Genomic DNA, 288358 nt, shown 5'->3' with positions numbered 1-288358 from the left:
GATGAGGTGAGACATGTCCAGAGGGACAGAGGAGGTGAGGTTTATGATCAAGACTGTAGTGGGAGAGAGGCCTTTCTAGGGAAGCATAGGTGGTGAAGCCTGTGTATAAGAGTGCAGTGGACTTATACACAGGTCTCATCTTCTTTGTACTTGTGGGCAGAGCTGTCTTCCACTATACTCTTCAATATAGGCCTCACCTTTTGTGCACTCCTGGAGAATCCTCACCTGATCTGTAACCCTGAATAGATCGTTTGCTTTTTGTCATTGCTTTGTTGTTTGGTAATAGTGGTCTATAATGTGCTATTTTTTTCTTTAACACAGATTGAAATCGTTATTTCAAGAGTAAGCAAAGATGCCCACAAGGGAAAGGACAAGAAAACAATGTAACCAGGAAAAATCAAAAACAGCAACGGTATTACAGCACTCTTCCACAACAAATACTTCAAAAAACAGGAACCAAGCTCCTGGTAAGACAACTAAGTCTTTTATACGCAACATATGTACTTTAAGAAAAATGATGGACAGCATGTAGAAAAAGAAAATGAGAGAGTAAAATTGAAAAGGAAGGAGAGAACTTCAAAGAATCCTACAACTGGAGCAGGAGAGAATAATATGTATAGGAATAGAAGGCAGAATCAGTTTAGAGACATTCGTAAACGAATGTTTCGCAATAGGGTGGTTTTAAATTTGTTAAAAAACTGTGACGAGGGGGACCCGGACACGGGTCCTCCAGGCTTACCTGTTGATATGTCCCCTCTTTTCAAGCAGCATACTGACACCTGGAAGACCACAGACGTAGACGCCTACAAACCCCTGTTGAAGACGGAGGACTACTGTTTCTTTAATTGGGCGGAGCCGGCCCTCGGACACTCCCTCCAAGCACAGTTAAAACCCTGCCCTGAGGACATTCAGGTGTGTGTTACACCCGGAGGAGAAGAGTGGCGACTGGAGGAAGGATCGGTGAAGAGAGCGGAGCGTGGAGCGAGAAGCAAGGAGGAGCGGAGACTGGACGAGGAGAGCAAGGAGGAGTGGAGGACGGAGGAGACAGGAGGCGAGGAACGAGGAGACGAGAACATCGGAGGGGGACCGAGAGAAGAGCCAGACTGCAGCGACAAGCCAGGAGGCGAGGAACGAGGAGACGAGAACATCGGAGGGGGACCGAGACAAGAGTGAGACTGCAGCGACAAGCCAGGAGGCCGACGGGAAGGCGCATCGCCCAGCCACGCTTCCCGGGAAGTGTGGCTTGACCAGGTACGGTCACGCTTCGTGGGTTGGGCGGGACGTAAGCGGGCCAAACCCCCCTGACAAGACTCTCGACATCGGCTGCACGTTTCCCCACACTGTTTTATTCACCTCACGACTTTGGGGTAGTTAGCGTGCACGAGTGTCTCCCTCACCCCCTACCCTTATAAACAGATCTCCGGTCTCCGGACTAACCCTGGTCTTTTCTTTCTGTTCTTTTGCCGGTATGCCGGTCATCGCCTGGCCACGGAGGAATCGTGGACTACATCTCCCAGACGACAACGGGAGCATAGACGGCGAGAGGCTTTGAAAGAAGCAACGGAGGAAGCCAAAAACCCCCTCCCTTACTATCGAGTGCCTGTCCTGAAAAGGAGACTGTACCAAGTAATAAAACCCGCACTACCCACATCCCCGTTGTCTGTGGATTTGTTCGATAACCCCCCTGAAAGCCCACAAAAACATTAGGAGAGGTAAACAGAGAGCTGCTTTTTATAAGAAAAAGAAAACTGTAGAGAAGATTGTTGATCAGGCTTTTGAAGTTAAGAAAAAATTATTTATTTTAATAATCAATAGAATTAGGACACTTAACAAGACAATTGATGTTTTCAAATCAAACAGTAGATGGAAAAGAGTAATTCATCGGACTAATTTTTGTAAAGTTTTTTCAGGAGAATGGATGCACAGTTCAAGTTGTGAGCCATTTTTTAATGAGGAGAGTTACTTCCAGGAGAATGATTTAGTACATGCAGTTGACACCAGTGGTCGAGCGTATGAAGTGAAAGACGGTTGTCCGATTGAAAAAGAGAAACTTGTGCCTAGAGAACCAGAAGAGGTGTTAACTGATGAAGTTTTAGGGAGACGTACTAAGGGTCCAGTGTACACTTGGAAGTGTAGTCATATTTGTAGTGTGCGACAGGAATCAATTGATTTGTTTTGTAATTTCTTACGTACATATAGTAAAAGTCTAAAGCAGAAAGTGAAGTTGTTGCAAGACTTAGATCCTTGCAGAGTGAGAGAAATCACAGGTTTGCAAGGCCATTCACTGGCTTGTCTTTCTAGAAAAGTCTGTCAGAGTGTTTTTCATCATTTTAGGATGTTAGCAGTGCATCATACCAAAATGAGGAAATTAGTGAGAATGTTGTATTATGCAAAAAGTCCAGCACCTAAGCTTAAACAATTAAACAGTGCTCTTTTGCATGGAACTGAATTAGATGTGAAGAAGATTTGTGAAGAAATTGAGATTTGTTATTTTGGTGAAAAAGAGGACAGTGTAGAAATTGAGACAGCAATTCAAGGTAATGTGGAAGACAATATACAGATTTCAAATACAGAAAAGTTTGAGCAGGAAATTAGCAGGTTTAAGGTGAAATCAAGTGAAAGGCCGAATTTTACTTGTGTGTGTTGTCGACGAAGTCATTATAAGCATCAAACTAGATTAGTTGATTTATACGTAAAAAGTGAAAAGATGAATAATTATGAGTGGAAAGATTTTGCAACTTATTTGTGGGTGGAGAATTGTTTTGATTTGAGTTCTGATCAGCGTATTTGTAAATATTGTTATGATAAATTAAATCAAAACAGAATGCCTGCTAGAGCTGTTCATAATAATCTGGAGTTGGTAGACATTCCCCGTGAATTTATGGATTTAAATAAACATGAGTCTATTTTGATTCATGGGGCCGCCCTTTTCAGGCAATTGTTCGCATGGAGCCTAAAATAGGGAAAATGCCACCTACAGATTTGCAGAGAGGATTAAAGGGAAGAGTTGTTTATTTGCCCCTAGATTTAAAAAAAAATATTGATACCATTGGTATAGAAAAAGTAGAAGAGGAACCTTTAGTTATTCTAGTTAATGGGGTTCCAACAAAGAGTAAAAAAATCTGGCAAGATTTAGTGGATTTTAGGAAAGTCAAAGAGGCAACGTTGTATTTAGTCAAAAACAATGAGTATTACAAACATGTTTATGTTGCAGCAGAGGAAACAGCTGCAGATGAAGACAGTGATTGTTCAGGCGGCCAAATTGAAAAAGTTGATGTCTCTAGAAGTGAAGAAATAAATGAACATTATACTGTTCATCCTTTGCATTCCAAAGAAGTAATGGGGAATGCAATTGAATTGTTTCAAATGAAAGCAGCAAAAGGAAGTCCCGTTAGTGTATGGGAAGAAAGTTTGGAAGCTCGTTGTTTTCCACAGCTATTTCTAACAGGTCGAGGTGGACGATATGACGATCGTCCAATTCAAATTCCTGCATCTGAATATCGAACTGTAAGATTATATGCTGAAGATCCAAGGATTCGTCAATGCATTCCCTATTTGTTTCATCTACTGTATGAAAGTGACTTGTCTGGGGTTTCTTATGCAGTAAACCATATACTGAAAAGTGGAGCACATCTGCAAAATGTTTCGGCGAGGGACTTTATGGAGAAAGTGAATCTGCAAGATAATATTTTGGAATCTCATCTAATCAATCTCATGGCATGTCAGCGTGGTACAAACGAGTATTGGTACTGTCGTCATGGGGAATTGAAATGTATGCTAAGAAACTTAGGAACTCCTACATGGTTCCTCACTCTTAGCTGTGCCGAGTATGCATGGGACGACTTACTCGAATTTCTACGAGAGGCAAATGCAAATATACAAAATATAGAATTCAAAACACCTGGAGAACTGTGTTCTTTGGATCCAGTGAATGTATGCAGATATTTCAATCATAGATTTGAAGCTATGATGTCTTTTATTACCAAGAAAAAAAATCCTCCCCTTGGTTTTGGATTTCTTCTGGAGAAAGGAGTATCAAGTGAGAGGTGCTCCTCACATACACATGTTGTTATGGATTAAAGATGCACCCAAATTTGGAACAGATTCGGATGAGACAGTGATCAGCTTCATTGAAGAGTATTCAACATGTGCTGTTCCGAAAACTACCGAAGAAAACAGTTTAAGGCAACAAGTTTTACGTTTTCAATCCCATCGTTGTGGAAAGTACTGTCGAGGAAAAATCAGAAACAAGGACAAGTTCTACGCAAAATGTCGTTTCGGCTTCCCACGACCAGTGATTTCTAAAGGAAGAGTAAATAATTTGATGTCTTCTCTGCGACATACTGTGACAAGGAAATCACCATAAAATACATACAATTTAAAAAGAAACGAAGAGTCCAAGTACATCAACGACTACAACCCAGTGATTTTGTCCATGTGGAATGCTAACACGGATATTCAATTCGTTGCTGACAACTCTATTGCTGTGGCTCGATATGTGACGTCTTACATCACAAAAAAAGAAAAGACAGAACTGAAGGAAATGTGGGAGGACATTTCACATGAAAAGAGCCTAAGCAAGAAATTATACAGTTACAGTCTGAAGATGTTGTCGCATCGAGAAATTGGAGCATATAAATGTTCTGATCGATTGTCGTCAGCAAGTCTCTATGCGAAATCTAGAACCATCATTTGGGTGAGTCTAGGTCTTGCTGCAACACGAAACCGAGTTTTGAAATCTGTACAAGAAATAGAGTATTTGGCGGAGAAAGAACCAGAAAGTACAGATATTTTGAAGACCAACATGTTGGATACATACTATCCAAATAGAAGTAGTCATCTTGAGAACGTTTGTTTGTATGAAGTTCTGCAAAAGTATATTTATAAGAGAACCATCAGAGAAGATATTAACAATGGAATATATGCTATCATTGGGTGTGAAGGATGTCTAGTGAGACAGAAAAAAGGCCATTTGATTAATCATCGAAAATTGAGTTGCGAAGATCCAGAGAAAAGGGAATTTTACTATTTAGCTCTTTTGCAACTCTTTAAGCCATGGCGTACAGAAGAGGAACTACTTGGAGATTTTCTCTGTTACGAAGATTCTTTTAATGCAACCAAGGATACCATAGAATGTCCTGTTTTTCCAAATTATCTGCAAATGTTGAACGAAGAAATAGAGCAAGAAGCCACAATTGCTGCAGAGATTGCTAGAGACAGTTCCCAAGACAGTCAGAGTTCTGCTTCATTGAGTCAGGATCCACTTGGAGGACCAATTATCCAAAATGAAGCTGCCACTGCCATGGATGAGGTGGAAAGAGCTATGGAACAAGCTCAAGATGATGAAGTTAACTTAGAAGATTTGGTGAAACAACTAAACCTTGAGCAGAAACAGATATATGACGAAGTCACAGAACAGATTGAACATGGATTCAGTCATGAGAAAAAAGAGTGCTCATGTACATCATTTAAGCCTGTCCAACTGTACGTGAGTGGAGAAGCGGGAACTGGAAAAAGTTTTCTGAATAAAGCAATTGCAACTTATCTGCAGAAAAGGACTGAATCACCGCTGTCTTGTGTTGTTACCGCTCCAACTGGGCTGGCAGCACATAACATTAAAGGGATTACTTTACATCGTTTACTGATGCTGCCAGTGGAGCATGATAACAAATTGGAGTATCACAAGCTATCTGGAGATGCGTGTTCCGAAGTTTCGAGAGTACTGAAAAAAATGAAACTTCTTATCATTGATGAAGTAAGCATGGTGTCAAATATAATGCTTGCTTTTGTGCATTTGAGAATGCAAGAAATTCTTAGAATAGACTATAATGTCTTATTTGGAGGAAAACATATTATTGTTTTTGGAGATCTTCTGCAGTTGACTCCAGTGAAAGGACAACCTGTGTTCAAAATGCTCACGCATGAAGATACCAGGAAGTGCTTAGGAAGCATGGTACGTTAATATATGGTTAAACTTCAGATATGCAGAACTGCTTCAAAATATGCGGCAGGCAAAGATTATAAAAATATTTTACAAGATGTAAGGATCGGAAAAGTAAGTCAGCAAGGGAAAGAAGCTTTACATGGACGATTAATTTCAAATTTGTACGCAAATGAAAACATTCTTCCAGAGAACATTTTTAAGAAAATTAACGAGAAGAAATCTGGCATATGTTTGATGCCAACTCTGAAAGAATGTTCCATGTTCAACAACAAAATGTTACAGTTAGAAAATGAAGAGATAGTGAAACTGTAAGCTACAGATAAAATAGAGCATATGGGAGCAACAATTATTTTGTCTGAAAATTTGAAATCAAAATTGGATTCATTAGAGAAGACTATATCTAAAACTGCTGGTTTTGAAAAGACTCTGAATGTGTGTTTGAATTGTCGTGTCATTTTAAGAAGGAATTTAAATGTTGAAAGAGGTCTGGTAAATGGAGCAATGGATCATGTTGTTGGTTTTGTGAATTACAAAAATAGAGATGGAATTGAAAATTAAATTTGATGGCATTGATGAAATAGAACAAATTTGTCGTTGTTCAGCTAGATTTTTGCTCGTGAAAGACTTATATGTTCGCCGAAAACAGTTTCCTATTTGTTTGGCATATGCGGTGACAATTCATAAGTCTCAAGGTTTAAGTGTAGATAGCGCTTTGGTGAACATTGGAAGTTCTGTGTTTAAAGACGGTATGGCATCTGTGGCATTATCACGAGTCAGAACTTTATCAGGATTGTACTTGATTGAGTGGGATGAAACAAAAATTTGTGCAGATCTAGATTGTGTTAAAGAATACAATAGGTTAAGAAGAGAGTATGCTCCACATTTGCCTCAATATCCTCTGATTGAAAAACGTGTGGTAGGCCGAAAAAGAAGAAAAGAGAGTAATTGCAGTGAGGTATCAGCAACAAGGCATAAAGTAGATAAAAGTGTAATTGTAAAGAGAAACAAAAAGGATTCTGTTGAAGATGTTGTTGGATTTCAGTTTGAAAACAGTTCTGGTGTCAACTGCTATGCTAATGTAGTAGTTAATGTTGTTTTTTTTCTTCAAAATTTACAAAAACAGATTGTTGAAAATCGGGAACAAACATTGTGCTGTTTATTGAATTCTGTGTTAGAGAAATGTAGTAGTGATAGAGCAAAAATAGAAGTGTTTCAGAAATTAGAAATCTTCTAGACTTATGTTCAGGTCAAAATCAATTTTCACAGAATATTCAGCAGGATTGTCAGGAATTTTTAATGTATATGTTTGATGTATTGCAAGATGAAGGAGTAGATATAAAAAATCTTTTTAATCTTTCCTATAAATGGCAACATGAGTGTGATAACTGTGCTTCATCAAGTACTACTACAATAGACTCTGAAAAATGTATATATTTGACTTTACCAGACTGCAAATCAGTGCCTTTTACTAATCTAGTTAAAGCAGCGGATCACAATATGGTGTGTACCCAATGTAAGTCTGCAATGCTGTCCACATTATTTCTACAAAATTATGGTCACTATGTCATTTTAATGTTCCAACGATGTAGACCTGATGGAACTAAATTGACAACTTCTATTAAAAATGTTGTGGCTTCACAGTTATCGATATCAGGAAGAACCTTTGCAACTGTAGCTATTATTTTTCATGATGGTCCTTCTACAACATCAGGGCATTATACATGCTATTTAAAAACTTCTAAAGGTTGGACCCAATGTAACGACACTCATTTGACTTTCAAACAAGGTTTGCCTTTTTATAAATTCATACCTAGTGTTTTTACAGCCAAAATTTAGGTAAAAGTAATTGGCATATGAAGACGGGAGTAGTTCATAAAGGTTATTTTGCTGTTTAAAAATATATTCTGAGTGAAAGTGTTCCAGGCAATATAAAAAATTGACTTGTCATATAGGTACTGTAATTGGATCTCATAATAAGTGAAGTTAGTATTATACAAAATGATGAACATGAGTGAGTCAGAGATGGTTATACAAATAATTAAATATTGTGAAAATGTTGTAGAGCCTTTCTTTCAGAACGTCGGGAAAAAGATCATTTCAGAGTGCCTTAGAATTAATTTGAACATATACTCAAACATCTGACACTATTTGGCCAAATGGAAGGGTGCAGGAATGAGTAAAGAGTCATGACTGAAAAAAGGAGTATATGAAAATATTGAAAATATTTCAGATGTTCTTGGAGCTTTTCTTCTAGAAAGTCGATGAAATGGATTTTTAAGTGAACAGCAAAGTACTTTCCAACGAGAAAAGGACCACCATGATACAGTATTTGGCCTCAAGGAAAAGTAAGTCAATCTAACTTTAGCGTACATTTGTCATTTGTCAGTATCTAAGGTTTTTTTTAAAACACAATCTTTTAGATTGTGTTTTTTTTTTCCCGCTGTCATATGATGAGTAATTTGAACTCACTCTTTTAAGTGAAATTCAATATATTCTGAGAACAGCAAAAATAAACTTTGTAACATGTTGTACAAGTTATTTTATACTTTGGATTGTGTAAATTAAATTGTATTCCCATTCTCTGACATTTACTTTCCTTTTTCCATCCTCTTTCAGCTCTTTTTACTCACTTATAATGTCTTTCTCTCACTCTCTGTAACCCCCGTTCCCTTACTCCACTTCTTTGACAACCCCTCATTTTCATTTCAACTGTGTGTATCCCATCTCTCCCTTGCATAACTTTTCAGCTTTCAGTCTTTCTGCTTTACTTCTCTTTTCCGTATTTTACTCTTTTGCTATTTTAGTAATTCCTGTTTACTCACTCAGCAGTATTATTGCACTCTATCACTATAAATCACCTACTCTCCTTAGCTTATCTTTGTTTGCTTCTTACTTTTGACCTCTTCTCTCTGTTTTTCGTTCACTACTTCTATGTCCTCAGTGCCTCACTCTACTTGTGTTATGTTCACTTGTGTTTATCTACCTTCTATCACGTCTTTTACAACAACTTCACTGCTCCTTTCTCATCGTTCTTCATCCCATTTCTTTTAGTCTGGTTCCATTACTATCCCTCATTTCTTTTCTTTCAATGTCCTTCTCTTTACTTTCATCACCAAATAATTTTTTCGCAGTACCACTGTTTTAGTCGTCTTCTCCTTTCTTTCCTTCTTTTTGCTCACTTACTCATTTCCTTTTCTCACTCATTGTACTCCACCTCACTCACTTTTTCTCTTAGTGTGTCCACCTTATAACTTTCTCAGTCCATTTTCCTCAATCGTTGTATATTATCCTGTCTCCCTCCATCCTTTCACTCTACGACTGTTCTTCATTTACTCTCAGTTATCTTGTATTCCTCATTCTTCTAAATGCATCCTTAATTAGACTGTTTTCTGTCTCAGTCATTATCTTTTTACTTACTACTGTTTCCTGATTTAGTTTTGGTAACACATTGTTTTAGTATCTTTCTTACCTTAATTTCATTTCTCTGTTCTTCTCTCTCTTTTTCTCAGTGAATCTATATGCCTTACTCTTTGTAATTTGCTCTCCTTCTATTTCTTTTTCCCTCTTTTTGTCCTTCTACCTTAGTTTATTTCCCTTTTTGTGTTCTTCACTCTAACTTTATTTCTAAATAGAGTGTTATGATTTTTAACCTCTTCATTTGGATCTTTTAATTTAAAATACATATTTTACTAATTATAACTTATTTTTTCTTCTCTCTTTCACAGATACAAAGTGTAGTTAACACATGTATTTATTATATGGTAAGTATGACTAAAAAAATGGAGTTTGTGATCACCCTTTGCTTTAAGCTCACTAACATTTTCTTAATCTACCACACTCCTGTGTCTTTACTCTGTTTCACTCACTTATTCTTATTCTACATGTTTACTCCCCTTTTCCGATTTCCCACCTCATATTCAACTTCTTTCAATCCCTTTTCTTTACTTTACTTACCCTCTAATCCCTTCCTTTGCTTCTTCACTCATTCTCTTTTTCTTAATTATTTACCTTACTCCTACACATACACTTCATCCCCATTCCAACACATACGCACACCTGTAACATACACACCACACACACCACACACACACCTCATACACACAAAAAATCCCCCCACACACACTCCTGAAACACACACACACATTCCATACACACACATACATCGAACACATATACACCCCACACTCATACACTCCTCACACATATTTCACACACCCTCACCTCCACCCACGCCGAAACACTCCACACAGCCACACCCACAGACACACCTTACACACCCACACTGCGACCTACACCCACTGACTTCCTATAAGTCACACACACTGCATTACTTATCTTTTTTTGCTATTTTACTCAAGCCCATTCAGGTACTGTTTCCTTTACTCTCTTTGTCCTTTCTCTTTGTCACTCCACATGTGTTTTCGTAATTCAATTTTTGTCCCTCTTTCACCCCTCTTTACTTATACTACCTGGTCATTACTCACTTTCCCTCATTGTTCTTTATTTATCGTGATTCTGCCACTACCCTTCATTCTCCATTTTTTACTGTCCTTTCTTTTTCTTTAAACAGCCAATCACAGTCTCACACTATCTCTACTTTAGTGTTCTTCCTCTCTTTTCCTTTCTTTCGCTCGTTTAGTCATTTTACTTTTTTCACTTTCATCCAATTACACCTTCTCTATTTTTTACTATGTAATAAATAATCCCTCTGTGGTCATCTTGTAGCTCTTTTTCTCTTAACATAACTCTGTTTGTGTCCTTTCCTTATGCTAACTGCTTCATTAAATTTTTTTTTTCTTTTTTGGGGAGGCGCGCCCCGGTACGCGTACCCTAAGGACATTGCGCTTACCCTTGCGCTCACCGGTACGCACCCCGGGAGCGCCCCGGGGGAAAAAAAATAAAAATATTGACAATATAAAATTCGCTTTCAAATTTATTATTTCTTATAACTATAAAGTTTTGCTATTAAAAAACTATTGAAATTCACTGAAAAAAACATAGGTTTCACACCAGTTATAGTTAGGAATTAGCATTTAAAAAAACTATTAAATTCACTGAAAAAACCATAGGTTTCACACCAGTTATAGTTAGTTGGAAATTTTACTCGCATAAAACCATTGAAATTCCCACGTTATAGTTAGTTGGACTCACTATAACTTGCGCGTGCAATGCACTGCTGATGACGTCACATATTACATCACTCATGACATGGTCAGTGACATCACTCATGACATCACTGATGACACCATCCTTGTGACATAGTGACAGACCTCCTTTCACTGAAAGGTAACCCTTGAAACACATATTCAAAAATAAAAACTAACATTTTCAAAAAAATGCAGATACCCATACCAGTTACTACAACCAATTGAATACATCCACCATCTATATACACATGCACTGATTCACCAACAGTTCTATATAGTCACTCATACATATACTCACTCATCATATGTAGTGATACACCTATACATCCTGTTACACATCGACAGTCATCCAAAAGTTACTCACACACATACTCACACATGCAAATAAACTATTGAACATCCATTTATTTGCATATAGAGCTATACACACACTACCACCTTACTTCTAAGGAAATTTACACATATTTATTCTCTTAAACAATCACTTATAGAAACACATACTAATTTAAACAGGAACTCTTACAATCCCTCACTCTCACATATACTCACTTATATACATCAATATTCACATATACTAGATTAAAACATATGTAGTTACTGATAAAGACACTAGTGAGACAGTCATTCACTCACTAACACATACATATACACACTCATTCACCCATACAATCCTGCACATATGCTGTCTTCAAAACACATACAAACAGAGAGTCAGTCATTCATGCATCTATGTACTAAGTAATACCCCCACCAAACCATACAAACACTCATACTGATACTAAGTAAAAATATCTAATAACCTATATACATACACATGTACCTACTCACCAACCCATGCAGCCACTTATACACAAAGTGAAACACTAATACATATATTTAAATATTTAAACATTACTCAGTAATATTTATTTTTCAAAAAGACACACATTCACTGGATGGTGTCATCAGTGATGTCATGAGTGATGTCACTGACCATGTCATGAGTGATGTAATATGTGACGTCATCAGCAGTGCATTGCACGCGCAAGTTATAGTGAGTCCAACTAACTATAACGTGGGAATTTCAATGGTTTTATGCGAGTAAAATTTCCAGCTAACTATAACTGGTGTGAAACCTATGGTTTTTTCAGTGAATTTAATAGGTTTTTTAAATGCTAATTCCTAACTATAACTGGTGTGAAACCTATGTTTGTTTCAGTGAATTTCATAGGTTTTTTAAATGCTAATTCCTAACTATAACTGGTGTGAAACCTATGGTTTTTTCAGTGAATATATAGATATATATATATATATATACTTTCACCAATCTCCTCTATTCCAAAAGATACTCGGACACCTTCCTTCTGCAAAATTGATTTATTGCGGCAACAAACAACGCGCTTCGGCGATTAAGCCTTGATCACGCTTGAGAGTCTCCGTGCACATAATCACATTTAAATCCATTCGTGTAAAACATAAACATAGGACTACTTCCAAGGTGCTGTATTCATACAGGTGAATGTATCAGCCATTTTGAAGTGTGTTACGGATGTCGTGACCGCTGTGTAATCAGTTAAAAAAACATGATTCATTAAGTATTGGATTTGTGCGTGCTTTCTTACATCATTGGTTACCCAAATTAGTGTAAAGTAGGTACAGTTGTATAGTTTACATATATCAGGAAAATCCTATTAGTAAGTCATCTGTACACAAAACCTGCCGTGTCTACAGTCTCATGTCTCATAATGAACTAGGATGGTTTCGCCCAAGTGGGCTTTATCATTATTGGTTTGTCAACACGGATAGATGGTATCCACCATTACATAATTCATAGTGCAACAAAGCTTTCATTATCTTCACAAATTGAGGCTTCATCTTTGAATGAACAGTCCTGTGGCCACAGTATTCTACACACATCAAGGCACCTATAGAAATAGAAATTTAAAATTACTAAAAAAACTTGCGACTGCGATACTGTCCTTGTTATTAACTCATACATTACTCATACATTACAATTAATGTAGGTGTACTGCTAATTCTTCAGTAATATTTAGTCCACTGGGTGCAATACCCAGTGGACTAAATATTACTGAAGAATTAGCAAGTTTTTTAGTAATTTTAAATTTCTATTTCTATAGGTGCCTATAAAGCCCACAAAAGAAATGCAATCTTATCTTTCTGAGAAAATTCGCAAGTTCCAAACGAGTTTGGAAATGGTCGTTTCGGTGGGTAGGTACAAAGCCTAGGCCTCTGTTTAAGGCTTTATCCTCCGCTGGTGTCAAGGTATGTCTACTTAAATTCATTACTATTCCGGCATCACGTTGTTCTGTGCTGCCTCCTTGCTCTTGGCAGAGTTGCTCCTCAGGTTCCTCGTCCCTGATGAGGTCGACGGGGGGGCTGTAGTGGACCTGGAGTTGGGTCTGCCCTCTTCTTCTTCCTCGTGACCTGCCCCGGCCAAACCCTAAAAAAAGGCTGTCCTGAAAAATTGCCTTGAAACCCTGGTTGGAAATTTGCTGGAAAGGCAGGCATACAAGGGCCCATGGGTTGTTGATAAGGAGGTGGCTGTTGGGGAGGAAAGAAAGGTGGAACCCCTCCAAACTGCCACGGGTTTGGTGACCACCATTGTTGTTGTTGGTTACCTTTCCAATTATTTCTGGCATTTCTCTTTCCACGTCCTCGACCTAATTATTGGACCCCATTCCTCTTGGCACCAATCAACCAACATAGCCCATATCTTTTCCCGGCTTCTAGAGTCACATGCCATGTCTTGTTGACTAATCTATACAATACTGTTTTTACACTCAGAAAAGAGGGCTGGAACAGCCGACTTCTAGGCTTTACAGATTTCTCGTCTTCTCAAAAAAACAACATAGAAAATCAATTTTGCCACAGTTTTGCTTGAAACGAAAGTACTTTCCTGGTCTAATCCAAAAAATATGAGTACAGGGGTCACTTCTATCTGAATTCCTGTTACCTCTGTCAAAAATTCGCAAAGATCAATCCAAAATTTGGTGATTGCAGGACAAGTTAAAAACATATGATAATCATTCGCTGAGTGATCTGGCACCTCAAACTCAAAATACTGATTTCCAGAGAATTTTGTGAGACCAATAAACCCGATAAAGAGTGAAGAGGTGATTTTGCTTAAGATATGCGGGCTTAACAGTCTCGCGAAGCAATGAAAAGGAGCTCATCCAAGCATCACTCAGATCGATATTTTCTACATAGTTACTCCAAAACTTTTGAATATCCGATTTTATATCATCATCTGCTTAGATCAGGGTTCGATACCACAAAGCCACCTCTTTGTTGATACTCCCAATTTTCATGGCTTGAATTAACCAGGCATCATCCATCTGATCCTCCCACTGTTGTCCGGCCCACCAAGCAGACAATTGATAATATTTGAATCTAGTTAATTGTCCTCGAGTACATAATGTCAAGATTTCCCAAGTGATCAAATCCACACCTGTTTTTAATCCCCCCAACGGGAGATACCCGCATGCTTCAGTGGTAAACTGAGTTACATCATCTTAACATACGGGAGTGCCAGGGGAACCCCATACTGACGCGTAATCTGAGTAATATGATATTCCCATTTTTTTCCGAATATACACCCAGTTCTTGACAGCCTGCAACAAAAATTTTAACCAAACTTTAAAAAAAAAAATTTGGATCTCCATACTTAAAGAGGAATTGCTCCTGTCCATCAACCAAATCACTAAGAAGTGCCCCAAACATGATACCTAATGCAGAATCATCTGGCTTGTTTAATAACATCCAAAAATTCTTAAAATGAAAAACGTGTGCATATACCCATAGATCAGGAAGGGCAAGCCCCCCCTTCTCTAATTTTCTCCTCAACCTTTTCCAAGACATACTTGCACTCTTTGAGGCCCAGACAAAACTTCCAATACTTGCCATGCAATTTTGCTACCTCATTTTTGTCAAAAGGAAGGGGTATATTATTAAAAAAAAAAGTAATTTTTACTCTTTTACCCTACCGTATAAATTGAGAGGGAGATAGGCCCATCTAATCAGTAACCTTCCAACTTCCTTACTGATCTTCCTCCAATTGGCCACAGGAACATCAGCTAACCTCTGGGTAATTATGATGCCGAGATATCGCATTGTGGCTTTAACCAACAAAGTCTGAGAGGGCTGATTCCACTCCATAACTTCAGTTTTTTCTCTGTTAACACTATAGCCGTAGACCTTCCCAAACAAATCTGCTTTAGCCCACAATCTAGAGATAGCCTCTTTGGGGTTCTGCGTATAAAGGATAAGATCATCCGCATATAAAGCCAATTTGGCCTCAAAGTTTTTATATCTGAATGGAAGAATGGAGAGATCTTGTCTGATTAGAGCTGCAAAAGGTTCAATATAGGTAGTAAATAGCAGAGGGAACAACGGGCATCCCTGCCTTGTTCCCCGCATAATGCTGAACCAATCCGTTAACTCCCCATTGACTAAGAGTCTAGCTCTAGGTGCACTATAAAGTAACTGTACCGCTTTTATTAAATTCATGGGGAATCCAAAAATTCTCAGCGACTCCCAGAGGTACAGCCAGTGGACCTGGTCAAACGCTTTAGCAGCATCTACTGCCACCAAAGTCACTGGGAGATTAAAAGATTCTGCCAAATCTACTACTCCCAACATCATAAAGGTAAGTTCATTGAGCTGCCTTCCCGGAATAAAGCCCCTTTGATCCCCATGAACTACACTCTTTATAATTTTAGCAATTCTAGCCGCCAATATCCCCGTGAGCACTTTGTAATCGGTGTTCAACAGGGATATAGGCCTATAAGATTCAGCTGCCTATGGGTACTTATTTAGCTTTAAAATTAAAACAATAGTTGCCTCAGCCCAAGTTATCGGGGGATCCTCTCCTTCTATCAGGATCTTATCAAACTGTTCTTTAAACACTGGTGTTAAACAGTCTTCAAGAGATTGATGCATTTCTATTGGGAGGCCATCTGGCCCATGCGCCTTCCCTCTTGTCATACTTCTAAACTGTGCCCTAATCTCTTCTTCCCTTATTTCAGAGGCCAAGAACTCTTTTTGATGTTCATTCAAAGAGGGGAGCTCCACTTTGCCAAAAAATTATTTGATCTTTTCCAACCCAGGAACAGTATCCTCTTTATACAACCTGGCCATATACCCACAGACTTCTGCCCCTATTTTAGTGTTAGTGTCCAATATCTGACCAGTAGAACTCTCTCTTAGGCTACTTATGTAATTACGCACTTTATCAGTTTTAGCTTTCCAGGCCAAAAGCGGGCCACTCTTCTCCCCATATGCACAATTTTGGAGTTTGCTGACCTTCCATCTTTCTATTTGAAGCTTATCTAGGACACCCTGATATTTTTATTGGAGGTTCTCCAACTCCTTAATGAGAGATGGCACTTTATTAAGAGACTCTAAAGAAGCCTTCTGCAATTCCAATTCTTTAATTTGAATCTTTTTCAAAGGTTTGTTCTCTTGCTGCCTAGAGCTACGCTTCTTCCTAGCCATAATTGATGTACTCAAGGCTCTGAGAAATGCCTTAAAAGCATCCCAAGTGAACAGAATTTTTGCTGACCCATTATTGTCTTTGAAAAAAGTCATGATCTCTTTGCGTATCTTAACTTGGACAGCCTCATCTAATAAGATTGTCCGATCAAGAGTCCATCTCGTTATACCACTTTTATCCTGCAATCTCAGGGAAAGGCTAACCGCAGAGTGATCAGAAAAGGTAGCCAGAAGATGTTTAGCCTTTTCCACTCCCTCAAGTAAACATTTATCTATTAGAAAATAATCAATGGGGGAGTGATGGCCATATTTCTTACTGAAGAAAGTGTATCCCCTCTTTTCTCCCATTTTGATTCTCCATACATCGACTAAATGTAGCTCTTGACTCAGTGTTCTTAATGTGGTCATTGAATGTGAAGTAGTGATATATTTTGCTTCAGACGTTTTATCGAAGTCGGGTCTTAAAATTAGATTAAAATCTCCTCTCGGGGACACGTGTGTAGGAGATCAAGTGGTCGGGGAACATGGCGGCTGGCTGATGCCAGTAGGGAGAGCTCCTATGCGAGGCGAGAAGTCCGGTGCTGCTGCTGGGAGCTGTGATGTGGCTAGCCCACTAAGTGCTACATAAGGCTTCACAAGGCTACCGGATTGAAGTGGCTTTTCTAACAAGTGTTTATACAGCGCCAAATGGTGGCTCTCTTACCTTCTTTCATGTGATTGTGGTGGTGGCATATCCAGTCTACAGTCTGCGACCTCCGTTACGGTAAGGTCTTGTATGGGCTTGATTCCTGCTCTTTCCGCTCCTGCCGCCGAAAGACCTGGCTCCGCCCCCCTTGGTAGTTGGAGTCGGGCAGCAGAGTGCTGGAGGAAAATCCGCGCAATTGAGTCTCTGTATATGGGTAAGTGCGGAATTTGTTCTATTATTTCGCATAAAATCTGTGTGATAAACAAAGCGCTTAAGACCAGATCTAGAAACAGTGAATATATTGCATTTGAACCATCAAACTTAAATGTACACGATTCTCGAGGGCTAATAACTTCAGTGTTCTGGGGCTTGTTAAAGCTGCAGGACGGGGTCTGCAGCGATATTGAAGCCAGGAAGGGGTGATGGAGAGCGGGTCTCATCCCCGTGCCCCAATACTTAATATACAGCACCCTATAAGTTCGGGTAAAGGGGGGACCAGGGTACCCATACTAGGTCACATGTTGACCGAGAAGCCCAGCTCCCGGAGTGAGATTATTAACAATAAAGGAGGGAGGTCACCGCCAGTAAGGAGCAGATATCAACTCCATTCAGCTTCGGATAAGAAAAAGAAAACGACAAGTAAGGATAAAGATAAAGCTGATGAACTACATTCGGTGGTGACTCCAAAGACACATCTTAAAAAGAACTCCAAAAAAAAGGCTCCAATTAAAAAGTGTAGATCAAGAGAGCTGTGTTCATTACTTAAACCACTTCCCTCACTCAGGTCATATTTTAAAATAATGGAAAAGGTCGCAGGCACAGAATCGGTGGTCCGAGAGAATAAGAGTGTGCCGAATGTGGCGGAGAGTATGGCATCCCCTGTATTTCTGGGCATTCCAGTGAGACTTGAGAATCATTTCACTCCGCTCGCAGAGGTGCGGGAAAATCTACCAGAGTCATCTCAGAACGGGTCAACTATGGAAAAAGACATAAATAGTAAAACTGTAAATGGGGGGTTGTCTCCTGAACTTTCGTATCCTCTTCAAGATGAAGCTACTTTAGGGGCCTCAGGGGGTCAGTTGGTGGATCTTCTAAACAGCCTGAGGCAAGAGATCCTAGTCAAATTCGAGACTTCTGAAAATATTCAAAAGGAAATCCAGGACAGAGGGGAGATCCTCGAGCAGAAGATCGATGGATTAGCCAAACTTACCGAGAGTTTGGAAGAAGAGGTGAAGGTTTTGAGTGAGACCACTGCTTCAAATCTCTTGAGAAGCTTAAATGAGGGAACAAGGCATTACAAGAAGATATGGAAAGGCTAGAATTGCAGGCTTGGCGAAAAAATATCCGCCTTCTCGGGATAAATAAAAACGCAGAAGGGGCGGAAATCAAAGGTTTAGTTTGTAAGCTGTTCGGAGAGCTCTTCCAAGATAGAACAGATATAGATTGGGGAAAATAGCTCCAGAGAGTGCATAGAGACCCATATATGCTACAGTCTGGGAGGAAAGCCCCAAAGAAGATATTGGTGTATTTTCTCACTTATTCTATTAAAAAGCTTGTTTTAGTCCGGGCATTAAAAGAATCGTCATTCATGTTTGGGGTTTCCACTTCCCTTATACGATCGGATATGGGTAAAAGGACAGCAGAGTGCCAATGGCTTCTAGGCTCAAAAATGAATGATCTCCGGTCCAGGGGGGCGCAAGTTCATATGAAATTCCCTGCCATGTTGAAGATCATGTGGCAAAAAAGATGTATAATATCCGAGAGCCGGAGGAAGTTGATGCATTATTAAAACAGATGGGAGGATCAGAAGAGACTGTCGCCCTATTGCAGTTTCGGTTGAGGATGTCATTTGTAAATAAGTTGTAAATAGTATGGAGTGGAGGAACCATTTATGTTGATGTTATATCTGACATGAGGTTAGAATGGGATATTCTAGGATAAGTGGATGGCACAGCTGCACTGCTAATATCATTGAACATAGGTGCTGATGTTATAACTTTCCCGGGGTGGGTGGGGGCGGTCACTGGGTGTTGGGAGCATTTGTCCTTCATCTGCCATATACGAGTAGTTTCTTTTGTATCAAACTTTTTGGGGGGTTTTCCTGGTCTTTTCTACGGGTGTGGAGTTAATCATTATTACATGTGACAGAATGGGATGGAGGGGTTCTTCGTTATTAATAAATTATTAAGAATTTGGTATATCTCACCTCATGGAATGTGAACGGGCTGAGATCTATGAGGAAATTGGCCCATATTATGGAGTATTAAGAAATCCTAGAGCGAACGTTATTCTTCTACAGGAGACTCATTTAGAAAGTAACGAATGTGTGACTATGTTTAAAAATGGTCCTGGGTTCAGGATGTAGTTAGTTCTAACCAGAGGGGTAGCACAAGAGGTGTAGCAATAATAACAAGAACAAATAGAGGAATCAAATTGGAAAGTCATTTTACAGATTTCTCGGGGAGATAGATACTAGCAAATATCATAATTCAGAACAGGGTGTTTGCTTGCGTAAGTTAATATGGCCCAAATCAGGATAATTCCGAATCGTTAATCAAATTGGAGGCCGCCCTTCTATTGACTGATAGCCCGGTGATTATTGGAGGAGATTTTAATCTAGTTTTAAGACCCGACTTACATAGAACGTCTAAATCAAATGACATCACTGATGACATAATCCAGTGAATGTGTGTTTTTCTGATAATTAAATGTCAGTGATTGTTTAAGAGAGTAAGTATGTGTACGTTTCTGTAGAAGTAAGTGTGGTGGTGTGTGTGTATAACTGTATATGCAAGTAAATGGATGTTTGATACTTTGCATGTGTGACTATGTGTGTGCGTAACTCTATGGATGAGTGTCCGTGTGTAACAGGATGTATAGGTGTATGAGTACATATGATTTGTAAGTACATGTATGAGTGACTGTATAGGACTGTTGGTGAATGAGTGGATGTGTGTGTAGATCTTGGAATTACTGAATAGGTTGTTGTAACTAGTATTCGTATGTCCATTGTTTTAAAAATTTTATTTCTATTTTTGAGTGTGTGTTTCAAAGGTTATATCAGGGTGAGAGGAGGTCTGCCAGTCTATCACAAGGATGATGTCATCAGTGATGTCATTTGAGATGTCATCAGTGATGTCATGAGTGATGTCACTGACCATGTCATGAGTGATGTAATATGTGACGTCATCAGCAGTGCATTGCGGGCACGCGAGTTATAGTTAGCTGAACTAACTATAAATCGGGACTTTCTATGGTTTTGTACAAGTGAAATGTCCAACTAACTATAACGCCCCTGAATCCTATGGTTTTTTCAGTGAATTTATAAAGTTTTTTAAATGCTAATTTCTAACTATAACGTGCCTGAAACCTATGGTTTTTTTAGTGAATTTCTAAGGTTTTTTAAATGCTAATTTCTAACTAATAGGTGCCTGAAACCTATGGTTTTTTCAGTGAATGTTAAAGGTTTTTTAAATGCTAGTTTCTAATTATGCCTACAGAGGCAGGACATGTGATGAAAGAAGAAACAACGCACAGTAAGAAAAAAAAAAAGAAATGCAGAAAGAAGCAACAGAAGTCCACAAAGGAAAACAAAAGTGCAGGAAGAAGAAGAGATGTACAGAAAGAGCCAACAGAGGAGCAGAAAGCCCTCCTGTGGCCACAACTTTTTCAGACGGGTACTGGTGGTAACTGAATCTGACTAACCAGGCCTAGAGCCAGTGCTATGCTAAAAGACACTTAGAATACAGTGAAAACACCTACATAGACTAGGGAACACTATGCGTTGGGGTATACGTGTGATTACCATGACCTCCTCTGTAAGACCTAGTACATAATAGGGCAGGGGGATTAAAACTACCTCTTGAAATGCGCCACAGGGCGCGTTTGCACACTGGTGAAGGGAGGGGGGCCTGAGGTGACATGTGTGCAAACACGCCCTGTGACCTTTTTAATTTAGGGGATAAAGTCCCTTGAATGCTGAGTGTCCCTTGGGTCCAACTAGCCCACTAGGTATCTCCAGTAAGCGCCACAGAGCTGCGTTGCAGAGAGGTGGAAAAGGGGGCACTGTGGCGCTTATTGGAGGTACCTGGTGGGCTAGTTGGCCCCCAGGGGACCTCAGGATTGAAGATTAATTAATTCACCAACTTAAAATGCGCCACAGGGCGTGTTTGCACACATGTCACCTCAGGCCCCTCCCCCTCTCTTCACAACTGTGCAAACGCGCCCATGGCGTGTTTTAAGTTGGGGGATTAAGTCTTGAATACTGAGGGTCCCTGGGATGGTACTAGCCCACCAGGTAACTCCATTAAGCGCCACAGAGCTGCGTTGCAGAGACGTGTAAAAAGGGGTGGGGCCTCTGAACACCTCTCTGTAACGCAGCCCCCTGGCGTATACTGGAGGTTCCTGGTGGGCTAGTTGACCCCCAGGGACCCCCAATATTCAAGGGGAATTAGTTCCCCATCTCACTACGCACCAGGGGGCGCATTTGTAGAGTATGCAAGAAGGGGGCGGGCCTCTGGCGCGATGCCAGACTTTTTTTAATTTATGTTTTTAAAAGGGGAGGGGCTTTGTAGCACCCTTCTTTTCCTATTTTATTGGCCCTGGGGACCCTATCCCCCAGGACCTGACCCCTATATTTTTAAAAAATTGGAAGGGAGCCGCGTGGCCCCCCTCCCGAGGCCATAATCGGCCCTGGGGACCGCATCCCCCGGGGCATGGCCAGTTTTTTGTTTTTTTATTTAATTATTGGAGGGGGGCTGCGTGGCACCCTCCTCAGGCCTTTTATGGCCCCGTGACCCCATCCCCCGCGGGCCGGACTTTCCGTGTTTTTTTTTTTTTTAAACATTTATAATGGGGAGGGGGCCACGTAGTTCCCCTCCCGGGCCACCTATGGCCCCGGGGACCCCCTCCCCCGGGGCCAGCCCTATCCATTGGGGATCGTGGGGGGGTCCCCAATCCCCCAACGGCCCAGCCGGCTCACCGAGTCCTGCGGGAGATGGCATAGCTTTTCCACATGGGGAGCTGCTAACATGCAGCGTTCCATGTGGAAAAGCAATCTGCTTATCTTGGTTTCCCTGCTCTTGCTCCAGTGAAGCAAAGCAGTTTGCAATGACAGGGCGGGAGCCACAAGGCTTCAGCCCTGTCATTGCAAACAGCAGTGTCCCTGGGGTGGGCACTCCGGGACACTGCAGTGGCCGGCCCTGGGTGGTGGTGGTCCCCATGGCCATCACTTGCTCCATGAGGGGGGCCGCGCGGCCCCCCTCACAACTAATACTCCGCCCCGGTGGGTGGTGGTCCCCGGGGCTCGGGGGTTTGTAACGGACCCCCAAATTACAATATTAGTGCCCCAGGGAGGCGGCGGTCCCCGGGGCATGTGGGCGGGCTCAAGCCCCAAACACAGGAGTCTATTTTTTTTAAAAAGCCCCAGCGGAGGCGGTCCCCAGGGCTTGGCGGGGCCTAAGAGGCCCCCACATTTTAAAAAGGAAGCCATGGGGTGGCGGTCCCCGGGGCTTGGGGGGCTTAGGGGCCCCACCACCCCGGGGCTTGGGGGGGCTTAGGGGCCCCACCACAGATTAAAAAAATTATCCACCCATCATTCTCATCAGGATCAAAGACACACTAAATTCAATCAACGCCTTTTAACACCTTGTAGCTGCTAACATATTCGTCTCTGCGGCTCTTTCTATTGCCGTGCCACGGGTAAAAGGCGTTGATTGGATTTAGCCGCGGGATCAAAGTCTACCCGCAATATGCACTACGCCCGACGGGGTTAAAGATAGAGGCGGCTTATGAAATCATTTTACAACGCAAGATACGCACAGACAGTAGTTGTTTACACCACAGTGTTTCACTGAATGAATGTTTTCAAAGCTTAGATCTCTGGGGAAATTTCGACTTTTGGCGAGAGCAAAAGTGTGTCTTTGGTCCTGATGAGAACCCCGGAAATATGTGGGTTCGAAACGTGTAGACTCTCGTTTTCGCACCAAACAATTGTTTGTTTAAATTAGGATGATCGTGTTGTGCACTTGTAAATAATTTTTGTATTAAATTGTGAATATTTAAAGAGGAGAAAGGTTGCACAACCAATTAGGATATCAACTATTACTTTGTTTGGTTTCACCATCTGGGTCCACCAGTTTTTGATTAAATTTAGGGACCCAAGGGGCGGGCATATTTTTGTGTTTAGTTTGTTAGGTGTGGGTGAACGATGACTGTGGTATGAATGAGTGAGTTTGACTGAGAGTGACTTGAATTGGTGATTGCGTTGGAAAACATTTTTTTTCTCCTCCTTTTTTTGTTTGGCATTTTTGACGTGGTTATTTTGAGAAGAAATATATGTTGTTGTACATGAAGTACTATTGTGTCTTTTTATAAATGATAAATTAAAAAGAACAGGTGCTATTGAAATAAAAGCTATTGATTAGCGTATGGATGCATTGATTCATTGATCTAGCGCCAGGGAAATAAGATCTAGAAATGTTTATCAGTATTGGCAGTTGGTTTGTTTTCATAGTGGATTAGTACATGGTAGTGGCTGGCTGACTGGAGGAGTGCACAAGGAGTGACAGTGTGATTGCGGGACTGCATGGGTACTACCTGGGGAATTGAAGGAGCAAATGAGAAGTGTGTAAGTGGCTACAGGACTGTATGGGTAGGGCATGTGGGATTGTAACAGTGATCAGTTAGTGTCTGAATCATTGCATGAGTACATAGCTCGCGACTGAAAGATTAGAATACTGCAAGGAGAGTGACTTTATAAGTGCTTTGGTTTGTAGCAGTGCATGTGTTAGTGGCTGGGCCATTGCATGAGACATGAGTAGTGATTGGATGATCAGAGTGGTGCAAGGACAGTGCATGGTGATTTTATAACTGCTTGGGTTTTGGCAGAGTGATTGGATAAGTACATAGTAAAGGCTGGGTGATTGGAGGAGTGCATGGGTAGTGAAAGAGAGATTTCAGAAGAGCTTGGGTACTACCTGGGTAATTGGAGGAGTGAATCAGTAGTGTTGGTGGTTAGAGGTCTGCATAGGAAGTACTTAGGGGATTGTAGCAGTGCATGTGTTAGAGCCTGTGCCATTCCATGAGTGCATGGGTAAGACTGGATGATTAGAGTACTGTAAGGAGAGTGCATGGTGAATTTATAAGTGCTTGGGTTTTGGCGGAGTGATTGGAGCCTGATGTGACAAGTGTGCAAAGGCACTCGTGGCATGCTTTAAGTTGGGGGATTAAGTCCCCTTGAGTCCTGAGGTTTCCTGGGGGCCACTAGCCCACCAGCTACCTCCAGTAAGCGCCACAGAGCTGCGTTGCAGAGTGGTGTAAAAAGGGGGCATGGCCTTGCACCACCTCTCTGCAACGCTGCTCTCTGGCGCTTACTGGGGGTACCTGGTGGGCTAGTTGACCCCCAAGAACCCTCAGAATTCAAGTGGACCTAATCCCTCAATTTAAAACGCACGAAGGGGTGTGTTTGCACACGTCACATCAGACCCCGCCCCCTTCCTTCACCACTGTGCAAACGCGCCCTGTGGCGTGTTCTAAGTTGGGGAATTCTAAGTTGGGGAGCCGCACAGCTCCCGCCCTGTCATAGCAAAGAGCAATATTCAACAATATTCTCAAAAACAATATTATATACCAAAAAGCTATATTCTTACCTTAGATATTCTGTTTCATGATTTTTGATAGTCATAATATTGTTGACCCAAAATGAATGTCACACAACATTTTTAATGAGATAAGTTGCTCATTCACCAAACTGTGCTTACAAACAAGTTTACCAGCTGACCGTTTATAACTCAAATAGCCCAATACACAGCTGTCCACATCCATTTACGTTTTTCTGCTTTGTTTGCAGCTTTCCTCATACATGCTTATACTGACATAAGCCACGACTAAATTTAATCATTTTGAACACGAGATATGCCCATCCGAACTGGTGAAATAAATCTTTCCCTGCTACCTCCCACGAGCATCAGCCTGGGGCTACCACTCCAAAAATGTACCACTTCTGGGTCAGACTCTGAGACAGCTACACATCTATCTTTCAGAGCTGATGCACAAATCGTGGCGGCCACGTGATCCCATGGCCAAGTACACCTCCGTCTACACCACCGTAACTTCCAGGCTGTCTCATACTTTTTCCCTGGCCCCAACAGACACATGAAGCTATTATGCTTGCCGAAAAAGAGATTTTATAACTTGTCTGCTTGCAGTTGAGAGAAACAGTCTTGGGGGCGGGCCATCGCGGGGGCTATTAAGAGAGGGATATCAATATGCATGTCAGTTTGGTCGGCTGTATCAGGAAGGCCAAACCAACATGTGCACTGAGCTGTCTCTAACCCAAGCTGCATTGCTGGGTTGGAGACAGCAAGCACAGGCTCCCAGTCTCTCTGGGAGCACACATACAAGGCGCTCAGGTCAATCCTGATGCTGCTTTCATGCATCAGGACTCAAAGCAGAAGAGTGGTGGTAGCATGTAAGTTCTTTTTATTCATTTTTTTGTGTTTTCTTTGCCGTCCATTTTTCCCCTCTCCCCCCCTCCCCCCTTTCTCGCCACTCTGCCCGCACACCAGCCGCTACTGAAGGTTCCTTGTATAGCTTCACAAGAACAGTGGAGGAACTGCCAGCAAAATCCAGACTTTTGTTATATGCTGCTCGGTGCACTGAGGAGGCAACCAATGATTGCAGATGAAGAAATGCTGAAGTACTTTTCAGCCCCTTACTCCACGTACAGTAATACAATAGGCTGCGGAACCAGCCTTGGAAAAATACTGCGTCTGGGTCCTGCACCTTTATTTTGGGGTTTTCACTGTCAATTTTGAATTACGCGCGGAAACGATATTTATAACTGGTTTCACCACACGGCACTACCATTAGTGCATTGTCTTGTCTGTGCAAAATCCTCCCAGTATATCTCCGGTTAGAGGCTGGGGAATGTGCATGCTGAAAGGTCCCGGCTGCAAGTGCAATAGGTACACTGTGTATGTCAATTAAGGGTCTGACAATCTCATTGTGGTGAAAAGGGGAGCACAGGCACTTTATCTCTGTTCAGCAGGGATGAAGGGCATAGTTCTACAACCAGCAAAACAGTTAAAGCAAAAATATTGGGGATTGCCACACAAAATATGTTCATTTCCAACACTCCTGTTTCATAATTTTCATGATAATTGCATAGCTGCCAAGGTTTCAGATTGCTGTGAGTGACATTTTCATCATTTCAGTGTAATTATGAGTGACATTTCAACGACTATGAGTGACACTTTCTTGCAAGAAAAATCAAGCAATGAAGACTAGGGAAGCACATAAATATATGCAATTGCATCCATTTGAGCAACAAGAAACTCTTAAGAAGAACTTAAAACCGCTGAAAAGCACCAGAAATGGAAGGGCACTGCATGGAGACAGCCTGCTGTTATAAGTTAAAGAGGGCAGGCTGGCACTCCAACTCTTCAGAATATGATCTAATTCATCTGATCATTCATGACGGTGCATCAGACCATACTTCCTTTAAGCCAGCCTGGGCCCCCTTGCTCCTACCCTGGCATTGGCAGTCAATATTAATGCCATGAAAATACATTACAGCACTTTGAACTCCAGGCCGCTCTCTGACAATGGAGTCACCACTCCAAGGTGATGTTAAAGGCCCCAACTACACTGAAATTATGAGAATGTTACACAGCAATCTGAGACCATGGTAACTATCAACACGGTCTGATCTCTGTCTAATTAGAGTCAGACTAAGTCAGCAGACTTACTCGAGCCCCCCAGCGCTGCATAAGACACCGGGCATTAAGCATCAGAGCGTCAGTGTCGACGATGTTAAAACACACTGATCCACACCGTCACTAAGTTATATTATGGGTCACAGCCAGGCAACCTCAGGCTGGCTGTTTTCAAAAACTCCGAAGTTGTTTCCTGTTTTATGGCTCAGGCAGTCCGTCAGACACAGAGGCCGGCGTAACTGCACCAGATCACACAAGCTGTAGGTACAGTGCTGCCAGCAGTTACTTGCTCGCCTCTGCTAAACTTTAGTGACGGGCGCAAATGCATTAATTAACAAGCAGCAACTGATACTAAAAGTCGTCGACACTCGCAAGACACTTCTTAGCAGCGAGGCAAGACGAGGGGAGCAATTTGGTGAGGCCGGAGCGAATTTACTCAACCTTACAATAAAATATATTAAGAAGTTAACTTGAAATGTGAATTTAAATGGGGAAATCACATTCAAACTCATTTTAGTAGCACGCCTTCTTACTACGAATTGGGCACATAACCATAATTTGAAGAACTATTTGTTGTGCTTTTTTATTTTATGTACATATCGTAATCTGCAGTAAAATAACACAAAACTTTATAAAGAGAATAGTAAATCTGATGGCAGTCAGATTGCTGGCTTACCTGACTGGAAAGTGGCGTTCAAACGGCTAATGACACTGTCTGTGCGTCCTCCTATTGTTTAGGTCAGTGTAGTGTACCTGGCAGGCCGTGTCCTCTCTAGACTTCTCCCCAGGGCTCGACTCTGTACATGCAGGCCCGACAGGTGCAACGTTTCACTGCCTCCCGCACCCTCCAGGGCCTCCTGGGACTATCTGGGTCTCTGCCGCCTCGGAGTTTCTTGAGTCCGGCTGCTGACCACAGCTAGTGACAAGGCTTTGGTTTCCCTCAAATGAGCGAAGAGGCCGAGGGCGATGACTAGCACGATCCAAAGCCCCCTGCGACCGGGATGCATATCGATGAGTGAAAATTTCACACCATTTCCTCCTCCCGAGCTTGCATATAGCCGAACGCCGCAGGCAGGGGGTTTTATTACGGCGCTGCGCACCGCTGTACAAAGTGAAAGGCAGACTTATGGCATTTGCTGCTTATGAACAAATGACTAGTTTAGTAAAATATTCGAATAAGCACACACACACTCCTGTGGATGGTTCTTACTTTGACTCTTTTGTAGGCAGGAACTCTCATGTGTAAGCGAACTGCGAGTCACCATGGCAGTTCAGGTTTAGGGCCGGCTGTCCTTAAGTCTGCTGTTCAGTTATCCAATCAGTGACAGAGGTTGTCCTCGGCGGCCACCACAACTGCCGGTACGTGAAGCGCCTGAGCGGAGCCGTGATGAATAAGTGGATTCTCCGTGGAACAGCATGCAATAGCGGCCCAAGCAGTGCTGCAGGAGCTAAAATTGCGGCGCGCCAGCACACCAGTAGCCAGTCAAAGCTGCTTCCTCCCAAATCAAACTCCCCGCCTTCTCAAGCCGGATGTGACATCCCACCCTCCCTTCGGCGCCAGACTAATGGATGTATCAGACAGTCAGACTGGCCTGGGCACTACCGCGACGTCAGGCTGTGTGAGAGCCGCGACGCGGGAATCAAAATGTAACATTGTTGCGCAGCGAGATTAACAGCAGCATCAACCTACTAGAAAGACCCAAGCCTGCAGCAGGAACAATTCGGCACCCCAGGTAGGGGCGAGCGCGTTGCCAGCTGCCACACTTTCACTTCATCACGATATAGTTTAGGCAGTGCTAGGGAGGCAGAGGTATTATGCAAATGCGTGACAATAGATTTCAGTGCGGTGATGCGGATCACCACTCTGAAATGCGTTAGTGTCACACGTGATGCGTGATACTTGACAGGACTGTAATTGTTTCACAGGCTGAGATTGTGATTTGGCAATTAGGCCCAAGCTCACCGCCTGGCTCAGCTCTGGCCCAGCTCTCCCTATGAATAGACAAGCTTGCTCACCCCTGGGCATAGAGTGCTGCTCGAGCGCCACCTCCACCTCCTCACTCCTCTCAATAAATGGCTGCCATTCTGAACGAGGCTAAGTTAATTCAGGCAGTATGGTCATAGGGCACAGTAGCCGTGACTCGGTCGGCCATTTTGACTACTGAGTAATTTTATTCATCCACAATCATCCATTGTTACCTGTCACCTCCCCAAACTTTAACACTATCAGTGCTACAAATGAGGAAAAAAAACTGAAATGCATGAAGTAACTATCTCAGAGTGCCTGTCTGCTTTAGAAGTTCCAGTGTGCTCCCATTAAACGCATTACACCGCTGCCAGATGTGACCGTACTTTCTCTTTCAAATTAAAGTGAGGGTACTCGTCAATTTAAAGCACTGCCCTTAGCCGTTCACCCTTCAAGATTAATCAAAGTTCTAGATTTTAGCAGTAAGCTTATGTCATGGGTACCAAGAGACGGTGAAATCCTGAAATTATAATATTTCATTACTGATAACATATTAAACCCTCTGAAGTGCTGCTGTGGCAATATGTGAAGTGCTGCTGTGGCAATGGTCACAAGAAAAGAAACTATTTACCTTTCCTTGCTTATTTCACGTTATATCAATCATGGCCAGTAGATGGTGCTCATGCTCCGAAACAACCCTGGCGATTTCTTATTATATTCAGTTACGAATTGTGCTGAGGGAACATGAGTAGCTAGCGTTACCAATCACCTCAGGGAGGGGAGGGTGAGGGCAAGGGAGTGGCCAGAAAATTAAACTACCCCCCACTTTCAACCAAACCTCTAATGATACTGAGGGAGTAAAAAACGTAATTCCTGTCCTTCCTAAAATAAATAGTTCCCTTCACCCTTACATCCACTCATCTGTCCATCCATCCTGCCACCCTTCCTTCCATCCAACCATCCCGCTTTCACCTTTCCACCCTTCCATCCAGCGTTTCATTATTCTAACCAGACCTTCAAATTCTATCCTTCACACAGTCACCAATCCTTTTACCCATCCATTCACCTTTTCAGCTTTTTTCATTCCATCCATTCGCTTCGTTTCTTTTCAACCACCATTCCTTTCCCTTTGCCTTTCATCTTTCCTTCCATAATTCCTTCCTCCTTTGCACATTTTATTACTTTTATCCTTTCTTCCTCTATGCTTCCCCGACTAGTTTCTAACTACCACAATTCATTCTTTTCACACATTTTTTTCTACTTTCCTTTCTCTCTCCAACACTGTTTTCTGCTCTCTCTGCACGACTTTCTTTGTTTGCATCATTTCTTTCTATATCTCGCTCTCCTTTACTGAACTAGGCTCACATAGTAGCGCGGATCCACACCTCAGCCCTGCCCTGCCGTTCCTTAAGAGGCGTTTTATGAGGATTTGTGTGCAGTCCTGCAGAGACTCAAATAAAACGAATCAACTTTTAGTGGCTACTTCAGCTGCAAAGACAGGGGGTTCATGACGCCACTGGGTGAGGCAACACCACTACCCCATCAACACTTTAAGAGAAGTGCATATTTTACAGTCCATGTTTATGTGTAATACATTTTACGCAGTTCTGATGGAGAACTATTGCTGTATTTCAATATGTAAAGCGCAATGAGCAGGCAGGCAATCAGTGCTTAATTTGAATGGGTGGTTTCCGGTGCTCAGTACTGGCACTTAATTGTCAACACCAGCACTTGTGACAGTCTGCTACATGGTGGTGATGTCTAATCTAGAAATGAGCACCACAACAGCTGTTTATAAATTCAATGTAAATGGAAAATGATTAATACTTTCCACCAAGCCATTCCTATAGCTTTGTAGTTGTTAAATAGTCTGAGTTGTCACAGACTATTGTTGGAGTGTGACGGTTACTAGTTGTTTTGATGCTGGCGCTGGCACTGCTGGCAGGAACAATGGGTGGTGCAAGCTGCAGTGGGCCCTGGTACTTATGTGTTTTTACAAATTAAGCACTGCCAGCAGGGTACCAGTTGTGTCGGGAGGTGTACAGTGCAAAATCAAGAGCAGTATTGTCTCAGTATAGTAATTATAAAAATCAAACCAGTTTTTACTGTGCATCACTATGTAAAGAACAACAGCATAGCCAGATTCCACAAGTAGCAATTATAAAAGCCACATAGCCAGACCTTTTCCTACAATGACTCAGTATGTAAAGCACCACATCTACTTCCGTTTCCATAATGCCACTGTACGGTATATATCTATAGACAGGCCAGTAGATCAGTTTCAACAGTGTCTTGTTATGTAAGCACAGTAATAAACCAACTTAGACGCCCGTTTACAGAAGAGTGTTTATCACGGAAATGTCTGGCACCTCTAAGGTTTTTTAACAAAACCCTCACACACCAACCTGGTTGGTGTCATGCTTCATCATCGGGTCCCAGCTGAGTAGCCGAATGCTACTCAGCTGTGCTACGACACCTGTTTACAGTGGAGCAGGTTTGAGGTGTAAGTGGGTGTGATGAAGTGAAAAGTGAATGTTAAAAATACCTCCGGATACTACCTGTTGAATTTATTTGTGGTGATCCTGGGTATATTTAAACAATACTGAAGAGGGAGACACCAATCTAAAAGTCAAATCTAACTTTATGCCCCCGCCTTCCACGATACCTGTGGAAGTTGCAGCATTTGAACAAGCTGTCTTCAGAGGCATCGAATCATTGACAGAAACTAAAACATTTAAGAACACCACCAAGCAAGAGTGGGAATCACTAACCAAATTGAGAGACAATAAGAACGTGGTTGTCAAACCAGCTGACAAAGGTGGGGGAATTGTTTTACAAGATAAAACAGCCTACAACAAAGAACGCTTATGATTCCTTAAGGACCATAGGAATTACCAACCACTTACAGAGGATCCTACACCCAGAGTGAAACAGCTGATCCAAGAACTGGTATCCACAGCAGAGGACAGAGGATATATCAGCAAAAAAGAAGCCACTTTTCTGACAACCTCTGATGGAGCAAGGTGATGAACAATATTTTGTTCAAACTTGCACAGTTAAACTTCCATAATAAGTATAATTGAACTAACAAGCATGTGGTGAAATTGTTAATCAACTTAGTCTTAAAATGCATTTTTACAGAAAAACACGTGGGATTAACATATGTGCTCTATGTTGCAAATGCGAAGAGAATAATAAACTAACCTTGTCTATTGTCTTTGTCAGTATTAAATGCGGCTGTTAACTAATGGCATGTGCTTATTTGTGTTCTTATGTTATGTCTTTTCTGTGGCAAAAACTCGTGGAGAATCCTTGCGGCCTAAACGAAGAAGGTAGATATAAAATGCAGCTTTGTGTGCTCAGCTAGGTAACATAAATTAATGGGTTTTTAATTTAGCAGAGGGGGTGGGTAACAGAATGGGTCTCAATTCTATAATTAATTGATGTCTTGTGTTTGTTTAAATAATAGTTTCCGAGAGAGGCCTAAGGCCTGCAAAGAAATGGCTGTAGTCGTGAAACTTGTCCAGAGTGGAGCCTTGTATTCGCACAGAAGTGGAAACTTTTACCACGTTGTTGATTTTGACAGAAAATGCAGAATATTAACTGTGCTGAACGTGCTCTCGGTGAAGAAGGCTCAAGGACAGGAAATCAGGCGACATTGCCAAGGTTAGGAAGTCAGCGCTCTGAATGAAAAACTGTCTCACCAACGCTACCTAACACCACAATACTCACCATTAATCATGAAGCACAAGTTTAGGGATTTTAGGTGTGCTAGGTAGAATGTATAGTGAGGATTGTCTATGAAATCGTAGCTTTTGAGTATAGGGACACCTGTCCTGCTTTAAAACTCACTGTGAAAAGAGTAGTAGAATTTATCCAAGCTTGAGTGAAGGGTAAGGAAGCGTTGTCTATCTTACTGGCGAGTGAGGATTTCTATGGTGGGCTAAAGTCCTACTTAGACTCATGTATGCATGGTTAGGGATTTTTCCGTTTGGATGTGTGTAAATGATTTTGTAATATACGATCGAGTAAAACTTTGAATTGTTACGATATGTGCATTCAGAGAGAAACAAGTTCATTATTATTTGTTAGAAGGGTAGAGTAGCCTTACTTTATCAACGAAACTAAATATTCTGTGAAAATAGCGTTGTCTATTTCACGCAAAAGAATACTTGAGTGACTGTAAAAGCTATCACTTTATTTAGCAAAACAGACAAATGGTTTGTTTTTGTGGAGTTACTAACTGAATTTCATTGAAAGATTTGTAAACTATGGCGCTGTGAAAATATTTTGTAAAGGAGGGGTGAGTTCAAGGAGCGAGAGACAGAGAAGCTGCAGCGGCAGTGTACGTCACAGGGTTCGCGCTGTGATTGGCTAACATACGTCACAGTAGGCGCACTGATTGGTTCACATGACTAAGACGAGCTAACAGCTGATTGGTTCATCCTGTAAGCAGTAATTCTATTGGTTGAGCAAGGTGATGACGTAGCTTAACCTGATTGGCTTGTTAGTGAGTTTCGCGCACGGATTGGTTGGTGCGGCGAAATATCAATTTCCTTGTTACGATCTTTACCGAAGTAGGAGACACAGTTTAAAAACATGGAATATTATTACATGAAAGAGAAAAAAAGCTTTCATGGTTTCAGAAATTGAAAAACAAACTTAAACCTGACAAGAAAATTAAAATGCGAGGTGGAAGGTTACTTCATAAGTACAAAACACCTGCAGCTTATATGTTAGGTGAATATGGTTATCATACTTGCCTTTGGATTGAGAATTGGATGGAATATACCAAAAATGATGGTGTATTAGCATGGCCGGAAGATGGATCGTTTAACATTAAGGTTTTGAAAAACTTAAGAGAAAAGATGATGAATCTTGTACCAAAGCCCAGACCTACTCAATTTTAGGCTTTAGATGAATGGGAGGATGAAATGTTTGAATTGGAACGAGAAAACAGAGGTATAATAAGAGGCACTAGACTGGATATTAATTGGGAAACACATGAGGATAGAATGCGTCGATGGAGACGTGCAGATATGTGTGATGGTTTGTACCCAGCAAGAATCATGGTCACTGAGGAGTCTGGTCAAAAGAGTGCTCAAAAGAAAAATAATAATGATGAAGAAAGTGAATTAGAAGATCCGGTTTTAGAAGAGATTTATATTACAAAACCGCCACCTTATCAACCAGTTTGTTCATGGTCTTCTCCAAGAGTCCCAATCCCACCAAGAGCCACCCCAAGTGCTCCTCCAAAGGAAATTATTGATGAGACATCCCCTAGATCAAATTCAAATAATGGAAAAACACCCGAAAGAGTAGAAACAAGATCTAATTCTAGCCTATCAGGAGAAAATAGAAATTATGCAGAAACCCCAGTTCAGAGAAATGAAATCCCAAGAAATGTAATGAGAACAGAAAGATGTGAGGAAATACCAAATACTTCAGAATATTTCCGATCAAAAGATGAATTAATACAGCAGTTAACTAAAAGCATGGAAGCAGTAACAGTACCAGTAATGATTGGACCTGTTCTTCCAGTATTTGATCAAAGAGAAGTTAGACATTCAGCTTTGACTGTTCCATTAAATGCAGAAATTCAAAAAGTGGCTGAAAACTTTTATTCAGATTTATCAGAAATTCACAGAGAAAAAACAATGATGCCCGATTTAACTTTTAATCAAAGTTCGTCATGTAAAACTCCATTTGGTACAGAATCTGATCCTGCAACTCCAGAAAAGAGCATGAATAAAATAGATTTAACGAATACCCCAAGAACTCCCGAATGTAAATTACTTGATGTTGCAAAGTTGAAGGCAGATTTGGAGGAATTAATTATAGGTACAATTGGAACTGACAGTTTGAAGCTATATCCAGATGATGAATTATTATTTATTTATAAAAGTATACAATGGAAAACGAAAACCAAGTATGATCAATTGGAGGAAATGGCTGCTGAATTAGAAGTAGATTTGAGTAGACAGAAACATTTTCAGAAACATTACAGGGTGGATTTCTCTGAAAAAGACATTGAAAATATGAATACCACAGGAAGAATCATTCATATAAAAGATTTAATTGTGTTTCTAAAAAGATTGGGTAAATTAAGTAAATGGAGAGTAAAATGGACAAAGAAAAGAGAGGAAGAAAAAAGAGAAAGAGGAGAAGTAGCAAATGAATTTCCAATGAGAGAAATACCAGGAGGAGGGTATGTGCATGCTGTCGGACTTCTTGCTCACGTAAGGACAGCAGACTTAATTGATTTTTCCTTTCTAGGTGGAGTGAGAATAGTCAGGGAAATAGGTTTAGGGAATAGAAACTGTTATTAACTAATAGTCATGTTTTCTGTTTATGCTTTTAAAATGCCAGTCTAATTGATCATTCCTCATTAAAATGCTGTTTTCCTTTGCTAATAAAATAAAGATTTATTAATGAAAATGCTCTTTCTTTGAAGAATAAAAATTAGATTTGAAAAGACAAGCTGGTCTTGTTTATTCATGGTCTAGTACCATTAGTTGATCCATTCGCCTTAAGTGACTTAATTAAAATGATATATGTTTGAAAATCCATGGTAAGAAATGGTAAACTGCAGTTGTGTATAAATATGTAAATAGTTTGTGAATAGTTCTGATTAATTAGGTCACATGATTCAGTCACTCAAAAATTGTCTCGTTGGTTTATGGGCCTGTATTAATGATTCATGATTAATGGTGAGTATTGTGGTGTTAGGTAGCGTTGGTGAGACAGTTTTTCATTCAGAGCGCTGGATCACCTCTAAGGACAAAACACCTTATTTCTATACAATCCCTAAGGTACACAAAAACAAAATTCCACCGCCTGGCTGCCCCATAGTGTCAGGCACAGGCTCGATCTTAGAGCCTCTTTCCAAATTTTGTGATGCCTTTTTTCAACCTCTGGTACAGGCTACCTCTACTTATCTGAAAGACACAAAAAATCTTCTTGGACAAATCAAGGACCTCACATTTAATCCTTATACCAGTCTCCTTGTAAGCCTTGATATAGAAAGTCTTTATAGGAGCCTACCCCAGAACGACATTTTGGAGGTTCTGAGAAGCTCAATGGATAAAACCACTTGGTCCCATAACACCCCAAAGTACTTCATCATGAAATGTGCCGAGTTGGCCTTCAAAGAAAACTTCTTTGAATTCGAGGACCAGCTTTATTTACAAATATTTGGCTCTTCAATGGGGATCACTTTTGCCCCTAGTGTGGCTGGGCTGTATGTCTTTAACTTTGAACAAAAGTTCCTACTAAACTCCAACAATTCTCTGACCGCCAACATTCAATTTTATAAAAGGTACATAGACGATGTCCTCCTCATATGGGAAGGATCAGAGAAGTCATTGAAAACTTTTCTCACCTGGATCAACAGTTGTGACCCTAACTTACGATTCACTCACACCATCAGTCGTAGCACCATGATTTTCCTGGTTGTTGAAATAACACATGTCCATGGTAAACTTGAAACTACGATTCATTTAAAACCAACCGCAAGAAACTCCTTGATGCATTTCAGCAGTTTTCATCCCCGTTCTTTAAGGGAAAACCTATCATATGGACAATACCTGCGCCTCTGCAGTAATTGTAGCAATCTGAAAGACTACAAGAAACAGGCCCACGAACTGACCACAAAACTATGCAACCGGGGTTACCCAGAAAAAATCACCAAAAAGGCAAAGAAACGTGCACGAAATCAGAATCCCGACGGACTATTGGAACCCAAAGCAATTACAGATACCGCAGTCCCTCTCACTTGCGTGATGACCTATAACCCAGTGTCAAACCAAGTGGCAAAGATTGTACAAAAACACTGGGCAATATTAAATACAGGCAATTTGGAATGGGAAAAAATATTATTTTCATATAAAAGAGGGAGGAACCTGAAGGACTGCCTTGTCCATACAAGACCCCAACTAACAAATCGACCAGAGAACACAATCCACAATGCGTGGGGGTTGACTAGAGTAACTGAACACCACTCGTGTGGAGATTTTAGTGTGTCATTTAACATACACTACCAAGACACTGAACCTTAAACCAAGTAAAACCTGGGAAATCCGCAGACACACGAACTGCAATTCATCAAACGTCATATACCTCATAACCTGTCCATGTAACTTACGTTATGTAGGAATGACAAGTCGCAAAGTAAAAACTAGGATCTGCGAGCACAGAAGTAACATTTGTTGCAAACACAATATATCTCGCATGACTAGCCATTTTATGGAACTATGCCACACCCGAATATTATGCGATGAGTGATGATTGAACAACTAGACAACAACACCACCAATATCCATCAGCAACTTCTGGATAAAGAACAAAGATGGGTGTAATGAAATGAAATGAAATGAAAATAAGATTTGTAAAGCGCTACAGCTGCCCTCAGGCGTCCAGGCGCTAAGACTAAAAGGTGCCCTCAGACAGAAACAAGGGGTTCTAATTACCGAAACAGAAAAGTCTTAAGCTGTTTACGGAAGCTAGATAGATTAGAATTGATTCTCATGTACAAAGGGAGAGTGTTCCATAACTTTGATACATTGTAAGAAAAGGAACGGCCTCCTGCTCTGGCTCTATAAATTCTGGGAATCTTGGCCAGAGATGCAGATGAGGAACGAAGCACTTTATTGGGCAGATAAGGGGAGATCAAAGAGTGATTGATTACTGGGCCCAGTTTCCAGAACGCTTGGTGCGCAATGCACAGAGATTTAAACTTTACTCTGTCCCTGATGGGCAACCAGTGCAACGTTCTTAGCCCACCCTTTATTGACGTTCTTCGTGGGACTCCCAGAAGTGCGCGAGCTGCGCAATTTTGAGTGCGCTGAAGTTTTTGTAGGCTGTAGTCTGGTGCTCCAAGATACAGGGCGTTGCTAAAATCCAGGCGGGATTGAACAAGGCCCTGTATAATTATCTGCTTGGCCTCAAACGGAAGAAGGGGAAGGATTTTTTTATCACCCTGAGGAGGCCAAAGCAGGTGGCCGCCACCTTGGTAGCCTGTGTATTGAAGGTCAACGACTTATCTAACCAAACCCCCAGACTTTTGATGTTATCTCTGGGGGCAGGGACCGCACCCATGCTCACGGGCCATAGCAGCCCCAAAGTAGAAGGGGCTGCCGGGCCCAAGAGCAGGAGCTCGGCCTTGTCGTCATTGAGCTTCAAACAGGAGCTCATCATCCAGCTCTTAACCTCTTCCAAACACAATGCTAAATTAGGCAGTGATTGGAGACCACTCTTCTGCACAAGGGAGACCACTAGCTGGGTGTCATCCGCATAGGAAATGATGTTAATACCATGCGGACGAACAATCCCAGCCAGTGGTCTCATATATGCATTGAAGAGCGTAGGGCTCAATGAGGAACCCTGAGGTACTCCACACCCCAGAGGCCTGCTTGACGAGACGGATGTGCCGTCAAAGACCTGGAAGGTTCTATCGGTTAGAAAAGACTTGAACCAAACCAGGGCTTCTCCGGACACACCCAGGTCGGCGAGACGGTTCACCAGAATTTTATGATGAACCGTATCAAAAGCAGCACTCAGATCGAGGAGGATCACTGCCACTGACCCCCCCCCCCGATCCAAGATCCGCCTCGCCTCCTCCGTCACAGCTAATAGAGCGGTCTCTGTCCCATGTTTAGGGCGAAAGCCCGTCTGGGAAGCATCAAGGAGATGATTTTCCTCGAGAAACTTTGTCAAGATGGTGTTGATGTGCTTCTCCAGGATCTTGGTTGGCCATGGGAGCAGAGAGATCGGGCGATAGTTACTGGGGTTAGCTGGGTCAAGGGCAGGTTTTTTCAGCAAGGCACGTACCATTGCATGCTTCCATGCCACAGGTACCATCCCACTCAGAATGGAGGAGTTCAGCAACTCCATGAGAGTAGGGAGAATGGTTTTACTGGCCAGCACCAGCGAGCCTGGAGGGGCAGGGTCACACGGAGAGCCAGATCTTATTTGTTGTGCTAGAGCCTCCAATGTTTCCAAGTTCAGCAAAGGGAAAAGGTCTAGCTTATTTTGAAAAGGAGTTACTGTATCCAGGACCGGATCAGTGCTTTGGATGGGTAGTTCAGTGACTGGGTCTGGAAAAGAAAGGTAGATTTTAGTGACTTTATTAAAGAAAAAATCCACCAGCTCATTGCATCTGGAGAGAGAGTTACTGTTGTCTGACACGGGCGGGGGAGGTTTTGTCAGAGATTTAACTATTCGATATATTTCTTTTGGCTTGGATTTAGCCAATGTTATTTTATCATTATAATAGGCTGCTTGTGAGGTTTTTATGGCGAATTTATAGTTCCTAATGGCGTCCCTGTAAGTGACTTTATCAGTGGAGTCATAGGTCTCCAGTTTTTTGCAAGAACGCTTTTTATCCCTAAGTTCTTCTGTATACCACGGTGCCGATTTGTTCTGTCTCTTTGACCCAGATAAGTGAAGAGGGAGAATCAAATCTAAAGAGGTGGTAATCCAGTTATTGTATTCGTTGTTATTTACAGATGGGTCATGAGAGAGTAGTGGTCTGGTGGTACTAAGGACCTTTGTCCAATTGTCTTCAGAAAGTTTGGACCAATTTCGGATTTTCCGGGACGTGAAAATGGACGGTAAAGGTTTTTGTGTGGGCCAAGTGAAGGCTATCAAAAAGTGATCCGACCACGGAAGGCAGCTGATAGTGCCCACTTTAAGTTGATCACAATTGCTGAAGATCGGATCTAAGAGGTGGCCTTTTTCATGCGTTGGAGAGGGGACTAGTTGCTCTAATTGAATGGCAGCTAAACTCGACATCATCTCTAGAGCCGTGGTATCCGACGAATTATCAAAATGACCATTAAAATCTCCGAGTAAAGTAAAATTTGAGGGAGAGGTAGCCAAATCGGCAGCCACCGACAGGAGGGATGTTTGAAATTGTCCAATGGGTCCAGGGGGACGATAGATGAGAATACCAGAAAAACTGGTGTTAGGAGAGAACTCGATCACGAAGGGCAGACTTTCTCAGTCCTCAATCTCCTCCGTCAGGCAACAGCAAAAATAGCTATCTTTATAAATGATCGCAAGCCCACCACCTTTACCCTCAGGTCGGTCTAGCCGAACTATCTGGTAACCAGGAATAATGGCCTGCGCCAGATCCGGCTGAGAGTCTAGACTCAACCAAGTTTCGGTCAAGAAGATCACATCCGGTGTATGTTCTTCTAACAACAAGGAGAATTCTAAACTATGCTTAGGAAGAGATCTACAGTTAAGCAGAAACATGGAGTAAGCCTTTACCTCTGACTTGGTGGTTGTAGTAATTAACTCCGTCTTACAGTGCGGGCAGCGGCGGGGAGTCTCCAATGAATATATAGAATGACCGCAGCTCGGTGACATAGGTGGGCGGAGCTGATGTAGGAGACTCGAGCTATATGCCCTCCTATCTCCCACAAGAAGACCAGGGGGGTGGCCCCTGGAACCGGTCGGGCGCGGACGGGCGCAGACGGGCTTGCCTTCGGCGCGCCACCGGCGCGCCCGCTGCGCGGACGGGGGACCATATCCTTATATCCGGTTTGAGGAGGGCGTGAGGCGGCCAGCAGCTGCAGCGCCACCCTTCCCTCACCCAAGATGGCCGCTAGAACCCTTTCTCGCCGAGCGTCACGAGATGGTAATGTGCGCTGGGAATCGGGGTACGAGGGGGCATAGGGATGTGCAAAATAGTTCTTAAATCAACTAGGCAATGCACACTATACAATTGCTAAAATACAGGTTAAAACAAAATGTTTTTTAAAACGAGCAAACAGAGCCCCCGGCTTCCGCCTCAGGGGAGAGACACCAGTAAAGTCAGCGCGCTGCGCTGTCAGCCTGATTAAGTACTCTGGGAGGGCGGGAGGCGGCCAGCAGCTGCAGCGCCACCCTTCCCTCACCCAAGATGGCCGCTAGAACCCTTTCTCCCCGAGCGTCACGAGATGGTAATGTGCGCTGGGAATCGGGGTTCGAGGGGGCATAGGGATGTGCAAAATAGTTCTTAAATCAACTAGGCAATGCACACTATACAATTGCTAAAATACAGGTTAAAACAAAATGTTTTTTAAAACGAGCAAACAGAGCCCCCGGCTTCCGCCTCAGGGGAGAGACACCAGTAAAGTCAGCGCGCTGCGCTGTCAGCCTGATTAAGTACTCTGGGAGGGCGGGAGGCGGCCAGCAGCTGCAGCGCCACCCTTCCCTCACCCAAGATGGCCGCTAGAACCATTTCTCCCCGAGCGTCACGAGATGGTAATGTGCGCTGGGAATCAGGGTTCGAGGGGGCATAGGGATGTGCAAAATAGTTCTTATATCAACTAGGCAATGCACACTATACAATTGCTAAAATACAGGTTAAAACAAAATGTTTTTTAAAACGAGCAAACAGAGCCCCCGGCTTCCGCCTTAGGGGAGAGACACCAGTAAAGTCAGCGCGCTGCGCTGTCAGCCTGATTAAGTACTCTGGGAGGGCGGGAGGCGGCCAGCAGCTGCAGCGCCAACCTTCCCTCACCCAAGATGGCCGCTAGAACCCTTTCTCCCCGAGCGTCACAAGATGGTAATGTGCGCTGGGAATCGAGGTTGAAGGGGGCATAGGGATGTGCAAAATAGTTCTTAAATCAACTAGGCAATGCACACTATACAATTGCTAAAATACAGGTTAAAACAAAATGTTTTTTAAAACGAGCAAACAGAGCCCCCGGCTTCCGCCTCAGGGGAGACACACCAGTAAAGTCAGCGCGCTGCGCTGTCAGCCTGATTAAGTACTCTGGGAGGGCGGGAGGTGGCCAGCAGCTGCAGCGCCACCCTTCCCTCACCCAAGATGGCCGCTAGAACCCTTTCTCCCCGAGCGTCACGAGATGGTAATGTGCGCTGGGAATCGGGGTTCGAGGGGGCATAGGGATGTGCAAAATAGTTCTTAAATCAACTAGGCAATGCACACTATGCAATTGCTAAAATACAGGTTAAAACAAAATGTTTTTTAAAACGAGCAAACAGAGCCCCCGGCTTCCGCCTCAGGGGAGAGACACCAGTAAAGTCCACCCACATCCATGGCCTAAATGACAATATTCCTTGGAATAGTCTTAACCGCTAACACTGTCAACCACACCTAACTGCGTTTACCTCCATTACACTAAAATGTTGCCCTACCTTGCATCTCTTGGCAATAATAGATCACCGCCAAATAACATCTTGCTATATTTTTATATATATATGTGCTTTATGTTTGCAAATATGTCCCAGGTTCCTTTCCATTTTTAACTAGTACCATTCACAATGGCAGTTTCTGAAATGTGTATTCCTTACAAATTAAGTCAGTCTATAGACATTTTTTCAATATGGTAGTGCTAAAAGACATTGGCACTCCATATAGCCAGCAATAGCAATTGCTTTTAATTGCCTGTTGATACACTTCCGCTACTAGCCATTACCTAGACAATCTCTGTAGAACTGCAGCGTTCTAGTCATTACACCGCACGACGTCCGTGATGTCACACGTCACGCACGCAATGAAGAGTACCTCACGCCCATTCATTTAGGAACCAGGTACTCCGGCCCCCCACCAGCCAGCCTGCTCCGGAGGAACCCTAATAGGTGATCGGCGGGAGAGACCAAAACTTAAAGTAAGACTAGTCCACTATGGACGTTACCGATGCCATTCTATACATTTGGCTTTTAAATTACTCCTTTGCCATCCGATAAGCCAGCTCACTTTTTTCTTTTCGCTCCATACCACGTCGCCAGAGTTGGTGATGTAGAGGGTCCCCTCCATCCGCCCAGGAGCAGATACTCGAGTCTAAATACTGATTAAACTAACTATGCCTAACAATTGCCCAGCTTATTAAGCACCACTGAATGCAATATTTAATTCACCGCACTGCAGACATTTTAATTTAACGGCGCAAATTAGCCTGACATTTCTTTGAACTGTCATTGCCACAGGTACACATTGAACACTCAAGTTAACAACAAGGCATCAATGCGTTTATTTATTTTCACAACAAAAAAACGGCATGACCACCATTTTGTTAACGACAAATAAATACATGACATGTATATATATGGTGACCACATGTATGTCTGACACTACGTGCTAACCCGACGTGCGTGTGTGTAAATGGTTACTGAATAGATGTCTGACATTACATACTAACTCAAGATACCTGTGTTCAGGAACACACAAAATGTAAGTTATATCTATGTCTTGTCTGCTGTCCTTTCCTTTACAGGTATCAGCTTATAAAAGAACCCATAATACGGTCAGTCCTTCAAAAACCTTTTTTTGCATATACAGTAATCCTTAGCGTGAACACTAAAATGCTTCACATGTGGTGGTTTTTTACCACTCACTTTCACTTTAGATCACTTTATTGAGAGGTCCTGATGAAAGCCCTGCATATTTTTACAGCTACATATAGTATTGTTTATCCACTCTCTAGTTTTTAAATATACCCAGGATCACCACAGAGAAATTCAACAGGTAGTATCCGGAGGTATTTTTAACATTCACTTTTCACTTCATCACACCCACTTACACCTCAAACCTGCTCCACTGTAAACAGGCGTCGTAGCACAGGTGAGCAGCATTCGGCTACTCAGTTGGGACCCAATGATGAAGTATGACACCAACCAGGTTAGTGTGTGAGGGTTTTATTAAAAAACCTTAGAGGTGCCAGACATTTCCGTGATAAACACTCTTCTGTAAATGGCAGTCTAAGTTTGTTTATTATTTATTCTCAGGACAAGAACGGCTGTCCACATGTCCTAGCTCTCTCTTTTGTTTTTGAAATGTAAGCACAATAGCCAGGGCCATTTCTATAGTGTTCTGATATGTCAATCACCTTACATAGGCCTTGTTTCAGAACCCCACACTATGGAAAGCACTACAGCTATACCAGTGTTTCTGTAATATATAAAGGAGACTAGTCAGGTCAGTTTTCACAATGACCCTGTATGTAAAGCACACTAGCTAGGCCAACATCTATAGTGGGATAGTATCTCAAGTACCATCCCAAGCTAGTATGTTTAATGTCCCTGTATGTAATACACAATAGTCAGGACGACACAGAGTATCCACAGTGTCCCAGTGCATAAAGCAGTATCCATAGGACAGCACATGTAATGCCCCTGTGTGTTAAGCAACAAAGCCAGGCCAGTACCTTCAATGGCCCTGCATGTAATGGACCATCCTCAGGCCATTAGACACAAAGACTCAGTATCTCAAGTACTATCCCCAAGGTATCTGCAATATACAAAATGGTCTACTATGTGGGTAATATCCTTAAGCCTCTCTTCTCCACCCTTGACCAGAGGCACTGTCCAAGCCTGAAGCGACACTCCTTCCGCTGGTGACGCAGCGTTATCTTCATTTATTTGTGCTTAAAAATATGTTAACTTGCAACATGCTTAACCATTAAATATATGTGTTCACACGTTATTTACATTTAGATTTAGTGAAACAAGTGATTTATATGTTAAAGATTTAGCTATATAGTTAGCTATATAGATATATGTTTCCAATTGTGCTACATTGTTGGGATATATACATCTTAAAATTGACATGAGTGGGCCTAGGTGCCCAACTGCATTTTAAAGTAAACATAATAATCTTGTTTCAAGCACTAGAGTCACCATGCTATCATTATTAACTTGTTGTGTAATGGTCATGTGCATTGCACTTAATTGGCTGAATGATGATTCTCAACACCTGCATGGGATTGGAGGTAGAGGAGGTGGATAATCTTTTGCAAGATATAGTGAAGGCTGTGATGTGAAGAACCTGGCATTGTATTATCCATGAGGAGACTGACGTCAAGTACACCAGAAAGGCTAATTTTTGATTGGTTCTTATTACGGTGAAAACTGTGGGAGATATATTTTCTCTCAAATTTGATGACTTAATTGTATGCTTTAGCTTTAGTTAGAGACTTGCCTTTGTCCAACTTGATAGGCGGATGTCCACTTTCTCTCTCGTGAGCCAAGGATCCTTTTATTTCTACACATAGACTAACTTTCCAGAGCAAGTGCATTTCTCCTTTTTTTGCTAGCAACAACCTACTTTTGATGCTATATTTGCTGGCACCAGCTGTTGCAAAAATGTCACATTTATCCACAACCTTAGTTTAGCATTAGGAAGTTTCCCTTTATGGGTAGAAAATGTTATCTCACTTTGCACATATGTTGTTTTTAATAATGTGCACTTACATTTGCTGAATTGAATTGCCTGGATTATATTCATACATGCTGTATTCAGGTGACTGCTGATTTATGCTGAACTGATTCGATTTCTGATCGTAACTTTACACATTTTTTAATAAACCTTCATGGTTTGCAAAATGACCCCTCTCTGTTGTTCCTGTAGGGACAATTATGCTTCACTGTCATTGACATATTGCTGATTTTATGATATTAGCTTTAGTTTGAGATAAAGGTCCATCCTCGTGGACATAGTAGACTTTTGAGTTTGTGCCATGTTTGCACAGTGTTTACGCCATCCTTAGCTTTCCCACTATCACCGCTTCACCTACACAGCACGGTGGAGTGCAGCCAGGCCTGCACTTACAGTGCCTGCCATGCACACTAGATCTGTCTCGCTCTGATCCTTTGCTTATCTCTCGCCCTCATTGTCTCCTTTGTAATTCATTCTATTTGTGTCTGTATTTCATATTTCTTTAACCCCATCCATCCCCACTTTTAGTTTAAGCTTGTTTTCCTCCAGCTATCAATTGTACTTCCCCTCTTTTATTCACTTCTCTGTTCCCTAATTTTTTTTTGCTTATTGCCTTGCTTCTACCTTCTCTTTTCCTCCCTGTCACTTTTCTTGCTCTTTTCTCCCATTGTACTCCCCTTCGGTTCCGAGCACTGCTGAGGTTTAGCTCCGCTGCCAAGTGCAGTATTATTGCAAAATCTTTGTGAAATTATTTCTCCATGTTCCCTCGATGTTTGTCCAACTTGCCCACTCTGAGCTTTTCTGTGTTGGCTGTATGGTAGGCTGTCAAGAAGAGTGTGTGTGTGAGTGAGAGTGTTTGTGTGCCTACATTGGAACAAAGATGATGAGCTGTGGAATAATGTGTGCTATGGGCACAACGCATCATTCATAATGACCAGATTCTTTACTCGTGGAACCTGAAGTAGGCAAGTATCCATCGAGGTAGGATACATTTCATTAAGTCAGACTCCACTTGGGCCTCAAACCCATGATCTTAGTCTCAAGGCACCTTGACCCCCCCCCCCACACAGCTTTTGGATGCTAGAATAGATGGAGAAAACCTAAAAGCTGTCATATAAAATGGGGCAAGCCTAAAAGGGGCATACTTAGGGCCTAATTACGAGTCTGGCAGTCTGAGGACTGATAAACATATTTGAAAAACATGTCCCCAAAATACATGTATGCAACTAGACAAGTTAACAAAGGGTGCCAAAGACCAAGTTGCGTAAACAAATATCTCTGATCTTGGAATGTGAACGATCAGGCATTCTTTTAAAGAAACTGTTTAAGGACGTTCTCCCTTTTGTTGCTCTAGGACCTTACCCCAGTTATGATAATAAACCTTTCTACAAGTTCACAGGAGCACTGGTTTACCTTTGGAGGACTAACCACTTCCATGATTGATCAACTGCAGCCTACAGGACATCCAAACGAGGACAGCTGGTGAGCCCAACAAATGCTGTTCATTGTGTGAATAATCCTCCCCAGTTGTCAGTGAAAGGAAGATGTAAGACCAGTATTTGGGCTTTGTCAGCATTACACCTGGAGCCCAGAGCTATACCATCTCTTATGATAGATGGCCTACGTGGTGTATAACATAATCAACATAAGATATAGTGTTGCTATAGCATAAGGTTTCCAGACAACAGTAAGGGAGCAGCGTAAATACCTTAACCGCGTCATCTATAATTAAATCAGCTCCAACGACCTCTGACCATTCAGTCACCTATTCATGTCATCACGCGAGTGCTTTCTAAGTTATGCGTAATACCTATACATTTGCAAGAGAAAATGTCCTCTTGCAGCTTGCGTTACCTTCTTTTAGTTTTATCTCAACCTAGTCTTCCTACTCATGGAAAGTTCCATTTAAGCAAGAGGAGAGCAGAGGTTCAACTGCCAGTGGTGCTTTATAAATAAATCACTTTTGGTCAACTTTTGAGTCTCTGTGTCGATCGATCATGGTGTGAGACTCTGCTTACTGGATACCTAATTCCGTTGGTCGAAACAAAATGTAAGACCGAAGCAGCAGATATTTGGGGAAAGGGTTTTGGGGATGTTAAATTGTACAGCAGAGATTCTCATGCCCGCCACCATGCACAAGCTTCACTGCATGTCTAATTACTCACAGATTGGCTACCGACCAAGATCAAAGAACAGCAAAACCTCTACTGATATTTTATAGTCAATTTAAAGCAGGGCCAGACTGGGAACAGAAACCGGCCCTGGTAAACTGCTCAGCTGGCCCCCCCCTGGGGTGAGGGGGAGTGCAGCCTAGCAGTTTGCGACGGCCGGTTTCGGACGATTTTGTTACAGGGGGCCAATATTGCTGACCCCCGGTAACAAAACCGGCCCCCCAGGGTCCCAAAACCGGCCCCCAACGTAGCGGCCTACCGGGGAAATGCCCGGTGCCCGCTATGGCCAGTCCGGCCCTGATTTAAAGCAACTGAACAGATCTGTCTGATCTGTTTAAAGATGCTCGGGCTGCAGGAAAACTGTGAGGTGGGTCTGCAGATTCTGTGCCCTACCCTGTGAATTGGGATGGTCCTGAGTGTTCCTATGCTTTGAAATGGTGTCAGGGTCTTCACATCTTCTTAATGATTTTCTGAGAATTTAGATCAAGTGTGTCTCAGATCTAATAGCTGCGCATGTGGTCGAAGAGAGGTTTATTCTTTGATGCCAGTGTAATGCATGGACTGTAGGAAAAGTGTGCGACAGCCAGGCAAATTCATCTGCATTTTATGACCCATCACCTTCCTGTTGCTATGGACATTAATGGTGCTGAAGGGATAAGCTTCAAACACAAAAATGTGACAGGATTTCTTCACACATCACCAGGTGTCATGCTTCATCATAGGACACCCCTCGCTCTTCCAAAACCCTGTTTGATGAAAAGCAAGCCTACACTTTTTAGTAAAGGTGGCACTTCTACCTAACTCTTGAACCCATGATATTAATACGCTGAAAACTAAAGTGATACGTCAAACAACCTTTTATTTTAGTAAGATATCACTTGGTGTTCAAAACCAGGTGTGAAAACTAGGGGCACCAATACCCCATCCCCACTCAAGCCATCAACATGTTCTGCCTTTTGGCTCAAAAGAGTCTGTGGCATTCGTCAGGACGGAATACAGGATCATCTTGTGGCATACAGTGCTGTCAGTGCCGCTATAAATCAGGGCTGACCTTTGTCATCCTTCACAATACCTAGGTCCCTTGCTACACTAAATGTGGGATATCTGGGCCCCATGGAGGAAGGACTCAGGAACCCCTGTAGTCACACATACTCCAAGATGCGCCCCTCATGGATCACCTAGTGCTGCAGCATGACACCTGGTGATGTGTGAAGACATCCCGTCACATTTTTGTATGTGCCCAAAGAAAGGCTTGGGCTGGATAATCACTTTTAAAAAGAACAGGTAAACAATTTCTCAGGTGGCTTTTCTTGTGTTTAACATTTGTGATTGGAGGCCAGCCCACCCTTAGAGACCTGATTGCCTGTGGTAACCTGCCATGGAGAATTTCCAAGGTTTTTGTGGTTTGATAACCTTCAAACACTCAGGAGAAGGTAAGGCTATTGTTCCAATGATTGTTTAGGACTGTCCTTTACTGAAGCAATCAGAAAGCAAGCATAGAAAGGACGGTGTCAAGAAGGTAGATCAACAGTGTGGAGGAGGTCAGTTTTGGAGAAACAGGTTTGACACTAAATCAGAGGTCACAGTCAATAAAACGTAGCTAAATTTCACAGTTTTGTCTTTGAATTTCTTCTTATCATTTTCGGTGGGAACAAAAATGAGGCTTGCACTGCACACCAGGGACACTAAGCCGTGAGAAGGCATTGTACACTATGAATTGTAACCACCACCGCACAACAAAGGATCCTACCGAAACAAACACACCAAGCTAAACTTTATCCTTGAGATACTAACTCACCAGTTCGTACTGCATACAGTGCTGGAAAGGGAACAGCTACCAGTGGTGGCACATTGCTGCTTGACCAGCCCTCGATGCAGGTGGGGTTGTGGGTAAAAAGCATTGCTCCCGATTTTGGTACTAGCGGCCGATATTGAAGCATTGCTGCAAAACTGGATCCCAGTGACAAAAACGGCCCTGGCTGCGTACCAGCAGACTAATGCATCACACAACATTGCCACTTATGGGCATTAATCCACCACAACCCTGCCACCTAAGGACAGGCTGATACTACAATTGTATTGTTTTCAAACGACGGTCGTAAAGCACCAAGCAAATGAGATCCCAGAGAAACATGCCGTATTCCAAATCTGAACATTGTCCCTTATGTACGTTGTAATGGTGATACAGCAGATAATAATAGCTTAATTATAAACAGACGGTTTGAAATAAAACCTTCCAGAGAAGACACCGATCTGCATGCCTGTAGGACATGTGAAAACAACTGAGGGATGATTTTTTTTAAAGTGACGGCAGCTCTCTTCACTAGTTTCTGATACTACTAACAAAAAACTACTCTAAGACTGTTTTAATGTTGCAATTTACAACACGCATCATCCTCTATATCACACACTATACTTTCCAATAATGGGAGTGATGACCTCACTACCAGCCCTAACAGTCAGGTAGGGTTGGATACTCGCCCCATAGGCCCTCTATCCTCCAATCTCATGGCCAGGAACCTTGATGGTGCCGTCTGTACATTGACCAATGACAGACATTCACCCACACTATCACAACACGCTCCACCACCCTCTACTCCTCCTAATTCCACTCCATCTCTCCCTACTCCCACTCCAAGCTCTGATGCCCATCTTGAGTTTGACTCTATCTCCCTTTGTAACTGTGCCAATGGTCCTACCCAAACCTCTAGTAACCCTACAAAAGTGGATCCTATCCCACCAGAGTGGGTTACTCCGGTGAATAACTGCCTGAACAATCATGGCCTTGAGAAGAAGATTGATGACTTCAAGCATGATATCTGGGTAGTTAAAATGTTGGTGCAAAGCATTCTGCAGCTCTCCTTGAAGATGGAGAAGCATTGGGTTTCACCCCCTGCGATGAGGAATGATATCCACAACCCACAGAAGATTTACTCTACCAAAGGCATGACCTCCGTCTGCTCCTATCTTAGCTCTAGCTGGAGTTCGAGGCATCTACCTAACCACCACTCTCGGCCCCACAGACCCACACCTCAGTTATCTGATGAAGACATTCTCACTCTGCTTGGGTCCTACTCTGACTCTAAAACGGTCTTCCAACCTAACTCTACTCTCAACATACCCTCAATCATTGCTGACCCTGACAGGGAACCGAGCCTTAATGTCAGAAAGTTTATATTTCTGATCTCATCATTGCACGTAACTTGGACCTTCTGATCATCACTGAAACCTGGCTCTATGTTACTTCCTCCCCAATTCTTGACATCTTAATACCTCCCGACTACTCTATACTCAGAAATTATGGACCAGATAAAACAGGAGGCGGCATTGACTGCATTCATCGCTCCAACCTCACAGTAAACCAAACCTCGAGTACTGTCTTATCCTCCTGTGAACAGCTAGTCTCTGAAATCTGGAACAAAGACAAGAAAGGTTTGTGTGCTACACTCGATCTATCACCCTCCTGGTGACAATCTAGTCTTCACAGAGCAAATCATGGAGGTCTGTAGCTCGAGCTCGGATCAACCCTGCCATATATTCCTTGGAGACTTCAACCTTCATTGGAATAACACTAATGATTCAGTTGTCTATTCCTTTAAGACTTTCCTCTCTGACCTCAATTTCTCGCAGCGCTGTAAAGGCCCTACTCACAATAAAGGGGCCACTCTAGACCTCATCATTGCCAAATACAACTTCATACAAATAGGAGAATTCCTACCCTGTGACGGGTCTGACCATTTTCAAATTCCCTTCCTCATCCTAGACAAGGGATTGGGTAGACAGGGTCAACCCCTTAAAGCAAAACAAATGACTCACAATATGAGAGACCTCGACATTAGTTTGATAACCTCTATCACTAAAAATAGACTAGAGCCCCCTTCTAATTTAACCAACCTTGATGATCTTTCGAACAACGCACCGACAGAAAAGCCATCTGTTTCACCGCCGACCTCCAAGCATTCAAACAGGCCTGCTGTAGGCTTGAGAAGAAGTGGCACCACGAACAGACACCTGACAGCAACACAGCATACAGGAGCGCCATCCGCAGACACCACCAACTCATCCGTACTGCCAAAAGGACCTCCTTCAAAAAGCGAATTGACAACGCACACAACAGCAAAGAACTCTTCAAAATAGTGAAGGAACTCTCCAACCCCAGCTCCAACTCCAACGACGTCCTGCCTTCACAAGACCTCTGCAACTCTCTAGCCACCTTCTTCCAACGCAAGATCGCAGACATCCACAACAGCTTCAGCAACCAGGCCCCTCCAACAGACACTGACACCTCAGACGCACAGCCCCCCAGCCACATCAACATCGACCCCCTGCTCTCTGGGACCCACGTTAATGTCGAAGACACCATCAAAATCATGAACACCATCCACTCTGGCTCACCATCCGACCGCTGCCCGCACCACATCTTCAACAAAGCAAGCTCCACCATGGCATCCCATCTCCGCAAGATCATTAACAGCTCCTTCGAGACCGCCACCTTCCCGGAGAGCTGGAAGCACGCCGAGATCAACGCCCTACTGAAGAAGCCCAAAGCTGACCTAAGGGACCTCAAGAACTTCCGGCCCATCTCCCTCCTCCCGTTCCCGGCGAAAGTCATAGAGAAGATCGTCAACAGGCAACTGACCTCCTTTCTCGAAAAGAACAACATCCAGGACCCATTCCAATCCGGCTTCCGCAGCAACCACAGCACCAAAACAGCCCTCATCGCCGCAACTGATGACATCAGGGCCATGATGGACAACGGAGAAATCGCAGCCCTCATACTCCTGGACCTCTCCGCTGCCTTCGACACCGTCTGCCACCACACCCTCCGCACACGCCTCCACAACACAGGAATCCACGACAAAGCACTGGACTGGACCACCTCCTTCCTCACCCGCAGAACCCAGAGTGTCCGCCTCCCCCCATTCCACTCTAAAGACACCAAGATCATCTGCGGCATACCCCAAGGATTGTCCCTCAGCCCGACACTCTTCAACATCTACATGGCACCGCTCGCCAACATCACCAGATCGCACAATCTCAACATCGTCTCCAACGCCGACGACACCCTGCTGATCCCCTCTCTCATCAAGGCCCCGACCTCTGCCAAATCCAAACTCCATGAAGGAATGAAGGCCATCGCCGTATGGATGAAGATCAGCCGCCTGAAACTGAATTCGGATAAGACGGAGGTCCTCATCATCGGATCCACCCACTCCGCCTGGGACTACTCATGGTGGCCGGCCGCACTGGGAGCTGTACCGACGCCCACCAACCACGCACGCAGCTTGGGAGTCATCCTTGACTCTGCATTGTCAATGACCCAGCAAGTGAACGTCGTCTCCTCCTCATGCTTCAACACCCTCCGCATGCTCCGCAAGATCTACAGATGGATCCCCACTGGTACCAGAAGGACAGTCACCCATGCCCTCATCACCAGCAGACTGGACTACGGCAACGCTCTCTATGCAGGAACATCAGGCAAACTCCAGAAACGACTACAACGCATACAGAACGCCTCTGCATGCCTCATCCTCGACATCCCCCATCACAGCCCACCTGAAACACCTATACTGGCTCCCCGACAACAAGAGGATCACCTTCAAGCTCCTCACCCACGCTCACAAAGCCCTCCACAATGCCGGACCAGCATACCTCAACAAACATCTCACCTTTTACACCCCGAACCTCCAGATTCGCTCTGCTGATCTCACCCTTGCAACCGTCCCGTGCATCCGTCGAGCAACTGCCGGCAGCAGATCGTTCTCCCACCTCACCGCTAAGACCTGGAACACCCTCCCTATCCGCCTACGACAGTCTCAGGACCTGCTTGCCTTCAGGAGACTCTTCAAGACCTGGTGGTTCAAGCAGTAGCAGCAACCCCACCCTACCCCCAGTGCCTAGGGACCCTCACAGGTGAGTTGTACACTCTACAAATGTATTGATTGATTCATTAACACTTTTTCTAACATTCTTGAATCGCTTGCTCTTAAACAGCTCAAATGGATCCCAGACAAACTCTCTAAACTTTGGTCTAATGGTGCCCTAAGTGATGAACGGCTCAATCTAAGACTCTCGGAGAGACTGGAGAAACTCGCCTTCCACCACAAATCTCTCTCAACTGAGGGAAATGAGAAGTGTTTACAATAGACACAAATGCTTGGCAAAAATCGATAATTTCAGACCAAAAAACTCTTCGAAATCATTAAGGAACAATCTAACCATTCCTTTGACCAGAGCTTGACTCCGTTATCACTGCTCCCTAGTGGTGATGATTTTACAGCTCACTTCGCTGAAAATACAATGAAAATAGAACTGGAGCTATTACACACTACCCCAACTTTGCTATCCAAGATACTGCTGGCAGGATTTGGGGAGGTGGCAGAATCCCCAACAATACACTCGCCTTTGGACCCCACAAACAACGCCTCTTGGAGTAGTTTTCTCCTACCAGACGGCACTGATTTACTTCGCAATATGGCATCCATCAAACCCTCAAGCCATTTTGGTGATCCACTCCCCGCCAAGCTCTATAAAGATTTCATCTTGGCCGTTCTTCCTCTTTGGTCCATGATCATTCATGAATTCCTCTTACAGGGAAAGATTCCGGACTGTCTATAAGTTGGGCAAGTTACCCCCATTCCCAAGTAGCCCAATGCGGACCTATCAGATCCAAACAACTTCCGACCTATCACCAGCAGCATGACTCTAACAAAATTGCTTGAAAAATGCATTCACTCGCAGCTCTGCAAATATATTGAGAAATAGCAACTCCTGGATTCCCATCAGTCAGGATTCAGAGCAGGGCACAGCACCAAAACGGCACTAACTCACATTGTTGATGATGCCATGAGAGCCCTCGACCAAAATGTCCCTTGTCTCCTGATCCTTCTAGACCTGTCCTCAGTTTTCGATACCATCAAACACAAAAACTTGATTGAGCTCCTACAACATAGGATGGGATTGTCTGGCCCAGTCCTAAACTGGTTTGCCTCCTTCCTTCAAAACCGCACGCAAAGGATTAAAGTCAATCTTGCCCTCGCTTCCAGTACCCCTGTCCTGATTGGTGTCCCACAAGGTTCTACGCTCTCCCCCACTCTCTTCAACCAATTTATGGAACCTCTTGCGGTCAGTCAGTCAGTCAAAACAAAACTTTATTTGGTTTGGTACAACCATAAAAGTACAATTTACCTCTTATCTTACTAAAACAGGGGAAATAAAGCAACAATAAATACATAGCACGGCGGTATCGATAAACATATTATATCTTGATATACGTATACATTAACTATCATTTTTAAAATCGGAGTATTATAACAATTAATTTGAATAAAAATACTTAATTCATACCTATACAACATCTTCTTAATCATGCAGCACTATTTTAAACGCTAATTGTTTCACATTATTTGATGTCAAGGACTTATAATATTAGATCTTACTCTGTGCAATTGAGGGACACCTTAACTTTTTTCATATACTTCCCCAAGGCACAGGCTATATCTAAGTTCTCCATTTCCATTAACAATTTTGCGGCTTGCATCCTATTTGTAATATTATAATTTTAAAAAATCGGACATAAAAACTCCTTTCGTAAATCTAAAAACCACATACAATCTAATAAAATGTGTATAATATTTCAGGTAGTGCCTAAAGTGCAAGTGCAGATCCCGTTACATCTTATCATTTGATTTCGGGCTTCATTATTAGCGTAACATGGGTTTATTCCAATTCTCATTTTTAGGACTTCCCGCCTTAAGTTATGGCTTGGTAGCCGGTCCACATACGGAAAGTGGTGGTCGAACTCCCAGGCAGATGTCATGTGGGCTACCGAGCTTTTTTGTGAAAGGTACTCCTGGTCATAAGTGCGGGACATATCGGTTCCTTGAAGCCTTAGTTCTTTCTTACCTATTATTATATGATCTTGTAGCGGGCAGACCTTCAGATCGAGCACCCTGTATGCATTCCTTATTGATGCTCTAGACTCTTTTGCCCAGGGTAGATCGCTCTTTGTAATTTCCTCTTTGGCCCACTGGGAGATTTTGAGGAGCTCATCTGCTCCCAATCGCTGCCAGAATCGTACAAGGGCCATACAGGCGGTTATCGCCCACGAGGTAATTCCCAACTCAAGTCTGGCCGCCTGTACCATAGAAGATTTGGGCAGTGCAAATAGGCTTTATATTATATTTCCCTCCTCTCTATCCCAGGAGGTCTTACTGCTTATCCCAGGAGGTCTTACTGCTTAAGTAAATAACTTCGGCTCCATACAGGAATTGAGGGGGCACCATTGCTTGATAGGCTTTCAGGACCGGTCTGTCCGACATTTCTCCGTAAGTATTGTTAAATCTTTTTAAACCTTTCACGGAAGCCAATGCCCTCATTTTTAATGCTTGTAAATGAGTATGCCATTTCAGGGTACCAGAAAACCACATTCCCAGATATCTATAATCAGCTACCCTCTCAAGCAGTACTGTGCCCAGGTACCATGAGAACTTTGTTTTCTCCTACCAAAGCAAACAATTTTTGTTTTCTCCATGTTTACTACTAGTTTTTTGGTAGTACAGTATTCTTTGAATCGGATCATCAGCATAGAGGAGGCATGATATCTGGTTTCCTCCCAGTTTTGGGTTTGCCCCTCTAACCTCTCTTAATTTTTGGGGCAGGTCTGCTAAGAACAGAGAGAATAATAGGGGGGCAAGTACACACCCCTGCCTTAAGCCGTTCCCAATTGGGATTCTCTTCGTCAATCCTCCCTCCTTATCCAGGATTATCTGTGCCCAGTTTTCTGTATGCAGTTCTTGGATTAGAGCTAGCAGGTCACCCTGTATTTCATACCCAACCAGTGATGACCACAGCTGCTCCCAGTCCACCAGATCGAAAGCTGCACGGAAGTCCACGAAACAGGCGAATAATTTTCCCCCCTGATCTATCGATTTCCGTGCAATGGACCAAAGAGCAAAACAGTGGTCAACAGTCGAGTGGCCTTCTTTGAACCCTCCCTGTTCTGGTGGTATTATCTGATTGTTGTCCACCCAGTCCTTTAATATACCCAAAATTGCTTTAGAAAATACCTTTCGCCTATATCCAATAGGTTTATTAGGCAATAGTTTTTTGGCGAGTTTACATCGCCTTTCTTATGTATTGGCCTGACAATTGCCCCTTTCCAATTATCTTGGAACTTGCCTGTGTTTAGGATCTCTTGAAACATATTAGAGAAAAACTCCGACCACCAATCTATATTCATTTTTATTATAATTGCTGGTAAATTATCAGGTCCTGCAGCCCGTGTCAGGTTTAATCTCTTTATTATACCTCTAATGGCATCTGGGGAGAAGTGTGCTTTAGTTTCTTCCCTTATTCTAGGCCATTCATTGGCCGTTCTTCCCGCCCTGTCTGGCCATATACCATAGATTTCTTCTAGATATGTCACCCACTTGACCTCTGGCATCGAGCAGTGTAGGGTTCCTATAACTTTCCCCGTACATTCCTGAATTAACTTCCAAAAGCCTCTCACATTCTTTTCTTCAATTGTCTCGAGTAAATTCCCCCAACATTTGTCCTTAAATGTCCTTTTTCTGTCTCTAATAGTGGCCTTATATTTTATTTTTAGTTTCTTAAGTTCTATTACCACTTCATCACTATAATTTGCTCTTAGGTATCTCTCCTGTTTTCTAATACTGGCCTTGGCCTTTCGACATTCATCATCGAACCAATGAGAGGTACTACTGGGGTATGGTTTCACATTATTTACTACTTTATGATTACCGTGTTTTAATTTTATCCTGAGGCATTCCACCATATCCCTTATTGTATCCTCATACCAGGTTATGCCCTCCTCAGTTTTTTTATATATTCCTCGGTAATTCTCGTAGTAAGACGTTTAGGGTATTCCACCTCTACTGAAAGGACTTTTTGTCTATGTGGGGAACTGAGTACCTGGAGTTCTACCTGCAGTGGGTAATGATCACTACCCTCAAGCCTTAGAATTTCAAATTGTTTAATTAAGTAAAAGTTCCAGGCCTGAATGAATGCATAATCTATTGGGCACATTTGTTGTCCTATCTTAAAGGTACGATTCGCGGGCCGATCTGCATCCTTCCTTCCATTTACACAGACCATACCTATTGCCCCCAGCAATTGCCCAAGCTCATCATCTTGAGTTGAGATCTCACAACGGGGAAAATGTGCGAGCTCTATTTTGTATAGTCCCAGCATATCCCTCAACCAGGGGTCCGTTTTAATGGGATTTAATCTATGATTGAAGTCCCCCATTATCATTAGCACATCTCTTGGATAGCAATCACATAGGTATTCCAGGTCTGATTTTAAATGTTCTAGATCAGTCTTATATTCGTTTGATTTCCCTTTCTGAATGTACACATTTATAATACATACATTTTCGACCCCCAGCATATTGTTTTGGGTACACACTCTACTACCCAACGCCCAATTGCACTGGAGTTCGAGGGGTTCCATATCTTTGGCTATCCTTGTTGAGACCAGCGTCATCTGGCCGCCAGAAGGTCTACCTGATTGGTTCTTTTTTGCTGGTTTTACGTGGTGAGTGAAGCCTTCCGTTACAGGGGTTTCGTCGCACAGCTATGTTTCCTGGAGGCATACAATATCATTTTTCTTCACGATGTTTTTGAAATCTTCCTGTGACATTATTCTATTGTATCCATTTACATTCCAGGACAGAATGGCTAGGCTGTGCAACGGCCCTTCTTCCTAATCAATGTTACTCATATAACCGTCTTCCTCACCATTCATGTAGGCCAGTTCTCTATATCTATTCCCAGCAAGGACATCTTCCACATCCCACCTCTGATCTTTTGGTTTTATCGTAATTTCAAGGGCACCTTTTCCTGTCCTAATGGCTCTACAAACACCCAGTTATCTATAGGGAGTTCTGGCTGTCGGTGTTGTAATGTTCCATCTGGCATCTCTCCCCCAGTATGCCTGCTTACTTCTTCTCTATCTCTGGCTCTAGCCCCCTTCACCTGATTTGGGTTTGTGGGCCCCACACCTACTTGCCTTAGTTCCTTATCCTTTATCTTATGGGCTGGAGAGGCCCCCCTCCCATGCTCCTGTTGCTTTTCGGGGTTGCACTTAACTGGGACCTTTTCCCCCCTCCTTTGCTTTGTTATTTTTTGTGTTCTATAGCTCCTTCCCCCATACCTTTTTATTATCATTGGGCGATAGGATATATATTCTGTGGGTACATCCTCTGAATGACTACTCGCCCTTCTCGCTACATCCTCACTATCCACTGTATTCTCTTCCTGGTCTTCTACTGGTCTTACTAAGTTGGGCATCAAGTTTTTAATCTGTACCAATTCTCCAATTATATCCTTGTATTGGTCACCTTGTCTTTTTATAATGTCATTATTTAGGACTGAAACCTCTAAAATGCCCTGCAAGGTCTTTTGAAGCATTAACATAACCTCAAGCATGGATAAGCTGGTGGATCCAGTCACCTCCAAATTGCATAGAGGCACACCTGTAGCATTTAGATCGATAACATTTGGGCTCATTAGTCTTTGTTGTCCATTGGAACTAATTTCCCGCTCAGCAGAATTCTCTTCACCCAAGTGGTTGCTACTGTCTATTTTGTCTTCGTTCACCACCTCTGCTCCTATGACCTGGGTGAATAGTGACTGCCACAACCTTGGTGAGGAAGACAGTCGAGGTTCCAGTGGTATCTCAGCGATATTGAAGACGGACTGGTTCAGGGGTTCCATGCTAGATTCTGCCGAGTCTTCGATGGGTTGCGGGGTCTCTAATACACTTGTCTCCTTACATGCTGTCTCTTTCCCTTTAAAATGTTTCCCGATAAAATCCTTAATGGTTTTTGATACCGCCGATCCCCCTTTTGCGCGGGCTGACTTAGAAGATGCAGGCGCTGGCAAAGGAGTTAAACTCGGGGGTGAAGTTTCTCCATTAATCATTACTCTGCTACCGGTTGGTGTTGCCATATCTTTATTTGCATTCTCCAGACTTTTCGATGCGTTGGTCACGTCCACCATTCCGGATTTATTTCCTGCTTTTTTAGAGTTTTTCTGGGCCTTACGTGGTTTTGTTTTCCCTAAGGCCATTTGTCTTTTCGAATTCTTCTTTGCTACGTAACCGAGGGTACGAGGGAGCTTTGTTACACTGGAAGACTTCTGTCACTTAATGTGTGAGCAACTACCCTCACCCCCAGTTAACTTCCCTTAATTATTTAATTTAGGGCAAAATAATCAAATTTAAGAAGAATTGCCTCTTTCACTTACCTCTGTTTCTGTAAGCCCGCACTCCTTCCTCACCTCACCATACAAAATCCAGGCACCTCTACAACTTCAATATCAGTATTCTCCTCTCCTGGTCATTTATGGCTTTTCTTCAGCCACCAACCGCCTCTTAGTTATGTGCACTTAACGGGCTTCTCTCCAAGCAGTCCTTTTCTTACTGACTCGGATTTAGCACGCCCACGCTCTTCCCCACGTTAGTGAAACTTTCCTTGCAGCGTCCCGCGCTGAATCTTTGTCAGCGCGCCGGGTCCTGGGTCTGTGGGCCCCCCGGTGGGGGGTGCGGGCGCCGCGCCCCCTCTGAACCCCACTACACGGCAAAAACGCGGCTTCAGTACTTGCCACTTAGCACCAGGGATAGATCAGTTATTGTTTCGTGGCGACGGCGAAAGGTGCGGCAGGCGGCGGCCGAAGGTGCAATAGGCGTTCTTTGCGATGCACTTGCTCGATCAACCGGAAGTCGAGCGACGAGCGTCGAGAAGTTCTGAGGTGGGCGGTCCGGTAGGAGTGCTGCAGTCGGGCACAGAAGCAGAGGTGCACAGCCTCTTGGCGGTCATTTTGAACAGAGTCAACATCCAATACCACATGTATGCGGATGACACGCAATTGTACCAGAAGATCTCCTTGCAAGAGGACATAAAAATGTTAAACACTGCACTTGCCCAAACTCAACAATGGCTAGCTCAGAACCATCTCCTACTAAATACTCTCAAAATGGAATTTCTGTTGATCACCCCTCCTATTCACTCAGCTCCTACCCTAGACTGGATTAATCACCTAACTGCTCTGAACTGCACTCCACACGTTGTAGACTCTGCCAAATCTTTAAGCATCCCCTTGGATAAACACCTAAACATGCAGGCACACATCAGTGCTACTACTAGGGGAGCCAATCTCCAACTCAACACACTGAGGAAAATCAAACCATTCCTCCCTCCCCCGAAGATCTCAGACCGGCGGTTCAATCCATGATTATCCCTAGATTGGAATATGGGCTGGTGACCCTCGCAGGACTTCCCAAAGCGAGCCTGGCCCGTCTCAGAGCTACATTGAATGCATCGGCCAGGCTTTTAACGGGATCTAGGAAATTTGATCACATTTTACCCGACCTTCTGCAGCTAAACTGACTACCTATTGAAGTAAGAATCTGACTCAATATAACCTGTCTGACTCTACACTACACTACAATACCCCATAACATCTAGTTAATAAACTTGAACTATCGGGCTCCAACAGGATCCTCAGAAGTACATTCACCCTTCTCCTGAAACCTCCAAGATTAAAAAAGAAAAGATCGTACAACCGTGCGTTCTCTGGTCTTGCTCCAAGAATTTGGAACTCCTTGCCATCAGAGATCAGATCAAATACTTCCGCTATTTCCTTCATAAAATTGGTCAAAAGACTACTAATGAACAAACGTTAAGCACGCTGATCATGTTAGTGTGTTCCATTAATAACCAAAATCTAGAAATGTTTCTCACTGATGTTCTATGACATATTTTTTCCTTCTTTTTGTTCTAGTCCTAGATAGCCCCTTTAACTGCATCAACTGTTGATTGTAAGATTTTTACTTGGAACGCTGGATTGCACCAATGATACTAATGTATTACCATCTTTATGTTCTGTATAATTACCGACGACAGCGCTGTACAGCGCTCTGATACCCCCTTGGGTCTTGTTCGCGCTCTATAAAACTTTCAAATAAATAAATCATAATGAACCAATACATCTATTTTTTGGGGACCAAATATTGAGGAAAGTTATATCTCATTAGTGACAGACTTTACTAAAAGCCAGCTGTCCTGCTACTGGGTTACAGTCCCCTAAAATCTCCCTGAAATGGGAAACATTTTTGAGACTGAGACAGCCATAGTTTTTTTGCCTACAAAAGCTTTTGCAACCACTGCCAAGGCACTGCATACAGAATATGCTAATGCACATTCGTAGCACTGGAAGTGAGAGCGGTTCTGAGGCTGCAAAAGTTGCTGTTCTTTTGAGTTGTAGACATCCTTGCTAACAGTCATATTAAATTTGGTATACTGGAATATCCCTACTCAGCATTCTAATGATGATGCAGTGAATGACATTCTGCCATGTGAAAACTGCTACAAGCTTCAGGGGTTGTCTAAATTGGGTGGTATTGGTGACAGTGCTTCGTCTGGAGCTCCATTGTCCCTAGCATCTTATTCAAGGGCAGGCAGTAGCCGACTTTAAGGGCTGGTGTTGTTGTGGCGCCTGGCCAAAATCACTATAACAGCTGCAAGAGAGGGCATTTGTTAGGATTGTGGCTAAAGGATCCTATCACCTACCTTGGGCTTTTTCACTTCTGCTCTGTGAAATGCATTGAAATCAAGAACCATCGACCTCGTAAGATGTTGGTGTGCAGGCTTCTGGGTGGGCTTTACTGTGTATGCTCTGAACTGGGGCTGCCCCTGCCATCTCACGGTACTTTTAGAAATGACCTCTCTTAAGTCAATCTGTTAGAAATCAATGGTTGACTCAGAGGAAGCAGGTGGCTCTGCCATTGTTACAGTGGATTCTATTCACAGTACCAAGGTATATATTCTGGTTCTATGGCCTCCTAAGAAGGCCACACTGTTCAGCGGGAATCTTCAGCTTGCTTGTGAACACCAACCTCAGCTTCTATTTGTGCACATAGCTTGAGGACTGCGGTGAGTGGGTGCTTTGTAATTGTGGTATGTGAAGATCTCCAGTCTCTTCTCAGGGCTCTCATGTACAAAATCATGCAGCTGGCACCAATCACGGAGATGCTTCCAGAGTGTTGTGCAAAGCTTAATTTCAGGACATAAAGAACTCACCAGCATTAAGGAGAGGGTTTGTGAGTTGTAGAATGCTAAACGCACCACATGCTTCCTCCCCTCTAAAATGAAGTATGCATCTGTCACTTGCTGGTCGGATATCTGGCTTGAGGGGTTGAGTACATGTGGCATTCTAACAAAGTATTTAATCTATATTTATTCCTGGTGTAGGTAAGCCTTATGTGATGTTATTGGTCATTATTGTGTACCATTCCAGAACGTATTCTGTATTGTTTGAAAAGCTCTCTGAACGTCACACTCCCTGGGCCCTTTGTTCAGGCAGCATCTCGACATGAGATTTCTTCAATAAAACTTTACATTAAGCCCAAACTTTGGATTGTTCCCTGCTTCAGGCTACAGTACATTTGAGGTTTTGTAAAGTACTGTGTGCAAGGCAGTAAAGCTTTTGTCCATGCACTATGCAGTAACTGCAAGGAAAGGACCTGTATTTTTGGTTTGCTGGCTGCAGAGTGCTCCCATATGCCTTGTTCTCTCTTCTTGCTGCCAAGTACAGAAAAGGTGTCTGTGTCTCTCTTCCTACTGCTAGTGTTTTGTGAATTTACACTGAGTTGGTGTGTGCAGTCCTTAGGGTGTGTTCATGCCACTTTCTGAATAGTTGTGTTACAGAGATGTGGTTGTTGTCCGCAGCTATAGGGATCATGAGCATTAAGTGCTTTTGTTCTAGTGGTTTTGTTCATGATCCTCTAGTGCATGTTATGTTATGTTATGTTAAAAAATGATTTATAAAGCGCACTAATACCGATTGGTTTCTTGGCGCTGACAGACAGAGGAAATACTTGAACAAAGGGAATCCGGGATTCTATTGATATCATTGAATATAAAGCCAGGTTTATAATGCTTTCCCTAACATGTTATTGTTACATCTCACATCAGCATTCCTAGTAGCAATGACGTTGTACCTTTGTCCTCAAATTGTATAAGATTTAGAGTCCAAGTCTCAGGTGTGCATGCATGCCACTAGGTTTGTCTTCACTCCATGTTGCTGGCATAAGTGTATCTAGAATTGCCGCCACTTCGCAGGCCTAGTGGAGCGCTGAGCGCAGGAGACTGATGGAAAGAGGCGGAGGCGCAAGGAATGTCAAACATGGTGTCCTTCCTTTGGAAGCAAACATTTGGAAAGGCACCAAGTTGTAGATTTAACAGGTCCAGGAGGTATAAGTGATTGTTTGACCCATAGAACTAATATACATGGTCTTTATCCTGGCAAGAACACTTCAGAAATAATGGATAGTAACCAGCAAATAAAATGCAGAAACACTGATGGGAGGTGCAGCATCTCATCTATAGGAACATTTTAAATATTGACAAGAAGGTGTTCAAAATGTTTCAGAGATCAGTCTATGAATTGTGTGAATATAGTTATTGTGCCGTGTTGTTTTCCATAGCAGCGCAGGGTAACAGGATCCGCACAGGAATGGCTGTTATCACACGACTTTGTTAATGGACATCAGAGATTATGCCACAATCCATGAAACATGAAGTCATCACCTCATCCAAAAAAAGGGAACCACTCCTCCAAATGCCTGACCCAACTCCTGACCCAACTCCACCCTCCGCTGCAGCACAATGGAGATAGTCACTGTCGACCAAGGCTAGCCCCAAGTGTTAGTCCCACAAACTTGTTTGTCTGCGAACAGCCTAGGTCAAGTACCATAAAGTCCTTTAGTAAGTGCTTAAAACCAGACAGGAGGCTACAGACAATAGTCCGGAGTGGTTATGGTCCTTTTTTAGGTCTCGCCTTTAGAAATCGATTCAGTTTTGCAATCAAAAACGTGTACGCTTTGCATTGCTTTGAATTGCAACGCGTGCACCTTTGGCAATTCCCTTGCGGGAGCGAGCTTTCAAACCATCTGTTTGTAATCAACAGATGGTTCCTGCTCGCTCCCGCAAAGGAAACCGGCGCAGGCCCCCTCCTCTCTCCCCTCCCCCGCTGCCTCCTCTTCTCATTTTTATTTTCTTACGCCCTTTCTTTACGCGCTTGTTTATAAATATTATTATTACCATGAGGCTTACATAGACTCAGTGAGTAATGTACGTGAGTCCTTTCCCCAGCTGCCCCCCACACACCATTCTCCCCTTCCCCACCTATACCTCGCTGTTCTCCATCGCTTTCCCCCGGTGGCCTCTTATCAAAAGGAAAGCGAGGGAGCGTAGAAGCAAAATGAAGCAAAATGAAAGATGACGTTTCTCAAATAGGCTTGGCCGCTTCAGGTATCTCAGGCCACCACCTTGTTCCTCCGCGCAGTGGCTTACAGGATTGTTGAGTTTTGTAAAGTGGTGAAAGCTCAGTTTAACTAAAATCCAATAGAATGGCATGAAGAAAACACGTAAAATGTTTCATTTATGTTTTGCATACTTCGTAATATACATAACAAGTCAGTAGGCACCAATGAGGTGAGAACACAGGAGAGCCCCGTTTAGGTCAACCTACCTCTGTGTTAGTAACGCGAGTAGTTATTTCAGCCCTAAGATACTTGCCTACCTCTAAAGCTTGTAATAATGTATTACATGGATATGTGGTTGAGTATATTCTGATGAATTGAAATGTGAGACGAAGTAATTAAGAATAATATACTCAAATATTAATACATTTATTTAAAGAGCACAATAAGAAAAATAGTTAAGAAAGAACATTAGCTGTGCATAATGAGCCATCTCACAGTTTTGCAGGCTGCACGCTGTACTGTGCCTCTTCTCCAGGACTAGCAGTAGCAGGGGCTCCTTTTAGCACGCTGCAACTTTCAAGGAATAGGAAGATGTTCATTCAAGTATGGGAACTGGTAAAAATGCACACCCATCCTTCCAAATCAAAGAAGCAAAGTATTATAGCCTTGCCTGTTATGTCATGCCGGAAATCACTATAGACTGTTCTTAGTGTCCATTCCAAAATCATGTACATTAGGAAATACTATGATGACTGTACGGACCATACAGCATTCCTTGAGTGTTCAGGCTCGGGTCCTTTGGCATGCTTGGGGCTGACGTGTTTAGACACATTTTCCCATCCATTTGTCCTTTTTCTCTGAGAAAAAGGTGGAAGTTATCCTAAGAAGGGCGAGGGCCTGAGTTAGATATGGGCAATAATAAGGCTGCCACCATAAATAGACAGTTGTCTCTTCTGCCCATCCTTTCTATCCCCCACCTCATCTAGATGTCATGGTTGGCAGGTTTCTTCATGGTGAAGTTGTCACCGCACTGCCACTGAGAAATCCCTCACCATTATCATCTGCCTATGGACATAGACATCCCAAGCCCCACTCTATTTAGGATGGGCCTTATGATGCATGTACATCAGCTTTTTCCTTATCCATATCCAGAATGTACACCATGGCCGCCCAGAACATGCAATATTGAAAAAAACACACAGGCATACATTCATGGACATTGCTTTGTTTGCTTTCCAAAGGGAAACTTCCCTTTTTTGGTCTGTCTTCAGAGAACACCAAGCATTGCCATAGCGAATAGGTCTTGCCTTTGTTAGCCATGCAACAGTTGATGTTGTTGCACCAAGGATATTGTGCTGCATAACTAAATACTTACAAGGTCCCAAAAGCTAGACCTATTGGCTATGCCAATGCTTGTTTGCCTTCCTTAGCACTCTTATACGCCATCCACAATTTAGTGCTCTTGGTATGCCGGAGACTTTAGCTCGTGGCCTGGAAACTCTCTAGACTAGATTATCTCCTTCCTATCTCAACACAATCAACATTGGCAATGTAAGTCTTTTCACACGGTGCATCCCAAGGCTCCAGCGTTTCTCCTTTGCACTTTCACATTCATGATCAGATGCCCCCTAATGGCACGGAGCTGGTTTACAATGAAAAGCTTGAATTCCTTTACAGCTGCCATCAAGGCACCCGTTTCTCCTCCTCTCACTCAGTTGCTTATATTTAAATCGAAATAAATTGCCGTAGAGTGGTTCTTCTATAACTCCCATCACCCACGCAAATCCCATTCCTTATTTATCCAAATTAGGGAATAGACCATAAAAAGAAAAAAAAAGAGTCATAGCATAACTTTCGGCTACAAAACCAACTTTAGAAGCGAAATCGTTTGGTATTCCCAATACCTGCAACATTCACTGCTCTCTCTCTTAAAAAAAAAATCCTACCCAAGCACCAACCATCACTGACATGAGGCATCATCCTGTCCCTCCCAGAATTGGCCACAACCTTTATACGAAGTCCCATGGAAGTGGTTATACCAACTTCCTTACTATCCCAGTGCCTAGAAATCCAAGATTCAAGGAAGGAACATTTCTGTGCTTGCCTTACAACAATAACTGATTTACAAAGGGAACCTTCTCCTTTGTGAATTTTGTTGGCAGTCTGTGGGAGAGTAGGCAATGGTCCAGGGGACAACTGCCTGCTCTCTTCAATATTTCCCCACGGGTGATTTTTAAAAAAATTAGAACAGGTTCCTTTAAGGAACACGGGAAGGCTTTCAAATACAAACATGTTTCCCTTGGGAATAAAGGACTGGGTATGGTGGTCTTCTGCTCCTTTCAAGCCACCATCCATCCCTGTGAGTGGAGCCAACCACAGGGGTCACAAATAGCGATCTGCCTAATTAATATTAATTCGACAGGTCGTCCTGTGACCCTGTTCGACTGAAGATTTTGCGATGTGGCCTATCAGTGCATTGGCCACATCGCAAAAACAAAGACAGGTCTCAAAAAGTCAGTGTGCAATTTGCGACCACTTTTTGTTACCTGTCGGCCGGTAGTGTGCTTTGAAGCAAGCATCTACTGATAGAGTGCAGCCTACTGAATAACGCAGATACTTCGTCTCTGGCATGCACACTACTCACTTCTTCACTCAGACTACCATGAGCTTATGATAAAAGTAGTAAGCACTGCCGGTGCAGTTACATGTCCTCAGCTGCATCCCCATTACTTTCAAATGTTTTCACTATCCTGTGGGTCCCACTTCCAGCACACACAGAAAAACTATCTCAAGGGAGAAAATACCAGAAAATAAATCTTCCCAAAATTAGTCCCCACCCTTTCACCATTTTTAATGTTGTTTTTTTCCACTGTAAAACTGTTCATAAAATAAATAGTGCACACACAACAATGCACCATAAGTAAATCGCATTCAGACAGTTCACCGGTCTACGTTCATGAGCTTTCAGGCCACTTCTGTGGCATGTGCTTTACAGAAATTAAAAGAAATGCAACGAAATGTAATTTAATACATTATTTACATTTTCATTCCAGAGCGGATGAAATCGACAGTAAGCAGCAGGAGAATGTGTCTGACATGTAGACCTTCATTCAAAGTCTTTCCCTGACGGCTGAAGTTCAGAACTTGCCCAAACATGTACCGGGTTCAGGCAGGATTTGCCCAATAAACTGAGGACTTACAACAAATGTAAGTGAGTTTGTCTGCACCCATTAATGACTCCCGGTGAAACAAGCTGAGTTGAGTACATTTCTTGTCTCTCAAGATATCTGTTAGCATGATGCACACTACATATCCAGGAGCAACAGAAGTGGAATTTGGGCCATGTCACTTGAGCGGCTAATGAGAAATGGACGAGCACTGCTGCATGTAAAACCTGCAGTACTGCTGCGGCTGCAGCTCGTAGCACTCACTGGTGCTGCACCTCAGCGGCTCCTTCTCGTCTTCCAGGTCACTGTCCCTTCCAGCAGTGAAGTAGGGCAGTGAGCCCTTGCATTCGTAGTGTCTGTCGATTGCCTTGAGGTGCATCAGCATGTGGAGGGCATAGGCCAGGACCAAGAGCAGAACCAGAGACATCACCAGACCCATCAAAACGGCGGGCGAGAAATAGGTTTCACAGTCCTTAGCGTACGCAAACTGTCCTTCTTCGACATTGAATCCTTGAATCTGTCAATGGAGAAAGAAATCACATTATTGGCATGGAGATTTTTCACTTCTGTGGTAATAAGGGAGTGTAGTGGATTTTTTTTCACAAGCGTTTCTAATGGGAGGAGATGGGGGTAGGAAAAGATGCTGGATGAGAGAGGAGTGGCTTAGCACATATGCAATAAACATTAATCAAGGTTTGTAGCGTAGGTGTGGAGTTCAAAGGGTTCAGCCCTTGGTCTTAGTCCCGGAGAATTCTGATGGGATTAGAATTCCGATCATTACCACATTGCAATTTTCCACAGATAAATTTGGGAAGGTCAAACCTTCCAAAGTTACTCAGTAAGTACGGGCTCAAGGCTCTCAGTCAGAAGAGGATATGGGTTCTCAGATATAGAAACACTACACCAGGCCACACAATGGTACCACTCACTCAGGAATGTATTACAGTATAGCATGCGCTACATAAACATGCACTTCTTTGTGTATTACAGCACAATATGGAATACATTATTGCACGCCGTGGTGTACAATATAACACAACCAAAACTTAATATAAACACATGCCTAGGAAGTTGTTATAGCAAACCTATGAAAGGTGCGACAATCCACTCTATATTATATTGCAATGCATTGTTAGAGCACATTCAAAAAATGGCTCCTCAGGCACCCTCAGGTGAATTATCGCCCATTTTTTATCACCCACCTTGAAGTGTTTTACTACTCACCAAGTGGCGTACTAACCAACTCCATATACAGTAAATTCTAGCATCTCCCCACACACATAACAAAACGTGCTTTCTTCACATGCTCCTGCCTTCCCTTCCCCTTAGAACTGACAGAGTAAAAGGAAGCTAAGTCCCAGAGCAGGGCTCAAACTGCCTTCCCATTGGTCGCTCACTGATGATGCAACTAAGGAATGCGCCTGGTGCTGTCTAGACAGTGTCAGGAGTCAGAGTTCGGTGTGGCTTCAACAGTTAGAAGGCAGCACTGACGTGGGAGCACAGGGAACGAATAGATGCATCCTGAATGTGGGAGATTTTGTGTTCCCGCCACCACAGAACACACGGGACACCGGCTGCCTTTTTTACACGTCTTTATTTCAGCGTGTATCAGCCCAAACTCCCGGGCTGCCCCCAAGCTTCTCCGCTTCCCTTTACTGCCATGCCTGACCTTGGGTTACAGACAGGACAGGCATGACGAAGCGACATCTTCCCCTTTTGTATTTTGAATGTTCAAAGGTTCTCTTTCAGCGTTTTCCAATGAGTCGAGTGGGCTTTCAAACAGTTCTCGGTAGTCGGCTGCTTTGTGGTCTGTTGGAGAGACGCCTCTCTCTACTGTCACTGGCTCCCGACACTCGTTGGGGTTCTTCATACTAGTTTTCCTCTTAACTTGACACGTCAGTGTCCCAATTGGATTCTCGATCCCGAGTGTATGCTGTAGGGTTGCACTTCTTGAAGTGTGATACGTTTCTGGTCCTTCTCTTAGTTTCGGACTACGCTGTAATCATGGTCCCTTTCTTTCTGATTACCTGTAGCGGCTGAGCGCAGTAGCGGCTGTCCACCTTGGTTTTCCTTTCCTGCTTCACCAGTACCCAGTCTCCTTCTCAGATGTCAGATGTTCTGGCATGCCTACTGTGGTCAGCATATTCTTTCATTTTTGCTTTCTTGGTCCGATCAAGTTCTACCAGTGTCTCATGGTCCGAAGTCGTGAACCTGGACTGTGTGACAGTGTCGGCAGCCGGTATCTGGGTGCGTGGAATTCGCCCAAGCATCAGGGTGGCAGGGCATTGGTTGGTTGTGCTGTGCGGCGTAGTCCTGTACACCCATAACACTTCGTTTAATCCTGGCTGAATGTCTTGATGAGCTAGCCCGGCTTGTACATTGTCTATTTTATGGTGGCCATAAATCGCTCGACCATCCCGTTGGCCTGAGGCCACAAAAGGGTGATCTTTCAGTGCTTGAAATTTAAGTGTCTCGCGAATTCTGTGAAGTCCTGTTCAGTAAATGGTGTTCCGTTATCTGTCTTTACCACTGTAGGGATTCCCCATGCAGCAAATGCTTCATGGATGACTGGTATGATGGTGGCCGCTTTGATGGATGAAATTTGGTGAGCAATGGAGAATCGAGAATACTCACCCATGATGACAATGATGTTCTTCCCTGATTTCAGTGGGCCGAAGAAATCAACAGCCACCTGTTGCCATATGCTATCTGGGAGGTCTGACATCTGTAGGGGAGCATGTGGTTCTTCTCGCCGCAACAATTGACAGTGTGGGCAGTCTTGTAATGTGTTCTCTACCATCTGGTCGAGGGAAGGAAACCAGACGCGTTCTCGCAGTGCCTTCTTCGTGGCTACTACTCCTCTATATCCTTTGTGCGCCAGGTTGACGGTGCCTTGTCTCAACTGGTGGGGGATTACGATCCTTCTGTCTCTTAGTAACAGTCCATTGGCACTGACCGTGAGGTCATCCTTGACATGTTTGAACGCCATGAGTTCTTGTGTGTTGATGGCGTCATTTGTATTTGGTTCTTCCAGGTGTCTCCATGAGTTGGTGCGGACATGGTGCATGTTGTTTTTTAACGTGTCATCTTTTGCAGAGGCTTCTGTGATAGCCTCTAGTGGAACGGCAGGTGGGCATGCTTGGTCAATGACGAAATGAAGGTATTCTTCTGCTACAGATGGTCCCTCTCGCGTCACAGCTTGGGGATGCCGTGATATGTAGTCTGCCATGCTCTCCACCTTCCCGGGTTTTTGGATGATGGTATATGTGTAGTCTTGCAGATGGATTCCCCACCGCTCGATCCGCTGAGGCATCTTTGCCCAGGGGTTTCCCAAAATGGTTGTCAGAGCCTGGTGATCGGTGATGAGTGTGAAATGTTTCCCATAGACGAAGAGGTGAAAGTGCTCACACGGCCATACGACCGTAAGGCTCTCTTTTTCCGGTTGAGAATATGCTTTTCATTGTCGGTGAGACTGTGACTGGCCTGTGCAATGAAGTGGCATCGGTCTTCTTCATTATCGTATTGTGCCAGGATCGCGCCTAGCCCAACAGGCTTAATCCCAAATTTCAGTCTTTCGTTTGGGATTAAAGTATGCCAAATTGATGACTGAGCTTACAGCAGTCTTGATTTTGTTGAACGCTTCTTCACATTGATCTGACCAGTGCAAACTCTGCCCTTGTTGTGTCAGTTCTCGTAGCGGGTAGCTGATGGTTGCATAGTCCTTGATGTTTCGGGCGCAGTAACTGGCCATGCCCTGGAACGAGCGGATGTCACTGACATCTTGCGGTTGTGAGGTGTCAGATAGTGCTGATACTTTCTCGGGGTCCGGTCTCGTGCCCTCTTTTGAGAAAATGTGGCCGTAAAATTTGGGAGTCGATTTATGAAACCAACATTTGACTTGGTTGAGCGTGAGATTGGCGTTGAGGAGAGCGTGGCACACCCGGTCCAGCGCCTTGTCGGGATCTTCCCGAGTCTTTCTGGACACTACAATATTGTCACTGTAATTGAATGCATTTGGGCTGTGTTGGAGTACTCGCCGGACAGCCTCCTGAAAGATCGTGGCCGCTGACGAGATCCTGAAGTTGAAGCGCTTGTATCTGAAAAGCCCTTGGTGTGTAGTAAATGTGGTAATGTGCCTCGATTTGTCACGCAGCTCAAGTTGGTGGTATCCATTGTTGAGATCTAGTTTTGAGAAAACTGTTGCTCCATTCAGGCGGATGATCATGTCGCTGATGTGAGTTCCTGGATGCCGCTCCCTTTCAATGGCCGTGTTTGGGGCTCGCATATCAACACACAGGCGTACCTTGTTGTCTTTGCCTCTCTTGGGCACAACTATTACAGGTGACACCCATGGTGTGGGCCCAGTCGAGTGTTCTATGATGTCTGCCCGTAGTAAGTCTTGGAGTTCGTCATCCACTGCTTGCTGTAAGTGGAACAGCACTTTCCTGTGATGCTGTGCCACTGGTGTCACTTACTTATTGATACGCAGCTTGACCTTGAAATGGGCTAGCTTTCCTAAACCATTGAACAGCTTCGGGATCTTGCTAAAGATGTCTGGCGAGTCCTCCACTCTGTACAGAATCTCTACTAGCTCCAAACGTTCCGCTGTTGGTAAGCTGCGAAGGCAACCGTCTGTTTCAGGGCCTTCAATCACGTGGATTTGCGCCTGGATTGTCCTGTCTTTGTATGTCAGTATTGTGGCAAACTGTCCCAGACACGGCAGTGGTTCTCTGGACATCCATGTGTAGACTCGTACTGCGGCTGGCTCCAGTTTCGGTTTTGGGTTTATTCTCTGGTACTCGGTGGCGCAAATGTAGTAAAGCGACGTGCCATTGTCTAGGACGAACTTGGCAGAGTGACTTCCCATCTGGATGTGTAATCGCGGGTACTTTTTCAGCCTGTCTGGATCTGCCACCATGTAGACATACTCGTCACTGTCTTGCGATATCGGGGTCAGTGCGGACGACTCTCTGGACGTCGATCGCTGAGATCTGTATGAGCTGTGTGACTGGGTAGTGGACCTCGACGAGCTCGTTGACCGGTCTCTTCTCCCTTGTATGGCCCTGACATGGTGACTTGACCCTATGCTTTGCTTGGCCGGTCCAGTTTCCTTGTGACGGGTTTGGCAGGCGGCTCCAAAATGGTTATCTTTCCCACATCGGTGGCATTGTTGGCCAATGGCTAGACATGGACCCGTGTGAGGGTAGTCTTGTCCACACCGATAACACTGTGGCGGTTGTCTTCGGGAATGACTGCTTTTGTTTCCACTGCGAGGTGACCTTGCATGACGCGATTTCGTGGGTCTTCCAGATTGCTGATGATCTGGACAACGTCTTGGTTCAGTGTGAGATTGTACACAGAGAGCTTGTTCTCTTTTTTCTGTTTTACTGACTTCCATCTTTTTCTCATGCTCTTCTGCTTGGTCATTTATTCGGGTGAGTTCTTCTATGTCGTCGAGAGAATAGTGCTTTTTCAGTAGTCGACGGCGTAGCGATTCCGATTGACACCCTTCAATAATGTGTAAGCGAAGTGCGTCTTCCGTGCTGAAATTTTCGAATTCGCAATAGCGAGCCAGACGTTTGAGGCAGGAGATAAAATCGCCCATGGGCTCATCTCGCTCTTGTGACGCAAGGTTAAACGTGTAGCGCTCATAGTCTAGGTTCCGTTTGTGAAGGAACTTCCTGTTCAGGTCCTCTCTCACATCATCATAAGATGCAGCATTAGCAGGGGGTAGTTCCTTGATGATTTGTCCAACATCTTTGCCCACTAAATTTCGTAGTGCGATGAGTTGTTGGTCAGGGTCCCGGACTTGTGATCCCTTCATGAACTCTTTGAAATCCTCGAGCCAGCTCTTCCAATTGGGGCCCATACTGTTTTCTGATGTCAGTATTAAAGGCTCGGGAGGACGCAGGAACGATACTCCCATGAGCATCAGACCAGGCTGTGGGGCGATGTGCGCAGAACCGGTTGCCGCCTTAGTGATGTCATGGTAGGACTCACGTAGCTTCACTCTATGCTTCGATGAGCTGCAGTGGCGTCTATGGGCCTCAGTCGTGCTCTTGGCGGGCTCTGGGGAACTTTTTGTGATATTGCCTGACTTCAAAATGGCCCCGTTCTACGGACCAAGCTTGGCCAATGGGCTGTGCCTGACGTCAAGATGGCCACCATAGTGACTTCTGTCTGCTATCTTCACTGGGCACTTCAATCAGACTTATCCCAGGCTTCAAACCCTGTCCCCAACTTCTCTTAGAGAGCTGTATTAGCGCTCTGGTCGCCACTCACGCTCTCACCTTAATTGCGGGCTGTTGCAGCGCTCTGGCCGCCACTCACGATCTCACGGCCGTGAAAACGCTCCGCTCTTCACTCGCGGTAGCATGCGCCTTTTTACGCGTACAGGATGGAGGGTGGGGCTTCTTATCCAACCCTCGTCGCCAGTTTCGTGGTCCCACCACCACAGAACACACATGACACCGGCTGCCTTTTTTACACATCTTTATTTCAGCGTGTATCAGCCCGAACTCCCGAGCTGCCCCCAAGCTCCTCCCCTTCCCTTTCCTGCCATGCCTGACCCTGGGTCACAGACAGGATAGGTATGGCGATGCGACAGGAGAATTGACGCAGTTTCAATCTACCTCCTTGTGATTAGCTGCTATGTCTGTGAGGTGGTCCTTCTTACAAACCCCTCCGCTCCTTCTCACTTTAATCTATTTTTCTTTCTATTGCTCTAATTTCCTGGACTTTTTCATCACTTTGTTTATATAACTCCACTCTGTTTCCTATATCCTTTTTTCCTTCTCCGAGTCCTCTTTTTGTCTTTAACCTATGTCTTACTCCTCGTACGTTTCACTCTCTCTTCTGCCTTTGTATTCTCTACACTGAGCTCTTCTCTTGGCTCTTCTCTTGGGTCCCAAACTCCTCTGTAGTGCCCAACTCCTCTCTAGTGGTACTTCTCTTTGCATTCTGTGTTGCTGATCTGTTTGCTCTTCTCCCTGCTGGATTGGTACCTTTGTCTGAGTAGTATTCTTTTTTATGTCATTGTTAGAATGCCTGTGGGTCATAGTAGAATGTAAGTGGAATACTGTTCTGGGGAGATAGCAGGAGAGAGTTCCAGTTGGAGGATTGCTCTTTTGACTACTCCTCTTTGTGGTTGTCAATCTGTCTTTATTCTCTGAATAAATCTTCATTTCGGAATCTACAAACTCTCAGCTTCTTTACTACATTGAATTTGGCGAAGATCAGGAGGAAGAAGATTTATAGGATATATGACAGCATTCACTCGTATTCGACATCAAGTCATATCAACCGCAACCATCGCTACCATTTTCTCCTGGTAGGATTTATCTCATCATTTTGTTGTGGAACTTGTCTTATGAGCCCTGAAGGTGTTACCGCTGCGAGCCCAGAAAGTGTTACCGCTGTTGTTCTACCAATCCTGCTGCAGTCTCTTTCAATTGTTTGTACCCAATATTAACTGCTTGTGAGTTGACGTTTTTTAAATGTGGTGTTTTTCTACATTGTACAATGCTACGCTAGCTATTGAGCTCGCGCTACTCACCAACGCCTTTCTTTTCATCGTTAAACACGGCTCCAATGCTTCAACGTTTTACTCCGACGCTCCAACGTTCTGCCTCGAAGCTCAGCTTATCCTGCTAAGAATTCTGGGATTCTTCGAGGTCCGAGTTCACGCAACATAATTGACGTGACCTACGTGCCACTATTTTGGATTTAGCTTCAAACCAGTATAAACGCTTCAGGATCTCTGGTATATATTTTTCCAGTCTGAGCGTTTCAGTTGTTTTATGCACATCAATACCAGCGCATAGAGTACATATGCGCTACAAATCCTCTCAAGTGCATTTATAATAGAAATTTTCGTTTTTTGGTTGTCGGCGCATCACAGTGATGTCAACACCTTTCCACCATCATCATCACTTGTAGGTACCATCTACAGTTTCTATTGTCTAGCCATTTAATTTTATTATTTTTAATTTAATTGCAATTTTCAATGGCTAATATTGCTGCACCTCCACATTTCTTGCAAGCAGCAAACCTAATATCGAATGGGACCTTTGGTTTCCTATGTTTATGGCATATGTAGACGTTCTTGAAAAAGATGATTGTTCTGCTTAAAGAAAACTAGCTCTTCTTAGACATTGCTTAGGTGGTGCAGGTATAAAATAATTCGACAATGTTCCCCCTATTGAAGATGCTGGTGATATTGATGTTTTTGAGAAAGCAACTAGACAGATGAAGATTCGTTTTGGAAAAAAAATCAACATAGTAATGGAAAGATTCAAATTCTATTCACATGCCCAAAATGTGGAAGAATCAGTGGAGGACTACGTCTCTGCTTTACGTTCCCTAGCTTGCTCTTGTGCATTTGAAACTATTTCGTACAAACAAGTCCTCAGGGATCAAATGATGATGAAAACCAAGAGTAAAAAAATTCAAGAAAGACTTTGGTTGGGCACAGAATCTTCTACTAATACTAATCAAAAAAAAGTTTTATTAAGATAGATGTGGGAAGAAATGTTTTGAGAACAAATCTTATTTTAAAAAGAATACAATTGGTTGCTATAGATGTGGCAGCACCAACCATGTTGGTAATTATAAAGGGTGTCCTGCGTGGGATAAAGTATGTGTGAAATGTAAAAAAAAGGGGGCATTTTAGTAATGTATGTCGTTCCACTCAGAAAGTTAATTATATTTCTCACGAGGAAGAAGAAGCTCTTCATGAACTAAATTCTATACTTTCTGTTAATGAATCTGAACAAAAGACATTTCCTTCAAGCACACCAATGATTGATGAGAAACCAGTTCAGTGGAATGGAATGGAATGGAAAGGTATTTGTAAAGCGCATGGCTACCAGAAGGCCTCCCAGCGCTGAGAAACCGTACTGTAGGTACACACTTTAGCTGGATGGAACAGTAGTGTTTTTAGCTGCTTACGAAAGACCAGGTGGTTTTCTTCCAGACAAATCTGACCCGGAAGAGTGTTCCACCTTCTGGAGGCGACAAATGCGAATCGCTGTCCGCCACTTCTGGACTTTAGGATTTTCGGAATGGTCGCCAGGCGTTTGTTTCCAGATCGTAGAACTCTCTCGGGATGATAAGGGACTACAATTGACTTAATTATTTTCGGACATTTAGCGGTCATGATCTTGTGGGTGACACGGAGGGCTTTGAATTGTATCCTCTCTGCTAGGGACAACCAGTGAAGTAAGGCTATAGCTCCTCGAGCTGATTCTCAGCGGGGGATACCCATGAGCAATCTAGCTGCACAGTTCTACACTACCTGGAGTTTCAGTATTGTGGATTTTGGTGCTCCAATGTAGAGAGCATTGGCGTAGTCCAAGCGGGAGAGAATCAATGCTTGGACCACTAGTTTTTTTGTCTCCCATGGTAGAATTGGAAAAACTGTCCTCATCCTTTTTAGCAGTCCAAAGCAGCAGCCAGCCACTTTCTGCGCTTGGACTTTCATATTTAGTTTGTTGTCCAGCCAGACTCCCAAATTTTTTATTTGCTCTTTGGGGGCGGAGCATTTCCTCGACACTTGAGCCACAGGGGAGTGGATCCTTCTGGAAATGGTTTGCCCAGAAACATTAGTTCAGTTTTTGCTCCATTAAGTTGGAGGAAGGACCCCTCCATCCAGGCTGAGATGCTTTTCAGATAGTTAGGTAGAGTGTCCGAGTTTTGTCCTTGTTGGTTGAGGGATACTATCAATTGAGATTACCAAAAGGAGAATCAGAGAATTTTATTGGTGGCCCGGCATTGACAGTATAGTTGACAGATGGGTTAGGGATTGTTCTCCATGTACTCAAAGCGATAAATCTGTGAAACCATTGTCCCTTGATCTTACTCCCATCGAATATGCTCAAGGTCCTTGGAGGAAGTTAGGCATTGACATCATAGGTCCTTTTAAGTATCAATCAGGCAAGGACATGTATGCTTTAGTCCTGATTTAACATTTTTCGAAGTGGCCAGCGTTAAAAATTGTTGAAAAGGTTACTTCTGAGCAAGTTATTGAGTTCCTTGATCAAGTTTTTTGTCAGGAAGGGTTGCCGGAGGAACTCATTTCCGATAATGGTCCACAATTATTAGTAAGGAGTTTGAACTTTTCCTTAAACGTTGTGGCATTTTACACAAAAAAGTTTCGAATTATTTTCCCCAGGCCAATGGTCAAGTGGAACGTTTCAACAGAGTTGTGAAAGAGTCTTGTCAGCTGGCCATTAAAAGTGGGTTGAAATGGAGGAAAGCTTTGCAAGCAACATTATTGACTTATCGCACGTCTCCCAACTCTGTGACAGGTTTATCTCCTTTTGAAATGTTAAGGGGCAGAAAACCAGGCTCTGAACTCATGCCATGGTGGTTAAAGCTGAAGAATTCTTATGAGACTGATTTGGATTTAAGAGAAGTTAGAGATTGTGTGAAAAAGTATCAAGAGAAAATTATGAACCATAACTCAAAAGGAAGATCTAATGTTTCCAAATTGAAAGTGGGTGATTTGGTGCTAGTAAGATTTGGGGGACAAGTTAACAAAATGTTGTCCAAATGGTCAGATCAACTGAGAATTACCGAAATTTTTAGTAAAGCTGCTAGAGTGGAGGTTGGAAAGATTTGGAATTTCAGACGCATTTTTGTATGTAAATCATATGATAAGGAAACACCTATTCCTTCAGGAAATCAGTTAGTTAAATTCAATTCTGGGGGCACATTTTCTTCTGTTGATCCTCTGGAAAGTGATCAAAAGAGGGAAGAGGAATTATGCGTCCATTCAGTTCCCCTGAATAGGTACCTCAATCATCATGCGCAGGAATGGACACTTGTATCTACAATAACCTTTGGTTATCCTTTGAAAACCCTCATAGACGTTGAGATGTTATAAGTGCGGTATATCTTTTGTCCGCCCCTTCTCTAGCGTCATGGCATATTCATCGGGTTAACAAATGACGTGCTATATGCCTGCCTCACCCGAGGCAACCTCTGGAAAGAGTAGAAGTGTCCAGAAATGAAAAAATGCACTCGTCCAGAGGATTTTAGTGTAGTGCTAGTGAGCCAAAAAATTCTAAAAACTATTTAGCACCCGAACACACAATTTATTGAAAAAAGTGGTGTAAATAGTGATTAAAAATAGTGGTATATGAGGTAATCGAGTTACAGGACTACCATATAACTCCAGGTCAACATGTTTCAGCTCTTATTGGCCCGAGGGGTCTATAGAGCTTTCGTCAGGACAATACATAAAAACAGGCTGAATACTCACACTATTCGTGTAGTGTTCAATGGAAGTATGAAAGTATCACACTCAGTTTCCTTAGTTTAAAGGAAGTCTCTCCTCATCAGAAGGGATGTCAGAGTCGCTTGTTACATGGCATTCGCCTCGTGTGCGCTGCAATTGCTGCTAGTGCTGACTCTTCCCCCTGGAAAGATAGATACAAGTGTCCATTCCTGCACATGATGATTGAGGATCCTCTGGAAAGAACAGATGGATTTCTTGGTTTTCATGAAGCTTTTCATAATTTACATTTCCAATCTAGTAATATGTTTGACAGCGTTAAAAGTTAAATTCTGTCTGAACAGAATTGTACCATCAATAATGTTTTTGATGACGTTGTTGATTGATTATTGATCTGAACCAGGACGACAGTTGGCCCTGCTGGTCTCACATACATTCACCACCCACATCAGTAAATGACAGCAACCTCATTCACATGCAACCATCCTGTTAGAATAGGTTCCTGACAGCATTAGTGCAAACAAAAATGTGCATAGTCAGCAATCCCCAGATCTCACGGTAGTTCCTGTAGCACAGTACAGTGTGCCCTTTTGTAGTTGTGATCAATTTTATGCTCAATGAAGTCACTAGAGTTGTGTGTGGTGCTGAAAAAGTACGCCTCCCCTTAGTTTAGCTGAAAACAGGATTTCATACGTCAAAACCATGATCACATAATGTCTTTTTGAGTCACAGAAAAGATTATCATGGGCCCTGTACTTCCCTAATGAAGTCAGGGAACACAGTGGTCTAAGAACCAATTTCTCATGATGATCACAGTATTGCCTCGATGGTGATAAGTTACCTGCGCACAAATGTGCTGTGTGCTCTCATCACCACAAAATCTTGGAGAAAGTGGTCTCTTTAAGCAGTATATATAGCAAGTCCTGTGTACTTGTACTCGGTTTCTTCTTATCTAGTCTCAATAGGACTATGTTCTTTTGACATGAATGCTCCTTCACATCCATCATTTTGGCTTGAATTTGTATCATGTAATGTCTTTAACTCCAGCATGTGCACTGATGCAGCATCCTTGCTTCCGCCTGCTCAATAATCAATAGCATGCCATTACAACGCGGGGATTACAACGAAAGTCGTTACAACGAATTTCGCTGGTGGGCGCTGGATAGTGGAATAGTTTAATTTTCTATTCCAACTCCAGCCCACGTTGACAGTAGGGAAGGTGTTTGATAGAAAATTAAACTATTCCTTATCCAACAGCGCCCTCCAGCGAAAGTCGTTGTAATGACTTTCATTGTAATCCCTGCGTTGTAATGGCAGTGTGGGATAATCCCCGCGTTGTCATGGCTGTTCCCCACATGGACATCACCCAACATTGGGTTGCAGCAAGATAGAGAAGCAAACGATCCCGCCTTCCTCAATAGGTGTTGGGAGTTTCACCATTGAGAAAACGCTGAACAAATGGGGTCAAATAGCGCATTTTTTAGAACATTTTCCAATTAAGTTTGCTTAAAGAGTCACAGGAACTGAAAGGACACTCATGAAATATTCCAGTACTTACCTGGTAATGATAGAGGTCCTGACGATAAATGGATGACTTTAGATTCTAATTGTTTAATGTTTTAAAAAGACTTATCAATTGCTCATTTATTTTTTGGATTTTTACATAGCGCATACTTGGCCCAAGGGCATTGGAGCACCTTACATGAGTTCCAAATTCCATTGTATAAGGTTACATTTTTATGGTGTGGCTTGACAGCTTAGCAGTCGCCAGACCATTCATTTTGTGAGTATCACTGGAAAAGTGCTTTGGCTCAGCCCACACTTGGGAACCAGGAGTACATGTTTCGATTAGCTGTGTGCATCCATAAAAAAAGGTTATTGCCCTCCTCACAGCTGTGATAATTTTAGTTTATTTATGCAGCTGCCTGGGCTTGAACTTTCAGGGGCACGCACAATACACTGTAATGCTATTAAAGTGTCTTATGGAAACAAGATAATTTATGATGTTTTTCTACGGCAGAAGCACGGATGAGAGGACAGCAGTAATTATCCTAAGTGGAGTTTTAGGGGTGGTTCGGGAGTGCATTCATAAGCCAGCCCTATTAGTATTGCCAATGCTTGTTTTTAGGTCTCGCCTAGGCAGCGCTTGCGCTGTCTCTTTGAGACATGCTGTATTCAGGTATGGAATTGAAGCTCGGCCCACTTTCTGACCATCTTTTTATTTGGCTCCTATCACTGTCCTTTGTAAACTTTGGCTTTTCATTGGTCAATATGCTTAGTAGTCCGTCTTTAGTACCACCTTGTCTTATCTTGTAACATCCCAGGAGGACACACCCTGTTACATGTGTTGTTACTTGGTACGCTTTAATTACAGCCACAAAGCACTATTTTCTTAAATTGGTTTGTCCTGCCTGCAACACAGGCAGGACAACCTCTCCCTCAACACTTTAAAAAAAAATCATTTATCCAGCGTTAAATGCTGGCTGAACGCAGCCAAATGCCTTTCTTTTTCAGTTTATATATTTATATATTTTTAATGGTGGCACCCGTGATTTAGCTTTAAACTCTTAAGCTAAAGGGCGGGTCCCGCGATTCCTTTAAAAGTGAACAAATAGAAAAAAAAGTGCACATTTCTTTTTCTGTGTGTTTGCTTTTCAAGCAAAGGTGGCACCTGTGCTTTAGCTTAACATGTTCAAAGCTAAAGCGCGGGTGCCCCTATTGTAAAAAAAAGTAAATAAATAGAAAAAAGTGCTTGGCCACCATTTATTTCTATTTGTTTACTTTTATAACAATGGCAGAACCCACGCTTTAACTTTCAACATCTTAAGCTAAAGAGCGTAAGGTTCCTTGGTCCGCATGAACAAGGTTATATGCCCATCTTATTATGTTAGTGATCCCTCTGGCATAAGAACTGACTAGTGAGAGTTCAAGACGAAGAGCTTATGCCGGTACAGCTTGTGACATCTTAGTCAGTTTCCGGAGGACTTTCCCTTCTTTCAGGTCAAGCTGTTTCCATTGACTTATTGGGATATATTCTAGTGCATATGATAGTACTGATGAAATCTTAGAGCTATATACTTGAAGAAGAGAAGAGAAGTGCTTTTGACCTGTGGAGGAATATAATCGTTGGAGAGCCCCTAGGTGGACATCGACTCTACGGCGAAAACAATTCTCTCTCGGTGTGTATATTCCTTTACAACTTCCAGAGGTTTTCCTCAAAAGACCAGTTGTATTAACATATTGTTTCCTTCCTGTAAATAGGAACATTTTTGTTTTAGTGACATTTGGTATTAAATACTTTTCTTCTGTATATTTAGTGAGTGCCTGCAGATTCTGTTGCAGACCAAATGGAGATAGATCTAAGATGACTACGTCGTCTGCGTACATCGTAGTGTGGATTTTATAAGATGCGATTTTAGGTGGAAAATTGTTAACCTGGTTGAGACTTTCCGGAAGGTCAGTAAGATATAAAGAAAACAGTATGGGAGCTAGGAGGCACCCTTGCCGCAGGCCTTTAGGTGTAGGTATTGGTATGGTGAGACCCTTCTGCCTCCCCATTTGAACTTGACACCATGTCCCTGAGTACAATGATATTATTAAGTGAAGGAGGTTATCCGGAATTCCCATTCTTCGAAGTTGTTTCCAGATCATAGCTCTGCCTACTCTATCAAATGCGGTTGTGAAGTCGACGAAGACTGGGTACACAACCTGAGACTTGTTGGTGACATATTTATCCATTATTGTTTGTAGCACTGCTATATTGTCATTAACCGAGTGTTTTGGTCTAAACTCGGCTTGATTTAAGGGAATAGAACCAGTTGAAAATGCCCAATCTTTGAGATGTTCTAAAACAGCTGCTGCAAAGATCTTCCCAGTTGCGTCCAGGAGAGCTACCTGCCGGTAATTGCAGGGGAGCAGCCTGGAGCCCTTCTTATAGATTAGAATTACAATGCTCCCCTTCCAGGTCTTTGGGATTTCCCCAGTTTCAAATATATAGAAAATAGGATAGATAAATTGCTCCACTGTTTAGGGTTGCTTTTGAGGACCTTAATTGGAATTTGGTCCGGGCCCGTTGCTGCAGATGATCTTGCCTTTTATATATAATCTTCAATTTGAGGAGGAGATGGAGCCCAATTATCTGTAATTTTTTTCCCTTCCTCTCTTGGTTGACTTTAGAGTCATGCTTTCTGTTTTTTCATTTGTTTTATATAAGTTGGTTATGTATATTTCCCATTCTGATGGGGGGACTGGGATAGCTTGTTGTGATTTTTTTGTGCCCGTTTCTTTGGCAAATATATTCCAATAGGAGCGTTTATAATTCTGTTTTGCTACTATCTGCAAGTCCACCCATTTTTTGTCCTGTATTTTTTCCAGATTTTTTCCTTATCCCTCCTGCGAAGGTTTTTTAATCTATTAATTTTGCATTTTCTTATTTCAGAAAATTGAAGAAATTGTGCCTTTATAAGTTTATTTAATTCAGTTGCCTTTATATCTAGGTTCCGTCTTTTGTTTCTCTATGATCTTGGCATTCGTTGTTTTAGATTTTCCTGCAGGAATTGTACCAATTTATTGATGACTACTTCAAAATTTGTTATTAGATTTGTTGAGTGAATAGTCTGTAATGGTTTTGCCATCTCAATTACGTTCATAATTTTGTTATATGTTCTAGAATTCCATAGCAGCCGCCCTTGGACCTGATTCACCAGTACTGTACTTTGTAAATACATGATATGCCCTGGAGATGTTGGTTTTAGTCTTAAATATGTTGTTAAGTGTAATATTGCATGATCACTTCCTAACTCAAACTTAGGGGCCCATTATGATGCCGCCCGCCATCCACTCACGTTTCCCGCCCGCCATATTAGTATGGCGGGGGGACCTCGGCGGACGGAAAGAGCGTCCGCCGCTTTTCCTTTCCGGTCGCCTTGCGGCCGGGGCGTAAAAGGAATAATATGGTGGCGGTGTCTATCAGACACCGCCAGTCATATTATCATGGGCATTTTTCAATGCCTTTCCGTGGCGGCAATGCCGCCACGGAAAGGCAGGCCGACTTCACTCTGGGGGCCCCCTGCGGGCCCCCAGAGTGAAGGATAGTAGGGGGGTGCACATGGGGGGTACCTGTGGTACCCCCCTGCATTTGCATAATCAAAGCGACAGGCACCGCACGGTGCCTGCCGCTTTGATTATGCAAATGTAAAAGTGCTTTTTAAGCATTGTGGCAGGCGGTGCTGAGAGCACCGCCCGCCACAATGCTTAACATGCAGGATGTGCCCGCCACTGTGGCGGGCACATCCTAATACCACCCCCGGGACCCCCACCCTTATGGCGGGCGGTCCCGCATACCGACAGGATGGCGGGTGGACAAAGTCCGCCCGTCATCCTAATGGCCCCCTTAGTGTTTAGTTATAGGGCTGATCTGAACAGATCTAGACTACAAATCATATAATCGAGAATTGAGGTATTAAAATTGCGTTTTCTTGAGTAGGAAGCCGGAATGTCTCCTTCTGTATTGCCATTTAATGTTACTCTGTTCAGCATAGGAAGTGATGATAATAGAATTTTCCCTCTTTTATCTGCTTTGCTTCCTGTGGGAAATTGTGGGATAGGTATTGCCAGGGTTTCTTCTTTTTTGCCAATCACCCATTTTTCTAATAAGTTGTTAGATATTTTCCCTGTTGAAATCCCCTGTTAAGAAAACAGAAAGAAATAGGAAAAACCCTTTTGACCTCCTTCTTTACTTTTAAAGCAATCACGGCACCAGCGCTTTAGCTTAGGATGTTGAACGCTAAAGTGCAGGTGCTGCCATTGCTTTAAAAGTAAAGAAATAGAAAAAAGTGTTTTGCATTTCTTTACTTTTAAAGCAATCGCGGCACCCGCGCTTTAGCTTTCAACATCCCAAACGAAGGCCAGGGTGCTGGGATTGCTTAAGGTCTCATTTGCGAGATTTTGAGCTATTGTCATTATAAATGACTATGCCTTTTTTTAAAGTTTTTACAAAACCTGCAAGCGGTGTTTACGCACTGCTTGCAGGTTTTGTAAACACATAAATAAAAGGCATTATCATTTACAATGCCAATAGCACATACTCTCACAAATGCGAAACCTGTTGCATTGCAAATGCTTGTTTTATTAGTCATAATGATATTAAGTGATTTTCCCAGAATCACAGGAACACCACGCCAGAACTCGAACCCCGTTCCAAAGTTAGTAGCTCTAACCATTAGTATACATCTCCTCCCATAAATGCTTCATACGCCAGTATAAAAAAGCATACGTGTCAAACTGGTATGGACACCCATTGGGTTTGTAGAATTTTTCATAATTCAATAAACTTTAACTACAGCTCTTAACAACTTTGTACAGTGCATTTATAACCAAGCTGTCCAGTCATATGTCACACAGTGCCCCAGGGGTACCCAACTCATAGCCAGATGTAAAAAGCTGTTTAACAGGCACCGATTGTCCAGTTCTCCAATTCACTCATTTGTGACCAATGAGAAGATTTTTCTGATGTACCAAACTCAATTAGCAATTCAGAAACATTTTTACAAATAACTTAATGGGTTTAGAAATTACTACTGATTTGAAATGACTACTGATCTGCAAATTAAAAGGGTTGTGTTTGGGGCATCTCTTCCAAATGGCAAGATCGATAAGCTATGTATCAATGGTATGTGACGAATTCTAGTTAAAAAACTTCAACCAGTTACCAACCTGTTACTAACCCCCAAGTTGGTGTGGTAACTGATTTGCACAGGGGAAGGGTTCCACCCCTTGGACTTCAGGAAGAGCAGGCTGTAGTCAATAGGACCACTGCCTTTCTCACTGAAGTTTTCAAAATGAGTTTCTTTTTTTACAGTAGCCTTGTTTCCCTAAACAACCTTGTTCTGCATTAAGAAAAAATACATCTCGAAATACTTTCACAGGGATGGTTTTCTACTGACTCTTGCAGGCCACCATCCTTGTGAAGGCAGCCAATCGGAGTTAGTCACAATTTGCAACTTGCCTAATGAATATTAATTAGGCTGGCCATTCTGTAAGCTCCCACCGCCCCCATTTCCATATTTAGGTTGGTTTACAAATTAATCACTGGTCACAAAAAGTTGATGCACAGTTTGCACCTACTTTTTAAGACAGAACAACAGGACACCTGGCCTTCAGATTTCTACCACACTGTCCAGAGACATTCTGCCCAGTCCCCATACAAAGTAGAGATTTCCCGTGCACTACACTATAAAGTGCACTCAGTACTCATGTTCCCCCATGAAAAGCTGTGAACTAGCCTTTCGTGATAGATGACATTGAGACAGAATAGTTTTTCTTTCAGACAACAGTAATAAGTATTCTGGGACTTCTAGGTTCATGGAAAAATTGTTGATAATAAAAAAAACAGAGGCCTTCTGCCATGCTTTCCAATACAATGTACAGGTCACCAGAGGAGCCCATTGTTGACCATCAATCTACTGGCACCGAGAACCAAAGGCCACTCTGCCTTGCCCTAGTTCCATCCTACTATATTTAAGAACTTTGTCTCTGATTACATCGCCAGAAGTGAGATCACTTGGTGCTTGCATGATGTAATTGATTTGTGTCAAATGCATGCAAGTGACTGGTGAAAGTGTTTTAAATGTGGACAGCATATGTGGGTTCCCAAGTGTCAACCTTGTATATCTTTTCTAGAGGAAAAAAATGCTGGTCTTAGTTTTCTCATTTCCACAACCCCCCATTATCTGCCTATTACATCTTCTTCTAATTGCTGAATAGTCAACTCTTATGTTTTGTTCATCCTGTAAATACTACAGGTACTCTCAAATAATAAATGACCAAATCATGGTCTCAGCATTTGATATTTCGCCATGAAGCGTGTTATGCTTCATTGTGAAGTACTATGATTTCACACCTCTGTATCCCTTGTTTAAAATATTTAAGCAACACAAGGAACCAAGCTATATTGTTTAGGTTCTTATCCTGTGATCTATGGACCACTGGTGTTAGGGGTGGTCGAATTAGACCCTAATCTTAAGTGTTCAAGATTACTTCCACAGGGCGTAGAATGCGCAAGTAGTGAAGTCCTCTTGTGTTCCTACCAGACTTTTGCTCCTTTCCCTAAAGTCTCTTACTGTGTATGGTATGGAGTTTGTTGACGCTCCCTAGGCAAGTTAGAGAGGAATCTCACCCACGAATCAGTGCTTGGCTTACTGTTCGGTTAGTGACCACGCCCCCTCTACTCAGCGTTCTGCTCTGTGAGGTTCCCGTAGTGTTCAGAGCTCCTGCTGAATTCTCTTGTTCCCGTTTATGCTCCTTTCCAGTTCCTGACATTTCCACCTTTGGGTCACGGTATTTTTCTGTTTTGGATTTTGCCCTGACTGCTGGTTTTCCTTCCGCCCTGTTCATTTGTACTTCCTCGTCCCGGCACGCCCTTTCCCGGTGCCTGGCGTCCCCTTCCTCCTAGATTCCCCGCCTGCCCTTCTCTCCTCTGTAGTGTCAATGTCCTAGCGGGTAAATCCTTCACCGTGGGTGTTTTCCGCGGTCCATTGTGATCGAGGAGGTTTTGTGTATAATTGTGATCGGCGCTTCACTCCGTCCTTAGAATACGAGTGGAACGTATTTTGGCTAACACGTCTTGTTGTAGTTACACCCACTCCGTTCTGATCCTCAGCTCCCATTCAGACGGGGTGTGTCTATTGTCCGCGTTTTATGTTGTTTGTTTCCTTTCTCCACTTTGTCTTAAGTTTATAAGTCGGAGGAAGGAATTGTATGTGTTATATGTTTGTCACTCGCTCCACGCTGTCTTAAGTTTATGCGCTGGAGTGAGAATATCTGTATCACTTTGTCTTTAGCTTTATTAGTGATACTATTGTCATCAGCTGCACTTTTGGCGCCCAGTCCTGCTCTGTCTTTAGTTTATGAGTAGACCGGGCATTGGTGCATTTTACCTTGGAGATATCCTGGCTAGTTGTCCTCCAGATTCGCTGCTGTATCTCCTAGTTCTTGCCTGGACTTCTAGCTTAAAGCCCTGATACTCACCTATGTGGTAAGTGGAATGTATGTTGAACACTTATGTATCAGCCTTGTAAAGTATAGGTGAGGTTAGTATTGTTGTCTATTTATTTTCCAGTCTCCTGCCATCAAGACTGCAGCTACGCCACCTTGCTGGGGGAGAGTGGTATACTCCCTGGGAAAATTCCCCCCACACTTTTAGATTGCAGCTGCCTGTTAGCGACGTTATACCTTCTCGCTGGGGTAGTTGTGGTCTGGAAGTGTGTGGGACATTCATCTTTGCTCCTGTGGACGAACTACCTCCTCTCATGAAGAGGAGCCTTGACAACTGGGGGTCAGTGATGCCTACTAAGCGGGTGCATGGTTGTTCAAAAAAATTAATTAATATTAGCAGATAATTGAATTATATACACATAAAAAAGGAAAATGTAAAACTGAAAATTGTAAAACATTCTCTAAATGTGAAGTCAATAAGTAGTAAGTAAGTTAGTATCATTAGCTTGATTCGTGGCAGCAAGGCAAGTACAGCAAGCAGTAGTACCGGCGACTGGTGACCTCAATTGAAGCACTAGTATGCAGTGACAAAAAGAATGGATTATGACCACAAAAGACAAATTGATATGCTAGAATGCCTTTTTGAGAAGCAAACCCATTTTTTTAAAGTTCCGACCTTCCAATTTCTAATAAAATTTCAATTTTTGTTTTTAAGAAAATTATTTCTTATTTTTATATACTAGCTTCAGTTTTGTGTATTTTTTGACATCCAAAATATAGAAATTGCTTTGCTGTGGTCATAAGGGAAGGTGGCCCGCTGAGGTCAGCTGACTACTATGTCTGAAAATTGAATTCCACTAAAGTCAAATTTGATTTTTAAAAGCAGCCTATTTGCTTCCAGGAAATCCGGCTCTATTTAAAAAGTTCAAGTTTACTGTCTTTTATTTGTTCAAGAGTTTGCACCTGTACAAACCCCCCTCAATATTTTTACGTTCACAGAGCCAAAGTCCTCAAGGGATCCCTTCTCTTTTGCGAATGGGTTACCACCCCAACATGGGAGATGGTAACTTTTCAATGGTTTACAACTGGTATGTCAGTCAAAACAATTGATACATTTGGAAAAGAATCGCTATTTGGAAGGGTCGCCTATAACACGTCTCTTTCAAATAGCAATTCCTTACCCATGTCTAAACCCATTTTAGGAGTCAGTAAAAAGTTACAGACTCGTAAAATTGGTTTATTACATTGCTATAAGTAGTTTTTAGTCATAAACTCTGAATGGGAGCTTTGTACACCTCCCCCTTAATCTCTACCAAACACATGCAAACATTTAGATAAAACGGATCTGATGGTACCTCAACTGAAAATATGGATGCCTTCTTAGATTAAAACAAAAGTAAGAACAACAAAGGAAAGGTTGTTTGACCTCATTACGTTTTACGCCCTGCAGGATGCATACTTTGATGACCACTAACAGAGTACAAGACGACATTACATTCGGTTTTACCTCCTGGTCTCGATAATCTGAGGACAGTGGGACTCAACAACACAATTAGGTATCACTAAACTGAAAAGAGTGATGTGCAAAGTAGATTGTGGGCGGAAACCTAGAATTCAATGTAACAGTGGCCAGGGCAGTACTGAGGAGTTTACAATGTTGTGCGCAAATATGGAAAACACAACAATATATCATAGTGTTGTCATTTAACACACTTTTATAAAACTTTTTAAACATTATAACCTGTTAAAACTAAAGTTTGAAAAAAAAACAGTACCTGAAAGTCTAAAAAAGTGATTTCCCAAAGCCTTGCAATATCAGTGTTAGACCGGGGTATGAGTAGTGCATCATACTTCGGAAGACTGCTTACTCGCTGACAGTGATAGGAATAACTTTCAGGAGCAAATATTCTGGTTGCATTAAATGTGGCTTCTATCGATTTGTTGTAAACTATCTGCAGACTGTGCAAACTGAACCAGTTTTGGACAGAGAGTTGATGGTAACTATTTGTTAAAATAAACCTGCAAATGAAAAAAAGCAAAATTAGAAGCTATGCAAAAATACAATTTAACAACACACACAAGGGAACACGAGTAATTCTGGGAACTTTGCATACAACTACTGATAATACAGCTTGCTATTGTAGAATTTGCCTTTTACTGCATCAATACATTTGTTTAAAGAGAGAAATACATGACTTTCTTGTAACTATGGAGCTAATTCTCAAAGACCTTTATTAGTACCTGAACTAGTACTGTGGCAATACTTGTTCAGGTACAAATAAATCCCTTTGTACATAGATGGAGAGCGGATCCCAGGGGGAGGGAACTAGATAAGAGTTTCAGTAGAATAGGGAAACATAATTAGGCATAGAACAAATGGAAGGTCACAAGCCCACTTGCAAAAATATGTATCTGAGAATTATGTAGATAAGCCAGCCCAGAGGCGCAGAATAGGTGGGAGGTTAGGCTTTGCCAGGCAGAAGATGTGTAGGGAGTATAGCATTATTAGTCTTCAAGCACGAGACGAGTCAAGGACACCATTAGCGTATGATGATGTGAAAGCATAACTGATCAGGTGCACCTGATGCGTATTTCGTAGACGTGTGACTAGCTGTTTTTGCAGAAAATATAACCTTTAGATAATAATGTTGTGCTTACCAAATGCTCATGTACCATGCAAATGTATGACGTATTTACGATAAGACATGTATAAAAGAAACGGTCTGTTGCATTGCAAGTCAAAGCTCAGATTTCAGTTCCATGGAGCTTTGATCTTCCACATGCGCTCTTGTTTTTATATATTAAAGTCTATACTATTTTGCTAACAGAAGTCGTGTAGTCTTTTCTTCCATTTGGCAACATACTTTTTAAATGATCACTCTTTTTGGCACACACGAAAACCATATTTCATACTTTTCTATATTTCAAACTGTGGGGTCATTTAACCAAACTTATGAGTACATGAAGTAGTATAGCCAATAATGTGGAGGACGGAGCAATGGGGTTCACGGGCAAGCAGGTGTTTGTGGGCTAATTGTTTAGTAGAGAATGCAAGGGAAGGGAAAAGATTGGGGTTGTGGGTAAAAGAGACATATAGAGATATGAAGTGAAAATAGTCTGTCATGGACTGGAATGCAAAGTCTTGATGTCAAAATTGGAAGCATACAACTCATCCATTCAAAACACAAATACAAGAATAGGGAAGAAAGCCAATGAATCAGGAGCAGGGAACTGATATAGACAAGAGCATTGCTCCCGCCCAGAGGGACCAGCTGTTTTTTGCATGCTACCTCCGGGCGGGAGCAATATCTACTCGCAGGAGTGCAGGCAAGGAAAAGAAAGTGAATGGTAGTCTGTTCCCCGCCAGACTTGCCTTCCTTGCCTGTACTCTGGCAGACAGGGAAGGCCTGTTTGCTTCCATCAAGCGGGAGATTTTAAAAATGTCCTGCCAGGCGGGAGCACACATATGTTGCGGGGAGGGTAACTACTGTGTCCCGGGGGTGGGCTCCTTAGGACACAGTAACTGAGCCAGTGCCGGGGGAAGGGATCCCAGGACCTTTAAAGGCTCAGAGAGGGGGCTGTGTGCACCCCCTGCCTTTTACTTACTGTTACAGCCCTGGGGGTTAAGGTCCAAAGGGCCTTTTTGGGGCTTGGGGGGTGGGGTGGCACACAGGCCCCTCCCTTTTTATTATACATTTGGCTCCAGTAAAAGGTGTCCTATGGCCTAATTAGGCTCTAGGTGGTGGGCTGTATGGCCCCTCCCCTTCTAATATACATTTTGGCTCAGTGGAGCACCCAGAGGCTTTTTGGGCTCTTAAAGGGGGCCAAGCTCCCCCTCCCTTCTTTTTTTACCACAGCCCCGGGAACAGGGTTTCTACGGGCCTCTCAAAGGCTTACTGAGAGGGGGCCATGTGCCCCCTCCCCAAAATAAACACCTACCTTTGCCAACTGGGCCCTGGCCCACTAAAAGGGAGTTTTAAAAAGATTTGCGGATCCTTCATGAATTTGCAGCAAACTTTTTAAAATAAAGTTTTTGACCCTCAGGCACGGTCCCTCTGAAACCCTACCACCAGGGCTAGGGAGTCGAGGTATCCCTACCCAGCATCTTTCTTTTCCGTTTAATTAGAACTCTAGCTCCCCCATGGCCCCCAAGTAAAATATTGGTCTGGGGTGCCCTTTAATATAAAAACAAATGCCAGCTCCTGCGCGCCCTGTGAAATGGGGGGTAAAACTCAGGGACATGTTTGTTTTATTTTAAATTTTTATGAGCTAAATGCCGCTGAATAATTACTTACCTTGGGTTATTTAATGTGGAAACTACATATATATATATATATATATATATATATATATATATATATATATAAATATATATATATATATATATATATATATTTTCCAACAGTTCCGAAAAGCCCAGGCAAACCAAGGATAAACGAAAATTAGAATGGAACCACCAACTCCGTGCTGATCTTTCAGTGCGTTTTATTCGTGCAAAAATAAAAGCCCACAAGTCGCCATGACGCGTTTCACCTCAGCCGAGGCTTGATCACATGTCATGTTAAGGAGATAGACGACGGCATATATAGTGCTATTAACCAATGGCAGACTGATGCCGATTCAAAAGGAGTTTTACACAGAGTTTAAAACGGACATTATTTTCGTGATATAGGACATAGTGTCCTTTACACATTAGGAATACGACATGCTATCTCTGATAATGTATTCAAATTAATATGTGGGGGAAAAGAAGAGAAATACAAATATTTCATATTGCTTCAATGAATAAAACCTTTCATTATGAAAAAATATGCTAAAATGTCATTGAAACAACAACAATTCATATATTTACACATAAAAGAATTATAATTCCCAACCACATGTACATTTTTAACAGTTATATTGTTGCTTGCGTAATTCCCAGAATGTGTCCGTAAAACATCAAAACTTCAATGACACCCAAGTGGGTTATCTCAGAACTAAGTATCTGTCTACCAATTTGGTCAAGATAACACCATAACCAGATGTCTCAAAATATCAAGAATTTGATCAATTTTAAAGTGCAAGTGATAAACAATTTCAAATTATAAACAATTATACATATTAAAATTCATTGTAATAGGCTGCCCAATCTGTTTAGTTCGGCTTTAATGGCATCATTTCTATATTCTATTGTTCATTTATTTCTTATTTCCTTTATGTGGTGATATAATCAGTTGATTATTATCATCGTTTATGAACAAAACCAATGGTCTAAAGGCATGTATACAAGTCCTCACTAATATTAAGTCCCCCAGGCTTCTTACTATTAAGTTCTAGGATGTAGCGTGTTTCCAGAAGACGGAGTTTACCATCTCTGTCTCCTCCCCTTTTCAATGGTAAGATGGAGTCTATTAAATAGTATCGAAGCAGACTTGGGTCGCTCTTGTGACAACTCTCAAAGTGTCTCGCAACTGGGTATGACTGATCCTTCCCCGTAATAGCCCGTAAGTGCTGTAAGATACGTCTATGTGCGGGGAGTCGGGTACTTCCCACGTACTGCAATCCGCAAGGGCACTGCAATACGTACACCACAAATTCGGTCTTACACCCCAATTGCTTGTTGATCTTAATAGGTTTTTCCAGGAATGGGCTGCTGTAGTGAGTTTTATTTATGCCATGTTTGCAGGCCTTGCATGTCTGGCATTTTTTTAAACCTGTGATACGGTCCCACCATTTTATGGGGGTGTCTAGAGTATTACTGACCAGTGCATTCGCCATGGATGGGGATTTACGAAAGGTTATATCAGGTCTACCCTTTACCAATTTGCCAATGACTGGATCTCCCTGCACCAAGTTCCAGTTTTTGGTGAAAATTTTACGGATTTCTGCATGTTGTAGGCTGTAGGTCACTATCGCCCTGCAACTCACTTGTACCTCTTCCTTATCAATCATAATGGAATTTTGGGAAGAATTCAGTGCCTCATTTCGTGACAGTTTAGCAGTTTTTGTTATGGCATCATCAATCAGTTTGTTACTGTACCCCCTCGCCAAGAACCTCTTCTTGCATAAATCTTGGGCCTGCACACATTCAGTTGTAGTGCTACAGATGCGTTTCAAACGTAGCATCTCCCCATAGGGGATGCTGCGGATGAGATGGCGGGGGTGGTGACTAGATGCATGTAATAGCGTGTTACCTGCAGTACTCTTCCTATGCAGTCTGGTCTCTAAACAGTTTCCACTTACATACACTTCTACATCTAAAAAAATGACAGTGTTTTTACTAATGTTAGAAGTGAGCTGTAGGTTCAAATCATTCACATTCAATTGTTCAATAAAATTCCTGGCACTATCCTCAGATCCTCTCCAAACAAAAAAGAGATCATCTATGTATCTAAGGTACATCATAACATGTTGTTCCATGATCTCCCTGTGCTGACCCATGAGGACCCGCTCCTCCCACAGCCCCATGTGCAAACACGCGAAGCTGGGGGAGAAGCAAGACCCCATGGCAACACCTCTTAATTGTTGGTAGGCATGTCCATTGAATGTAAAGAAATTTTGCTCCAAACACATTTGTAACATCCCCATAATCATTTTGTTGTGATGTACATTGTGTAATGGACGTTTGTTTAAATAGAACTCCGCCGCCCTCAGTCCATCAATATGTCTGATCGATGTGTATAGGGAACAAATGTCTAGGGTTATGAGTAAGTATTGTTCACTCCAGGTTATTTCAGATATCTTACTCAAAAAATCCGTAGTATCCCTCACATAGGAGTTTAGTTCTTTTACCCACTCCTGGAGAAAATAATCAATATATCTGGATATATTTTCAGTAGAACTGTCAATAGCGGATATAATAGGTCTGCCAGGTGGAGCTGTAGCGTTCTTGTGAATCTTCGGAAGAAGATAAAATGTAGGGATGACTGGAAAATCTTTTTTCAGGAATTTGAATTCATCTTGTGAGATCAGACCACTACTGCGCCATGCCATAAGTTTGGAATTTTGTTCCCTCCATGCTTCTTTAATGATAGAGATGTTGGTTTTGCGGTAACAAGCGGTGTCACCCAGCTGTTTTTCTGCCTCTTTAATATAAAGACTCCGCTCCCAGAGGACAATGTTGCCCCCCTTATCCGCCTGTTTAACTACCACCTTTTCATTTGATTTTAATTTTTTAATCAAATTATTGTAGTTCTGATTTTGTCTAGCAATGGCTTGGCTGCTCTTATTGGTAGCCACATAGAGTTTCTTTAGGTCTTCCACAATTAAGTCCTGATAAACATCCAAATTATCATGTGTCGAAATGGGGTTGAATGTGGACTTGGGTTTAAAGCACGTGGTGCTGATCCCAGCACCTAGAGTGTTAGTTTGTATTGGCCTTGTTGTAGTTTCTGTCCCCTCCTCGCACAGATTCCAAATCTCTTCAAAGGATGGACCATCCCCCGCATTTAAAAGAGAAGGACTTTGTACCTCCGTTGTTTTGTCATTCCTGCGCGGTTGGAGTCGATGGAATTTCGTTAGTTTAAGTTTTCTTATAAAACGATAAGTATCCAGCCTTGTATTACTATAATCAAAGTTTCTAGGAGGACAGAAGGACAATCCTAAACCCAAGATCCTCATTTCTTTCTCAGTTAGTACTGTGTTGGTTAAGTTGATTATTGAGGGGGTCCCTGTTGTTGTCCCTGTTTCCTGCTGTTCCATCTTCTCTGGTTGTTCTTTTTGTCGCCACTTTGCTTTGTGGTGTTTCCTCCGCTCGAGTCGTTTGCGGTTGGTCCTTTGTTTACCACTGTAAATTTGACTCTGGGCCTCAGGGTATCTCGACGCGCCTCGCACAAGCGGCTCACTTCTTGTGCGGGAGTAAGTGCGGTAAACCCCAATGCCGGCGCGTTTCTCAAATCACCTTCCATATCGCTGCCCTCAGTGGAACTCAATTCTACAGAGGATGCTGAACTTAGGCCCCCTTGCGCACCCTGTCCCTGTTTTCCAGTCTTTGCTCGAGTGTTGACACTGTCAAATCTCCGGGCGAAGGTGAAAATGTGCCCATTCAAGTAGTCAAGTCTGTCCCTTTCAAACTTGAAAGCTTTCCGCTTCTTTATTATTTCCTCTTCTTTGTTGAGGCGGGCTTCCATCTCTTCACGCATCTTTTTAGTGTTATCATCCGCCCCCAGATTTTGTAATTCAGATTCAACTTTTTCAATTTCAGCCTGTAGCTTATTCCTGTCCTTTTCCGCGTATTTAATCAAAATTGTTAATAATCCCGCCGAGTAGTCCAGGTTAGCCTTGGCCCAATCTTCAAGCATCTCGGGATCAGGGTCCTCATAGCTGGGTGCTAGGGAACTCCGGAGACCTCTCGGAACACGCCCTACTTCAAGGTAGCGTGTCAATGATTCATGCTCCCACCATTTCGCCGTTTCTTTTTTTGTTAGTTTTTCCAGTTTACGAAACAGGTCCCTAGCTGTGGGACTCGTATTGCCTTCATCTTGTCCATGTGGAGTTGCTGCCATAGCCCCCCCAGCCAGGGTAACAAAAACAGATTGGGCAGCCTGCGCTCTACTCCTCAACACGGCGGCAGACATTGCTGTATGGCTAAATTAGTACTGCACTGCACTGAAAGATTCTGGTCTTAGCGTTTACAAGCAGTCCTGACGCTAGTCCAGGCACACTCCTCACCGCGCTATGCGTACGCCACCCTACCTTTGACACGGTTGCCGTTGTATCCCATTCACGTTTAGATACCCGGCTCCTTCAGTCCAGGCAGGGCGTGTGCTTACTCGCGGGGGCTTCTCACGGCTTCCTCCTACCGGAGTACGATATCCGGCTCCGGGTCACGGAACCAATTGCTTCCTGCTGTTTCTCGCCACAAATGAAGAGGGGTTTCCACTCGTACCCCGGAGGCTACCAGGTACAATTTGTATTTTCCAACAGTTCCGAAAAGCCCAGGCAAACCAAGGATAAACGAAAATTAGAATGGAACCACCAACTCCGTGCTGATCTTTCAGTGCGTTTTATTCGTGCAAAAATAAAAGCCGACAAGTCGCCATGACGCGTTTCACCTCAGCCGAGGCTTGATCACATGTCATGTTAAGGAGATAGACGACGGCATATATAGTGCTATTAACCAATGGCAGACTGATGCCGATTCAAAAGGAGTTTTACACAGAGTTTAAAACGGACATTATTTTGGTGATATAGGACATAGTGTCCTTTACACATTAGGAATACGACATGCTATCTCTGATAATGTATTCAAAATAATATTTGGGGGAAAAGAAGAGAAATACAAATATTTCATATTGTTCAATGAATAAAACCTTTCATTATGAAAAAATATGCTAAAATGTCATTGAAACAACAACAATTCATATATTTACACATAAAAGAATTATAATTCCCAACCACATGTACATTTTTAACAGTTATATTGTTGCTTGCGTAATTCCCAGAATGTGTCCGTAAAACATCAAAACTTCAATGACACCCAAGTGGGTTATCTCAGAACTAAGTATCTGTCTACCAATTTGGTCAAGATAACACCATAACCAGATGTCTCAAAATATCAAGAATTTGATCAATTTTAAAGTGCAAGTGATAAACAATTTCAAATTATAAACAATTATACATATTAAAATTCATTGTAATAGGCTGCCCAATCTGTTTAGTTCGGCTTTAATGGCATCATTTCTATATTCTATTGTTCATTTATTTCTTATTTCCTTTATGTGGTGATATATTCAGTTGATTATTATCATCGTTTATGAACAAAACCAATGGTCTAAAGGCATGTATACAAGTCCTCACTAATATTAAGTCCCCCAGGCTTCTTACTATTAAGTTCTAGGATGTAGCGTGTTTCCAGAAGACGGAGTTTACCGTCTCTGTCTCCTCCCCTTTTCAATGGTAAGATGGAGTCTATTAAATAGTATCGAAGCAGACTTGGGTCGCTCTTGTGACAACTCTCAAAGTGTCTCGCAACTGGGTATGACTGATCCTTCCCCGTAATAGCCCGTAAGTGCTGTAAGATACGTCTATGTGCGGGGAGTCGGGTACTTCCCACGTACTGCAATCCGCAAGGGCACTGCAATACGTACACCACAAATTCGGTCTTACACCCCAATTGCTTGTTGATCTTAATAGGTTTTTCCTGGAATGGGCTGCTGTAGTGAGTTTTATTTATGCCATGTTTGCAGGCCTTGCATGTCTGGCATTTTTTGAAACCTGTGATACGGTCCCACCATTTTATGGGGGTGTCTAGAGTATTACTGACCAGTGCATTCGCCATGGATGGGGATTTACGAAAGGTTATATCAGGTCTACCCTTTACCAATTTGCCAATGACTGGATCTCCCTGCACCAAGTTCCAGTTTTTGGTGAAAATTTTACGGATTTCTGCATGTTGTAGGCTGTAGGTCACTATCGCCCTGCAACTCACTTGTACCTCTTCCTTATCAATCATAATGGAATTTTGGGAAGAATTCAGTGCCTCATTTCGTGACAGTTTAGCAGTTTTTGTTATGGCATCATCAATCAGTTTGTTACTGTACCCCCTCGCCAAGAACCTCTTCTTGCATAAATCTTGGGCCTGCACACATTCAGTTGTAGTGCTACAGATGCGTTTCAAACGTAGCATCTCCCCATAGGGGATGCTGCGGATGAGATGGCGGGGGTGGTGACTAGATGCATGTAATAGCGTGTTACCTGCAGTACTCTTCCTATGCAGTCTGGTCTCTAAACAGTTTCCACTTACATACACTTCTACATCTAAAAAATTGACAGTGTTTTTACTAATGTTAGAAGTGAGCTGTAGGTTCAAATCATTCACATTCAATTGTTCAATAAAATTCCTGGCACTATCCTCAGATCCTCTCCAAACAAAAAAGAGATCGTCTATGTATCTAAGGTACATCATAACATGTTGTTCCATGATCTCCCTGTGCTGACCCATGAGGACCCGCTCCTCCCACAGCCCCATGTGCAAACACGCGAAGCTGGGGGAGAAGCAAGACCCCATGGCAACACCTCTTAATTGTTGGTAGGCCTGTCCATTGAATGTAAAGAAATTTTGCTCCAAACACATTTGTAACATCCCCATAATCATTTTGTTGTGATGTACATTGTGTAATGGACGTTTGTTTAAATAGAACTCCGCCGCCCTCAGTCCATCAATATGTCTGATCGATGTGTATAGGGAACAAATGTCTAGGGTTATGAGTAAGTATTGTTCACTCCAGGTTATTTCAGATATCTTACTCAAAAAATCCGTAGTATCCCTCACATAGGAGTTTAGTTCTTTTACCCACTCCTGGAGAAAATAATCAATATATCTGGATATATTTTCAGTAGAACTGTCAATAGCGGATATAATAGGTCTGCCAGGTGGAGCTGTAGCGTTCTTGTGAATCTTCGGAAGAAGATAAAATGTAGGAATATATATATATATATTATCTTCTGGAGGTCGCCAGTAGGCAAATATAGTTAGAACCTAGTTTCCATAGGAAAGTTTTTTGAATTACCAATATCTTTGGCGCCGTTTGAGGAATCCTCGGGAAATTTTCAAAACCAATGGGGCGCTCTGGTCAGTTCCTGTGTTGACAGTTTAGGGGTGATTCATCAAGCGGGGGCCGAGAAAAAGGGGGGTCCCAAAACACATTTTCTCCATGTTCATTTTCATAGGAAACTTTAGCCTTGGCTACAGCCCAACTGCTGAACAGAATTACACCAAATTTGGCAGAAGGTGGCTCCTGGTCCAGAAAGCACTCTTTTTTTTAAATGGTGTAAATCTGTTCAGTAGTTCCTGAGAAATTTATATATTTCAAAATATTAGTATCTGGTGACTGGGGTGGATCCGCAAACCCTCCTGAGCATGAGCTTGACTCTGATTGGCTGCCAACACTTCCAACCTGGAAGTGTTGGCAGCCATCTTGTAACTCTGTTGAACCGAGTCACAAGTAAAAAGGTGAAAAAAGAAGAAAAGGGACAGGGTGGAAACACCATGAGCCCCTAGGCCTGTTCAAGGGGTCCCACAGGGACCGCAAGGGCTGAAAAAAGTATTTTTTTTAAAAACATTTGTTGGTGTCTTGAACTTTGTTTAATTAAGCCCCCGAGTGGGCCAGGTCCCGGAGCCATTGCTGTAATGTGAAGCGGTGGCCCTGCCGGGCCCCCGCAGATCCAGGGACTGCCACCTCCCCCAGGTAAATTTAATGATATATGGGAGCACGAGGCCCCCGCCTCCCCGGGGCTTTTTATTAAAAAAAGTGTGGGGGGCTCCTGCCCCCCAACGTTGCCACGGGTACCGCCACCTCCCTGGGGCTTTCATCAATTAAGGGTGCGGGGGCCTCACTGGGCCCCCCCAAGCACCAGTGACCGCCCCCTCCCCGGGGCTTTAATTTATATAATAAAGTGCAGGGGCTCCTGCCCCCCACACTGCCCCAGGGACCACCACCTACCCGGGGCGTTTATTAATTAAATGGGTGGGTCCCCCTGAAGCCCCGGGGACCACTACCTCCCTGGGGCTTTAATTTATATAACAAAATGTGAGGGCTCCTGCCCCTCACACTGCCCCGGGGCCCCCCACCTCCCCAGGACATTTATGAATTAAATGGGCAGAGGGCCTCCCTGGCCCCCCAAGCCCCAGGGTCCTCCAACCTCCCTGGGGCTTTAAAGATGTTAGAGGGGGCCGGCTCCAGCAATGTCCCAGGGTGCCCACCCCCGGGACATTGCAGTTTGATAGCAAACTTCTACTTTACTTCATAGAAGCGAGAGCAGAAAAACTGCTCTTGCTTCCATGAAGCAAAGCAGAATTGCTTGTGGGCAACGGGAGCTTCAAAGCAATGCCGGCTCCTGCAGGAGACGGGGAGCTGGCTGGGACCGCGGGGGCATTAGGGCTCCCCCGCGGTCCCCACCATTATGGCCATGCCCCAAGAGATGGGGTCCACTGGACCAAAAATGTTCTGAAAAGGGGGCCACTCGGCCCCTCCCTTTTTTTTCAAACATAAGGCCGGGCCCCGGGGGATGGGGTTCCGGGGGCCAAAATTGGCCCAGGGAAGGGGGGCCATGTGGCCACCTCTCCAAATTTTAAAAACTAAAAAGGCAGGGCAGGCCCAGGAATGGGGTCCCCGGGGCCAAAAGTCATTTGAGATGTCATGAGTGATGTCACTGACCATGTCATGAGTGATGCATTATGTGACGTCATCAGCAGTGCATTGTGGGAGCGCGAGTTATAGTTAGCTCAGCTAACTATAACGGCTGAATTTCTCTGCTTCTGCTTGCGTGAAATGTCAGCCTAACTATAATATCCCTGAAACCTGTGTTTTTTTCTGTGAATATCTAGGTTTTTTAAATGCTAACTCCTAACTATAACGTCCCTGAAAATTTAGTTTTTTTCAGTGAATTTCCAACGTTTTTTAAATGTTAATTACATCTATAACGTCCCTGAAACCTGTGTTTTTTCAGTGAACACCCACTGGCGTCGCCACGGACTCACTTGAGCAAAACAAATGAGTGCAACTACTGAGACCAGAAGGCTTCAGGAGTAGCCACGCCCACTGGGGCGGTCGAAGATCTTTAAATGGCTGCACTTCTCCGTCCTGCTGTACTGCTTGCCAATGAAGAAGGGTGAAAACAACCCGAAACGCGTCTGGCCGAAATTAAGATTTATGCCGGTTTCCTGTCAAATTCTGCTTGCAGCATTCACAAATAAAGCAAAGGAAATCAACCTACCTGAGGTGACTCTTCCTTGGGGGCAACCCTGTTTTGACTGATGTTTAGTGGCTGGCCCGGCCGCGGAAGAAGCCCTGCTGCCAGAGTGGCGTATCCGTGGCAACTCCAGCGGGTGTTTGCAAAGCACGGAAGGTAGTCCTGGCGTGAATGAGCAAACATGCAGCCAATTTGAACAGATATGACATTTCCCACTGGGGTTTTATTTTGCTAAAATGTACTTTTAAGACGGACTCACTTGAGCAAAACAAATGAGTGCAACTACTGAGACCAGAAGGCTACAGGAGTAGCCAAGCCCACTGGGGCGGTCGAAGATCTTTAAATGGCTGCACTTCTCCGTCCTGCTGTACTGCTTGCCAATCAAGAAGGGTGGAAACAACCCGAAACGCGCCTGGCCGAAATGAAGATTTATGCCGGTTTCCTGTCAAATTCTGCTTGCAGCATTCACGAATAAAGCAAAGAAAATCAACCTACCTGAGGTGGCTCTTCCTTGGGGGCAACCCTGTTTTGACTGATATATAAATATATATTTATTCTCACCTTTCTCCAATCCTCCACACAGCAAGGATTTCACAGCACCATGAACAACGACTTGGCAGGTAATGTTTTCTTTTCTTAGTGTTTTATTAAACCACCATAGTGCAAAACATGGACGGTCTACGCGTTTCGGCGCCCTGCCTTCAACTGGACCATAGAGTACAGCCGTCTAGATCATCAATTTAAAGTGACAAGTGCTTCTCAAATCCCTTGTTGATTTCTGTTACTTGTGCAGATGCTAGACTGCTAACCCACATAGTTACGTGGTGGCGATATACATCCGCCATTTCCCACAATTTTACTATCTGTAAAGTACAATAGTAAATATTCTCTGGCAAAAAGTGCGATTCCAAGTTTTCAAAAAGGTTATGTGAACAAGACCTATTGAAGGTCGAAACGCTTCGTAGCGAAGGTGCGGGCGTCTAATAAATACCTATGCACTGCAATCTGGGTCGGTTTTCGTCCTTATCCTATGAGTGGATGTTGTGTGGCTATGTCCTGTGACTGTGATATATATATATATATATATATACATATGAAATAAAATTGTAATTTATAAAGCGCTCTACTACCTGTGGATGTCTAGGTGTTGAGATGTTCTAGCAGGGGAAAGAAAGACAGGAAAAAAAGCTAACCGGAGCAGACAATAGGCGGAGAAGCGATCAAGCAATGCGACCATAACTAGTTGTTAAACAGCCATGTCATGAGGGCCTTTTGGAAGGTTAATACATTTGTTGGTTTTCTAAAGTACAGGGGCATAGAATTTATAATTTGGCCATTGCCACAACAAAGCAACAGCATTATTCGAAAGATGATGTTAGTCACATTTTTGTAATTGAAAAGATAAATATATATACTTAAAATAATGTTTTATATGATGTGAAACATCAAAAGACAAAAAAAGAAAAAAATGAAATAAAATATGTAAGAACAAGTAACTATTCTGTGTGGAGAACAATGTTTATTATGCCCCATGTTTGAGCTTTGAGAAGCCGCTATTTAAAGAAATGTAGGTCTTGAGGGAAAGTTACTCTTGTAGTTTTGGTTTGTTTTTCCCCTGCTCCCTGACCTTTCAAGTTATTTTCCTAGGGTGTTGCCTTGCTAATCCAAACAACAAAGCTTTTGCCACCCCAGCTGGCTTTCTTAACTTTGGGAACAACCACATTAGCCAAAGAGGAACATCTTAGTGGTCTTGAAGGAGTGTACCATTAGACAAACTGCCCTATGGATTCTGGACACTCAATGTGCAGGGCCTTGAGAGCTATGCAAAGGGATTTTAACTCCACCGCTTCTTCACCGGGAGCCAATGGAGTAAAGGGAGAGTATAGGAGACCAATTGATATTTTGATATCCCTAGAAGTAGTCTTGCTGCCGCATCTTGAACCATTTGGAGCTTGTGCATGGGGATTTATCTGCGCACTAAGGAGCAGTCTGCTGCAATAATCAATTTTATAAAAGACAAGTGCAGAGATCACAGCCTTGCGCAGGTCCATAGAGATAAACGAGAAACTTTTCGGAGTATTTTGAACATTAAAAAACAGGATGAAGTGATGGCATTGACATATCCTTCAAAGGAAAGTTTCTCATCAAAGTGAAGTCCTAAGTTTTTTACTTTAGCAACAGGGGTCTGGAGAGCTCCCAGTTCCTGGGGCCACCACTTAGGTGACCAGAAGGAAGTATGATTGCCAAAGAGCAGGATCTTAGTTTTATCTGAGTTCAGCTCAGACAGTTAGTTGACATCCAACTCCCAATCTGTTGCATGCAATCTTGGAAACAGGCTGCAGTCTTCTCTAGATCTTCCGTAACAGACACCTCAATTTGGGTGTCATCAGTATATGAGACTACCTTGAAATCGTAGCTTTTAATCAGTTGCGCTAGAGGTGTTACATACAGGTTAAAGAGAGTTGGACTCAATGATGATCCTTGCGGTACCCCGAAGGGTAATTTAAAAGGAGAGGATCTAATGCTGGTTAGTTCTACAAATTGTTCTATCTGTCTGAAAAATGATTGAAGAAGCTTAAGGGCCTTGCCCCTTATACCTAAAGGCGTTTGATTAGAAGGCCATGGTTAACTTTGACAAATGCTGCCGAGAGGTCTAACAGATTAGGGCAGCGCTGCCTCCACTGTCCAATCTTTTTCTAATATGTTCTATGGCTGTGATCAGAGCCAACTCAGTACTGTGCTGACTTCTGAAACCAAACTGTGACGGATCCAGAAGATCGTGTTTCTGGATAAACTGTAAAAGTTTGGTATTAATGGCTTTTTCCACTATCTTAGCAGGGAGAGGAAGACGAGATATAGGTCTGTAGTTACCGGGATTTCTTGCATCCAGATTTGGTTTCTTCGGAAGCGGAAGAATAGAATCAATCTTCCATTTTTTGTGTGAAAGTATCTTAGAGAAAACATCTGATTGAAGATGGTTAGGAGATAGTCAGGGACAACATCTGAAACTAGGTGCAGGACTCTTTGGGGTCAAGGGTCGAGGGATGACCCAGATTTTATTTGTCTAAAAAGGGTGGCAACCTTTTCATCTGTGAGGGGAGTAAATGATTAAAGAATACCAACCCTGAGCGGAAGGGGTTCTGGGACTTCGGCAGCTAAGTTTGCTCCCCCCCTAACGTTGGTGAGATTCCCGGCATCGCCCAGGAGATCGTCCAGCGTGATATCAATCCTGCACTCGTCATCAGAGGTTTGACTCATGGCAAAAATATTACAGATGATTTCTACTCCATCTTTAAAATAGGGAGCTAGTTTGTTGCAAAAAGATTTATCTGCATTCCAGTTTTTAGTTTCTGGTAGTTTACTCAATTTGGTCACTGTAGCAAGGAGCTCTTTCGGGATATTAATGGCAGTTTTGATGTTATTAATAAAGTAGTTAGTCTTAGCTTTAGTCAACAATTGTTTATAAGTTAGAGTCAACGCTTTGTATATGATTTTGTCTTCTAATCTGTAGTTGGCCCGCCATTTCCTTTCTAATCTTCTACATAATTGCTTGTGGATTCTAAGTTCCTTGTCAAACCAAGGTTCAGATAATAATAATAATATAAACAATATTTATAAAGCGCACTGTAACCCTACAGGCATACAGGCATCCTGGCGCTGGTCAGCTACATAGTAGAGGGTCGACATGCAATCCTGAGAGTTCCCTACTACCCCTCACAGAGAGGCATATCATATCCTGGGGAATAGCCAGGTCTTAATTTTCTTACGGAACATCATCAGGCCTTGCGTTCTCCTTATTTCTAAGGGGAGGCTGTTCCAGAGGTGCGCTGCTGCTACGTTGAAGGTTCTTCCTCCCAGGGTCACCCTTCTCACTTTAGGCACTCTCACGCAGTTTGTAGTCGCACACCGGAGATTTCGGGTGGGTTTGTACCATTGAAATCTGTCCTGTAGTGGCTTAGGGCCTTGCTCGTGAAGAGCTTTGTACACAATGCATAGTGATTTAAAGCGGATCCTCTGGGCTACAGGTAGCCAATGTAAATCCGCCAGTGCTTGTATTGTTGACGAGCCACGCGGTCTAGAGAGTGCTAGCTTCGCTGCTGCCGCCTGGATACTTTGCAATCTAGCAATCAGATACCCCGAAGATTCCAGGAGTAGAGCATTGCAGTAGTCCAAGCGACTGAGGATCGTACTTCTAACCACCGTTGCTCTCACCTGGGTAGGCAGCAGTGGTAGCACTTTACGAAACCCACGGATTATGGAGAAGCAAGTTCCCACCAATTTATTGACATGGGTCTCTAGATTGAGATTCTCATTAAAACTGACCCCCAGATTGCGTACCATATCTACTGGGGTCATTGTACCATCTGAAGACAGGGGCCAAAAATCTATTGTCAGGCTACGGGCAATCCCCCCCGTCCTACATTGTAGGATCTCCGTTTTCCCACTGTTAAACTGGAGAGAGTTTGCCTTCAGCCACTTTGTCATTTCATGCATACAATCATGAAAGCCCTCCAATGATTCCGCCTGGCCCCCTCCAGAGATAGCAGCAGTTGTGTATCATCAGCGTAATTATTCACACTGATGTTATATGCCTTGATGATACCCAGCAAGGGTTGCTTATACGCATTAAACAGGATAGGGCTAATTGCCGACCCCTGCGGTACCCCATAAGAAACTTCCGCCATTTCTGACTGGTATGGAGGAAGTGCCACCACCTGTTTCCTATCCGACAGATGATGAGGATCTGTTATTGTTGTCACATTTTAAAGTAGCAAATTTCTTAATGCTTGCACTGATCCATTGATGATATGATTCCGTTGCTGTGGCAAGGTCAGATATTGCTTTCAGCCTCATTAGAGAGTCAGCGAACTGGTCTGCGGAAAGACCATAGATGATGGTTGGATACCGGCGGAGCTAGGATCTCTTCAGAGGGCTGGTTTATCAGATTAAATTAAAACATCACTGCCCTGTGGTCTGACCATGTAACAGGCAGGGACGAGGTAGCCTGAATAAAGGGGCTTTCTGAACAAACAAATTCTATCTAATGTGTGACCCCCTGAGTGCGTGGGGTCATGAACTAGCTGCGAAAGTATCAAATGTGATAAATAGGAAAAGAGATCAATAGCGTCTGTATCCTTATTATTCTCCAAGTGCAAATTAAACTCACTCAAAATGGTGAAGTCAAAGCAGTTGGCTTTGATGAACCATAGAGTGTTGTGCCTGCCTAAAAAGAGATTTCTGCGGCCAGGTGGTCTGTAAATAAGAGCCCCATTAAAAGAGCAGTGATTCAAAAGAGCTATTTTGAAGACAAGCTCTTCGTAATCAGTTGTGTTAGGCAAGGGGTCGTGCCTGACTATAACTGATCTTTACAGAGAATTGCCAGCCCACCACCTCTTTTGCCTATTTGATCAAGTCTGATCAGAGAGTATCCAAGGGAGGTGGCTGAAATAAGATCTGGATCCGAAGAGGAGTCTGCCCACGTTTTCGTGATAAAGGCCAAATCTAAATTAAAACTTTCTAGAAAGTCTGCGATTTTTACGTCGTTTTTCACCAGAGAGCGAGCATCAATGAGCATACATTTAACTATCTTGGAAGGTGGGGTACAGGGTATCAGTGATTTGTCTTGTCTAAGTGAGTCAATTTTATGACTGGTCAGCGTGAGCACACAGGCTGGACAAACCTTGTGGGATGAATCTTCAGGTGGAGATAGTGTGGGACCAGAGCATGTCCTGCCTGCTAAATTTAGCCCAAGTAACTAATTTCTGGAATATCTGTAAGTGTGGGAGGGCTGAGAGGCAGACCGGCATGGGGGCTGGCACTGAGCGTGGTCCCGGCACAGACGGGCTTGCTTTTGACAGGCCTTTGGCGCGCCAATGGTGCGCCCGCTGTGTAGACGCGCTGTTGATCCAGTTTTGAGCCCCGGCATCCAAGGGACGTGGTGAGGGGCATGGCGGAAGAACTACTACGCATGTTGGGGAGGAAATTAAATACATAGGTGAGGCACTGTCGGTCCTGTTTTGAGCCCCGGCGTCCAAGGGGCCTGGTGAGGGTTGTGGTGGAAGCGCTGCTAAGCGTGTTCCGGATCAACTTAACTACAAAGGTGAGGGCAAAGCAATCTAAAAATATGGTCCAGCAGCCTCTGCTGACCTACACAAACTCCCTTGTGCAGAGTCAGCTACGGGTAATACAGATTAATACGAAATTACCAGATGAGAATTAAAATCATGAAAGAGAGTTTAAAAACAGTTGGTAGACACGATTCCAAGATGGTGCTATGGGAGCCAAGCATCTCCCAAAACAGCACGCTCGTGCAATATAAAGAAATAAAAAGTATTGGCAGCAGGAGGGACTTCTACCAGAGATCTGCACCAACGCACTGTCGGTCCTATTTTGAGCCACGACATTCAAGGGGTGTGGTGAGGGGCATAGAGGAAGCACTGCTACGTGCGTTCCTGAGGAAAATAATTACAAAGGTGAGGGTAAAGCAAGCTAAAAATATGGTCCAGCAACCCTTGCTGACCTGGGCAAGCTCCCTTGTGCAGAGTCAGCTACTGGTAACACAGATTAATACGAAATTAACAGATGAGAAATAAAATCATGAAAGAAATTTTAAAAACAGTTGGTAGAGACAATTCCAAGATGGCGCTATGGGAGTCAGGCACCTCTCAAAACAGCACGCTCATGCAATACAAGAAAATAAAAAGTGTTTGGCAGCAGGAGGGACTCCTACCAGAGATCTGCACGGACATGCTGTCAGTCCTGTTTTGAGCCCCGGCGTCCAATGGGCGTGGTGAAAGGTATGGAGGAAGTGCTGATACACCTGTTCCGTAGGAAATTAACTACAAAGATGAGGGCAAAGCAAACTAAAAGTAGGGTCCAGCAACCCCTGCTGAACTGCACATGCTCCCTTGTGCAGAGTCAGCTACCGGTAACACAGATTAATAGGAAATTTACAGATGAGAAATAAAATCATGAAAGAAAGTTTAAAAACAGTTGGTAGACACCATTCAAAGATGGTGCTACCGGAGCCAGGCACCTCCCAAAACAGCACGCTTGTGCAATACAAGTAAATAAGAAGTATTGGCAGCCGGAGGGACTACTGCCAGAGGTAGATAGAGGTATAGATAAAGGTATAGATATAGGTAAAGATGTATATTGTTTAATGGGAACTGTTGGGAATGTAACAATTCCTCTAATCAGCTGTAGGCTTAGTATATATCTATCTAATTAAGAGAAACCCATTTATTGAATGTAATTGAAGTAAATACCTTCCTGAGATTATATCAAGAAACTATAAGCAGTATAAAAAAGGCTCTTTCTACTACTTAGATAAAGAACATTTGAGACAGTAGTGTTATAAAGAAATGGTTTGGCAATGCCTTGAGAGTTGAGCCAAATATATATGTCTAGGAATACAGGTGTAGACTATATGAATGATGTCAATAGTTAGAAGTAACTAGCTTGTTTATCTCCTTTGCCAGAAGGTATAGGGTTTGCAAAGGTTTCCATTCTTGATAATTTGTTCCCACAGCAGTACAAATTGTCTATGGAGGAGGAAAGGTGAGATATTTAAATGAAAGATTGTTGGCACAATGCCTCTGTCAAATCTGATCTCGGTCTTGGAATGAATGGCCACACAAGTATGTATCTGAATGTATGGTGGCAGCTTTACTAGCCTTTAATATGGGGATTGGCATGTCTGTGCAGTGCTGGTTTGTGCATGCAGGTTGTGTGTAAAGTGTGATACTCCACCTGTAACCTGGCTGAATCTATAAGCAAGAAAAGGATTTGGACTGAGGCATGTGCAAGATGCTTTAATGCTTCCAGTTAAGATGTGCAAATAAGGAATTTGACATTATAGACCTAAATCAGATCTCGGCGGACGGGTTACTCAGTCACAACAGTGACGGATATCGCATCAGCTGAAATATAGATCCCATTGTATCCTATAGGATTTATATTTCGTCAGACGGGATATCCGTCACCGTTGTGACATAGTAACCTGTCCGCTGAGATCTAAATCAGGCCCTATGTCTACCCACAAGCTAATAATGCGCTTGATACCCTCTTATTGGACTAACCAAGGATTGGATTCTAAGGTTGTCCAATCCATAAATCCCAAATATGTATTTCCGAGATGGCATTTAACAATAGCAACACAAGAGAGTACCCAGTGCAGTTACGGGTATACATTTAGGGCAGGAACTATGTTGTCTTACTGAAATAAATCTTGAAGGAAACTAAAGAAGTACAGTCTTTTGTTTTATATTCAAAACACGTCATTTAAAGTTTAAAACAAACAATATACACTATATTTACCTTGCCCATTGGATACACAATTCCTCAAAAAACAATAAATACATTTCAAGGGAGTTGTAAACTGACACATGACCAGAATTCTTTAAGAAATCTCAGCCCAATATCTTTACATTTCTTCAATACAATATAATGGTTCCCTAAATCACTGAAGTGTAATACTGACAAAGCCAGACAATGAGCCTTTGTGTAAATTAGACTTTTCCTGACTGTCACTACAATACCCACAATGACAATTTTCTTTTAGTACAGAGTCAAATCAAGAGAGATGGTAGCATCACTCTCAATAAGGAAATAGCAGTTTTGACATTAGCATGGTTTTGGTTAATATTTGTGCTAGTTTTCCACTTCTTTTAGGGCCTGATTTAGAGTTTGGCGGATGTTACAGATATCCCATTCGCCAAATGCACCGTATTCTATGGCACTTGTAATAAGCCAGATGAACTATCAGTTACATTCGTGATGGAGTAACCTGTCTGCCGAACTCTAAATAAGGCCCTTAAGACCTGACTTACAAAACACTTTTGCAGGCACAAACCATACAGTTCACAAAATCACATACTTCACTACCTCTGAAGAGTGTTTTGCAACTTACAAAATAATTTTTGAAAGTTAGAAATGTTTTTCAACTTGCAAATCTGAGGTTCTGCGACAAATTGTGATTCACAATTCAGAGGGGAAGTAAGAGAGGGGTCACCTCCTATGCAATTACATTTATCAATGGCTTTAACCACAACTGTGGTTTCAAAATGTTGATCAGATACTGACACTGGAAATGGGGTTATATCCACTTTGTCAGGGGGAAGCCGCTGTGGCACAGATTTTCCTTTGTAAGCTGTTCTGGGCAATCTCGGGGAATGCAGACAGTGATTCAGTGATTCCACCCAATGATTTTTGGAGTTTTTTAAAAATAAATCAGCACTCTGAAACTCAGAAAGTAGGGGAGAAGGACTGCTGACCATTAGAGGCTTCAACCCCTGTGTTTGCAGCCAAATGCTAATTAATATTCATTAGGAAATTTGTTTTTTGCCTCTCTGCAAATAAGCATTTTTAGTGCCACCTATAATTGCAAAGGTTGCATCTCAAAATGGCAGACAGTTCACAAAAAGGCAGTCCAAAAGTTTGCCCGCACTATTTTTAACATGCCCGCATACACATGAGACCCAATATGTCTTAATGTGGTACAAATGTCTTAAAACATTACATTCAAGTGGCACCATTAAATTCAGTGGAATGCACAATCCCTCAACACATCCTTCTGACATCATGGCTCCTATCACTAAGATAGGTGGAACCCATGATGGAACATTGTACATTATGCCATTGGGGGCTATATTTCAAATAATGTGTGCAGAGCCTTCCCCAGGCCGCTAGGATGCAAATGATCACGCCACTCATGAAGTTCTGTATTGTACGTCTTTATTCTTCAGAGTGCAACCGTTAACTAACAGTACCCATTGCACCATGAACTAATATTAACCACACCCAGATACACCCACACGATTATGTAATTCTCCTATGGTGTCCATCAGGGAGCACAAGGGTTCAGCTATTCATTTTTACAAGACACCACATCTCCCCCTCTGTTAAATAAAAAGTTCACATATTGCAGATATATATCATAGTTCCTGAATGAGTCGCCAAGGTGCTTAAAACAGTCTTCCAGACCTAGTCCATGAACACATAAATCAAACATTTATAAAGACCAGCAAATCACCCGTGAAGGTCTGCGGGTGTTGGAGATATTGGCTGCTGCATGGTGGTTTGATCATTTGTACAGCCACGTCTTGAGCTCTTTCCTGAATTGCTTGAGCGGCAGTGCCATTCTGAGGTGCAGGGGGAGGTTGTTCCATGCCTTGGCTTCGAGGTGCAAGATGGAGCATCTTCCGCTGTTGGTTCGGGGGATCCGTGGGGTGTCTGCGAGGGAGAGGGAAGCAGATCCAAGGTGTCTGGTCGGTTGGTGGAAGGTCAAGCGCTTTTTCATGTTTGCTGATCCTTCGTTGTGCAAGGCCTTGCAAGCGTGGGTCAGCATCTTGAACTGGCATTTCTTCTGAATCGGGAGCCAGTGTCGTTTCTTGAGATGGGATGATGAGGGTCCTTCTGGGGAGGTCGAGTATGAGTCTTGGCTGAGTTTTGTATTGTCTGGAGTCTCTTTAGGAGGCGTGCAGTGATTCCTACTTAGTGTGTGATTCCTTAGAACAGTCTGCTAGTGATGAAGACCTGCGTGATGGTCCTTCCGGTGTTGATTGGGAGCAACCTGAAGATCTTGCGGGGAATGCAAAGGGTGTGAGAGCAGGCAGATGGGACTGTATTGACTTGTTTCTTTATTAATAGCTTGCTATCCAGGATGATGCCAAGCTTTCGGATGTGGTCTTTTGGAGCGGGAGGTGGGCTGAGTTCCACGGGCCTTCATGTGTCGTTCCATGGCGAGGTGTTGTTCCCAAAAATCAGGACTTCTCTCTTGTCTGTTTTGAGTTTGAGACAGTTGTTCTTTATCCAGTTTGCGACATTCATCATGCATCTGTGGAAGTTGACTTTGGTGGCGAAGGGGTCTTCGAACGGTGAGAGGATGAGCTGGGTGTTGTCAGCGTAGGAGATGATATTGAGTCCATGTCATCTGACGGTGTCAGCCAGGGGCGTCATGTAGGTGTTGAAGAGGGTGGGGCTGAGAGATGATCCTTAAGGGACTCCACAGATGATCTTCTTGGACTCTGAGGAGAACAGTGGGAGAAGGATCGTTTGGGTTCTACCTGGGAGGCACCAGGAGATCCATTTGAGGGCAGGTCCCTGGTCCCTGGATCCCAATGTGGTGGAGTCTGTTCATCAGGATGTGACAGTGTCAAACGCAGTGGACAGGTGCAAGAGGATGAGGGCAGCCATTTGTCTAGGATCCTGTGCTCATCACAACCTTCAAGGGTTCAGCATCAAACCAAGCATCAGACTTGCATTTCCGTTTTTGCTTGAGCAGTGCCCAGTCTCCTTCCTTGAAAACCATGTCCTGAGTACATCTGTGTTTATCAACATACGTCTTCATTCTGGACTTGTGCAAGGAATCTGTCGACCTATTAGTCGTCCATTGCAGCAGTTTGGTTCCCATGGGTCTCCCAAACATCAAGATGTAAGAGCTTTTACCTGTAGTAGAATGGGGAGTTGATCTGCAAGCATGAAGGGGTGAACATAGAGCCGATTTGAGATCCCTTCCTTCTAGCGCGGCACACTGAACAACTCTCTTTAGGGTGTCCATGAAGTGTTCAACAACATCGTTGGCCTTTAGCCAGAGAGGGGTACTTTTCTAATGCTTAAAATTCATGCTAGTGAGAAACTCGTTAAACTGTAGTCTGTTAAACGGTAGGCCATTGTTGGACTTAAGAATGGAGAGGGCAACCCGTATCACAAAAATGTCATTTGATGTCCCAATGACTTTGTCATGTGTGATTGACGACAGGTCTTCTACAAGGGTAAATCATGAGTACTGATCAACAACTACCATTAGGTGATGTCCGTTGTTAAGGGGTCCAAAGAAATCCACTGCATTATCTGACACACCTGCTTTGGGAGGGCAGACATAACTAATGGATGCAGTGTTGTTTTGGGAGACAAGCAGTTTCAGAAATGACAGGCCTTTAATTCTCTTTCTACTCTTTCGTCAAGGCGAGTACACCACACTCGGTCTCGAAGAGCTCTCTTGGTGGTGACAATGTCAAGATGACCCTCATGGGCTAGTTCAATGACTTGTTGCCGTAGACTCTCTGGAATGACAATTATAGAACCTCGTAATATAATGCCTTCTTGTGTGACAGGCAGTTCTGCAATCACATTTTTGAACTTTTTGTATTCAAAGTCATCTATAAGAGGTTGAGTGTGTTTCTTCATTGATTGCTGGGCAATAATGTCTTTGAGAACACACAGATCTTGAGCTGTCTTTGAAGCAGCAAGAATGTGTTCCACTGAAAGAGCTGCATGTATGCTTGACTTGATTAAAAAGTTAAAATAGGCCCCAGCCACTTTAGACACTGCACTGGTACTCGTGAAAAGTAGTCCGCGGGATTTTTATCTTTCCCTGACCTATGCACAATAGTGTAATCATATTTTTTCAATCGTAAGCCCCACCTCTAGATACGAGGGGGCATCTTTGCTTTTGAATTGCAAAAACAGTAAGCAACACCTGGTGGTCGGTGACAAGGGTGAATTGCCTTCCGTATGGAAATACATGGAAGTGTTCACAAGCCCACACTACAGCTAGACTTTCTTTCCCAGGTTCCCACGTTTGGTCTGCAGCAGACTTCTGCTCGCATAAGCCACAATGTCCCTTGGAGTGATGTCATGTCCACTGTGCTGGGCATGGATCGCACCCAACCCCACTGGGCTGGCTTGTACTACAATCTCAGTATGAAGTTTTGGATCAAAGTAGGCCATTGCAGTAGAGTTCTCAATTGCATGTTTCTCAATGGGGCACTGACTGTGGCACAATCACAAATATACCTGTAACATTAACTGGACATGACATGCAAGGATCGCAGCACGGTCACATCTTGTGGACCAGTAGTGGACGATTAGGCTGGTACTTTAGCCAGATCTGGTGCCATCCCCTTTTCAGAGGAAATATGCCCAAAGAATTAGAATTTTGTTTTGTGAAACCCACACTTTTTTCATTCAAAGTGATACCAGCATCAGCCAGCAAGCAGCATACTTGTGTAAGGGTTTGGTTGTGTTCCTTTTGAGTGGCCCTAAATACCAGTATATCATCCGTATAATTAAAAGCATGTGTGACAGGCTGTATTAGGCGGACAATGACATCCTGAAAAAGTTCTGCAGCTGTTGGCACCCCAAAACGTAGTCTTTTATATCTGAACAAAGTAATATGGGTCGAAAAGGTGGTATTCTATCTGCAATTTTTCCCTAGCTTAAGTTGATGATACCCCTTGTTCAGATCAAGTTGAGAAAAATCTTTGGCACCATTCAACTGTGGAATCATATCTTCAATGTACAGACCTGGAAATTGTTCTCTCTCAATTGCCCTGTTAGCTTGCCACATGGAAACACAGATGTGCAATGCACCTCCACTGTCCTTTTTGGCTCTACAACTATGGGCGTTCAATGATATTGTGCTTTATCATCGTTTCCAGTTCTTTCTCAACGGCTTCCTGCAAGTGAAATGCAATTTGACGATGTCCTTGAGTTACAGAACAAATGTCCTCATTGATAAGAAGTTTTACTTTCATGGTCTTAAGTTTCCGTAGTAATGAAACAATGATGGGAACTGACTTACTATGTCGGCATGTGCATTTATGTCTTAGTTGATGGAAATCAAGCCCATGTCTGCAGCAGTACTGAAACTGAGTAAACATTCAGTTGACACAGTACCTTTAAAAACATGAATTCATGCTTCTACTTTCAATTTCTTGTGCTGCATTGTTGCTAAAAATGATCCTTGACTTTGCAATAGCATGGAGGCAGCCACATGTATACCTTAGTCTTCTAAGGTGTGAGACGGGCACCAGCGTCAGTTCATTGTACTTCTCTGCCGGCATTATGTTTATCGATGCACCACTGTCAATGATAAAATGTACGGAACAACCATTCACCTTTAGTGTGATCTTGGGGCAATGTGCAAAGGAACATGTTTGTTTCTTGTGGCGATCTCGCTTGGACTTTTCTCTACATGAAGCCAAACCGAATTGATCACGTCGTTCATCAGTCAACAACATCATACCGCAGTCATATTCTTCACTGTCACTCAACAATGACATTGAAGAACCTTTGGGAGATAAATTTGATGACGATCAATCTCGTTTAATTTCCACTTGCCTCAATTGGTGTCGCTACTTGGTCTTGTGTGTGCGGCTAGAAAGTTTCTGGAACTTTCTGGCATCCATTTACTCTTTTCAATGTGACGGTCTGTTTCTCTTATGCCTTGTAAACTGTTAAAAAATGGTTTTCTTTCCCGCAGCCTTTGCATGTTTTTCCAATGGCAGGACATTTACCTTCGTGCGGAAAGGAGAATCCGCATTAGAAACACAATTTCTTTTTCCTCTGAGACATCACTGTATGGCCCTCGACCTTGTGTTTCTGCTTACTTTTCACGTAGAATGCTGATTCTCTCTGGGCTACTCCAGCTTCCATATCACTAGATTGTCCTCTCCGGACTGAATGTCTTGTATAGCATCCGTTGTCTGAATGTGTCGGAAAGGCAACAATCGATGACTCTGAGACAGATGGTTTCTTCATCATTGAATTCATTGAATTTGCAATGCTTGATAAGGGCCTCAAGTCTTTCAGCAAACTCATTCATCGTTTCTTTGGCTTGCTGTCAGGCTTGATTGAAGATGTACCTTTCATAGCCAACGTTCGGCATTGGATTGAACTTGATTTATACTGCCGCTTTAATCTGACGGTAGGATGTTTCATCAGCTTGTGGTATTTTCTTTATGACTTCTTTCACACCATCATCTGCAAGGTTCTTATGAGTATCTGATGAGCTCTTTGTCATTTGTTTCCTATAGCACATCGATGAAATTGGGTGTATAAAAGGGAAGCGACGATTTCATAAAGGCAGTGTTGCCATATTTGACATTGGTCTTTGCAGCCATCGGAACCCTTCAAATCTTGAAGACTTTTGCATTGTGCTGAGCCCAACCGGCAACTTTGGTGGTTGCCGGTTCAGGTACCAATGGTTCCATAAGCACAAACCCCTGCATTCACTTGTATTGTTGTGGATGCTACTTTAAACGGTCGTCAGCCAGAACTCGAGTCAATGTTGGATGCCTCGTTCTTCCTTCTTGTCGGTGAGTACAATTATGTTCTTTCCGCCTAGACGCCTCTGCTTTCCTTGGTGCGCTTTTCTGTATCTGGATATCATGGCCTTCTGTGCTTCTCTGTACCTGGTTGTCACTGCCTTTAGCGCTACTGTACTATGTGTATGCCGGCTCTGTGTTATGATGTGGTGCAGTAACTCTTCTTTCAGACTTATCAGCAGGTTCTGGGGTGACTGAGACTTACCTTTCCATAGGGCCTTCACCTTCTTTGAAGGTCTTGCACAGGCTGGAGTGTCGCTCTAACTCCACTTACACCAACCGTCGACTGCTTCACTTTGACTGAGGTGCACATGGCATGCAAGAGCAGTTTTCTGGACATCAGCAAACTCTCATGGGCAGCACTCTCGTTATTTTGGGTCGCAGATTCCCTAACTTATCACCAGTTGTAGCGTCCTCCCCAGCCTGCTAGAATGCAAATGACCATCCCACACATGGAACCCTGTGGTGCACGTCTTCATTCTTCAGAGACAACTGTTAACTAATTGTACACATTGCGTCATAAACTTTATTAACCACATCCAGACACACCCAAATGATTACATCATTCTTCTACGGGGTCCATCAGGGACCAGAATTGTCCTGCTATTCATATTTACAAGACACTGCAACGTGTACCGCAGTATAATTGTGCTGGAACTCGTTCCTGCAGCCACCTAAGAGACTATTGCCTTGTCCTGCGTCCTTGTATATTTCTCCTTTGTTTATTGTATTATTTCTGTTCCTGCTGTTATAGCTTATTCTATTCCTCAATGTACAGTACTTGTATGCTACCCCGTCCCACCTACGACCCCCTGTTTCTGTAACTGTTTTTGGTTTTTTTATGTCCTGCCGTAACTTTGTATTACTCTATTGAATCTGTAAAGCGCTCTGATACCCTCACGGGTCAAGTTCGCGCTCTATAAAACTTTAAAATAAATAAATAAAATATAAGCTCACTGCTCCAATGTGAAACTGTGAAATTTGTCCAGTACCACTAAAACTTAAAGCTGCTCTAATGTACCTGACAGACAGGTTTTGAACTGATCTTGTCAATCTTTCATTTTAATACTCCCTTACAAACATGAGACTTGAGGTGAAGCTTACAATTTGCTGTGCTCTTCGGTGCCCAGCGTCTACAAAATGTGCATACAGAGAATCAGAGACAGAATAAGCCTTGTCTGATGGCATACCTGAAGAAACCCGGTAACTTGCCTTGATCTTATAGTGGATCATCCCTTTATGTCACCATCCTTACCCACTTAGTAGTATAACAAGCAAATGTTCACCTCCTTAATATGAAGGTTTGTTTGTCAGATAAGTCAGAAAAAGAGCAAATGGAAGCATTAGGAGAGAGGGAGAGAGAGAGAAAGCGGGAGAGAGAGAGAGAGAGGTATCCCTTTATCCTCCCACTCTTGCAGCCACAGCTTTTTCCTTAATACCAATCAAAGTTTTTAAAACGCATCAAAACAAAGAGCACAGAGTATTAGGTGAAGAGAAGCACTAATGCAAATAAAGACAATGAATAACGGTATGACAACTAGAGGCTGAAATGGCTCTTAATCCATCTCAACGTTTATGCTGTTGTTCATTTATTTGAAACATACCTGATAATAAGTCCCTTCAGACTCCCGATGTCGCCAAACTTAAGCGAAAGGCTAAAATGAACAAAAGAGAGCCAAACAAAATATATGAACAGCCGTTCTCTCAAGATCACAGGTCATTTAAATACTATTTTGGATAAATTAATGAAAAAAAGCAGTCTTATTTAGACTCATTAGTCTCACAGGTGCACCTTGTGTTAACAGGATCACATGATACAAAATGCAGGTAAATTCCTCGTCGCCAATCCACTAGAAGCGTGGAGCGTAGCTGGGCTCAGCCCTGAACACTGTGACCTCACGCATTCCGTCATCTGGGGTTACTGCAACTCTACATACGCTGGTGCATACAAGATTTAAGTGTGACCTTCTATGCTTCACTTTCCTCCTGGACAAACGGCAATATAGTTCATCTGTAGTAAACACGATTCCACTGTTTTGTGTTTGTGGGTTTAGAGATAGATGGGCCCTTTAATTGAGTTTTAGAAATGAACACAAACAGAGTAACTGCTTGCATGCTTGGTAGAAACAAACAAAAGCACTGTTGCCAGAGCAGTGAGTATATATAACGTCGAAGAAATACTACAGTCACACAAGTAGTCTCTGATTTGTAGAGAAGGACTTGATACAAGGCAATGTTATAAAGGCCTATGAACTGCTGGGACCCAATGTTCCCTGCAAGAGCTGTTGTCTGCTTGTTTTTGCATGATATCATGAGTAATATCAACAACTTATTCTAAGGAAATGAGTAAGAGACGTCACGCTCTTAAGTGGATTCATAAAAGAAGTGGATGGACAAGATTCATTTGGGGTGGTATTGCCTTGCTTGGTGTTTCCTTTTTTCGTATTGCGTCTCTGGCGACTCCAACTTGAGTCCATCTATATCAAGTCAGACTTTCTGTCTTTGTCACCAGCTCTTGGGGAGAAGCAGGGACGCACGTTCCAGTTTACTTTACTTCTAACAGTTAACCGTTCTTGTATGGTAAAAGTAATTAGATATAAAAACAAGGGGTAGGAAAAGGGCGTACATAGACAGAAACTAAAGCTATCTAGAGCACCATATTCTGTTACCATATTTTATTTATTTTATTTTGAAGGTTTTATATAGCGCGAACAAGACTCTTACGAGTAACAGAGCGCTTCACAGGTCATACGTGGAAAAAACAAAATAACATCACACGTTCTAACAGAAAACAGTAATACAAAGCAAATAGTAGCATAGATAAGGTGACCGAAGGTCAAACTATGGAGCATAGAAAACAGGATACGAGTACAATACAGAACAAGCATTTGCAATGCAATAGGTCTCGCATTAGGAAAGTTTGAGCTATTGGTATTTTAAATGACAAATCTTTTATTTATGTGTTGGTTTTGAAAATAGCTAAATTAATAGCTTTGTCATTTACAATGCCAATAGTTTTAACTTTCGCAAATGTGACACCTATAGCATTTGTAATGCAATATGTGTTGTATTTACGTGACTTAGATGTATTGATATTACAAATAACTATGGCTTTTATTTTTTTAAATAATTAATACTTTAATAAAAGTTATTGTAATTTATAATGGACAATAGCTTAAACTTTTGTAAATAACTTTTGTGAAGATTATGTTCAGTGTATGTTATTGTGATGAAAATCCAAGAACAGAAGTGAAACATTAACATCTTTTTGTGACATTTGTAATAAAGCTTGAAACATTGAGAGAACGTATTTAAACCAGTTGTTGTTAAATGGTTGCACAGATTGATGCTGTGGTGGCGCTGAGTGATGTGGCGGTGACGAGTGATGCTGTGGCGTTCAGTGATGCTGTGGTAGCGCATGAGTGATGCTGTGGTGGTGCTGAGTGATGCTTTGGTGATGCGATAGATAGATAGAGTGAGTGCGAAAGATAGATAGAGTGAGGGCGATAGATAGAGGGAAGGCGATAGATAGATAAATAGAGGGAGGGCGATAGATAGACATAGATAGAGGGCGATCGATAGATAGATAGATAGAGTTATGGCGATAGATAGAGTGAGTGCGATAGATAAACAGATAGAGTGACGGTGATAGATAGATAGACAGATAGATAGAGTGAGGGAGATAGATTGAGTGAGAGCGATAGATAGATAGAGTGAGGGCGATAGATAGATAGATAGATAGAGTGAGGGCGATAGATAGAGTGAGGCCGATAGATAGAGTGAGGCCGATAGATAGATAGATAGATAGATAGATAGATAGATAGATAGATAGATAGATAGATAGAGTGAGGGCGAGAGATAGAGTGAGGGCGAGAGATAGATAGAGTGAGGGCGATAGATCGATAGATAGAGTGAGGGCGATAGATAGATAGAGTGAGGGCGATAGATAGAGTGAGGGCAATAGATAGATAGAGTGAGGGCGATAGATAGAGTGAGGGCGATAGATAGATAGATAGATAGATAGATAGATAGATAGATAGATAGATAGATAGATAGATAGATAGATAGATAGATAGATAGATAGATAGATAGATAGATAGATAGATAGATAGATAGATAGATAGATAGATAGATAGATAGATTGAGGGCGATATATAGAGAGAGTGAGGGCGATAGATAGAGTGAGTGCGATAGATAGATAGAGTGAGGGCGATAGAGGAGGGTGATAGATAGATAGATAGATAGATAGAGGGAGGGCGATAGATAGAGGGAGGGCGATAGATAGACAGATAGATAGAGTGAGGGCGATAGATAGATAGATAGATAGATAGATAGATAGATAGATAGATAGATAGATAGATAGATAGATAGATAGATAGATAGATAGATAGATAGATAGATAGATAGATAGATAGATAGAGTTATGGCGATAGATAGAGTGAGTGCGATAGATAGACAGAGTGACGGTGATAGATAGATAGACAGATAGATAGAGTGAGGGCGATAGATAGATCGAGTGAGGGCAATAGATAGATAGATAGATAGATAGATAGATAGATAGATAGATAGAGTGAGGGCAATAGATAGAGTGAGTGCAATAGATAGATAGAGTGAGGGCGATAGATAGTGTAATTATGTGGCACTGAGTGGTATTTGGAGTGTATGTTGCGTTGGGCGCAGTGTAATTATGTAGCATATAATTATGGCACTGAGTGGTATTATTAGGACTGTATATTGTATTCTGTAGAGGGCGATAGATAGATTGATAGAGTGAGGGCGATAGGTAGATAGAGTGAGGGCGATAGATAGATAGAGTGAGGGTGATAGATAGATAGATTGATAGTGCGATAGTTAGAGTGAGGACGATGGATAGAGTGAGGGCGATGGATAGAGTGAGGGCGATGGATAGTGTAATTATGTGGCGTGTAATTATGTGGCACTGAGTGGTATTTGGAGTGTATGTTGCGTTGAGCGCAGTGTAATTATGTAGCATATAATTATGTGGCACTGAGTGGTATTATTAGGACTGTATGTTGTATTCAGTATAGTGTAATTGTGTGGCGTGTAATTATGTGGCACTGAGTGGTATTTTTTGGAGTGTATGTTGCATTGAGCGCAGTGTAATTATGTAGCATATAATTATGTGCCACTGAGTGGTATTGTGTGGAGTGTGTGTTGCATTCAGTAGAGTGTAATTATGTGGCGTGTAATTATGTGCTTCTGTTTGGTATTTGGAGTGTATGTTGAATTGAGTGCAGTATAATTAGGTAGCGTGTAATTATGTGGCACTGAGTGGTATTTGGAGTGAATGTTGCATTGAGTGCAGTGTAATTATATGGCGTATAACTATGTGGATGCAGAGTGTGTGGGGGCAGAGTGTGTGAGGGTGCAGGGTGTGTGAGGGTGCAGGGTGTGTGAGGGTGCGGGGTGTGTGAGGCTGCAGAGTGTGTGAGGGTGTAGGGTGTGAGGGTGCATTGTGTGTGGTCTAAAGTAATGTGAGGGTGTGGGGTGTGTGAGGGTGCGGGGTGTGTGAGGATGCGGGGTGTGTGAGGATGCGGGGTGTGTGAGGGTGCAGGGTGTGTGAGGGTGCAGGGTGTGTGTGTGTGTGTGTGTGCATTGTGTGTGGTCTAAAGTAGTGTGAGGGTGCAGTGTGTGTGTGGCCTAAAGTAGTGTGAGTGCGCAGTGTGTAAGGGCGCAATGTGTGAGTGGGCAGTGTGTGAGTGGGCAGTGTGTGAGGGCACAGTGTAATGAGAGAGCAATATACTTATATACTGAATATATAACAGGTTTTTTCAATTATGTGTAAGTTGTTATTTTAAAAAACAAGGGATATGACTGTAGTAATAATGAGTGCGGTAAACAAACAGGGGTGCAGTGTGTGAGAGTGCAGTGTGTGAGGGTGCAGTGTCTGAGGGTGCAGAGTGTTTTATGAGGGTAGGGAGTGTGTGAGGCTGTGGGGTGTGTGAGGGTGTGGGGTGTGTGAGGGTGTGGGGTGTGTGAGGGTGCGGGGTGTGAGAGAGTGCAGTGTGTGTGTGCATTGTGTGGGGTCTAAAATAGTGTGAGGGTGCGGAGTGTGTGAGGGTGCGGGGTGTGTGGGGGTGCATGGTGTGAGGGTGTGGGGTGTGTGTGTGCGCGTGTGCATTATGTGTGGTCTAAAGTATTGTGAGTGCACAGTGTGTGAGGGACAGATGAGAGGGAGCGAGGGCAGTGAGAGGAGAGAAAAGTAAGTGGTGAGATGAAGTAGAAAAGGCAGCTGATCTAGAAAGGGAGGTTCCTTCAAAGACAGGCGAGGCGGTGGAGGAGTGTGAGATACGGGAGAGCAGAGTGGAGAGAGACGGTGCGTGGAGTAGAAACCGTGTGCCCTGTGAGAGCAGGGTATGCTGCGGGGAGGGGGGGGGTGATGTGTTCTGGCAGAGATATGTGTGGATCTCACGAATCAAAAGTTAGCGTGAGCAGCAAGGTAGATGCTTATTAGGATGGCGCGTGAGAGCGAAAACGTGCGGCCATTAAAAACAAGCGATGCACACTCTGTGCTGGGGTAGGGCTATTAAAGGAAGGGGACGGAGAGGAGCGTGTGAGAACTCGCGGCGGAGATCAAAGGAAGGGTGGGAGGGACATTGGCAAGTAAGCATATGGGGGGTGAGGGGGTGTGCAGCCTGGTGAGCTGAATGCGTGTGGCAGCAGAGGTGGAGTGCGGCGCGTGCGCGCACGAAGTGTCTGGTGGCAAATGGAAGCTGCGCACAATGAGCGTCGTTGTGGAGATGCAGAAAGCATACATAACGAATACAAAAGCGTCCAACAAAACACAAATAACCTAACAAATAGGTTTTAGCATAGTGTGCCGCCAAACTAGCATGTTTCTACTCCTGCCAGCGTATTCATACATGTACCACAAGTGGTAACACACCAAAAAGCAGCCATGCCTATTAGCTTTGTCAATAGTTGTTCCTACATAAAGATTTAACAAAAAAATAAAGCTTTGCTATATAAAAACAAATACGCTTTTGTTCGTATGTGCTAATTTGTAGCATAACGATTGCGGCTTTCAGGGAGCAGAATTGTGTCACAGCCCTGGCTCACCATTCTGTAATTATGGACAACCTTGTGATCACTGTGGCTACAGAAATTAACATAAACATTGTTTGTATGTAATTAACCAAGTAGGGTTGAGTTATAGTGCAGGCTCACAAAAAATACATAAACATTGCATTTGTAGAATGTAGCTATGGACTATGTAAAACGGTCCAATACATTAGGACTGAGTTTGTGCTATATACAATTGTCTAAAAATGAAATGGCATTGCAAACCTTGAAATGCTACAAAGTTAAAATCTCGTCTTTACCCTATTATTAAAACTTTACTTTCATGGTAAACATGTAAGTCTGTAAATACAATGCAATAAATACAGCTACGTTTGATTAACAAAATGCAGACAGAAAGTCTGCTATAGTGAGATGTTTCGTTGACAAATCCAGCTCTTGAGAAAGGAAAGTAGGAGACGTTAATTAAAAGCTACGTAGACAAGCGACACAGATTGTAATCTATTTGGAGGCTGCATCTGTGGGATGCAAATTAACCACAGCAGTATGCTAAACTTGTGCTGGCACGTAGGAAGGGGGAAAAAAACAGTGTCAACAACTACAGCATGGTAAAATACATGTTATTTTATATTTGTGTAACTAGTGGCTATGTAAAACTGTGCAATACTTTAAGTTCGAGTTAGCACAATATACAATAGCCCAAAAAACAAATAAAATTTAAAACCTAAAAGGCTGCAAAGGTAAACTATGATTTTTCTCTCTAGGGTGACGGTAAAAACAGAGAGCCCGATCGGCACATGTTGCAGCACCTACTTGGACCAGGCACCCTTAATGCCCTAGGTAAAGTGTAGTGCGAATAATAATTAAACATATGGAAGGCATTCGCAACTAATAAAAACACTCCCAAAGCACAAATAAGCTAAAATGTAGGTTTTAGCATAGTGTGCCAATAACACCTTTCAAGTACTAGGGCTGTGTGTGTGTGCCCGGAAGGCAGCCGGAGCAGGAGCTGCCATACAGGACGGATGGGGGTTGCCTGAATCCCTTTTAGCCTAATGGCGTTGCGCGCTTGACCAGCAGCAAAGTGCTTCGATATATTTGTGCAGCGGTGAACAACTTAAAAAACTAGATATGTTGTGTTACGAAGAAGAGAAAGAGCGAGCAGCGCAGGAAGAAAAAGAAAGTGTTAAAAAGTAAGCAGCCCGGGCTGAGTAAGAGGGCGGGGGCTGCCCGCGCATGCGCGCTCCGAGGGCTGCCCGAGCATGCGCGCTCCGAGCCCCGGCGCCAAAGCGGAGTGCGGCATCTGAAGTCCCGGGTCCCAGGAGGGGGCCCGGGTGAAGACCAGCGCTGCGGAGGAGACACGGAACACGCCGAAAGAGCCCGGTGAGTGGTGGTGGGGGGGGGTCAACACGCGTGTGTCTGTGTGTGTCTGTCTGTGTGCGCGTGTGTCTGTTTAAGGGGGGGGTGCGTGTGTGTATGCAGTGTGTGTGCCTGTGTATGTGCGCATGCGTGAGTGTGGCTGTGTGAGTGTGTTTGCGCATGGGAATATGAGGCACGAGAGGGGCACGGTGCCGTGCCCGCTCACGAGGTGCAATCTGCGCTCGTGCACCTCTCGTGTCCACATTCCCAAATACGGCTGACAATAGGTCTAGAAGCAGACACAGCAATCAATGCTTCGCATTGAATGCAGGTCTGCTCGACCTAAAAACAGTTATAGAGTTCACATGAATTTAGCCATGAGGATCGCTTTCACTTCTATTTTGAATGCGGCAGATGAAGGGTTCATTCTTGTTTCAATAGGCAAAGCATTCGAGATCCCAGGAGCCATACCAGAGAAGGATCGGTAATAGGTTTTTTTCTTGGCAAATCATTGAGGTTTTAGCAGAAGAGTCTTGGAACTCCTTGAGGCTCTGCTGCCCGCAGAGAGCACTAGTTTCTGAGCTAGATAGAGTGGGGCGTTGTGGTAGAGGGCCTTGTGCGTCATACAAGCTATTTTGAAATGGATTCTGGCTTCAAATGGTAGCCAGTTGAGGGCTCTCAAGTCTGGGGATATGTGGGAGTTTCTCTTGGAGCCAGTGATGAGTCTTGCAGCTGAGTTGATTGTGGCTCTTAGTGGTGCTGTCGATGTCCTTGGGAGGCCGCATAAAGTTACCACCCCGTATTCCACGCGAGGGATTACAAGGGCTTGAACTGCTTGTTTGAAATCGTGTGCGGGCAGAAAGGGTTTCAGTTTTCTTAGGGTCTTCAGGTAGAAGTTAGCTCCTTTGGTTGAGGCGCTGATATGTTTCTGCATTGTTAAGCGTTACCCCTAGCGATTTTGCTGAGTCCACAACTAGAGGTTGACCATTGAGGGCTGTTAAGTGTTTCATCCACTCCAGGATAGTGGGAGTTTTGTTAGGGGGAGCGATTAAGAGGAATTCCGTTTTGAGGGAGTTTAGTTTCAAATGGTTTTCGGCCAACCATGTTTGGGGTAGGGTGGAGTTGAGCGATTTGATATCATCAAGAGAGTGGATCTTGATGTCGATTTGGGTGTCGTCTGCATACATGTGGAAGTGAATCTTGGCGAGGCTGAGAAGATCGGTAAGTGGTTCCATAAAAAGGTTGAAAAGGGTGGGAGAGAGGGAGGAGCTTTGCGGAACTCCCAAAGTGACTGGCATGGGGTTGGACAGGGATTGGTTGACCTTAAAACTTTGTGATCTATTATGGAGGAAAGAGGCGAACCATTTAAATACTGTTCCAGACATTCACCTTCTGTGCTTCAAGAGATCGAGCAGGTTGTCCTGTTTGACTGTGTCAAAGGCTGAAGACAAGTCGAGTAGGATTAGTAGACAGGCTTTGTTTCGGTCTAGGATTTTTAGGGCATCGTCTAATACATGAGTCATGGCTGATTCAGTGCTGTGACCTGCTCTAAAGTCTGATTGGAATTGGTTAAGTAGGTTAAAATAATCAATGCGGTTGTGTTCAGCTGAATGTTAACGCATTTTTCCAGGAGTTTGGCAAGCATAGGAATGTTAGAGATCGGACGATAGTTATTTGGGTCCGAGGGGTCAGCAGTTGGTTTCTTAAGGATAGGTCAGACCTGACGTTATTTCAAGCTGTCTGGGATGGATCCCTGAAGGAGGAACGTATTAATGATCTTAGTCCATAGTGGTAGTAACAGAGGAATTAAGTCTTTTAGGTTATTTGCCGGGAGCTGGTCTATGAAGTGATTGGAAGGTTTCAAGGAGGTTAGCGTCTTTAAAATGGTATCTTCATTGTAGGTGTTGAAGTGGGACCAAGTAGCATTGTTTTTTAGATTAAATTTAGCTTGGGCACCAGCCCGGGGCAGTGAAGGGTTCTTTGCCAGGTCTGAGACGGATTGAAGGTCTTTGAGTAGATCTGATTTAATGGACTCCGTCTTAGAGGCAAAGAAGGAGGCAAATTCTTCACAATTGGGTAGAGTGGTAAGGCATTAGGGAGATTTGGTAGGCTCTTGGTCTGGGCTTTGATAAGATCAAACCCCCATCCCTGAGGTGGGGGGGTGGCGGGAACTGTGCATGCAAACATCTGAAATAGTAATAAAAGAGAAAGAGGTAGTGCATAAGGGAAAGAAACAGAACAGGAGAGCAGCTGCATCTTCCGCTCCATAGAGCCGTGTGGCAGTCAACATTGAAGAAGGAGTTACATTTCGCCCGTCCGCATCCAGAGGGAAGTAATGCAGATCTACCAGTCAGCCATCAAACAGTGGGAGCTTCTTGGTATCCTATGGGGGCTATTGACTTCCTGCTTGCCTAGTACATTTAATAAGAAACTTGTCAAAAACGCCATTAAGCAACTGGCTCCACTAAAGATGATTTGATGACTGGTTAAGTAGAAATACGATGGGGGGCGGGGGGATACATGCAATGCAAAATAAAAAGCAATCTATGGTCCGAGTACCTAAAGAGGTAGTAGACAAGAGGGCCTATGGAATTCTCTGTAACAAATCTTCCAAAAATAGTCACGTATAATCATCTTAAAATGCCTAATCTTTCCAGAAGATGTGCATTGGTTGAGTTTCAACTAGATCTGCCAGGTTACCACTTCTTATTTTCCTTCCACTTCATGTATTTACTAAGACTGTCAAATGGCAGTCATTGAAATATCTGGTTAGTGCCAATGGGGAAGATACATTTTTCTAGTTGCTGATGGAATAGGTCAGTTCTCAGACCGGCATCAAGAATAGTCTTGCCAAAAAAGCTCTATTAAAGGTGGGTAAGGCCAATAGGTGTGGCTTATAAATGAAAGTGCTTCATCAGACATTGCTTAGTTTAGGCACTTATAAGGCACCATACATGCACTCTGTCACTGATACTTGCATTCATACATCCATTCACTGCCTCGTTCTTACATTCACCCACTTACACAATAAAACATGTAAATGTAAATGTACAGGAATTTATATAGCGCAAATCACCAAGCGGTTTCTAAGCGCTTGCTTAGGGAACCCGTCCTGGTATTCCCCTGTGAGATAACCCTGGCAGGGTATCCGCAAGGTGAAAGCCAGGCATCCCGCCGCGAGGGGCCGTTGTGGAGATTAAGCAGGCTATTGCCCAGAGTCGCAGAGTGTGAACCCGTGAATCGAGTAGGCACCGGAGCGAGAATTGTCAAGTCCATGGACATTTTAGGACTCAAGACCCCGCCAAGCCGGGAATTGAACCCTGGTCCCGGGCTGACCTCTGCTTCCAGGTCTGCCTCCTCTAACCAGTGAGCCACACTTCTCCACACTAACAACACCATAAGCAAAATTAGTTCAAATAATAAAAGTACAAACAAAACATGCTGCTATCTGGATCTGTCAGACATATGTTTAATTGTATTTCTTATTGCAAACAAACCAGCCTGTGGCTGTCCTTACAATGTTATTGTACATAGTGTATGGTTGCTCTGAAGATCTAGCCTGGCCGCCAGGTTTGGAGCCATCGCCTTGGAATTTTAAGTCAGTACTACCCTATGACCAATGCCATTTCAATATGGTCACCCGGTTTATAAGCAGTAGCCATGTGGGATGTGATGCACTGCAGATTAAATGAGTGACAAGCATGTGGCCCGTTCTGAACCATCTGGGTGGAACTGTAGTACACTGTAGAGAAGGGAATAAGTGAAGGGGACCTATGAAGGGAAAAAATGAAAACTAAAAGGACTGGCCCAATAGCCCCGGCACTGAGGTGAATGTGCGCTTGAGAGTAGACAAACACAGTCATTCACAGGGCAATAGAGCCAATGGCAGAAGCAGGCTGACCAATTACTCCCTTTTCTTTGCGATCATGGAAGGAAGCATAGCATAAATGACACTCATACAAACCAATGGCAGAAGAGGGCTAATACAGTTCTATACAGTTCGAATGGGCACCCAAACCAAACTCTTCTCCTTTCCTGAAACTAACCCTAGGCCTATAAAAAGGTGGAAACATATCACAGTGGCTTATTTTTTCACAATTATAAATACACTTTGCAACTCTAAAATTCCACTTTCTGATTTGGTGAACACCGATATGAAATTTAGAATCCCAATGCTTATTTTGTGACCTGATCTACATTTTAGTGTGCAAAAATGCCAGTAAGTGGAGCCCATAATGTAGCTATGGTATTGCATAACATCTTGTCCTTAGTCAGAGCTGGAAAATTATTTTAAGGAGGCCCACTTGCAGGCTACTATTACTCCGTTTAGGTCCAGAAGTAAAGTGATATCAGGTGGGAATGGGGAGTGCGAGGAGTAGTGGCATCCAGTGGCCACCTGCCAAAGGGCAGCCAATCCTGGTGTGTTTACCAAAGGGTACACCAGAAGAGAAATGGGCTAGACCCTCCCCTCCTCCGCATCGGACATCGTGGGGGTGAACTCCTGGTGTGCCCTTTCCCACAATGCTCACACAATCCCTATCCTCACACACAAACACCCCACCACAAGCGCCAAACACTCACATCTAACCCAAGGCCGCAGATACACATCCATCTCACACAGTCAAGCCACAGAACACACACTCCATCTCATGCTCATTGATATAATCTCTGCAAAACACCTTGCCACATCCCATCAGTTATAACATGTCAGCCAGGTCTAATCTGCATCACCCAAACTTGAAATCTTATCTCATTAGGAACAGCATTCAACGTCACAGTTCAATACACCAGAACAAAGGAGGGCTTGTTGTTATTCACAAGCCATCCTGGCCTTGTACAAACCAGGATCCTTCCATGTCTAACCCAGTGGATCACCTCATCTAGCTCCGCCCCACCACCCCCCAACAGTCATGTTCCACCTAATGTACAGCCCAACCACAGAAAGCAAACTATTCACGGAAATCAAAGTCTTCATCCCCACCGCATTCAATAAACCATAAAAATAAAATCTTCATTCGATATCTTAGACAACCAAAATACTCCTACACCGAAACAATGGAGGAAGAGTTTTGCAACTGTTTTGTTTATGAATCCGCTCGAATCACAAGTTGTCTAACCAATCCACTCAAACTGCAACACTCCACCTTCAATAAGACCCTCGGCAGCCACTGCCTATGACATTTGACTGCTCTAGCCACACTGCTATCCAAATTCTCCTCTAGCACACTGCACCTATTAAAGAAAATCAGCGCCAAACAAACAGTAACACTTATTCTAGGAATTCTCTATTCAGTCTCCAAAAAGTTATCAACCCTGGAATTTATAACTGACTCCACAGTCGACGTAAACTTCCCAACGGACTATTAACTGCACCCTAAAGATAAATGGCACCCAGATCTCCCTCCCAGAAACCATGCATTATGACACCAAAAACATTTGCACTCTTGTATAGCCATAAATGAATGGACAGCAAACATTCATTACACAAGAAAAGACATGGCAAAAAGTCAACCCCAAGAGTTAGTGTAAGAGTAAGAGTAAAAGTTGTACACTCTTCACTGCAGGAAAAAAAACACATAACTGACGTCTCAAAACAGAAGCAGAGCACTTTTCAAACCAATCAACCATGGCAGAAATCAAAACTCGGATTTCCTCACCCAAAAACCTACTCAACCAACAAAGCTACCCCATGCACCAATTCTATCCTAACACACATCATTGGCAGATGGCCATGTCCTTTAAACCCAGGGCAAAGCCTCTGTATCACATCTTTTCTGGCGAACACAATGAATTGTACAACCTAATAAGGTATACATAATGTGCAGTTTCACAGAAGTAGCAAGATTATGTTGTGAAGGAAAATAATTTTTAGTAAAACACATACTCTGACCAAACTACTTCATACTGAACTTTGAAAATCAGGCCTAAAAATTAAAAGATTATATTTTTCTAAAATCATGTTTTTAAAAAATAGATTACATTGCACTTGAGTTGTCCCATATCTAGATAGATAACAGCCTGTAGTGTATTGCTCCAGATCATGTACGGAATTATAGATGGATAAAAGTAAATAATGATGTTTTTCACCAAGGGCTTCTGAGTGACATCAAACAGACAAGGAGAGCGAAGTTCAAGGTGTCTATTGTGCCACTCAGACAACCCACTGTTGCTAAGTCATAGCAGTGAATAACCAGACTTAGAATGTAGGGTTCACACTAGTGGCTCTCAGTGAGAGCCATGCATAAAAAAGCTACCCGTAGCATTTTTATTCCTCCAAATTGTTATTTTTGCCCTACTGTAGTAATGAGTTAATGTGCAATATATAAAATTATGTCCCAAGCTTCCGATTGCAGCCTGAATACAGTTTTAAACTGCCATGTTAACTCGGCATTAAAATCCTCTTCCAAGCCTAAACACCCCTTTCATTAGAAATAAGTGACCCCTAAGGTAGGGCCTAGGTAGCCCATAGGGCAGGTGGCTATGTGATTTATTGTAGTACAAAAGACATTCATGACTGCTTTAGGCAGTGCTGTGAATCCATAAAACCTTCTAAACTAAACTTTCTAAATCCTCCACTTGTTCTCAGGCAATTGAATTTTAATTTCTCTAATTGTGTTATCAAATTCATTTTGCTTTTTATTGGCACTCCTAGATAATCATATTGGGTGACATGCTCTATTATTCCTCCTGCAATCTTCCATAGAAACATATTTCCTCTTCTGCTGGAAATTGGGTTACTGGTTGAGGGGGCTGAAACCCTACTCAAGCATCAGCCACAATACCTGTCAGGATGAAGACACAAGCAAACTCCATATTGACCTGTGATTAGCCCTCTGGTAGCCTAGCACAAATCAGTCAGGTTTAACTTCGAGGCAATGTGCAAAGTATTTTTCAGCATTTCAAATAATAACAAAGTGGAAAATACAACACAAAAAATGTCCCACACCAACTTAGAAGAATGAAGTAAACTTTAATAAATCATTTGAGACCAAAACAACAAAAATCCAATTTGTAGAACCAAAGATAACGCGATTTCAAAGTTTTAAGTAAGAATTGTTCCTAGAAGCATAAAACACCAACTATGGTTATCTGGTCGCACCAGACAGGGAAAAAGGCACAAGTTCAGGCCAACTGTTATGGAACATGGGCCGTATACAGGGAATCAGTTTGGGCAGCTGGACAAAGTACCTTAAATCCTGGTTTGCGGAGCGCTGTGACATCCTGCATCGAGGTTGCGTAGTGCAGCAGTGGTTCCAGAAGCTGCAAGGCCGCGATGCAGAGTCCTGAGTCATCATCGAGGATGCCGTTGGTGAGGGGCTTGCAATGTGAGGTCCTGCACTGACGATGCATCACGCGCCGGCAGTTCAGAAAAAGTTGCAGAGCTGCAATGAGGAGTCCTGTGCTGTTGTCAAGGATGCCGTCAACGAGGGGATTATGATGCAAAGGTCTGCTTTGAGGATGCATTGCGCAGCTGCAGTTCAGAAGAGACTTCAGGCTGTGATTTGAGGTTCGAAGTTGGGGATGCGATGGGCTGTGCTAGTTCCGAAACTGCAGCAAAGAGATGAATCGCACTGAGTTGATTCTGCTCAGCGCACCGCAGCGGGGCTGGCAGAGCACCTTCAAGCCCACTTCCAAGGGTCCAGGACTGTGGCGGCACCAATTGGGGAAGGGGGAGTGGGACTCACTGCAGACAGAGTCCAGTTGCTTGGATCAAGGTAGTTGGAGACTTTTCTGTCCCTGATGCTTTGATCAATGATGCCAACTAGCCCGTGGAGCTACTCTGGTGGTCTGGGTTCAAGATGCAGGCCCAGTCCTCTAACCAGGCAGCAGGGCAACAAAGTAGCAGACGGTCTTGCAGAGGGACACAGCAGTCCTTCTGAATCTTGGACAGGTTCAGAGGTGTACTTAGGAGTTGGGTATGAGGGTCCAATATTTATACCTGGTGCCTACTAAGAAGTTAAGTTATGTTATGTTATGTTATGTTATGTTATGTTATTCGTTTTTGTATAGCGCGCGAATCACCTGGGGGCATCTCGGCGCTTCACTCTGACTCACCACCAAGGAGGGCAGCAAAAGGACAGAATTAAACAAAGTTTAATAGAGGGTTTAGTACAGGAAAGCTTTTAAATGTTTTCTAAAAGCAAGATAAGAGGAGGTTTCTCGTAGAGATAGTGGGAGACTGTTCCAGTACTTAGGGGCAATATAAGAGAAAGCCAGGCCCCCAGATCGCTGGCGTCTGATATGGGGTACCAGGAGCAGTTGCTTCGTGCAGGATCTTAGAAGGCGAGTAGGAGCATATCTTTCCAATTTATTCTGGAGATAAACTGGCCCCTGACCCTGCAAAGCACGGAAGGTGAGGCAGCAGATTTTAAAGAAGGCTCTCCGCTTAATCGGAAGCCAATGTAGCTGTCTCAGCAGTGGTTTCGAGGGGGTGCCAGCAGGCCTATTCAGAACCAGTCTAGCTGCCGTGTTCTGGATCACCTGTAGTTTTTTCAGAGCCGTGGTTCCCACCTCAGCTAACAGAGCATTTCCGTAGTCCATGCGGCTCATGACTAAGGCCTGTGTAATGGTTCTGCGATGTTCCGGGGGGATGAACGGCAGAATCTTCCGTAGAAGTCTTAGTCTATAGTAGCATGCCCCAGATGTTGCGGCTATCTGATCTTGCATAGACAGGGACTGATTTAGTTTAATGCCCAGATTGTTGACACAGTGCTTCGGAATTGGAGGCAGGCCAAGATGTAATGGTCACCAATCATTTGACCAGACTGCTTCGTCCTTCCCTAGAAGTATGACTTCCGTCTTGCTTGGATTTAACTGTAGACAGTTGTTGGTCATCCACTTGGAAATCTCGGAGATTCCCCTAGCAAAGCGGAGTCTGTCGGCTTACGGATCGTGGCTGATGTTAAATAGCAACTGGGTGTCATCGGCGTACGACATTATTTCAAACCCCAGTGCTTCCACCACCTTAGCCAACGGAGCCATATAGATATTAAAAAGCGTAGGGCTAAGGGAGTAGCCCTGGGGGACGCCCTTGTCTAGTACAGTTCTGTCTGATTGGTGGTGGCCCAGTATGATCGTTTGAGAACGAAGAAGTAGGAGAAGGTTCTTGAAGCCTCCACCTTCAGGGGTGCTTGGGATTCCTGCCTCCCTGCCCTGGCCCCCAGTTTGGTTGGGGTCACAATAGACTAGCGCCAAACCCTTTGTGAATGTGCTTCGGCAGAGCCTTTGTGATGTGCAAGTGTGGAAGGTGACAGCTCCCCCCTTATCAAGTCATAAATGGTCAATCCTGCCAACACCCATGCTTCTTTGTCTCACAGGCTGGAAGCAATATACAAAGACCAATTGCCACCTACACCTAGTCATGTGGCCCAGGAAACAGACTGCAGATATCAAATGGTTATGCAAAAAATGCCAACTTTCTAAAAGTGGCAATTTCAGAATGTGACTTTAAATCTGAATTTGCCATTGAAGAGATTTTAAATTACAATTCTATAGACACCTATCCCGAACTTCCTATCTGCTGTCAATTGAAAGGTATCACGTATCAAATGTAATAAGTTAATCCAATGTTATCCTACGGGAGAGGCAGGCCTTGCAGTAGTGAAAAACTAATTTAAGAGTTTTTCACTACCAGGACATGTAAAACTTAAAAATATATCCCCAACTTTTTAATGCACTGCACCTTGCCCTGTAGGCTGTTTAGGGCCTACCCTAGAGGAGACATATATACTAACAAGCATTTGCAATGCAATAGGTCTCGCATTTTCGAAACGTTGACCTATTGGTATTGTAAATGACAATGCCTTTTATTATTGCAGGTTTTTGAAACAGATAAAAGGCATTGTCATTTACAGGGCATGCAAGGCATACTGATGCGCCACTGTCCATTTGTGACATGATAGTCTCATCCCCGGGATGATAGTAGGTACCCCGCCAGGCATAATATTTGCCATCGCTTTCGCACTATGGCCATATGTGGCATAATAGTAGTCATCCAAGGTAAATCACTGGCCATCATGTTATTGGTGATATGATGGCACGCATCCCTGGTTTGTTGGTGGACATCGCTAGCAGGATGGCTTATATTGGCTGTGTGATGCTGGTTCTGAGCATATGGGGATCTAAATGAGAATATGAGCAAATACCTGTTCATGTCCGTGGGAAGTAACTGTAAGTATATGATGAGAAGTTCATATTTAAGGACAACATTAATCTTTTTACTTTCATGAAGTAGTTATTTGATGGAGTTAAACTGTCAGTGATTACAGAAAGAGAAGGTTTTACATTTAGGGACAAAACGTGCTTGTTTGAAAAAAATAAAAATCTGGTATTTGAGGGCAAGCAGTGTATGTAAGGGAAAGCCACAAAGACAGTTGTTTGCTGAAAATTGGTTTATTTGATAACACGACAACATGATATTTAAGAGCAAAATTGACTTATTTTCAGAAAGTTATGTCATTGATTGGGGCAAAATTGTGTCTATTGAAAAAAAAAAAGGAGCTGGATATTTGAGCTGGTGAGTTGGGGACTCTAACTGCTGATGTTTTTATTATTTCCTTGCTCCCACAGGGCACTTCCTTGTTCCTTAGTCAGTTGTTTAATTACTCAAATGACAGTGTTTCATCATCTACTTTGACCGCTTTTCATGACATTATCAGCACTACATACATATGATGTCACAGAACTGAACCTGCAAGATTTATGTATATTTAGAGACACGACTGATGTTCAAACCCTTGTGGAATCCGTAACGTAAGCAGCAGCTCTGCTGTCTTGGCTCGAAAAACCTGCCTGTTCTGTAGGTCAGCCATATGTGGCATGCAATTGTGAGGTTTGTGTAACTTTTGTTTTTTTATCCTGTCCATTCCAACTAGAGTCTAAGTCATACTCCATGGCAGCTAATGAAGCCGCAAGGGCTTGTTTGAGAATATGCAGTGCTCATAAGACGTATGTCTTTGAAGCTAAAGACATGCTACATTAGAGTAACATCGTGCTTTATAAACTACCATACATTTTGACACTCTTGCCATAATATACACACATATTATTTGAACTAAAATTACATTAGTATGTTTTTTTGCCAATTTATTTGTGTCACTGTGATGTAAAATGTATTGTTTTCACAAACACTTCACAGACGGGCACTGATTCAAACGCGTTTTTGCTTGTCAGCAGACATCATGAGCGACCCGGATGGTGTGTCTGTGAATAAAACCACCGGAGCTGGAAGCGAGAGCTGTAAGGAGCATTCAAGGCACTTCGCATTATCTGAAGATCGTTGCAGCATGTCCTCAGCATACGGCCCCTGTGCACTAGGGTACCAGGGGCGGCCTTAGGCATGTGCAAGCTGTGCACCTGCACAGGGCCGCCAAACCCCAGGGGCCACCACACCAATATATATCCTTAATATAATAATCCTCTGAGGATGGATACATATTTGCGTGGCGGCCCCTGGCAGCGATTTGGCGGCCTCCGTCTCTGTTCCACTTCCTAACACCCTGACCCCCACTCCATCTGAGCTCCGGGGAGCTCTGCCCCACCCGGAACCCCTCTTCCGGGGCCCCCTACCTACGCTCCCTGCCCAGGGCCGCCATGAGCCTAGAGGCGCCCCTGAGGGTACAGTCACCTGTGGGTACTGCATCACTGAAAAATTATACTGTTTTTGTGCGTGCTATTTAAAAAACAAACACATGAATGTGGCCTGGCGCCAAAGGGCCGCCAGGGCTCTAACACGCACTACTTTAAATTAAATATTTCAGTAGACCAGTTCTTATTCAATTTTATCCAAAATGGTTTGTCACCAAATTTATACATCACATTACAATGATTGTGAAACAATACACTTCGTGGATTGTTAAATTTGCATTACATATGAACGTCAACAATGAATTAATACATCAAATAAAAAGCAAAAACACCCAATGCATTTCGGGGCATAAGCCCCTTCGTCAGGGGTCTGTTGAAAAAAGGAAAAGGAAACCTTATTACTTTCGGTGTTGGGGAGAATCGATGTTGATGAATACTACCACTTATTGTTGAAAAGCTTACCTCGTAATTGTGAGTGGTTAATGCTGCTATAAAAATATAGAGCATTAAGAAAAGTTCTATAATGAAAAAAGAAAACGCGCTTTATCCTCTGTGTATTTTTAGGACACAACTATCGTATTTAACAAAAATAATATTTCGAATGCAAAGATTCAATGTGTTTGCCTGAACCTCCCTTGAGCAAGTAGAATCTGTGAAAAATAATAATCACAGTCTATCAATACCAGAGCCCCCAAAAAAATTATTTTAGACAAACGATGACATTTCAGCATTTTGATGCTGTGCTGGGCTCACCTGTCGCTTTCTTAGGTGTGACCTTAATCCGTTAAATCTGAAATGTGTAAATAAAGTGGATCTCAGTAACTCTCGTTAAACACTACGACAACCAGTGTGGGTTTTATATAGAAAGGGTATTTTTACCTGCAGGGCTTCGGTTAAAGCTTGACCCCGTTTTCTCGCCTGTGAATGATTCAGCCTGGGGGACATCGAAATCAAGGAAATCAATGCGTCGCCCTTTATAACACACTAACGTAATGCTCCAGATCTCGACATTTACTGCCTCACAATCCGCCAAAGCTTACCTGCGAGTTCCTGAAATTAAGCCAATCCCGCTCAGTATTTAATCAGCTCTGCGTGAAAAAAAGGGATACACGCATCAGTAGGGCAAACTAACATGACACAAGCGAAAATGCTCGCTGTTGTGTACTCTTACGATTGAAAAGAGAAGTTGCTGGGCTTACCTCTATCTGCGCTATCAAACTCTATGCTGTGTTACTGGAGGCAAAAGCATCAATGCTGTCTCCAAACTCGACGGCTTAAAAAAATTCTTTCTTGCTGTTGCTACATTATGTGGAAATGAAGATAGGACTAGAAATCTACGGGCGCCATTACTGATACATTTAAAAAACAAAAGCACACGATTCCCTCACAGTTATCACCAGCAACATACTTATATAATAGTAGGTGTGAGTGAAAACCGTGAGTGCAGTTTGCACAAAGCTCTGAAATGGGACTGGCAACAGAGAAAATAAATGGAAGTAATTCACAGTACCATAGAGCAGGTTTGGGCTTTAATTTAATGTTCTTCCCGAAATCGGCTTCAGGCAACACAATCTCTTCTTATGCCGTTTGGCGTGCTGCACATTTGGGGGCTTGACGTTAACGTGAAAGTTGCAGCTCAGCAACACCATTACTGCCATTCCAAAAGTAGTTAAAGGGACTACAAGGAGGGGTGGCGCAATGAAAACAAACTGCGACTGGCGGAAGGGTACAATGTAAATAAATATTCAAATGAAAAGAAGCGGGACAGCAACTGCATTACTGTCAGAGGGTGGTCGGAGGGAGGAAGCAGCAACAGGCCAAAAGCAGCGTTTAAAAAATAAGTTCTGTAACACAGCAGATGAAGAAAGGAAGCATAAGAAGACCGTGCTTGGCCGGTGCTCCTTAGCCTTCTTCGGAAGTATAGGATCTGCTGCAGTACAACTTAAGAGTCAGCAAAGAAGATCGAGGAAGGAGGAAGCCAATGGTAGCAGGCTGGAATAAAGTAGTTTTGTTAAAAACAACAGATCTTGCAGCAGTGCATGCGCATTGATGCTCGACCTAGAAAGGAAGATTTAGGCCTGGCTAAAGGTTTATTTTGCAGGTCAAAAGGGCAGTTTACATCACACACAAGCTGCAATGGCACTTCATTTAGAGGCCCTGGGTACATGCATTACCGCTTTACTAGGGGCTTACAAATCAATTAAATGAGCTAATTGGATGTAAGCCAATGTCACCATGTTTAAAGGAGAGAACACAAGCACTTTAGCACTGGTTAACAGTGGTAAAGGGTCCGGAGTCCTAGGAGCCAACAAAAATAGGTTGAGAAAACAGGAGGATGAATCTTAAACGTTTGGGGGTGACCCTGCAGAAAAGGTCACTCCAACATCTTCCAAATGTCATGATCTTAGTCTCGCCAGGATTAAACATCATAAGATCCTCCAATTAAATATTAATTGCAGTTAAACGGTACTGATCACCTAATTGGTTGGAAATGAACAGAACTAGGTGATCCACACATACTAACATTATTATTCATTCAGTACTCAAGAGAAAAGTAAAAGAATGGGTATATTCTAAAATGCTCAGTAGGTATGACATGTATAAATTAATTAAACAAGCAGGTGTATACTGTCCTGTTTAAATCCATTTCTGTTCCTACTGTTTCAGAAAAAAGACCCTCTCAACTGAGATGTACCCTGACCCATGTATTAGTGTAAAGGCCTTCAATTTGTTCTCAGCAAACTTGCTTCAATGCCTAGTTTGCGTAACTTTTACCATAGTATGACATGGTCAATCTTACCCAAAGCACAACTGAAATCAATAAAAGAGCTATAGAAGCATGTCAAATGAAACATAACAGTAATATCATCATTTGCCCAAAAGCCAAAACTAAGTGTCTGATTTAGATCTCGGCGGATGGGTTGATATCCGTCACTGTTGTGACGGAGTAACCCGTTTGCTGGGATCTAAACCAGGCCCTAATTCCTGACTGGCACCAATGCAAAAAGCTTTCATTCATTGGCCATCCAGTCAATGTAATTACCATTGCTGTCTAGAAGGGTAAGTATAATTTTTCACGTCTTATCTATCTACTTTCTTTAAGATGCATTGGCAAAGCCAATAAGTCGTGCATTTGGGACCCATTGACTTTGCAAATGGTTTTAGCGATGTTGTACAGAGGTTACAGAGGTGTAAGAAAGCAACTCTAGGGAAAATGGGTGGCTGGAATGTGAATAACAATATATTTACGGGTGAATATGTGTAGAATAAAACCAACAACAAAGGGGTATTAAATATGCCTATAAACATATAGATAGCATTTTAAGATTTTTTTTCTCTGAACTAATTGAGAATTCAAGAGATACTGTATAGAATGTATTTTCGATTAAGGATACCTGCAGAAAGATTAGCCAGAGAGTATAATATCTGCGGTAAAACAAAAATGATTTTAATATATAATATGGATTAATACAACTTAAATGGAAAAAAGAAGTAGGAATATTGCTTAGTCTGAATAATTGGGAAGAGGCATCTATCTATAACATGAAGGCCCCATCAGAAGCAAACTTCAGAAGAATGCATACCTTGGCACAATGACTAATCTACTATTCCCCAGAGAGTCATCACAGGTGGAATGATAAATCATCAAGTAGGTGTCCCAAATGCAATGGGGAGAGAAATTGGACATATGTTCTTTGGAAGTGTCCAAGCCTACAAGAATTTTGGCATGAGGTCAAAACATACGTAAAAAAACTGCTTACATATAGAAACAATACCGGACGCATTAACAAAGTTATTATGCTACTCTCAACATCTTAGAGCAAAATCGAAGGGGGTCTGATATTGGTGGTAGCTATTTTAGTTGCAAGATTTGTAATAACTACATAACCACTGTTAGACCTGGCATCCTTGGCGTGGTTTTCCCTGATTTTTTGCCTCTACCTCCTATGTTTTTTGATGCTGAACTGGATTTTGTTTTTGCTGGCTTAGATGCTTTGGGCACTTTGCCACTGCTGATTAGTGTCAAAGTGCAAGTGCTCCCTGTATAGATTGATATTTTACCTGGTAGGCATATTTCTTTTACCAGTAGGTCCCTTGTAAAGTGCACTGAGTGTGCCAGTGCTGGTAACTCAAATGCTACTAGTAGGCTTGCAGTCCCGATTGTGCCACCCACACGAGTGGCCCTGAAAAGAGGTCTCAGGCCTGCCACTGCAGTGCCTGTGCACAGTTTGTTAACTGCGCCATGTCAACCTGGCAAGTGCACCCACTTGCCAGGCCCTACCTTTCCCTCTCCTTGCACTTAGGACACCCGCATGGTAGGCCCAAGGTACCCCCCTGGGCAGGGTGCAGTGTATGAAGAAGGTAGAACATGTACTGATGTGTGTAACATGTCCTGATAGTGAAATATTGCCAATTTCGTTTTTGACTATTGAAAGGTTATCTTGCCCATAGAACAGAATGGGGAATGCTTTGTAACATTTTACAAGCATATCTTTCCATAGGGATGAGATAGAAAATTGGAGTTTGGTATCCCTGAACTCAGAACTTAATAACACATCTTTTAGTAAGGATGGATTTTAAATTCTGTGTTTGAAAAAAGCACTTTTAGAAAGTGGCTATTTTCTTATTCAACCTTTCCGTGTGACTCCGCCTGGTTGTGGATTGACTGTCTGGCTTTGGAAGTGACAGGGGCTGGAGAGGTGTCGTGGCTCTGAGAGTCTGGGTGAGTCAGCACTAGGCTGAATAGGCATGCTCTGCATTGGGAGTGGTGGGAGGAGTAGCACCTGTACCTGAATAGGGCGGTGCCTGCCTTCCACAATGCTGGCTCCGCCTCCCTGTGGTGTGTCTGGGACCCTGGCCCACACTAACAAAGGATGATGATATGCGCTGGCAGAGTACCCCCAGAACTGGTTTGGACTGGGCTCAAAGCCCCTTGCACAAAGGGATCAAAGATATTTTGGGGTATAAGTACTAGACCTAAAACCACTGAACTTTAAACTCTAGCTGGAATCAAGAGGAACCTTTGCTGAGGAGAAATACTGCCCTTGCTGTGTGTCTGGGGTTGGCCTGCAGTTGTTGTGTCTGCCAAAGAAAGGAGTAGGACTATGCTGCATACTGTGTCCCCGGCTTGAAGAAAGTCTCCAAGGGCTTCCTGTTTTGAAGTCTCAGGAACAAAAGGACTTCACCCCCAACTCCCTTGAACTTCCTTGATGGGACTTATGACCTGCCAGGAGGTGCCTGTAACTGTGTTGGGCCTCTGGAGGTTGTTTCTGCTGTTGGGAGCTGGAAGTAACCCAAGAGAACTAAGAAATCCTGTTTCCGACGCCATCGACGCCGTCGCTGTTACGCCGCGACCTGCACTGAGGCCCGGGGAGCCGCTCATGAAGTGAACGACGCAGCCCCCAGTCTGCTCTGCAGCCCCGAAGCCCTACGACGCCCTCTGATGCCGGCAGTGATCACTCGTGCTCAACGCCAGCGCTCGCAGAGACTCCGTCTTCGCCAGCGCCTGTATCTTGTTATCGCGGTGCAATAACTGCTGAGGGTGACTCGAGAAACTTGCCAACGTCGCATCACCACCAGAGCCGAGATCAGCCATCTTCGATGCCGTGCATCCTCACCGACATAATTTTCAAGGTACTCTTTGTTTGGGGGTCTGTATGACTCTGTACCCGACCCCACGATCCTCGCAGGTGGAGCCGTAATTTGGATCTTTTGCTGTCCTGACGTTGTGATAGCCCCAGTTGGTGCCATTTGAGTTCACACCTTATTTGTGCAATATCCGTTTTAAAGAAATATTCTTGAATAACTGTATGTTGGATTTTTTACGTTTTGGTCGTCTTTAGTCTAGATAAAGATACTTTATTTTTCTAAACTGGCGTAGTACCTATTTGTGGTGTTTTCACTGTGTTACTGTGAGTGTTGATACAAATACTTTACACCTTGCCTTTGGGATACGCCTGTCTGCTTGTGCCAAGCTATCAAGTGGGTAAGCTGGGGTTATCAAGAGTTTGTTTCCCCCTTACCCTGACAAGAAGCAAGAGTCCCTATTTGGACAAAAGTACCTACCTCTGCCAACTCGAGACCCCCGTTTCTAACAACCACATACTAGAAAGCAGCTGAACCACCAGAATGCCAAATGTGTCTAGAAAGCTAAAAAAGGGTGGATGAATGAGAAAATATATATGGCAAATGGGTTGGTGCTCTAAACAAATTTGTAAAAATATGAAACAGTTTCGATGACTTTGCTAAAAGGAAAAAATGTACAAGCTTAGTTTAAAATCAGGTAATCATAAATAAACAAATGTTTTAAAAAAAGGGATTACGACCAGCTAGCTAATCCATTCTGTTGCATTGCTCCATGACCTACGGGAAGAGATTGTTAGGGGGAATAAACTGAAAGAATACTATGCGGATGTAGAACAGCACATCATTGGATGTCTTGAGTGCAGCCTGATTCGGACTTTCACCGACTGTCGCATTATTTTTAACACAATCACTCCTGCCTTGCGAATGGCCCCATCGTAAATAATTAAAGGCACCCATCAGGTTCCCTGATGACTGAGCATCCAGACCACGATGACTGCTCCTTCACACACCTCAAACCTCTGCTCTCGCTGCTGACAGCTGAAGGCTTGACACCTCTGATGCCTCTCAGAGACTTGTGCACAAAAACACTCAGACAAACAAACGAAGAAGCCCAATTGTATGACTGGGGTAGGGCAACAGTGAGAGTCCAAAGCAACAGTAGCATTGCAACATCTACATGACCATAGTTCTGATGTACCAGCTCTGTAACCGGGACTTAAACTATTTACCTGCGTGGCAGTGGGCGCACTTCTTAATACAAATGAAAACGTGTAGGAATACAACACTCTTTGTAAAAGTGTGTCTACCACTTACAACTGCTCTATATGCTCTACACCTTGGTGAAATCACGAGGGTGGGCTCAATCACATGCGGAGCCTTTGGGAATCAGGCGGAATCATTTCTTGTGCCTGGTTGCCAAGAGCTATAGCTCCCTCGATTCTGGCCAATTCTCACCCGTGAAGACCCTGGACGAACAGGGCCTCTCTCAATAGGGGTGATATCAGGTACCTGCCACCCAGGCGGGCCTTGAAAGGAAAATGACTTAAAGGCTCCTTCGGAAAGAAACATTCAACTCCACAAACCTACTGAGAACATCCACCCATTCACTGGAGCACATACACAGACAACAGCGTTTCCTTGCCCCTCATCCAAAAATATGTTAAATTACCACCAGTGCTCCCAAACAGGTGGCTCACTTTGCTCTCAGCTGTCAGTGCAGCTGCTGCAGTCACACAGCTCACCTCGTGCACACTCAGACATACCTGTAGAGAAAGGGTGGATACATATTGACCTTACATCATCTGTTACACCATCACACCTTCAGCTACCGCCTATTTATCAGAACTGACAGGGACACACCAAACATATGAAGCTAGCAAGAATCTCGAGTTTCTGTGCAAATGAAAAGAAAATCTTCCATATGAACAATATGTGTCTTCATTCATTTAAAGGTGCATTAAACACACAATTAGAAATCAAACATAACACAAAGATAACTTAGATTTCAAAACATAAACACTATGAATACAATTTTCACAACTTATCACGGGCTGTAATAACTGGATATTCGTTAATGAAGCAACCCTACATTACTAGGTTGAAAAGTAAAAGAAAAATGTTTATACTTACCGACTTATACCTACCTGCTCCCTATTTTGGTATTCAATATTCTGGCTACAATATTTTGGCACCTAAATACTTTAGTGCTTTATATTGTGACATGTACTTGCCAGTGATACTCTTGGGAGTCTGACACACGTTATGCCATCTGCCCCCTGCTATGGTGTGTCTGCTAACAGACGTTGGTGTGCCTGTCACACTTGCAACACAGCAGATTTTCAGACAATGGCGTGGGCATCGACTAGAGGGTGGCTTAATAGGCAGTAGACGATTGGGTCTTGTTGCTTAACTAGAACTTCCAGGTCAAGATGGGAGGTAAACGTCGCCCACAGAAGCAAACTCAGAAATACAGTGAAGAGGATCAAGGAAAGGGGACAGGGGGTCGGATAAGGGCGGGAATAGCAATAGAGCAAATAAATACAGTAGTCTCTCTATTCTGTTGCCTCCCGTGTACCTGTGCCTCTGTTCGAATTTCGGTTCAGAAGTGGCTAGAATTTAGCCGCTTGCACATTTTTCCTTCCTTTCTTTCTATTTTTTAATTCTGCTATTTCTGTTTAGTATTTCCTGGTATAAAAGGGCTCTTTGAACTGAAAAGGCACAATAAATATCATGTTCCGTACATACACTGTGTCCCAGTGTATATATTGAAGACAGAAATAGCACCTTTCAAAAATATCGTGGCCTAAATCTTGAGAGCCAAAATATTGTGATGGGAAGCATATAAAGAAAAGTATAGATGTATTGTTTCTAACTCCACATTCAGTTAATACTGTAAGCTATATTTATCAATATATATTTTGGTAGTCCACGTTTTGGCCACGTTTTTGTAGGACTATATTTAATCCAAGATATTCTGGTATTATACAACTAAACCCATCGTCAATATCTTTATCTCAATCACTTTCCGTTGTCTTCTCTCATGTTTTCTCTTTCCACATGTCTAAAAAGGATGAATACATTATTAATTGGAAGTATTAATATTGAAAACATGTCATCACAGCAAAAAAGGAAGATGTCTTTTGCTGAGTGGGGCTGATTGCAGAAGAAAAAAACATCAGCAGCCAAATACTGCTTCTCAGTTCGTTTGGACTAATCCCTCCTGCTTTCTTCCCAGTGAAGCAGAATTACTATGGTTGTCAGGAAGAACAGACAAAGATGTATGATATTCACTAAAAGTACGCTTACGCCCCCTTTCTGATCCATATGTTTATGTATCTTACAAAAATAATCTTTACTGTTAGGAAATCAGACAGATTTTAATATCATTTTCTGAAATCCCTTAAGCCTATTTGACAATATTTGCTCCAATATGTTCTGCCTTAAGCCTCAGCCCGATACTATCACTCTTGAATTCGGAATAATTTATATTCCTTCCCTTCCACTGCCCTTAATTATTTTCCAGGTGCGAATGTGGTGTGAAAATAAGTGTGGAAATCCATTACAAGTGTTAATGAATGCCATTTGAGTGGGTGTTCACAACATTTGCATATGATTTTCCGACTACTCCTGACACGTCCTTAGCAATGCCCACACGTGTGCTCAAGTTACACACTCATGTTTCACTGACTTACAGCCGGCCAGAACAGAAGCACGAGTAACCCTCGGCCACTCTCAGGGGCATAGAGAAGAGATATGCCATCTGCTGCACAGTTTTAGGTTTTGCTGCAATGCAGACATGTGAAGACAGTGTGCTGCCGCACTGTGTGGCACATGTGACGGGAGCACCCTCCACATTTCACAATATTCAGGGCATATGAAAATAACCCCCTGCTTTCTTTTGCAGCCCTCAAGCCTACGAGGGCAGCTAGCTGGCAATTTGTAAGTACCTGTGCAATTTAAGAGCAGCAACATCCTAGCACAGTGTCCTACACCAGCTTATTGAGCAGCATCCCAGACCTCTGAGGGCAGCACTCTGTACTCTTTAGCAGAACACAGAGATATATCATTTCAATTGTCATTTATTTAAAAAGCACTTACAAAGTCTGACAAGGCGTTGAAGTGTTTTTCGGTGAGTAGCACGCAACTCTGGATCCCAAAGGATTAGTGGAAGATTGGTATAGGGAAATATAAGTTGTTAAATGAATGGTGCATATGTAAGTCTGTTAGTTCGATCGAACAGGATAAAGGACGGATAGAGGATGGAAGTGTCTAGATAGTGTTATTTGGGAGATCATATTAGTTAGACGAGGTTTGGGATGAGTCAAAGCAGAGATGGAGGATGGAAGAGTCTCTAGAAAGGAAAGGTTTATTTTGGAGATCATAGTAGTAAACTGAGGTTTGGGATGAGTCAAAGGAGGGATACTGGAGGGAAGAGTCTAGGAAGTGTTATTTTGGAGATCACAGTAGTAAAATGAGGTTTGGGGTGGGTCAAGGAGGTTTAGAGGAGGGCAGAGACAAGAATGGTCATAGCACTTGAATGAGGTTTGGGATGAGTCAGAGAATGGAGGTAGAGGATATATGGAAAGATGTACTGGATGAGACATATAGTTAGTAGTGCATTGGAGGGAGTTGACTGCTTTTGTTTTTCTTTCTTTCTACAGTAAAGTAAAGTATTAAATGTATAGACACATGACTACACAGAAAGGGTATACATGTATAAAGAAAATAATAAACAGATTTCAAATTGCATTGTATAAAGGTCCATATGGGCAAGAATAGATAGATCGTTAGAAATTCAGACGTTCAGGTGCTGCTGTATGTACAAGCTGATTTATCTGTATATTTTTATAATTGTTTTTATATTTATTTTATTTTTATTTTTCTGAATATTTCAATAGTGAAGCACTTATAGATGCACTTGGTATGATTATAATTACATATTGTGATAGATACCCATAAGCATTTATTTAAATAACGTACATGAAAACTATGTAGTGATCTATATAAATGTTACGCATAAAGTAATGGATGTATATATATATATATTTTTATCCATAAGTAATGTATACATTTGTTAAGCAGACCTAAAGAATATCTATATATTTTTATATCATAAGTAGTTATATACGAGTAGCTTTTTGCTCATTCAGCAGCTCATCTGGCCTGTGAGGACTGCACCCTGGCCCACTGAGACGCACAACAAAGAAAAAAACTGATAAATTCATTGGATCAAATTAAGTCATAAGAATCAATCATAAAATCTCACTGGAACATAGTTAATAATTATCATTTTTAATATTAAAAAATGGGGCCTTATTCATAAGCACAGTGCTGTTGTCATCATTAGCTGCTGTTCTTAAACCATAGCAAAAAACACAGTTGATGGACAGAATGTAGAACAATGTCATACACTCACCCCAGTACAAGGATCTGGGCCTAAATCCTACGTTTTTTTGCACTCCACACCACCCTGGGTTAGACACTGGCTATATGCAAATCTGCTCTGACCCTGTGCCTCATGGGAACAGTCCAGTCCGAACTACCAAGCCATGTCTTTCCCAGACCGGAATCAAGCATCCAAGGACCGGTTTCTGGCTATTAGCCTTCGTCAGCCTGGATAGCTTGACTCCAGTGGTGTGGAGAGCCTGGGACTCACGTCTGAGCATACCCAGCCCACTCGGGGTGAAAATTGCAAAAAACACAGTTGATGGACAGAGTGTAGAACAATGTCATACATTCACCCCAGTACAAGGATCTGGGCCTAAATCCATCGTTTTTTTGCACTCCACACCACCCTGGGTTAGACACTGGCTATATGCAAATCATCTCTGACCCTGTGCCTCATGGGAACAGTCCAGTCCGAACTACCAAGCCATGTCTTTCCCAGACTGGAATCAAGCATCCAAAGACCGGTTTCTGGCTATCAGCCTTCATCAGCCTGGATAGCTTGACTCCAGTGGTGTGGAGAGCCTTGGACTCACGTCTGAGCATACCCAGCCCACTCGGGGTGAAAATTGCAAAAAACACAGTTGATGGGCAGAATGTAGAACAATGTCATACATTCACCCCAGTACAATGATCTGGGCCTAAATCCATCGGTTTTTTTGGCACTCCACACCACCCTGGGTTAGACACTGGCTATATGCAAATCAGCTCTGACCCTGTGCCTCATGGGAACAGTCCAGTCCGAACTACCAAGCCATGTCTTTCCCAGACCGGAATCAAGCATCCAAGGACCGGTTTCTGGCTATCAGCCTTCATCAGCCTGGATAGCTTGACTCCAGTGGTGTGGAGAGCCTGGGACTCATGTCTGAGCATACCCAGCCCACTCGGGGTGAAAATTGCAAAAAACACAGTTGATGGACAGAATGTAGAACAATGTCATACATTCACCCCAGTACAAGGATCTAGGCCTAAATCCATCGTTTTTTTTGCACTCCACACCACCCTGGGTTAGAGACTGGCTATATGCAAATCAGCTCTGACTCTGTGCCTCATGGGAACAGTCCAGTCCGAACTACCAAGCCATGTCTTTCCCAGACCGGAATCAAGCATCCAAGGACCGGTTTCTGGCTATCAGCCTTCATCAGCCTGGATAGCTTGACTCCAGTGGTGTGGAGAGCCTGGGACTCACGTCTGAGCATACCCAGCCCACTCGGGGTGAAAATTGCAAAAAACACAGTTGATGGACAGAATGTAGAACAATGTCATACATTCACCACAGTACAAGGATCTGGGCCTAAATCCATCGGTTTTTTTGCACTCCACACCACCCTGGGTTAGACACTGGCTATATGCAAATCAGCTCTGACCCTGTGCCTCATGGGAACAGTCCAGTCCGAACTACCAAGCCATGTCTTTCCCAGACCGGAATCAAGCATCCAAGGACCGGTTTCTGGCTATCAGCCTTCATCAGCCTGGATAGCTTGACTCCAGTGGTGTGGAGAGCCTGGGACTCACGTCTGAGCATACCCAGCCCACTCGGGGTGAAAATTGCAAAAAACACAGTTGATGGACAGAATGTAGAACAATGTCATACATTCACCCCAGTACAAGGATCTGGGCCTAAATCCATCGTTTTTTTGCACTCCACACCACCCTGGGTTAGACACTGGCTATATGCAAATCAGCTCTGACCCTGTGCCTCATGGGAACAGTCCAGTCCGAACTACCAAGCCATGTCTTTCCCAGACCGGAATCAAGCATCCAAGGAACGGTTTCTGGCTATCAGCCTTCATCAGCCTGGATAGCTTGACTCCAGTGGTGTGGAGAGCCTGGGACTCACGTCTGAGCATACCCAGCCCACTCGGGGTGAAAATTGCAAAAAACACAGTTGATGGACAGAATGTAGAACAATGTCATACATTCACCCCAGTACAAGGATCTGGGCCTAAATCCATCGTTCTTAAACCATAGGGCTTCTTAAAAGGTATCTCTTACATAGTTTCCATAGTTCCTACTAAATTACTTAATTAGAAAAATAACTCCAACTTTATCATTTCACTCTTAGGGGGTCATTAGGATGGCGGGCGGACTTCGTCCGCCAGCTATTTTTCTGTGGTACGGGACCGCCCGCTGTTGGTGCGGGGGTCCTGTTGGTGACATTAGGATGTGCCCGCCACACTGGCGGGCGCATCCTGCATTCTTGACATTGTGGCGGGAGGTACTCTCAGCACCGCCCGCCGCAATGCCAAGAAGGCATGTTGTGCACTTCCATGCATGCGGTGCCTGCCATGTTGTGCATGGAACTGCAGGGGGGTACCATAGGTACCCCCCATGTGCACCCCCAACCCCCAGAATGCCTGGGGGCCCGCTACGGCCACCAATGGTGAAAACCGCCTTGCCACGGAAAGGCAACACCCCGCCTGCATAATAATATGGATGGCGGTGTCTACCAGACACCGCCACCATATAAATAGCTTTTCCGCCCGGGCGGATTGCCTTCCGGCAGAAAACCGGCAGGGTCCACCGGGGTCCCCCCGCCATGGTAATGTGGCAGGGGGAATTCTTATGCGGGCGGTGGTTTTTTGCGGGCGGATCGCCACCGCCATATGGGCAAAAAAGACAAAAAATCACTTGTACTAACATCCCAATTATTACGTTAACTGAAATAATGTATTTGTCAATTTGAAATAATTGGAGCCTAAGCCTCCTTATTGAAATATGAAAGGAGTGTGCAGATGGCACAATACAACTGTACAATAAAAAGACATTTAATGCCTGAGGTCTTAAATTGAGGCCATCACAAACTGGTCCTCGCTTTATATCACCTTGTTGGATTCCCTCCACTCACTCCTGGGTAATGGCAGAGGCCCTACTGCAATGATTCCCTATTAAGATCCATTAAGGTTGGCAGGTATAGGTGGCTATTGCAGCTTAAATCGCATGTGCATACACAAATGAGGGCAGCTGTTTGTTCTTCTCACAACAACAACCACACAGCCAAAATGAACCATGTCGAATTCAGATTCGGGACAGTGTTTTAAGTGGACGGGTAGTCGCAGGTATTGAGTACCAGAACTTTTTTTATTGTTTCCACTTCAGAACCGGAACTTATAGGGCCCTGCCATTAAAGGCAGGGCCAAGAAAGTATCCTGTACTCCTAGAACCACATGTCTATGAGTGTCTGACTGTAGTGAGGGCTAGACTTCAGAGTCCCCACTGTAATCAATTAATCAAAGTAGATATAATGCTCACACTAAAGCTACGCAGACCAGTGTCCCATGGCACCAGTCTACCATCACCTGCCACTGCCCACTGGCTGATTAGCTCTGCTGGGGCATGATGAGGGACATGGCAGCCTGTTATGCACGCATCCTCTGGGTGTCTCTGCCTACCTCTGTGGCCTCAGTCTCCTCATACTGCCTATGCTTCCATCTGCAGTCTGATGGCTGGCATGAGCATCTCCAGTGCCCTCATAACCCGGGAGCAGACAGGACGAAAGCCATAACATAAGCATGGCACAGGGCCTGAGTGTAGCTACATCACTGGTGCAGCAGCTGCAGTTGAACTGAGACCCAAGGACTGACTTTCTTCTGAAAGTCGAGCTATTAACACATTTGGCATATATATTGTGCACAAACCTCATGCAGATATATGATAAAGAGAAGACTCCGTTGTGGTTCCCCCAAGCGGCATGCCTGATACTTGATCTAGAGAAGGGGTTTTATACACTGTCTTGGACCTATCTTTTCAAAGTACTGGCAAAGCTTTGACTCTGCAGGCGTCTCCTAACTTACACAAAACTGTTATGCACTAACCCATCCTCTTGCATGCTAATCGGTGCATATATCTGCCCCATTCCCAGGGGTGCCCTCTCTCCTCTATACTATTTGCCATAGGCATGGAGCATTTGGCCCGCAGTCTCTGCTTGGAAGGCGTCCATTGGGGCATCCCATTGGACAGTTTCCACACACTTCAGCATGCCACCACCTGCACTTCGGCAATCCAAGCAGTCCTACAGGACTTCGAAGCTGCAGCGGCTCTCCAGGTCAACCAATCGAAATCATGCGTCTTCCCTCTGTGCAATGACGCAGCCCCCCAGGAAATACGGTTCCGCTGAGTCCCTCTGGCCTGGGCAGGGACACTGGTTCGATACCTTAGAATCCACCTCTGGCATTCACAGTAAGACCTGTTTGAGGGCAATCTAAAGTGGGTGCTTATGGATCTAAAGTCCCTGACCCAATTCTGGAAGCGCCTACCCCTTGCCCAAACAGGCAGGATCGCCATCTCGAAAGTGATCACCCGCCCTGGTTACTATACTATTTTGTTAATGTACCAGTCTATCCAACCAGTCACTTCTTTCAGGAACTAGACTCAATCGTCAGGGAATTGCTTTGGGATGGCAAACGATGCTGCATCACTCTCAGCAAACTACAACCGCCAGTGAGATGCAGTAGTTTGGGGGAACCCTTCTTATAAACCCTTTCTTGCAGCCCAACATTAATGGGAGTCTCATTGGCTGATAGGCAAGAATCTCTTTGAAACCAGCAGCAGAGATAGTCCTTTACCCCCAACATCATTCATCAGCTCCTTCTGCCCCCTATTAAACTGCACCACTCCTGGTTCCTACATGTATGGGTAACTCAGAAATGCCTCACCCAGATTTTTCAGCTGATGCGCCAAACACTACCCTATGCCCCTGCGATCTCTTTACAAGAGCTGCCAAAATTCTCTGGGTCCTTTACAGCTGATAACCTCCCAACTGGAATGCCAAGTCCATAGATATGGTGAGCATCAGTTTAAAAAAAAACTGCTCACTTTCGACCTGTTCCACCAAGGTTCCGAAATCCCCCCAGGACAGTTCCTTCTACATGGACAGATGCTAGCTACACGTCGAACCACCACAAATGTCATCATTCACACACTCCACACCATGGGAGTCGTGCGCCACTTGAGCACATGGCTGCATAAGGTTGCCAGGGAACATGTGGCGGGTCTAAATGACAACCCTTGCCAGACTTCCGAAGAAGACTTTGCACGTCCCCTCCATGACTCCGAGTGGAGCAAGGCTCTGGAGTATCCACAAAGTGTCTCACACAATGCACTGTGCGAAAATATACAATACATGGTTATCCACGGAGCCTACCTCATGGCATCCAGATGAATCACATGTTTCTAAAGCATATCTCACTTGCCCTGGATGTCAATTCATTGCAGTCGATCTCCAACACGTAATATTGTCCTGCTCTTCTCTCACTCACTATTGGCACACTATGCATGACGTACTGGCCATAGTTACCGAGCTTACCACTCTTAATACACGGGGAGTGACTGCACTGGGGATCTACAAGCATGGGAAAAATCACAGAGTACAAGTAAGATTTGCACATTTGGCCTAACTGCTAGCCAAGAGGACCCTCATGCTACATTGGAGAGCTAGCCAAGCCAATTTGTCTCCTAATGGCACCAGGCGCTCCTCCGATGGGGAGAAGCTAAGAGCGCAGCCCTATATTATAATGAAGCCCACCCGCTTCGGAAACCACGCGTAGGATGGGCCAGGGACACTTTGCTTACTCAGTTTCGGGAATTGGTGCGCGAGAAGGCCCCCCTCACGGGACCCGGAACCCGATTAAAAACCTTCCCTCTCCTGGTCCTTTGGCCCTGCCCACTGGTCCACAGTGCAACGTAGTGCAACTCTTAACTGCCATCCTCCAAAAGGCAGGTACCACCACACCCAGTGAACCCCCGCCCATACAGGACTCTCCTGAGACTCCCTCTTAACACCCTCATGCCTTTGCTCAGTTGACCCCCTTCTAACACAGATGATTTGTCTTTCCTGCCCCCATTATGCCCAGCTATTGCACAGAGGTTTGTATTCTCCCTTAAATAGCTTAAGAGCTGCAATTGTTCCCAACCGCCGACATGTAAAACATGTACAATAACTACATGCACTAGGATGCAACCTGAGCATGGTGTCACTCCTCAATTGTTCTCTCCCGAATTTAGCTGTGTAGTACTGTCTAAAATAATCGAAGCCTAAATCTCTTGCAGTTGAGCTTGTGTTAACTATTTTTCTACAAAGACTTTGTCACTCACAACAAGCTTATGTGAACTGTTTCTCTGCAATGATAGCGTCACATACAACAATGTAAAAAAAAACTAAATAAAAAGAGTTTGGGATAACTTTTATAAAGAAACCAGTCTTTATAATTCAAAAGGGTGTAATTTTTTTTACTTTAGTTAGAACATTGGGCCTCATCCCCTCATTTAGTGGCATTTATTAGAATATTCATGACCCCCATGGCCTTGATGGCAATGACATTAGAGAACCAAGAGATGAGTAAATTGGCATTGGCACTAAGTGCTCATCTCTAAAATGTGATGATTGAGGGAGAAGAGGTGCATTTAAAGAAAATAACTGCTTAGGGTCACACAATTTGGTCAAGCAGTAAAGCTGTGTTTAATCCCAGGTTGCTGGACTCACAGTGTGCAATTCTGCCACTAAATAGATATATTGTTTTCTGTCCTGTTTCACACCAAAGATAATGCTTTGTGTTTAATTCTTTGACCGGTTACATCACTTCACTGTGTTAAATAAATGAACATTATTAATTCTTAAATCAGGTTGATACAAAAAAAGTAATTGTAGATAAACTGACAGTTAAGGAATAAAAATATATTCTGTTTAAATGTACATATCTCCTGCATCCCCAAACTTAACAAAGACACCGATTTCAGGAAAAATCTCAACACCTTCAGTGGGTGTTTGGCCAAACTATTGAGTTGTAAATATCAGGAGACAGAAATATCGGAAATAAAATATTGTTATCCAAAGATATCATTATGCAAGATTATCGTTGTGAAGAATATCATTTTTTAGGTAAGTAATATAGTTTATTTAAGAATATCATTCTTTTTAATATTGTATGCAGTAATATAGCCATAAAAAAGATAGTTTTAAAATTATTTCAATGTGTTTCAGTTCATATATTAATTGCATGTGTTACTATTGTTTGTATATAGTGTTGTAGCGGGATGTTGGGTTTGTAGTAGGGGGATGGGGTGGGAAGTTAATTAGGCAATGGTTATTAATTACTTAATAATTTTTGACAAATGATGTGATGAATATTACATATGGTAATTGTGCAATGCTTATATATTTTAGTTATATTTTAGATGTGGGTTGCTAGGTTTGTCGGCTTATAGGGTGGGAAGGTAAATAAGAAATAAGTAACAGTTAATTATTAATTTAGAATTAATTCGTTGATCGATTATTAATTATAAAGATTGTGTCAGTCAGTCAGTCATTGTGAAATACATATGTTATTGACATTTTAGATGGGGCTGTTAGGTTTGCAGGGGTACAGGGTGGGTAGTTAATTAAGTAATCATTAAATAATTATAATTGTTAGTTGATTATTTAATTGGTTATTAATTATTTAAAGCAGGTTGCTGGGTTTGTAGGGGCACAGGGTGGAAAATTAATTAAGTAATAATTAATTAACAATTTAATTATTTAATATATTATAATTTATGCAAATTGGTCTATACTTATTTAACTTAGTTTTATTTTAGGTACATGCTGCTTATATTAAAAGTTTAATATTTTTTCAAAATAAATAGGGTTATTCAAATATGTAAGTAAAGTGTTTTCCCTACCGTTGCTTAGACTGCAGTGGGAGTAGTAAATTGAACCCCTGCGAAGTCCAACGTTTTCCCTACAGTTGCATAGTCTGGAGTGGGAATTGTAAATCTTACCCCTACAAAGTACAACACTTTCCCTACTGTTGCACAGACAGGAGTTGGAATGGTAATAGTAAATCTTGCTCCAATTAAGTCCAACACTTTTCCTACAATAGCGCTGTTTGCAGTGGGAATAATAAATGTAACCTCTCAGAAGTCCAATACTTTCCTTACTTTGTGCTATTGGGAGTAGGAATAGTAAATTTAACTATTCGAAGTGCAATACTTTCCATACAGTTACACTGACTGGAGTAGGAATAGTAAATGTAACCCCTCCAAAGTCCAATTCTTTCCCTACAGTTGTTTATACTGGTGTGGGAATAGTACATTTAACTCCTCCAAAGTCCAACACTTTCTCTACTGTTGCGCTGACAGGAGTAAAAATAGTATTTCGAACCTCTTCGAAGGCGAACACATTCCCTACTGTTCCACAGTTTGAAGTGGGAAACACAACTGTGACCCCTCCGAAGTCCAACACCTTCCCTGCTGTTGCTCTGAATGCAGTAGAAATAGAAAATCTAACCTCTTTGAAGGCCAACACTTTCCCTACTGTTGCATTATTATGGAGTGGGAATAGCAAATTAATGCTCTCTGAAGTCCAACACTTTCTCTACCTTTGCAGTGACTGGAGTTGGAATAGTAAAGATAACCCCTCCAAAGATTAATGCTTTCCCTACCGTTGCTTAGACTGGAGTGGGAATAATAAATTTAACCCCAATGAAAGTTCAACACTTTCCCTACTGTTGCGAAAACTGAAGTAGCAATAGTAAATCCCTAACGCGCCCAATGTCCTACGTTTCTCATACTGTTACATTGATAGGAGTAGGAATAGTAAATTTAACTTCTCTAACGTTCAACACATTCTATACTGTTCCATAACTTACAGTGGGAATAATAGAGCTGATGTTCCCAGACTCCAATACATTTCCAATAGTGTTTACATATATATTTTTTTTATTATTTTTGGGTACTTTCATTTAATATTTTTTTATATTGTTAAAATTATTATAATAGCGTTTTTTGATCTTTAAATTGTCTACATTTTATTTGCTAATTTATCAAATACTTTGCAAGTGAATTCCGAATATTTTTTATGTTTTAACAAAATATATATTAATAGATGGATAAGTATGTATCTATATATATATACATATATATATATATACATATGTATATATACATGCTTTTCATAGTAGTAAATAATAATGTAACGTATGTAGTTGTAATGATTGTTACATGATATATATGTATGTATATATATATATATATATATATATAGATATATATGTATATCTATATATATATATATATTGATCAACACATATAGACATATATGAAAACTGAAAAACTGAAGAAAAAAATTGTTTTTTTTAAAAAAGCCCCATTTATTTTTTAAAGAAAATCGGGCTGCTTGAAAAAAATAAACCATTTCAATTCTGAAATGCAAAGATAGGCAAGGTAGTCTGTGTCCTTTGCAAGCATTCATTCTTGCTTTTTGCAGTCAGCAGGAGGGAGTCACAATTTGCAACATGTCTATAGAATATTAATTAGTCAGGTTGTTCTGATACCGCCTCTGGTTTGGTGTTTTGCAAATTGGCCAAATAGATCAGTTTGCAAAATTATATACTTGTCGCAAACTTAAGGCCGTAAACTGTAACGTTGTACATTTGGTTCATAGTTTCTTCGACACTGTAGTCATTCCTGGGATGTGTACAATACTAGATTGATGTTAGATGAGTAGACACATACAGCGATTCCCACAAAATAGACTTAGGAGCATACCATAAAGCTCAGATTTTGTGTCCAGCCACAGACGTTTGGGAAGTCTCCACTGAAAAAAGGTTTAGCTCCTTAGCCAATGCATTTTCTGCATTGGGACAAAACAAAGAAAGTTTCTCAAATACTAGCATAGTGAGAAATTTTATGTGTTAATTATTTTATTTTTTTGAATTCATTTCTTCTGTAATAGTTACAATTATATTCTTTGTATATTTAAAGGTGCTTGGAATGATGCTTTCCACTGTGTTTTTGCCCTGTCCCAAGAACTATATTAGTGTTCAGGGGGTCCTTGTTACTCACGAACCGCAAATTGGACCAGCCGCAACAGCAACAAGAAGAAATAACTGATCAAGGCGGGGGAGATGTGACCAATTTGACTGTGGTCAATCTCAGTGAGAGGACATTGACGGACACAGAAAAGGAACTATTAAGCCTCGGATTAACGTTTTGCCCAAGCAGTAGTCTTGAATATACCCAGACACGCATCGACCTCTTTCGGTTCACAATGAAGCTAAAACTTCATAAATATTTTAAACTGAGGCCACTTGTAAAGGATCCAATGAAAAAGGGGCCAGAATGACAGCGACTGACACGCTTAGTAGTAAAGACTTAGCGGGTCTGGAGGCCCTTGAGGATCTAAGATTGGAGCGAGATTCCAACGTAACTGACATGAGCATGGCTCAGCGAGCTATATTACAGGGCTTGGACCAAGAGAGGGAGGGCTCTCCCATTCACTCTATAACATGGTGTCCCTGAGATCTTTCAGCTGCTGTGAAGTCTTCACTACCCAGCATTCAAGAATAGATTATCACAATATCTCTACAGGAGAATGGGTATGTAGAAAGCTTTAGAGTTAGGGAAAAGTTTCCCAAAAATTCATGACGATTTCAGTAGACGTGAAGGCAAAGAGATTGTGCCGAAACTAGCTTGTATTTTTCTCGCGCCTTCGGCTTAAATCTTGTCTCCCTCACTTCCTAGAATCCAGATGTATTGACCTTGAGACTCCTCTTTTTATATGAGACCCCTATTTTGTTTTTAGTTTCAGAATGTTGGGCATAATGGGGCTTTGGGGGGGCGGCGGACCGGAGGCTTGCCCCCTCCGGGGCTTTTGGGGCAGTGCTACAGCCCAGAGCCCAATTGGGCTTGCTGGGCTCCCTTTTTGGGCAGAGGGAGCGGAGGTTTAATAACCGGACATTTTGTATGCAGTGTCACCATTTTAGTAAGCTAACACGGCAGCCAGTTGAAGGTCGGGGTAGACAGGATCATTTGAAGAATGTTCCCACCCACCCTCCCTTCTGCTGGGGATGGGGGCGAGGTGTTTGGGGTAGCCAAGATAGTTAGAGGAGAGGGTTGACAGCTTTGCTGGACACAGGTGCGCTAGGAAGTTGTATTTTGGTTGTGCGTGCTGTTTTGTAAATAGTTTTTATATGTTTACAGGTTAAGTTTATGGTTGGAAACAAGTTACTCCGGGAGCAGGCAATAAGGGGAAGTTGACATAGGAAACTCTTAGTTATGTAGATGTTTTGGGAGGTAGGTAAGAGGTCACAGGGTTAAAGTTCAACAGTTAAGGACTGAGTGAGGGTTTATAAATAGTTGCAGGGAAAGGAAAAAAGGGAAACCTTAGGGGTGGGGGCAGGAGGCAAGGTAGCTGAACAAATGTATAGCGAGGTTAAGTTTTGTATGGCAAAGGCCAAGGAACATGCTTGTGAAGTGCACCTGTCTTCAATAAAGCAGCCTTTTTCACACATATAGAGTGTTTTGTGGTCTGTGCTGCACCACCCTTTGGCCCAATGCACAATTCCTCTGCTGATGTCTAACCACAGGCACAACATATTTTGGCACTTTTTGAGGCCATAGCTGCATAGATTTAATATTAGTGTTCAAAAAGCATGACAATTCAGAAGACTAGATGACAATTTAATTTATTGTCCTCTTTAACAATAGAGTGGGACAGCTTCTTAGTATATATGACTTCTGTATACTAATATTAATAACATCTGGCTAGTGTATGAAGTTGTGGTTTTGGCGCTCAGAAAGTCGTTGCCCATGGTGGTTTTCTACTAAGGTACAAATAAAATAATCTCCTATAATATAAAGCCTTCAAACCTTCTGAAATGTTAACGATTTTGACAGCTGTGTCAGGGGTCATTTCTAATCATATTGTGATGGTATAACAGATCCTGCCTTTCTATTAGCCTTGTTATCCCACATCTTCTACATGTATTAAATAGATGAATATCTTATAGACTCACTCGTCCTGTTCTCCTCGAGTGGAAACCTTTCAAATAAGGGCACGCGCCCACAAATCAACACAACACAGTGTGAGCTATCAAAACGCTTTTGTTCCCCCATACAGTTTAGTACTCGGTTCTGTGCGTTTTCGTTCTTGTATTGCTGTGTTGTGTTTGGGTACTTTCTATGAAGCACCGGGACGCCCCTTGGCTGGGGCAGCTGTGCGCTATAAAAGTGTTTTTAACATAACATAACATAACTTACACAGCAATCTCTTCACTGCAGTTCGAGTCACCAACATCCACGGTGGCATGGATTCCAAACGTTTTGTCAGTGAGATCCAGCTGCGTTTGATTTTTGAATTTGATCATTATTCTTCTGGCCTCAAAAAGTATGCAGGGCTGTCCATCAACTGTGAAATTGACAGGAGTGCTGTGCCTGTGGCCCGGATCCTCTTTTACTGCACTTTCCGCCTTGTCTTTTCTACTGATGTTGTAGTCTTTCCTCTATTTAAGAAAAAAAAAAGCGGTTTCTGGACATTGAGAGATTAACATTTGTTTCTGTTTCATTGTCTTATACGAGCTTAGATACACAATCATACGTAAACCTTTGTAAGTAAATAATAAGTTACATGGTGTCTCGTGAAAAAGAACTTATAACCTAAAATTCATGTTCTCTTTGTTTATAGGAGACTTGCAATGTAAAAAAAAAAATTACTTAAATGGAAGAATGAGCTGGCTGCACACAGCTTGGTCCTCACATTCAAGCAGAATGTGTGTTTGCAACCGAGTAACTGCGGTGGTCAACGCTTTTTTTCCTCAGCTATTTATTAGATGGGCATGTTTTAGTTCCTTGGTAAAACATTTACATAAGAATCACGACAAACCTATTGCTACAGTTCACATTTCTTTGTTTATCACCATAGGGCTAATATTTATGCATTACTAATAAAACAAAAGGAATAATTTCCAATGGTCTGTTTTTGCAATTGTGGGGAAGTTCATCCCCATGCAATTCATGCATGGCGTAATTATGTGACATTCAAATGTTGATTTCCCTGATAACCTAGTGCTTATGCCCTCTGGCGTACTAGCCCATTCTTGGAGTGCATCGCGCGCTAAGTACAGATGTGTAGTTCGCCTTGTATTCGTGCACTTTGCAGTGTCAGTTTGGGATCACAATTAGGCCTGGGCACTCTAAAAAAAAGTGACCCACAATGCCGGATCGTGCCCTTTCATGCAACACCATTTGGTTAGACTCATTGGACTATTTTTTAGAGAAATGTTTGATAACGAAACATTTTAAAGCCTATGTCACCTTAAAAATTGGTGAAAACCAGAAATACTGCATTTTTGCGGGCGTGTGAGGCAAAACAAACTGGGCTAAGGACCACAATACCTGATCTAGCGTGGGTTGCCACCCGGACGGTTTTTCTAATCACACAAAAGCCAGTATTGTTAACTCTGATCAGTAGGCATTTTTGTAAGAATTTGGGTTGCTAGCTGATTGGTGTGTAAACCCGGCTCAAGAACTACTAAAGTCACTAAATTAACCTGTGCTTAACCCTAGGTAATTTGGCACACAAAGCAGTCAGACAACTTAGAGGCAATGTGTAAAGTATTTATGCAGCACATACGCAGCGATAACGTGAAAACACAACACAAGAAAAATCCAACACCAATTTTGAAAAATACAGTACATTTTATCAATTATTTGACACCAAAGTGTCAAAAGTACAATTAGTAGAACTGGAGATATGCAATGCAATTTTAAGGATTTTGATAAAAAACAGTGTTAAGTCCTTTGTGTGGAAGTCAAGAGCATACTTGTAACTTAAAAGTGGGTCTGTGCCCAGCTCCGCCCCCAACCTGCCAGTGATGGCGCATTCAGGCACACCAAATCCCTCTCTTGTGCGGCTGTCTGAGAGGAATATACAAAGTCCAATTGCTAGTCAAGTGATCCAGGAACAAGGTGGAGGCACCAAATAGGGCTAAAAGTGGCATTTTTTAAATTGCAACTTTTACTATTTAAGAGGATTTTAGATTACAAATTCTCAAACACCCAACATGACTTTCCTACTTGCTTCCTAAAAAAAAGTTACATTTATTAAACGTAAAAAGATAGCTCAATGTTACCCCATAGGAGAAGTAAGCCCAACAGGAGTGATATAAGAATTTAGGAGTTTTTCACTAGACACGTAAAACTTAAAAGTACATGCTCAACTTTTATATTACAATGCACCCTACCAAATGAGTTGTCTAATGTCTACCTGAGGGGTGATTGTATGTAATAAAAAACGGGGAGTTCTAGGCTTGTCAAAAGAGTTATATTGCCAAGTCGAATTAGCAGTTTAAGGTTGCCAGCAGTTTGCAATGGCAGTCCTGAGGCACGTTTTAAGGGAATACTTAAGTGGGTGGCACAATAAGTGCTGCAGACCCAATAGTAGCATTTAATTTTACCTGCCCTTGGCAGATGGTATTCTATTTTACTAGGGACTTATAAGTAAATTAAATATGCCAGTCAGGTGTAAGTCAATTTTACCAGGTTTTAGGGCGTGAGTACAAGCACTTTAGCACTGATTAGCACTGGTAAAGTACACAGAGTTCTAAACCCAGCAGAAACAAATTCAGAAAAACAGAAGCGTGAAGGCAAAAGGCTTGGGGAAGACCACCCTAAGGCTGACAGGTCTAACAATTTTAAAGAGTAAAAGTAAGGCATAAGCACTACAAAATGTGTTCTACAACTGCCTTACTGATAGTTAAACTAAACAAAAGCAGGAGAGCCATTTTAAAATATAATATGGAAACTTTTACATAAAGGGTCCCCTTTACTTTGCAGACTCATAATGTGAACAAATGGCCTTTGTTTTTGCAGTTTTATATAGGGTGAATTCGGGCCACATGAGCACCAATTACATTACACAAGATCACATTAATGTTTACCAAAGCCATTGGGAAATTAAATGATTTGCCCAGAATCACAGGATGTTAAGCCAAGCTGAGACCTGATCCTAGTTCCCCAGTTCCAAAGTCAGCAGCTTTGGCCCTAAAGCCAAATCCTCCCTATTTTCTTTCTCTGGGCAGAGTGGACTCAAAGCAAGGACTTTGCAAATACACACACCGTCCTTCACCAAGGCCTGAAGATAATGTGGCCAAGGTAACAACACCTTTCCCCCAAGGTCACTTCTTAAAATCTGCAAAAGGATTGCAGAGTAAAGGGATGGATAAAAAGGTGGATGGACAGGTGAAAGGATGGCAGAGTAAAACGGCTGATGGATGAGTAGCTGAAAAGACAAGTGAATACATGGCAGAGTGGATGGATAAATGCATGGATGGATGGCAGTTTGGATGAATGTGTGGCAGAGGGTGGATGGATGGCAGAGGGTAGATGGATGGCAGAGGGTATGGATGCATGGATAGATGGCTCAGTGGATGGACAGCAGAGCGTATAGATGGAAGGATGGATGGCAGAGCCGATGGATGAGTAGATGGTGGATGGATGGAAGGTGATGGATAGATGGATGGATGGATGGACCAATTGATGGCAGAGTGCATAAATGGTTGGAATAGGGATAGATTGGATGCTGGATGAAATATTTATTGGGTGACAGAATGTTAAGATAAAATAGTGGATATCAGCGGGTAGATAAAAAGGTGAATGGATAAATGCATGAATGCTTGAATGGAAGAGACAAAGGAGATCTTCTATATGCTCATTTGCTACGCTTGCTTGGTGTCATCAGAGGTTTAGTTCAAAGTTGTGGTATTTTGATTTTCTAGCTACTACCTTGCTTTCACAAACGGCACTTTTGTAGTAACATACACTTTTGTAATAAATCCAGCACTACACATGAGCAACCGCTGGTACTGAAGCACCTCCCACAGAAAGTATTGGAGGTATGGACTTAAAATAAAACACATACTAAATAATGTTAAATTAAATAAAATTAATTAAAATAGGTTAAAAATACATATATAAATTGATGCAAACCATAGACAAATAGTACACGTATTATTTAATTATAGATAAAATATTTTATAATGAAATAATAAATATATATTTTTGCACAGTTTTACATCAATTTATATTTATCTATTTTTTAACTATTTTAAATATTTCATTTTTTAAAATATTTTTATTATCCCTTGGATACAGCTTAGACATATTTTATGCAATCTGAGTTAAGAGAGAAATCATTTACAATAATACAATTTTAAAAAGATTGCACAATTCACAATACTATGCACATTAAAACATTACATATGAAGTATAAAGGAAAAAAAGTGCAATAATAAACCCACATAATATCCTATAAAGTGGAACTGCATACTAAAGTGCCTAATTCATCTGAACCATTCCCCGTGCAAGCGCAGTTATATATCCTGCTGTATAACAATATAAAGTGCATAAATTACAAACTAGAATGTACTCTACATTTTTCCATGGCCAAGAATTACTAAACTAAATATGGTGGTGTTAAACTCTTCGGCAGACTCCCAAAGTGACAGTAGTGATGGTTAAAGTGTCCATTTTCTTAAACTTTAGCTTCTAAAGGTGCAAAAGGTCTTCCAAAAGCAACAGCACATCTTAGTGATAAAGCTGTACTTTTTAACAGGTTCCTTCAACGCCAAAAATGCCCCATATTTCCCTGCAGCGTGGCAATTTGTTAACCAGGGCATGATAGCAAAACTCCTTCACATGTTCATCTTGCTTCACCATTCCGTAAAGGTAGGACTAATCAAGGGTTTCCATAATTTCATTCTAATTGATCGGACCACTACAGCGGAAGTATGAATAATTGTGAACTCTCTTTTCTATAGGAGAAAGGGGCAGAAAGGCCTAGCAAGACATTAGAGGGTAAGTGTTTGATCATTTGCATTACCCTTATCTAGGTCTGCACAAAAATCTGTTCTCAGTGTTCGGTCACTGCTTCACAAAACCAAAATATTGTGTTACAAATCCCCTAATTCATCCTATCTAGGTCACTGCTTCCTGGCTGCCCGAAACATTTTGTTGAGCCTATCTGAGGTATATAAAGCATCCAGCTGTTAAAAACACAATTGTATGAAAATTCGCCCTAGTTTGTAAATAAATAATACATTAGTACTATTTTTATATATTTTTGTACATTCATTTATATTTACTTACTTCTTTGCCTATTTGAAACAATGTAATGTTGTTCCCTCATTTGCAGGTGGGTGTAGCCCAATAAAAGTTAGGTACTCCCTTTTGCAAGTCCATTATCTACATTGCTAATACAAGGTTCTCACTACACCGTCCCCATGTACCCAAACTGTGGGGGTGAGCACATGAAGTGTACCTCCCCAAGTAGCCTTTGGAAATGAGCATAGAGGATGTCATTCACCTAGCACATACTCTTTAATTTGTGTTTTTTGAGACCTCACAACAGATAGCTTGAGCAGCCTGACAATACCAAATGTCACGGCACATACACACGCATGCACACACACAAAGACACAACATACAACATATAGATACATAAATGGATTTTGGGTCAGCCGTCTGCAGCCATTGGCTTGTTGTGTGAGTCTGCATCAAACACTGGCTGGCTGGGTTATCCATCACGTTTTGAAACCGAACCACAGCAAATAGTGGACGTTAGTGTTTTTTCTGTTGCTCATAAAAGAGTTCATCTTGAACACCTTACCTTGTTTAATTATTGACTGTCCATAGGAAGACAATAAGGCTTCTCAGTAAAGGTTTTTTTTCACCTTTGATATGCCACACAAATAATTGGTATGGTAATACTCATTTGGCATGCCAACAGTGCCTAATTCAATAGTATAGTGCTGTTGTAATATGCGCTTGGCATCACTGATGTAAAAGAAGGCAAATTGCCTCAATTCAGGGAAGATCCAGTAGGAGTCTTTTGGTCTAGCCAAAGATGTGATAGGAGCATCACCACCATCATTAGAACTTTGACGGTTCCAGTTTAAGTCATTTGGGACTAACTAGGCAGGCTAAAATGGGAGTTTTGCAGGACACTCCACTCATCTGACAACATTTTAATTGGAAAACTGCTTATTACGCAAAATATGTAGCTATTCGTTTGTAAGTCTCTGGTTCCAAATATAATGCTTCATTCTGAACTGGAAAACTCAGAATTATATGCTTATACACCCAGAAATGAAAGCACTCGGTACTGGAGATACTGGGTGTGTTACTGCCACCCCATTATACTGAGGGACTCAGAATGAGTCCCTGAGTGAGACTATCAAGAATGTAATGTAGCTTTAGATGGTTAAACCCTGTCCTGACTAGTGTTGTGAAGAGTGGGACCATTAAATTAAAAGTAGGACTTAGGCAAAGCTCTTAAATGTCTTATCTCGGTTACCGATGGTAGCCTTATGGTTCTTCTCTAAAAGGATGCCATTTACAGATACTTGTAAGCTAATTGGGACACAAAGAGACCTGCGCAGTAGAATGGGAAGCTTTCAATTTGATGGGTATATCATCAAAATATGGGGGACTAAGCTGCAAATGGAAAAATAACTTGCCTTGTTAGAGTGTACACTAGAAACCTGGTAAATGAGTAATGGAGCACCCTTAGAAAACAACAGATCTGGGAGAGAAAGAAAGGAAGCTAGAAGACACTTGGGATTTGTGGGATAAATTCACTAGTGAGGAGTAAAGGCAAAGACTTAACAGAGCAAAGGATAAGTATGGCAGACTTCAGCCGGGTCTCCTAAAAAGAGAGCGGCCATGCAGTATGGTCTGGGGGCTCAGCAACAATCAAAGTATCAGCACACAGGAAGGTGTAAACGGAGTATGTTATGAGCACTTAGATGAATTGTACAAGCAGCTAAGAACTGCAACCACAGAGCAAATAAAATACAATCTGGGGGAAATTAGACTACCCAGTTCACAGATGATCAGTCAGAATAACCAGAGACGCCTTTAACTAAATAGGCATTAATGGCAACAGCAAAACCCCAGGAAATGAACATTTTACGGCTGACATGTATCAAAAGTATGCTGCAACAATTATAAGAAAATTATTGGAGGTGTTGGTGGAGACACAATATTTACACTTGGGTTTGTGCTCTACGGAACACCATGCACACTCTTAAGAGCCTCACACACATTATGAACAGTCTAGACACATCAGAAGAACACCACTCACGGGTGGAGTTGGATGATGAAAAGATTTTTGACACCATAGAATTAGATTACATCCAGGAGGTGCTTGAATACATGGGATTTGGATCCCATTTTACAGGACGTATTACATTTTTATATACAGAACTGTTAGAAATTGGGTTACTGGTTGACTCGGTGTCAGCCCTGGTCAAGAAGCAACCACAATTCTAGCCAGGGTAAGGCACAATCAACCCCCAAATTAACCTGTGCTCAACCCTCTGGTAGCTTGGCACAGAGCAGTCAGGCTTAAATTAGGCACAATATGTAAAGTATTTATGTAACACTTCAAAAAGTAAACCAGTGAAACCACCACACAAAAAAGGTTCCAAACCAGCTTAGAAAAATGGAGCTGTGTCGAAGATGCGTCAAACAGCCGAGCTGATGCATCAGTTGTGAGATGTGGTGAAGCTGCGGTGCAAGGTTCTGTTGCATTGGGGATCCCCTCAATGAGAGTTTGCGATGCAAAGTCCAGAGTCGGGAATGCAGCATGCAGTCTCGGGGATGCAGCATGCAGTCTCGGTGATGTATCAGTCCCGAAGAGCAACGAGGCTGCGATGCGAAGTTCGGCGTTAAGACTGCTGTCGAAGAGAGATGTGAGGGCCTGCGCAGAGAATGCATCCTGCAGTGGCGGTTTCAAAAGCGGTGTGGGCTGTGGCAGCGATGCAAGTCTTTGCGACGGGTCCAATCCACATAGCAACAGTGATGTGTTGGATCTGCTTGGGTTGAACCATGCAGCAGAGAAGATGGGTCAGTTCCGCTGGACACTTGCAGAGGACTTTAGACCCACTTCCAAGGTTACAGGACTGGAGAGCACCACTTGGCAAGGTACATGTACAGGTGGCAGAGTGCAGGTAGAGATGCAATGCTGTTAGAAGCCTGTTATGCCCCTGAGGCTCAGATCAGGAGGCCAGTCAACTAGCCCTTGGAGTCACTCTGGGTTCTGAGTTTAAGTGAGTCCAGTCCTTCTCACCCAGGGAGGAACGAGGATGTGCAAGACAAGTAAGTGACTTATTTTTCTTTTTTCGTTTTTCTCCTGCCATCTACTTCCATCCCTCCCCCTCTCCACTCGGAAGCCAGGGCAGTAAATACCCATAAGATATCCAGTCTATGATAAACCAGCAGCAGCTTGCCCACCCCCCACCCCCAACCTCCATACCTGGCTGCCACCACTGCATTGGGCCTGCCAAAAGCCTAACATAGGGGTGACTTACATGTATGAAAAAGGAAGGTTTGGGCCTGGCAAAAGGCTTATTAATCCAGGTTGGAATGGCAAGCATTGTTTAATATTGGTAAAGTGCTAGGCCAGCAAAAATGAAGTCAGCAAAAATAGGATGTCTGAAGGCAAAAAGTCAGTGGGAAATGACGCCAAGGATGCCAGGTCTAACATAAATCAACAGCGAAGATAAAATCATGCATTGTGGTGTTGGGCCGGTGGAAGGGGACCTAAACAACATTACCGTTATCACCTATGTTGTTTGTGCTAGCATTGGAACCAGTGGGTTCCCATTTGCAGATTATGCTACATGAGGAGGACTTAATAGTGGGTTCAATACACACACCATCACCATGCATGGTGACAATAATCTACCTGCAAAACTCTGCAGGGACAACACTGGTGTTTTTAAGGGAGGTAGCAAGTGTTGTAGAAATATCAAGCATTTCAAATAACTGGAGCAAGTCCAAACTGTCCCCCCTTAGTGAGCTAACAGCAATAGCGAATCATACTCCGAGGTGGAAGGGACAACTCTGCTTGAATTATCCAGGCAGAAGTGAAGAATTTATCTTCATTTTTAACCTGGCAAATTCAATCACTTTCTGTGTGAAATTTTTAACATGTCTTGAATACTTATTAGGGGAATCATCAAGATTGTTTGTGGCTTGCACCTTGCACTTTTAAGCAGGATTAGTTAAAGTTCACAAAGTGAGGTCTTCTTAAGTAGGTTTGTTTATTTTGTTCCTTGTGGAAAAAAGGCGCACAACTTCTTCCTGGTCGACTCTTTCAGTGCCATCTTAGAAGGTCAATGTTCTAGACGTGCCAAAGGGCCTATTTAAACAAACTAGCTGCCCGTTTGATCCTGCTATTTGAATGTGTGTGTTAATGCAGATGCAGAGCACAATTCTCAGAGTAATATTGCCTGACTTGCTGTTAGTAAAACTTGATTATCTTTAACATAGATTTTAGCAAATTGCATTTTGAATGTATCTTCATTTTTAAACGGCTCATTTTATTTTATTTTGAAGGGTTTATATAGCGCTAGCTCCACCCAAGGGTATCAGAGCGCTTTACATCAGCAATGGTAATAAACAAGAAAACAGCATTAGCAATGCACAAAACAAATTCTACAATTGATCAGGCAAAAATAAAAAGGAACCAGTTAGAGTACATAATGAGAGGAGTGCATATAAGATATACAAAACATCAATTGAAAGAACAAGAATGTCGTTATAGATAGCTATTTTCCAGTATACAAAGGAGGACTCGGGGGACATCGCAGGGTGTGGGGGAATATACTGAGGAGGAAGGGTGCGAGGAGGGTGTGAGGAGGGGGTGAGTGGGTGTGCGGGGTAGGCGGGGTTGCTTAAGGCAGAAGAAGGGAAAAATGTCACAAAGGAGAACAGGGAGTTAATTTCCCCAATATTTAGTGAGGAACTGTATTTTAAGGTTTCTTTTGAAGTTGGCATAGGAGGGGTTGCATCGAAGGTCTTTGGGGGGGGGGGGTTCCAGATGGTAGCGGCCTTGCCAGAGAAGAAGCGGGATTGTGAGGAGCTTTTTTTGAGTAGAGGGGGTATGTGAAGAAGAGTGTTGGTGCTTCTCAGCGTATGGGCGCTGCCAGCTTTTTTGAGTTTAGTTGATATGTAGGTTGGAGTCTTCTGATAGAGGGCTTTGTGTTTAATACAGGCAATTTTATAGGAGGATCTACCTTCGATGGGGAGCCATTTGAGGGCCTTGAGGGCAGATGAGATGAGGTCAACACATTTACAGTTTGTTGTAAGTCTGGCTGCAAGGTTGAGGATGGATTTGATGGGGGCAAGGTGGATTTTGGGAGTACCAGAGAGAAGGGCATTTCCGTAGTCGATTTTGGATAGGACAAGTGATTGGGTAATAACTTTGAAGTCTTCGGCTGGAATAAAGGGTTTGATTTTTTTGAGATGCCCGAGTGTGAAAAGTGCACTTTTTGCTGAATTCTTAACATGGGAGTTTAGTGTAAGATTATTGTTGATGGTGATGCCGAGTGATTTAACAGATTTGGCGAGGGAGAGAGGGCAGTTTAGGGCAGCGATCCATGTTTGAATGGGGAGAGGGTTGTTTTTGGGCGAGAAGAGGATGATGTCAGTTTTATTAGGGTTGAGTTTAAGATGGTTGTTGTGGAACCAAGTTTGGATCTTGGTTAGTGCTGTGTTGAGGTGCAGGATATCGGAATGGGATTTTATTTTATAGTAGTTGGGTGTCATTAGCGTATAGGTGATAATTTATTCTGGCTTGTTTAAGTATCAGGCTAAGGTGTTCCATAAAGAGGTTGAAAAGGGCAGGAGAGAGGATGGATCCTTGCGGGACTCCTAGGGAGACAGATGTTGGGCTAGAGAGGCAATTTTGAATTTTAATTTGTTGGGTTCTATGTTGGAAGTAGGAGATGAACCAGTTAAGGACAGTGCCATTAAGGCCAAAGCGATCTTTGAGTGTATTGAGTAAAGTAGGGTGGTAAACTGGGTCAAATGCAGTGGTGAGGACAAGAAGGATGAGTAGGTAGGTCTCACCCTTGTCCAGGGCAAGGTGTATGTCATCGACTATGTTGAGCAGTGCATTTTTAGTGCTACAACCTTTGCGGAAGCCATATTGCAGGGGGTCAAGGAGGTTGAATATGTTAATGTGTTCATCCAGTTGAAGTAGGGAGCACTTTTCGAGGGCTTTAGAGAGGAGGGGGAGGTTGGAGATAGGGCGGCGATTGTTAGGGTCAGCCTTGGGATTTTGGGGAATGGGAGCGATTTGTCCAAGTTGAAGGGAGGTGGGCACATTCCCTGTTAAGAGGGAGGCATTCATGATGTTGGTCCAGTAGGGGACAATGATGTGTTTGAGATCTTGGACGAGAGTGGAAGGGAGAGGGTCTTTAGTGTGGGAGGATAGTTTGAGTTTGGATAGGATGTTGAAAACTTCCTGTTCAGAAACAGAGTGGAAATGATGCCATGAGGCATTTCTGTGCACGACTTTAAGTGGGTTTTGGAAACTTATTGGGGGACTGACCAAGATTGTTTGTGGCTTGCACCTTGCATTTTAAATTTAAATTAGTTAAAGTCTACAAAGCGAGATCTTCTTAATTTGCTTTATTCCTTGTTGGGCAGGAGCTCAACCACTTCCTGGTCGACTCTTCAGCCCCATCTTAGAGGGTCAGTGTCTGGATGTGCCAGGGGCCATTTAAACAAGCTGGCTGCATGTTTGCACAGCAAACTTACACAGCAAGGGCTCGAGCAGTGCACCAAAGGCAATCCATCTGTAGGTGTCTGTGCCCGACCAGGACCAAAAGCAGCCAATATTCTGTATTCAGAAGGTATTCACAGGAGGAACTTAAACCATTAAATCATATAAGCACCCCCCTGACCTCTCATGCTAAATGTATTCTTCTGAAATATGGTATCCCTAAACAACAAATAGAAGACATAGAAGAAATCATAATGTCTTCCATTAATCAAGGAAATTAAAAGATGTATGAAAGTCTCAAGCTAGACCACTTAAACATGCAATCACTAATAAAAACATAGTCACATTTTCGATGTATTGATCTCAGTCAAACTAGATATGCTGTTATTAACAGAGCCCTGGTTCTCAACAGCTCTCGAGGTCTGCCCTGCCCTCTCACTAAGTTTGAGGCCAGTAGCCCTCGAGGGCGTCGCAGGAACTGAACCCCTGTGCACCTCGTCGACTTGCAATTGCAAAGGCTTCTTGACTTCCTTCCACCAAGATCTTTAGGCTCCAAGAAGCCCCAACCTCAAGCATCTCCAGTGACCAAAGTCTTCATCCACACTACATTGTTTGCACCGTGACCTGCATCTTTTGGTGAGCTGCTTGTGGTCTTCTTGCTACTCCAGTGCCTCCAGCCTGTGGGTCCTATTGAGGGTCACCTTTGATTCTTTTTGACTCCTCTGATTGCTTGGGGTCTGACTCCCATGCTTGTGGTCAGTCCCCTGGATCTTGCTGGTTCCGACATTGCACCTTCTTCAACTTCTGTGTTGTTTGCAGTTCCCAAGGCTTGTTGGTGCTCCCGCCGGACACCGACCCCTCAACTCTTGGCATCCGACGTGGGACAGTGCGTGCACAGCTCCTGGTCTACCTCAGCATCACCTGGTCCTCACAGCTGCAGAGTCAAGCTCACCGTCAACTCTCCTGCAACACTGACATCGGTGGGCATTCTTCTTCCAGATCTCCTGGTCACTCCTGAGTGATATAGACTCTGTCCCCTCTGCTTGCACGTACACCCCATCCGAAATCTGCATTCGGATTCCACCGACACTTTCTCCTTCTCCAGCAGCGGCACTTTCCTGAAATCATCCATTGGGTTCGAGTACGGTTTCCGACACCACTTCACACCTATGCACCTGGCTTCCCTAGTGTGGGTAATATGGGTACTAGGGTATCCACGAGTGGGGTGGCACTCCAACCTTCAGTCTTCCACAGGGTTTTTTCAGGGTCCACTGGGAAGGGTCCTTAATCTGTAAAATTCCAACGCAATTTACACATTATTTTGTACGCACTGCACACTCTCTCTGTGGGGTCCCTATCTTCTCACCTTGGGTCCCCAGCACTTCTACGTCCTCTCGACACTGTCTTGACCCGAGTCGTGGTTCTTATACCACATTCTTAGAATATGGTTAGGTCCCCCCCCACCCTGGGATCCACTGTGTATTTTGTGCTATTTACCTCATTTCAATGCAAAGTATTGCGTGTATTGTGTGTATTGTGCATATCGCCGGGTAGGAGATATGTGTATATGTTAGAGAGTATTATATAATAAATACATATTTCTTTATAAATACCTTGTGTGGTTCTTTCCACTTAATCTTTACATAAAAGATTGCAGTCTGGTAAAACAAGCTGCCTTACAGTCCTTCTGGACTAAGCCTGAAGGCTGCTCTCCACAGCTACCACTTAGAGAGTTTTCTAAGGTTGTCCAATACCTCTTAAATCACCATAAGGGTTGTCTGGACTGGTGCAGGGTGCCTACTTACATTAGTGGACATCATATACCAGGCCAGCCTCTAACATTCCCATACTGAAATTTTTTCAAAATAGTCAATTCAAATTTAAACCACCCTGCAAATAGCAGAAGAGTAATCCCTAAAGTCTGCTAATGACATTAAAAAAATATCAACCTAGACTGAGTGTATCATTAGATAAACCAAAGAAAAAGTTTACTTCTTGGATTAATGAGGCATGTAACCATCATGCCCCCAAGTCGAGAAGACGAGTAATTAAAATAGCCTCACCGCCCAATGGTTTACACAGGTACTAGTATAGGCCAAATTAAAATTATGATGACTTGAGCATCAATGCTAAATCAGAGGAAACCAGCAAGATTAAATTCAAACAAGGCATGGTGGATAATAAAAGTCTATTTTTAAAAATAAAAAGAGCATACTACTCCAAAAAGGTTTGCGAAGCACATAGTACTCAAAATGAAATTTTTAAAATCATGTATGAACTCTCCTCTGTAGTCAGGGTGACATCAAAACAAGCTCCCTCACAAGAATTTTCGAATGAACTGAATCTTTTTTATCAACAAAATTAAAGAAAGTATTACAAAAGAACCAAAAATTATAATCAACGCTGTCAATAATGAAAAGTATCAAATTGGGTTATCAGACTTCAGACTGTTGGATAGAGAGTCACTAAAAAACGAAATAACAAATGTTAAGTCACGGCCACCTCTTGATCCTCCCGTACGGAAGTTATGATAATTATATCTCCAATAATTATTCAACTTTTGCTATCGATTCTTAATACATTATGTCTACAAGGCAAAGTACTGAAAGTCTAGAAAAAAAGAGACATTGTAATTGTCCTTTAAAACAAAAACAGGCGATGACCTCTTCTTTTGATACATTATTTCCGGTGTTTCTGTTGCCATATAGTGCAAAATTATTGGAAGCACATGTGGTGCGTGAAATTAGCATGTAATTACTTGGATCCTTTACAAGCTGACTTTCGGACAGTCCAGGGCCGGACTGGCGACCGGGCGTTTTGAAATGCTGCTGAGCTGGGGGCTGATTTCGTTAATGTCGACCTGCATGTGCTGAACAAAATTCGTTTTGATTCAATTATTTCGAAGCATACGCAGGTCTCAATCAACAAAATCAGCCCCCACCGCAGTGAAATCAGCCCCCAACTCAGCAGCATTCCAAAACGCCCAGTAGTCAGTCCGGACCTGGGACAGTTCACAATACAGCAACCACTGCTGTGGATGATTTAAGAGCTGACTTGGACATGGGCCTACTGCCTACACTTTTCCTATTGGATTTATCCGCTGCCTTTGTTAGAGTGGATCACAAAATACTGTAGGCCCGTGTCCAGGCAGCAGGTATAAACGGCCCTCTCCTTACCTGGGTGAAATCTTATCTAAAGGATCAGGCACATGCAGTCCAATTATCTCAATTTTTAGAAGGAATTGTGCAGGTAAATTGGGGAGTCCCTCAAGGATCTGTGTTGCCCCCTCGTGTTTAATGTTTATGTTAGACCCTTAATAAGACAACTGATTACTGACTGAATGACAATGCGCTACGCGAGACTGTTGACTATATATTTGTGCTGATAGTGCTCTGTCTGGAAGGAAATGCCACTTCTCAACAGGATTTCCAAAATACTATACGTTTCATCCACGGATGAATCAAAAATCTTCCCTTAATATTGAATGCAGATAAAACAGAACGAGTGATAATGAACAACAATACATATCTCTGTACCCCTTGTTCCCAGCCCGCTTCCCATTGCCAAGAGCCTAGGTGTAATGATTGATAGCCACCTCTCTGTGAAGCCCCAAATAGACCCCATGGTCTCCAAGGATGACCAGAAAGTTACGATCTTATTTTTCTATGGCGGAAGTTAAAACAATAATGGGAGCTATTATTTGCTCCTGATTGATTATAAGAAGGCCCCCTATTTAAGAATTCCCAAGAATGACCGGCACAGATTATTACAATTGGTACAAAATTTAACAGCAAGACTCATCTTGAAAGCTTCTAAGAAATCATGTTGCGTCACTTATAAACAACTGCACTGGCTGCAAGTAAAACAAAGGATTACGTTTTAAACTTGTTGCCTGGTTCTCAAGGATTTACATGGTATGCAATCCACCTAATTTTGTAGCGAAACATGTCATTACCTCCTTGAAAAGTCTTCCTCGCCACATGAATAATGAAGTGAGCTTCAGCTCCACACCAGAACCCTCCAAAGCAAAAGTTAGCCTCCCATCCCTTTCCAACATGGCCGACCCCTATCACCCCTGACCTCTATAAGAGGAGGGCCGGTCCAACCCTTCAGCCTGTTTTTTTTGGTCTGCGCTGCAGATTATCCAGAGCGTGTTTCAGGTTAGTGGTTCCAGCTGTAGCTGGAACTGGGGTCTCTGGTTGGTGGCCCTGCTCTAGCGGGCCCTAGGACTCTGGGACCATCCTCCTTCCTTCCCCCGGTATCAGGTCTGGGACGGTTAGGCTCTGCTTTAGCAAGCCAAGGGTTTACAGGAGGCCGGGCGAGGGTATCTGGGGCTTTGACTGCAGTTGCCCTGTCCCCTTGTCCGTGAGGGCGGAGTATTTGATAGTTTTTCTCTTTCCCGGCCCACCCCCCCTGGTTTTACTCCGTGTTTCCCTGTTGTGCATGGTGATCGTTGCTGGATCAGCTTGGGGGCTTGGGTGTGTGGTGGGGGCACCCGGCGGTCTGTTCTACAGACCCCGGGCGTGCCTCCGTTATGTTGTTTTGTTTTTCGTGGGCCCCATGGGGCCTCACTGAGGCCTGCACTATCCCGGGTGAGGTGCTGATGGGCGGACTCTGTCTACTCTATTACTGTGGCTTGTCGCACGCCCGAGGCTTCCCCAGCATGCTAAGTCCCTCCCTTGCAGCATGGCTTTGCCTTTCCTGACCCAGAAGCCGCACTGCCTGTATTGCTGGTTCCGCTCCTGCTTACTTACCGGCACTCAATGCTGCTTCCATAGGGGCCGGAGCTGGCTGCTGCGGGGCTCTGTTTCCCTTGCGTGTCTTGGTGAGATGGTTTGGTATTGCTTCTGTTGCCCGTTTCAGCTCCTGGTGAACCCCGGTTTCGTTGGGCCTTGCCTCGATTGTTCGTCTGCTGGGCACGGTCTCTGCGGGCTCGGTTTGGGTCCATGAAGCCCCCCTGGGCCGGGCTGGACGCGCGTGCACTCCCAGGAGCCGCGCGCTGCTGCCTTTGCCTCTGACGTTCCCGGTCCTAATAGGGCTTTGTGTTCGCCCGTTCCTCAGTCCAGGGGCGTGCAGCCTGTACATTGTTTATGTACATTGAGTGGCACATGTCCATGTCAGGGTGTGTTGTGGTCACTTTCTGGGCATATGGTTTGTTTGCGGTGTCTTGCAAGGACGCATGCGCGTTCCGTTCTCACTCACGATACGACACTGAACGTGGTTTATGGCTGTGTGTTTGGTGATCTCTGCTCTTCTGCTGCCTGTCAATTTTTCGTCTCTGCCGTCTCATTGCGCTGTGCCAGTTCGTCCTCTGGGTGAGTGTTCGTTATATTTCCTGGTGGGGTTTCAGACACCAGTTGCTGCAGTCTTTCTCTCGCAGCTTTCCTTGGATGGTAATGGTTCGGGCCTGGTTGTTGATTGGCTGCGTGGCCGCCTGGGTGCTTGTTTCGGTGGCTCGCTTCCTTCTTGTGGAACGTTATTGGGATGATTTGCTTGGTCCCTGTGCTGGGCAGTCTCGCTCCTTCATGCTGCGTTCCCCTCCCTGCCTGGTTTGCTGTGCGCTCTGCTGCATGGTGGCCGTTCACTTCCTTTTTGGTTGCTTGGCCTTGGACCTGGTCCCTTCCGCTCTTCGGGCTCTGTGGACGGCCTTGTGGGCCTTCCACTTTTTGCTGTTGGTCGATTGGGTTCCCTTGATGGCCGGGGCTTGGGAGTTGTTTCCTGTGTCTTCCTGGGTCTGTTTTGCCTTGTGCCTGCCTGGGTTCTCTCCTTGGTGCTTTGCTCCCTTCCGGGGGGTCCTTGGTGCAACTGGGGTCCATGTCCCGCCTGTTTATTCCTTGCAGGTGGGATTGTGGTGCCCTTCGTTTTTTTGGTTGTTCACTTGGCGTGCTAGGTTCCTTCTGCACGTCTTTCTGTTCTTGCGGCTCCTGCCTGTCTGTTTTGATTGCGTCTGCTTCCGCTGCTCCAGTCCTCTGGTGGTTTCGGCTCTCTCACGGTTGGTGGTCCGCCGTGCAATGTTGCTGTCTTACAGTTGGACTGCGTCTCTTTTTTGCTGTGGCTTTTTGTTGGGACGCTGTGGGGGGATGCCCTCTGTTTCTTCTGTTCCGCTGTCAGGGCTTTTGCTCCGCTCTCGCTTTTGGCTGTCACTTGGGCGGTCTTGGTGTGTTTGGGCCGGCTTGCTGCTTTCTGTTCTGGGGCCTGTTGTGGCTCTGGCTCTGTGTGATCTGGTTCCGTGCCTTCTCTGTCCTCCTTCGGTCTTTTATTCAGGCGGATTTCTGGCAGCCCTAAGTGTCTCAGGCGTTTGGGTTTTCGGCCCTCCCGGTGTCTCTCTGTCCCGGGCTGGTGCGTCCTGCTCGTGGTTGCCTCTCTCTTGGGTGATCCTTCTGCTCGTCTGGTCTTTTGGGTTTGCTTGCTTCGCTGACATCCCCTTCTGGGCCTTTGGTCTCTTGTGAGTTTCCATGAAGACGATTGGCTTTGGTATGTGCTCACTTCGTTATTCATGTGGCGAGGAAGACTTACGAGGAGGTAATGCCCCGGTTACTTACCTGTAATCTTCATTACTCCGAGTATAGTCTTCCTCCCCACATGAGTTCCCATCCTTCCCTCCCTGTTTGGCTATCGGCTTCAAGTTTCTGCTTGGTATTTTCAGTCTGAAGGGTTGGACCGGCCCTCCTCTTATAGAGGTCACGGGTGATAGGGGTCGGCCATGTTGGGAAGGGATGGGAGGCATGGGAGGCTAACTTTTGCTTTGGAGGGTTCTGGTGTGGAGCTGAAGCTCACTTAGTTATTCATGTGGCGAGGAAGACTATACTCAGAGTAATGAAGATTACCGGTAAGTAACCGGGGCATCAGTATTTACCTGCACGTCTCCTACGCGTCTCCTCGGACACCTACATAGTCGTGCCTACATTGCTTAAACATAATCTTGGAGGACGAAGCTTTTCTGTAATAGCACCAAAACAATTGATCATATTCCTGCTTATTTATGCGCGGAAACTAAATTTCAATACTCTAGAAAGGGTTTAAAAACGTGGCTACTTACGCAAGCCTATTCTTGTTGATCCTTTTTTTGTGACTCTTGATATATCTCAACTGATCACATTAACTACTACTAACACTATGAGTCCAGCTGTCTTTTAGTGCAGTAATCTCACACCAAGTAAATACTATACAGCAGGGTGAAATATCCACCAGATATAGCATTACATCATCATTCTATGATCCACGACTCAGAATGGGGAAAAACGCTTTAATAGTACATGTTTCTCACTGTTCCTAGGTGCAAAAACTCAGAATGATGTGGTTTCCCGCACACAAATTATGCTTAACTAACCTGTCAAAAAAACATGTGGAAAAACTCAGGGGGGCGGTAATTATATCAAAATTCCTGATCCCTATTAAAGTGCGAACTCCGATTTGTGGCTGAATCAGGATTCCCGCGGGAGTCATCATAAATGCCGATATGTTTTTACAAATGCGAAAATAAAACACATCACATCATTTCTACACCTTCTGAATACACTTTCAGAAAAATAATAAAAATCATCACAGCAAATGCGCTTTTTTCTAAAATGTACATAACTTTAGCACGAATAAGCATTTCACTAAACGTGTATATATATTTTTTCTAACCTGTATAACTGCAACTTGCTTTTGCCACTGTTTTGTTTTAACTCCGTCGTTCTTAATTTGGCCTGCGAAAGGAACAGTGTATGTTTTAACATCTGGGAATTTGCACTTAACAGCACAAGCATAATTTGAAAATTGCATGTCTTACCATTTGTTCCAAGCGGCTGTTTCTCCAAATCCACTTGTGAGCTGTAATAAAAGTGGAAAAGTGAAATTCTGACTCTCAATAAGATATATTTCTTTTAAACCATATTTGGTGTACATTTTTGATGAATTGCTGACCCACATGCGGAAATTAACCCTAGCAGCCATCAAAAAATAAATGTATTATCTATTTTTCAGGTTTTTATAGGATATAAATCATTAAATGAAGAGTGCATACGTTTCATGATTACTGCGCTAGATGCATCAAAGCACAATATACACCACACAAAAATATGACCATTTGGCTTTGAATTTATCTTGCCCTTGAAAGACAAAAAGGAAAAGAATTGGCTTAACTCTAATGCAAAGCGGCGGGAAGGCTAATCTCCACTTAACACCTAGTTAGAGGAGCTTATAGGTGGAAAGAAGTGTAAATTCCCGTTTATCTGCCTGCATTAGCCACCAAGTGAGTGCAACGAGACAGGGACTGCCACCGAGCACGAGAAATCGTTCGCCTTTACCCTCCTATGAATATGCGACTATGACACTATTGATGGTTTCTGTGTAAGATCCACATAGACCTGCATTTCAATTGTCATTTTATAAGCATCTGGTGGCAGCATCAGTCACGTCCTGTAAAACCTCAGTTACGTCATTAACAATGAGTGCAAGGAAAGCCCACATAAAGAGAATCTCCAATCACCTACTAGCTCAAGTTCTTTCTCCAGCAGAATGAAAAATCTAATTCACATCCTCAGGCATAGTGAAATGCAAATATATTGATAAAGCACAACGTAATCCAAATGTTTTTAAGAGAATGGGGCGATCAGTTGCTTTTATTTCGTAACAGACCAATCACTGTATCTTCTTTTGATTGATAATGGTGGACAATGTTGCAGACATACAAAGTGCATTCAAGTTGCGAGATCTTCCTGGCTGGTATCTAACAAAAAATGACCAAATATTGTATAGTGTATATAGTATCAGGTACTGCTGTGTGGAACCAACAGGAACACTTTCTAACCCACTGTTGTGAGGTAGTAGGGCAGGTCTAATACACTACGCAGTGAGGGAAATAATCAGACACAGGGGCAATGCTATTGATTAGTGGGCCAATGACCACGAGCGGCCATTCCCTCCTTTATTTATAGCCTCGGGCCACGCCTGGCCCGAAGGTGTGAGTGCGACACTTCCGGCCTCTCACGGGGAGAACAACAGGACTGCTAACCTGTCACATCCCATCTCAACTCAATCTCTTTTTCTTTTCTTCAGACAGTGGCTCGTGGTATGACTTGCAAAGTGTCTCAGCCGAGAGCTTGGGTGGGGATTTTCTCGCAAGCGGTACCTGGGGTGCCAACCTTGGCCATCTAGGCATTTGGCTGCCTAAGGGTTCGCTTTTCCCGGTGTTGGGGCAGCCTCAACCAATGGTGGGGGTTGGGCATCCAGCTGGTCGTCCCGCCGGTTGCTTTCGTCGGCCCCTGGTCCTCCCTCACTCCTTGCGACGTTGTCTTCTCTAGCTGGGGTCAAGGGCTCTCTTTCCACTTCTTTTAACCAGGAGACATTCCTGGACACCGTTTCTCCCTCTCTCTCCGTGGTCACCATGGTCCTTTTGACATCCCTCACTGTCCAGTGACCCAGTTCATATGGAGTCCGGAATTTTCACCCGGGCCTCCTGTCCTGGATGATCACCCGATCCCCTGGTTGCAAACCTGCATGCCTGGATCTTCTCTTATGGCTGGCTGCCCGATTCTGCCGTTCTCGACGTTCTTGGGCTTCCTTCTCGTTATATGTGGGGGGTGTTAAGCCAGGACACACAGGGATGGTGTCTCTCCGTGGTTCTTTGAACATGAGCATCCCGGGCGCTTGTTGGGTGGTGCTGTGTGGTGTGCTTCGGTAATCCCACAGAAACAGCTGTAGTTGGCCTTCTGGGTCTGGGCATTCAGCGCTGGCGATCCGCAGCGTCTTGTTGACCGTTCGCATAAACCTTTCGATTTCGCCATTTGCTTGCGGGCACTGGGGGTGATCCGGGGATTCCATACTCCATGAAGTCGCATAAACTCGCAAAACTCCCCTCCTTGAAAAGGGGGTCCATTGTCGCTCTTGACCTTGTCAAGGCATCCGAACATTGCAAACACCTTTTCCAGTACGGGGGCTTCTCGGGTGAATGCGGAGGAGCTGATGACTTTGACCACAGAGTATTTCGAATAGCTGTCCATTAAAACCAATGTCATTCTGCCATCCGGAAAACTCCCGAAATCTATGCTTATTTTTTTCCCATGGTGTCTTCGTGGGCTCTTCTGCCTGAAGGTGAGCCGGGCGCTCTGGAGCACTGGTCGGTTGGCAGGCTGGACACCATCTCACGATCCCTTCCACTTGTTCCTCCAGTCCTGGGAACCAAATATTCTCTTGCATTCGGGCTTTCATTTTCATGGTCCCTCGGTGTCCTCCATGAGCCAGCTGGGTGGCGTGGTAATGTAGGGCTGCTGGGACTACAATGTGGGACCCCCGCAACAGGATTCCATCCTGGGACACACACTTAGCTCATTCCGTACTCTCCAGATCTTGGTGAGGTGTTCTTTCTCCTGGCCTGACTAGTCGTTAGCGTCCATTAGGACTTGCAGCCACTCTCCCCTTTGGACAGTGTTGCGCACCTTGATCATGACTGTGTCAGCTTCTGCTGCTTTCGCAATGTCTGCTAAGGTTAGGGCCTTAGGGCATGCAGCCACAGAGATCATGTTGATGTGCGCCTCCATTGCTTTGGCTTCTCGTAGCCTTCTGCCGAGTTCTTCGCACCTGGTCGATAGATCACCTCCATCTGATACTGCTTCAGACCGATGGCCCAATGCTCAATCCAAGAGGGTGGATGAGACACTGATCCTTTGAAGAGGGGTACCAGAGGCTGGTGGTCGGTGATGACCTTGAAGGGTTAGCCGCAGACATAAAGGTGGAAGTGCCTGCATGCCTACCTTATGGCTAGAGCCTCCCTCTCTATTTGGGCGTATCGTGCTTAGGTGGGTGAGAGAGACTTGCAGGCGAACACCAGTGCAGCCCATCTTTCTTGTTTTGTGCCACTACTGCTCCTAAGCCCACCAGGCTTGCATCTACAAGGAGATCAATGTGCTTGGCAGGGTTGAAGTACATCAGGGTGGTGTTGTCAAGGAGAGCACTCTTGATAGTCTGGAATGCTGCTTCCTATTGTTGTTCCCACTTCCACTTGGTGTCTACTCGTGTGAGGTTCCTTAATGGTTCCGCGATGGTGACGGGGTCTGGAATGAAACAGCCACAGTACGTGGCCACCCCCCAGAAATTTCTTGTTGGAAGAATAGGCACTTCTCCTGGTTTAGAGTGACCCCATTGTCTTGGAGGTGTTTGAGGGTGCCTCGGAGATGCTGATATTCTCGTCCACCGTGGGGGAGTGAAAGAGAAGACGTTTAGTACACCTGGCAGTCCCATCAGGATTTCTCATATTGAGTCCTGGAACTCCTCTGCGACTGAGGATATCCCAAAGTCGAGGCGCTTGTAGTGCCTCAGACCCAGATGGGTGCTGAACGTTGTAATGTATCTACTCTCTTCTGCCAGTACTAGTTGGTGGTACCCCGCATTTAGGTCTAGGTTTGACAACCCTGGAATCCATCGACGTCAGACACTATTTCGCCCATTGTTGGTGTGATGTGGAGCTCCCTCTGGATGGCCTATTTGGGGAGGCGCATATCTATGCATAGTCTAATTTGTCCCGGTCGACGAGGTTTCTCTGCGATAACCATAGGAGACACCCAGAGGGTTGGCCACAAAACTCTCTCAATTACTCCTTACTTCAAGCTTCTGTAATTCCTGCTCCACCAGTGGCTGAGGTGCAAAGGGATTTGTCTACGGCAGAGTACCATCAGGGTCACCGAGGGATCAATATGTAACTTCACAGGAGGTTGTTTGATGCACCCTAAGCCCTCAAAGAGGCTCCCAAGGTTTTCCAGTACATCTGTTTGGTCGACTTGCACCCTTCTTGCGAAAGTCACCAGGCCTAGATGCCCGCTGCGTGACTGCAAAGTAGTATATCAGCCTCTTGGTTGGTGACATGGACGCTTGCGACATTTTCGTGGTCTTCTGACTGGATCGGTACAGTCATCTTCCCTCGTTGTGGCAGAGGTGATTGACTGACGTATGTAAAGATCTTTGTCTTGATGGGTACTAGCATGGGCCTGGGGTGTAGTCCGTTGTATTGCTGGACCCCCATGACGTTTACGGAGGCTCCTGTGTCGATGACAGCCTTAACGTCTGACCCGGCTATCTTCACAGTACACCAGGGTTGGGGCCTTCTTCGCTTCTTCAGTCCCTGGGTGAAAGAGACTAGATATTTTTCATCCTCACCTTCGTCTTCTGTTGATGTATCTTTAACTCTGTACAAGGCCTGCACGTTTCCCTTTGCAATGCTCCCGGGCGCGAACGTGGCGTTCGACAGTTGGCGCACCATTTTCCTTATGGGCTTGTCGCTCTGGTTGTCTCTCCTATGATTCTTCTTCTGGCATACCGATGCAAAATGATTCGGGATTCTACAGTGGGCGCACATTCAGCCTTGCGCTGGGCACTCTTTGATGGGGTGTTCTTCTCGCCCACAGTACCCGCACTTCCCTTTCGGGGCTTTATTTTTTTATTTTGTTTATTTATAAAGCGCAGCATTAATCCCGAGGGATATCAAGGCGCTCGTAGCAATTATCATGGTGAGTTGGCTGAAAGTAGGACTTATTGTTTAGGAAGAGGTAGCTGAGTGTAGGACTGTAGGAGTTATTGTTTAGGGAACAGGTTTGAGGTGGACGGCCTCTCTGTCCACTCCCTCTGTCTCAGGTTCTCACAGTATCGGCTCGCTCAGTCTTGACAGTCACGCTTCTCTCTGGTGCTCGTGTCAGGGCTAGGTCCATCTCATCCGCCCTTGCCGCCGAGAGGTCATATGTCCAGGCTAGGACCAGTATTTCATCCAGGGCTTTGTTTGGTTGTCACAGATCAGCCCCTGTAGCATCTTGCTGCGGCACCCCTGGATTATATGGGCATGAATCTCTTCTTTGGGTCGGTCGTCGGTTGTGTATGTTCTTGCGAGCTATTGCAAATGAGTGTACAAAGAGTCAATTGACTCTCCTTCGCTCTGTCGGGCCTGACGCAGTTTATATCGCTCGAAATCCGGATTCAATTGCAGATCGAAGTGCGTGATGAGCGCTGTTACAGCGGCATCATAATCAATAGGTGCTCCTGGGTTCGGGAGATGTTTGAACAGGAGGTACACTTCCTCTCCTGCATAATGAAGGCGTAGCAACTGTTTGACCGCACCTTCTGTCTCTCTTGTCGCCACAAGTAGTTTTCCAGGCGTCCTAACCACGTCTTCCACTGTAGGGATGCTGTGGTGGAGTCAGCGAACTCACTAAACGGGGGTAGTACGCCGTTAAGGGCGTGCTGAATGACCATGTGGCTGGGTTGCAGGGCTGCATTCTCTTCCTCCCCCATGTGTGGACCTTTATAGGTGGTATCACCATCACCTGGACTCTGTGTATTGTTATATTGATTTCTTCCTGTCCTCTGCTTTTCCTTTCTCTTTCCTTATGTTTCCTCAGCCTTTGTGCGCCTGTTCTCACTCCTCTCCTTCCTGTCCTTTTGACTTCTTTCCTTTACCCTTGCACTTCCCAATGGTTGTTTATTTTTCTTTCTTTCTTCTTTTCATCCTGAGCTGCTCTTGCCCCTTGTAGGCACTCGGCCTCTTTCCCTCACTGGGCCTGGTGGTGCCTCTCCTCCTGCAGCACAGGTGTCAGGCACATGTAGGGGCGTGGCGCCCTGCCGGGCGTCTTGGCTCGCGGTAGGCCGGCTGCCGCTGCTGGGCCTGGGCACTCTGGATAAGCGTGCACGTGGCAGGACAGTTCCTGGGGGCAGAGCGGAGCAGAATGGTGCTCGGCGGGTGAAAGCTGATCCTACCTGCTTCGTAGGTGGAGGGGTTGCCGGTCACATGATGACGCGTCTCCAGCTGTAGAGAGCACCGTCACCGGGCACAGTACTCGGGCAGCTTTGCCCTTGCTGCTAAGGGGTGGATGCCACCAGGTGGTGACCTCTGCAGTTGTTGGCTGATAAGCCCGTTTCCGTCTCGCCGCAAGTTTCGTGAGGTAGTAGGGCAGGCCTAATACACTGCGCAGTGAGGGCAATAATCAGACATAGAGGCAATGCTATTGATTAGTGGGTCAATGACCACAAGAGGTCATTCCCTTCTTTATTGATAGCCTCGGGCCACGCCTGGCCCAAAGGTGTGAGTGCCACCCTTCCGGCCTCTCGCTGGGAGAATGACAGGACTGCTAACCTGTCAAACCCATCATTATACAAAGGCTTTTATACACGCCATTCACTTCTGGAAGATATTGACTCCTTTGTTCAATCAGTGGAGAATTTCTGGGAATCAAATAGAGTAGTGTTATCTGCAGGTACGACCCGGGCAGGTAAGAGTGGTGGGGCCAGGTGGGGGGGATATTTCGACAGGGAAAATTCATTATTTAATTTTCACTTGTCATCAAATCCCCCACCACACAGCCCCACCGCCCCACCGCTCTTACCTGCATGGGCCACGGCTGGGCATCTGTGCACTCCAACTAAGCAAATACAGGAGAGGCATACTCTCAGTATTACCATGTATATGGTTAGGATGTTGAAACATCCTACTATAAAGCGTCCAAGAGATTATCAGTAGTAGGTAGATAACTGCTGTGGGTTAAAAAGATTAGATGTCCATCTTACAAGCAAGATAATTCAAACACATTGAGGGTGGTTAATTACCTCACAGGGAGAAGGCTGCAAAAATGTCACCAGGTTGCTTCAGTTGACGTTGAAAAATAGTACTAATTACCATATCTGTGGGTTTTGTACTTTTGAAAAAAATGTGTTCAACTGAACCTTCTCCAGCAGCAGCGTTCTCAGGGCCTGGATACCCTCAGGGGTGATTAGCTACACTTTATAAGTCCGGATTACTTGATGGATCTACTGAAAGGCACCCAAATCCTTTCCGTTCGACTGTACTCCATTGCTAAGTGAATAAAAAACACAGACGAGATTCTATTCTACATACCAGACACGAATAGTATCTGTTACCGTGCATGCTAAAACCATGCATGGCTCAACAACGCAGTCTATTCCACAACTGTATCGTTACCCCAAATTAAAACTCAAGTCATTACAACAACTTGCTTTAGGGCAGGCTGAACTTTGGAATAGTTTAAATTATTATTCCAACTCCAGTTGATGTATCAGTAGGGAAGGTGTTGGACTTACAATCTAACACCAGTACAAGATCACATTCCCTAAAGTAAGTCGTTGTAATGACTTGCATTTTAATGGAACTCGTGGTAACATCGCAGTCATGGTACTGACTACCATGTAAAGGCACTATGTTGTAATGCCTGTGTTGTATTAGAGGTTTCCCACCAGACACCAGTGCTTAGAAATACATGTTCTATGAAACACAATCATATAAATCACTGGCATAAAGGCAGAAGCAGGCTTGATATGCCAGAAATCATGCCCAACTAAAGGAAATATTCGATAATGTCTATGACATTAGAACAGGCATGATGCAGACAACCCTGATACAGTTCAAAAGGCACTCCAAAACCTGAAGAAAATGAGAACAACCATTCCATTTGAATCAAGACAAGCTGTCACCTAAATGACATGAGGCCTACTGGGGACATTCAGTCTAGGTTGTAAGGCTGCAAGCACAATTGGCAAAACAGGCACCAACCCTCAATAGAGGACTAAGACACCCATTAAAAAAACAAACTCCTTTTGTCAGATCATCAAGCTGAATTAAAACAGAATTTAGTTGAGACCAAATATTCCAGATACCTCTCATACTCTACAGAAATATATACAAGGAAGACCCAGCACAGCAAATTAGCAGGACAGAAAATCACAAGAGCAGTGCAATATCATGAATAACACAATAGGGGGACAAGCAGAAACTACAATTCACCTAAGAAAAGACTGAGTAAGAATGTTCTGGAATAGTAAACTAACACTGTATTAAAGGTGTATGACAAAAAGAGAATCCTACACTCTACGGACCATTTCAAAACCTACCCCAAGACATCCCAAAAATGAATCCAATTTAAAGGCAAATATGATGTCATCCATTAAGGTTCACAGTCTGGGGATGTTCCTGGTGCCCAAGCATAAGATCCAGGGTACTCTCAAATGCGCCTCATCTTGAGTGATTAGCATTGCCCGAAAGAGGTCCACACTAAGATCAGGTTAGCCACAAGGCCCAACCCCAGCCAAAATACACTCAGAAGGCAGAAGCACACTGATAGCAAACCCATGCTGTCAAACACAATGGGATTTACTGGCACAAAATCAGCCCATAAACACCCACTTGACACTCTTACGGTGATAGAAGAAAGTTTGTGTCTAATAATGTAGGCTTATAGAAACATGGTTAACAGGCAACTGGATTACCATCGCCAAGGAGATGATCATTTGTTTATCCATCAAGGCTCTTCTTTATCACCCATTCTATTCAACATTTTACACTTACCCTTTTAGAACAACTCACTGAACAATACTGTCAAGAATTTCAAATATATGCAATTGATAAACATATCCAGCAACAGCTGAAGACTTAAGTTTGGAAATCAGACCAGGTTAAGAAAATACTATCAAACATAAGCCTGAATGGGGAAGTAAAGAGAAACTTTTCAATAAATGAGAAATGAGATACACTCTCCCTAGTCGAACTTGTGCTTCATAAAAAGTATCCCATACCAAACTCGTTTGCTATGAGGAAAATATTTGACTTCTATTCAAGCACCCTGCTGGCAAAGATTTTTTTTAATTATTTTTCTTCATTAGATCATTCGCCCAGTCTAGTAGTTGAATGCTTCATCATCAGGTCTCATCCTGGTCCCTAAAAAACAGGATGGGCTTGACCATATTTCAGGGAGCACTTTGAATATATTTCATGAAACTCAGCCACGTCTCAATCTTCAAAAGAGCATCAGCATACAGTTGCAGTAGCAAATTGTCTCAAAATATGCCTCATCAGGGATTTAGGGAAAGCAGATGCAGCAGTATCTATACCCATCAGGATAGAAAAATAGAGGTGGCATCACCTCCAAAGTGGCAGGCAACATTAGTAGCCATCAGCAGCAGCTTTCAGCAAATCGCAGATCCTATAAAGGAAAAGCTCTGGTAGCATGGGAAAGTGAGAGACTCTGAATTTAACTCGAATCACTCAGTAATATAAAAGACAAGAAAACATGCAGACAACAATGTTGTGGATCAGGTCACTCCAGTCCAGTGAGAGGACATCTTTTGATGCTGAGCAGCTTCGTTCTACCTTTCCCGCGAAAAACAAACGGAGTTCACAGTCTACTATCAAATATGTAACAGATATCACTAAACATTTGTACAGCTGGAAACATCTAACTTTGGTTTCCAGAGAAGTTTATTGCAGTGTCTATTCTATAATTTTTTCAATATTTCACTGAGTAACAATGAACAACACTAGAGACAGAAACATTTACTGCCAGATTTCAAGTTAAGTAATAGCTTTTCTATTTCATATAAGTAAGCATCTTTGTTAAAATGAGTGATTCTCTATTCAGTATTATGTGAACACGGGCTAAATAGGAGGTTCAATCTAAGTACATCGAGAATATGTGGCTTAAGAAAGGAGCACATTTTATAAACTCTGAACATTCTGCAACTATGACAAAATCTAACCAGATCACATTAAGGTCAAGTAATCAAATACATTTGGCAATGATTCAGCAATTTCTAAAGCCTTCATTAAAGGAAAATTCAACAGCAGTCTGCCAGTGAATATGGATGCCTGGTGCGCATTTCGACTATGTGCCATTTTAAAGTGCATTTTCATGTTAATACCTAAGGCAAATTATCATTTTTTTAAATTAATTTGTATATACATTTTCTAGCTCTTTTAGTATTATGAATCTATAAACACATTAGGGTTAGCTGGTGAAGTGTACTTACTAAATCCATTACATTCCTGGCAAGGTTCACAATTAACTCCTATTAATGTCTCCTACCTGTTACCTAGTATGCTATGCATAATGAGAAAGGATAGCTAGAAGATAAAAACAGATATCATCTACAATTTTCAAAGAGCATCCAACTGTGTATATGAAATGTTTTAAACCGAAAGTCGTCTGCCCTTTGCTTCTGACAATTGATAACTTATTTGGGCACGGTTACATTATGTTAGTGGCACATTTTAAGGCAGGTTTAATTGCTAATCTTGCATACAGAGAAAGTCAGCAAACACTTGTGCGAGCATTTTATATCTAATTTAGTCAATAAGCGTTTCATGCCGTACAGTAATTTTTAAGGCTAAAAACAAGAAGCGAAAATATTAATACATTACCACAGTTGAAATTCTACCTGAGTGTTAAATTTAAACTTTAAAAAAGCAGGAATCCAAAAAAATCTGTAAATACCACAATTAGTAAAGTGCACAATTTCAAAGAGTCAGGGCTACAGTAGTTCCTAGTTTCCTAAGTATCCACAAACCTATATAATGGTATCACTCATGTAATAGACTGAAGTGAAACCCACAGGAATGCCGATTTCATCTTTTTACCAAAGGGTGATATATATCAAAATTACACGCAGGACAGAAGAGTACTAACAAACCTCCAGCAGAAATATCAAGTAATATCCCTACAAACAACAGCATTTTCCTAAACGTCAATGATATACCAGCCGTTGAAAACATAAGAACTCTACTAGATGATACTGATCAATGTGAAACTGAGGTGGCAATGGGAACTGCATCTGGCCTGAATCAAAGTGATCACACACCATTTAGGGCACCTTCCAGATTTGTTCCACAGACTGTAAGAGACAATTTGGATTTATTTGGGGAAAACGTAACTAAGGATCTTAAGGACCTGTATTTAGCGGAAAACCAGAAAAAACGGAGAGTAGACCCGAAGAAAGCAATGTTTCATAAGACTGTGAAGAAGCTACAGGATGAAGACGAACTCTTAATAAAACCCTCAGATAAAGGACGGAATATTGTACTTTGGGGTAGGGAGCAATATAAGAAAGAGGCATTGAACCAACTACAAGATTGTAGCTGTCATAGTAAAATCGGTCCCAAAGAATATGACAAGGTAATGGCGGAGTTCTTTGGCAGACTAGATACCTGGAGAGACACAGGGCTTCTTAGCTGGGATGAACATAAATTCATTAAAAGGGAGAAACCAACAGTCCCGGTATTTTATATGCTCCCGAAAATACACAAACACCCCACTAGTCCACCAGGGAGACCCATTATCTCATCCTGTGGCAGTCTATTTGAGAATGTTTCCCGCTATAGTGATTATTTTCTCAACCCAATAGTCAGATCATTACCATCATACATTAAGGATTCAACAGATTTTTCTGAAATGTATCTATGATATCAATTGGGATGCCGAAACTATGGTGCTGTTAACGCTAGATATTTCCACTCTGTATACTAGCATAAGACATGTAGACGGATTAAGAGCAAGTGAGTATTACCTGGGTAGGAGACCAGCACGGTTTGCCGCTCAAAACACCATGATTTTAGAACTCATGGAGTGGTGCCTCACTAAGAACATCTTTTTATTTGGTGATGATCTCTACCTGCAGGAAAGGGGGACCGCGATGGGCACCTGCTTTGCCCCCAGTTATGCTAATTTACATCTTGGCTGGTGGGACGAGCGGGTGGTCAGGGGCGGTCCCCTGGACCAATGGACGGATCATGTCTTGCTGTGGGTCAGATTTATTGATGATGTTTTCGTGCTGTGGCAGGGCGCGGAGACAGACATCAATTTGTTTATCAATGATCTTAATGAAAACTCTTTAAATTTAGAGTTTGTTGGCCATCACAGCAAGACAACCATTGATTTTTGGGATATTCGAATTAAGCATATTGCAGGAAGATTAGAAACAACTATCTTCCGCAAAGCTACCGCTGGAAATTCAATCCTCCATGCGGATAGTGCTCACCTAGCAGCATTGATAAGGAGTATTCCTTTTGGAGAGTACTATAGGGCAAGGAGGACTTGTAGCAGCGAGGATGAATATGATAAAATCGAACAGGAAATGACTGAGAGATTCACCCAAAGAGGTTATAAACTGGATGTTCTGAACGGGGCATCCAAAAAAGCCAAGAATTTAGTGAGACAGAAGATACTATTTGAACCCTCTAGAACTCAAAAACAACAGGAACAAAATAAACAGATGAGAGATGAAGATAACTCCAGATTTATAACCACCTTTAACATAAAACATAAGGAAATTAGATCTATCCTGCGGAAACACTGGTATCTTGTAAAAAACGATCCAGTACTGGGCTCTAGAGTTAAAAGGAATCCTGAGATTACCTATAGAAAATCAAAATCCCTTAAGGACCTGATTGTGAGGAGTGAATTTACAGATAAGAGGAAAAAGAAGGGTATCACTAATTGGCTTACAGAAAAACCTGGTTTCAAAAAGTGTTCAAAATGCAAGGCGTGCCAACATGGCATGAACCGCACTGATTTTAGAACATTTTTTAATAAAACCATAACTATTAGAGGTTTATTACTTGCAAAAGTAGCTTTGTTGTATATCTTCTACAATGTGCTTGTCTAAAGATATATATAGGCAGCACAACTCTACCAGTACACCAACGGATCCTCCAACACAGGCGGGCGATTATAAATCAGGATAGAACTTATCCTATTGCAAGGCATTTTGAATCCTTCCACCAGAGCAACCCTGCAGGCCTACAATATACATGCGTAGCAGAGGTCCCCAAAAAGAAGAGAAGGGGAGATAGGGAAAGAGAACTACGCAGGCTAGAGACATATTTTATTCTAGAATTTAATTGTAAAGAACCGCAGGGGCTTAATGTGGATGAAGATCTCTATACATGCCTGTCCTAAATGAATATGAAAAACATGAGCTTCTATCACAAAATTCTGCACTAAGAATTAAGACTTGATTGTGTTTTTAACCTTGTTTTATATTTTACAGTGGTGATGTTGTCTGGGAATTGTGATGATAATATGGATATTATAAAGATTATGATGATTAGATCCCAGAATATAGGAATAACTTTACACTTGCACTTTATTCATTGGAATGAAATGATTGAAATAGAATGCTCTCGAGGAAAGAGACCTTTAAAATATATTTGTATTTGCACTTTACTGTATATCATAGTACTGTATTCTAGTAGGTTGTTTAATAGAGTGGAATGTTTACATTGAGACAGTATCATTGTTTACATAGGAAGTGGTATCTTTACTACTAGTGCACTTGCACTTTATATTATTTTCATAAGAGTACTGTACTTTGAGTCAAGTTCAGAAAAAGATGAGTGGATTTTGTACTTGAAGGATGAATTATTGTTTTTATACATATTGGTGTTAGCTTTATAATCCACGTATAGCTCGACTAATATATACATAAGAGTGAATTGTTTACATTAAGAAGAATTATTGTTTACAAATGCAATGGCACTTTAATTTGAGCAAAATGCAATATTAGCACTTTATTATATTATATATACGTCCTCTTACCTCAAACTATTTGAGAAAGCATTAATATTCCAAGAGAAAGAATGTTTGCACTAGTACTTTAGGAAAGTTGTGGAACAATCATTATGAAGGGGCTTTCATTGTTAAGAATGATTTTACATAAATAGAGTAATTGCCAATGAGAAGTTTTCTTATGCACTTGCACCTTTATGAAATTGTAAAGAATTATGAATGAATTCATTAGTATAGCTATTTTAGCCTATGAAGGTAATTGAATGCTGTTACATATAGCACGTTCCAAAATGGCCCCCTCACTGGACAAAAGGGAATGTAGTACTTTATATCCTATGTCCCTCATCGCTCTTTACCACCACTGTGTTGTGTATTTTAACCTGTTGAATATGGCTGCTGAGCATCGTGAACAAGGGAGCTTGAACTCCCGAAACGCGTAGATGCTATACCTTATCGTATGAAAATAAAGTAAAGACTTTTTTCTACCTCGGAGTGCTGGATGATTCCCTTTTATGCTCTGGGGTGATCTAATCTCCAATATATATATAAAAAAATTTCAACAAGAAAAACGCCGCACTCAGGAACTTTAAGGTTTTCTTCGAGATTTATTTAAACAGAGCCCAGTCTGCACACTGGGCTCTGTTTAAATAAATCTCGAAGAAAACTTTAAAGTTCCCGAGTGCAGCGTTTTTCTTGTTGAATTTTTTTTTTTATATATATATTGGAGATTAATGGTACATACCATTTTACATTTTCTGCGGGTGATTGACCAACGAAAGCATATTTGTTATATTTGTATTATTTAAAGTTCCTGAGTGCAGCGTTTTTCTTGTTGAAATTTTTTTTTTATATATATATTGGAGATTAATGGTACATACCATTTTACATTTTCTGCGGGTGATTGACCAACGCAAGCATATTTGTTTAGGTCTCTCAAGAAAACTTCATTTATATGCATGAAAAGCATATTATCAAATCCATTGTGAGCAGGAATTGTTTTCATTATACAATTTGTTAATTTAAAAACGAGCGGTTCTGCATTTTGTTATTAATTTAGCACACAATGCGACATGTACTCGGTTGAGTACGTGTAATTATGTTAAAATCACTGAGTCTGTTTTCACTTTGTCACAAGTGTCACGTGGTATTTAAAAAACGCTTGCACTGGTAGATCCATCACTCATGACTAAGGTGCGTTAGCACTGAAACGCGTCGAGTAGTTTTGCCTGTAAGACCATCGAAGAATAAATCTCCGATTGCTGCACAAACTTCTGGTGTGTCCTTTGCCTTCGTGTTTGAGCTTGGAGTTAACACGATTCTTTGAAATTTAAAGAGGCTGCCTGCCTCGCAACGGACCGCCTTCGTTAAGCGGCTGGGAAAGGCGCCGCGGGCGCTTGCGCTCGCTTGCGCTCGCTTGTGGGATTTATATATATATATATATATATATATATATAAATCAACAGTTCCTCTTTCATTCAGAAGATCACTCTGGACACTGCGGGGCTATAAAAACAGGTACTTTATTGAGGATTGTTTAGCAGACCGGTTTCGGCGTGTGCCTTCTTCTTGTGTTATCATCCTTAATCTGTGAAAACCTCACTCATTTATGTGCTGTAGCTCCTCCCTCCTAGTGGTGGCTGGGCTCACCTGCGCCGCATTGCCTTAGCTCGCATCAGTGTTTGGAACTACAAGTCCCGGAATACAGCGTGCTGGCAATCTGATTGTAGGCTGATGAGGCTTCACTTTTTTAAAAACGCACTTGTGGCTGTTTTCTGTCCCCTACTCTCTGCCTCAGCCTCCGAGTTAAACACAGCTTAGCAGCGCAGACCAGACGCGGCATTTCTCCGCTCACTCTGCGCTCGATGATAAAGTTGCTGGAAATACCTCGGAGGTTGCTGTAGGCGGATCGTGGCCTTACTCCGACCCCTCAGCAACATCAATTCTCTTCCAATATGCCCACGATCACTTGTAGGGATATATATATATATATATATATATATATATATATATATATATATATATATATATATATGTATATATATATATATATATATGCGTGTGTATGTATATGGATACAATAATGAAACTAGACTAAGGCTTCAAAAGTCACAGTCGACATTAGCTCAATATTAATGCAGATCGTATAAAAGTTGTCTGAACTCCAGTACAGCCCAACAGAGAAGTGACAAGGTTAGTTCAGGCCATTTAAAATACAATTGATGCTTCTCAAGAACAGAAGTCACGTGCCAAATGTACTTGAAGAAATGCCTTTGATTTATTCTAATGTCTTGGGGGGGCACAATGTATTCCCCACTGATGAGTGGCAGGACACCCATTTAGATCTTTGGTGCATAACGTGTGAACTAATGTACTTCAGGGAGTGTAGTCATATTAGTATGTTCAATCCAGATGGCTGTTATGTTTAGAAGAATAATGTCAGCCATCTTGAATACTTGAAAGGGCAAAACAGCGATACACTATGGACAATACCAATCCAACACGTCCACCTCGTTTCGCAGTGGCAGTTTAGGATGTGATGAAGTGCAGATGAAATGAGGGACACTGGCAGGAACAGTGATCCAGGGGACTACCTATCCCAGCATTGGATGTACGTTGTTACAACGCATGCTTTTAGCACGCATGCTGTAACAACGCGGTTTTTATAACGCATTCTTTTACAACGCATAACAGAAAGGGGTGTTGGATAGTGAATATTTTAATTTACTATTCCAACACCAGTCCCCGTTGACAGTAGGGAGGGTGTTGGATAGTAAATTAAAAGTATTCCCTATCCTTGAGCGCCCCCCAGAGTCATGCGTTGTAATAGAATGCGATTTAAAAACCGCGTTGTAATAGCACTGCGTGCTAAAAGTTGCATCGTAAACGACGTTCCCCCCAGCATTTCCAGAAACCACGAGGATGAGCCCTGTCAACTGCAGACATCTGGGTTTTGATTATCGCTATAAAGCATGTGCCCTTCAACCTGCTGTGAGGGACTCTTGCAGGAGCAGAGATCCAGGGGACTACCTGCCCAGCATTTCCAGGGGCCAGGAGGACACAACCTTTCAACTGCAGACACTTGGGCTTTAATTAGCACTTTAAAGTGCATGCTTTTCAACTCGCTGCACGGGACGTGCCAGTAGCGTGCCCACAGGACGATGTCCAGGATGCGGACCAGGAGGTTTTTCTTCGCTCTCGAGGGAGGGGGGCATTTTGGAGGGTGATATTCAGGGGTAAAACCCACAGCCAAGTCCCATTGTACACCCCAGGTATAAGCGCAGGAGATGTGTGGCCGTCTAAAAGCAGAAAAGGTCTCAGTTAATGAAGGCATACAGACTAAGCCACTGCCACCTTGTTCCCTGCTTACCAGTCAGTCTGATTATTCACTGGATCGTTTGGCCCAGGGGGCTTAATGGCATCATGAACACCAATCTAGATCCAATTATCTCAAAGTTCCCATTTATTCAGTCCCTGTACCTCCTCAGCCATCTAGAATAACCCCCGCCGTTTCCCAAGCTACCCAAGCCCCATAATCCCCCTGCCTGAACCATATCCCCCGGTAGTAACCCATTTTCTACCTCCTCGGCCAGGGGTGGTGATTAACTTGCCCCCAGAAGTAACCCAGAATGTGGAAGTTCTAGGGAATTTTCCTCCTCATAATAATTCCACACCAGAAACCTTTGGGGAGTTAAAGAACATGGTGGTAAACTGGTTTAAGTTTCATTATAATATTGGTATGCAGATTTATGACTCAATTATCATGTTCAGGAGGGTAGGCTGGTTGGGCCCTGATACCAAGAGATGGGCAAGGGACTGCATGGTGGTCAACTTTAACAAACCCATCATTGCAGCACATGTCGTAGGCTCACATAAACATCTAGATCGACCAACATCCTAGCTCTCCCACTGGGCTTCTTTTAATAACCTGAGAAAGTGTATCAGCCTTCGTGGATCCCGCCACGGGGTGGGTCGGCTTGTTGTGGCCACCCTACACCAGCACCGCTGGTGCTCTCAACCCAGCCCCTGTGTAACAGATTCAAGCCCAAGAGTAATCAGGAGTTCTGTGATTGACTAGCTGCCCCTGAGACACTCCTGCTACCGGTCCTGCCTATGGCTCCCTTCTCAGATATTCAATCTGGTAACCCGGACAAGTTGAGGATGCTATCCTGGAACATCGGGGGTCTGTCCGCTAAGTTTAGTGACAGTAACTGGGTGCAATTTTTTAGGACACATCATGTCATCTGTCTGCAGGAAACCTGGGAAGTAACAAACCACTTTTTCCTAGAAGGATAGAAAACATATTTTTCTCCTTAGTGGTGTCAGTGTTGAGGAGGGCTAAAGGGAGGTTGATTATATCAAAGAACTCAAGCGGGATTCACATCTGTTTTCAGGCCCAGAAGCTACATGCCTCTGGCACCACACCCATAGTATTGATTTATTTGCATAACACGAAATCAGGGTTGCATGGGGCCTCTAACCTCCCCAGTTTATGCTCCGCTATTAACTCCCTGGTAGGACATGGCATAGGTCAGGAGCAACTTATACTAGTAGGCAACTTCAACTTCTATCTGTGTGCCTGTCCCCTAGCTTTGGATAACATCAAGGCCAAATGAATGATAGCCGAGGGGCTCCACATGGTTCATACATCAGAGGGTACAGAGTTATATATATTTTTTAACACTTATAATCTGTTTTTTGCCCTAGAGAAGCTAGTAAATTCAGTTAAGCCACACATTTTCCCCACGTTTAAAAGGAGGGGTTGTGATAATAGACTTTACCTTTGGCTCTGCCCCTTTGTTTCTGTTAATTTTGAACTTTAATATAATCAATAGCCCTTTTAGTGACCATAATCCTTTGTCCCAAGTCATTGGTGGAGTAAGAGGCATGATTAGACCATCGACGGAGACACAAGGCAGGCTCACTCTCTCTGACCAGGGTAGACGATTGAGATGGTCGCAAGTTGACTCAAAGAAATTCAATCTGTCGCTCTTTACAGAGTGTTGGCAGGATATCTACCTGCCTGGATCTAAATTCCTCTAGGGGGTCGAATCTTGACTGCATTTGCATGTATTGCTCAGAAGGTGTCTGGTCTAATTTCTGTCCCAGTGGCAAAACCTACCTCAGAAGAGCCAAAATGGTTTGATCAAGACAGCTCCAAGTCCCTTTATATCTTGAAGGTTGTCCTATACATTTGCCCACAGTGGGAAGATATATCAGAAGGTCATAACTAATGGGAAGACTTACATCATGTAATTCTGCTTGGGAGGATTCAAATAAAGCAACAAAACCAGAGATAGCGCCCTCTTCTGGAGGGTGATAAATAAGCCTTACTTTTGCTGAACTGTCAGGGCCCACTCTATGTCACCACATCTCGGAGCAGCAATGGGTGGACCACTACAAAGGTGGTTATAACTTTGGACTTGCTGAAGGTGTGGAGGCTCAGGGTGATTTAGTGGTGGATAGAGGTAATGTTTTTACTCAAGAGAAGTTTCTCAGGCATCCAGGTGCTATCTTGCAATAAAGCCCCAGGACCCGACAGTATACCTCCTGACTTGTTTCGGGATAACATTGAGGACGAAGGTCTTAAATGCTGCAACGAGAGAGGGCGCCAAGATTTCGCAGTCCACTACTGTAAGGAAGGTACTTGGGTACTTTGGAGGGGACTCTTAAATAGGTTGATGCTGTGGACAGATGGGAACGGTATATTCTCTGGGGGTCAATATGGTTTTAGACCAGGCAAGTCAACCACTGATCAATGCCTAAGCCTCTACTTAACTATAAATAAGTACACTGTTGCCCGGCCAGGATCACTTTACCTGGCGTTTATGGACCTCACGTCCACATTCGATACAGTCAACCATAAGAAGGTGTGGGATCTGTTCCTTGTGATGGACGTGATCCAGAAATAATAATCCACTTATTGAACCTACGTGCTAACACCTCGGCTGTAGTGAGGTACTCAGAGGGGATGGTTCTCACAGAGCATTTTAGTACCACAAGGGGAGTGTGTCAGGGTTGTTTACTTGCCCTTTTTTTGTTCACTCTTTATATCAACGGGTTGGAAAATGCCCTCCTTTCAGAGCAGACCGATTGCCCGAGGGTGGGAACGAGATCACTACCATTCTTGGTATAAACAGATTACACAATGCTCATGGCTTGTACTGCTGTGGGACTGCAGTCACTACTGGATAGGGGTGTCTCCTTTATGAACAGCTTGGACCTTGCTGTTAACTTCACAAAATCATATTTTATGGTAGTTGGCCCTCGGTCCACCAGTTCCAAAACCTTTGAGGTGTGGAGTCACATTTTGGCAAAAGTTCTAGCTTTCTCCTGTCTTGGGGTGTTATTTGATGTCAACACGAGTTGGAAACCCCTAGTTGAGGGAAGGAGATGTGATTTGGTCAAGGCCGCGGTGCAGTAGCTAGGTTTGCGCAAAGGTTGGACTAATGATCACTGGACACCTTAGTTAAGCTCTACCAGGCTAAGTGTGTCTCCAAGACTCTATATGGCAGTGAGGTTTGGGATCATATAAGGGTTGATAAGATCCAGTTTACAGAAAATAAATTTCTAAAATGCATTCTGCGGGTTCCGCAAAGTACGCCGGCCCTCTCTGTTCATGAGAAGCTTGGTGTAACATACATCGGAGACGTCTTTGCTCTTAGGCCCATGCTTTGCTAGATAAAGATTTGGACTGGGGAGGGCTTCCATCTGAACAGACTGATCAGTTCCCACTATTTATTCCTTAATCACATGCAGAAAATCCCTTGGATTGCCTATGTGAAGGTCCCTTTTACCAGCCTGGGTTGGGCTTCAATATTCCATAACATTAGTCCCTGCACCCCTTGGAGCTTAAAAGGGTGAGGGATTTGCTTTTTTAACATTTTGTACGACAACCTGAACATATAAAGATGGTGAAATCCATGGTATGGGGGCACATGCTATTAAAAGCTGCACAGGGAATGGAGCCCTATCTATCTCTTTCAACTAACGAGAGGGATAGATTTGTGGTGGTGAGATTCAGGTTTAATTTGATGCACCATCTTTTGGCCTCCCCTAGTGGAAGTCTCGTCCGTGAACTCTGGGTCCCTGGAGTTGCGAGAATATGTCTCCACAGGACACCTTACATTTCTTGCTGCTCTGTAAATATTTTAGCATGCCCAGGAAGCGGTTTATACTCAATTATTGAAGGCCCTGAACTTCTTACTTCTTACAAGCTCGCCCTGTGCTTATGTATTTGCAGCTCCTGCTGAATAAAAATGTTTTATTTGCTGTTTCATGCTTTTTACGTGCAGCTGTCAGATCAAGGCGATCTAGACCTGATTAAACCCGTTGTTGTCCATGAGGATTCTCAATGTAACACATTGTCAACACAATTTTATCTTTTTAACTTTTTATGGTGTTGTAAACACGAATGCTTAGTTGTTTTTACAGTTTTATGAAGTGTAAGTTTTATGATTGTATGTTCTTTATGGTCATATTTATAACCGATTAAAGATTTATATGAAGAGTGACAAGTAACAGGGCCGACTGCACTTCCTCGAGAGCAGTTGGTCATGGTAAAATAATGTTTGTTTGTTTTTAAAGTAGAAAGATGGAGGACATTTTTTAAAAGAGAAATGTAAAAACGAAACGACTGGCCAATCATCCCTAGCACAGAAGCAAAATCATTTCACGTTGACTTATTAGGAGCAATACTATAATTCAAAACAAAGTAGAGTTAAAAAGTGGGCTGAACTATTGCCCCACGCAAATCTTCTACACCCTAGATTTGCCAGAAGTACTAATGAAGAACAAACCCCTTGCCTGCTATGATAATCTGTGAGAATCCATGCAACAAAAGGCCTCTCTACACCCTTTAACACAGTGTAACAATAATTCAATCATTAAGGCTTTAACCTATGTTTTCACAATATTAAGTCAGGCAAAACACTTGGCAAAACAAAATATAACTCCTCTTAAGAGGGCATAATAAGAATTAGCACGTGCAAATCCTACACAACAGCTAATGTCAAAACCCTTGCATAATAGAATAATCTTTACAGCCTTTACCACTGGACTGTCATCATAAACAAATGTGGCCTATAGTATTGAGCATACACTTTCCCAAAAAGCTTTGTTGTTAGTGGAGTCACACACCTTCTGCCCAATCATAATCTTGGAGTGAGTAAGGTCAATATGGGTGAGGAGCTCAAACCCCTCTCTCATTATTGCTACTCAAAGTTCTTTTACTGGTGATCACAAAAGGTCTGGCAACATCTGCCCGTCAAGGCAGACCTAAGAATCGAAAATAGCATTCTACATGCATCTCCGAGATCAGAATGTTTGCACTGGTGAAAGAGTTTAGGGCCATATGTATCAAGCTAATTAGCATTCGCAAAGGCCGATATTCTGCGAATTTCGGCCTTTGCGAATGCTAATTAGATAAATGGTATGTATCAAACATGTTTGATGCAAAATAAGGAATTGCAAAATTTGCTATTCCTTATTTTGCGATTGTACTTAAGGAATCGCAAATTTTGCGATTCCTTAAATGCAATGTATCAAACAAAAAATATTCAAAAATTGCCATTAAGGATTCGCAAATTACCACCAACTTCTAGTTGGTGGTAAGTTGCGAATTCTTTTCAAAAAGCTTTTTTACAAAAAAACACAGGTGCCATACAACGCCCATACATGCCCTTAGGGCATGTATGTGCGCCATAGGCCCCCAAATGTCTTTTTCAGGGGTGCAGCAGGGTGTTCTTGAGACACCCCTGCACCCTTGAAAAACTTCCTAATTTGCGATTAGCAAATTGCTAATCACAAATTGCACTTTCATTCCTATGGGCCTCATGGCCCATGGAAATGAATGAGTAATTTGCGATTAGCAATTTGCTAATCGCAAATTAGGAATGCTAAGGAATCACTATTGAAAAGCGATTTTGTACATACATACCGTTTTGCATTTCCTAAATAGCGATTCCTTAAAATTCGCTATTTAGGAAATGCAAAATAGTTTGATGATACATATGGCCCTTAGTGAGGTGAAAAAAGTCTCCTTATAATATTGATCTAAAACAAAAACTATCATCAAAGTACAACAAAATAAAAGAAAAATATGAATTTGATACCGAAATATGACAAAACCAGAAGTGGAGGTGAGATTTGTGCAATAAGCACAAAACATAAAGAGTATAAGTTAGAGGCAACACACAGAGAAAAATCTATTTCATTATATCAGTTTCCAAAAAATCCTTTTTCAAAGTTTGTAAGGGGGTTAATCTCTGTATTTCTCACCAGATTTTTCTCTGCCACTAGCTCTCAAACAGCAGATTACTTTTACTGGAGAAACCTTTGACACTCTTGTCCAAGTTTTAGATATACCAGATATTTCTTTGCCCAGTCAAAGTGGAAAATTCACTAGACTGGCTAGTGAAAGATTGCTACTCAAACTCTAAATTAAGGGCCAGATGTATGACCATGTCATTTAGCGAGTGGCAATTTGCGAATCTTAAATGCCATGTACAACAGTGTCTGAGACACTGTTAGCGATTGCATACCTCATGCATATTATTTATTTTATTTATTTAGAAAGTTTTGTAAATGAGGCACTCACAATTTGGGACCCCATTAGGAATGGCTCGCCCTCCCAGGTATACTGGCCTGCTGGGCTCAGCAGACCTTCATGTCTGGGACTGCTTTTAAATAAAGCAGTGTTAAAAAAAATACATCCCGTTTTCATTAAAGGAAAACGGGATGCATTTAAAAAAAGAAACATGAAACGTTTTTGTTTACTTTTTTAAGGGCAGGTAGTGGTCCCTGGGATCACTGCCTGGCCCTAAAAAATATTTTCCCACGCATTCGCAAAGGAGACGGCCCTTCCCATTTGGGAGTGCTTTACCACTCTCTTGAAGAGGGCGGTAAATTGCGAGTGTTTTGCAACCGCAATTGCGGTCGTAAAACATTCTTACATAGGCCTCTGACTCGCTGTTAGGAAGGGACGCCCTTGGAACGCCCCTTCCTAATAGTGACTCGCAATTCCTATTTAGCGAGTCGCAAAAAAATTGTGACTAGCTAAATATGGATTGTACATGGCCCTATTAGATTTTGCATGCGCAAACGGGTCGCAAACCCGTTTCCCGTTTGCGCATGCAAAATAAGGCCGTACATCTGGCCCCAAGTCTCAAGCACCTTAATTAGTAACATTCTGGCAGTATGCTTCTTTCTTGCTTCCCTTCATCATCTTTTGTAGATTTAAGCCTTGAGCTCAACCAAGTTAGCAAAAAGTGAACCAAGGGAACACAAGACAGCATTTGACACAACTCTATGTGGCATTAGCTAAGCTAACCATTTGCGAATGCAAAAATGCTTGATACATATGGCATGGGGATGGTGTAGTACTTAATTTGAGCCAGTAGTTTCTTGTGCTCGGCTTCAGCACTTAATTGTCAGCACCGGCTCTAGTGACAGATCACCACATGGTGCTGTCTGTTTAATTTTGAGATAAGCACTACAACGGTGTTTATTAAATCAAACTGCATTGCAAATGAATAATACCACCCTCTCACAATATTATAATGGCTTTGTGTGCCCAGAAATAGTCTGAATTGTCACAGTGGTAGGAGTGTGATGGTAAGGTGTTATGTTGGTACTGCCATTGGCCATGCTGGCAGGGACAATACGTGGTGCAGGCTTCAGGGCTCATCTTAGGTTACAAACAGCAAGTCCAGTCTTCGTCTGATCTTAGGCATGACCAGAGAATGCCCTGAAGTGGTTGCCTGGAGGGCCCGCACTTATGTCTGGCACTAGCTTTAGGTGGGGGTGACTCTTGGCCCTCCCTAACCAATGGGGTAAAAGTTCCTGCGGCCAATCCTACCCACTTTTTCAGTGGTTCTTGTTTGCCCTCCTGCAAACAGGCATAACATGTAATGTGTCAGGGCAAATCCAATATGGTGAAGATCTTAGGATACACTAAATGCGGGTTCTGAGGGCTGGGGCTGTGAGTGGGGAGTATACTATGGTGATCCTAGTGTCCTCTCACATATAATTCTAAAATCCAGATTGGAGTAGGTACTGTACCCACAGAAAACCCAGAGATAGAAAGCTGGCAGGACAAAAGCATGGTCCTTCAGCCACTAGACAGTGAAATCACAAGAATTGTCTTGGCATCCTGTTCCCTCCCTTTCAAGAGTGCCCCAAGTGCTATATGTGGCTTAACAGTCCAGTCAAGCAGGATTTGACACTGTGCTGTCAGAAATGCCCCACCATGTATATTTAGTTGAACTCAGAGGAGTCACCTTTTCCCATTCAGGTCATCCTATTGTTTGCTTCTGAGAGGCATTTTTCACCTTTTTCACACCTTTTCAGGGCTAATCACTGGCTCGAAGCTAGCAGAGGCTCATGTAAATAAGCCTTCTGACAGCTCAGGCAGATAAAGGGTAACTTTGTGAATAATATTTTTCCTTAATATTTATTAAAAAGTCCAACTTCACAATTTAATTAGGCTATCTAATTATTTATCTAATTGGTCCTTTTCCAGAGTTAGCAGTATTAGCATTTTAGTCTGCACTCTGGTTTTCTACATAAAACAGATATGTCTGCCACAGTGAAAATAGTTTTTGGGTACTAGTCATCGTAAGGATATGTTAACTTCATATTTCTACATGTCCTGCTTTTTTGTTTTGCTCAATATCTGTTTATTAGGTGTTCAACAAACAGTATAGTGGCTTACAGTAATGTTGCATGAAATTGGTGTCATGTTCGAAGGTAAGCTTGGTACATTCGCTTACATCACTGTGCACCTCAGTCATGGCATGCAAAGAAAGCGACAAGTGATAGAGTGGCCGTGGCAGAGGTCGATGATAAAAAGGAGTAGCTGGGAAAATTGCTAGAGTACACCTTTGTGTTTACAAGCTGAGTAAATTAAACAAATCCCTATGTTTGTGCTTTTTTGACTAGCGAGTCTCCTCCCTACTCCTCTGAAGTAAGTCTCATATAATGGTAAGGGAGTGGTAGAGAGAAAGCGGCGGTGTTCTACCCCACTGCACCTGGACATGGGAAAAAAGAGGCCAATGGGCCCAACAATGCAGAAAGGAAAACAAAAACAAAAAACATAAGCCTTCAGCTGTGCGGGCAGAGGGACATTGCTGGCATACGCAAAATACAAGGGGTAGAGGGAGGAGAAATGGAGAAAGCACCATGGGGGCCAAGGACCACTTCCCCAGTGCAGTCCATCAGTGTCAGGGACAACTCTGTGTTGCTATGCAGAGCCTTCAATCAAAGAAATGAAGAGCTCAGAGTGTAGGTGGTAGGAAGCAGAGATATTCCATCCGGTACATATAATCGGTCAGAGATGCCAGAGGCGTGTACATTTTCTCTCGGAGAGTGAAATCTTATGAGACATTTGCTCCATGGCTAGGATGTGCCAAAGACGTGTGAACCAGGGTGCTACAGGTGGGGCAGCCGAGCTATTCCAGGCCAAGGCTATGAGCAATTTTGCTGATCCTGTCATATGACGGACTAGGTACTGGTCTGCATGGGTCAATGCCTCCAGTGTGCCTGGGCAAATTCTCAGGAAAATTGTGCAGTAATGCGCTGGTATGGGAAACTCCAGGGAGCTCTTGATATGGCCTAGCATTTCCTTTTAGAAACTAGTGATGGGAGGGCATGACCATAATATATGTTGGAAATCACCCACCTGTGTTCCCCATCTCCAATAGGTGGCCGCGGTTTTGGGAAATATGGAATGTAAACTTGCAGGGGTGTAGTACACTTGTAGGATAAGCCTATGTGCTGTTTCTTGCTGAGAGATAGATGCTCCTATAGGAATGTCACACCACAGAAGCTCCCACTGTTTCCACGAAATACCCTCAGTGCTGTCAAACTCCCATTTAGCTTGATAGGGATGGCCGAGGAATTGAAGGGACTGCTGTAAGATGACGTGCGTTTTGGAAATAAGGCCTTGAGATCTGTCAAAGACATGGACCAATGTCTCAAAGGGTGTTAGCGACCAGGTGGCCTGAGGTATTAGGGGAAAACAAGGCCCAGTGATGCACCCGGAAATATTGGTGCCATATTTTGTCAGGGATATCGAATTTGGTTTTACACTGTCCAAAGGCTTGATAATCTGACCCTGGAAGATCGTACGCTCACCCCTCTCGCATTTTGGAAAGGAACCCAGGGAATGAGCAGGCGTGAAGTCAGGATTGTGTGCTATCGGGGTGTTCATAAAAAGGAAATGTGGTCAAGCTACTTCCAATTGCGAAGCTGTCCCATATTTCAAGATCCGTCTAGGTCGCTATGTATGTGCTATGGGGGCAATGCTGTCTCAGGAGCCAGGTCAAGTCCCACAGTGGTCTACATGCAATTGCACAGTTCATATGCAGCCAGTGTTTTTCACTCTCCCTGACTACCCGTTCGGAGATTTCCCGCAAATGGGCAGCCAATAGTAATTTAGAAGATTTGACCAGGCGAGGCCCCAGCAGTTCCTGGATAGTGAGGAATCACCATGTTCACCTCACATTGGTTTTGAAAAACCTTAACTCATCACCTCAACCCATTTATTAAGAACGGTCTCTCTGCAGCTGTCCACTGTTTTTTAAAACTAACTTTTATTCTTTTTGTTTTAAAAAAACAACACATTATACACTGTGTGAATGGTACAATAGGTCAACACAGGCGGCAAAGTTGATAAATGAATTCACTCACAGTGTTTATGATTCTGCTTATGACATCCCCTCCAATCTTCAATAACCCCCCTTTGGTCTCACAGTGTAATGTGGGCCCTTGCAAATTTAGAATCTTCCTGCTTCCAAACTAGTGCATAGACTCTATCTTGTGAGTTTGATTCCAGGAGTCACCTGTATCTTTCAATTCAGACCATAGTGAGGCATTCAGTCTCCCTGCACCTTTTCGAACTTTCTCAGACAGCCTCTTCCCTCATAGACCACTCTCTCCACTTCCATACAGATATTTATTCCTGCTAGCCACATTTGTTTACTTGGAGCTGCAACTTTCCCTCACATGCCCGTGATATCTCGTTTCTCCAGCAGAAAACCTATTGTAAAGAACATAAATTTTGCTCTGGGTATATCGATATAACAAGGGATTCCTATTATGACAAATTAATGGCTATTATATATTTAGATATGTGCTCCTCCAGTACTGCCATCAGCTCGCTGATTACCCTCCCTCTTTCCAATATCTCTGTATTTTAGTGATTTTCCGCATCTGGGAGAATGTGCCCTGCCTATTCTGTAAAGAATCCTTCTGTTAAAGTACATTCTTTGTAGTACTTTGAGCATTATTCAACTTTAATCTCACCTTTATTGCCACTTCTCGTGGATGCATGAAGGCCGCCACCCAATCAACATTCTGCAAACTGAGCCATATTGGTTTCCCATGTAGTCCTAAGTTTTACTAGTTTTTGTCTGTTTTTTTGTTGATGAGGGTACAATATAAGCAATAAACTACGTTGCTGGTTAGTCAAGTCAAAAAGTTTATTGTATGATTAATTAAAATCTTTACAATCATCCCAAGGAATAAAATTGACTTTGCAGTCATGATTAATACCAAGCACCATTAAAAAATTACCCATTCATTTTATAACTTGTGATCCATGTAATTGGCTAACATATAAAGTGTTATAAAAGCGATAGTTAAAATGTAAATCTAGTCCAGCTTCTATGATCGTGCCGTCTAAGTAAGCTCTTAATTTGTTTTACATTCAGTCCATGGGTTGCGCGGTTGGTCCGTAAGGTCCAGGCCTGGAGGAATTTTCTCCTCTGTTTTCCTCCTGCTCGGCTTGGCATAAGCGTTTTCTTACCTCTGCCAGGAATTTTACTCCCCGGCAGGCCAGAATTATGGAGGAGCCTCCCAACCAGGTTATTACCGCCTGTCTTCATGTGCGAATGTTCTGTTCATTAAAGATGGATTTTAAATACCGACTCATCAGAACCTTGACTGCTGGGCATACGCATAGTAGATGGTTTAAGGATTCCTTTTTATATCCACATAGTCGACACTGCGCTGTTAATAGTTGGTGTTTCCAGGAAGGCTGAAGATCTTTTGAGACATGCTGTCCCATCCGGTAGTCTGTATAACTTTTTTTTAAATGCCCGCTAAAATGTGAAACTAAGTATGCTTCTGGTTTCAGTGATTTATAGGAGGTAATGATGGTCCACCCATGCCGGCGTTTAGAGATTGTGTTTTTATCCTCCAAAAAAGATTTCCTTTTTGCTGCGTCATTGACTGCTCTACTAATACTTGCTTTATCTGCCCTGGTTTCCCAGACTTTTTCTAAATCAAGGACTGCCAAACAGGTTTTCAAATTCCCAGGCACTCGATGGTTCTTGGTCCCCCTGATGCATGATTTCATCTCAGCATAGACTGTCCATTGAGTCTGGGTCTGCGGATCGAAATTTTTGGCATAACTTCACGAAGTTGCTCATGCTCCGGAATTTCTGATTTTTAAGGCCAAATTCGAGCCGCACCTGTGTTGGGGAGGCGGATTTTGGCAGGTTGAAAACGGCCTTATAGATCTTTGTCTGAAGGTCATTTAGCAGGTCAGTCTCCTTGCCACACCAAGTGACTAAACCATACGACAGGGTGGGCAAAATTTGAGCAGCCATCACCTTTAAGAGGTGGTTGTGATTCGGGCAATCCAGTTTTGTTTTTAACAATCGATATGCAAAAGTTAGCGATTGCGCTTTGGCTTTTATTGCCGATTTGTGCTCCTTGTGTGTTAAGCCTTGCCCTATTGTTATACTGAGGTATTTATAGGACCCTTGCTCTTCCACCGTGGCCCCATTCACCATCCATTTGAACTTGATTTTTTTGGGATCCACTAAGCGAACGACTTTTGTTTTTGCTTTGTTTAATTCCAATTTTTCCCGATTCAAATAGGATGCTAGATTATTTATTGCGCTTTGTAGGCCTATTCGTGTTTGACTTAGCACTACTATGTCGTCCGCGTATTGTAATATGGTGATGGGCTTGTTGGCCATAGTTGGCGGGTGGCATTCGGCAGTTTCCATTGCTATGCTAATATCTGAAAGGAACAGGTTGAATAAGCTTGGTGCTAACACGCATCCTTGTTTTAAGCCTTGATGCGTTGCGATGCTCGAAGTTGTACGAAGTCCATCGCCGAATTTCACTCTCGCCCAGGTGTCGTTGTGAAGGGTGATTATTGCCTTTAATAATTGGGTTGCCAGTCCCCATTTGTTTAGCTTTGCCCAGAGGTGCTCTCTGCTCACTCGGTCAAAAGCTGATTTTATGTCAACGAAACATGCGTACAACCGTGTTCCCTTTTTTACAGCTTTTTCCATTAAGACCACCAGAATAGCCACGTTTGTTATTGTTCCCATCCCTTGCTTAAAGCCTGTTTGGAACTTGGGAATTATGTTTGGATCGTCCATCCAGTCTCGTAGTTGTACTAAAAGGCAAGAAGCGTAAAGTTTGGCCTCGACATCAATTAAAGATATCAACCTATAATTTGCTGGCTTGCGATGGTCTCCCTGTTTAAATATCGGGTGTATTATGTTCACTTTCCAAGAGACAGGGACGTCAGTATGTGCATAAACGTGGTTGGAGAGAGGCATTAGAATCTCTGACCAGAGGTCTAGGTCGTTCTTAAATAGCGTGTTGGGCTATGCTGGTTAATTATTCCAAGACCAATACTCTCCAGCAGGCTATAGGATAGCAGGTCAGCCCAGTCTACTAATTCTGGCCCTAACATATGTCTGAGTTGGGTCATATTCCTCCCGCAGGCCTTGACATTACTTTGTTTCACTACCCTCTACAATATCTCCCAGTTTACAGATACTGACATTGTCCCACTTCTTAACCTCCATCAGTTTCCTTACCTCTTTTAGCACATTCCCTATGCATAGATGGGGTTCACCAGTAAATCTCCTTTACCATCCCACATATTTGTAGCACTATCCCATGACATCAGAGTGGCCTGAGTTGGTCCAAGTAATCCTCGTCTAGATGGTTTCCCATACAAGTAAGGTATGTATGTATGTGTTCCCCTTGAGATCCTTTTCAACCCGGTTGCAGGTGTTTCCAGTGACATGCATTCCCATTCATTAATAACCAGGAGCTGAGAAGCCCAGTAATATGCTCTTGTGTCCAGGACAACTATGTTTCCATTATACACCAGCCTCTGAAGTATTTACAATGCTATCCAAAGTGTACTTCCATTCCACAATAGTATATGCAATGGTTTGTCTCTTCTTTGGGTTTGGGTGCAGGCCAAAAAATGAAAACACAACATGACCCATAACACTGCATGTAATATTTGTTAGTCACCCCTACCACAGGCCTTCCAGCCCTAAGGCAGGATGCTTGATATTACATGTGAGGGCATAGCTGGATGAGCAGATATGCCCCTGTGTTGGTCAGTTCCATTATTGCCTGTACAAGTGAGCAGGGAAGCCATTTTAAGACAAATGCTGGACACTGGTGAAAACAAGTTCTCCAGCTACATGATGGCTTTATTGAAAAGAGGGAAGTTTGGTATCAAACATCTCATATTAATAAACCCAGACAGATGCCAGTGTCGGATTTAGTAATATATGCACACAGAGAACCTACCAGCCCCTGGTGCTAACTGACTGGCTTTCATCAACCAGACACCAGAGACGAATGTCTTACCGACGAGGCTGAGGGCTTTTGCTTTCCGGGGGGCCATAAACCAAGCCTGCTCTGGCCAAAGGTGCTTAGCATCCCCAATGGCATGCAGATTAACAATCCATGGTAGGGAGGCTTAAAGCGCCTTTCGCATTATGGTATGTGAATCTGGTTGCTCTCACAGGAGACGCTGACTCCCCAATGCCCCTAAATTCAGTTTTTAGGTGAGCTCATGGCACCAGAAAATCAGATCCTGATGACCTACGGAGAAGTGTCTTGTCACCAGTCTCACTGGCATGTCTACTGCTCCCCGTCGAAACTGAACCAAAGGCATCTTGTCCTGCAGCTGTTGTGCCTCCAAAGCCTGGGAGGAAAGCCTGCCTTCAATAAAAAGTCATGAACTCCAGTGGAGCAGGAGAGCTGCTCCCCTGTATCCTACAGGCACACAAAGAGACCTGAGAATACTTCAAGAGCGTGAAAACCTGACACCGGCAAACACCACTGCACCCATCACTCCAAGCCTGAGTGTAATAGGACCAATGTGCCAGCTTGGTCCCACAGCCCCCTCCCCCCCAGAAATAAAGCCCACCTTGGACTTGCCCACTGTGGACTTCCCAAGGCCACCTACAGCCCCGGCTTGCAGGCCCTCCTCTACTGTGACCGCTCCTGATGACAAAAATATGACACCCAAAGACATTTCTGGACCTGTCGCCCCTGGCCCGTGGAGAAGAGGACCAAAGGTGTCCCCACGTCCCCTAGCATTGTGAGAGCTGAGTCCACTTGCTGGTTCAGATTCCCAGTCCATGCCTGCAGCCTCTTTTAGACTGGACCAATCCCCATACAATAACATTTGGCCCCCAACAATGAAAAGCACCTCTGCACCTGGCCGCCACAGTGCCACCCGAGGTGAATTGTTGGTGCTGCCTCGGACCTTGCCCCATACTCACCTTAAGTCCAGGAGATTGGTCCCGTAAGTCGCTGTGAAGTACCCGAATGCAGTACATGTTTTGCACCCGTAGGATAACATTGGGTACCTGACGCTGAATTGCACATCTGCAGTCGGCCGCCCCAATGCCACCTGGTGTGACCTCTTGGAGCTGCCTTCGACCCTGCCCTATACATACCTTAAGCCCAGGAGATTGATTTTGTAAGTCGTTGTTAAGTGACTGTATACAGTGTATGTTTTCTCCCTATGTTAACATTACTGTAAAGTGCTTCAATTATGATTTAAAGTATGAAAAATCTGGTTACTACAAACCTGCTATTTCAAATAGTACTTACTGGATTTTGATGATCTTGGTGCCTAAAGTTATATAAATATATGTGCTATTTTTATAAATTGGTGTCACTCTCCTTATTGAGTTGTTTGCATCATTTATTGACTATTGTGTGTATTTGCAGATGTCTAACACTCCTCTCTTATAAGCCTAAGGCTGGTCGGCCACACTACCCCCTAAATAGCACCATGGGTTAGCTAGAGCAATCCCCTGTTCACTAGTAAGGGAATACATGGACTCTTTGCACGGTATACCTCTTTCTGGTATATCATATTAGGAGTCGGCTTCCTAAACATTATGAAAATCTGTTTGCAGGAAGCCAAGTTTTGAGCCATGTTAGTAGGAATTGAGACACTGAAAAGCACTCAAGTCTCTCCAGCATTCATGTGATACAAACTTTGTTTCTGCGCACTTTTCTTTAGGCCTCCTCCACCCTGTCTTCCAGGCGTCTGGAAGTCTCTGTAAGGCAAGCCAACTCAACTTGCATATTTTTGGTCCTATCTTCCACAAATTATGTTATTGTCTCGGCTTCAGTGATTCTATCCATTGTTCTACACAAACCTTGGTGGATTAGAGAGATATCAATTGATTATTTTGTCCATTTTGCCCTCTGGTGCTGACATGGACTCTTTCTTGGCTTCTAGGTTAAATTCTACAGAAGCAAATTGTTGTTTGATGCCTTCCTCTGGAGATGATCCACAAGGATCTGCGTTTCCACTTCACTGGGCCTTCATATATATTTCCATCTTTGTCTACGCTGGGCATCATTTTCCTTTACCATTTTTAGGCTGCTTGGAGTCCTCCAACTGACACTCAACACTCAATGTATCAGAATTGTGTCCTCCTGGGCCAGTGAGTCACTCTCAGCCCATCCCGCTACAGGATTACTGTGCCTTTTGTTTTAATTAAGTATTCAGGCTGACTACCATGCCTTTTGTGGTCACTTGCTCGGGCCAGGACTACATGACCAACAGTGCACCTTTAGGCACCTTCTGTGGTGTTTCCTTAGCTAGGATCCCAACTCCACATGGATTTTACTTGCTGGAGGAGGGGGCACCGCTCCCTGTCCAAAACACCTCCTGCAAACATTTTGCCCACTGCTTCCAGTTCAAGCAAGTATACGCTCTGCCCCCTGTGTCCTCTTAGGGACTGGGTTTCTCAGTACCATGTTGTTCCCTTCACCGTCACACCTCTCGTAGCATGACACAAACCAGCATCCTTAACCTTTATTATCGACCGTACATGCAGGTCCGTTTAAACACTTCAAATAACATGTTCAGTAACAATGGGGTAAAGGCGGAGGATGAACAGGGGAACTCTATCCAGAAGCCAGCAGATTCCATTGTCGAATCCTTTGTTTAGGATGAGCCCGGTGCCCCAGCTGGGCCCATCTTTCTATTCCAATAACAGGTCCCCAGATCTCAATTGTGCCATAGAAGAGTTGCCAGCTACAGGCAGGCCCTCTGGAGCTCATTTGCCCTTGATGACTGGGAGGGGAGTCCTGCACTCCCAGCGGGAACAACCACTCCTGTACTCTATCTTTCCCCTAACGGTTAGGATTGTGTCAGATGGTGAGAGATTATAGCAGAGACACAGAATTATGCGCCCGCCATCTTGGCAACAGGCCTCACCCCCTTTAGATATCACTATCAAGGACAGACAGACCTTCTGATTTCTGGATGCTCACGTCATTGGGTATCCTTGTGGCTTTCAAGTTGGCCTACGCAAGAAATAATTTCTAGTCAGAACCCACTGACCAAAGGTAGAGGACTCTTGATTGCTGAGAAATAAAATCCTGAAATTAATACCAATCTGTAAGTCACAATACAGAAATTACCCCTACTAAACACGTAGAGAGCGACTTTAAAAGGCAGCATGGAGTGCCTTCACTTTGTCACACCCTATAATCAAGACATCTGTGACTAGTGGTGTGTCAGTGTACTCTGTGTCAGATGTGGCGCTGTTTATGTTTAGATCTCACTTAAGATCAGCAGAACCTGAGGCACATTGGAGATTTGGGGGGCGGCCCATTGCAGGGAGGTCTGCCCCCGAGTAATTTGGGGAAATTGGAGCAGTCCAATGACTTCTCTGAGATTGTGCGAGTTTTAGGCTACTTTCGTAGCCCAAGGGGTATATAGACGGGCATTAGGTGCCAGCCCCCATTTTGTCTTGGTGATACAGAGTCTGGTACCTAGCTAGTGGCAGCTTTTGTAGTTGTTGTGTGAGCGTTGATAGTTGTCAGGCAGGTGTAGGTTCACATAGTTAGTGCTAGTGTATACCACATTCATTGTTGCAGTGGGTATTCTTTGGGTTTACCAGGATGTCGTTCGCATTGGCAAGTGAGGGGATGGCAGCGCACACCTTTAGGCTCCTGGAGGCCGCTAGACACTTGGACCTTGTCGCGGAGGGGGCCCAGCAGCATAGTGGCCACCCCATGAGGAAGGCCGCTGTGGGGGTTGCAGCAGCGGTCATGGTGTGTTCTTCCCCATCCACAACCCCTGATCGAGGCAATTCCCAATGTAGGAAAATGGGGCCGCTCCCATGTTAGGGAAGTGGCCTGGGTAAAGCAGGAACCTCCAGGCAGGCAGCAGGTAGTTTGGGGTGGCTGGAGGTCACATGGAAGAGGCAGTCAGTGAGGGAGGAGGCCCCTTCCAGAAATGCTGACAGTCAGGATGAGGGCAGGGCCTTCTCAGCAATGAAAAAGGCCTTGTGCTCAATTAAGGAGGGCGGGACCACCGCGTACTTGGGCGCAGCCCCAGAGAAGGGGAAGAGGAGAAAGAGCACCCTGCATGCTGGTCGGGGAAGCAGCACTAGCTCACGGGGCCACTACAGCAGGGAGTAGCTGGGGAGGATTGTTTACTTGAAACAATAGTTGAGCCTGGGCAGAACAGACAGGTAGAGATGCAAGTGGTAGACTTTAGACAGTTCTACCAGGAGTTTTACGGGAGGTTGGGGACACCCAGTGGCGGAACATGGAGCTGGATGAAAAGGCAGATATGTCTGGGGCAGTAAGGGACAGATGGAATCCCACAGAATGGGATAGTGGCAGCTGGCTCACCCAGGCACTGGCAGGGATGAGGGCAATATGGCCCCTTAGAGAGCATAGGAGAGAAGACACTCTGCTACAAAGGCATCTGTGGGGTGATGCCCCCTGTCAGATTGCGCACACGGAGTCAGAAGTGGGAGAGCAGGCCCTCATTATGGGGGCCCCAACTGCAGTAGCAACTGCAGAGTTGAGGTGGAGTGAGAATGAAGGGGAGGACCAAGGATGTAGTGCAGGGGATATATTTGGGCACCAGGCAAGGCGAAAGCTAGTGGGTAATGATGTCAGGCCACATTTGAGAGTATAAGGTAGATCAGGCCGGGGGTGGGGGGGTAGGGCAAGGAGAGAGGAGTGGCAAGTGAGGGGGCTTGGTATACGGGGGCAGGTAGGCAGGGAGCATAGTGCTGTGGGGGGGGTTTCAAGCAGGAAGCGGGGCTGAGATGAGTCAGGTTTCAGTCTTGGGGCTGTACCAGCTCACTGAGCCTGCCTTATAGACCACAGGTTGTCGTGGAGCCAATGATAGCAGGCTCAGGAGAGCTTAGTATAGCTACTTGGCCCCAAAGTGAAGAGAAGGTTCAGCCCCGTGCAGCTAGCTTGAATGTGTCGATGGACCTCAAGATCACCACCCCAAGAAGGTCTGGTGTGACTTCATAGGTGCAAGGGACAGGAGGATGGAGTGCCACCCCGACGTTCTTGCTATAAGGAGCCCTAGGTCTGCTTCAGCGGACAGGCTGGAAGAGGCAGCCGACGCCCTCCCCCCTCCAGGTAGGTAGTCAAAAAATGTAGCAGTACAACATGATTTAAGTTTGCTTTGTTTTGATGAAGAGAGCCTTGAGGAGGGCAAAGTGTGTGGGGAAGATGAGTTGCAAATAGTGGATTGGGAGAGAAGGCAGTATCAGGAAGGGTGGGGGGACTACTAATCGAACTGGCTCTAATATTTTGCAGGCAGCAGGTTCCTGACACACTCAAGGCAGAAGTGGTGGAAGCATGCGGAGACTGGACTTGGTGAGATGGCCGGCCCATGAGAGGGCATAGACTTTAGCGCCAGGTAAGGCAACGCAAAGCGGTGTATGCAACGCAATGATGGTATCAGTAGAAGTGGGGCAAATAAGCCTCAGGTCAGTGAGGAGGCCCGCTTGAGCAAAGATCGTTATGGGAAGACTAGAGGCGTGGGGACACACTCCCACACAAAAGACGCAAGTAGCACAAGGCAGGGGTAAAAAATAAGAGAAATTCAGATGGGGTAAGGGTGATAGAGCCAGGTAAGGAACAAGGCTGTCTGTTGAAGGGTCAGACAAGTCTGTAGGGGAGGAGAAGGATGCCAAAACAGGATAGCAAAGCAGAAGAAGGGAGGAAGACAGATAAGCTAGAAAGTTAGGAGTTTAAGATTTTAAAACTGCCTTATATAGGGACGTCGCAGCCCTTGGGAGCACATCTCGTGGCTTCCACTAAAGAGAATATACGGAAGGGAGAATACATTGAAATTATGAAGTTGCTACACAAGGAGCTACGGTCAAAGGAAGGGTCCAAGTAGAAGGAATTTGAGCTGTCCAAGCGGCTGAAGGTCCCGGTCACCAATGAGAATTGGAAGGCAGCTTTCCTTAACTATGTTACAGTTTATTGCAAAAGTACCCGAAGAGGTCGGTCGCACTTTTTAAATCAATGGAAATTATTAGAAAGGCACAAATAAATGATGGGGTCACACATGGGTCCAGTATGCTGAGGAGTTCAGGGCCCGTTTGGCATTTGACACAGGGGCACAATGGGGTGAAATTGATATGGACCTCTGGTATCATACAATGGGCCTGCCAAGTTTGGGAAAACAATGTTCACGTCAAGTGGTTTGCCGATTGTGTATCAGCCCTTTCAGAGGTGCCTCACCTGAGGAGGGGTCGGGGTAGCTGGAAGAGGACATGCCAACCAATTGGGCACTTGCTGGGCCTACAAGAGAAGTTTTCTTGTGTGCCTTGTTTGAATGCATCAACACTTTTTTACAAGGGCTGTTTATCAGCAGCACAGGCCATGAACATATTACTCATTACCTAGACAACTTATTTTTCGTGGGGAACCCCGGTCTCACAGACTGTCAGCATGCGCTGTCAAGTTTGCAGGAGCTCATGGGAGACCTCAGGGACGGTGTACATTTGTAATTTATGGGCATAGAGCTATATTTAGTACAGGTGAAATTGGAGTTTTTCTAAAGTCCTAAATATAACTTAGACAGAAGGAGTATACAGGGCAGGAAAGAGTATGGCACACCTCCCCGTTTTTTGGGAGGCGGTTTGGCAGAGAGGTTGCCATTGTTTAACAAAGTTTATTTTTGTTGGCAGTGCCAATTCAGGCTGAAAGGGAACAGGTAGATTAGTTCACGCCAGGATGTCCCAGGAAATTAAAGTCTATGTAGGAAGTCTACTTGAGTAGGGCATAATAGTTGTGGGAATGGGGTTGGGGAGTTTAAAGGTCACAGTTGCAGTTCAACAGCTCTGGAGTGGCTCCACTATTACTGTATTAAGTTGCTGTGGTGGGGGGAGTTTTGAGGGCGGGGAGTTAGCTTTACATAGGTGAGATAAGTTATATAGTGAGGCTTTAGTTTTGTACGGCAAAGGCCCAGGTTGTTTTTGTGATGTGCACCTGTTTCAAAAAAGCCGCCTTTTTCACACAATCCTGGTGTTAGTATTCTGTGCTGCTCTCCCCCTTCCCCAATTGCTATCCCACTGAAGTGCTAATTTTTACTAACCCCCTCCAACTTCCAAACACACAACTGGGTGAAGGGGAGGGAAAATATAGGGAATGCTTAAGATGCATTATTACCTTAATGGCAGCTCAGAACGTAGCACTGGACAGACATATTTCACATTTTACAATTATGCTTCACAAACTTTCTGTCCAGAGATGAATGTTGTCACTTGTTTATTTTTGATCAGATACTTGAAGTGCACAGACACACAATGGCAAAATAGATTTGCAGTAATAGGAAAGGGGAAAGCAGGGAGAATTCCAATGAACCTCTTTTTCAGTAGCGTTTATGTTTCTAGGGAAGGGGTAAAGTAGGAGAGCAAGACAAAAGTGCACAACATCACTCCTTGTCCTTGGAGGTTTTTATAAGGGTCGATAGTAAATGTTCCAAGAGCTATGCATACACCTTTGTGTACTTTCCCTACAAGACAATCCAGCTTCCCAAATGTTCTCTCATGCAATGGAAGAGGTTTCCTGTGTCATACCTTGGAATTCATTTGTATCCTGTTTAGTATGCTGAGACTGTCTAATCCAATCAGAAATAGTAAAATACGGACAAAAAATGAAGTTGGTTATCTAAATTTTAGTGGTAGCAAATATATGTATTTGCCGGAGATAGGACAAGGTGACAATAACCCTATTACCAGCATGCTGAACAACATTAAAAACTCTTATTTTCCCTTCTCCTAAATATGTGAACTCACTTTTGGCTCTGCTCAAAAAAAGCATGGTGAACAATTAGGAGCAGTTAACTGTCTCTTCATATGCCAATAAGCTTAATTATTACCATATTCAAAGTACTGGGCGTTATACTCATATGCCCACTGAAATTGATATTCAAAAGTATTCACAGTAATCATGAAATCTCCAGATTTAGGTTCTAATCCTAGTTTTAGTACAAATTTATAATGGTGTCATGTTGAATGCGTCCACTCAGCCGAGTTTCCGAAATGGAAGTTGGTGACTGAATAACAAACAAAATAAATTGTCCTGGGGTCCCAAAGAGAAAAATGGGACAAGAGATCAGCCCACTTCGGCCACTGGATAACTTCACTTTGAGTGACTGACATTTGCTCTTTCACCAGGAGCATATCCCCACACAATGTAGTACTCTCCAGTGCCAGTATTTTGTTTTGGTTTATTTCTTTGGTGTTGCCTTTGTGTTTGCCTTTGCTTTGGTGTTGCCTTTCTGTTTTCCTTTCGTGGGCCTTTGAGTTTGATGTGATAGCAGGACCTTTTCTCCCAGGTCTTCCATGTTGAATACAGGGCACATTCCAGCTTTATCAGATGCTATCTCCTGCTAATGGTGTTGTAAATTCCAGTTGGAGTGTCAGTTTATCCGACTGATGCTATTTCACAGCATATAAAATTGTATCTTTTTGAAACTGTTCTTAATGAAGTTGGCGATTTTCTAGTATGCAAGCAATGAAGTACATTTTAACTGCACTGCTGTATGTCATACTGGCATGTGTTATAATTGAGGACTGCAGTTATATTTGTAAACCAATTTAGTGTGTATGTCCTGCTTGTATGGCTTTCTAGTGTGCTTTCAGTGCTCCTGTATGTATTACTTATAGAGGTCTTTAACTATTGTATTACTAATGTTAACATTATTATTGATTTGTATTCCAATTGCCTGTCCTATCTATCTTTGCAGATATATCTATTTATCTATCTTTGCAGCTATATCTATCTATCTTTGCAGCGATATCTGACATTCTGTCTGCGTATACAACCCTGTCTATCTTTCTATACAACGCTATCTATCTATCTATACAAACCTTTCTATCTAGGTATCTGTCTATACAACACAATCTATCTACCTATCTATACAGCCATATCTGTACATCTGTCTATAAAGCTCTATTTATCTATCTATCTATCTATCTATCTATCTATCTATCTATCTATCTATCTATCTATCTATCAAACACTATATATAAAACACTCAGTATAGAGCTATCTGTCTTTGCAACACTATATATTTATATAACCCTCTGTATCTATCTGTCTTTGCAACACTATCAATCTATCAACCCACTCTCTATGTCTTTGCATCACTGGCTATCGATGCAGCCCTCTTTATCTGTCTTTGTCTATCTATCTATCTATCTATCTATCTATCTATCTATCTATCTATCTATCTATCTATCTATCTATCTATCTATCTATCTATCCATCCATCTATCTATCTATCTATCTATCTATCTATCTATATCTATCTATCTGTCTATCTATCTGCCTTTGCAACACTATCTAGCTTTCCAAGTCTCTCTATCTATATGCATTACAAAAAGCATTAGCAAAGGCAAGAGGCTGGGAGTCAAGCCCTGACCGACTGGTTTTTTAGGTCTGGTGTTAGCCTAGTCCTTTTGCTTTTTACAACAATTATGGGTAAAACACAGTTACTTTTAGAGGTTTTCAGCCAGGCATCGTAAATTAGTCTTCTGTTGTAGCAATCACATTGTTCTTCCAGCTACTGCAGCATGTAACATGGGGCGGTGGGTTAGCACACTTCGGCCACTGGCTGATTTCACTTTGAGTTACAGCATACTGCCCTTTTGCAAGGAGCACATCCTTGCAAAGTAGTCCCATTCAGCGTCAGCGTCTTCTGTGGTAATGTTTGCTTTTTTGAAACCCCAACATAGTTCTGACTTTAGCCAGTGTTTTTTTTTTAGATTCATGATTTCCTGGCTGCTTCCCCCAAATTAAGGTTTGGTCTAAACCATGAAAGAACAAAACAAGCATTGCCAAAGCCATAAGGCTGGCATCCAACGCCAGGCCTATTGAATTTTCCAATGCTTGTTTTCAAGCTCTTTTTATACAACCCACAGAGAACTCAGCGCTTGGATAGATTTAAAAGGCTTCATGCACCTCACTTTATATAACGATACACAAAACAAAAGTCCTTTCGTTACTCAGATGAAATAGACAGCATGTGCAAAACACTCTTACGGTTAATCACCATCCTGCAGTTTCTACTTATTTAATTAATCATGAAAGGCTAAAAAGCTGAGTTGACCCTTATGGGATTTGACGTTCGGAGCCTGCAGGTTAAGCAGATCTTTGCAGCAGTAATGTGAACCACTGAACTACCAATTAGAAAGATGAACATGCTGCAACTAAAACACATTAAGACAAATTATTTTGTGAGCCTTCTCTCAGTGCCGCAGCATTAAAATTCCATATAATACTAAGGGCATAATTAATGAAGGGCCACTACACTCGTGGCAAAAGCCCCGAAGTTGTGGGGAAGTCTCCTCACTTGGGAGGAATCTCCGAAATGAGAATTCTCAAAGTTATTACAGCCAAAAGTGACCTAACTTATTCGTAAGTGTACTGTAGCTAAGAGCTGGAGTAAGTCCGGCACCGCCGATGGCCACTCATGGGTACTGAAACACTCTCCCATAGAAAGTGATGGAGGCAAGGACTTAAAATAAAACCCCATATGAAATAATATTAAAATAAATTAACTTATTGTATTGACAAATTTTATTTTGTTTAAATATATATACATAATTATTTTAATATTAAAAAAGAAATGCAAATCATAAATTGTATTTTAATATAATTTAATGACCTCTTCAATTTAAAAAGAAATCTATCTTTATTTTTTCTTTATTTTAAATAATTAAATTACAGTACATTTAAACATAACTTTTAGCAACTTTTAATGCATAATAAATAAATACAAACATTTTAATTTAGTTGGGTTTATTTTTTTTAATCTTTAAAAAATAAGTTTAGTTTATTTTAATAAACTTAATTTGTTTTTCATTAGAATGTAGTTAACAATGCAGTAACATTTTAAAAATGTATTATAAATTTAAAATAGAATGATTTAACATTACAATTTAACATACACAAATGGTTAATTATTTTGTTAAACTTGAATAAACTTTTATATTTATTCATTCCCCCACATATCTGCAAAGAGAGATCTCTGCCTCAATTTTGGAAGTCCCCGCCAAGAATGCGGGATGTCAAATATGAAAATTGAATAGTAGTAGTAGCTTTAAGGTTGTATTGGACACTTTTACTGACTTCACCTCATATTTCATGCGGTAGGGACATGTAACTTTACACTTTTCAGTAGCTTTACACTCGTAAACGGAGAATAGCAGAAAGTAGCAAAGTGACTCAAAAAAGTAGTAACGTTACTCAAAAGAGTAAGAGTAACTTTACACATGTTGATTAACTCACTTGTAAAATGTCATTTGTGAATAACTCCTGTGTGTTCGCAATATGTGTGCTGCTCTTTCAGAGTAAGGACCAAGCCGATGTTGCCAAGAGTGCATGGTGGAATCCATTTTGAATACTACCTACATGGCAACCTAAAATGGTGAAATCTTCCCAGGCTACTGGTGATCTCGGATCCAGCCCCTTGTGCATTCTTTCCCCCTCTGTAATCAGTTGTAAGGTGATACAATATATCAGTAATTAGGGTTTGCAGCAGCCAGGGCACTACCAGCTACTCCCTCTTTCTTTATGATCTGCATCTGTGGGAAGGGAAGCCTGCAGTCTGAACCCAATAAACATTTTTTCCTGAGTCAGAACTAGCTCAGGATGGGCAACTATTGTCCATCAATCAATCAAACAGTATTTGTACAGTGCAGCACTATCACCACTAAGGGCATCCGGGCGCTGAGGGTGCTCTGTCCCTGTCAAAAACCGAGGTCTTGCGTTTCTTTATGAAGTCCGCCAGGGAGGGAGCTGTTCGGAGGTGGAGGGGCAGGTTGTTCCAGGTCTTGGCCGTGATGAAGGAGAAGGAGCGACCGCCACCTCGAAGGATGCGGGGGGTGTGTACAAAGGTGAGAAAGGCAGAGCACAGGTGTCTTGCAGACAGGTGGAAGGTCAGTCGATGGTTGATGTAAGATCATCCTTGGTCGTGCAGAACTCTGTATGCATGTGTGAGGATCTTGAACTTGTATCTCTTCTGGATGGGGAGCCAGTGGAGGTTTCTGAGGTGAGGAGTGATGCAGGTTTGTTTTGGGAGGGCCAGGATGACTCTGGCTGCAGTGTTTTGTATGGTCTGGAGTCATTTGAGGAGTTGGATCGAGATTCCTGAAGAGTGTTGCCACAGTCGAGGCAGCTGGGGACGAGGGCATGCGTGATGGTCTTTCTGGTGTTGATGGAGATCCATCTGAGGAGTAAGCGAAGCATGTGGAGGGCGTGGAGGCATGAGAAGGGAACTGCATTGACTTGGTGTTTCATAGTTAGTTGGCTGTCAAGGATGATGCCGAGCTTGCGAGCATAATCTGTTGGTGTGGTAATAGTCTGATTTCTGCATGCCACCGGCTGAAGTCCCATACTGAGATGTTTAGTCCGAAGATCAGTACTTTTGTTTTGTCGGAGTTGAGTTTGAGGCAGCTGTCTCTCATTAATTTTGCCATGTTGGTCGTGGCATTACAGAAGTTGATTTTGGCATTGGAGAGGTCATCAGTGAGCGAGAGGATTAGTTGAGTGTCGTCAGCGTAGGAGATTATGTTGAGTCCGTGGGATCTGACAATGTCTGCGAGGGGGGTCATCTAGATGTTGAATAAGGTGATGGTAAGGATGATCCTTGGTGTACACTGCAAATCATGTTCTTGGGTGTGGAGGTTAGGGAGGTAGTTGGCTGTACATCCAGAGAGGAAAGCAGAGATCCACTTGAGGGCGTTCTGGTGTATGCTGATATTGTGGAGTCTGTTGATGAGGGTGTGGTGAGAGACAGTGTCAAAGCAGTGGAAAAGTCAAGGAGGAACAGAGCCACAGTTTCTCTGCGGTTGAGGAGAGTTCTGATGTCATCTGTGGCAGCAATCAGTGCACTCTCAATGCTGTGATTGGCGCGGAATCAGATTGTTAGGAGTCGAGTAGGTAGTTTTGTTCCAGGTATTTGATGAGCTATTGGTTGATGGCTTTCTTGAGTACTTTGGCAAAGTACAGGAGCAGGCAGATAAGACTGTAGTTTTTTAGGTCTCTGGGGCCAACAGAGGGTTTCTCCATGAGGGGTCTGACTTTTGTGTGTTTCCATATGTCTGGGAAGGTTGCTGTGGAGATGGAGGTGTTGGGGATGTTGGTGAGTTCTGAGCTGATAGAGTTGGCATCTGAGGTTGAACAAATGGTGGGAGCAGGAGTCGCTGGGTGCCCCGAGTGGGACGAAATGATGGCTATGGTGGTATGGGTGGTAAACAGGGAACAGGTGGTTATGGTTTGGCTGGTGTGTGCTGGTTGGTTGGGGTTGCCGAGGCTGAGAGAGGGGGGTTGGGTTACGAGGTTGTTGTAGATGGCGGCAATCTTGCTGTGGAAGTAATCTGAGAGGGTGTCGCAAAGTTCTAGGGAGGGGCGGATTATGCTCTCTGTGGCTGTCAGGTTGGAGTATTCCTTGACAATTTTGAAGAATTCCTTCATGTGACTGGCTGCGTTGTCGATGGCTAATTTTTTGGCTTCTTTGATGCGTTTGTATAGTTTCTGAGGGCTGCTCTGTCAGAGGGGTCGCTGGTGGCACACCAACACTTCTCACGTCTGTAGCAGTTGCGCTTGGTGGTTCTGAGCTCCGAAGTGTACCAGAAGATATGTTTTGTTGGTCTTCGCTGGTTTCAGCGGGGCAACCCTGTCGGCCCATTTGTTGATCCAGGTGGTGAATTTCTTGACGGCCTTGTCATGGTCCGCTGAAGCTTCAGGTTGGGTGGTGCTGAGGGCTTGTGTCCACAGATCCTGGGTTGCCTTGCCCCAGTTGCAGTGGGAGGTGTTGTGGTGCTTGGTGGTGGGGTGGTGGACATCGGAGATAGTACAGTGAACGATGGTGAGTTGATTGACTTCGGTGAATTTGATTCTGTGGCTGGGAGTAAATATGATGTTGAGTGTGTGTCCAGCTTTGTGTGGGGGTGCGGTGACTAGTTGTGTGAGGCCGATGTTGTTGAGGTTCTCCAGGAGGGCAGTGGAGTTCGTGTTGTTGAGGTCATCGACATGGAAATTGAGGTCGCCGAGCAGGAAGTAGTGGAGGGAGTGAGTGGCAAGGAGGCGATGAGGTTGGAGATGGCATAGCAGAAGGGTGGTCGGGATAACGGGTAACTGTAGGCACGGGTGCCTCTTTATTATCTTATCATCGGTTTGTAGTCAGACGTTGATGTGTTCCATCAGAGGCGTTGGGTCATTGCTGGTGACTGTGCATCAAATGGTGTCCTTGAAGATGATGGCTATGCCCCACCGTGTTTGTCAGAGCAGGTTTGGTGTATCATCTTTCAGGCGTCAGTAGTGGCGGGGGCAATGGTGGGGTTCGAGGAGGGTTTCAGCCACATTTTGATGATAAAGGCAATGTCAGGCCATAGAGTGGTGATGGTGTCCCAGATTTCCGTGGCATGTTTGCAGAGGGAGCGTGTGCTGAGCAGGATGCAATGGAGTGGTGCCAGGTTGTTTGTGGTCTTCTGAGCGGAAATGGTGTGGAGTCTGATGCGGGTGGGGGGTGTCCTGTGGCATGCAAAGTGGCAGGGGAAGGGTCCTTTGGTTGATCACTGGGAGGCTGGGAAGCAGCTGCTGTTCTAGTGTACAGGGTCACGGGTTCAGAGCTCCTCAGTGGTGTAGCAGTGGATGGTAGGAGGGCCAGGGGTCCTGACATAGGGCAGGGTCCAGGCATGGACGGGCACAGACAAGCTTGCCTTTGGTGTGTTTTAGGCAAGTCAGCGGCGCAGCCACACAGCGGCCTCCATAAGTAGTCCTGGGAGGTGGGGGGGGCTGTCAGGGAGGCAGGAGGATGGGAGCGGGATAAGAGTTGGGACAGGATGAAAAAATGGCAGGAGCAGGCCAGAAAAACAAAGAAGGCTACAGCCAGATTAGAATCTCCCCAAAAGAGCCTACATCAGACGTAACCCAAATAAAGTCAAATTGAACACAAATAAAATTGAAAAAGTAGCAGACTAAAGCGGGACAACAGCAGAAATACCCAGCTCTGCAGACCTCCAACAGCGTTCTTGAACAGGTGGCAGCAAGGACTTGAATCGCAGTCTCGTGACGCTGGCAGGAGTGGGAGAGTCGCACACAACCAAAACGGTTAAGGGCTCCGACATGAGTTTGATCATGCTGTAGTCAGTCCGTCTTTCATTGTAGAAGCCCCTAAGAATTTGAACATTGCCGGACAGTTGATAATTTAGGTCTGACTATAAGTACAGGTTTCCTTAATTATATACTTCTAGCACCTCTCTTCAATCCAACTCATATCTACTCACCAATGCTGCAAAGGGTATTGGCCCATGGCTAACATCTGTCCTCCTTCATCAAGTGAGAAATAAAGCAGAGCTGCTGTATTATCCTATGTAGAGATGAGGTACTGTGCTGTGTCTTGCTTGCCAGAGAACCAGAGATCAGCTGAAGCAAGGTTACCATTGAGAGTAATGATTGGCTTCCTCTTGAGGTGACCCACCTGCAAATTCGTTTTGTCTTTGTTTTTCTTATTATCCCACTTCTTCTTTGTAGAAAACTCGGTGCTTACTTAGAATTAACTTTTTCAGTTGTGGTTTACCAGGTTTGCTCCCAAATTATCTCTATCTAGTGTTGCATAGGTCTCCTCTATAATTTTAGGTAATTCACACTCCTGTTGCCCCCGGAGCCAAATCTCTTAGATGCTGGCATATAGCCAACGCTGCTGCTTTCCCTTTAATGTAACTCAACATAATGGCTAATACTGCACCAAAATTGGCCATCAGTTTCATCCCCAAATCCAGGGCAGGTGCTGCCCTGTATTTATTCAGGATCTGTTTAAACACTTCTGGTAAAACAGCTAATGAAGGAGTACCATGTGTTCTGGTATATACTGCAGAAAAAACTGTACCCCAAGTGGTGCAGTATTGAATCGAAAATAAGCGTTATTCGATTTCACATTGTATATCATTAAAGCAGACAAAATGAAATTAGTTAATTGTTCAAATTAAAAGGTCCTGTATAAAAATATGATAAAAGCATATACAGTACAGATAATACGTGCAAAAAGGAAATGGCTCTATATAAGCAATAAAGTTAACTATAAAGACGTTCTGCCAGTAATACCAGCCCATATATAGCATGACTTCACAACACAGATATACAGATTTGGAAGGGATTGTACAAACAAAAAGGCTGGTCGACATTGCACAAAGTCTAAAGATCTTAACAACTGCTTGTTTAAACATTTTCTCAGGTCAGAATAGTATTTACAAAATAAAACAATGTGCATGATACTCTGGGTGGATACATTGTCACATGGACATATTACCATGCTTTGTGAACAGTCATTTATAGTAGGAAAACTAGCTAGGCGATAAAAAATATCCATCCTGAGTTGTGTTAATACACATCTATGACGAGCATTATGTACATTTATTAAATAAGGATCCATATCGTGTATAGCCAAAATCAAATAATTCCTAAGGATGCTAGGTTTCAATGATTCTGTTGATAACAGGAAAATTCTCAAGCAGAGATAAACACTCAGATTTTAGCTCTTTCCTAGAAGTACTAGCCAAAGACTCTGGATCATCAAAATCAGGATGTCCCAGACCTGCTTAACAATGTTTAACATTCTTGAGCCACAGGATTTTAATGGCGTACAAAGATTTAAGACAGTCCTTTATAATGTCACAATTTAAACCTGTAGACTCAGATGTCCAGATCTTGTGCCAGAGCAAGGCAGGCTGAATGTTAATCAAATCTGCTGAAAAAGGGAGCCCCCAATTCTGAGTGGCTGGCGAAAGTGGAGCAACTTTTAGGGAGAGCACAGAGAATCCTTAAAAAAGCATTTCCAACCAATTGAAATGTTTTAACGTTGACACAGCCCTGCAGATTAGTCCCATACCCAGGGGTAGTCCGACATGAAGATATGATCATCTTCTCTCTTGGGGACATTTTACCCAGTTTCCTAGAAGCATTAAGCAGTGGCAAAATGATTTTAACAAATTGGAGCCTCCTGGAGGTGATAGAGCATATCCAAGTCCCCTCTATATCTAATAAAATGTGCAGGTATGAAAAGTTTGATGTAAAACTGATCTTAGTACTCTCAATCAGTACATCGCGGCATTTAATGGATCTTTTCCCAAGTTTCATAATAAAAGTTTTAGTTATATTGACTTGTAATCCCAAGTCCTGCATAGACATAACAAACTCAGTAAGAATACGATGTAAACCCAGGAGGTACGGGCCATAAGTCCAGCATTGTCAGCATATAGGAGGGCTGGAATAGGTTGGTGGCCAACTTGGGGGAGTACATTACTTCTGCTTTCTAAAACACTATCCAATCTGTTTGTATATAAATTAAACAGAAAGGGAGCAAGGGCACAGCCTTGCAGAACCCCTCTCTTTATGCTGAAAAACTGTATACATTCCCCCTATAGCACATAGCGCACAATCAAATGCAGATGCTAAATCTAGAAATGCAAGAAACCTATTACCTTGTGTGTATATTTCCTGATTAAAAGGCTCAGATGTAATGCCTGCCTGATAGTCCCTACACCTGAACAGAAGCCATAATGTAAGTCTGACAAAATGTTATAACAGTCAGTCCAGTCCTGCAATCTATTCAGAAGAATACGACCAGCCGCCTTATCCAAAGAATCTAATAAGGAAATTGGTCTATATTGGGCATGGTTACTGCGGTCTCCTTTCTTATATATAGAAGTGATCCTGTCCAAGTGTTTAAAAATCCAACACTACTGCGAGCTTTAAAAAGCAGAGTCAGTAGGGGACCGCATAAAGCGATGCTAAGATTTATAAAGGTCTACAGGAATGCCATCTGGCCCCGATGATTCACCCCTTTACTCCCTGTTAAAGCCAAAGTGACCTCTTCAAGGGCAAATATTGGATAAATATGTTCATGGGAAAAAACATTTACTGAGGAATCAGACCCAATGCTGGTAAAACAGAATTAACTGGACTCTCTCCACACTTTGAATACACATTAGTATAATCAGCCACCCATTCAGCCTCACTGATAGCAATCTCTAGGCGAGGGTTGTCCGCCTCTCTTAGGAAAGGCGAATTAATCACCCGCCAGAAAGCTGTCAAATCTTTACTGAGGCATGCCTTGTGTAAATTCTCCCAGGCTTCCTCTTTCAGGCCGTCTTTCTGCGGTTTAAAGGATAACCTATATGATAACCACTATGCCCAGCTACAGCCCTGTACTTCCTGAGGATTCCTAGGTGATTTACATAAGGCGGCTTTAAATCTCTTAAGTGGTGCAGTATTCCACAGTGGGAGCCATCCCACTCGGTAGGCATATAGCTAAAATCCTATGTTTTTTCAGGGGTCCTGAATGGGGAAACACTACTTCAAGCTGACTTGTGTTTTGTGCAATCCAGAACGGAATCTCATCACATTTGATGGGAACTTTACCCATGACTACATTTAGTGTTTGTGGGATCATGCCCAGAGGAGGCAATACTGGTTGTGCAGCTTGAGCAGTGCTTGCAGGATTTAATATTAATGTTCGCATAACGAACTGTGCCAAACACCTATATATTGTTACTTACTTGTTATATCATTTATGCACTTGTGCTATTGTCAAAATTTCGACATCAGGATGCGATGTGTATTCGGCTAAGACCGTCCATGTTGTTCCCTAAGGGGACCTAGTCTAACATCATCTGTTGTGTGCGGTAGGGCACCATCAAACCATTTACTGTGCTCTTAGTATCCTAAAGGTATTTCGATTTCTTCATATGGTGTGTAGTTATTTGGAACTTCAGCTTATGTGTAGTTGTGAAACAGCCTTGTTGTGCCATCTGCTGTTAGGAAGATAACCCATGAATAGAATACCTCTGTCCTATATGCTTTGTGAGCCTCAACCACAAAGACCACATCTCCACTCGTAAGTGTGAGACCATGTTGTTGCAATTTCCGATTGACCGCATGTCTGCGCTTCTCAGCAAAGAGGAAAAAGTCCTTTGAAAAGTTCATGCTTGAACAACTCACAGCCAATCCATAGGTGTTACTACTCAGCTGAAGAGCATAGTTCTTACCACCAAGGACGTCTCCGGTTAGGAGGTGTACAGGAGTCTCTAGGTATGCAAAAGAAAACTACTCAGGCAATCCATTAAATAAGAATTAAGAACCCAATCTACCAACGTTGGCGGAGCCATGTCGTATGGTTTCCAATTTCTCAGTAGGAACTGCTTGTTTGTTGGACAACATAAACGTTGGGATGGTGCCAGACTGCTTCTATGCACTCCCTCAGGATATGTTGGCCTATAGTCCTCCTAGCTCACAGTGCCACCATATGTACCGCTAAACCTAGTAAGGTAACAGATGGTTTGGGCACCCTCAAAACATGACAACCCAGACTCCCCAAGGAACTGTGGTAAGAGATCTATAATCTTTTCGCTCAGTCACTCTGTCATACTCAGAAAGATACACAAGAAATACACAAAGGGATGCTCCTATATTTATTGAACCTTTGTGATTCTTGTATAAAATATCTGTGCTGCAATGATTAATAGACTGAAGCAGATAAAAGTGATTAGCAGTATAAGAACAGTGAAAAAGATAAATGATTTCACCATTGTGCTAAAACAGTGTATATATGCTGGCATTTAAGTACTGTGTATAGTGTACTCCTGCTATGCGCTCCATAACCTAGTTGCCTAAGGCGGCTATCCTGCCAAACATCCCATACTGGATGATCCTAATCCCTATTACCTGAACGTAAGTGTATGCAGGTCTCCGTCTTGGTCACAAGTTGGACATCCATCCTTGCACAGGGTAAACAGGAATTAGCTGGGCTGAGACTCCAACAAACCACAACCTCGCAAAGACAGCAAAGTACTCCTCTGGTTTGAACACGGAAATGCATGTGTATTTATAATAACAGTATCCATGCTTCTGTGTCAAGCTTTCAGCCAGGCTGACATTATTTATTCTCTTGTTTATTTATTTTACTTCTTTATTTTTAGTTATTTTAAAAGTTTTATATAGCGCTGGCTAGACCCGGAGGTATCAAAGCGCTTTACATAAGGTTCCACAGAAATTATAAAATTACTTCACTTACACGTTACATCAGTTACTAGAAAAACATTTCAAGAGTGTGGAAGACTACAAAAATGGAGTTTAGAAAGGTAAGTGGGTGGGGTAAAGGGGTAGGAGTTAAATCGAATGGAGAGACGAAGGAGGGTCTGCCCAAAGTCCGCTGAGTAGGTGACGACCGAGGGAGAAGTCCACAGTCCATCTCCTCTTTAGCTATCAGGTAGCTCCACCGGGCATTAGCCAAACAGCTAGATCTCATCGGGAAAACAATTGAAGAGTAAAAGCAGCGGCTGGGAAGAAACAAGACAAATGTCAGAAGTAGGTGACGGCTATGGCGGTGTGCCGGAACCAATCTCCCCTATAGCTGTCGGTGCAGTTCCACCGGGAATCGGCCATGTATGTGTTTTGGGTTCCACCAGAATAGAGAGAGAAACAGGAGGTGATCCAAAGTCAAGACTCTAGAGGGGTAGGGGGTAGGGAGAAAGGGGAGGAGGGAAGTAAGATCAGAGGAGACATCAGTCCTGGTGTTACTGGGGAAATCCTTCAGCTACGTTCTCCAGCTGGCCACTGGGACAAAGATGGTGAGAGGAGAGGTGAGGAAGGGACAGACTCCAAGTTCAGAGCTCCTCGTGTTGAAAAGTTTCCCCTGGCAGCCATCTTAAGGTCAGGCAAGGAGTGAAAACCCCTGTGGGTCCCCACATCCGGGTCCTTTTCAAGGATTGCTAAGACCCTTCCTGGGGCCCTGCTATTACTGCTTTCCCCCCTCAGGGTGCCTTTGGGGTGCCCCCGTGCCATACCAGTGTCTGGTGGAGTGCCCAGGGTGAAAGAAACGGCTACTGGCACCACTCAACCTCTAGTTCTGGCTCCTTTCCAGAGGTTTGTACCAGACTTTGGTGCTGGCCACACTGCTGGCTTTCCAGGTATGAAGCAAGTATATACAGTGGTAGGGGTCATGCCCAAACTACCCTCATGTACCTGAGCATAAACATCAACGATGTAGAATCAAAGAACTAAACAGTAAGGAGGGATCAATCAAGAATATTTATTTCCATACAGAGTACAAATAATTACCCTGCTGTTCTCTAATTCTGATTAAAGAAAAATTAATCTCTACTATTCTAGCTTGTGTACGTTACAAGTGACGGGAAAGGAAACACAGTATAGTCACAACAAACTAATACATATACAATTTACATATATACACAATATATATTACAAAAACAATTAAATCACACTCATATATATATACACTACATATATACAATATATACAACATATATCCAACATATACACATCTCAAAAAAACAGTAAATCAATAATTGGTTCCCCTACTGAGAACAAAACAAAAAGTGTGTACACTCTTGAATCAGATCAATACACTACAAGGTAGTCCCTATTGCGCCTGAGGAATGACACCTCCAAAATAATGCAAAAGGTGCTTTACTTTCTTCACACAACTCTACTTGATGGGACTCCTTTAGAAATGTCGACGCTGGCGCAGTCGCGTTTCAGCCAGAGATTCCTTTTGGCATCATCAGGACAGGGGATACAATATTTCTGAGCGGGTTATTAACTCTCTTCAAGGAAAACACCCGGCAGGCAGGGACCGGACCCACTGCCGCCTCGCCAACAATCGCCCTTAGACCCTTCAAAAGCTGTATTCCACTCTACACGATGAAAAAAGTATAGCGTCACCAGTCTACTTAGTTTTTTAAGAGGTGAATTAACCCAGGCACTTACCTGCAATTACGTGGTCCCGTCACTCACACCAAACTGCCACGGCTTCAAGCAGCCAGATTCCAAAAAAACAGGAATGAACTATTATTTCTTGGGTCTGCTTGATAGGACACTGCCTTCCAGAGGGTTCACCTGAGAAAGCTGGATACAGTGTTGGACACATATGTAGTGTGGTACCAACAATATTAGTACCTGTATCCAAACAGATGCTCGCACGGAGGACAGTGGCTGTCGACTGTGTTGTGAATCCTGCCATGGGGGCAGCGAGGCAGTTCCTAGTAGAGCTGGAAGGCCAATAAAATCACCGGCATGGAGTACAAAGGCAGCTGGCACTGCAGAAGGAGGGCAGGCCACGGCACGATACAGAGTAGTGGGCACTCACCAGGGTGGCAGTGGTGCGCTCCTCGCCTCCCGCAGCAGGCGCGGCCGCAAGTGCCGGGCGCCGTTATTGGGGAATCCGGTTGTGGGCTCCGACTGGAGGCAGCCAACGGTGACGATCGTCAGGTCCGCTGGAGCGCACCGGGCACATCGACTCCCTGCCTGGTGTGATGTGCGGGTGGAGGCTGGTGAGGGACAGGGCGAGGAAGCGGCCTCCGGTGTTGGTTGCAAGTAGCGTGTCAGCCACACAGGCTCCTCAGTAGGTGGGTGTGCTGTGATGGAAGTCAGGAGGCCGGGCGACGTTGCCAGGTCAAACGTGGTCTGTACGGGAGTATCAACCATTGTAACTTGAGGGTAGGGTCTGGGTGGGCGGTGCGACGTATTCACCGGGCAGGCTGGTCTCGGAACTGGCAGCCGCCATAACATGCTATCTGAAGGGGGCTCAGGCATGTAGACCCAGGCGGACAACCAGGAGGAGATATTTGCCACTTTGACACGGCTGGCCCCCAGGGTCACCCGCCGTTCCTGTCACTGCGGGGTCTTATAATAGCCATATCGCCTCTTGGACGAATAACAAACAACATTTGCACAATGTGTGTTCAGGCCTAGTACTAAATGTTCATGGTGTCGTGATAGTGTACTTGCAAAGTGGAATTGTAAGTAATGTGGTTTCAGAGAAACTAATCTTGTACTTTCAAACAACCAAATGTGTCTCAAAAGTAATTTTGTAGAAAAGAAGGTAAATTAAGAAAAATGTGCATGTAAAAATGGCAGTGTTTCTTCCCCGGCCTAACCTAGCCATGTGACATCTGGGGCATGAGCCCCCCATCCATCAAGTTAAAGAGTCTGTCAGCTGTCACATGTCTGCATCACGTGAGGTCCAGGGGTATAGTCCCTGTGTGGATCATCTGTTCAGCCTGCTTTGACCCTGACCCGACACTACTTCATGGCAACCTGTATGTGCCCTTCTATTGTCTGCACAGTTTTTTTGAGGACACCCTTCATCTCTACCCCTACCTTGGATTGCTGTAGAGGTAGTTGGGCAGTAGGGCGCAGAATCAGGAATCACTTATTGCATGCAAATCCATTCTGACTGCATGCAAATTCATTACACGGTTGCAAAGATCTAGACTTGTGCATTGGAACTCCTGCTTCATTTTCCGGCTTTGTTGTTGGCCCGTCCCCTATCCAGGTGCCCCTTGGCACTGTAACTATTCAACCATGGCTGGTGGTTTCCACTATGGCGAGGTGGCTGGTGGTATAGCACTTTGATGTATTTTGTGCCTGAAGTATAGACACCAGAATCAACTGTAGTTTCCTACCTTAGCCTTTGGTCTACTCTACTCCCTTGTACCGTGTCAGGACACTAGTCACTGAAGTTGCTCTTTTCCCCTCTTTGTGACCGTTTTGTTTAACAGGCTTGGGAGAGCCCTACTGGCCCTTGTAGGGGGTGGGTGGATGTGCTCATTATTTTGAGCAAGTTTGATATGCTAACAATGCATTGAATCCTTCTCATTACAGTGACATTTTGAAAAGTAGCGCTATTCTTAGCACAATAAAAATGAAATACTTATTGGTGGCTGACTAGTTACTAGTGGCAGTATTGAACTGTATCTATTGTGGGGCTTAAACTGTGCACTGTACATTTGATTGTGAGGAACCTCGCTTGAATGCATGCTGTGGGTACTGGTCCTTTCGAAGTATATGTTCTGTGGTCTGTGAGCCCAGCCCCGCATTTGAGAAGTCACCTTTCCTACCTGCTTGTGAAGTCGGGAGTTGATAGATTCAAAATTGGCCTAAGATTTCAAAGCTACAAGAAAATTGAAGTGTTTATAATAACATTCGGGTCAGATCTGTAGATTTGAAGAAGCTAGAATTCAGGTTTTAGGCTGTACCCTTACTTTGTACATAGTATTTAGCAGAGGTGTATTGAAGATAGTTTCTTTTTTTTATAAAAGGAAAGCAATGACTGGACATTTGGTTCTTAAAGTGTATTGTGGTTAAGTGGGTTTTGGGTGTTCAGCCCTCAATACCTTCTAGGGTAAGGCCTGGACTCTTCTGCCTCATTCTACTGTGAGTCAAATGCTGAAGCAGAAAACCTGGTAATTCAATTGGGCAACCAACTGCATGGTGGGCTCAGGATAGCAGCGGTAAACAATACCGATTGTCACTCCAATTGTTGGTTGCCCTTGGACTATCTAAAGGAGGTCTTGTCAGCAGTGTGATTACATTTAAAGGATTTGAATTGCAAATCGATAACTGTTTGTAAAATCAATCTATGGGAGTGCTAAACTGAACACTATTCGTTTAAAAGTGCATCATTAAAAATACAATGCTTTGGGCCACATTCCTACAGAACCTTGTAAGAAAGTCATAAGGTTATTTCTACATTTGGAACGCAATTTTGACTTCTTAGAAAAGTATAAATAAACGCAGGGATAGTCCTGTGGCGTTCCGACTGTCATTGCTTTGCGAGAATATGCACAGGCCTACACTGCAGTGTAGAAAGTCTACATTTCCGGACTGTACTATTCTGTATTGTGCCTCCCAGGCACTTGTAGGTAGAACTTTGTGTTATGGACATTCTGGGCTTTGTATTAGAATGTGGACTGTTTGGCAGTTGATAGCTGCTGCTGACTGATGTCGCTGTTATGCTCTTGAGCAGAATAAACTCAACTTTAAATCTTCAGTCCTGTCTGTTTCCATGAGCACCTACTACAAAATTGTTGGCGACGATGCTCAAGAGAAGATAAAGAACCTATCTTACCTCGATCCACCTCGAGATTCTGTCTTCATCTTCAAGCTGTGTAAGAGAACGAAGGTCGGCTGTTAACCACATAATAATTACACAAGAGACGAAGAAAGGATTCAGATAAGTGCTTCCACCCCCTTTTGTTCCGTTTAATTTCTAGCGTATGAAAGATATTAATTACTCGCTGGCAAGCGTAAACAGAAAAAGAAATTTTTCAATCGTCAGCTCTAGTCGTGATTGGCAAAAGAAAAGACACGTGTGGTTGGCAGCGCAATCTTACGCATATACGAAATGTTAACCTGACTGCCGACGTTTCATGGTTGGAAGGAAATACGCGTGTGATTGGCAGCGTGACTCTACACAAGTGACGTTGCAGTCGGCCATTTTGAAGATTTTTCTTCGGGTTGGCAACGCTGTAACCATAACGACGAGAGCAACGTTGTCTGTTCCTCGCTGTTGTCGGGCATTTTAAAGACCCGTCTTTAAACACGCGTCACCTTGACAACGCTATATACATAAGCTCGTAGTCAGCGCTATCTTCTTTTCGTTTTCAAATGCAGTTAGGAAGTAATTAATCACGCAAACACCGTCAGTGGTTCTACACAGCAAAAAGAGAATTGGAAACATATCGTACTGGCTCAATTAAAGTACACCATGCGACTCAGTTCGGAACTAATTGACATATTTCAAACCACTGAGTGTCTAGAAGACTAAATAAATAAAATAAAAAATTGAACTATCCCAAATTTTGCATTCTTTTAAGAACAGCGACAAGACAGATTTATAAGAATTTGGGATTAAGTCTTTGTAGTCAAGTATTTATTTTGTACAATATGCAGTCAGTTTCACCTCCTCCTCCTTTTTTGGAGACCCCAGGCAATCCACCAATAATTTGGAGAAAATGGTTTGATGCGTTTGAAACTTATTTAGGTGCAATAGGCGCGTCGAGATATCGCACAGAGAGGAAGAAATGCCTATTATTGCACTCTGCTGATGAAGGACAATAATCCTGAAACACCGGTGTCCAGAGTTGGCCTGCAACCTTGCAATTACACTTCGATTCTTTTGAAAAGCGTACCCGCTTTCAAGAAAACTGCATTAACCATGATGCTCTTGGGGTATACACGCTGGAATGGTGGAGTAGCGTGCGACCTACGGACCCCTTATTTAACACGGCTCCCTTGAGCCTTTCAGCTGACGAGCTGAGGTAACGCCCTACGCGCCTGGAGAGGTACCATACCTGAGAACACTTTGGCAGCCTGCACAGCAACCCCTGAAAACCGCCCTACACTCTGCTGATGTAGGACAATAATCCTGAAACACCGGTGTCCAGAGTTGGCCTGCAACCTTGCAATTACACTTCGATTCTTTTGAAAAGCGTACCCGCTTTCAAGAAAACTGCATTAACCATGATGCTCTTGGGGTATACACGCTGGAATGGTGGAGTAGCGTGCGACCTACGGACCCCCTATTATTGCACTCATTAGGTTTTGAAGGAAGAGAAATTTATAAACATTTACCTCCTTTAATAAGAAACAACGCAGAAGAAGACGTTGATGAATATGTTGAGACTAGGATGAAACTGGAGTTGAGATTTGATGTCAAGCCTAGTCTTGTCGTAATTAGACACAAATTCTTCAAAAGAGAACAGCTACCAGGAGAGGATGTTGAGACTTATGTATCCAGCCTAAGGCAGTTAAGTGCGGAATGCGAGTTTGAGGGTTTCAGAGAACAATTAATCAGAGATCAGTACATATGCAAATGCACTGACAAGTCAATCCAACAAAAATTACTTACCCTAGGCAATCCTACACTTGAAGAGACTATCCGTACAGCCAAAAGTATTGAGTTGTCTAAGAAGGAAGTAAAGGAACTTGAGAAGAAGAATGAAGAGACAGTTTCCGTAGTTAGAACTAAAGAAAACAAAGAAAACAAGGCAGTTTCTGGTCAACAATGTTTCGAGAAGAACAATTTTTCTAGTTCACAACGTTTTGAAAGAAATTCTTTTTCTAGAAGTGACATTTGCTATAGATGTGGAAATCTTTCACATAATAAGAGTAACAAATTCTGTCCTGCTAGGAATTCTACTTGTCGCAATTGTGGGAAATATGGTCACTTTGCAAAAATCATTCAAAATTCTAGACAGGGAAATTCGACCGTTGTAAATAAGTCACAGGGACAGAGCAATGTAACTGGGGTAGGAAATGTTTCAGAGTTTTATGATAATACAGGAAAGGATTCAGGTCCCATTAACAGTATCCAAGACGACCTTAGGGAGATGGTTGTGGTGGTACGGGAGGATTCAGATCCTATTAACGGCATCCAAGACGACCTTAGGGAGAAGGTTGTGGTAGTACGGGAAGATGGAGTCATCACTGGGGACCCTTCAGATTGTGTTTACCCCCTATGAAGATTTTGGTGTGGGTGACAAAGTACTTTCCTTGTTAGTGGACTCAGGCGCAAGAGTAACAATGATCACCCAAGAATTGTATGATGAAACATGGCCTGAAAGGAAGCTCGAACCACCTGATAGAGCCCCCGTTTCCTATGAAGGACGCAGAATAGCTTTACTTGGGTATTTTGAAGATATTCTACAGTTCAGGGGTAGGAAAATTTTTGGAAAAATATATGTTTCAATTAAGGGGTTAAACATTTTGGGGTGGTTCCACCAGAGTCTATTTCAATTGATTCTAAGACCAGGTACCAAAGAACAGGTTAGTGTCGCAGAATCAAACGACTATATTGAAAAATTGGCTGTGGTTGAATCTGATGACTATATTGGAAAACTAGCTTTCAAGTTTCCTACTGTTTTTGGGAAGGAGCTTGGAATGATCAAAGGTTTTAACCACAAGATTAGAGTGAAAGATGGAGCCATCCCTGTTAAGCATAAAGTCAGGAGTGTCCCTTTTAGCGTAAGGGATAGTTTAGAAATGGAGTTGATCGAGTTGTGCAAGAAAGGGGTCATAAAACCAATTGAGTCATCTTTGTGGTTGTCTCCTCTTGTTGTCGCCAGAAAAAGGAATGGTGATTTGCGCGTCTCTGTTGATTTGCGCAGTCTCAATAAAAACATCTGGATCGATTCACACCCTTTGCCAAAAATTACAGATTTGTTGTCTCTTACTAGAGGCGCAAGATGGTTTACAAAATTGGATTTAGCTTCTGCATACCATCAGGTGGTGTTGAGTCAATCCTCTAGACATTTGCCGGCATTTGTTTCTCCTTTCGATAGTTTTCAGTACTGCAGAATGCCGTTCGGCCTCGCGTCGGCGGCAGCAGTTTTTCAAAGGCTAATGAGTCAAATGTTTAAAGATACCCCTGGAGTAATTGTTTTCCAGGATGATGTTTTAATTTTTGGCGAGAACAAAGAGAATCATGACAATTCATTGAACCAAGTTTTGGAAATTATGCAGGACAAAGGTATTGTACTTAAAAGTGAAAAGTGTGTTTTCCTAAAGGAAAAAATGGAATTTCTTGGACATGTGGTCTCGCACGATGGGGTGGAACCACGTCCTGGGTTGGTAAAAGCCATTGTAGATGCTTCTCCTCCTGTTGATAAATCTGGTTTAAAGTCATTCATTGGGCTCGGTGAATTTTACTCTAGATTTATCAAGGATTATGCGACAAGGGTTCAACCACTAACTAACATGTTAAAGAAGAATGTACCATTTATATGGGACAAGAACTGTCAAGAAATTTTTCAATGGATTAAGTTACAGTTAGTGAGTGGCAGTATTCTTAAGCCTTTTGATCCAAATAAGGAATGTGTTGTGACTGTGGATGCTAGTGGTTTTGGTCTTGGAGCTGTGCTTACTCAAAAGAATGGTCAAGTTGACAACACCATTGCGTATGCTTCGAGAGTGTTGCGTGGGGCTGAGATGAACTTCTCTGTCATTGAGAAAGAGCTTTTGGCTTGCTGGTGGGCAGTCAGGAAATTCAACTCTTTTCTCTGGGGTAGTCATTTTGTAATACGTACGGATCATAGTCCTATGGTCTCTATTCTATCTGGTGAGAAGATTAAGGAGCATACTCCAAGGATTGCTAGGTTGTCAACAAAGTTACTTCAGTACAATTTTGACATTGTCTATTTACCTGGAATGAAGAATGTCAGGGCGGATTACTTTTCACGTTTTCCTATTACTGGAAAAGATTCTGACTTTGAGAAGGAAGATGATCAGGAGGATTGTTTTGTTGCTGCTATGGATCTTGAGGGAATGTGTGCTGTTAATGAAGTTGAATGGAAAAGGGAGTTGTTGAAAGACAAAGTACTTGTTCAAGTCATCAATTATTTGAAATCTGGTTGGCCCAAGGAAAAGAATGTATCTGGACAATTTCAGACTTTTGTTAAAATTGCCGATGAGCTCACAGTTGAGGATGGTATTCTTCTGCGGTGTGGAAGGCTTATACCTCCTGAGAGTTTAAGGAAACGTCTTATTGATGGTGCACATGAAGGACATTTAGGGAAAACGTTCACTAAACATAGGTTGAGGGATGTGTTTTGCTGGCCGCAAATGGATGTTTGTGTTGACACTTTAGTTGATGATTGAGTTATTTGTAAGTCCTCCGACAAAAGTCACAAGGTAAGGACACCACCTTTGGAGCCTATTCAATTCCCGGAGAGAGCGTGGGAGAGGAGTGGCGTTGATTTAGTTGGTCCATTCAATCTCTTACCTTCTTCTTCACGTTTTGCCATTGTTGCCATTGATTATTACTACAAATGGCCGGAGATTCGTTTTATCAGCGAACCTTCCTCAGCTAATCAAATTTTTTTTTAAAGGATATTTTTCTGAGGGAAGGTTTTCCTTCAATTGTCATGACGGACAATGGCGTACAGTTCGTTAGTTCTGAATTTGAGTGTTTTCTAAGGCAAGGTGGTGTTACTCACAAGAAGAGTTCTTATCATCCCCAGGCTACTGGCCTTGTTGAAAGAATGAATCGAGTGCTTAATAATTGTGTGCAATGGGCTATTGCTAGCAAGTGTGTAGTTGAGAATGCTGTTCGTTCCATGTTATGGTTTTATCGCACCACTGCACATTCGTCAACTGGAGTGTCTCCTTTTGAACTTCTAAGAGGGAGAAAACCTTCTACGAAAATTTGTCCAGGTTGGATGTCTAAATGGGTGAAAATGAATGTTATGGATGGCATTGATGGATTTGTGAGGGACAAAGTTACTGGAGCACAAGCAAAGCAAAAAGTTTATTTTGATGAAAGAAAAAGAGCAGTTTCTCATAACATTTGTGCTGGTGATGTTGTTCGTATTAAAAATCCAGTTCATGTCACCAAGGGAAGAAGCAAATTCTCCGAGCCTTTAGTTGTTGATAAGGTTTGCGGTAATGCTGTGCGTGTGAACAACAAGAATTGGTGGAACATTTGTAAAGTTGTTAGAGTCAATGGCGAGAACATTGATTCTAATAACTATTTGTCTAGTTCTTGTTCTGATACCATTAATAGAAATAATAGATGTGACGATGTAAGCTTTGTGCCAGGACTTCGCAGGAGTTTGAGGGTCTGTAAGGTTCCTGCCAGGTTCAGGTAGCTCTCTAGTTCCCTGTTTTCTGTTGCTTTTGCTTGAAATGTTTTGTTTCTTTCTTTTGCTACTTTTCTTTACTTACTCTTCCTTGTTTTCCTTTCTTCATATCTTTTCTATTATTTATTTTCTTTAGGTCTTCCTTTCATTTGTTTTGTAGGAAAGAGGATAATGTAGTATTCTGTATTGTGCCTCTCAGGCACTTGTAGGTAGAACTTTGTGTTATGGACATTCTGGGCTTTGTATTAGAATGTGGACTGTTTGGCAGTTGATAGCTGCTGCTGACTGATGTCGCTGTTATGCTCTTGGGCAGAATAAACTCAACATTAAATCTTCAGTCCTGTCTGTTTCCATGAGCACCTACTACACGGACTTAGATCTCAAACAGCTTTGTTATTTGCGTCCTCTGTGCCATTATAGAGTAGTTGAGAAATGCATAGTACATATTAGCTACTTTATTGAGAAGTTGAGTATACAACCAATCAGATTCCTTGGAAAACATTCTGTTATTGCCAGTACAGGACACCGCCCCCTAATACAACTCTCACAACAGACAGTGTACAGGGAGAGAAGATATGGAATTGCAGCGTATTCGTGTGTTAATAGTATTACCCGCCTAGGTGCCAGTCAACTGATTTACATATTGTGTCACACCGTTCTTAAGCACACCTGCCCGCAGCGCAGGGCCATAAATTGGGCGAGGGCTATTAACTCTTGGGGGCCGATTCACAGAACTAATCTGAGATAAAATCCTAAACGTACTACTTTTGGTATTCACAAAAGGCATTTAGTAGTAGTAAAGTTAGGAGTCCTAACTTTTTTATTACTAAATACATTCTGTGAATACCAAAAGTAGTAAGTTTAGGATTTTATCTCAGATTAGTTCTGTGAATTGGACCCTTTGACTTTTACTGGCTACGCTGAAAATACTACAGTCTGACGGAATTGTATGTTTAATTCTGTTGTGTTGGGTGGCTCTATCTATTAATGATAGCAAGAATATTTTTCAGCTTTCACAAATTTGTCCTCCTCACTGGCACCCCTAAAACTCCCAACCTTCTACTCCCCGCGTAGCCCCATGCCCCCCAATACCAGGCATTCTGTAACAACGCAGACCCATCTATAGACCCATACATGCACTTCAAATTAAGCACTGGGTCATGGAATGCCTTTACATCTCCCAATAAACACATTCTAGACTCTTCCCTCTTCTAGCCCCCCATTTTCCTTTTCAATTCAGCTAACAGACTCACATTTCCACTGCTCAAATTAACTCAAATTTCTCTATACTACTCCACTACGAATCCTTTTTAAGTCTTGCCTACGCAGCGTGCATGCGCTGCCTAGGAGACCTTTAGCCGTCGTTCAGCTCTTTTTCAAAGCACATACTCGTGCTTGTGGCGGCATACACCTTGCGGGAGTGCGCAGGGGCGCGCCACAAGCACGAGTATGTGCTTCGAAATAGAGCAGACTGCGTGCGCACGCACACACGCATGCACGCAGCCAATGCTTGTTTATAAGTGAGGACGTGTGACATCCTTTGTGCCGGATAGCGTGACAAATGCATGGACATGGGGCCCATTGTAAAATTAGCTGCCTTTATTAATTGGCATGCTTGGATTCATTTCGGCCAAACACTACAACTTCACCTACCACACTAACAAAAACTTGATTTCTTAACCCTTGGCGCCGATCCATCCTTTCTAACAACCCCTGGGGTTTAACCATCGCCCCATTAAGCCTCATGCACCCACCCGTCTTCTGGGTCTTATGGTCTCTCTTGGGCACTGTGGCATTTCCAGGTGTAAACAAACTCTGCCCCTGAAAGCCAGACATTTGCTCACGTGTACTCACGACGTTGGAATAGGAAAGTTGGTCAAGAAATGTAGTTTTCCACACATGGATGAGTGCTCCACGCTACGGTAGTGGTTTGTTGAAATCTAACTTTCTTGCTGAACCTAAGACCGTGCAGCTGTCGATTAGTGGGGTCTAAAGATGCTCATCTCTGTGCACATGACATGACAGTGGTGTGTGACGGTGTCCTGGCTAGGCTCCTGTGTAGGAATCCCGTTAGGGTATTTTCTGCGTTTAAACCTACACTTAGCATCATTGGCACCAAAATGTGAATTTGTGGAACGTATGGGTATCAACTTACAGGTTTTTGTTTTATAGCATAAGCTCTACCCAAAGGTATTGGGGCGCTTTACATGAGAACCAGTTATATTACGCATCGACACAGTAATTCTTTTGGGCATTGGGACGAATACGTGATTTGCCTAGAATGTGAAGGTGTTGAGTAGACGCCGAGACTCGCACCTAATTCTTGCTGAGGTCTCTTTCTGCACACCTGCCTTCAGTCCCTTCGTTTCTCTTTCTGGATAAATATACGCATGTGCTATTTTATTCTTACAAAAAGAAGGCCAACATTGCCTTTTCACGTTGAACCCGATTTTCATTGTAGAGCTATTGGATTTTTTTTACGAAAATGCTTTCAGTTTACATTTATTTTTCTTGTCTAAATGTTAACGCGCGCTTCTTAAATTATGTTTTTTTGTTTCTATAACATGTCATTGCATGTGCTATGTCTATCTAGGGCTTTCCTTCTTCTGGCCCTTCCTATGCCTATTTGAGCCTCTCAGTCAAAAAATCAAAAGGAGGTCTCCTTATAGTTCCAGTTTAGGGACAAGGAGAGTTAACAAGGCAAAAGAAAGGAGTCCCTGTGTTCCACAAATTTGGGAGTATTTGTAACAGTACCACTCTTTTAGAAGCACACAGGACCTACACATGTATCATGAATAGTTTACTGAATAATGCAAATACACCATTATTTAAGGTTAAACCTGTTTGTACAGTTTATTAAAAATATCGTATTTTCTTTAGCACTTAGTGCTCACAATGTTTAGAAAATGATACACGAAGAACACAATTGATAAAAAAAACAACAAAAATAATTGCACTACAATTACTAACAATAATTGTCAATATACACCAGTTAAAAAACAGCAATTATTATTGCACATAAGTCGGTTAAAAAACAGCAGTAGTTGTTGCACACAAGTCACATAAGTCAGTTAAAAAACAGCAATCGTTGTTGCACACAAGTCGACGCAGCGTTTCGGTTTTATTTTTACACCTTCATCAGGACAGTATTCTAATCAAAAAAGAAACATACAGTTAGGAATCGCACTGATTACACTTTGTTTTTTATACATTGTTGTTGAGTCATGTTCATTATACAATAGGAACGTTGGTTCTTACTGGTGCTCTTACAAAAGGAACGTGTGGTACTAAAAGAGGATACTCTTTTTGTGGGGATAAGATCACTAGAGGTACGGGTTCAATGCATGCAGTACACACAGAGTGTTAAAGTGTAGCTGTACCTTGTGATTGTCAAGAAAGGGAATAGCCAGGAGTCCTCTTTAATCAATTCGAGGTAATCAATTTTCTCGGGCCATTCGAATTATACACTGGCATCAATGCAGAGTGTAAGGAAATCTATGAAATAATGAATAATGGTCTTATTTATTCTGGAGCACAGCGTGAGATAATAGTACTCGGCTCGTCAGGATTGTTCTAGTTACCTTTATGTTTATAATACACAATCCTTACATCTGAGGGTCGAGGGAGCCACCGTTTTATTTTCTTAGAAGTCTCTTGGAGAGATGATTGTTCTAATTGTCATCAGACAAAGGAAGAGCGGACAAGAAAAGACCGTGAGGACTTATACTTCACTTGATAAATTATCACCCTTCCCCTTATCTCACAGATAGATTAAATTCTGTGGGACTTACCATTTTGGAGTGGAAAAACATCTGAATGGATGCTCTTAACAACAGCTTTATCGATTGCCGTGTCCGTCACTGAACAGTCGTCCGTTTAGAAATACTTTTACATCCGTGTTTCATCCGGATCTATAATTTAATACAGTATTCATTTACTTAATTTATCGTTTTTTTAAAACCAGTGTCTCGCTTAGGATCTATAGCGTTTGCAGGGTTAATGCAGATATTAAATCGGTTTATAAATTGTATAATTTTACACCATTTTATGCTTGCCTGGCAATGCGGTCTGATTTGCATAATTATCGTCTTAGCTCTTGCCTAGTGGGCGGCACTCTATTATGGAGTTTTTTTTTAAAAATGTGATTTCGCGCTTAAGTTTGAGGCGATTCATGTAACCCTTTTCAACATCAAAAGGTGACATTTTCGCTCACGTTAGGTTCCCAGTTACATATTTGGGAGTCTTACCCAATGCGGCTAACACTGGGAATGCGGTACGTTATATGACCTCCCGTCTTTGCCGTTCCCAGTTCGAGGCAATAAGTTACAGTGCCTCAAGGGTTTGTATTAAACGTTTTGAATGCGGCAGGTTATATAGCTCTCTTCCGAAATTAAAATATTTTAGCACGTGTGTCATTCTCAGCCATGCATTAGGGGGCTTTAAGATAAAGGACTAGCGCTTAGGAAGCGACAACTTATTATCAAATGTAAAACTCATTAGCTAATGGAAGTCTAGGTGGTCGGGCCTCTATTAATACTAAAGCGAGTCCCGCTGCTGGCCAAGATTACGAGTATCCCTTCGTTAGTATCCATATTCTTACCTTTTGTATACAGGTCGGCCTCCCTGCTCCTCTCGACACCCTCGTTTTCCGGTATTCCCTTACACCCGGGGACTTCCTGTTTATAAGACCGCAAGTGTATCCGGTCAATGACCTATTTCCCGCTAAATTTTGATTGGATATCCTGTCTGAGGCGGGAGCCTAAACTACATTTGTAGTTTTTTGTTCCTTACGCGCTGTATATGCGCTGTGAGGTTTAGAATACAGAACTACTCAGGTAGTTTTTATTACTTCCGCTCTACATTTAAATTATAGATCCGGATGAAACACGGATGTAAAAGTATTTCTAAACGGACGACTGTTCAGTGACGGACACGGCAATCGATAAAGCTGTTGTTAAGAGCATCCATTCAGATGTTTTTCCACTCCAAAATGGTAAGTCCCACAGAATTTAATCTATCTGTGAGATAAGGGGAAGGGTGATAATTTATCAAGTGAAGTATAAGTCCTCACGGTCTTTTCTTGTCCGCTCTTCCTTTGTCTGATGACAATTAGAACAATCATCTCTCCAAGAGACTTCTAAGAAAATAAAACGGTGGCTCCCTCGACCCTCAGATGTAAGGATTGTGTATTATAAACATAAAGGTAACTAGAACAATCCTGACGAGCCGAGTACGATTATCTCACGCTGTGCTCCAGAATAAATAAGACCATTATTCATTATTTCATAGATTTCCTTACACTCTGCATTGATGCCAGTGTATAATTCGAATGGCCCGAGAAAATTGATTACCTCGAATTGATTAAAGAGGACTCCTGGCTATTCCCTTTCTTGACAATCACAAGGTACAGCTACACTTTAACACTCTGTGTGTACTGCATGCATTGAACCCGTACCTCTAGTGATCTTATCCCCACAAAAAGAGTATCCTCTTTTAGTACCACACGTTCCTTTTGTAAGAGCACCAGTAAGAACCAACGTTCCTATTGTATAATGAACATGACTCAACAACAATGTATAAAAAACAAAGTGTAATCAGTGCGATTCCTAACTGTATGTTTCTTTTTTGATTAGAATACTGTCCTGATGAAGGTGTAAAAATAAAACCGAAACGCTGCGTCGACTTGTGTGCAACAACGATTGCTGTTTTTTAACTGACTTATGTGACTTGTGTGCAACAACTACTGCTGTTTTTTAACCGACTTATGTGCAATAATAATTGCTGTTTTTTAACTGGTGTATATTGACAATTATTGTTAGTAATTGTAGTGCAATTATTATTATTTTTTTTTTTATCAATTGTGTTCTTCGTGTATCATTTTCTAAACATTGTGAGCACTAAGTGCTAAAGAAAATACGATATTTTTAATAAACTGTACAAACAGGTTTAACCTTAAATAATGGTGTATTTGCATTATTCAGTAAACTATTCATGATACATGTGTAGGTCCTGTGTGCTTCTAAAAGAGTGGTACTGTTACAAATACTCCCAAATTTGTGGAACACAGGGACTCCCTTCTTTTGCCTTATTTGAGCCTCTCATACACCAGACATTAAGCTTGGTTGACCAGGTGGGAGGTGTAAAGATGAGGGCATCTTTCTGAGGTGCGTTCATCATTTGGGCCTTTTGGGGCCAGTGGGACTTTGAGCCATAGCCTCTGTCAATTTCTCTCTTCCGTCCCTACCTGAATCCCCACACCCACTCACTTAATCTTTGGTGAACACCATACATATTTCCTTTGAAAGTTAACCCTATCTCCTGTGTGGCCCTCCTCCACCGCCTCCTGGGCAGACTCTGCTGGTTTAACAGTGACTCCAATGACCCACTCCTCTATTGCTCCCAGGGTACAGGCTTGTCAGAAGTTAGTGGGAGGCTGGGGGGCAAGAACATAATCCTGAGCATTGCCAATAGGTCTCGCCTTTGGGACCTTATAAGTGTTCAGCCATGCAACAGTTAATGTTGTTGCAGTAAGGATATTGTGCAGCATAACTAAATACTTATAAGGGCCCAAAGGTGAGACCTATTGACTATGCCAATGCTTGTTGTTTTTGGAGTAGCTTGCTACTCGCCGAAAAGCACTTTGACGCCTCATATGGGGTAGTAAGCGCTATATACATATAATTACAATACAACATAATATTCAGCCCATACTTACATAGATGGCATGGTCTTCACCCCTACATCATCATCCAAAGTGACATGATGTCACTCCCATCACTCATAACACCACTTAAAATGTACACCAATTAACACCAGCTGTGACCCAAGCACATACAGTGGAACTCTCTGTCCTCATCACTTCACTCTGGGGCAGTTGTATACCTGTCAACTAGAAGAACAATCTCAGGTTCAGGTGTGAGAAGGGGGCGGGCATTGAAGGGGCGGGGCCTCGTGCTGAGAAGTACTGACGAGGAACTTTATAACCCCACCCTAAACTCAGACCCCCTTCTTCTAAAAAAAATAATCAAAAAAGCTTGCTGAGGCTGGTGCCGATGTCCTGGGCTGTTTTCACACCCTTAATGGATGTCGACAGTTCAAAGGCCTCGGATAATGAGCTGGAAAACCACTATTTACAGTGGTCAGCAGCCTGTGTTTCCTGTCACCGTGCGATATCGACTCCTCACTGGGAGACCTTGTGATGGGAGCCGACATCATGTGGCACAGTATGAGTTGGCAGGTATTCAGCTGGTGAGCTACCGGTAGTGCTCTAGCAACCTGTAAGTAGGGCTCCTGTGTGCAGCCTAACCTACTGATGTAGAAGATTTTGCTTGGATGAATTAATATATGCATACTAAAATGAAAAGGCGTGAATTTGAGATGAAAATGTGTGTTTTTCCATAACTCATAAGCTGATGTTAGGAGAAAAACTGTTCAAATTGCAGAATGTATGTAAAGCTATAATTTGAGTGATAAATCACGTGGTGCCAGAGCGACTTACTGCTCTTATTATTACCGTGGGGTCAGAGGCATTGCATTGATGGCTGTCAATTATTACCCAGGTAGAGGAATTTCACATTGATACTGCTTTTTACTCTACTACTGGTAACCCAGCCTGATGCACTGATGTGATCACAGCTTACAAACGTAGATGGGGTTGTCACTATTACATCACTGATATTAGTAGTTGAGATGATTTTCCCTGAACGTAAGCAGCTCTTTTCCCCCTCTGGACTTACTATTTATCAAAGAAAACTGTCTCTCCTCCTCATCTATGCATCCTTCAAACAATTCCTCTCAGATGGCGACCTTCTACTTGTGAAGAGGTCAAAGAAATCAGGAGGTAGGCTTGCTCTAATACACAAATCCTACCTGTAGCTTTAAAATGAATGTGTGTCCCTCCTTCTCCGCTTTCAAACTACTCTCAGCAAGCATAAAAATATCCCAATATAAAATCACGAGACTCTTCCCTGTACGCCTCCCACACAGCTACAGCCAAAAATTCACTTATCACCTGAGTGAACTTTTCATTTCTCTGGACTTATACTTTTAAAGCAGCTGTCTTGATGACCTCAATGTTCACTACTTCAACAAAGAACTCCTCAAGCAAAACTCCAAAGAATGCCCTGACATTTCATGACCTACTTCAACCTTTTTCACTCCAGATCCACAGCAACAACCTCATTCTGGCTGACTAAACACCCTGGAAGTTGACTCTCCCAATACAATTGACTGCTCAGATCACCAAGCTGTAGGCCTCAAATTCACAGCATTTCAACAGTTGTATGATGGAACCATGCATGCGTTTACCACACATTCCAGTTCCATGCAGGCTGAGCAACGATATTCTTTACCACGAATATGTCTTTACCATTCATGCCTTTAAAACAAATCAAGCCCCTTGGACTTTTACCGGCTAAGCTGCAAATACTACAGTCTGAAGGAATTGTGTGTTTAATTCTGTTGTGTTAATAATAAATAATCCACATTTTGTAAAGCGCACAATAGGCGCTGGGGGCCATCGGGAAGATTAAAGCAAGCTATTGCCCAGAGTCACATGGTGCTGGGCTAATCTGCCAGTGAGCCCCAGATTCCGGAGTCAGTCACCCAAGCTGCGGCGCCACACCTCATCCACTTGTGTTGGGTGGCTCAATCTATTAATGACAGCAAGAATATTTTTCAGCTTTCACAAATGTGCCCTCCTCACTGGCACCCCTAAAACTCCCAACCTTCTACTCCCCGCATAGCCCCATGCCCCCCCCATACCAAGAATTCTGTAACAACGCAGACCCGTCTACAGCCCCATATATTTAAGTGGGTGGCACTGAGGCGATCGCCTGGAAATTACAGATTTACACCCCAATAAATATCACGGACCCCTTACAGTGAGACATGTTGACCACGTTGATTGACAGGCCAAAAAAAGACATAACGATAAGAAAGGCAATGACGAGAGCCCCACCCCCATCTCACTGATCACCCTCCCCCAAATCCCCATCTCTGTACAGCAAACCAGCCTGTGTGGTGAATAAACAGGGTATTGTAAGGCCGAGTGGGTGGGTGCAGGGTAGAGATTAGAGCCCTCTGAAACACATATCCTGCAAATATTGCACAGAGCCTACAGCCCGGGTACGCTAAACTACGTGCACTGAAGAACAGCTTAGAAAATTATTTAAGCAAAAAAAGGAAAAGAGCAAAACTTTGTTGTTTGGTGTTGTTTGTTTACCTGTCAAATACACTCGCCAAATGTGCCTCAACGCGTGATGACAACCGGCGTCCCTGAGATAACACTCAATGCAGATCAGCAAGTGAAGCGCCACATCGTAGTTACACGATTAACCTCCAGCAAATGAATGCCCATATTTAGTTCACACGGATGCATACTTCATATATCACTGTCATCCGTTTCACAACCCCTTTGGCAAAATGCCCCCGCTCTTCGCAAAACTCTCACAGACATTGGAACGGTGCTCCTAGCTTTGAACTAATTCGTTCCCGCTGTTAATACTGTTTATTTTCACTTTCCTTAATGTGGGAGATGATGCCTCTATGATAAAAGTCCACGCCAAGGGCCGCTCTCTCCGTGGCCCGGATTCACACACACTTGCTTGAAAACATTCCTCGGCTCGCACGCGCGCCCGACCCAACCAGCGTAATACAAGATTAAACAAATCGCCGCATGCCCGAGCTGCCCTATATGCAGAGATCGCGCGTGCACCGGGCTCGTTAGCAGGTTGACGAAACGGCGCGTGCCTCGCAGCCGGGGAACGGACACGGTCCGCAGCACACGCGTAGCCTGCAGAGTTGCAACGGCACCGTCCTAAATCCTGCCTGCACATAACAGAAATGAAGAACAGGAAAGGAAAACCTTGTCAATGCTCTTAACCAGGTATCGTGAAGCATGCACTAACCCACAACTAATGCAAACATTACACATGAGAAAGTGTGCTAGAACACTGTTATTCTCTGCAGCATTTTCTTGCATAGCATCCATTTTCCTTCCATTTTACCTTTGCATTTTGATCTCTGCTATCGTTATGCCGGCAACAGGAATCGTGACCACACGGATAAGTACTTCACCCCTACAAATTTAACTGCATTAAATTCATTGGGGCATGAGCCCGTACTGACCTCGCCTCCTCACTTCTCAACATCTGGCCGTCGGAGAGGGAAAACGCTGCACACATCGCGAACAATAACAGGAAGAAGGGGATGTTTCTCTCCATTGAGAACTGAACGAGTCCCTTTCAGAACTAGCACATCTGTTAATCTGCTGTCAAAAATAGGATTGCACTACATAGCACTCTGCGGGGCACGTGACGACGGCACTTCCAACCAATGGGCGACGGATGCTGCAACCGCATCAGCGTGCGAGAGATCTGAAAAGACATCTCTTTGCTAGGTGAACGTTCGTTCACACAGCCAGCCCCCGCAGCCAGCGCTCTCGGCTTCCACTCGCGTCATTTACACTTTCACGTTTACCTTTTTCTGTGGTGATAATAACGTCTGCGCCGGCTGATGAATACTCGCCCTCGGAATTCTTTTGGACAATATCTCACGCGGAGAGGTGCGACAGCAACGCATCAGGCATCCTTCCTGAGCACAATGACTGGGGGCACTGTTGTTTCTTGAAGTCTAGAATGTTCTAACTACTTCCTCGCCATCTCTATTACAAAAGAGTCACCCTTCCCCCGTCCAGTTCTTTAATGGTGTGGTGGTGATCCACCTTTTGAGAGAATCGTTTTCTACTCCACCTTCAAAAGGTAATAAAGGCCCACTCCAGAAAGGAGAGGACAAAAACGCCACCCACCCCCTTACGTCCTGCACATCTAATCCAATAGGCGAACCTGTTATGTAATGCCCTTTCCCCAGTTATCATCACTACATTTCCCAAAAAACACATTCTAGACTCTTCCTCTTCCAGCCCACCCCATTATCCTTTTCAATCCAGCTAACAGACTCACATGTCCACTGCTCAAATTAACTCAAATTTCACTATACTACTCCAATACTAATCCTTTTTGTTTTTGGAGTAGCTTGCTCTTCGCCGAAAAGCACTTTGACGCCTCATATGAGGAAAGTAAGCTCTATATAAATATAATTACAATACAATATAATATTCAACCCAGACTTACATAGATGGCATGGTCCTCACCCCTACATCATCATCCAAAGTGACATGATGTCACTCCCATCACTCATAACACCACTTAAAATGTACGCCAATTTACACCAGCTGTGACCCAAGCACATACAGTGGAACTCTCTGTCCTCATCACCTCACACTGGAGCAGCTGCATACCTGTCAACTTGAAGAAAAATCTCATGTTCAGGTGTGAGGAGGGGGCGGGCATTGAAGTGTGCGGAGCCTCATGCCGAGTAGTACCCACAAGGCACTGTGACCTGGGACCAGGGTTCAATTCCCGCCTCGGCGGGTCTCGGGCTAAAAATTCCTCTGACCTGATATTCTTGCCTCAGTGTCTATTCTAATCATGCGTCTCACGTTGCAACTCTGGGCAATAGCTTACTTAATCTCCACAACGGCCCCCACAACGCTGGGATGCCTGGTTTCACCATAGGGGTGCCCAGGAGTGGACACTTCACAAGGAAAGCCAGGAAGGGTTCCTTAGCGGTATGAGTACAAGCGCCGGGAGAACCGGTCCGGTTAGCTGCGCGCTATACAAGTACAAAAACATTTACATTTACTGTGGGGCCAAAGGCATTGCAGCGATGGCTGTCATGTATTACCCAGGTAGAGGAATTCTACATTGATACTGCTTTTTACTCTACTACTGGTAACCCAGCCTGATGCACTGATGTGATTACAGTTTACAAACGTGGATGGGGTTGTCACTATTACATCAGTGATATTAGTCATTATTATATCAGTGACCATCTGGGCTTGCCCTGAGACAGTCGCTCCACCACGCTCCCTGAGACAGCGCTCCTCCTCGCAGCGCCTGGTATCATAGCCTGCTCTGTGCTCAATTGTGCTCATTTGCGCTGCATTATCGAGGCAGCTGACGCTTGATATTTTAATTAGCGCTGCATCGTTAGAATTAGTAGAAAGTATTATTTGCATACAGTGTTTGGCTGTTAAGTATCTGTCTGCATCGCCTGCATTTTGCTCTGTGTAACGCTATCAGTGGCCAGATCTCTGCTCGCTTCAGCTGTGCCCCGCTTTGGCTCCATATTTACATCCATTTTGTTGTTGTGACCTCTCCCGTAGCCCCACCCCGCTACCGCCTCCCAGCTGACCCTCCCTCGCCCCTCCCCTTCCACTATCCACTTATGACTACTGCATTTGCGCACAGCGTTCACGCGCAGCGGTCGCGTCCCAGTCGCGCCGAAGGTGCACCAAAGGTAAGCCCGTCTACGCCCGTCCGCGCCTGGACCGCGCCCAGCGCCAGACCCCCTGGCCCCCGACCCAACCACCCCACCCGCATTACATACGACCCCTCCACCCTCTTAGCCCTAAACCCAGGTCGACTCCCCAACTGCGCCCAAGCCGCCCCTGGACACACCCATGGACCATTTACATGCAACTCCTGCAAGTATGACGGCACCAAGACCAACTCCCCATCCACTAACACCAAACAGAGATGTGACACCAACCACCTAAAATGCATCCTGCTCAACACCCGCTCGGTCCACAGACACGCCATCGACCTTTGGAATCTACTAGACACCATTTCTCCGGACGTCGCCTTCCTAACAGAGACACGGATGAACGCCTCCTCAGCCCCTGACATCACCATCGCCATCCCGGAAGGCTACAAGATCATCCGAAAAGACCGCACCAACCAAACAGGAGGAGGCATCGCTATCGTCCATAAGAATTCCATCCGCATCTCAACCAGCTCAGACGTCAACCTCGCTAACGCCGAACACCTTCACTTCCAGATCCACACCGACCCCAAGACCACACTCAGAGGCACCCTCCTCTACAGGCCACCAGGACCCCGTGCACAATTCAGTGAAGACATCACTGACTTTATCACCCCACACGCCCTCCCCTCCGAGGACTACATTCTATTGGGAGACCTCAATTTTCACCTGGAGAAGAGCAACGACAACAACACCACCACCATTCTGGACAATCTCGCCAACCTCGGACTCAAACAACTTGTTAATACCCCCACTCACTACGCAGGTCACACACTCGACCCTATCTTCACCTCCAGCAAACATATCTCCTTCAGTCACACCACAGCTCTCCATTGGACGGACCATAGCTGCGTTCACTTTATCTACAAAAAGACCACAACCCACAACCACCCTCAACCCACTCTGCGAAGAAACTGGAACAAAATCACCATCGACCAAATCTCCTCATCGCTTCTTCAAAACCCCCCTGCCCACTCTTCAAACTCCAACCAAGCAGCCATTAACCTCACTCAATGGCTAACCAACAGCGCCAACAACCTAGCACCCCTGAAAAAACGTCAAATCAAACTAGGCAGCAAAAACGCCCCCTGGTTCAACGATGATCTTAAGAAATCCAAGAAACTCTGCCGCTCCCTTGAGAAGGCCTGGAAAAAAGACCCAAACACCAGCACCAGAGACGCCTTCAAAAACGCCACCCGCAGACACCACCAACTGATCCGGACTGCCAAGAAAGCCGCTTTCAAAGACCGACTTGACAACAACGCCCACAACAGCAAGGAATTATTCAACATCGTCAAAGAGTTTACCAACCCCACTGCCAACTCCAACGATATCACTCCCTCTCAAGCCCTTTGCGACTCCCTAGCCTCGTTCTTCCACGACAAAATCGCAGAAATCCACAACAGCTTTGACAACCAACCCGGAGACCAACCCACCCAACCTTCTGCAGTATCTTCACCCCCCTTGAACATCCTTAAGGACTGGAACCCAATCTCCACTGATGACACCATCCGCCTGATGAACTCCATCCACTCAGGATCCCCCACAGACCCATGCCCTCACCACATCTTCAACAAAGCAGATTCCATCATAGCACCACACCTCCGAGACGTCATCAACTGCTCCCTCAACTCCACCACATTCCCGGAAAGCTGGAAACACGCCGAACTCAGCGCCCTTCTGAAAAAACCCACAGCTGACCCCACCGAACTCAAAAACGACCGCCCCATCTCGCTCCTTCCATTCCCGGCCAAAGTCATCGAGAAAGCTGTCAACAACCAGCTCGCCGCCTTCCTCGAAACCAACAAATCCCTCGACTCCTCACAGTCCGGCTTCCGGGCCAAACACAGCACTGAGACCGCACTCATCGCAGCAACAGACGACATTCGAACTCTACTGGACAATGGTGACACAGTCGCCCTCATCCTCCTCGACCTCTCCGCAGCCTTCGACACAGTCTGTCATAGCACCCTGTTACAACGCCTCAGAAACATCGGAATCCAAGGAAAAGCACTGGAATGGATCACCTCGTTCCTTGCCGGAAGAACTCAGAGAGTCCGCCTCCCACCATTCAAGTCAGAGGCCACTGAAGTCATTTGCGGCGTACCACAAGGATCTTCACTCAGCCCCACCCTCTTCAACGTATACATGAGCCCCCTCGCGGCCATCGCACGCCAACACAACCTCAACATCATCTCCTACGCTGACGACACTCAACTGATCCTCTCACTCACCAAAGACCCTAACATCGCCAAAACCAACCTACATGAAGGAATGAAAGAAGTAGCCGAGTGGATGAAGCACAGCCGTCTGAAACTGAATTCAGACAAAACAGAAGTCCTTATCTTAGGTACCTCCCCCTCCGCCTGGGACGACTCTTGGTGGCCAGAGGCCCTTGGAAAAGCACCCATCCCGACGGACCACGCACGGAACCTGGGCGTCATCCTGGACTCCTCACTCTCGATGACTAGACAAGTCAACGCCGTTTCATCATCTTGCTTCAACATTCTTCGCATGCTCAAAAAAACATTTCGCTGGATCCCCACCAAAACTAGAAAAACGGTCACCCATGCACTGGTTACAAGCCGCCTGGACTACGGAAACACCCTATACGCCGGTACCACCGCAAAACTTCAGAAAAAACTCCAACGCATCCAGAACGCATCAGCCAGACTCATACTAGACATCCCGCATAAAGACCACATTTCTGGCCACCTGAAAAACCTTCACTGGCTCCCCGTCAATAAGAGGATAATATTCCGCCTCCTAACCCACGCACACAAAGCACTTTACGAACTTGGACCCGAATGCCTCAACACACCATTTTCCTTCTACACCCCCTCCCGCCAGCTACACTCCTCCAACCAAGCCCTTGCTGCTGTACCCCACATCAACAAAACCACCATGGGAGGAAGATTCTTCTCCTACCTGGCGGCTAAAACCTGGAACTCACTTCCCACTCACCTTCGCCTCACTCAGAACCACCTAGCATTCAGAAAGCAACTTAAAACCTGGATATTCGACAAGTAATCCCCCACCCTTCTTCAAGCGCCTTGAGACCCTCTGGGTATGTAGCGCGCTATATAAATTAATTGAATTGAATTGAATTGAAGTAGTCAGGATGATTTTCCCTGAACATAAGCAGTTCTTTTACCCGCTCTGGACTTACTATTTATCAAAGAAAACTGTCTCTACTCCTCATCTATGCACACTTTAAACAACTCCTCTCAGATGGCGACCTTCTACTTGTGAAGAGGTCAAAGAAATCAGGAGGCAGGCTTGCTCTAATACACAAATCTACCTGTAGCTGTAAAATGACTGTACGTCCCTCCTTCTCCACTTTCAAATTACTCCCATCGAGCATAAACATCTCCCATTACATCATAAAATCTCTAATCACGAGACTCTTCCCTGTACACCTCCCACACAGCTACAGCCAAAAATTCACTGATCACCTGAGTGAACTTTTCATTTCTCTGGACTTATACTTTTGAAACAGCTGCTGTCTTGATTACCTCAATGTTCACTGCATTGACAAAGAACTCCTCAAGCAAAACTCCAAAGAATGCCTTGACATTTCATGTCCTAATTCACCCTTTTTCACTCCAGATCCACAGCAACAACCTCATTCTGGCTCCACTAAACACCCTGGAAGTTTACCCTCCCAATACACCTGACTGCTCAGATCACCAACCTGTAAGCCTCAAATTCACAGCATTTAAACACTTGTATGATGGAACCACGCATGCGTTTACCACACATTCGAGTTCCATGCAGGCTGAACAACTATATTCTTTACCACGAATATGCCTTTACCACTCATGCCTTTACAATGAATCATGCGTTGTTAAGATATTTATGGGAAACACATATCCGTGGTTAAGACTTTACAGGTAAGTCTTAATCCCTACATCCTAGACCCGGGCCTGAGTTCCTAAACCACCCCACTCCCCCCTCCCCCAGCTCTAGTAACTTTTCCCCCACCTCCCCATATCCCTAAAAACTACCCCTAAGTCCAAAAAACTACCCTTCCCCCCTAACTCCTAAGAAGTATTACAATCTCTATCCCCTGAGTCCTAAAACGGCCCCAAGCCCTGAAAAGTACCCCAACCCCCCCCAGCTCTGAAAACTACCCTGAACCCCCTCAGCCCTTAAAACTATCCCAAACCCCACAGCCCTGAAAACTACCCGAACTCCCCCAGCCCTAAAAACGTCCTAGACCTGCCCCCAGCCCAGAAAACTACTCCCGACCCACCCCCAGCCCAGAAAACTATTGACCCACCCTCAGCCCACAAAACAACCCCAACACACACCCCAGCTCAACTTTAAATAACTCCGACCCACCCCCTAGCCCAACTTAAAACAACCCTCCACGGCCACCCTCAGCCCACAAAACAACCCCGACCCTCTTACAATAACCCTGAACCCCCATCCCCAATTAACTCACCGCGATCTCTTCCTGTTTCCGTCTGTCTGCAAGCCCTAACGCGCATGTGGGTGGTTAAGGCATATGCAAAAGTAAGGGTTGCGTAGTTCAGCCTTCGTTGTAAAGGCTGTTCGTTGTTCAGCCTTTGCGGTAAAGGTTGTTTCCCCATTTCTACTAGCCAGTACAAAAAATTTAAACGGATCACAATGTCAAAATGAACAACATTGATATTGAACACTTTCGACTCTGCTCTTAATGCCTTTCCAAATAACGTCTGCAATCCTAAACCATGACACATTGACAAATCTGTACATTGACCAAACCATAAGGTTAACCAACAGGCTGGCCCCAATCAAGCAAAAAGCTTTAAAAGAGAGCAAGGATTGGCAAAGCCAACAGGTCTGGCTGTAGTTTGATAATCTCATGCAAACAACATTTCTGACTGGCAGTGTATGTCTGGAGTACAGCATTAAAGGTAGACCTATTGACTTGCTCTCTGGAGGAGCAGGCAGTGTGGTCTTATGGAAAGCAGTGTGGCCTGGGTAACATTAATGAAGTCTTGGGGAGAAAGCAGCAGACAGTGTCCTTTGAGCAGTCAATGGTGTCCTGGAAGAGGGCAGTAGATGGTATTCTACGCAACTATGCACGGCACACTGTGTATCGTGGGGTGCAATGAATTTCCCATGGGTTAACCAGCGTAGTCTGTCCTGGAGCAGTGAATAGAGTCTTTGGAGAATGAGCAGTGCATGGTGTCATGGAATTGGGCAATGGGCAGTGGTCTTGGGCAGTATACTGCCAGTGTTTCCTGGAATGCAATGCTTTAGTGTATGGTAACTTCGAGATCGGCTAGCATGATATCCAAGGAGACAGTGGGCCATGTCTTGGAAGGGAACAGTAGACTGCATTTGAGGTTCTTGTGGTAGTGGAACGCTTGATGAGGCACAGTGTACCATTTCCCTATGCGAAGAGTGGTACTTCTGGAGGACGGAGGCCAGCGTAGCAGTGTTTTAGTAGTGTGTGCTATATGGGGGTAAGCAGATTGTGTTCTGGGGTACAGGGTACTATTTCCTGTGGGCAGTACACTACTATACAATATACCTTGCAGAGGGGTCATGTCCCTCCAGAAAGTGTATCATTAATTCCATGCCCCGCCAGTCAATGAAATATGAAGTTTTTGGCGTTTATGGAGGTCCACGATCATGCTCCCCAGCAAACAGCGCAAGGTGGAGCAGTGATAAAACCAAGGAACAGAGGCGGAAGATGGGGAGGTGACACTGATGACAGACTCTTCATGCACCAATTTAAGCAGTAAACCCTTCACTGCCAGCACCTGACCACCATACTGACCCATATACTGCTTTATTGTATATAACCACGTTATAAAGAAAGCTAGGCTCAATTAAGTCCTCTCAAATATATATATGTATATTTTAGCAAATGGTTTAAAATATGATCAATTGAAATGCAGGGGAAAAGTTATTTATTATTTTTGTAATAAAAGACTTCGCATAGGGGGGGAGGAGCTACGCTAGCAACCAAGATGGCCGCATAAGCTCCCGGCTCCGCCAACCTCCGCCGGTTGCTCATAAATCCTGACTACCATCCTGATTTCCCACCGGACTCCCGTGCAGCTGAAGTGCGCCTGACTCTAAAGGTGCGATCCCGGAATTTCTAGCTGCTCAAATGATGAAGATACGCCGTGCGCCATTCTCGGCCTAACCCGGAGTTGAAGCCGGGGCCTCGAGTTCTAACCCAGCCGGGTTGGAGTTGAACAACATCGGCTGCGGGACGTGGGTGGCTTCCGGTCTCCTGAAGTGGTGTCTTTCTTGTCCGTTTTGGATGGTGATCTGGTGGCAGCCTTATCCCGCAACTGCGGCGGCTTGACGTATCGACTGCTCTGGTTGGGGAGCCGCTGCCCGGAGGCCCCGCTGAGCTCCCGGGGTCGATGGGCTTGGTTCCTCGCTGGCGGCGACGGTGTTGAGATCGTGCTTTGGAAGTGCCCACAGTTGTCATCGGCATTGCCTTTGCCTGGTGCCCCGGAGTAGTCGACTTCCAGGGTTCAGAGACCTGCTCGGACGCTCAGTGAGGGGCGATGGAGCGGGCTGAATGTTCACCGTCGCTACATACCATAATGGCCGCCATTGGGGAGCTCCACATACGAGTCACCGCCATCGTCCAGAGGATGGTTGTAACTGCTGATAACATCTGCCGGAGACCGGACTCCGACCCTCTGTTGGTTGTGAACCGAGATGCTTTACCTGCGGAACAAGCTCCGATTGCTACCGAGGACCCTGTGCGGAAGTTGGACTTTAAATTTTTTTGCGACCCCCAGATGGCAGCGAGCGAGCCCGCAACTATCGGATGTGTGTTTTGCCCTATGTCGATGTCGCCCGATACGGATGTGACTATTCCTATACTTCAGTGTGAGTTCTCCAGTGACTGTCGGATTAATACCTCGCCCCTTTTCTCTCAGATGGATCAAAAACGCTCTGCCGACTTATTGCTGGCGGGCAGTGAAATTTGTTTGACTTTTGGACGTTGTGAACGTCTATCCTGGTATCAATCCTTCCGTGTTGACTTTGAAACTTTTCTATTTCTTGATACTCCTGTTGTGATGGCGGTTCGAATAGGCAGGGCTCGCATGAAGAATCGTAGTGGCCAGGGTTGACTTTTACCGTGTGGGTTTGGAAAACGACTTCATTTGACACGGGATTGTACCTCATGATTGCACGGGAGGGGGGTGGTTTTTTACACGCTTCCCCCCGTTGGATTTTACTTGTTGCGTTTTCTTATCCTGGAGATTTATGGGGTGGGTTGCTGCTGGCGGGGGGCAAGGGGGACCGGGGGCGTGTTTGATATTCCCTCCTCCACTTTCTTCTTTCCTTCTTTTAGGTACCAGTTCCGGGGCGACAGGCACGCTGCTAGTGGGATGGGCCGTAGCCATTGCAGAGGTGTAGGGTGGGGGGAACGGGGAGGGGTTTATTATTTTATATTAGTTTAGTTCTATGGCCTTTTTTTTTTTCTTCTTCCTTTCTTCTTTCACAAGAGATGGGTCGAGTATCCTGTATCGATTTTCTTATTTGTCGGGTGTCTAATTTGGTCTTTAATATCCTGTATCATGGGTGGGCTAACCTTGTGGACTACTGTTTTGTCGGATTGCTGGTTGTTTTCCCCCTTTAAGTATGTCTCGTTTACACGATTGCATCCGCCGGTAAAATTGCTTTCTACGCATTGTATACTTGCTCACCTATTGATGTATCATTTTATGAGTATGACACCCGATTTATGTATATTCTCTTGTTTTTCTTCAATAAAAACCTTAAAAAAAATAAAAAAAAGACTTTGCATAAATTCCAGCCATTAATAAAGCTAGTGGAGCATAACTATTGCTAAACATTTGTTTTTAGAACCTAAATTACATTTGATTTTTTCAGTTACAACAATCTCCTTGAACAGCCTATTCTTTTCAGTCATGTTCTAAGGTGGTCATTGTTTCTGACAGACCCTGGAAGGCTGTTAACCAACATTGTCCTCCCTTTATATTGGCTTAGTTAGCCATTTAGAATGCACGCCCACCTCGGAGATGACACTGAACAACAGCCATAGAAACCCAAAGGACTGTATGGTGGAGAGATGAAATGAGCCTTGTGGTAGCCCTCTTGTAGCATGAAATCAGCGGGCGGAATGACCAGTAGCTTCCAGTACCATCACTTCTGTAGCTATTGACAAAAAAGGCTGCCGGACAACTACGATTGCTGCCTCTAAGGTCATGCAAGATTGTAGCTTTTGTTATTGCTTTTAGTGCAGCCTTCGTGGAGATAAGTTGCCCTAATCTGGAAAGGGACAACACAATAGGGCGGCCATTTTAAAGACAGGATCTTAGGTGAGTCCTGCCTAAAACATTAAAAACAAGCTTGCTCCAATGAAAAAAAAAATATTGCTTTCTTTACATTATCCATGTATGAGATACAGATTTTAATGTGTCTTTGTCAGAAATTGGGTAATTAATTGGGGAGGGGGGCGAACTCTAGCAATTTAGTAAATACACTCTAGGTACGTCACAACACAATTTTGAGAGAATCTCTTCTCACTTCCTGGTATCTGTGAAACAAACTTCTGGAACTCCACAAAGAAGTGCATGTTGAGTTCAAGGAGTGCCAACGATTTTAAGGTAAACATTACAAAACAATAACATTTCCAAACCAATTTAGAAAAATAGAAAAAAGAATGACAATAGGACACCAAGATCATTAAAATAGGTTAAGAGGAACTGCAGACATGCCTTTCTATAGTTTTAAAGCAAAGAACGACTATAAAAGTAAAGCACCATTAAAAACAACAGATTACAATTGATCAAGACCTCGGCACGATATCAGACCATCAATCTGGTCAAAACTTTTACTTAAAGACTTAGGGCCTGATTTACATCTTGGCAGTATGGATACTCTGTTGCAACAGAGCATCCATACTGCCAAGATTATGGTCCTACTCTGTCTATGCCATGATTAAACCCCTTTGACAGCCCGACAGACTAAGGGCCGTCGAAGGTTGACCTCTAATTCAGCCCACCTGATTTAGATTGGTGGAGTTAGAGGTCAGTTTTCATTGATAGTCACTGCCAGGAAAACCCAGGCGGTAAGGGGCAGTAAAAGTAAAGTCCACATTTGTAAAGCGCACAATCACCCGTAAGGGTCTCTAGGCGCTGGGGGCCGTCGGGAAGATTAAGCGAGCTATTGCCCAGAGTCACATGGTGCTGGGCTACCCTGCCTCCGGAGCCGGGGATCGAACCGTGGTCCCCAGATTCCGCGGCGCCACACCTCTCCCCTAGCAGTGAAAACAACAAAATGGTGCTCTCGCCATGGGACAGGATTCCCATGGCGATGGTAGCATTGCCTTTTTTATTTTCATAAAGAAAATCCCATTTTGGGATTTTGTTTTTGAATATAAAAAAGAAATCAGTTTGTCGTACAGCTTTGTCATGCTTGATGGAGATGACCCTCAAACTCAAAAAAGCTTTGATAGGAACTGGCAGTGCGTTAAAAAATGACTGCCAGTTTTGCTGTCATTTAATAATTTGGCAGGCAGAGGTGCAGTCAAGGTGATGGAGTAAATTTGCCCCGTCACCCTGACTGCCAAACCTCTGTTTGTCAAATTATAAATCAGCTCCCTAGTCTCTGAAATGGATGACAAAATCTTCCAGGGGGGCAAGGTCCAAGGCTATGGCCAGTACGGCTCACTCAAAGTTGGATACATCATTGTTAAGCTCCCGCTGAAGCCACCAAAAGCTTCCAGCAGGACAAAGCTAGGACCGGTTTCAGGGTTTCACCCAGACGTGGGTCATGGGCTCACTGTGCCACTGGAATCAAGCTATCCTGGCTGAAGGGGGTGAAACCCCGAAACGGGTCTTAGAATGCTTGCTTCCGGTCCAGAGAGCACCTGGCTTGGCAGTTCAGGCTGGACTGTTCCCATGAGGCACAGGGTAAAGACTGATTTGCTTATGGCCAGGTCTAAGCTGGGGTGGCATGGTGGGCAATGGAATGATGGGTTTAACCCAGATCTCCTGACTGAGGGTGAATGTTTTTATTTGTTCTGCATTCCATTCATTAATTGTGTGTCTTTTGCTTTCTCGCCCTAAGTGCGCCAGGTATGCCCAGACGTGGGTCCTGGGCTCACTGTGCCACTGGCATCAAGCTGTCATGGCTGAAGAGCGGTGAAACCCCGAAACCAGTCCTAGGATGCTTGTTTCGGTCCAGGGAGGACCTGGCTAGGCAGTTCGGGCAGGACTGTTCCCATGAGGCACAGGGTCAAGACTGATTTGCATATGGCCAGGTCTAAGCTGGGGTGGCATGGTGAGCAAACGAATGATGGATTTAACCCAGATCTCTTGACTGTGGGTGAATGTTTTGATTTGTTCTGCTTTCCATCCATCAATTGTGTGTCTTTTGCTTTCTCGCCCTAAATGTGCCAGGTATGCCCAGACTTGGGTCCTGGACTCACTGTGCCACTGGAATCAAGCTATTTATTTATTGGGTCTATATAGCGCGACAGCTACCCGTAAGGGTTTCCCGGCGCTGAAAGACAAAAGCAAACGTGTGGTCCTAGAGGATTATTGGACAAAGAGCCAGGTCTTCACTGCTTTGCGGAAGCGAAAGTGGCAAGACTCCATTCGCACTACCAAGGGAAGGGAATTCCAAAGTTTAGGTCCCAAAGTTGCAAAAGATCTGCCGCCCATTCTGGAAAGTCTGTTCAGGCTGGACTGCTCCCATGAGGCATAGGGTCAAGACTGATTTGCATATGGCCAGGTCTAAGCTGGGGTTGCATAGTGAGCAAGAGAATTATGGATTTAACCCAGATCTCTTGACTGAGGGTGAATGTTTTGATTTGTTCTGCTTTCCATTCATCAATTGTGTGTCTTTTGCTTTCTCGCCCTAAGTGTGCCAGGTATGCCCAGACGTGGGTCCTGGGCTCACTGTGCCACTGGAATCAAGCTATCCTGGCTGAAGAGGGGTGAAACCCCAAAACCGGTCCTAGGATGCTTGTTTCCGGTCCAGGGAGGACCTGGCTTGGCAGTTCAGGCTGGACTGTTCCCATGAGGCACAGGGTCAAGACTGATTTGCATATGGTCAGGTCTAAGCTGGGGTGGCATGGTGAGCAAAAGAATGATGGATTTGACTCAGATCTCTTGATTGGGGGTGAATGTTTTGATTTGTTCTGCATTCCTTCCATCAATTATGTGTCTTTTGCTTGCTTCTTAAGTAATCAGGACCTTCAGATCTCCAGGTCAGGGCTAGGGGTCCCTGAAAGGTTACTGACTGAAGGGAATTCTCTGTGCTTTCCCTTCATTTGCCTTGATCCACTAAGTGGAACCAAAGTTCAGGAGAGTGGGTGTTGGGTGGGTGATTGGGTGTGAAGCACAGATGGAGGTCAGGAAGGAATGTGCGTTGTCCCCCTCTCTGATGCCTCTCAACATTCCCTGATTTTTGCATGAGACTTTTGTCTGTCAGTTTGAGGATGAGACATTAGGCTTGTAAAATTTAAAAAATGTCTTGGGAGGTAGTGTTTGCAGTCCAAACCGCTATCCGCCCTCAGAATACATATGCAGCATTTGGTAACTTTTCTGACTTGATATTCTGTCTATACAGTGGAAATGTTGGTGGGTGATGAGTGCCATGATTCGCAGTTTTTACACTTTTCATCAGCTATGAGAGGACTTTCAAAAGACCTTGCCTTTGCTTACTTATATTCTGGAAGGATGTTTTTAATTGATTACTCAAAGAAGACTTTTGTTCCCCAAACACCTACCATCACCCATTAGTTGTGAAGGTGTGCCTGAATTACATGCCCAATCTATTGGGGAGGTCTCACTGGATCTCCTATCCTATATAACCTAATTTTGGCAGCAAAAATGTTGGTTAGAATCCTAGGAGACATGGGTGCTTTGTTACACAATGAGCCTAAGGAAAGAATTGTCCCTAAAGGTTGTTTTTTTTGCAGACGGTTCCTTACTTCATCACAAAAACGATATTGCAACTAGCCTTTTCTAGGATGGCCACATAAATACAGGTCATTATAGACACTGCCTCCCGTCCTGAACTTTTGCTCTACAAATCATTGTTTTCTAGTATATCCGCCTAATTAGTTGAAAAGAAGCAAGGTGCAGGACTGTAAACAGTCCCCAGAAAGTGTGTTTAGCAAGAGAGTGGTATGCACAGTACATCTGCCTGGTGAGCAGTGCAGATGTATATGGCTCATGCTAAGTTGTTTAGGAAGAGTGGCTGTTTATTTGCTTCTTTTAAAACTGCCCAAAAAAGGATTTTGAGTCATCTGTTTCCACGCTAAGTAGAAGGGTGTCAATGCTAATTTCACTGGCCACTGAGCTGGTAAAAAGTTCCTATGCTCGTGGTGGTTCAAGGGTGATCCATTAGAAGAATTGGTAGTATCCTGGGCAGAGGATCAGAGCGTCTTGATGTTTGATAATTGTGAAGCAACAACCAGGGATTCCCCATACCCTTCAACATATTGATTGCTTGAGGAAGATGCTGAGACAGTAGAGTTGGTTTGGCGCATTTCCTCTTATATGAGACAACGAGGTAGATTTACTATGTTTTCATGTAACACAGCACAGCAACAAAAGTTGCTGCACTGCATTGTGTGAAAAGGAGAGCAGAACTATGCCACTTCTGTTAAGATAAGGTGCTGTTTCTCTCTTCACTGTGCTGGCACACTTTTGACTGATTTGCTCCAACGTGCACACGTGGTGATGTCAGGCATAGATTTTCTACTGGAAGGGCACCCTTCCATTACAAAATACTATGCTAAGACATAGTTTACTACTTTTCATACTTTGCATGTGTGCTGTAGCATGCAAAGTGAAAATTCTTGAGAAAAGACAACTTTTCTGAAATGTTACACTTGCCTCCCTTGATGCAAAGTACCACAAAGCGCTACTTTGTATTGCTTTACTTTAGGCAACTCTTCAGCGCAACACAAATCAGGATTAGCGCCGAAAAAGAAATCCCAACACATTCCATTTATTATAGGATATGTTTTTTCTATATTTGTTTGTGTGTTCCACCTGTCATTGTATTTCATTCCCTGAAACAGAAAGTACTGAGACCCTGATCTGGCAAATGGGTGGCGTAATCCTCCTTACAGGTGTAACCTTCCCTCTCAGGGAGGTAATGACACATACACAGCTACGCTGTAAAATAGGAGGAGGAGGAGGTTCAGCCTCCTGATAGACTTGACGTAGCGTTCAAGAAATGTAGAGTTGGGTTAAATAGATCCATAAGGTCTGTTCCAGGGTGCAACCTCAAAATGCAAGTGCCTTGATTAAGAAGTGTGAACTGGGTGTAAGGGATACCCAGTAAGTAGTCATGAGGTTACATGAGGGCAGTTCTCCTCTGTTGAATGAGGATAGATCCCACCCGTAGAGACGGATCTTCATTTGAGCCGTCCAAGGCCCCCCTCTAGGTATAAAGAAACTCTTTCGCTTCACCCACACACAAACTCAGTTTGTACGATGTCAAAGAGATCGGGAGAGCACGAGAGCCAGTCCTGGGTGCTAGGTGTTAACGCAAGGGCCACGACAAGCAGGGGCGGCTTCTTGGTTATGGCGGAGGAGCGTTGCCCCACTGCTTTTAGCAGTGCCTCTTTCCGGGTGGGCAGGGCTCCTCCGCTCTCGGAGCAGGGCAGGGGAGGAGTGGTTTGTCCACTCCTAAGTGCGCAGTCACTGTTTGGTCGGCCCTCTTGGGCTGCCCAAACCAGTCATGCGCACTTTCCCTGTTATCTAAGCAGGCTGCATTACAGCCTGCGTGGAGAACAAGCCCAGGCCCCCAGTCCCTGGTTGAGAGTCAAACCAGGACGATAAAAACCAATCACAACGCTGCGTTGCATCGTTGTGATTTGTCTGGGGAGCCTGGGTGTACTTCCTCTGCCTGTCTGATGAGTAGAGCAAAGACATAGGACCCAGTGTGGCAAGGTAAGTGGTTTTTTACTATATACATATATATATATTGTAATTGCGCACCGTTTCCCCCTCCCCTGTGCCCGCACTTGCCCCTCCACCCACGAACCATGCCGGCCGCCACTGACGACAAGGAAGAATTGGAGCCAATGCCAAAGAGATCACTGCAGCATATCACTGCTTTACCTGCCCTCTTTGTCACCTCGGCCTATACAAATCTCACTTGGATATGTAAAGTGGAAACCGAGCTCCGACCACTGATCTGAATGTAAGAATCAAACAGAAATTAGATTTATTACATAGCAGTTGCTACCACAGAATTTGTTGTTTTGTTTCGTTGCACTGGAACTTACAGGTGCTAATATGTCACTGCATTAGGCAACTTTAATCAGCCGATCATGAGAGGCGAAGGTGGCCTCCGCCCAGTACTGGATTACCAAATAGACAAAGTAGGCACTGGCCTATGGGCCCCACTACTTATAGTAGTCCGCCACAACTGACCAAAATAATATTTATTTGATCCTGATAGAAAATTACAATCAAGCTTTATTAAATATTGTTTCCAAAAGATAGGAAAAAAAGGAATCAAGTCAAAGAAACAAAAACTTTACATTTAAGACTCTGTAGAGAAAATACTGTATTAACCTAATATACCCATTAACAACTTGACCGCATGCGTGCGGACGCTATTTTTGCGCTGCACGGCTTTTTTCAAAAAGCCGCATTACATGACGAGCTCAGCTCGTCATGAGCGTGGGAGCGGCACAACTCATGACGAGCTCAGCTCGTCATGAGCGCAGAAGGGGTTAAAGTACATAAACCAGAGACATCAGATTCACATAACAGTTTGTCTCTTAATAGCTCATCTTCTGGCAGCTCTCAGTTTGTAAAAAAAATCTGGTGCATTAGGTATTAGGAGATAATTTGCGAGGGAGGCTCCAAAATTTTGACTGCCTGGTGTCCTCCACAGGGTTTAATTCGGCACTGCCGCCGCCCACGGAGACCGGGATGCTGGTGCATAACTACCAATATCGCAGCAGATGCAGTGGCACCGTGGCGCAGGGAATCGATGGCCCACTGAACTTCAGTTATAGTTTGTTTACTATGAAGCAAAATGATTGGGGCCATTTTCCATGCCTATGTGAGGGCACAAGGAACTCAAGTTATACCACTGCCATGCACAGATTGAAAGTAAAATTAAAAAATGTAATTTAAACACCAGAAATCTACTACCCGATGGAGATGGATCTGTCAAGTCAGATGAAAATCCAATCACAGCAGTTTCGCGTTTGTAATAAAATTAAAATGACATAACATTAATTTGAAAATTAAGTAAATCATAATTTAAGTAGAAAGTGTGTGTTTACATCCATTTCCCCCAAAAATATCGTTTTAAGAATCGTTATTTGTGTATATTGCCGTGACTTACAATAAATTGTACAATGTTTTTTTTTATTAATTGTTTTTATTTGTTTCCGTATTTATAACTGACCTATGATAAGCAACATGGATAATACAACACTACTTCTCCAGGTGAGGAACGAGTGAAATGCAGTGGTCAAGGTGGGGGTGGGGAGTTCTGAGGGGTACTACGTACCCGTACTTTTATCATTTTAGAAAAACAGTTCCCCTACTTTGTGTGAAAAGATAATTCCGACAGCTGAAATGCTTCAGCTGAAGTGTAAAGCTCCTGTTCTGTGCTGTGAAACTGTGGGAGGCTCAACCAAGCATTCTTGCCAGGGCGCCTCCTTCCTGAAAGAAATGTAAATGTGCCCAACTGGTCACTGCTCAACCTGTAAAAATAAAGGGTGCTCTGAAGATGGTCTTGGCTTTAATTAATGGAATCACTTGAAGCTTCATGATATCACACATTATTTTTGAGAGGAATTGTAATGGAGCTACCAGCCAAGCTGTGAAGTGCGTGGTTTTAAAAGAGTTATTAAAAAACTTCACAATGTATAGTCTGGGTATTACTAGAATCTATAGTTTGGAAGCTCTTTATCTTAAACTGCTTTGCACATTTTGTAGCAGCCTATCTTGCAGTGTGAGTAATGCAAGTTTAAAATAATTCCCTACATGTTAACAGTGCTTTCTGTCACGGACTGGGACCTTGTAGCACTAAACATACATGTTACTATTCTACACTGCTCCAACCAGGATTCAATTCGGTGGCTCTCTTGTGAAGTGCATTAGCAAATGGAGGTTTCATAATGTACGATTGATTAACATAACTTGCATTTCATTATCATATACGATGTGCATTATTTTATATGTAGTTACCTGAAGGTGAAATACTGAGAAAAGTTACAGAATATTTCGTTTTTTAGCCGTGCCTTTGAGCATGCCCCAGTGACCACTCCCTCCCTCCCCCCTCTCCCCCCACACACACAGACACACACTGCGCCCAGCATCACAGTTCCCATCCATGTTTTTAATGCACTTCGACCACTGGTGAAATGACGGGGAGAGAAATTGGAGCATTTTGGGAGGGGGAGGGCACAGGAGCGACAGTCCACTGCCTTGTCCTTTGCAACATCAGCGTTTTTCGGTTTTACCCCTCTTCAACATATGTATAACCATCCTTTCCAGTTTAACTAGCTCTGATCCCAATCAAGTGTTTCTTTTCCTCTAGAAATACCTAGAAACCATGTAAGTCAAATAACCATTGTATTTTCCCTTGTTTTAATATTAACCTCTGCCAATCGGTATGGTCCTCTCTTTTGAGGACGGGCCTTGGCCCTATAAACACCGCTGTCGATCGCGTGCATCCACGGTGTGTAATGGCGGATGGTTCTGTAAGGCTCCGTTATGCCATTCGTTACTTGGATGGACAGCGCCTGCCTGCTGCCCAACAGCAACTTCAAGGCACTGAATACCAGTTTCACAGTAAGGGTATAGGCGCAAGGGCACGTTTTCAATGTCGAGTCCATACCACCGTACAACGGTGCATTTTGCTGACATACTGTGCTCACGTTGTGCATTTATTTATAGCATTTAACAAGTGTACTGAATGAACCTTGACCTAAAAATGCAGCTTCAATTAACTTCTCCCAAATATAATTTTTATGGAATGTCCCGTTTTCCCTCCATCCGCGGTACTCCACTTACGGTGGCCTTTTGGGACGCCGCTTTCAACTTAAAATAACTCCGTTTATGCCATTGCCTGCAATGTTTTTGGTTCTCCACCCGCTTCTCGTCCTAGGCCAGTTTTGCTGACTCGCGCACCTTCGAGCAATTTCACGCATCCACAGTTCTGTTCGCAGATCCCTGAGGCCTGCTATCTGTTGTCCTATTAATTGCTGCTGTCATGAGGTAATTCCTCCCCTGTCACTTGTACGCAGGTGGACAAATCTGTCTCGTGGCGCCAGTCCCCATCTTCTTCACACTTCATGAACAGCACGTAAACACGGCTAGTCACTTCAGAATGCACATATGTTCACTTGTGACTAGAACACACAGCTATGTTAAGGTCACAGTTTCCATAGAAAAGTTATTTTTATTTTCTTAATAATTTTGGCGCCCTTGAGCGAGTCTACAGAAAAGGTTCACCCGGTTTTGGTTCAGCATGGCAACTTTATTGCAGATCAGTCAAGTGGAAGCACAAAAAGGAGGTCAAAATAGAGACATTTCCCATTTAGTCTCGCATAGGAATCTTTTCTCCACGCTAAGGAAGAAACACGCTGACCAGGATCACTCCAAACCTGGCCTGCAGGCAGAGCTTTAGTCAAGTGAGTGCCTCGCCTTGTGTTTTTTAAAATATGGTGAGATGTACACAAATATTCAATGTTCTTTTAATAGAGAGAGAACTATAAAGAGCATTCGATAAACATATAAATGTAAACCCACAGTGGTCGGATTTCAGGGCCATCCTGCACTTAGCCACCCAAAGGCTATGCACAGTGAAGAATTTTGTTTTTTTAAGTACATTATTGGGGTTTATACTAGATTAAATGTTACTTTATTGAAATGATTTCCTTTCATCCAGGCCCTGCACCCAACCTCGGCGGGAGACTAATCAATATTGTGCATAGCCAAAGACTGTGAGCACGAGGGGCTGGATGCCAGCAGAGGGCTTAGGACAGAGTCTAAATGCGTGCAAGGCCTACAGCCAACCCCTGCTTCATATGCTGGGTTTCACAGAGATCTGTCAAGGGGAATACTGATGAAAGGAGGAGTAAAAGTGTTAAACGGCTAAAAGTTTGGCACCTTTAGTTAGACAAATCTGCACACAATTATTCAGGATGTTTAGATTTCTGTTGGTATGCTAAGTTAAGTGGAGTGGAGTGCGGGGGTCCCATGTTCCATGCACACCTGACAAAAAAGGCTAAAGTTAAACCAAAGGGGTAGGTTCGAAAACACATTAATTTAGCATAGCTTTTACAGTTTTGCACAAACATTGTAGACCAGAATTGGGTTTAACTTGCAAACTGCATGTGTGGATGGAGGTTTTTTTCTGCAACAGAGAGCAAAGAATACTATGGGAATAAAAAGGGCAGTCACTTAGAAAGAAAGAAAGAAAATCTTTATTTGGTTTTTTACAACCATAACATGTAACACTTTACAATTGACTACAAAGTATGTTAAAAAACAATTTCGAAATAAAATATATATCATTAAATCTTAATAAATAGAAAAGGAAAATTATTCCACTCATCTAGTATCCGTATTCACGATAAAGTGCATCATGGCGTCTGGATAAATACGAGATTTTACAATTCATTAGTAACCGTATTTTCTGATTCAATATCCACTTTTTTTAAAAGTGAGTCAATCATGTTTAAAAGCTTTACCCCTCTACAGATTAAGATGTTTGATGACCCCCCTGCCCAACAGGTAACGGTCTGCCTGCAGGTACGTATATTAAGTTCTGTTAGGATGGTTTTTAAGATCGTTTTTCTTGCTTCACCAACTGCTGGACAGACACACATCATGTGACAAAGGGACTCCTTGTGATATCCACATAATCTGCAAGTTGCATTATCGTATTTCCCTTTCCAACTTGGTTGCAAATCCTTTGTTTCGTATCCCCCAAACCGATACAGCATAAACTTCTTTTTCAGGAATAAATTAAAATGAGCTGCTAGATAGGCTTGAGGTTTTAAATTTACATATGAATTTATCACTGTCCAGGAATGTCGCCTTTTTACCATCGTGTTTTTGTCTTCTAAAAAAGATAATTGTTTTGCGGAGCCGTTGCACACTTTGTTGAACGCCACCCTCTCCATCTTGCTATCCCATGCCTCTTGAATGCCCAGAATAGCTATTCTTAGGTATTCACCCCATGAACACGGGATTTTTTCATCAAACTGGGCCTTTATTACTGACCCTGTCCCTCACCACCCCTTGTTGTAAATATTTTTGTCCACCCTAAGCGTGGAAGGGTATACTCAGACATGAGTCCCTTGCTCATTGCACCATCAGGATTCAAGCAAGCCGGGCCGAAGACGGCTGTAATGCCAGAAACCGGTCCCCGGAAGCTTGTTTCCTTCCCATGTGTAAGAATTGGCTTTTGTAGTCTGGTCTGCCCTGTTCCCATGATGCACTGGGCCAGGGACAGACTAATTTGCATACAGCCAGGTTCTGAAACCGGGATGGTGCAATGAGCTAAAAAACGGTGTTGGATCTAGCCCTGATCTCTTGACTGGGTGAGAGTATTCTGCTTAATTCAGAGACTCTGTCCCTCACCACCCCTTGTTGTAAATTTATTACTGACCAGCATAGATTATTCAGGGTGCCGTGTTCCGAAGAGCGAAATTTCCAACATAATTTCACAAAGACAGATTGCCTCTGGAATTTCTGATTTTGGAGTCCAAATTCCAGGCGAATCTGTGCTGGTGACGCTGCTCTTGTAAGATGAAAGACGGCTTTGTACACTTTTGTTTGTAAATCGTTTAAAATTCCAGATTCCTGACCATGCCAAATTTCAAGTCCGTAAGCCAATGCAGGGAGTAATTGCGCTGCCATTGTTTTTAAAAGATGACTATAAGATGGGCAACTCAATTTTAATTGGAGCTGTTTATAGGCAAAAATTAAAGTTTGGGCTTTTGCTCTTATTGCACTTTTTTGATCTTTAAAGGACATGCGGCGCCCTGAATTGATACCCAGATACTTATAGCTGCCAACTTCCTCTATTTCTTTACAATTGGCGAACCACTTGAATTTTCTTTTAGGTCTTGGGCCGACTAAATGCACCACCTTAGTTTTTTTCCTGTTTAGCTCCAACCCCTGTTGGTCTAAGTAGATAATCAGATGGTCGATGACTCTTTGCAAACCAATAGGGGTTTGGCTTAAGACCACTATATCATCTGCATATTGCAGATACTGTATGTGATTCTCTGCCAATTTCGGAGGATGGCCATTAACTTTTGACAAGTGGTTATCTAGGTCTGCAAGGAACAAATTAAAAAGGCTCGGGCCAGGACACACCCCTGTTTCAGCCCATTTGTTATATTTATCTTGGCTGATGCTATACTACCATCTCCCAGCTTCACCCGGGCCCAGGTTTCACTATGGAGGGATATTATAGAGTTTATCAGTTGTTGCGGTATCCCCCATCCTTTTAATTTTGACCATAGTCGTTCTCGTGAAACTCTGTCAAAAGCCGATTTTAAATCAATATAACATACAAATAAACCAGATTTCCTTAAAATTGCTTTCTCTGTAAGGAGTGCAATCGCTGACAGGTTTGTGCTTGTGCCCATTCCTTGCCTAAAACCAGTTTGATATTTGGGAATTAAACCTTTCCCCTCCATCCAGTCCTGTAGATGTAATAATAAGCAGGAGGCATAGAGTTTTGCGTCAACATCCATTAAAGCAATGAGCCTTTAATTACTAGGCTCATTGCGATTACCGTTTTTATATATAGGATGAAAAATGCTCCCTTTCCACGAATTAATGATCTTATTTTGTATGTACAAGTAATTAAAAAGTGGAGTGAAAAGATTTGCCCAAAATTCTACATCGTGTTTAAAGATTGCATTCGGAAGTCCATTAGGCCCTGCTGCTCCTTCTGTTTTCAATTTTTTAATTATTTCTTTTAGCCGGTTATTGTCAATTAAAATGTTTGAGTTGTTATAAATTGAATCATGTAAACTATTTTCATATAGAACCTTATTGAGCTGAACTAAAGTTTCTTCATGTTGTGATATTTTCCCTGAAAAGGGGTCAAAGTCAATTTTTGTGTTTTTATCCTCCTGCGGAGTGTCTGGCCCAGGTACCGATTTCTTCAACACCTCATGAATAATATTATTGTATACATTGTGTATATGTAATTCCCAACTTTTCTCACTTATTCCCGCTTTTTGTGACATTCCTATTCCTTTGGTTAGCTTATTTATTATGCCCCAGAAGTCACAACTGTTAGGTAATTTACAGGCCCAGAGTAATTTTTCCCAGATCTTTAAGGGCAGTCACTTTTTTGACCCTCCCATTCTAACTCCTGCTTCTCGGCTCTGCAAGAAAGTTGCAATGTTGCAACCGAATACAATGGTTTAAAAAAAAACAAAAATAACTTTCGTCCAGATTCACTGCACAGCTCCAAAGTGATTAAAAAACAAAAAAATACTTTTCAACGGAACCCCCCTTCCGTTTACCGCCATCACTGTGTGTGGAGTTTGGTGTTTTTCAATATGGACTGATTGCAAGCCTGGTGTACAACCTGTAGTTGGCAGCCAACCCCTACAGCGCATGGCCAAACGCAATCCCAACTACCCAACTTGCACTGAGGCTTAGGCCCTGCACCATACACACCATGCAAGTGTGGGCCACATGGCCTGGGCCCTGCACCCCAAACTCAGCAGGTGGGTGACCTGCTCTCACTGTACAAGGCCCTTGGTTAAGCACAGGGGGATGGGCAACAGGCCCTGTCTCCAGCCAGGCCTTGCCCTTCAAGAGCATCCAACACCCACCGTGCTCCACCCACTGAGATCAGGTGGTCATCCCTTACTTTCAACATTCCTTGGCCATGCACTGCAGGAATGGAATGTGGGGCTTGGCCTCTGTTAGAGCCATGCACTTCACACTCCATGACCAAGTAGCTAACCCCCACTATGCAAGACCTTCAGGAATGCTCATTCTGGTTGGATCGCCGGGTCTAGCCTCCAACCAGTTCCTGTGTCCAATCCATCCTAGGAGGCCAAACCTCACTGAGCAAAACCTTCAATGAGTGCACCAGGGGTTGGCAGCATGGCCTGTAACACCCTGCCATGTGCAGTCAGCTCCCTTCAGCACATGTCCTTTGGTGAGTGAAAGAGAAAAAAGTCATTATGGATAGTGTGAGCTAGAAACAGTCCTGGACGAGTATGGACAATTTAGAAACTGAGTGAATGTGTAAATAATGTGCCGTTTGTAAATATTGAGTGAAAATAGCATATGACTGAAATGGTGTGTGTGGTAGTTATATTTGCAAGGTTGCACTTTTAGTAGAATTTGCTTCTGTTCTTGTTTTGTAAACCATTTGGCAAGATCAGAAGGACTTGCGCCCTCGCCATTCACAGTGTTATTATCAATGATCTCATTTCAGATGTTGCAGTGAAGTTATCAGGGATGGTATAGATCATGTCATGAGTGATGCAATAGGTGAGGAAATAAACAGTGCATAGCGAGGGCACAAGTTATAGTTACTTGAGATAACTATAATTGGTGAATTTCAGACGTTATGTTAGTTTAAAATAGTATGTTTTAACTGACATTTTCCCCTGACTATAATGTCCCTTTCACCTTTGTTTTTTAATTGAATTCTTTAGTTATTTTTTTAATGTAAAGTGATATATTATTTTAAATTCTGACAGTAACATCACTTCAACCTTTGCTTTTAAGTGAATCTCTAGGTTCTTTTTTTAATGTAAAGTAAGATGTCCATCGCCGTGCATGGCGTGGGGTTGGACGTAGTGCCCTACACCCATCCCTCAATGGGCACCTACCCCGCCACAAACAGCCTTCAGCTATGCGTGGGAGGAGTTGGGTGCAGGCACAAGGCCTGCACTCAAGCGTACACAGGTCTAGCCATGCACAGCTGACTGTCATGTAACAATATAAAGGGTACAATACACAAACTAACCTCGGGTCTGAACTGTAGAGAGTATGTCTGTAGAGAGACCAATGTAAAACTATAAGAGTGTGGGACCAGAGTGTGTCCATCTTTTGCAGTTATTTTTTCAAACTGCAATATTCTCTTTTTTTATAACCTGGCACCAGCAGTGAATCAATAAAGATTTTATCGCTTCTGATAGCTAGTTTTAATTCCCTTCACATTATCATATTTTTTTGTGCTGCGTCCATCACTTTAAAAAAAAGTTTTCATCTGGATTTAGTACACCCCCACCCGGTTTAAAAACATCCCTAAGCTCCTCCCTCACAGTGAGGGGGTAGTAGCCCTTGACGGGGCTAGGGGTCCCAGTCAAGAGGAGAATCCCAGATGATGAAGCATGCCACCTCAGTGGGTGATGGGATTACATCCTTAATATAGGACTCCTCTTTTAGTTTATATTGGTCTCTCTCCAGTCATACTTTCTACAGTTCAGGCCCGAGGTTAATTTGTGTATTTTGTCTATTGTTGGGGAATTTTTCCCCGCAGGTCTATAAACATTCCCTAGGACCCCCACTTTATTGTTGGTTTTTCTGTTCCACAATATAAATGGTGTAACTTTAAAGAAGGCAGACCGACTGTCTTTGTCAAAGGGTCAAAATATAAAAATAAAAAAAGCAGCAGGCCTATTAGCTTTATCAAGAGTCAGCACATCAACATATATAGAAGACCTGTTGGCTTTTTCAGAAAGTCACCAATAACTACAATCAAATGTATATTTCATAAATTCACACAATGCAATGATTAACAATAGTGATTGTCACAAATTATTTTCAATGAAGCATTATTTAAAAACAAACACTAAAGATGTAAGATGTCTGTGAGTCTTTTTAAACATTTTTCAGACCACAAAGTGCAGCCACAGAACCAACCAGAAGGGGTCCACGAACTCTATCTGACGAGCATGCAACTCCAGCTTGGAGTGCTTTAAAAAATATGGTAAATTTCCTGGGGTCATGGATTCAAAGACTCAGGAGACTTACTGTCATTTTTAATGTTTTGGGGGGCTGCTGCGCTCCCTACAGTCTGATCTCCAATGCCCCGCAGCCCCTGCCGGCTCCCCAGGCAGCGCTCACAGTTGATGCCAGCAGGAGCTGGCCATTATTTAAAAATTAGTGCCCCAGTGCCTACCTGGGGGCACTCACAAGTAGCCAGTCGAGGGGCTGCTAGGGGAGCCCCAAGGCAACCGCAGCATCTGCCAGCTCCCAAACTAGCACCCATCCTGGGTGCCGGCGTCAGCCAGCTTCATTCCTTTGCTTCCACCCGGTCTGGAGCAGCTTATTTCTGTGTTCACACCAGGCAGGAGCAACGTTGTGTTCAGTGCCTCTGAGAATGCAGGCAGAAAATTAAGTTTACATTCCCTCTGCATACTCTCCCGGGCAGAAAACAGCAGTATGCTGGGGATTGGATCCCCTGGACACTGCTATGATTGGGGGTTGAGGGGTGAGGGGGTCACCAGGATCGGTCTAAGTGTTGGGGAGAGAGGCCTGAGGTTCGAGGAGGGAGGTTGTATGCTCCCCTCCCCTAAACTATTAGTTTGCCCTGGCAGTGCTTAATTGCAAAAGAATGAGTACCAGTCCCCAAAGCTCTGCTCAGAAGCCCGCAGCTGGCGCAATTAAAAGTCGGTGCTCCGTATCCACCGAAAGCCTCTTTAATCCACTGACAGACACTCCCGGCCATTTATGACTCTCTTACATGCTCCTGCTTTCTACCTTTGTGGTGGTTTTTCCAACTTTCACCTCCTCCGTTGTTCCAATGTGAGTGTTTTTCCCTCTCTTGCTTTTGAGAAATGTCTGATTAGGTAAAATAAGTGCTAGTACCCAAATATGAGTGCTGGGCAGCACACCCCTTCCAATATTAAAAGAATCATACCTGAGGATGGGGTCCCCACGGCCTCTTAAAGGCTTGGGGCGGGGAGCCACATGACCCCACCGTAAAAAAATCAATGTTGCCCCCCCCCGACCTATCCGGATGGGCTTATTTCGTAAAAGTCCACCTTTTTTAAAAAAAATGTTGCCCCCTACCAAGCCAATAGGGGAAGGCTATCCTTACCCAGCCCTCCTGTATGTTTTTTACATTATTTTTCTAGGACAGGAGACTGAGACCCTAAGTTTTAAAATGAATGCAGTCACATTATTATTGATGTGGTGGCAGCCAATAATATCTTATCTTTAGATGGGTCGGGTCCACGGATTCTCACCGGCATGGTATATACATAAATTTATAACCTTAATTTCTCAAATATGACTTAACGGACGTTTCGCAAAAAGCATGCTTTCTGGACCAATTTCTAGCTTCCTGCCCAATTTGGTGTAATTCCATTCAGCCATTTTGGCTGGAGCTGTGTATAATTTTCCTAAGGAAATTGCATGGGCAAACATGTTTTGGGACCACCACTTTTCCTCTGCTCCCACTTGAAGGATGACCCTGAAACTTTGCAGAAAGGAGCTAAGGTGGATGAGAATTTTTTAGGAAAGTTTGTGAAAATTCATAAAACAGTGCCAACATTACTAGCATTACCTATATCTACCCAGTGGCATGGTTCGCGAATCTAGAGCAAGCTTTGTAGCCATGGACAAAGAACCCGCTGCAAGCTTCAAGCATCTGAGTTGCGCCTTTTGTCGGGTCCACAGACCTGGGACCAGTGAAGGCCCATGAAGCATGCCAGTGATGCATGCATTAGGTTTGCAGGTCCTAGCCAGGATTTGTGGTTCTCAGAAGCCATGCTTGGGGCTAAGAACCCAGCCCCAGAATATAAGAACACTTCGGACCCTTTGGCAGTACCAACATTTCAAAAACATGATTTATTCACAAAGCTTAACTTAGGGCACCCTGGCATAAGCCTGGGAGTCAGTATGTACTCATTTGGCTCTCTACGTGCCTGTTCATTTTTTTCCACAATAACGGGGACCGAGTCCCAGCATTCTGTGATGGCAGACAGGAAACATTTCCTGATGTTCTGGCCAACCAATCAGAGAGCTTTGGTTTGCGGACCCTACTTTCGGTTTGTGTAACCAAAAGGGAGGAGCAGAGAGAAAGCGCCTGTGTAGTAAAGTTTAGGTCAGATTTTCTATTGAAAAACCATGTTTTTGTTTTCTCAATAACCTTAGGAGTAGCCTGACGAATCTGTATAAAATGTTCCCAAAAAGTTTATCTGGTTAGGTTTCTGCTTTACCAGTGCTTCGTACAGGTCTGTCAAGGGTGGGGGGTTTGGAATAAATAATATTTTCCATTTTATCAACCATAGGACTTTTTGCTTTACAGAAAATGACTCAAGGGAATTATACCAAACCTTGCCTGAACGTACAACATATCTCAAGGAAGTGCCTTTGCGTAGTTTGGTGTTCAGTAGTATTTGAGAAATTCGCATTTAATAAGTGTTTTGGGCTGGGCATGAAGGACCTAAATTACAGAGATAGATGGGCAGTTAATCAGCCATTACCCAGCAACATGCACTAAGCACTGTGTTGGGAAAAATGCAAAGACCATAAGGGGGCATGGCAAGCCTATTGTGACTCCCAGGAAATTAGCCTGATTAATATACACCCACTGCTTTATGCATGGTCCTCCCAACGTGCTGTAAATCAGCATTTTGGGGTAAGATAAAAACAGTAATATACATAATAAATGTATATTCTCTTTTTCTCCAGATAGTAAAGTAGCTCATTAGGCTCGGTGTCTATTGCTTATTGTGAACTGAAAGGCACAGGCTAACTAACATTCTGACACACCCTTTCATCCATCCAATGAGATGTACCTTTAAGTTGCCCTATAATAACTCTTGCTATTGAAGTTCAAGGAGGCAATTCAGTTAGGGGTGTCAATGTTATTATCATTTCTAGCCATTTCCTTCCAAATTCTGACGAAAATAGATAATTTACGATCCTCTTTGCGGCTTTTACAGCACGCTAGCTAGATTTTTCTCAGATATTGCACGTTTAAATAGACAATTACTGGGTACATTAGCCTTTTACGTTTTTCAGAGTACTGCAATAGGAATTTTACAAAAACTATAACACTGAGGTAAATAAAAAAAACAACAACAGACGAATCAGAACGCAAATACATTGTTGGGAAGACAGATACAGACAGATAAACTGCCTGCTTGCATTGCAGTCACCCTAGGGAAATAGCAGTTTGCAACCAAGGGCTTGGACTGCTGAGGGCCTGATGCAGGCATGGGGTCTGCTAGGGGCTGTGCTCTATGTGTGCATCAACCCACCGGCTCCTCTCTCAGAGGAAGAAAACTACTTCTGAGCACTCTGGACATTACATCATTCATCCCTCCATTCATTCAATGACACACTGGCGCAAGGCCGGCGAACTGTTCAAACCTGGCACAAAGGGTTTGTCAATACCCTTCCGATTCAATCACTCCCTAGGGCCGCCCAAGGGAGTGCTGTCTCACTTTGAATAGGAAATTAATTAGGTCGGGTAATTAGATTTTTCCAGACAAACCTGTGGCCACCAATAGGAGCTGTGCTTTCAGTCCTGTTGGCAGTTACATTTTTTCTCTGTCTGGAAGCTTAGATCAATATTGATTATACTGGAAATTGCATGTTGATCTTCTAGAGTATATTAAATACATTTCTGGCAGCACTATCTTAACACAGTTTAGAAGTTAAAAAACATGCACACAGAATTATTTAGTAGAATACACCTTGGCAGTAACCGACCTGACGCATATGTTTGATGCAGGTTTATAAAATTCACTTAGCCACACATTATATTACCTACAAACACAAGTCTTGCACCCACGTGCAAAAGGTTATAGATATTTATAATATATTCTGTACACCAAAGGGAAGAAAATGGATTTTAGCAATATTTGGGAAGAGGGAGCAGCACAGACCACTGACGCCAGAGTTGCGTGAAAAAGGCTGCTTTATTGAAAAAGGTGCACATCACAACATAGCCTGGGCCTTTGCCTTACAGAACTATAACCTCACTATACATCTTTAATCACCTATTATAATTAGGGCTCTTGGTTTTATGGTATTTATTGTTTTAACATTTCCATCTGTATATATCCATATTTATTTTTTTGTCATTTTATCTGTATATATCCCCTTTTTTTGGCTCTGGAGCTAATATTTTTCCATGTTTATTTAAATAGACAGTGCACACGGTTGTAATAGGTATAGCTATGTTTATATATATTAAGTAAACACAATACTTTAGTGAGCTGCTGCTGTGTTACAATAATGAAAACACTATGTCGCTAGCCATGATTATAAGTTGTAAACACATTTAGAATTAGGTGAGTGCACCTGTGCACTGTCAGCGACCTAGCTAAAGAGGGCATGAAAGAGCTGACATCTGTCATGATAATTTAGATATATTGGGTGCCTCTGGGGGCGCTGAGAGAGCAAACAACCTCCTCTGAGGCAGCAAGCTCTTATTTCTGACCACCAAGGATCTTTAAAGAGTCATGCCAACACCTTTGTCCGATCTCCGCCTTTCACCACGATCTTCCATGTGGATAGGGCAGCCTTGAGAATAAATCATCTGCCTGGTGTGGGAATAAAGTTGCACTCCTCAGATATTAAACCCCCTGCATTAGTCCTGCCGGGCTTTATTTCCCTCACACTTCTGAAGCCTGAAATAATGAACAACACCAACATGAGCTACGCTAGTGCAAACTACATTTTCGAGAAGGGAGACAGTCCCTGCAATGAAGACACTGGGTTTTAGACGTGTTATAATTACTTTATTTTATTTTCTACTGCCTAGAAGCATTGAACCCTTTACTGACTTTAGATGACAAAGTTCTGTTTGTTGAAGACAGTTTCTATGCATTAGCGCGTAATACCACACAGTTTAACTGCGGCCACGGTGAAAAAACACAATTTAACTTTGAAAAGAGTTTCCAGATATGCCCTGACTGTCTCTGACAAGATGCACCTCTAAGGAATGTTTACATTCTGCTATTGTTGTCTTGCTGTGTTTCTTCATGCCACTCAAAGTCAGGGTGGAAAGTTTCAATTTATGGCCTGCAAGGATCCGATTGTTAATCCGACCTAATTTCCGTACTGTGTTTATGCTGCCAGTCTATAAGCCCTTTTTGGGTCACATTCAAAAGAATAGTTTTTTCTTTATTTCACAAAGTGAATCAGTGGCCATCCGGTTAATTACTTATTATTGCCACACGCTTTGAATAAGCAGTTTAAAATAAAAAGAAAATAACGAAGCCACAGGTAATAGATATGGTTAAAAGAGTTTTTGAAGGTTTTGTCATCCTGCCGATCCTCACAATCTAGCCCGCAATTAACTGATTTCTACCGGTCTAGCATTAGCTACTTACAGCGTCCCCCGCTCCCTTAAAGAGCAAACAGTGAAACAACAGGGCTATGGAGGGCAAGTCAAAGGTCAATACAAGACCCTCATAGGAAGGAATTTTCAACACCCATCCAAAGAATAATGGCCCTGCAGGTGTTCATGTGGGCAGGCACACACTGAAATCAGGACGAGGGGCCTGGCGAGGTAACTACTTGGCTGGAGCATGGATGGCCAAACAATTCTCTGATTCCGGTGTGGTCGTATTTTTCCATTTCTATTTATAAATACAGACGGAAGAAAAAAAATTCCGCCTGTATTTATGTGTAAAATCCATTTAAATGGAAAACCAGGATCCTTAATTATAATCTACCCCCACCCTTAAAATATCCCTCTCCCCATAACAACTTTAATCGTCAATAACATACTTGCAACAGAGCTGATGAGCTGTAACTGGGTCCTCAAAAACCCCTTCCCTTTTTCCTACCACTAATAACCTTTGAACCCATTCAACTTCCTACCTAACCTTGATCTTCCTATGTCATCAAGGCGTGAACTTGGCTACCATTCCCTTTCAGCCTGAACTGCTGCTGCCCAACAATATATTTCTGTAAATCATGGGAACTTCTCAGCCAACCGCCATCCAGAAAAATGGAGGAGTGGAGGAAGGCTAATTCCACCCCGCCTTTTCTGCAACCCCCCCCCCACCTCTTATCATCCTGTAAGCTCCTAAGGGAAATGTCCCCTAATGCTAAATACCCAGAACCTTTGCTAACACCAATTTTATATGGAGCAAGTACAGCTCCAGTCCCATAAAGAACAGGTGAACCCCATCCCCTTTAAAAAAAACCTCAATATCTTCGAACCGGAGGTCCGGGTGATCCACCCTACCTATCCCAGTGTTTCTTCAAAAGTACCTGCATCTCTTTATTTAATTTTCTCTGTGCCTTGTCTATGGCTGAGGGCTTGACAGCCCCACACCAAACTCTCCAGGAAATGAAATTGGTCCAAAGTATGTGAGAGCCCACCCATAACCTGTGGATCACCCTCAGATCTTCCTTCATGGCTTTAATAAGGGCCAGGCCCTTTGGCAACACCAGGTCATTTCCCCCCCAAATGAAGAAGAAGCACTTCAGGACATTCCCCTCCCAATAGAAGCCTTTTCAGACAGGGGAGGAGCTCCCTCTAACGCATCCCCCCTTTACCCACTGAAGTAATGCATTACAATGCCTTGTTAAACCCCAGGTTATCACAGTGGCTGCTGGCCATAGCATGATGCTCTGCCCACTTCACAAAGGAGTGACCCACAATCCAGATGTTTAGCCCAGCCACCTGGGGTCTGCGAACAGAGACTGAAATATAAACGAAGTTGGAAACCTGTACACTTGCTTCTTTTCATTAACTGCCCCCTGACATTTCTACTAAAACAATTTGACGACCATCTACCCAGCTCCATAATGCTACCTTGACCCCAGTCCCATCAGCCCGCTTCTGTGGCTACCCCAATCCTAAATGAGTGCAATACCCACTCGGGTCGGCAATGTCATTGTCCACGCCGGACACATGTCAGGCCCTAAAAATGATGTCTAATCTCGAGCAGTGCAAGACAATCACTCTAAGCAGCTGCCACTACTGAGGTCTCCTGGCGGACTGCCTGATCACCACATGCATGCCCGATATATTGTTGACTCGTAACAGGAGTCCCCTGTGTGCCAGCTGATCTCCCCATAGCACCACTGCCAATGCCTATCCTCTTTCCATGTCTCAGGCCAATTTTCCGCACACCAGTGACCTTGCCAGAAGACACCTCCTGCTGCATCCGAAAAAAGAAAAATGTGGACATCCCATCCTATGTCTGTTAATGTTGCCACTGGAATTCCATTGGAGGATTGTAAGAAGGCCCTCTGCATTTTCAGGTCCTCCTTAAGCCCTGCCGACAACCTGATATGGCGATGAGGTAATGGCAGTCCTGATATAGACAAACCTAGCTATCTACAAAAAGTTCTCCCTGCCCTCACTACCCTGCAGGTTAAGTTCAGATAACCTTACAAGACCTGCACCTCCTTAACCATCATCTTTTTGCTTTCCCAGAATTATGTTCAGCAAGTCCCGCATGTGAAGCTTTTTGTCCACTGGTGACCAGGCTTCCACGGCCTTTAAATGGATCTTAATACCCTGAAAAGACAGGACCGTATTGGGGCCCACTGTCTTTGCCAGGGCCGACGGAACACCCAAGTCATCCATGAGTTCCTGTAAGCTGACAGTCCCCAGACTTGGGAGCACCTACAAAGAAGAAACCATCCAAGTAACTTATGCTATAGTCATGACCTGTGTGCCAAATGAATAGTCACTGCACAAATGTGCTAAAGCACTCTAATAATGCACACAAAATGGAGTAATCGATTGGGAGCGCTTTATCCACATAACATTGTCCTTCGAATTGGATGCCCAGCAGTTGAAAGACGGCAGGGTCTACTGGCAACAAACAGAAGGCAGACTTAATGTCACTCTTAAGGATCAGCACCCCCTGTCCCATCTTCTTCACTAATGCCAAGACCACGTTCACAGGTGAATATATGTCACTGAGACCTGCTCAGATGGAATGAAATCATTCACAGACTGACCCTCAGGCCATGAAAGATGCTGGGTCAACCTAAACTGTCCTTGCTTCTTATTGGGTGCCACTCCAATAGGTAGTACAATGAGGTATTCCATTTGCCAAACCTCAAAGAGACCTACCATCCTACCGTCTAGGATCGCCTTCTTTAGCTTCTCCCTCATTAGTTGGGCATTCTCCTTTGCTGACTTCAAATTGGGTGCCCAGCAGCACCCCCTCGGGGCATCATAAGCAAGTCTAAAACCGTCTCTGGAGCTTGTTAGCAGTAACCTAGCGTCATCAGTCTTGTCATAGTGTAGGAGCCAAAATGCGAGTCTGTGCAATTTAATGGTTGTATGAGCCCTTTCCTCCAGCTACCTGACCTGAAATCCATGTCCAGTCCGTGTTGCTGTCCTGGTGGGACCCCTTGGTGTCCACCCATGGCCCTGTGTTGCAGTTCATAGCTAGTTGTATAACAGGTCCCCCCTACCCCAAAGCATGTGACTAATGGGTGTCTACCTCCGTACTTCAAGGACTCATGTAGGAACTTACAAGTTTCCCTTGTACACAGCCCTTTATTGTAGTCGAAACATGGCCTGCCTTGGCTATTCCGACATTTGTATGGGCCCCCCTCCTGGAGGGTCACCCCTGAAATGGCTTATAAACTATCAGCAAACTACTAGCCCAAAAAATGGTTTTGCCGAATTTCACCGGATCCATGGATGGGTTGCAATAAGCCGGTTTCCAATTCCCCTCATTGTGCATCTGATTCAGCAGCCATGCATATGAAAATTGCAGAAAGTAAATCTATAATCTGCTTTATGCCAACACTGCGCGTGTGTTCTATATTCAATGAATGACTTTTGAAGCTAGAAAATGAAGAAATAATAAAAATGGAAGCCATTGATAAAATAGAGCATGAAGAAATCACTATTATTTTGATGGAAAAATTGAAAACAAAATTAGATTCCTAGAAAAATTGATATCTAAAACTGCTTGTTTAGAAACTAATCTATATGCATGTATAAACTGTCGGGTAATTGTAAGGCGTAATTTGGATGTAGACAAAGGTTTAGTTAATGGAGCAATGGATAACGTTGTGGATTTTGCTAATTATCAAAATAGAGATGGAATTGAATTTTTAAAAAGCAAATTTGATCAAATTGAAGAAGTAAAACAAATTGGTCGTTGTTCAGTTCATTTTTTGCTTGTTAAAGATTTAAATGTCGTAGAAAACTATTTCCACTTTCTCTGGCATATGCAGTGACTATTCATAAATCTCAAGGTTTAAGTGTAGACAGTGCTTTGGTGAACATTGGAAGTACCGTGTTTAAAGAGGGTATAGCATATGTTGCTTTGTCCCTAGTCAGAACGTTATCTGGTTTGTTTTTGATTGATTTTGCTGACACAAAGGTTACTGCAGATGAAATGAAATGAATGAAATGGAATGAAATGAAATGAAAAAAGAAATTTATTAAGCGCTCGTACACCAACGGCTTCTTGGCGCTTTTGGATAGCAGAAGGGCAGCTGTTCATTAGTAACCCAAACTGAAAACCAACTAATAGAGGGCTCCGGGAAACTAAAAAATTGTGCGAGGCTCTCTAAAGTTGGAATAGAAAGGGATAGAGCTAAAAACAACTAATCAAAGGCTTGAGAAAATAACCACGTTTTCAGAGCCTTTCTAAAGTTGAGATAAGAGGGAATAAGACGAAGATCAGGGGACAAAGAATTCAAAAGAGAGGAGCTTGAAAAGAGAATCTCAGTCCACCCAGTCTTTTCCGTTTAAACGGGCATGACGATAAAAGATTAGAGCTCGAGGAGCGCAGGACTCGAGATGGAGTGTATCGATCGAGACGACTAGAAATAAAGGCTGGGCCTTGTTGAGCAAGGGCTTGGTGAGTAAGGCAACCCAACTTGAAGAGACAGCGCTGGATCACAGGGACCCAGTGCAAGCTCCACAGAAGGGGCTTCGCTGAGCTTCTCCTGGGCTGGCGAAAAACCAGCCTGGCCGCTTGGTTCTGGATCAGCTGGAGCTGGCGGGATTGATAGAGGGGAATCCCCACATAAAGCGCATTTCCGTAGTCAATACGGGACATGACCAGTCCAAGCATGATCTGAACCAGGGCCTCATGAGTGAGGAACCTGCTGATCTTCCTGATGCGGCGGAGATGGAAAAAGCAGGCTGAGAGCACCGATTTAATTTGTGGTTTCATAGTCAGGTCCTCACTGATGGTAACTCCAAGGCTCTTGACTGAGCTCGCAGGGCGTGGAGCACTGCCCAGCGAAGGCGGCCAAAAGTTGCAACTCCAAGGATTGGCCGAAGGCCCAGTCAGTACAATCTCGGTCTTTCCAGGGTTCAGCTTACGTTGGTTTGCATTCATCCAATTACCGATGAACACCATGGTGGATTGGAATCTTTCAATAGAGGTGGGGGAGGAATCAATATCAAAAATGAGCTGGAGGTCGTCTGCGTAATTGAAGACGACCCCTGGTAGCTCTCGCAACTTAGAAATAAGGGGGGAAATATAAAGATTAAATAATAACGGGGAAAGAGAAGAACCCTGAGGGACCACACAAGTCAAATTCTTGGGTTCAGATGTAAACGGACCAAGGCGAACAGCTTGCTCACGATCCTGTAGAAAGGAGGAGAGCCAACTCAGCGAAGAGCCCCTGATGCCGGCGCTCTCGACCCGTTGAAGAAGAATGGTATGGTCAACGGTGTCGAAAGCAGCCGACAAATCAAGAAGCACCAAAGCTTGAGAGATGTTATTGTCCGCCCCCATTCTCAGTTCGTCATGGACTGCCAGAATTACGGCTTCAGTGGAGTGACGTGGTCTGAAACCAGCCTGATGTTGATCAAGGAACTGAGAATTTTCTACAAAAGAACCAAGACAGCCCGTTACATAGGCTTCCAGAAGTTTACCCAAGAAAGGGAGCAAAGATATTGGGCGGAAGTTACTCCATACCTGGGGGTCAGCCCCAGGTTTTTTAAGGATAGGCGAAACAACAGCAGATTTAAAAGCATTAGGAACCGTCCCCGATACCAGGGAATTGTTAAGAAGTGAGAGGGGAACCTCGGGGAGGCTAAGAAAAATTTCACGGGCAATGCGGGCGGGGCAGCAGTCGGCAGGGGAACCAGAGCGAACTTTCCTGAGAAGAGACATAAACATTTCCAATGTAATTGGGGGAAAGGTAGTAAATGAGGCCATGTTTTTTGGCACACTGCCTGTATAGAAACCTGCATCGGGTGAAGGAATGCTTGCCTTGATTAAGGCGATCTTTTCTAAAAAATAGTCTTTCAAGGAATCACAGAGGGACTGTGAGAGAGGGGGAGTCATAGTGATCCGATCAGGTTTTGCCAACTCATCAACAATGGAAAATATCTCCCTAGACTTGTTGGTGGCGTTCAGTATTTTATCAGAGAAATATTTTGTTTTGGCCTCAAGAATAGCCAACTTATACTCTTTGAGTGCCGCAAGAAATGCGAACTTCCTAATGGGACAGTAGTCTGCTCTCCACTTTCGCTCAGTTTGCCGAAGTGAAAGTTTTAAATCGAGTAGTGATTTACTGAACCACCGCTGTGCATCATGCTTGCGCTTAGTTCTGAGTTTCTTGAGGGGGGCCACAGTGTCACGGGCGTCTGTAACCCAAGTATGAATTCTGTCGGCCTGAGTATGGACCGATGCAAACTGTGTA

At 43.4% G+C, this 288358-nt stretch overlaps 1 protein-coding gene across 1 annotated transcript; it reads right to left on the bottom strand.

Annotated features, from left to right (window-relative positions):
• Window positions 1-67581: 67581 nt before the first annotated feature.
• On the bottom strand, window positions 67582-250700 carry LOC144819448 (V-type proton ATPase subunit S1-like protein). The gene is made up of 7 exons (XM_078677334.1): window positions 250557-250700; window positions 178872-178912; window positions 178727-178788; window positions 159787-160028; window positions 118359-118409; window positions 89746-89989; window positions 67582-68257 (listed from the first exon to the last, which is right to left on the bottom strand). Exons 1-7 carry the CDS (start codon window positions 250649-250651, stop codon window positions 67931-67933), a joined length of 1062 nt encoding a protein of 353 aa, XP_078533460.1. The 5' UTR covers window positions 250652-250700; the 3' UTR covers window positions 67582-67930.
• Between the last annotated feature and the right edge of the window lie 37658 nt (window positions 250701-288358).

This window comes from Lissotriton helveticus, chromosome 2_1 (assembly GCF_964261635.1).
Source record: "Lissotriton helveticus chromosome 2_1, aLisHel1.1, whole genome shotgun sequence".
Classification (NCBI taxonomy): domain Eukaryota; kingdom Metazoa; phylum Chordata; class Amphibia; order Caudata; family Salamandridae; genus Lissotriton; species Lissotriton helveticus.
The sequence above is the reverse complement of the archived record's forward strand: the minus strand, read 5'-3'. Positions and strand labels throughout refer to the sequence as shown.

What these genes read in the sequence shown, in the direction of transcription:
- LOC144819448 (XM_078677334.1), bottom strand. Translation starts at nt 250,651, where the DNA reads ATGGAGAGAAACATCCCCTTCTTCCTGTTATTGTTCGCGATGTGTGCA. An exon ending in TTGAGAAGTGAGGAGGCGAG is followed by an intron (nt 178,913 to 250,556) that starts GTCAGTACGGGC and finishes CTTTTATTACAG; the next exon opens with CTCACAAGTGGATTTGGAGA. An exon ending in CTGAAGGGACTTATTATCAG is followed by an intron (nt 89,990 to 118,358) that starts GTATGTTTCAAA and finishes TTTCATTTGCAG; the next exon opens with GTTTATTTTAACAAATAGTT.